At 41.3% G+C, this 229,463-nt stretch overlaps 15 protein-coding genes and 1 gene segment (V, D, J or C); 10 read left to right on the top strand and 6 right to left on the bottom strand.

Moving 5' to 3' along the window:
- Positions 1–663: 663 nt before the first annotated feature.
- On the bottom strand, positions 664–1,351 carry LOC101172666. The segment is given in 2 exon segments: positions 664–1,001; positions 1,109–1,351. Coding segments are annotated over 2 exon segments (375 nt in total).
- A 7,227-nt stretch (positions 1,352–8,578) lies between these two features.
- LOC101163589 (cellular retinoic acid-binding protein 2) lies at positions 8,579–13,314 on the bottom strand. Its single transcript, XM_004073795.4, has 4 exons — positions 13,108–13,314; positions 10,178–10,356; positions 9,760–9,876; positions 8,579–8,798 (listed from the first exon to the last, which is right to left on the bottom strand). The coding sequence occupies exons 1-4, from the start codon at positions 13,187–13,189 to the stop codon at positions 8,748–8,750; spliced, it is 429 nt and encodes a 142-aa protein (XP_004073843.1). The 5' UTR covers positions 13,190–13,314; the 3' UTR covers positions 8,579–8,747.
- Positions 13,315–17,356: 4,042 nt separating this feature from the next.
- mrps21 (mitochondrial ribosomal protein S21) lies at positions 17,357–20,235 on the top strand. Its single transcript, XM_004073794.3, has 2 exons — positions 17,357–17,488; positions 19,053–20,235. Exons 1-2 carry the CDS (start codon positions 17,406–17,408, stop codon positions 19,231–19,233), a joined length of 264 nt encoding a protein of 87 aa, XP_004073842.1. The 5' UTR covers positions 17,357–17,405; the 3' UTR covers positions 19,234–20,235.
- A 1,471-nt stretch (positions 20,236–21,706) lies between these two features.
- Positions 21,707–25,576, top strand: LOC101172421 (circadian-associated transcriptional repressor). Its single transcript, XM_004073957.4, has 6 exons — positions 21,707–21,849; positions 23,137–23,463; positions 23,550–23,625; positions 23,706–23,784; positions 23,869–24,016; positions 24,145–25,576. The coding sequence occupies exons 2-6, from the start codon at positions 23,137–23,139 to the stop codon at positions 24,505–24,507; spliced, it is 993 nt and encodes a 330-aa protein (XP_004074005.1). The 5' UTR covers positions 21,707–21,849; the 3' UTR covers positions 24,508–25,576.
- A 1,316-nt stretch (positions 25,577–26,892) lies between these two features.
- rprd2 (regulation of nuclear pre-mRNA domain containing 2) lies at positions 26,893–40,356 on the top strand. 2 transcript variants are annotated; one of them, XM_020706996.2, is made up of 10 exons: positions 26,893–27,394; positions 29,916–30,045; positions 30,174–30,316; positions 33,343–33,395; positions 33,493–33,619; positions 34,619–34,794; positions 36,609–36,951; positions 37,109–37,186; positions 37,794–37,940; positions 38,021–40,356. In XM_020706996.2, exons 1-10 carry the CDS (start codon positions 27,220–27,222, stop codon positions 39,586–39,588), a joined length of 2,940 nt encoding a protein of 979 aa, XP_020562655.1. In that variant the 5' UTR covers positions 26,893–27,219; the 3' UTR covers positions 39,589–40,356. The 2 variants fall into 2 exon arrangements, with proteins under 2 accessions (XP_020562655.1, XP_011479065.1); XM_011480763.3 differs by having other exon boundaries at positions 37,034–37,186.
- A 3,899-nt stretch (positions 40,357–44,255) lies between these two features.
- LOC101163095 (CUGBP Elav-like family member 3) lies at positions 44,256–79,026 on the top strand. Of its 6 annotated transcripts, none has more exons than XM_023959632.1 (15): positions 44,256–44,807; positions 45,904–46,041; positions 46,813–46,966; positions 48,122–48,204; positions 61,135–61,183; positions 63,799–63,927; positions 65,086–65,165; positions 65,915–66,058; positions 68,860–69,109; positions 70,222–70,371; positions 70,494–70,553; positions 71,398–71,493; positions 73,095–73,238; positions 73,326–73,464; positions 78,220–79,026. In XM_023959632.1, exons 3-14 carry the CDS (start codon positions 46,822–46,824, stop codon positions 73,451–73,453), a joined length of 1,458 nt encoding a protein of 485 aa, XP_023815400.1. In that variant the 5' UTR covers positions 44,256–44,807; positions 45,904–46,041; positions 46,813–46,821; the 3' UTR covers positions 73,454–73,464; positions 78,220–79,026. The 6 variants fall into 6 exon arrangements, with proteins under 6 accessions (XP_023815400.1, XP_023815402.1, XP_023815399.1 ...); XM_023959634.1 differs by lacking the exon at positions 44,256–44,807 and adding an exon at positions 45,400–45,685 and having other exon boundaries at positions 63,802–63,927; XM_023959631.1 differs by lacking the exon at positions 44,256–44,807 and adding an exon at positions 45,408–45,685.
- Positions 79,027–80,010: 984 nt separating this feature from the next.
- On the top strand, positions 80,011–99,840 carry LOC101162853 (ceramide synthase 2). Of its 2 annotated transcripts, none has more exons than XM_004073792.4 (12): positions 80,011–80,369; positions 83,105–83,157; positions 83,667–83,840; positions 84,705–84,822; positions 84,954–85,072; positions 85,524–85,581; positions 86,266–86,316; positions 86,407–86,499; positions 87,250–87,378; positions 87,495–87,601; positions 98,326–98,479; positions 98,546–99,840. In XM_004073792.4, exons 3-12 carry the CDS (start codon positions 83,668–83,670, stop codon positions 98,687–98,689), a joined length of 1,146 nt encoding a protein of 381 aa, XP_004073840.1. In that variant the 5' UTR covers positions 80,011–80,369; positions 83,105–83,157; position 83,667; the 3' UTR covers positions 98,690–99,840. The 2 variants fall into 2 exon arrangements, with proteins under 2 accessions (XP_004073840.1, XP_020562667.1); XM_020707008.2 differs by lacking the exon at positions 80,011–80,369 and adding an exon at positions 80,443–80,547.
- On the top strand, positions 91,298–95,270 carry LOC111948193 (zinc finger MYM-type protein 1-like). The gene is made up of 3 exons (XM_023959917.1): positions 91,298–91,959; positions 92,455–92,679; positions 92,846–95,270. Exons 1-3 carry the CDS (start codon positions 91,875–91,877, stop codon positions 95,089–95,091), a joined length of 2,556 nt encoding a protein of 851 aa, XP_023815685.1. The 5' UTR covers positions 91,298–91,874; the 3' UTR covers positions 95,092–95,270.
- A 4,082-nt stretch (positions 99,841–103,922) lies between the features above and the next one.
- LOC101162613 (histone-lysine N-methyltransferase SETDB1-B) lies at positions 103,923–111,659 on the top strand. The gene is made up of 8 exons (XM_004073791.3): positions 103,923–104,068; positions 106,491–106,589; positions 106,905–107,198; positions 107,290–107,430; positions 108,067–108,268; positions 108,347–108,420; positions 110,395–110,585; positions 111,001–111,659. The coding sequence occupies exons 2-8, from the start codon at positions 106,493–106,495 to the stop codon at positions 111,109–111,111; spliced, it is 1,110 nt and encodes a 369-aa protein (XP_004073839.1). The 5' UTR covers positions 103,923–104,068; positions 106,491–106,492; the 3' UTR covers positions 111,112–111,659.
- Positions 111,660–112,418: 759 nt separating this feature from the next.
- Positions 112,419–118,922, top strand: LOC101171925 (histone-lysine N-methyltransferase SETDB1-B). Of its 4 annotated transcripts, none has more exons than XM_023960142.1 (9): positions 112,419–112,888; positions 113,169–113,476; positions 113,552–113,655; positions 113,733–114,380; positions 114,801–114,938; positions 116,597–116,789; positions 116,876–116,949; positions 117,730–117,920; positions 118,443–118,922. In XM_023960142.1, exons 2-9 carry the CDS (start codon positions 113,307–113,309, stop codon positions 118,542–118,544), a joined length of 1,620 nt encoding a protein of 539 aa, XP_023815910.1. In that variant the 5' UTR covers positions 112,419–112,888; positions 113,169–113,306; the 3' UTR covers positions 118,545–118,922. The 4 variants fall into 4 exon arrangements, with proteins under 4 accessions (XP_023815910.1, XP_023815909.1, XP_023815907.1 ...); XM_023960141.1 differs by having other exon boundaries at positions 114,798–114,938; XM_023960139.1 differs by having other exon boundaries at positions 113,733–114,386; positions 114,798–114,938.
- Positions 118,923–119,661: 739 nt separating this feature from the next.
- LOC101162379 (dual specificity protein kinase CLK2) lies at positions 119,662–128,917 on the top strand. 4 transcript variants are annotated; one of them, XM_020707003.2, is made up of 14 exons: positions 119,689–119,844; positions 120,864–121,051; positions 121,155–121,428; positions 121,543–121,554; positions 122,331–122,421; positions 123,100–123,166; positions 124,999–125,115; positions 125,225–125,391; positions 125,532–125,626; positions 125,829–125,958; positions 126,280–126,362; positions 127,606–127,685; positions 127,773–127,872; positions 127,964–128,917. In XM_020707003.2, exons 2-14 carry the CDS (start codon positions 120,864–120,866, stop codon positions 128,150–128,152), a joined length of 1,593 nt encoding a protein of 530 aa, XP_020562662.1. In that variant the 5' UTR covers positions 119,689–119,844; the 3' UTR covers positions 128,153–128,917. The 4 variants fall into 4 exon arrangements, with proteins under 4 accessions (XP_011479054.1, XP_011479053.1, XP_020562662.1 ...); XM_023959625.1 differs by having other exon boundaries at positions 119,690–119,844; positions 127,773–127,863; XM_011480752.3 differs by lacking the exon at positions 121,543–121,554 and having other exon boundaries at positions 119,662–119,844; positions 127,773–127,863.
- A 1,116-nt stretch (positions 128,918–130,033) lies between these two features.
- On the top strand, positions 130,034–132,858 carry LOC101162140. Its single transcript, XM_004073789.4, has 4 exons — positions 130,034–130,760; positions 130,834–131,108; positions 132,324–132,411; positions 132,487–132,858. The coding sequence occupies exons 2-4, from the start codon at positions 130,885–130,887 to the stop codon at positions 132,634–132,636; spliced, it is 462 nt and encodes a 153-aa protein (XP_004073837.1). The 5' UTR covers positions 130,034–130,760; positions 130,834–130,884; the 3' UTR covers positions 132,637–132,858.
- Positions 132,810–136,521, bottom strand: dnajc8 (DnaJ heat shock protein family (Hsp40) member C8). The gene is made up of 9 exons (XM_004073788.3): positions 136,399–136,521; positions 135,901–136,002; positions 135,270–135,326; positions 135,122–135,188; positions 134,951–135,045; positions 134,809–134,880; positions 134,625–134,716; positions 134,468–134,543; positions 132,810–133,186 (listed from the first exon to the last, which is right to left on the bottom strand). Exons 1-9 carry the CDS (start codon positions 136,465–136,467, stop codon positions 133,064–133,066), a joined length of 753 nt encoding a protein of 250 aa, XP_004073836.1. The 5' UTR covers positions 136,468–136,521; the 3' UTR covers positions 132,810–133,063.
- A 396-nt stretch (positions 136,522–136,917) lies between these two features.
- hnrnpr (heterogeneous nuclear ribonucleoprotein R) lies at positions 136,918–144,167 on the bottom strand. Of its 4 annotated transcripts, none has more exons than XR_002874079.1 (14): positions 143,997–144,167; positions 143,311–143,477; positions 143,109–143,227; positions 142,923–143,030; positions 142,707–142,820; positions 141,895–142,071; positions 141,613–141,748; positions 141,321–141,526; positions 141,093–141,242; positions 140,898–141,019; positions 140,287–140,825; positions 138,585–138,645; positions 137,754–137,814; positions 136,918–137,530 (listed from the first exon to the last, which is right to left on the bottom strand). XR_002874079.1 is itself a non-coding variant. In XM_023959624.1 (12 exons), exons 2-12 carry the CDS (start codon positions 143,471–143,473, stop codon positions 138,611–138,613), a joined length of 1,869 nt encoding a protein of 622 aa, XP_023815392.1. In that variant the 5' UTR covers positions 143,474–143,477; positions 143,997–144,167; the 3' UTR covers positions 136,918–138,610. The 4 variants fall into 4 exon arrangements, 2 of the variants coding, with proteins under 2 accessions (XP_023815392.1, XP_004073835.1); XR_002874080.1 differs by having other exon boundaries at positions 136,918–137,501; XM_023959624.1 differs by having other exon boundaries at positions 136,918–138,645.
- Positions 144,168–144,962: 795 nt separating this feature from the next.
- Positions 144,963–147,446, bottom strand: LOC101161067 (ATPase inhibitor A, mitochondrial). Of its 2 annotated transcripts, XM_004073785.3 has the most exons (5): positions 147,300–147,446; positions 147,003–147,115; positions 146,230–146,399; positions 145,323–145,435; positions 144,963–145,244 (listed from the first exon to the last, which is right to left on the bottom strand). In XM_004073785.3, the coding sequence occupies exons 3-5, from the start codon at positions 146,308–146,310 to the stop codon at positions 145,103–145,105; spliced, it is 336 nt and encodes a 111-aa protein (XP_004073833.1). In that variant the 5' UTR covers positions 146,311–146,399; positions 147,003–147,115; positions 147,300–147,446; the 3' UTR covers positions 144,963–145,102. The 2 variants fall into 2 exon arrangements, with proteins under 2 accessions (XP_004073833.1, XP_020562674.1); XM_020707015.2 differs by lacking the exon at positions 147,003–147,115 and having other exon boundaries at positions 147,300–147,424.
- Positions 147,447–161,753: 14,307 nt separating this feature from the next.
- Positions 161,754–180,962, bottom strand: LOC101171679 (adhesion G protein-coupled receptor B1). 2 transcript variants are annotated; one of them, XM_011480750.2, is made up of 32 exons: positions 180,476–180,962; positions 177,207–178,083; positions 176,257–176,406; positions 176,056–176,154; positions 175,815–175,976; positions 175,300–175,464; positions 174,347–174,511; positions 174,068–174,232; positions 173,885–173,986; positions 173,678–173,784; positions 173,404–173,598; positions 173,219–173,287; positions 172,264–172,372; positions 171,744–171,887; positions 171,583–171,652; positions 171,330–171,432; positions 170,919–170,962; positions 169,468–169,594; positions 166,927–167,030; positions 166,722–166,824; positions 166,468–166,618; positions 166,299–166,368; positions 166,152–166,218; positions 165,985–166,070; positions 165,723–165,894; positions 165,510–165,605; positions 165,356–165,395; positions 164,576–165,186; positions 164,448–164,483; positions 164,234–164,338; positions 163,973–164,023; positions 161,754–163,732 (listed from the first exon to the last, which is right to left on the bottom strand). In XM_011480750.2, exons 2-32 carry the CDS (start codon positions 177,907–177,909, stop codon positions 163,535–163,537), a joined length of 4,569 nt encoding a protein of 1,522 aa, XP_011479052.1. In that variant the 5' UTR covers positions 177,910–178,083; positions 180,476–180,962; the 3' UTR covers positions 161,754–163,534. The 2 variants fall into 2 exon arrangements, with proteins under 2 accessions (XP_011479052.1, XP_020562641.1); XM_020706982.1 differs by lacking the exon at positions 163,973–164,023.
- Between the last annotated feature and the right edge of the window lie 48,501 nt (positions 180,963–229,463).

The following is a 229,463-nucleotide window of genomic DNA, read 5'->3' as shown; positions in this document are numbered from 1 at the left end:
CTGGGATTACTCAAGCTCTCAAACTTTTCCACCACGTTAAGGTGGGGGTGCACAGAGGAGGTCCCAATACTCACCTATGGTCGTTAGCTCTGGGTCATGACTGAAAGAACAGGGTCCAGAATAGAAGTGGCTGAAATGAGCTTCCTCTGTAGGGTGGCTGGACAGATGAGCTCACATTTGGCTAGGAACAACGAATTAAGCATTAATTATTTAAAAAAAAATTAAATGGCCTTTAAAGACCGTATCATGTGGGGAAGAATCAGGTCAGGTAATCGCCATGACAACCAGCATATCTACTATTGGTAGATGGAGCCCACATGAATGAACGTGAACCAAATCACAGGAACATTTTTCTGGGGATCAAATAGAAATATGTGAAGTATAAAAATAAAACATGTTTCATTTTCAACACTGAAGGCTTAGTTTTCATGAAAAGTGGTTTATAGATTGTAAGTTTTTAATATTTTAAGTGTTATGATTGTGTTATTTAAAAATTCTTACTAAGATTCTTTGTAACTTTGGGATCTGAAATTTTCTGACGGTGTAGAATTTAATGAAAGCGTGTATACTGTCACAATTGTCTTAAAAGTGTGTGTGTGCTTCTCTGTGTCTTCATTGAACTGTGTCAGTTCAGTTTCTGTTCTCTCTGACTGAAAGAGGTTTTTGTACGACTGTTTTTCACTGTGTGAAAGAGAATTTGCTGTTGATGTAGAATTCACCCAAACAGTAATAAACTGCTGCATCTTCAGCCTGAATTTCACTGATGGTCAGAGTGAAATCAGAGTTTGATCCACTGCCTGTAAAACGAGTTGGAGTTCCTGATGCTCGAGTGCTAGCATAGTAAATTAGTAGTTTAGGAGATTCTCCATCTTTCTGTTGGTACCAGGCTAAATAGTTGTTGCCATGAACATCCTGACTGGTTGTACATGAGATGGAGACAGATCCTTCCACAGCAGAGCTCACTGCTCCAGGCTGAGTCACTGTGACCTGTCCTCTGGACTCTGAGGATACAGAGACAGAAACAGAAAGCAGCTTCATGCTTTTGTGGCCTTCATTTCAGAGGGACGGATGTTCATAGAGGAGAGGAGTTGGATTCTCTGGGCTTTACCTGTGAAGCAGCAGCAGAGGAGAGTCCAGATGAGGATGCAGATCACAGTCATGTTTTGGATGATGATGATGATGAGGAGGAGGATTTGTGTGTCTTCTGCTGTGATGAAGGACAGCTGTCAGTCATCCAGTCTTCAACTCTCAGGACTATAAAGTCTCCCAGAGCACTGGAGCATGGAGCTGCTGATGCAAAGTGTCTCTATGGAAATGCTACCACTGACTCCAACAGGAACATGGATCATCTTCATCACACTATGGTAATTAATCAAATGCAGGATGTCTAAAATGACAGCTTTTTTCTCTTTTATTTCAATAAAGTATTTTAACATTTTCTATGTATTGTCCCTATTGAATTGATTGAATTTACTGTTTTTAACAGAAGAAGTGATTAAGGAGTGATTTCTGGGCTTAAAATAAAGTATTCAATATAAAAAGAAAAAGAGTTTTTCTTCCAGAAACAGACCCCAGTGTTCTAGACTTTGTTCAATATGTAAAGTAACATCCTGGTGTCATGGTTCATCAGTGAAGCTTGTCTCCTGTGCCAAAACAAGAAAGTCAGAGGTCTTTTTTACATGTTCAGCAAACTGAAACTGAGAAAAAAAACAGCATTTTTGCTTTTTATGTGACTCTGCTGCTCTCTCATGGAGCCACAGTGAAACATCCACATCCATGTCTCTGCATTTCTGTGGGTTTATCTAAATCAGAACAAATCCATAAAGACTATGAACAGATCCAGTGATCAAGGGCAAATCTTCCAGAGTCCAGTATGCACTGGTAACAGGTCCAACTTACTGCCGGTTATTTGAACCAAGCTCCTGCTCTGGTCATACAGAGCTGGACTGCCACCTCTCACCATGCACACCTCCAGAATGGTAAAGAGTCCAACCCCTCACAAGTAACTAAGTTTGGAAATTTGCATGGAGGTGACCCCAACTATATCTAGCACCTAGTGGTACCTCTACTACTGAGTCTAGTTCAGGGGTGTCAAACTTATTTTCAATGAGGGCCACATCAGCATAGCGGCTGTCCTCTAAGGGCCAGATATAACTTGTATATATAGCATGTAAATGTAATGAAAAATAAATCTAACTGCTCCTTAATGTTAAATAACTCATTATTTATTTACTATAACTTTTTAAAGTGACAATAACAGTTGCATAGAAAGCATATGTTTAAATTTGATTCTGAGGTTAGGTTATTTTGACAGTGTTTACGTTCTGATGTATAGTTGTCCAATCCGATATTTCAAGTCTGATTCCCCCTAAAATTAAAAAAATACACATCAATTTTTATTATATTATTATAAAAAATTTATTATAAAAAAATAAAAACTTTTATGCTCTTGCGGGCCACACAAAATGACATGGAGGGCCACATTTGGCCCCCGGGCCTTGAGTTTGACACATGTGGTCAAGTTGTGTTCAATTGTATCAAAGGCTTTGTAAAAGGTGAGAAAAAGGATTAAACATTTATCGGGGCAATAATCTGAATAATCAATTAAATCAAGTACTGATATGATATTATGTAAGATCATGAACTCATGAAGTCAGACTCATGAGTTTCATTAATTATATGATCCGAAACTTTTTTTATTCTTTCAGCAAAGATTAAGGCAAGTATTTTATAATCATTATTATACAGTCAGATTGGACACCAATTGTCTATGAGGAGTTAATCCTTTTTAGGTTTGGGTATTAATGTTATAAGGCCCTGGGTTTAAGTAGGAGGAAGGAAAGTGTTGTCTAAGTTTTCCAAAAAGAGATGGAGAAAGAAAGGAGCAAGTCTTTTAGAGAATGTTTTGTAAGTTTGTTCAGACGTTTGTACATGGAAATTTACACAATTTGAGGTTTTCAATAGCCTATTTTCACAGGATTCCTTCAAATCAGTATCAATGACCTAAGTTTCTGTGAGAGATTCTAAAAAGAGATTAGTAGTTTCTTCACAATACTTAGATTCATAAAGTTTTGTGTTGAAGTCGGAGCAACGGCTGGCTATTTTCTTAAGATTATCTGTAAAATTCCCATCAATATTTAATTTTTATATTGAATTATTCTTCGCATTTTAAACTGATCCTGATCTAACTCCAAACACCTTGAACCGCAACTAGAAGAAAAGTCCAAACTTCCACTGAATTGTCTTGATTGATTGATGGCACTCTCCTGTGGTAATAAATCCGTCCAACATATTCGTTTAGCGTCCGACCGGAAACACAGAAGCAGATTTGATTAAGTTTTTCTCTTCTTTCTGTCTCTGTCAGTTCAATTACCATGTTTATTGAAATATTTAAATATAAAAACAGAAAATCCACATCTTTTTTCAGTCGATTCTCAAATGTTTGCAATTTCAGCCTCCAAAAGAAGCTGCTAAAGAGGACGAAGATAAAATAAAAACACCAATTAGGTCATCCACACGTGACCATAACGGCTGACATCACCACAGCTGTTGCCGTCGATCACGTGACGTGGTGTCCCAGTGTAAATTTGTGGGGGTCCAACCAGGGCAGGTGAAAAACCTGTCAGTCTAGCCGCAAGAACCACACGAGATTTTAGTACGTTCTCAAAATTATATACTTCATTATTACAACAAAATATCCCAACTCAAAACCCCGTCAAAATATAATCTAAAATTTCTGAGATGTAGGTGAAACTTAGCTCGTGCAGCCGACGAGTAAGTAGCAGCTGTAGTAGTAAGTAGCCATCAGAAGATGGTACACTGTGGTCATAAAGGGATGGATGTGGTCAACAACAATACTCAGGTAGTCTGTAGTGTTGGATCCATGCTCAGTTGGTACTAAAGGTAGAAGTCTGCCAAGAAAATTGTCCCCACACCATGACACCACCACTACCAGCCTGAACCACTGATACAAGGCAGGATGGATCTATGCTTTCATGTTGTTGATTCCAAATTCTGACCCTACCATCCAAATGTGGCAGGAGAAATGGAGACTCATCAGACTAGATTTGTTTTGGTGAGTCTGTGTGAATTGTAGCCTCAGTCTCCTGTTCTTAGCTGACATTATTGACACCCGGTGTGGTTTTCTGCTGCTGTAGTCCATCTGCCTCCAGGTTGTACATGTTGTGCATTTAGAGATGCTCTTCTGCAGACCTCGGTTGGAACCAGTGGTTATTTGAGGTACTGTTGTCTATCAGCTAGAACCAGTCTGACCATTCTCCTCTGACCTCTGACATCAACGATGCATCTCCGTCCACTGAACTGCCGCTAACTGGATATTTTCTCTTTTTGGAAATTTCTCGGTAAATCCCAGAGATGGTTGTGGGTGAAAATCCCAGTTGATCAGCAGTTTCTGAAGTACTCAGACCAGCACGTCTGGTACCAACAACCATGCCACATTCAAAGTCACTTCAATCACCTTTATTTCTCATTCTGATCCTAAGTTTGAACTGCAGCATGTCGTCTGGACCATCTTTACATGTGTAAACGCATTGGGTTGCTGCCATGTGATTGGCTGATTAGAAATTTGCAATAATGAGCAGTTGTACCTCACAAAGTGACTTGTGAGTTTAGACATGAATACTCTTTCTTAGGGCTATTGTCTGCATAATTCTTTAGTTCATCTTTAACCCTGTAGTATTAAACAATGACGCATAATTTCTTTACTCATTAATATTATTAACTGAAATTTAACACCTGAAACGTATATTTATTGAGACGGTAAATTAAATTTACACAATTTTCTAAATATTCTGTGAGACAGACACAAATTTTTTGTTTTCATTTTCATTTCATTTTCATTTCAGCAAGTCCTGATCAAAAGTCAGCTAAGCTTGGAAAATCTGGCTGTTTTCTTTAGTAGAAGTCTTAAATAAATTCAGTTTAGATTTTTGCTTTTTTTTTCTAAAAATAAAAAGTTAGATGACAGACAAATGACAAATGCCAACAGCCATTGGTTTAATTTGAAAGTAAAAAAATAAAATGAATAATTAAAACATAGATTTTTGCAATATCTCTGAATTAGAGAGTAATTATAAACTTAGAGTCTCATCAATATAGACTTTATTTTTTTAGGAGAAAAATACAAGAAAACAAAAAAATCTTTTGTCCAGTCCAGAGAATTTTTAAAACAGCATTTTAAGCATTTGCTGAAATATCAAACAAAGGGGAAAAATTAAAGAAATTGTTATAAATGTTTCAGTCACCTTCTTCCAAGTTAATAAAGGACATTAATTTGGAAACCTTTTTGGTTTCTTATTGTTTAAAAAAAAAAAAATCTGGTTCCAGAATAGCATTTGCTGCAAAAAAACAGACTTCATGAAGACTCCCTCTAGACTTTATCCTTCTCTGCTGTCGCGCTGCGTTCAGGTGAAGCTGGTCTAATCCGGAGCTGAAGCAGCATTTTATAGAAACCAACAGGTTGTTACTTTCTTTTCCAGAAGGTGTCGCTCTTGTTCTGATATGACAGCAAATGAACATTCAAGAAGATTTTCAACCCAGATAATAAAAAACAGATGTTTTATTGTTAAATCACTGGATCAAACCATTTGCCAAACATGGTCAGATTCCATCTCAAAAATGTTTTTTTCTGTCACATTAACTTCATGGAATATGATTCTGGTCTGACCACAGCTTCAGGTTGAACTTCTTGCGTTTGACCCCGCTGTCACAGATTAAGCGGCAACAGATAGGATTACATCTTCAGCCCCAACACTTCCTACGCATTTCATGTTCTGCTGCCTTTTACCAAATCCAGTCTGGGCTCCATACATTCTTTTCCCCTTTAGGTCACATGGGGTCACACAGTAGACAGTCATAAGATATAAAGTAAATAGGTCAAGCTGACAGCATATCAATTGTTTGTGCGTAAAAAACATTATCTTCTGCAACTGGGACCCTGAAATTATGTCAGATACATCAAAGCAGATCATCAGGAGTTAAAAATATAACTAAAAGTATGAACTGGAACAAACTGTCAAACTTAAAGCTTTGATTATTTTAATCTTTGACAGGTCATAGGAAGCTGTTTTGTTAAAAACTGTGCAGTAATTATCTTTTATACTATAAATTATACCATAAGTAACAACAAATCCACGGTAACACCAGAAAACAGGATCATTTTATTTAATTGTCTAAGTGAATAAAATAAATGTGTCATAAATTCATCTTTGAAATGCTACAACGCTTCTTTCCATGGCATTATTGGTTTGTAATTCCATATTCCAGTGAACTGAAGCTTGAGATCTTTTTTTCTTTTTTTTTTGGGTGTTGGGTTTGGGTTCTCCAGAACTTTGCTTTTGTCGTCATCAAGGTTTTAATTTTCACTTTGTGTTTATCAGCTGACGCCTGTGAATGATCATCTCCTCTGCTGGACCCGTCACGGGACGTCCAGACAGACCTTCAACCAAACTCTGAACCTGGCAACTTAACGGCCCTAAAACCACAGCATTCCTCCTCAGCCAATCGGACGCTCCGACGCTCCATGACATCACTGTCTGAGGAATGAACTGGCATAACAGTTCTGTGTGGAAAGTGGCCCGTACGCCCAAGGAGGGACAGCTTCAGCAGAGGCTCTGGCAGTCAGTTCGTCCGAGTGGAGACAGGATCTGAAAGCGTCTCCGGGGATCGGGTCAGAGTTTGGGTTAAAGGTCATTTTTCTCATTTTTCCAAGAAATTTTCCAGCTTCCTCAGAGACCAGGTGAAGAGAGGTGGATGTGTTACACAATAAGATGGATTTCACTAAGTAAAAACATATTTTCTGGCTGTGAAACATGAACTCGGCGAGCAGGGTCAGCCACAAACTTTCTTCTGAGCACAAACTTCTTCATAAAACTAACCCACCAGGGTGAAAATAAGGTCTTCTCCTTCTTTGAACTCATCATGATCTCATTCGGAAGAAAGGCAAACAACTAGCAGCAATAACATCATTGGTGATCTCACCTGCCCAAACACTGGACCAGGAAAGACTTGGAAGACGTTACTTCCTGTGGGAGGAGCTTGTTCGTCTCTGCAAACACACACACACATTGGCTCAGGTTAAGAACATTCGTTCAGGTTCCCCGGCTGCTCGCTCAGCCTGTTCATGAACTGGGGGGAGATCTTCAGGGAGGAGCCATTGTGCAAACTGCAAAAAAAAAGAGGTGAAAAGCTGGAAAAACCATGAGAGCCTGTAAGTGGTGGAAAAGTTCCCCTCAGGAAGTGCTTTAGAAACCCCAAAGGTTCATTTTTCAGAGTCTGAATGTGAACGGCGGCTTTAAATTCAGTTCTGAAGTTTTTCTTGTTTGTTTTTAGTCAGCTCTGGTTCCAAAAGGAGCTCCTTTCAGGGGACCTTGAAGGAAACAGTACCTGTGAGCAGAATTCTTCTTGGTTCACAGAATCCCACTAGTCTTCCTCCTCAGTCCATGAAATTTTTTTATCATGGCCAAACTTTAGCCTTCTGCCTTCACTCCTTTTCCTTCCACATCCCGCTGCACCGTCGTTGCTGCCAAAACTTTCACGGAGCGGAATCTTGAACCGACTTTTAGGGAGTTTCTGAGCCATGATGATGGAATGATATGAGCAGAAGAAATGGAAAAAATCTAAGGGGGGAAAAGGGTGTGGAGGGATCAGGACGGTCCGAATGTAAAGCGATCTTCTAGAGCAGTGTTTTTCAACCTTTTCTGAGCCACGGCACACTTTAACCTTAAAAAAAATCCCGCGGCACACCAGCATCCAAAAATTAAAAAAAAAAGGAGAAACTCATAGTCTGTATTGATCTACAGCCCCTGCACAATCTCACGTGCATTTTTGAGATAATTGTTACAGAAAAAGCTGGAAACTGCAGCTGTTTTTTTCTAAAAGATGCAATAAAAGTTAAGTTAGAAGATTTAAAAACAGTTTGTGTGTTCGTTAGTTTCAAGACGTTTAACAACAGATCTCCTTTTGCGCTGTCACTCTCACAACCCAATGCATCATGGGAAATTTAGTGCATAAAACGGCCGAAGATCGGTTTTCGGAGCTTCACTGTTTTGTTAACTTGTTCCACGGTCTGATACCGGATTCTGTGGAAAGCTACACCGCTAAAGACGAGCTTTAGCTGGTATTTCTGTTAGAACTGAGCGACTTTACGAGCTAAATCGGGACAAGGAAGTGAAGACTTTAAGCACTTCTGATTGGTCAGACCGATGACATGTGATTAACCCCCCCAACACGGGACTTTTCCAAAATACAGCCGAAGGTGCAGCTGAATCGCGGTACGTCATTCTTATCAAAATGTCTTTAATAAAATAAAATAAACGCAAAGAAAGGTATTTTACGATCTTTTATATTCCTAACTCCTCAGTGTTTTATCAGGGCCTGTTTGGATGAACAGAGAGCTAAAATCCTGGAGATGGGAAATGTTTTTAGATTAGTTAATGAGGGCAATTTCCCACGGCACACTTGGCCATCTCCCACGGCACACTAGTGTGCCGCGGCACACTGGTTGAAAAACACTGTTCTAGAGAACAACGAGGGAGCGGAAGGCAAGCAAAGGCGGCGGTGACTCTTACGAAACTGTTTATTCACATCTTTAAAACCTGAACAGTGTAATTCTGCACTTTATACATTTGCAAAGAATGGAATTTATTGGAGGAGAAGAATTAAAATACAAGGCGATCAAATGGAAACGGGGCAAAAAGCTCAAAAGCAAAAACTAGATTTAGTTGATCTTATTCTCGTTCATAAACTCGGGTGCAGACGACCTCTCCAGCAGTCATAGTCTGAAAGAAAAAAAAGACGGATGAGATGTTTGGCATCGCTTTCTGCTGAGACATTCTTCACACAAAGAGTTGAGGCTCCAACAAATCATCTGAAAAACATCTGTCCTTAATAAATTCCCTAAGATATGACTTTGTTTGGATGATCACATTGTGGTTGAGTTTGGGTTTGAGAAGAAAAGAATCTTTTAACTCCACACGAGAATGACTCCAGAACCATCGACACACTTGAGCGTAATTGAAGGATTTATAGATTTCATTGAAAGGGCATTGACTCTTACAGGAAAACAGTTTGGCACAAATATTGTTTTCATTCATTGAACTCTTATTTTGAAATTTGCAGGACTCTGAGCGAACATTCAGGTTCATAAAAAGATTTTTTTACGCGATACACATTGCTTCTCGCTGTTTTCCTTACAGTCTTTATGTCATAAACTCTAATGAGTACCTTCTTAGCTGTCTTTTTGCCAGTTACCGTCCAGTAGCATGCCTCCACCGGACCAAAAAAGCAAATAATAAGTGTTGAGCCAGACGTTGATAAAGGTGTTTGAAATTAGTCAGCGAACTATAACGTTTGAATTATCCCAACAAGCACTTCCATAATCTCTATCTGTAGTTGCTTTGATCTGTTTGTTACTGTATAGTTTTTTTATGTTCACACCGTAAATGTAAAAGCCAGATTTAAAATTTTCAAGAGATTCACATTACAATATTCGCATATTTCAGAAAAATATCTGCAGGACAGCGAGAAGGCACCTGAGGTAGAAGGGAGAGATAAAACGTTCTCTCTAGGAAAATGAAATCCAAATACGTTTTAAAAAATCCTCCTATTACATCCTATTGTGTGTTTATGGGTGATAGGACTGCGACTTTGGGCCTTCTAAGAAGGTAATAAAGCACCATTTACCATTTTACACCCCAAAAATCTATTAAAAATAAAGGGTTTTCATTATTTTATAATCACCAGTATGAGTTCTCCATCGTTCGTCAGCTCTCTGGTCCATGATGTCTTCGGTCCGTCGCCTTTTAGTAGAGTCTGTTCACAGCTGATCTTTCGGTCTGTTTCCCATTTAGGAAAACTCTGCAGGAAAGGAAATAAAAAGAGGATTGTAGCTTGACATCAATGAAATTCTTCGCACATTGAACCTACAGCAAAACTTGGGTTTGGCTGTAATAACTGGCAGATCTCTGCGTGTCAGAACATTTTTACGACCTGCCAGGAACTACGTACATCACTCTTTCAACGTAAAGAAATTAAACACTCCCCAAAGACACTTTAGAGCTGCACTGAAATCATTTCCATGTGCTACTTTTGTGCTGAACTGGAGTTCTGCAGGCCGCAGCTGAATTCTGGTATGCAGGAATAGAAGGAGAATGCGCACCGTGCAGGGGCGTCCGTCCACCGTGGCCTCACTGAAGGACTGGCCCACAGTGAAGGAAACATGGGTGGTGCGGACGCTGGTGGACGTCTTGATGGACAGATTGTCTCCCTGCTGGGCGATTTCCACCGCTGGGCTGGAGGCTGCCGCCACAGCAATCTTCCTCAGGAACACGTTCACACCTGATCGAACAGATACGAGGGGCATCACTCTGGAGAAATGCACTTCAGTGGACAGTACAGTATGCAACGGCAGCTGCTCAAAGCCAGCTGGCCAAAATACATTACAAAAAAAAGACAAATTAAAGCCACAAGCGGCTTTGACATGCCTTCACTGGCTAAGCAGTTACTACACGCCCCTCACTCCCCTGTTCTCCCTCAAAATAATTAAAAAAAAAAACTTTTTTCAAAATGGCAGCTTTTTGTTGGGTTTATCTCCATAGCAACCATTGCAGTTTTTGGTCACCTGGGGGTGCCAAACAGGGTAATATCATTTTTAGAAGAATCTGCTAAAGTAAATTTTTGGATTTCCTAGGCAACTGAGGTTTTTTGTTAACCACGCTCATATTCCTAATATGTTATATCGTTTTGCTCAGCCTGAGCCAACAAGTCATATAATACATTTTCACAATGTACCGCTAAAATTATGCAAGCAAGCAGGAAATGCAACTTTTGTGGGCATTCGAAAACTACAAACTTTAAGACCCAGTATTTTTCCAAAGTAGCTTCTATGCATGAGGAGTTAGGAAATGATAGTTTCAAATCCGTAAAGTTGTAGTTTAAATTCATAGAATGTTTTTTTGATTAGTTTGGGAAGTTCAAGATCCATACAGTTTTCAGCTTAAGTATTTCAGAGTTCTTTTTTTTAATTTGGGGATTTTTCAAAAGCCTCCTACAGCTCTCTCTGCTGATCTTCATTTGCTGAAGTAGCTTTGCTAAATAAGTCAGTTAAGTATTCTGTTAGACGCATCCTAACTTATATAATTGTCATAAATGAAGCTGAAAAAGATGTGAAACTTTATTCTTGGAAAAACTGCTGCAGCCATTGGGATTCGCACCGTAATTGAGAGAACCCACACCCCCTCATGCTGAAGCTTGCTTCTTAATTCCAGTGTCTGAAGGTTTAATTCTTTCAGATAAACGCTGCATGAATTAATCAGTGATTGATGGTTTAAAAAAAAGGCAAGTGAAGACAAGAGTGCTGTTTGATGGAATTAAAAGTGCCACAACCATATGAGAAAAGAATTGCTATAGAATGTTTTCAGCTCCAGACACAAAATTTCTTGTTTCAAAGACTCAATCGCTGGTGTTTGAGGTTTTTACAGCATTTTCTTGCCTCTATTTGATCTTTTGTAGCTGTTGGGAAATGATGATGTGGATATGGGTTGACCAAAATAACAAACAAACTCTGATAACAGCAAGACACAGTGGAGGTCGTGTTATAATATGGGATTTATTTATTTATTTATTCATTGATTTTACATATAAAATTACATTATTTGACCTTCTAGGCTTTTTAGTGCATTGACAGTAAAGTATAGAGTTGAATCAGGAAAGAGGCTGCCTTAAAGCCGCACTTGGATGAAATTAGTTTTTTTAACTTGTTCCTGTAGCATTTTTCTGATGATGGAGGACAAATGTAAAGAAAATTAAGCTCAAAACTGCATTTCTAGGTATTTTTTTTAATTCAAATTGTTGTCAATCAGGAGCAGATGAAAAAAAGTCGTTAGAAAAAGATTGTATTTGTGACATAGAAAATCCCCTGGGCGGGGCCAAAACCTCCCTGCTCCACTCCATTCTGATGCATCCACCTGCAGACAAATAGATCCATGATAGTGTTTGTTTTTCTCGTCTGAACTGGAATCTGGATCTAAACTGTACGGCTGGATGGCTGTGATGTTGCTCGCCTTTTTCGATGGCAGGAGAGACAGATGGGTGACAGAAAGTGGGCTTGCTCTCCGCCAGCATTCCCGCCCACAACTCAGAGGAAAGTCTTCTAATGAATTCCTGCCGCTCTGCAGAAACTATGTCCTATGTCCTATGTCCTCAGACTTTTGAATTTTGCCCAAAACCAACATAATCATAATCAAAAGAAAACTGGGAACGCTTTGAAAACAGTTAAAAAGATGATCAGGGTGGGACTTTAATGACAAAAAGAACACATGAACTGAAAGACTTTAGATCTTTTGGAGAAACTTGGATGGTGGCTCTGCTTCTCCTCATCGTTTGCATGTGAGGTGGCCTCGCATCGAGCAGATGGCGGTATCTGATTCCCACCGCATGACCTCATGTTGAGGATCTAACAGGAACAGCGCAGACAGTTGTTGTATATTGGGTCAGGAAGGCCCCGGGCGGGAAAGGAAAGTCAATCCTGAGAGTTGGCAGGCTGCTGGGGCCCGCGTGAAGGTTTGGTTCCACTTATCCTCGCTGTAATTACAACCGCATGAGAAGGCCCCGGCTTCAAATGAGTCTGATCTGACATGACCACGGGCTGTTTGGCTCCACATTTTGAATCGATGCTTCTTGGCCCCTGCTGACCTCTCGCTGCTGCAATGATCCTCAGATACTAAAGTTTAACAGAAACAATCCTGCAAAAAGCCTTTACAGAACCTCTTTAGATGACTTCCAGCTGATAAAGCCTCAGAGAAAGTGACTTTTAAGTCTTTGTTATGGATATGACCTCCCTTTTGCTTCCTCCTGGTTACTTTGCATTTTTCCTACAAAGCTATGAATTAGAAAAAAAAAGAAAGAAAAAAAAGCAACAGTAGCATAAAGTTCCAAAAAAAACTTTCAGAATTTCTTTGAATTTATTATATTTGGGGGAAATGTTTGCAGGACACATGTGTGATGGTTGAAAAGTCCCTTTTTTTGATAAAGATGATCATGAGCCAAAAGAACGCATGCGTAATGCTGCAGACAATGCATGGAACTCACCGAGCGCTTTCAGAAGCTCCTCGAAGTTTTCTGAGGATTTCATTCTCCATTTCCCGGAGAAATCTGTCGCTTTATTTTCCATCTCGCTGTGGGCTGCAAGTGAGAAGCGATCCCGAACCTCCGGTGGGTGAAGGCGTCTGTCCTCCCGGTTCCCGGAGCCGACTCCTCCGCTGCATCTGCGCCGCCGCTCATTGGCTGCCGGCTGGTCCGAACCTGATGCTGATCCAGCCAGTAAGAGGGCCGCTGGCTGGGCGGGACCCGCAGGACCCCCCACCCAAACGCACACACACACACACACACACACCTCTGGCAGCGTGGTGAAAGATTTGGATATGACCTGGAAAATGCGCTTCTACTGAAGCGCTGATCATCACGAGAAGCTCCAGGAAGACAAACGGCACTTCTTCTGTCAGTCGGGGTTTATGTTAACAATAAAAATATGTTTTTCTGTTTGTGTCCCTGAACTGGAAGAGGTTTGAAATCCGGTTTATGGGTTCAGCTTTTCAGCACCAGAGTGAGGCTGCAGGAACTTAGAAGATGAGACTTCCACTTCCAGATGGACACCAACCCAAAACCTGAGCGCAAGGATGAGACATTATCTCAGCAATTAAACTTTATCAGGCATGAAAATCATTTGAAGTTTACAATCAGGATTTTACTTTGCCATCATTTTATTTGGATGTCATTTGGGTAAATGTACTACTACTAAATGTAGTCATTTTAATCAACTTTATTTGAAAATGTCTTTCTGAATATTGAAGGACATTGTACAATAAAATCACACAAGAAAAACATGCTGGTACCCATGTACAACATTCATTCGATTGACAGATTTCGTGTAGCCTGCTTTCCAGGATGTGGCCTTCCAAAAAAACTCACGCCTGACTGGTTGTCATAGAAACATTGACTCAGAACGACTCGGACCATCACTGCTACTGACAACCAATGAGTCATATCGCAACCTACATCACATGATTCCTTATGGGAGGAGAGCATCGCCATCTTGGTGAGGTCAAGTCACTGCTGCAGTGCATGCATGTGAACACATTTTTTGCAAAATGCCACTTCATTTTGCGGGTTTCAACTGCCAAAATCGAAGAAATTAGTCCACGAAAGAGGAAGGCATTACGTTTCACAGGTAAGTATTATAATGTTTTTCTATTAATGCTGCAGGGGCATCATTAATAGTACACATGTTGACATGCATGATGCTGCAGGGCTATTATCAACATGCTGCATGATGTACGTATAATTTGCTGTCGAAATAAATGTACATTTTATCTTGTTAAACCTATATACAGTATAATAGGGCTAGCCTGGTATAGTTATATAGATTTATGCATTTCTGACTCAGTGACCGAACTTTTCTTGCAGGTTTCCAATGGATTCAGACTTAAGGAAAAAGTGGGCCTTAACAATAAAAAGAGCTAACCCTGATGGATCACTGTGGTACCAACTAGTAATACAGTCTGGCTGTGTTCAAAACATTTTGTGGAAACACATTTTGATAAGACTGGCCAGACTGTTTCCTTGAAACCCGACACCATTAAACCATCTGTGTAAGACCAAACTGATCACTCACATCAATTAGATTAGTAGTTTTTTTGTTTGTTTTTTTAAGGGTAAATCTGTTATTGATTTTTGGACTTATTGTTGACTTATTATTGATTTATTCTTATCATTTATTATTATTATTGAATTACTATTGAATTATTATTTATTATTGTTTTTTATTATTATTATAATTATTGACTTATTACGTATATATTATTATTATTATTATTATTATTATTGACTTCCTATTGACTTATTGTTTGGCTTTTCTAAATAATTTAAATTACGTGTCAAAAGGGTCTAAAACTTCTACATATTTAAAAATTATTTTTAATAATTATTTTTAATAATTTTTTTTTGTAAGAAGTCCTGCAACTATGCATTTTTCATTAAAGTTTGAGCTTTTAAGGCTGCCTGTTTCTCTTATTTAACAACAACAAATGATGTATGTATGTATATATAAATTATATACATATATATTATATATTCATACATATGTATAAATATATATAAATATAAATAAATTAAATAAAAGCTACTTAGATGCCACCAAAGGCTATAGAAATCATTGTTGCGCCGTCGACCTCACCAAGATGGCGTCCTGCTCTGCCACCATCAGCCAGGCTTCCCAAGCGGGCGTGTCTCCTCTAGCAATATAACTCATTGCTGACAACATAGTTCCAACATGGCAGAGTCCATATTGCAGAAAAAATGACAACTGAATTGATGTAATTTGGTTGGAATTGGAAGTAAAACTATTTTTTATGCATGACATCACACTTACTCAGCCCAGTTCTCATGGAAATTCAATGGTCCAGTCATAGATAACAGGCTGAAGCAAAACCAATTAATTTCATTTGTGGTCATTTAAATGTAATGCCTTTAAACCTCAGTTTTGATTTTATAGTTTCATTTTTTTTTAGATATTTTTTTTCTGTTTAGTGACATCCTTTAAATAGAGTCATTGATGTCACGTTTTTTCCGGTTCCGGGTTACAGCAGGGACGCGTGAGGCTCACGGCGGCTACACAACTATCAATTCTGTCTGATAAAAGTAATGAACTGGATAATGATAAATCATGTAATAAAATGGTTATGGTAGAACAGGGGTGGGATTATATAACCTCGCTTCTTTCCACTCCCTTTCAAGCAATATTTATTAATGTCTAAATATCTTAAGTTTGATTCGTCATTGTATGAATGTATAACTGATGATTGTATTGTTGTTGTGTATTATTCTTATTTGATTGCTTGAAATAAACCATTTCAAATCGAAAATCAAATCAAATGTTTTAGATAAACCTCTTCTTCTTTCGCCTGTTGCCCCTGGATGGGACATAGAGACACACAGGCGTTCTCCAGGCAGACCAGCCTTGGGCGAGTTCTTCCAGTTGTCCCCATGTTTTCCTAATGTTATTGACCTCTGCTTCCAGATGTCGGCGCCACGTGTTCCTCGGTCTCCCTCTTTTTCTTTTCCTTGGTGATTCCATGTCAGTGCCTGCCATGTAGTGCTGGATGCAGGTTTTCTTAGGGTGTCGCCTATCCTTCGCCACCATCTTTTGGAGACTTCTACCTCTACTGGTTGGTGTTCCGTACTCTCCCATAAGCAACCTCTTGGTTGCTGATGATGTTGAGTAAGTTTAGAAAAACTTTTAATGATCCTGAAATAAACTGCATTTAAGTAACATGTTCAGTCTGTAGGACAGTGGTCTTTAAGGTCAGTCTTCCGAGGCTTCTGTCCTGTCAGCTGTTCCCATCACCTGAGTGCTGTTAAGTACTTGATCCACATAATAGGCAGGATGGGGGAAGGTCACACATGAGGATTGAAGGGCACGTTTGTAGGATCTTGCATTTTATGTTTGTGACAGATTTTGGTGCGGAAAGACTCCGTAATCCTTTCAGGGATATGAGCTCGATTCCAGACTACAAGTAGAAGAAAAACTTTTGGCCCATCCTCTGAGGGGATTTCTGCTCTCTGTGACTCATTGTCCTAATTTTTTCACTGTTTCACTTGTTCACAACCAAACATATTTCATCAGGTCTGGATTACATGGAATGCAACTGGAAACATGATGCAAAGCATTCTTCTAACAAAAGAGCCACAATGTTATCTCTAAATATTGTTCTGTGCAGAATCGCCGTCTCCATAGGGAGTTCCAGCGGTGCTGAAATTAACCACATCCACCCACTTTGGTGCAGAGAACACATTCTAGTCTTTCTACAGAACCATTCACCGCTGGCTGACCTCAGACATGCGGACGACAGCAGCAGCTTGGGGCTGAAAGGAAGAATGGCACTGATGATAGAATAACAGTGAACGCTGTGATCCCTGTTGCCATGGCTACAGATATCCTGATAAATCTGTGACCGGCCTGAAAGCTGTCATCTCCCTTTACAGAAACTTAATGACGGCTGTTTAGTTTCTGGGTCTGGAAAATTTTAGGTTTGTGCTGTCAGATTTTAACAAGATTGGTATTCTGGGGTTAAGTCTAAGTTAGTCGTTCTTGATTAGTTTTCTAGCAGTTGGTGTCGTGTAACATTAACATGTAACATTTAACAATGCTTTTGGATGTTTTGATGCTGACAAAACTCTACATACTGAAGATTTTTTATCACTGGTTTTATGAAGGGCTCGTCTAGCGCCATCTAGCGTTGGATGGTGGGAATTTTCTCCAAACCGGAACGCCTCTCAGTTGCTTGTGCTTCCCGACGGACCACAAAAGAGAACGCACAGGCTACACGATAATGTCGCGGCATCTTCGCTTCGTAGCTCGGACGGTGATGGTCCAAGACGGCAACATTGACGCGGCCTATAAGACGTTAAACAGGTTGAACACTTTTAAACTAAAACAATTGTTAATAAAGATAGTTTTTTTTTTTTTTATCTAAAATGAAAGTTTCGCGTGACCTTAAGAACTGTCTACGCTAGCTTCCGCTCGGTGTCACCTACTCGCAGCTGCGCAGTAGAGACGTTTTTTAAATTTATTTGTATGCCTTTTGACCGTTTTTATTTAACAATCATTTATTTGTTTGTTTGTTTTTTACATTACTGTAAGTGATTTAGCAGTACAATTAGAACATTTGCTGCCGCCAAAACAAAAGTCTTGTTGAAGGTTTTGACGTGGTAGCTTAAGCTAGCATTAACGAACAACTGAATATTATTAGACAAACAAGTACAAGAAAAAAAATGTTTTAGCTTTATCGGCATTTATGTCGGGTCTCCCGTTTATTTGTATTGTTCTAAAACTTGGGGTGAAGCGACACGGTGAAGCGGAAGCGGTACTATGAGAAGCCCTGCCGAGAGCGACTGCATTAAACAAAAAAAAAAACTTTTAAAGAAAATAAATGGCCAAACGGATGAACTAAGCAATAAAAATATCTAAAGTGCTAGAGATTTCTGGTACTATGACAAAAGAAATCAATTAAGTTTATGATTTTGCCATCTATGTCTCATTTCTTGAACTTATAAAACTGTTCTTATATAGAAGTTGTTGAGTTTTTTGAACATTTTTTAATAAAAATATCAGAAATTAAGTAAAACCTGTTTATCTCATACGTAGATAATGAATATAATAATCTCAAATAAATACAATTTAATAGTCCATAAATTAACAATTATTTTCAAAAAATTTAACATAATAAGGTCAGAAATGTACTAAGAATTCATTTTATCAAACTAATTTATTTTAATTCTAATCTAAAATCCCCCGATATGACTTTAAGAACCACTGAATTATCTTTTTTCGTCAAGATTTAATGCAGAAATGAGCAAAAGTGTCCTTAATATTAGTAAAATTTGTAAAAATCTATAAAATTCTTGCCAACTCTAATGGAGGCAATCTACTAAGACCTGTAGTTGTTTTTCATTGTTGCCATAGCGATGGTGGAATGAAGCTTCATGCAAGTGGCAAAGCTTACTAAGAGCTTTTGGTACACCACATCAGTTAGTCTTTTTTTAAAGCTAATTTCAACTTTTTTTCTGTCAAAATATGTAAAAGGTACAGCTTCTGCTGATGGCAGAAAAATAGTTTATTTATTTGAGTCATTTTTCGTTAAAAGATGTGAATGGGACATTTGACCCCCAGCACAGTGGCAAAAGACAAAGTGATGATTGATCAGGACCAATGAACAGAAAGAGAATCAGACTGCAGCTTCGTTTCAGTCTTGATGGAGTTTTGTCTATAAGAGGTTTTAGGGATTAAAAAAACTTAAAATGTTTTTTAAAAACAAAAAGAGTACTTTCTGTAGTAATTTTGATACTTTTGAGCTGTGAAATGATCAAATATTTCACAAATAAAATGTCCATTTCATTAGAATGTTATCAGTAACCTGGATTGACCTGCAGATGGCAGCATTTCCTAAGCATTTCCTGTTTTTCCTCTGCATTCATAGGCTTCTGACTCAGGATGGGATCATCGACACGGTGAAGCGGAAGCGGTACTACGAGAAGCCCTGCCGAGAGCGACAGAGGAAGAACTTTGAGAACTGCAAGCGCATATACAACACGGAAATGGCCCGGAAAATTGCCTTCATCTCCAGGACCAACAGAGACGATCCCTGGCTGGGCTGTTAGAGCCTTTCGATTGAGGAAAGAACATTGTTGATGAGATGAGCGAGCAAAGCAGAAGACAAAGAGATCGCTCTCTGAAAGGGTTTATGCCACAAAAAAGCTGTCAGAATATTATTGTTTTAAAAAAATAACTAAACATTGTGGATATTTTTCACCCATCTGTAAAAATGTGCAACATAAAAGCAAAAGCACACTTCTTTCTGATCACTTTAATTAATAAAATACACATTTCTGGGAGATACTTAAATTTAGACAACAGAAACGTGCAGAAGTTTCGCTGAATCTTTAGTGAAGCCTCATTTGCCGGGAAAAACATCTTTGAATGAGTTCTTTTTAGCTTAGCAGCAGCTTGCTTTACGTTTATTTTAAGGAAGGCATGTAGAGGAGGTCAATGTTTCCCACATAGCATGCACCTCTGTCAGCTCCTGATCTTTCTCCACAGTCATGTTGCAGCCACTTCTCTCCCCTCACTGTGAAACTTGACTTTCTCTTCTGTGTGGTCACTGGGTCATGTTGACATCCTGCAGCTTCAGACGATATATGCTAAATAAAAATGTTGCCTAATAGTTCACAAATACAGTACTGCGTTTTAAATATTCTTTAAAATCTTCCATGCTATTTTATTTTGTGGTCTCCCTATAGTTTGGATTTTCCCTGGTGAAATTGACAACGAAAAAAATGGTTTCGTCTGTAATTTTGAATCATTTTGAATGTTTTAATGATGCAACAAAGTTTTAATCTTTCACTGAGTTTTCTCCACACAATAATTGCCTCTAGCAGAAAGAGAGCAAATAAATTTCATGTTAAATCTGCTTCTCAAGTGATGGCAGATAGTTGGATTGTGCCACTTTGGATTCTTTAACATCAGTGTATTTTTTTTTGTTGCAGTTAAAGCAGGAAATAAATCAAACCATTCAAAGCAATGGTTGAATGCACATTTTTGGTGAAACTGTTTAAGTATAAAGTGAAGAAGTATTGTTAAATTAATTGCATAACTAAACTGAATAGTTTTCTTTTTCCTTGTTATTCATGGTTCCTCATAAACCTTTTCATTTTTTTGGTGGTAAATCGGCGACCAGTTCAGATTTTTGTGCGTTTTGGTTGTTGAAATTATATTAAAGGTTATTGTAGGAGAAACTGAAGTTAAATTGTGGATATTTAGTCGTTGCTCAAATGCCCGAAGAGTTCGAATGTCACTTTTAAAAGCAGAAGTTCTTCAGGATGTGGCGACGTTTCAGTTCCAGATCACCTGGACGGATGACGCGTTTTCTTTCACCTTCCTCTCTGAGGACACGTGGACGTTTGAGCAATCTTTACATGTTGTGAAATAAACAAATGTGTCTGTTGGCACACTTCCACTGATGGGTATCAGGCTCCATGCAGGGAGCACCTGAAAATGAAGGAAGCCTTTACGTTTGGACTGACAGGACGGGAGGAGGACTGCAACCAGATTCTGGTCATTACAACTCATAAAAGATTTATTCATAATCCCAGATTAGAGACGCAGAAGAACTGTTTAAAAAAAAAACATTTTTAATCACTCATTGTTCCATCTCACCTGTAATTTACATTCAATAAATACTGTTGGTCTTGTATCCATATAAGATGCCACAAATTCTGTACAGTTACTGTTTCCTATGGTTTGCAATCGTAAAAAAAAGAACTTGAACTAAATGTTCTGATGTTCTATCCTGCTAACGACACTGCAACAAAGAACCACATAAAGAACATTTCTAATCCACTGCTTTAGTGTACCAGGAAACCTAGTCCTGCTGTCAATCTGTTAACAAGTCCGACCCATGTGCATTGTTAGAACCTATTCTTTGAAAGACATTTGAACTTCAGACTTCCCCACCCAGAACCCCGGCGCTGTTCACTGACTGTCTAAATGAGGAGACCAGAAACAAAGCGGAGCAGCTATGTAATCCTGCTGGAGGCATCTTGCATGTGACCAAAGAAGTGATTCACTTCTCCAGCCTGAACTTACATAAGATTATTTTCTAAGCCTTCAAACAGAAGCTTCAGACTTCCTGCCTTCTCAGCAATAAAGGAAACTTGATGTAGGAGGTTGTAAATGAAACAAATCCCATCAGACAGTCAAACTATTCCAGGCAAATGGTGAAAATCTTATCAAGTGGAGGAAAAGGTCTTTCCAAAACATGTTTACCAAGACTGCTTTGTGTGTCATTTCTTTGACCACTTCTTACATATCTTGATGAGCACGAGTCAAACGTGACCCGTTATGAGCGACAATGTTTTTTTCAAACGACGGCTGCCTCGTGCTGCTCTTCCACCACACTATCAACACGTGCTGCTGATACAGGTGTGGCTCGAGCTGAACTAGTAACGGCCAATCAGCGTTGAGCTCTCCTCAGATTGGTTGAACGTCCGCCAATGAGGGAGCGGTACTTAGCCAACGTTCGGCGAGTGCTCTCGGGCACGTGCGGAGTCATCTGCCGTGAGCACTTGTTGTCCGGGGCGGAGCTTCAACCTCAATAACACGAGCGGCGTTTTCTAGAAAGGGAAAGGTGCCGCGCGCTCTCCGAACATTAGGAGGAACAACCGCGAGCGCATCAGCTCCTCACTTTAGCCTAGCTTACCCAGCAATCCTCAAAAAAGGTAAGATATACGCCCACTTTCTTTTGTTAACAAGATTTTTACGGCGACAAACGACTAAAAGCTTTTGATATATCTGTGTTACATTGTGTTCTTTTAATGAGTTACATAAAAAATAATATAACGGCTGCCTGAAACATTTTCATTCGAAAATGAAAATGGTTTCGTGGTGACTCGAAAAGCTCGTATGCAAATGTGGGGTTAAATTTAAAGCGAAGTGTTTACTTGTTAAAGTTTTAAATGTAGCGTAAGCGTTAAACTTGGATTATTACTGCTGTCCTTCGCGGACGTCAACAGCGGAGCCCGTGAAAAGCAACAAACGGCGAACAGGCTAACGGTCATTTCTAGCTCCTCGGTTTGACCTTTTCGATTAAACTACGAATTAAATAACATGTTTTGCTTCGTTGTTTCTCAGCCCTTGTGTGTATATATGTTTTTATAGTTAGTTTGAATTTTATTTTTTCTCTTTTCCCCACTTATATACCTAAAAAAAATCGCATACTTTCTTCTAGTCTGAGTTAAATTAAAAAAAAAATGGCAAAGTTTAATGGTGCTTAAATTTGTTTTGATGGTTTACACTGTATCATAGATGGAATGAAACTTTAAAAATACATTTTTTATTAAGTGAACATTTGTATGGGCGCCCAATGGAGGAACATTAAAGGTTAGCTCATGATTTTAACAATAAAACTAAACATTTATGTGATTGCAAAGATTTAAAAAAAATCAAGGTGGAGCTCTTTTCTTGGACTTTATTACATTGGAAATAACATGTTTCTTAGAATTTAGTAAAAGAATCAGAAGTTTTGGTGGAGATTCTTTTGAAATGGGGTTTGCTGATAGAGATCACATTTTTGGTTTTGGTTTTCTGGCACACTTTGAGTTATTTTATAATGAACATTTTTATGAAAAATGTGATGTAATGACGCGTTTCCTTCCCCGGTGCTTGGTCCTCGTGGTTATATAAACAACCGTTCTCATTTGATCTCCTAGCCTGAGTCATTCCTGGAATTGGAGGCTTGGCCCTTCATGATCACGTGACATTCACCTTAGTGATGGTCCCTTTAGAGTGTGCGTCCTGATCTGCTGGGTTTATGTTATTTACATTTGGTTATTGATATACAAATTTGTGGTTGGAGGTCTTGTGTTAAAAAAGTATTCATATTATTTATTGTAGATTGAAGTTAATTCTTGTGAAATTTGATTAAAAATGTGGGTTTTTTGGTCATTCAAAGCCTTTAATCCTTTTAAATATGTAATTGTTTTCTCTGGTTCTGCCTGTGTTTGCAGATGAATTCTCTGAGCGCGTCTTCTAAATGGCCGTCTTGCGACTCGCTGCGCTCCAACTCCAGCTTCCTCCCCAGTGAGGGCGAGCAGACCGAGGATGAGGCGGACGTCTTCTCCGAGGCAGAAGGGGACGGTGGGAAAAAAGGCTGCCTGTCATCAGATGAGGACGTTTCGGGACCGCCGTTTCCGCCTCGGTCAAATCAATTGTACACGCGGCCCGAGCACGACCAGCCTGGACTCTGCCCCAAGATGGTTCAATACCCAGACGCGTCGCCCTCTCGTGGAGCTGCTGAGCAGCAGACCACCGGGGACCTGGCTTTTGCTCGAAAAGTGAGTCCCACAGTGTAGCTTACTGCAGCCTTTTCCTCAGACGAGACGCAGATCCAGCATGTTAACGTTTGTCTCCTTTCTTTTAGTGCGCTGATTTGCACAGATTTATCCATCCTCTGCTAGAACTCCTTCAGGGACTGAAAACTGGGCGTTTTGACAAAGGTAAGGTACATTCTGACTTTATTTTTTAACGTTGTCATTGGTTTGTGTCTTTGACATCAGCATGTTCTGTCTTTTTAAAGGTTTGAACAGTTTCCAGCAAAGTGTTGCCATCGACAGACTCCAGAAGATTCTGGGAATATTGCAAAGACCTGCAATGGGGTGAGCTTCTAAAATCAGTTTCCTCTCATGATTCTGACTGACTTAAGAGCATTTTTTAACGTCGTTTTCCTCGTGTTTTTGCAGTGAGAGATACCTTCAAAACCTGCTGCAGATCGAGATGCTGTTGAAAGTGTGGTTCCCTAAGAGGGCCTTAAAGTCCACCGCGCTGCTAACAACTCCTTCAACTCTGACCCCACACTGGCACCAGAATCAGCTCCACATGCCGGTGAAGGTGAGCCTGTGGCCCCATTGGGAAATAAAAACAAAATGTGGTTAAAAAAAAACATGATAGGATTTTCTTCTTTAAAGAGCTCCAAAGCAGTATGTTCATATTTGACTTTGTCTGGTTTTCTGTTACAGAAACGAAAGCTGAGCTGGTCTGACCCGTGTGACGCTGGCAGAGCCCCAACCAAACCCAAACCCCACCAACAGGAACCCGGCCTCTGCCACGCCGGCGCTCCACTGGTCGCCACATGTCTTCCTCCGTCCCCCAAAAAACCAAGCACCCCAGAAGAGGAGCGCACCGACCCGACGGGGGGCCACTGTGCAGCTGGACACGCGTTCACAGACAGACGCGGCTTCGTAAGCAGACGCTCGTGGTCACACGGCAAGAGCCATGACGGCAGAAATACCGAGCTTCCTTCTTGCCAAAGTCCAGCCATGCAGGACTGTTCAGTGTCTTCTAGCAACAGCGTTGCTCCATCTCCCCTGAAGCAGCAGTGACGGACATCGCCATCACATGGAGATGCCTCAGAAGGCTTTCCCCAGCACAGAGGGGGCAGCTGGGATTACATAAGCAAGTCGGGACTGGAGAGAGAGTCAGTTTGAGCCAGAGAGGGAGGAGTAAGGCCTCCTTTAAGCCCATTTCTCCTGAGTATTACACTCAATTATTACCAGAAGCTTCTGTGTGAAGGGTTACTGTTGTAGCTCCAAGCTAAAGGAGAAACTCTACATTATTATTTAAGGGTTTTTCACGTCATAAAGGATAGACGGCATAAGTCACTGTTAGATTTTAGAGGGAAAGTGTTTGGGTAATCAAGGTTTCATCCAGCAGCATATAAGAAGTATTGCTTTTGTTTTTATTGACTATATTTCAGTCATTTTTGGAAGCACTCCTGGTCGATGAACCTTTTAGAGTAATGGGGGGGGGTGTCCTGCTCTGTCCATGGCGGGGAACCCCCCCCCCCGCCGATTGCAAAGGGCATTCATGTGAGTGAAGGGAAGCCGTGCCGCGGCGGCTGAAAGTGCCAAAGAAAAGCTTCCTTACGTCGTGTGCAGCTTCAGCGCTAACCACACATCTGTTAACGCCGACAGATGTGCACATCCAAGCCCCACAATATGCATCAGTTAGGTAAAAATATTAAAGTAGCAACAAACTGATGTTAATTTTGAGAGAAAAAGTTCCAAATGTCTCTTTCTTTGATCATTTCCATATGGATTGAAATGAATGCAACTGCACTGTGAGTGATGAGGAATTGCTGCACATCTGTGAACGTTTTGGAGTTATTTATGACATTGAAACTTGAGAGATTTTTATTTCCTGAAATGAATTTTATACCAAATGTTTGTGGTTCACAGCTAAGTTATCGACTTAAGAGTTTTGCTCTGACTGCAGTTTACACAAGAACAGGAGATTTGGTTTATTATTTATTAGAACAGTTCAGAACATTTGTGTGTCATAAGGAGGTGAACCTGTCCCATGAAAATGAATTTATTCCTCCGTGTTGCTGTTCCAGCATTTGGGACGTTAAGTGCTTTTATCATGAAGTATAAAATACTTGAAAAGACAAAATATTTCCATTCCTTAACAGATTCAGGTTTTTGTTTTTTTCATATTTAATGGGATTTTCTATCATAACGTTTTACATCGGGTATCATTCACGTTGAATGACATTTCGTCCTTGGTGTATCACCTGTGAGCCTTATTTCAAACAAATGATATATCATCTAAGCAAAAAACACTTAAAAAGGAAGATTTTTAATAGTCAACTAAAAAAAATCTGGGTTTGTGTCATAAGGTAATTTATTTTCTTCATAATTATTGATGCAAAATGATGTTTTTAAAATGTGAAATTGAAAAAGAACAAAAGTGTGTGGTTGTAATTTGGTTAATGTAACCATCTGAGTCGTCTCAGAGACTGATTTCTATGTTGACGGTTTTGTTTTTATTTATTTTTAACCAACTATTTTTAAATGAAATATACCTGTCTGTGAATAACAATGTTTTTATATGTTATTAAAATATTTGGTTTGTCAAAATGTGTTTTTGATTGAATTTTTGTGAAATAATAGACCACGTCTTGGATTTATTTTTCTGGGCAATCTGGTTTGGTAATCTGATGGGATTAAAAGCAGAGAATCGTGCTTAAACTCTGCTGCCATGGGTCCCTTTAACTCTTTTCCCTCATCATGTTAAAGTCCCAACACAATTTTAAAATAAATTCTTTTTCTGGAGTTTTCTATTTTTTTTAGCCCTACAATACAATATTATCAATGTATTTAGATGAGGTTAAAAATCTTGTAGGGCTGTTTTATCCCTTTCGGGGTCACTGGGCTGCCGGAACCTATCCTGGCCACTCGTGGGTTAACCCTGGACAGGTCGCCAGTCTGACACAGGGGCCACAATCACACACACGCATTCACAGCTATGGACAATTTAGAATAACCAGTTACACCATGAAGCATGTTTTTTTTTTTTTGGGAAGAAGCCGGAGTCCCGGGAGAAAATGTTTTTAAATAAAAATGTGGGAAAAGGTCAAATTTCAGTCAAATTAAATGAAAACTTTTGTTGAAATAGGCCAAATGAGAAAGGCAATTTTTATTTCCAAAAAATATATAACTGATTAATTCCATTTCTTAATAAATTAAATGTTCACTTAGCTTTCAAAAATTGCAAAAACAATATTTAGACACAAAAAAAAGTTATAAATTAAATGTACTTTTTTTCTGATGTGAACAAAATTGGGACGCCTGCTTTAAAAACATCTTTACTGTTTTCACTTTTGCATAAGACGGTTGAGAGGATTTTGAATTCCAAAAACAGGCAGCAGGTGGCGCTAACCAACTGTATTGGTTCCCAGCCCCTTAACATCCGCGACACTGGGTGGCGCTGCTGTCTTCTTTCGCCAGCGGAAGTGCTCATATCAACGACTAAACCGCTACAGGATGAAGCGCGGCGCTAACTTTTATCCGTAACCTGTTAATAACAAACATAGACCCGTGCTTGCTTTATAGACTCTAATTTTGCTTGTCTTTCCAAACGGGGAAAGAAGTTCAGAAAAACAAAAGGTAACGTTTATCTTATGCATCATCCGAGCGGAGCTGGTGCTGAATGTGCGGGAATCCGCTGTCTGTGAAGCTAGAACGCTAAGCTAAGCGCTAGTCCCATGCTAGTTGGGTTTGTAATGAGAGAGCGCAGCGCGAGCGCCTGTGGACATGGCAGCGGGCGCTAAAGCCGCTTCTGGCGGCTCTTTTGAGGCGACATTAGAGAGGAAGTTTCGAACCGTGAGCAACACGATGGACTCTATTCAAGGGCTGTCAACGTGGTGCATCGATAACAAGAAATACCATAGCCTCATTGTACGGCACTGGATGAAGTGTCTGAAGAAATGTAAGTACTGTTGAGCTCCACCAAAGTTTCTCCAGACTGCAGCTTCAGGAACAGCTTTTTTTGACAGTCAGTGTACAGTTTTAAATGTAAACATCCTTTCTCTCCTTTAAGTTTAGCCGCTGGATAATAAGTTTTAGTCTGGTAACACGACGGAAAATCAAATGTGACTTCACCAACTCGTGTAGTAAAACATTTATATCATCCGTACTTTTATTTGGAGAAAGAAGAGAAAAGTAAACGTTTTTGATTGTTTTTTTTAAATATTTTTTAACATATAATGTATTGTTTGAAAATTTAAAAACGCGAATAAATATGTACTTTTAGTCTGATAGGTTAATAAAGAAGTTGATCTGAAATGCAAAACATTTCCCCCCAAAAATGTATCCAATATTTGTATTTTTATTTATTTATGATATATTTTTGGAAATACATGTGTAATACATCATCGTGTAATACACAGGCTGTTATTTACTCAAATTACAGTTTATAAACAGTGGATTCTAAAATAGTCCATAATATTGAGTTATAATAAAAACTACTGTCATCAGAAATAACATTTTGATCCATTTACCATAAACTGTAAATATTATGTTTATGTTTTTTGTTTGAATTTGAAGCCAGACCCAGGAAGTTCCATAAATGACCACCGATTGAAGGCTGGTTTCAAAAGTAAATATCTCATTGAAGCCTATAAATAAACTTGTATGTATAGTTTTTGAAATGATCTAGAGGTTTATAGCTTTTAACATTTTTGTGCGTTACAACTCAAACGATGCGGGTGACATAGAGCTTCTTTTATTTGTCCCACCCACTCACCATTTTCAGAACCTTTTGAGTCAAATGCAGTTCAGAAAACCCGTTTCACTTTATTTTAGTCTAAGTTGCTTACAGTTGAAAGCGGGCTACACTAAAATCTGTCCCACGTTTTGCACATTGGACTTGGGGGTCCAGCACGCTCCACCTACTTTCATTGAGACATCTGATTGGTCAGTTTATAACTTGAGTAACAACAACAAAAGGTAAACAGAAAAAAAAACCATCATGAAATATAAGAGGATTATTAAAAAGGTATCAGATCAAGAATGGTTCTTCTGACCAATAGAATGACTGACAGCTGGTTATCTTGGTCAAACCTCTTAGAGCCTGCTGGTACTTCCTGTTTGCAGGGTGAAGGGGTCACTCACTTCAGTTTTCATGTACAGTCAATGGGCACACAGGGTTGTTGTAACATTAATGTCCTCACATGATGTTTGACAGTTTATTAGAACGTTTGGCAATACAATTCAAAAGGAATTTTTCAAATTTGGTCGTCACCGGCAGAGCCACGGGGCGTTGGTCCGTCTGGATCTGTTGTCTCCAGAGTCTGTCTGCTTCGACTTGAGGGCTTTTCTCAGTCAGCCTCCTCAACCAGAGATATTGCAGCACAAACCCACTCAGACTTATTCCCCGTCTTTCTTTGCCTCATGGTTGAAGCTTTTCCATCGCTTTTGCTCCACAACCTAACGTCCAGATTTGGTTCCTTGTGTTGTGGATCAACTGACTACAGAAGTAAAGTTTTTTTTTTTTTCTTAGAACCAGCAAATACAAGAGGAAGGCTTCTTCTCTGAGGTTATATGTACACTGAATCTCACATCATGATAGAAACATGTGCGATAAGAACACACAACCTTTCCTAAACCTGACTGAAATAATGTCACATGGATGATTTCCTCAGCAGTGTGGGTTTCTAAAAAGCCCGCTTACCGGGGAAACCTCAAAACTTAGGTTTGCTTGTCGCTGCTAAAATCTATACACATTTTTAATATTGTCATTGCTGTGATGTATCACTTTCACATGTAAAACTAGAGGCGTACTATTATATGTATTGCAATTTTTTGTATTCAATATATTTTGAAATATGTTTGGATTTTTCTTATGGGAAAGAGGGGATCCTAAGGTACATCCATGTCAAATTTGGTGCTTGTACTACAAAAATAGTTTTCAAAACCAGCTCTATGTAAAAGCCAAAAGCCAAATCATGTGATTCTCTGTAGTCCTGAGGGGGCGGGGCCAAAGGAAACCTTTTTTGATGCGGTCTATCTAGCTTTGATTGTCAACTCATACAGGCACTCTATTATATAATATATTAAGTTTGCTGTTTTTTAATTTAAAACACACATAATAAAAGTTTACCTTCGATTTGGCGTTAAGCTCAGTTTGTGATGAAGTTATTTCTTGATCTATTTTTATTTATTTGTTCTGCCTTTGAAAAATGGAAACGAGTTAACTATTTACAATTTACATTCACAAAATGATCACCTTTTCAATCTTTTAAACATGTTTTTCTTTCTCCAGTAATGATCCCAAACAAGCAGACTCAGTTTTGGTCTTTACCATCATGGATGTTATTTCCTGCTCTACCTATAAAAAACATTTCCATCTAATAAACATTGGCGACGCCAGCTGCCGACAGCCTTCTCCAGGTGTTGGATCTCCAGAGAACATCAGCCCTCCCTCACGGTGTTCCTCTTTCCCCAAACAGCTGACTCAGCTCACCGCCTCAACCTGCTGTATGTCGCCAACGATGTCATTCAGAACTGCAAAAGAAAGAACGCCATCGTTTACCGGACGGCGTTTGCAGAACTGCTTCCAGACGCCTTTCTGCTGGTCAGGTAAAAACTTTCACTATATGCAGTTTCCTATAGACTTTCCTTCTAGTTTGGATGTATTGCTGTGTAACCCAAAGAGTAAAAGGGGCATTTTACTGTTTTATTTTATGATCCTGTCTTCCTTTTTGCAGCCATGAGGGCGACTCCAAGGTTCATAAGTCCGTGGAGAGGATTCTGTCCATCTGGGAGGAGAGGGATGTGTATTCAGGAGCTCTAATTGCTGAGCTGAAGAACATCTTAACCAAAGAAGATTCTCCTCCTGCTGAACAACAAAGTGAGTTCAGTTACAGTCGATATTTTCCAGTAAAAGAGTTTTTTAATGTTTTTCGGAATGTTCAGTAGGAATATTATTTTAGTAGTTTCCCCTTTGTGGGATCAATAAAGTTTTATTCTACTCAATTCCATACAAGTCAGCACATGACGTGGAATGCTAGTGTACCGTATTTTTACGACCAAAGGGCGCACTGGGTTATAGGGCGCAGTTTCAGTTATGGGTTCTTTTTCTGTATTTAACACACACAAAAGGTGCATCGGGTTTTAAGGCGCGGGCTGAGTTGGTCATGATTTATTTTTCGTTTTTTCAGTCGTCAATCGCCATTCAAAAATCCATCAAAGTCCTCATCTCCTGTATCTGAAATGAACAGCTTGGCTACATTTCTAACAAACACGCCAACTTCCCTTTTGTCATCGTCGGAGTCCGTCTCGTTGCTGTGTTGCTCCTCATGAATGAAGAGCAGAGCAAGCAGACACGTTAGCCCAAGCAACTACAACTACTACAAATAACTACAGTTACTTCACAGATTGTGAAGTAACTCACCTGGAGCTGCCTCTCAGTCTTAGTAAAAGGAGTGTAAGATGGACAGCTTTTCATTGTAATCCGCTGGAAGTTGCTGGGCCACTGTAGTTCTTGCCCGGATGGAAAAATTGCACCGTTTCATTAAACAAAAGCACCAATACCAAAGGACCTCCTTGAAAATGTTCAATTTTCATTTCTTCTGCAAGCGTTACTGCCTTCAGTCGAATGGTGAGTGTAGAGACGCTTCTCCCAGCTTTTCTCTGATCGTTGATCCATCGCTCAAGTCAATCTTGTGTCAGCTGCGTCTTCTTGACTAGTCAGAATTCGTTTTCCAGCTCCCTCCACTCGCGAACCATGGATTCACGAATCTTGAATCCTCTCACAGCTTCTCGATTCCCATGTTCCTCCGCGTAGCTGACAGCTTGCAGTTTAAACTGTTCTTCACAGTTGAAATACGGTACTTATTTCTACATTAGTGATTGTGTGATAGAAACTAGCCATGTTAAAAAATACTCAAAAGCTTTCTAACCTACTTTTACCTGAAAATTTAGAAGCACTTGATATTAAAATTATTTTATGTGTTCATATTTTTTTACTGTGTTTTAGGATCATTTTTATCTTCTTTTAATCGTTGTTGTTTTTTTTTTTACTAAACTTTTACTGGGAACAGTTGCACAGGGGGTCTTCTTGGTTGGGATGGTTGCTTTGAACTGAGGGTGTTTTTTTATTTTTTATTATTATTTCCCCACATTAGCATTAAGCCAGATTTTTATATAAATTCTATACAGTAAAGACCAAAAGTTTGAACACATCTTCTCATTCAAAGAGTTTTCTTTATGTTCATGATTATGAAAATTGTAGATTCACACTGAAGGCATCAAAACTGTGAATTAACACATGTGGAATTATATACATGACAAAAAAGTGTGAAAAAACTGAAAATATGTCATATTGTAGGTTCTTCATAGTAGCCACCTTTTGCTTTGGTTACTGCTTTGCACACTCTTGGCATTCTCTTTATGAGCTTCAAGAGGTAGTCACCTGAAATGGTCTTCCAACAGTCTTAAAGGAGTTCCCAGAGATGTTTAGCTCTTGTTGGCTGTTTTGCCTTCACTCTGCGGTCCAGCTCACCCCAAACCATCTCCATTGGGTTCAGGTCCGGTGACTGTGGAGGCCAGGTCATCTGGCACAGCCCCCCCATCACTCTCCTTCTTGGTCAAATAGCCCTTCACACAGCCTGGAGGTGTGTTTAGGGTCATTGTCCTGTTGAAAAATAAATGATGGTCCAACTAAACGCAAACCAGATGGAATAGCATGATGCTGCAAGATGCTGTGGTAGCCATGCTGGTTCAGTATGCCTTCAATGTGGAATAAATCTCCAACAGTGTCACTAGTAAAGCACCCCCCCACCATCACATTTCCTCCTCCATGCTTCACGGTGAGAACCAGGCATGTAGAGTCCATCCGTTCACCTTTTCTGCGTCGCACAAAGACACGGTGGTTGGAACCAAAAATCTCAGATCTGGACTCATCAGACCAAAGTCCAGATTCCCACTGGTCTAATGTCCATTCCTTGTGTTCTTTAGCCCAAACAAGTCTCTTCTGCTTGTTGCCTTTCTTTAGCAGATATTCTACCATGAAGGCCTGATCCACACAGTCTCCTTTAAACAGTTGTTGTAGAGATGTGTCTGCTGCTGGAACTCTGTGTGCCATTGACCTGCTCTCTAATCTGAGCTGCTGTTAACCTGCCATTTCTGAGGCTGGTGACTCGGATGAACTTATCCTCCACAGCAGAGGTGACTCTTGGTCTTCCTTTCCTGGGCCGGTCCGCATGTGAGCCAGTTTCTTTAAGAGCTTGATGGTTTTTGTGACTGCACTTGGGGACACTTTCAAAGTTTTCAGACCGACTGACCTTCATTTCTTAAAGTAATGATGACCACTCGTTTTTCTGTACTTGGTTGCTTCCTTCTTGCCATAATACAAATTCTGACAGTCTATTCAGAGGGACTATCGGCTGTGTGTCCACCTGACTTCTGCACAACACAACTGATGGTCCCAAGCCCATTTATAAGGCAAGAAATCACACTTATTAATAAACCTGACAGGGCACACCTGTGACGTGAAAAACATTTCTTGAAGCTCATCAAAAGAATGCCAAGAGTGTGCAAAGCAGTAATCAAATTAAAAAGTGGCTACTATGAAGAACATATTTTCAGTTGTTTCACACTTTTTTGTTATGTATATAATTCCACATGTGTCAGTGTTACTCTACAATTGTAATAGTCATAAAAAGAAAGAAAAACTCTTTGAATGAGAAGGTGTGTCCAAACTTTTGGTCTGTACTGTATATTTTTTGTAATGTAATGGTTTACAATGCAGGGGTTGAGGGAAAAATGCCTGTTTTTTTTGTATGTTTTTTTTAAATATAAACACTTTGTTTTAGAAACGTCTAAAAAGTGTTTTATCTGATGGATTGAATTTTGTCGTTTTCGTTCGACCTGAAGCTCCAGTGGAGTCAAAGGCGGATCTACGCTCTAAAGTTCTGGCTGAGTTTGTGGTGAGTACAGCTCTAAATGTTTGTATTGTCATATTCTTTGTTTGGGATGCTGTGGAGGTTCTACTGATCTGACATTCCCGACTCCCTCTGTCCTCAGCCTCAGGCCCTGTTGGACCAGCTGTCCAAGTACAAAAGGTCCCTGGAGGAGGTTGACCTCCGGGAGAAACAGCTCGCTGCCATGAGGGTCGATATCTTCAGCACTGATGCTCTGAAGAAACTCAAAGGTGCCTGATGACGTCCACATTTTATACATGTTATGTCTTCTGACTCTAGCAGGGATTGGGATGGAGCTGAGGTGCAAAAACAGGAGGTTTATGCGTGTTTCAAGTCAGATGACATTTAATTCTTCTGGATTCAGCATATGTTAAAACAAATGAGGCGACCCGGTGAGCTGCCGCGGTTTGGGACCAACCCTGTCCGATCTCGTCATCTGTTGTCATCTTTATTTCACTTATCTTCATGCCGCACGTTCTGCTTCCTGTCTCAAAATGTTCTTCACAAATTCTGGTCACAAGTTCAACGTTCATCGGCTCTCAGTGTTTGGTGTTTGGGAAAACGTCACTTTTTCTTGTCTTTTGTTGTTGTTTGCCTCCCAAAGAACAGACAAATTTAGCCTCAGATGGAGTTTAAACCCCAATAACTGAATTCTATAAAACTTTAAGGTCAGCTACTGCACATTCATACATGGACACGACATGTTTTTATGCCTCTTTGTGGAATTTTTGAACAAGATTACCTTAAATTATTGCAAAAGCCCTGAACAGGAAGAGGTCATGATGTCGATGGCTCTTTGTCTGGTTAAATAGAAATACAATTAATAAAAACAAACCGAATTTAAATGAAGAAGTTTGAAATGAACTGTAAGAAGTTGCTCAGTTCATTTTACCCGGTTGAGAAAATTCTTTGCAGCTCAAAACATTCATGAAATCCTGAAGGCAGGAAATAGTTGGAAAGACAAAGCAGGAAACGGGGTCATTCATGATGAAAACAGAAAGTTTATTCTGTCTAAATGTGGTTGTTTTTTGTAAAGACTGACTAGATCTTGATGCTGGAGAACCCTCAGGGGTTCTGGAATATTCTTTCAGTGTGTGTTCTGGGTCTCAATGAGTTCAAACCTCAAAAAAAAACACTAAAGTAGAAAACATAAAGCTTCTGTTTCTGATTTTAAATACACTTTCTTTTAAATATCAGCAAACTAACTGTTCTCTCTTTGCATGTCGCAGACAAAACAGGAGGAAAGAAGTTCTCCAAGGACTTTGAGGAGGGAAGCGCACAGCTCCACGAGTTTGTGAAGTTCTTCGAGAAGCAAATGAAAACCGGCCCTCAGCTCCTGGAGGCCCTCACTAATGCAGACATCTTCTATGAGATGCAGTACAAGGAGGTCAAGATTGTTGCTAACGTAAGTCATTCACGGTTTAGATCAGAGTTTCTCAGGTGTTTGTTTTTTAGGAGAGCGATGTAAAAATATGTACCAACTTGATATCATGAGTTCGTGTCCGGTTTGTGTTGCTCTTCATCAAACTCCCGCTCATTTATGTCGCTCAGAATTCCCAGTGGAGCTTCACAAACAGCCTCTCCGTTTTCAGCAGATCTTCTCAAACCCTTAAAGTCTCACTCTGATCATCTTCTCACGTATTTTAAAATAATAAATAACTAGATATATATATCTTCTAATGCATTCAACTGTTTTGTTTTGGCATCATAACACATTCATGTAGATCTGGAAATCACAATTTCTATTATTATTATCTACATTTGAATTTTATTTTAAGGTTTCTCAGTGGTCTTTTAATTATGATTATGATGTTTTTAGCCAAGATCAAAAAAGGCATTCTTCTCTAGGACAGAGTTTCTGCAGAGCAGCAGGAGTTCATCAGAAATTCACCTCTAAGCTGTGGGGCAGAGTCCGCCTGTGTTCAATTCCCATCAGGCTTTTGTTTACACTCTCTCCCTGCTAGCTTACAGTCCACATTAGCGGTGCAGCCAAAATGGTGAGCAATATCTTGGCTATCCAGACGTACAGTCTGGATCCAGATTCCAGCTCAGACGAGGAAAACGTAGACGTTCATGGATCATCAGAAAGGGGCGGGAGCTTATGGCTCCGCCCAGCGTCTTTACTACATCACAAATACACTCTTACTTAAATAAAAACAACGTTTTTTTTCCTGATTTACAGCAGTTTGAACAAAGAAATACTCAGAAATCCATGTTAAGCCTAACTTTCTTCAGAGAATGCATCCATCCATCCATTCGTCATCAGAGAAATGCATCAAGAAGATGTTAACAGAATTTTCATTGGAGTGGATGTTAAAAGGTGATGCTGTGATGACTGTGGAGCATCACATTCGAGATGAAACAGAATTAAGAGAAAAACGCCAAAGTTATCAACGGATGATTAAATAATTATATATATTAATATATATTATTCTTCTGATGCATTTAACTGTTAGTTTTGGAAACAAATTCAGGAAGATCTGAAAATCACAACTTCTATTATTATTATTATATGCATTTGTTGTGTGCCCTAACTATTTCTGGACTGAAGTGTCTTTGATGCTGCTCTTGTGCACGCAGCGTGCACGGTGGAAACAGAAGATCTAGTTCTTCTCCTGGTGTCCTTATTTGTCATCCAAACAAACGTTTCAAGTCAGAAACATGACTCAGCGCTGCATGCACTCGTGTAACGGGTGCCATGGCAACGCCTTGACCCCCACACCAGGGCACGAGTCTGTGAACAAGGGCTGTGGTTTGGACCGGCACAATCAGACCCTAAAATAAAAAAAAGAGGTTTTTAAAACCTCACAGGTCTTTTTATGTTTCCTTTCACCTCAATTGTGAGACATTTTTTCTCCTTTTTCTTCTGAAATTTCATTAAACATCCCTCGTTTTCTTAAAGCGCCAAAGAGATTCACAAAGGTCGAAAACAAATTTCGGGGAGACGGTTAGGGGAATGTACAATTTTGGATTTTCTGATGCCAAAATAATATTTCTTCTCATGTTCACCTTCAACCTGGGAGAAAACCACTGCAATACTTATAATAAGATCAATCAAATGTCTTCCTTCATTCATAATCAGCTCTTTTATCTTTCAGGTAAACTGTAGAAGCTGGAGGCCTAAAATGTTGATAAAATAAAGTTTCTGTCCTTTTCCAGTTTGTGTTTTGGGAATTCGGGTGTTCTTCCTGCCCTAAACCGCTCACTGTTCCCCCGCAGGCCTACCAAACGTTCGCTAACCGGGTCTCCCACCTAAAGCGGAAGCTCGATGCCCTGAAAGCGAGTTTGCCAGACCTGGACGACTCCCCCATCCCCTCACCGTCTGCCGACGCGCCGTCCCCCACCGGCTCAGAGAGCCCCTTTCACGGCCTGGAGCTGGCCCGGCCCGACCCGGATCTCGATGGCTCCGCCATGGATGACGATGCGGAGCCTCCGGCGCCGAGTCCCCTGTCTTCGCCGGGAGCGTCCCCCAGAAACCCAGAGGTCCTCGGGGGGAACGACAATCGTGAAGTGGAGGACATGGATCTGTCGGACGAAGAGGCGGACGACGGGCGCATTATAGGTAAATGTGGGGAAGCTTCATACTTTCATGCTGACATCTATGGACTGCAGCTCTGACTTCAGTTCAATAAATCTCATTCTAGTTGAGGAGCAGATTAAATCTGCCCCCCTCCCTAAAGTGTCCACTCCAGTCACTGCAAAAATCTGCTCCTCTGCAGCCACAGATCCAACCGCGGGTCAGGTCCTGGCCCCTCCGGCACCTTTCAGAGCTGCAGTGGAAACCGCGACTTACACAGGTGAGTGCGTCCAGGTGTTCTGACAGCTCCACACTTTTTACCTAGAATCTTCTCGGTTTTTAGTTCCTGTTTTCAGACAAAAAAATTGCTCAATCAGAAATGAAAGTACCACTCTGATCATCTTTTGATCCATGTTCAAAGTGTTTGCTGTGGTCTTTTTATTTTATTTTATTGTGATGATGCCGTTTGTGGACAAAATCTATAAAAAACTTTGTTGTTTTCTAGGACATAGTTTCTGCAAAGCAGCAGGATTTCATTAGAAATTCACTGTTGGCTCAAAAAACCGCCCCTGCCTCTCTTCCTCCTCTCCTCTCCCCGTCTTAGGGAGCTTGTTGGCCGCCCAGCATTTCTTCTACGTCACAAATAGGCTGCAGAATTTGTTTTTTTTTCTTTTTTGCTGAGAAACGTTATTTTGAGCTTAATTTCTTTTATATAAGGCCTTTATCGTCAGGAAAATGCTACAAGAACATGTTGAAAACACCAAAACCAGAATTTTCATCAATATTTCCGTGACTGCTGCTGCTCTGCAGAAACTATGTCCTTGAAAACTACTTACTGGATTTGGTTTTTCCCAGTGCAAAAGTTTATGAGTCACTTTTTTTCACAGGACCAACCATAGAAAAACCTCCACCTGCTGCACCTGTGGTCCTAGGAAATGCCAGTTCGCTGGTCAGCCTTCTCTCCAAGGTGGATGTGAGTCCGGCGGATCTTCTCAGCGCTCTGTCTAAAGTCCAGAGCCAGACCAGCCTCCAGGGTGAGAAGAAACCCTGAACAACCTTTCACGTATGACGTCATAGAGCAAAGATTTCCCTCTAACTTGTTCTCCTCATTCAGGCATGACCACCATGTTGAACAGCCCTGCTGCCGACGTCCCAGAATGCAACAGTGCCGATAAGATAACCCCGTCTCCGTTATCCACGTCTCCGGCGGCCGCACCCCTCCAGAGTCCGTCACTCTCTTTTGAAGCATCCGTGCCTTCGTCCGTCTCCTCCACCCAGCCGAAGGCCTCAGCCCCCCACCAGACCTCCAACAAAGCCTCTGCCCTGGTCCAAGCGCTGCACAGGGACATGGATTTGACAGCAGAGCCAGAAACCCCCTCCTCCTCCTCCAGCTTAGATTCGAAAATCCACAGTTTCCTAAAAGGAAACCCGGCTTTCAGTGCTTTCGACTTGGGCTTCTCGTCCAACTCAGCTCAGGGGGGGAGCAGTCTCAGCACGGACACGCAGGGAGGGACCCCTGTGAGGGACGAAGGGGGAGGGACCCCGACTCAAGATGAGATCTTGGACAAACCGGCAGTGGCCCCGTTCGCTTCCAGCAGAAATGTGTTGTCTGTTGGCGAAGCTGCTGGGAAAGCGCCACTGGCCTTTGATAGCCTCCTTCCAGCCCCCGCCAAACCCCAGCAGCAGACACGCCCCCAGCCAGGTACGGCCCAGAACGGGCAGGTGTACCAGCCGTACCCCGGGGCCGCGCTTCCCGCTGCGCCCTACCAGCAGGTTTCTTCGCAGGCCGCTGCCCCAGGGTGTGTTGCTAACACGCAGAATGTGGGGGGGTTTCCGGGGGCAAATGACAGAAACTGGTACGGGAATAACTATAAAGAGGGGGGCTCCCAACAGCCTGGGGGTTACCATGGAGCAGTGACTGACCGTGTTGGAGAAAACAAGCCGTCTGGGGTTTTCCCATTCCAAACGGAGCCAACTCAGGACCTTCAAAGGTTTGCCCCCCAGCAGGTGCCCACAGCAGCCCCCAGCTTTTTTACCAGCACCCTCCCTCCTGTTCCAAAGCTCCCGCCTCCCCCACCCATTTTTGACAATATGCCTCCCCCAACCAGCAACACAGCCGTCCCTCCGGAGCAGCTTCACAGAGAGGAGCCGGGGCTGGGGAGGGACAGCGCCCTCGGTGGCATGGTGGTCATGGATCATCAGCACAAGTCTCTGCTGCACTCTGAAGATCCCATGTACGACGCCGACCCGTGGCAGCCCCACCCCCCCGAGGACCTGCATTACCAGGAGGGGCCGGAACAGTATCACAACAACGCCCGGCATGACTTTCCCCACGAGACCTTCTACCCCCACGAGGAGCCCTTTTTCCCACCGGGCAACCACCAGCCTTTCCCCAGAGGCCGGGGGCGGCCCGTCCCCCCCATAGGGGGAGATTCTTACTACGACTTCCAGCAGCGGCCCCCGCCACCACAGTTTATGCCACGGCGGCCTCCTCCACTTCACGAACACCGCCATCCCGGACCCCGACCTCTGCACCGCCCCCCTCACCCCAGGGGGCCGCCCCACTTACCGTTCCAGCGGTTCCACGGTCCCGAGCCAAGGTTAAGGGTCAAGCGGCCGGGCCCAAGAGGAGGGGGTCCGATGTTTGCCCCAAAGAGACCATTTCTGCCGCCGCGGTTCTGATGGGGCGTCGGCGGTGGACACTGAAGAAGCTCCTCGCTGGCTGTTGAAAAGTCCACGGAAAACATGGGGAGGGGCTTGGCAGCGACAACCCCCCCACCCCCACCCCACCCCCCAAGAAAAAATGGAGGAAACGTCAGACGAGCGCTGAAGACGAAGAACACAGAGACACGGAGGTTCTGAGGGCGGCTGAGCCGAGGAGCCGAGACAGAAGATGAAAGGAAACAGAGGTGGATGCATATACTTACATATAAATATACATATATGACTCACTTTGGTGTTTTCTGCTTCAACATGAAGATTCGTGGTAGCAGAGTGAGGCCTGCATGTCCTCCACTGTGAGTTCAAATCAAAAATTACTCATTTTTAGTTGAATTTGAAAATATTTTTGCTACAAAGGTTAAAAAAATAAAAAGGTTGTAAATATTTCATATTTTCAAGCCGAGCAGTTTTGACTGCTCCTCTTGCACTTCAGCCTTCAGTCGAGTCTAACGGTTATTTCCATCGATGTTGGGTTGTTTTGTGAGCAGATGATCTTTCCAGTAGTGCAGGAAAAACCTTCGGTGATAGATGTACGTCTCGAGTTTCCACCGAAAGAAAACGTTAAAAAGTTCTTGACGGAGCAAAAGGTGGAAGTTGTTCTTTTTTCATTTTTTTTCCCCGGGCCCTGACAGCGACGCAGAGGAAGCACACTTCTGGAGGAGATGAAGATGTTTGTCTTCAGTTTTATTTCCTTGTACTGAATAATAAAAATCTGAATTTGAAAAAAAATGTGTTGTTTGTTTCTGTCATATGTGGAGAGTTTGAACTTATTTTCAGGAAACCTAAGAGACCATTTTTACTGAATTAAAATCTTGAATTCTAGATATTAAATAAATGAGTTTTACTAATCTGTACTATATATATTTAAGTTAAAAAACATCAATGATTTTTATTTTTTTGATTGTAAACAGATGAACTGTATTGTTTTTGCAGAGATATTTACATGTTTTTTTCTGCAAACACAATCCAGATTTGTCTTTAAAAAAATCCATATACTGACCCTTTTTTTTACATGAATAATCTTTAACATTTTCTTACATATTTAAACATTAAAGCGGATCAGATCAATCATAGTATTCATTTTATAGATTAGCATTCTTCATAGCTTAATTTCTGTGTATTATTTTTCAAAATGATAAATTTGGGCTTCAAATAAAAACAGCAGTAAATCATCTTTATTCTGGTCACGTTTTCAGGGAAATATTCTGCTGAGAAGTTGTGATAAGTCGTTCGAAGTGGGTTGATTGACATGTTTCCATGGCAACCAGATCATCTAAAACTAGTTCAGTGATGGATGCATCTATTAAACTGAATAATTCCGTCATCATTTACACAGAAGAACCGGCGCTGTGATTCTGTCTGGACTGAAAAGAAAGACTACAATTTGTTTTGAAAACATATTTTTTTAAATAAAGTTCTAAAAAGGTGATTGGACACCTCGCGGGTTGAGTTAGTTGGGATCATTTCCGGCTTCAGCTTTGTGTTGTTGGACAGTCAGCTGGTTCTGGTGAAGGCTAACGCTCCTTCTCCTCCTCTTCATCCGTCTCCTCAGGGTGCCGCTTCCTCCCGCTAGGATTCACAGCTCTCCCAGAAGAGGAGGCGGGACTGATGCTCCGGGCGGAGGAGGGTCTCAGCGGAAGCCTCCCGTTACGTCATCAGAACCCTGTGAGTGTCACGTGGCTAAAATTCATGGCAGCCTGAATTTGACCGTTTAAAAAAAATCCGTTTTAAGCGGGAACGCAACAGAACAGAGATGTTGAAGAAAGTCAGTAAGTAAAGTTACTTGAGCTTTTTATTTTGTCCAACAAGTGACTTATTTAATTTAATAAAACAAAAATAAAACCTGTTGGGATTTTTTTTCTTTGCAATTGCGCATGCGCCTGACAAACTGTTTACAGCAGAGTTTGGAAAAAGTGGAATTATCTAAAAATCCTTTATTTCTGTCCTTAAATGCTGCGTTTTATGGCTTCATTCAAAGTTGTTTCACAAATGGACGGAAAAGCAGGAATTAAAATTTCAAAGCCATCTGTTTCAATAAGTAACTGGTTACATTTAGTTCTAGAATACGGATTTTTAATCTGGATTTAATTTATCTTTATCCTTACATCTTTAGGGGTCATTGGGACAAATATTCCTTGAATTTTTGCAGCACAAACTTGCATTTGATAATTTATAAATATTGTAAATTAAAACGGAAGCACAAAAGAAAAAATATCTGATTTAAAAATGTATTAATTACCAATTAAGTCACAATGATAAGTGATTAATTTACACCTGATAGCTCATCTAAAAACATTGCTAGTTATGCAATGTCTGTGGCTCCCTGGATCCTATTAAAATGCAAGCAAAAAAAATTTCTGCTTTCTAAAAAAATAATTTGAGGTACATATTTTCCATAATAATCTAATTTCCTAACATCTATATTAAATTTATTGGAGCCGTTAGCAAAAACTCCACAGGGACACAAGAGTTCCCTTTTTAATCAAGACTTCTTTCATCTCTTTAGAAACTTAGATAAGTTAAACAGCCTTTCAGGCTGGAAGTTTACAGGTTTCAGGGCTTTATTAAGGTTATATGTGTGTCATTTTTATTTCTTTAACGAATATTTATTGAGGTGTAAATCGCTAAGATTAGCTTTTTGTGAGGGAGCATCCAGAGACGAGCAACCCAAACACCAAACTGACAGTGAAGAATGCAGTTTCTTTTCTAATTTAGCATTTTTATTGGTCTAAACCAGTAAAAGTACAAATGAGACAGTGATAAATTTGAATTCAAGCCCTCTGCGAAGAGAAGAATCAAAGATTTTAGCATTGTGCTGATTTCAAAGGCTGCTGTTTATATTTTTTTCTCAAGTTTATCTTTATTCCTGCAATATTTACCACTGGGGGAAAAAATACAACCGCGGAGGAAAATAATTAGACTTTCTGTTTTTAGAATCCTCAGAGGAATTCAAAATTCTAGTGGAAACATACTGACTTCATAGGAGTTTTTTTTTTAAACCCACAAGCTTAAATAAACATGACTAATATAAAAAGTATAATTGGATTTTTGTTCCATAAATCTTTAAAGATTTAGCAGCTTTTGGTGTCATGTAAGAAAAATGATCAAAATTGAGTTTAAATGTAAAACAATTATTATAACTAAGTTTGTTAGTCAGTTCAAGTGTTTCATGTATTTATGTTTACGAGGCCCAGAGAAATATTTGGGAGCATTTTAAATACAAGTCCAGCGTCACCTATGAATGGATTTGGTACAAACAATGATAGAAACATAACTTTGATCAAAAATAATATTTGAAAAGTAAAAGTCAGAATAATAACATGCAGAATCACTTTGCAGCAATTAAAGTAAAAGAGCAAAATGGTAAATTGTTCTTGTCGTTAGGATTTTATTTATATTATTATTACTTTTTAAAGCATAACCTTAAGCGACCATATTTTTGATTGCTTTACTTTAAAATGCTTATTCCTTTACATTAGGTTCTTATTAGTTCACGTATTGATGTTTAGATGTGCTTTCATCATCAGGTGGTCGTTTTCCTTCCTGATTGTCACCAGAGAAAAGCTCAAAGAGAATTCTGTCTTCGTCGCGCGTGAGGGGCGGATGCAGACGGGATTCGGTGCCTGTCGGCAGATGGCGGCTTCAGCCTCCTACACTAACCGAAAATATTCGGTCACGGGCCTGTAACGGTGAGGTTAGGAGTAAGGCGGATGTCGGTGAGCCCGCCTGCCTCCAAAAGCACCACAGCGTTGCAGCCTCTGCTCCAGATCGTGACTCCTTTGAAGTTCCGCCGTGCGTGCGCATGTGGGGTGTGTGCAGCCTGCTGTCATGTGGGCTCATTGTTTACATGCTGCCGAAATATCAAAGAGGGCACGCGCGTGCTTCAACTGGGACATGCGTGTGCGAACACACTCAGAGATAATGCATTTCCCTCCGGTTGGACAGGCTCCGACATTTTTCCGTCGCACCGACAGGGAACTTGTGGACGGATTTCAGCACCGCGGACAGCTCCACGGCGAGAACAAAAGGCGGATTTAAAGCGCTTGATGTTAGGGACCGTCACCATTTTACTACTGTCACAAACACCAAACACTCCCAGCTCCACAGCTGAGCTTCTCCAAACATTTGGACACTCACGAACCAGTAAAAAATAAAATATTTGTCCAATGAAAAAATGTAATTAAGTAGACCCTGACAAGAAAGTATGCAATTGAAAAAATAATATGTAAGAAAAGATACGCCACAAAGAAGTAAAATAAAAATATAAAACATGCAGAAAATGTAGGGAAAAAAAGAATAAAAAAGGCTTAACAGAAACAGTAGATTTTACACGTGTATCTTTTTCTCTCTTGTCTTAAATTTATAAATAATTAAATATCAAAACAGTTCAAATTGGTTAAAAAAATCAAATTGGTTAAAAGAATATAGATAGATAGATAGATAGATAGATAGATAGATAGATAGATAGATAGATAGATAGATAGATAGATAGATAGATAGATAGATAGACAATCACACTTTAAACACATAGTCCCATGCAGTGTTAATTTATTTAATATACTATGTGTGAATATTTGGTCATTATATGTAAGTATTTGCATTATTTTATGCATCCAGTACTTAGTTTATTAACTGTAATAGGCGTACCTCTTAAAAGGTTTTTGAAGATGGCCTTCGCTCTATTTATATAATGTTGCATAACTTTTCTTCACATATAGAAACATGGGGTCTAGTTTTGTCTGTTATCTCACATAATCATATACCATTAAAGCACATTCTCTTTAGATTCTCTCTTTCATTGAATAAATCATTCATGTTTTTTGGTCGAGAGACATTTTTGTTTTATATGCTTGGACATAGAAAATGCCTTTTGAAGTTAAAGGGGCTCCTAAAGCTAAATGGAAATGATTAGGAATCCGTATTTTTACATTATTTCAAACAGGAAGATAGAAGTTTGATGAGATGTTGATCTTTAGATTCTCAAATTCTACTTCAAAACAAGTGCCATCACTTTGAAACGTTTTTACTGTTTGTTTGTTTGTTTCAGACTAAACATTCCAAATGCATTAAAATGTGTAACCCCGCTATGATGAGACAGCGATGATTTCAGAAGTTGTTCTCAAGCCACCCATGACCCGCAGAAGAGATCAAGCCCCAGCTTGTGACTGTAAAGCACGGCGGTAATGGCAAAATGATTTGGTGCTGTGTTGCAGTGACATTACGAGCATTACTCTGTCATTATTTCTTTACTGAGGCTGTCTGTGTTGCTAAAGTTTGTCTTAAACGGGGTAAAATCAGACCTCAAAATAATAATCAGGTTATCATTTCAGTTAAGGATTTGTTTAAAAGATTCATAGTTTGATGAATGTTTAGTCCCTATTAAGTATATTGTGTTCACAACGTCATCAGGTAATAAATGAAGAGAGGATGTAAAAAACGTGAATTTTGGGACAATTTTCCATCTGACCTGAGTATAAATAATTCATGAATGTGCATTAATAGCTGCTATACAGGCAGATGAGACAGTAATGATTTATTAATGTTTTATTTCTGTGATGTAATGTACTATAAATGGATAATTCACTCAGCTTTTAAGGAATAAATGATCCAACTAAATGTGTAGTAAACGCGAGGAAGTGACCCTTAACGTCCACTAGGGGGTGTTTGCCTGTGATATTTTGGGCTTCAATATAGTGAAAAAGGATCAAAAACATCAATTTGTTGCGTTTACATCTTTTGTGGAGAATTAGAGCCACAATCCTGCCCCCTCCCCTCCCCCCACCCCAACCCGTCTTTGTCTCCGGTTGTGACCGATGCGTTAGTTTAGCGACGGTCCCTGGCGCAGACATCACGGCTCCAGCAGCCCTGGGGAGGGAGGGATGGAGCTGATGGACAGGGAGGGAGACACCGGCTTACGACGTCAAAGCAGCCCAGACACGCACGCACACGCACGGCCAGCAGAGGGGAGGACAGCCGGCCAGACCGTCTATTCCCCCGCGGTCCTCTGAAGAAGGAAGGGAGTCTGAATTTTCCTCCGTCACGAGACGCGTTTTAGCCAGTAAGACGTTTGTTTGTGCTTTTTTCTTTATTTTTTTTTTATCTCTCCCCCCCCCCCCCCCCCCCCCCCCCCGCGCCTCTCAAATCCCAGATTTATATTTAGCCGCGGAACCGACGGAACCGACGCGCCTCACGCGGGAGAACGAGGCGGATGCCGAATAAAGGAGCGGGGCTGGATGTGACTTGTGTTGTTCAAGGGGCCTAACTTGTTTCCTCCAGAGGCGCTCCGGCGGGCAAATGAACTGAGAAACTGAGGAGGAAGAACTCAAGAGCCGCGGGAGAAGGAGAAGAAGGAGGAGACGCACACATCCACTGGTCGCGTCGAGTCTCATTGCCACGACACGAGCAGCACCACAGGTATTTGAGGAGAACTCTTTGTTTTGAGTGAGGAGGAGGTGTGAGGAGGAGCTGCAGGTCATTGTTGTTGACAAAGAGCTCCTGCTGAGCGGCTGACGCGCTGTCACGTCTCCGCTGGAGCTTCAGCATCCTCAGCCAGAAGCCCCCAAATGACGCGGAGGGGGGGGGGGGGTGGACTTGAGTCCTGATTTAACGCCTCTCATCCCGTAGACCCCGTCCCTGATCAATATAAAAATACAGAAACCCAAAGAAATAAGAACAAAATTGAAGTTCTATAGTCTGTAATACAGTCGTTCTCATCAAAGTGTCTTGAAAAAAGATCTAATAAACACAAAGAATAAACCCTTTTATGACATTTCTATATTTCTAGTGGGCCTGTGATCTGATTCAGACATTCTTAGGCCAAAAACGCAGCTTTAAACTTCACAGAAAAAACACAAATTATTTGGTTATAAATACGTTCAGTTTTTCTTTTGATAAATCAAAACAAAAACCATAAACTGTTCTGAAGACTGTATATTTAACTCTCACTTTTTGTTGCGCTTTACCTGATTAAATTGACAGTTTAAGCTCTAATCCCAGTAAAAAATCTGATTTCTAAACCGCTTTCTTGTGAGTATGTTCTCCAGGATGCACGCAGACACGGTTGGAGCCTTCCAACTCCACACTCCCTCTTGCACTTCCATCCCCAGCCTCCTGTTTGCACCTCCTGTGCAGTGTGAATCCGAAACGGCGTGCGTGCTCCTGCTGACTGCTCTCCCCGCTCCCCAGACTTCTCAAATGAAGGAGCCCGACGCCATCAAGCTCTTCATCGGGCAGATACCCCGAAACCTGGAGGAGAAGGACTTGAAGCCCATTTTTGAGCAGTTTGGGAAAATCTACGAGCTGACGGTGATCAAGGACAAATACACGGGGATGCACAAAGGTGAGGGAGCGGTGCTGGGAGGAGGAAGTGTTGGCTCCTTTCAGACGAGGAGTTCCTTTGTATTTTCTGGCTTTTATTGGATTTCCTGTAAATATGATTTAGGTTAAACGACTTCTTATTGAGCCGTTGTCCCTTCAGAGGCTTTTTCAAAGACGTGTGAGAGGCCAAACACCCAAAGGCATCATTGATCCACTGAGAAAAACTGATGCTCTTGGTTAAGGAGCTGCTCCTTAGAGTCAGTGGTTGATTATTTCTGAGATTGCAGCTGAGGATTGTGGATCAAAATGAGACGATCTCTGGCAATTTGTCTGAAAAATCATACTTTTCTTTCCTCCTTGTGAAAGGAAAAATTCTATTTGATTTTTTTTAATTAAAGGTAGCTCCACTTGAGCCCCCTTTCATCTGGTAATTAAAACTCTGTCTGTGTAAATCGACCTCCTGGAGGCGATGGATCACAAATCCCAACTGTACTTCAGTGGTTTACGTTTTTTAAAATTCACTCAAATAAAGAAAATCCAGAGGATTTGAACCCCCGTAGGGTTCACCGGGTGAACACAACAGGTGAGGTGAGGCCTGAAGGTCTGCCGTTGCATCTGCTGGTGAGGAGGCCTTTCCTCACCTGGAGGGAAACTCAACCATGGGTCGGACCTGTGGAGGTGATCACAACCGAGCCACGATCCTGGCCGTCATTTTTAATGCAGACGAGAAAACAAAAAGCCTTTTCTGAGAAACCCATCAGTCACAGGGGAGTCGAGGAGGCCAGGTGGTATCAGTCCTATAACACCTACAACACCTATTCTGCATACATCTCCATATTCATGACTGGAGAGGGCTTTAAAGGTTAATGAAGGCCTTTCTCTATTATGTGGAGCTGCATACATTTAACAGTGTTATTAAATACTCATTCTGACGGCGTGTGTCTCCAGATATTAGGATTTAATAATCCCGTAGATCTCAAGTGTTTCAGCTTGACAAGCTGGAGTTGTTGTTTTTTTGAGTTGGGGGGGGGGGGGGGGGGGCTTCTTAAGAAGTGGTGGAGGCTGATAAAGTCTCAGGTTTATATAAACGTTTGGTGCAAAGAATGTCTTTTATTTTGAAATTTTGAACACAAAGGAACCCACACACACCTGCGTTTGCTCTCGTGTGTTTGTCTAGGATGTGCCTTCCTCACATACTGCGCACGTGAGTCCGCCCTCAAGGCCCAGAATGCACTGCATGAGCAGAAGACCCTACCGGGGGTAAGTGTGTCACCGTCTTCATGCGGGGAGGGGAGGGGAGATGGCGGGAAGGCGTGGACATATGCCGGAGCATTAACAGAGTTTGACGTGTGGGGCTAAAGAGCCTCTGTGGCTGTGGTGCTCAAACAAAGGTCACTGAGAGCCCCGCCCCCTTTATGTTTCATATGTGATGCATCCACACACATCCATCCACACACAAACATCCATCCACACACACCCATCCACACATCCATCCACACACATCAATCCACCCACATCCATCCACACATCCATCCACACACATCAATCCACACACACACACATCAATCCACACACACACACATCCATCCACACACATCCATCCACACACATCAATCCACACACACACATCCATCCACACGCAAACATCCATCCACACACAAACATCCATCCACACAAACATCCATCCACACACATCCATCCACACAAACATCCATCCACACACATCCATCCAGATACATCCATCCACACACAAACATCCATTCACACTCATCCATCCACACAAACATCCATCCACACACATCCATCCACACAAACATCCATCCACACACATCCATCCAGATACATCCATCCACACACAAACATCCATTCACACACATCCATCCACACAAACATCCATTCACACTCATCCATCCACACAAACATCCATCCACACACATCCATCCACACACATCCATCCAGATACATCCATCCACACACAAACATCCATCCACACACAAACATCCATCCACACAAACATCCATCCACACACACACATCCATCCACACACAAACATCCATCCACACACACCCATCCATCCACATACATCCATCCACATCCATACATCCACACACATCAATCCACACACACACATCCATCCACACGCAAACATCCATCTAGATACATCCATCCACACAAACATCCATCCACACACATCCATCCACACAAACATCCATCCACACACATCCATCCACACAAACATCCATCCACACACATCCATCCAGATACATCCATCCACACACAAACATCCATCCACACAAACATCCATCCACACACAAACATCCATCCACACAAACATCCATCCACACACAAACATCCATCCACACACAAACATCCATCCACACAAACATCCATCCACACACAAACATCCATCCACACACAAACATCCATCCACACAAACATCCATCCACACACAAACATCCATCCACACAAACATCCATCCACACACAAACATCCATCCACACACAAACATCCATCCACACAAACATCCATCCACACACAAACATCCATCCACACACAAACATCCATCCACACAAACATCCATCCACACACATCCATCCACACAAACATCCATCCACACACATCCATCCACACAAACATCCCTCCACACACATTCATCCACACACATCCATCTACCGACATCCATCCAGACACATCCATCCAGATACATCCATCCACACACAAACATCCATCCACACAAAACACTTACATCCACACACAAACATCCATCCACACAAACATCCATCCACACACAAACATCCATCCACAAAAACATCCATCCACACACAAACATCCATCCAGATACATCCATCCACACACACATCCCTCCACACACATTCATCCACACACATCCATCTGGACACATCCATCCAGATACATCCATCCACACACAAACATCCATCCACACAAAACACTTACATCCACACACAAACATCCATCCACACAAACATCCATCCACACACAAACATCCATCCACACAAACATCCATCCACACACAAACATCCATCCAGATACATCCATCCACACACACATCCCTCCACACACATTCATCCACACACATCCATCTACCGACATCCATCTGGACACATCCATCCAGATACATCCATCCACACACATCCATCCACACACATCCATCCACACAAACATCCATCCACACACATCCATCCACACAAACATCCATCCACACACATCCATCCACACAAACATCCATCCACACACATCCATCCACACAAACATCCATCCACACAAACATCCATCCACACACATCCATCCACACAAACATCCATCCACACACATTCATCCACACACATCCATCCACACAAACATCCATCCACACACATTCATCCACACACATCCATCCACACAAACATCCATCCACACACATTCATCCACACACATCCATCTACCGACATCCATCCAGACACATCCATCCAGACACATCCATCCAGACACATCCATCCAGTAATGGCGTGAGTCATCTTGCCCACATGTCATTGATAGAGACAGACGACTATGAATCTCACTGCTGAAGTGACTTCATCTCCTCTTCTCCTCCACGCCCCCCCCCCCCCCCCCTCCCTCTGAATTCTAATCAAAGTTAAATCTAGCTTTATTAGCATAGCCAGGCAGCAGGTGTGCTGCCAAATGACATTTCCAGAGCTAAATATGACATGACAGCCGCGTCTCTATAATAACCGTCTATACGGGAGACAAGGCGACAAGGCAAGGAATTACTGAGACAGAGCGCGCTCCCAGAATCGCTGCTTCCTCTTTTACTAACAAGCCGTTACCCCTGTTTCCTTTTAGTTATTTTTGTTCAAATCTACAACATTGACTTCTAGTTCTTTCCCCTCCTGAAATGTTGGCTCATGACTGTGGATTTTAAAGGAAAAAGAAGCAAAAAAAATAAAAAAACCCAAAATAAATGGGGCTGATATTTTTAATTTCAGGTAATTTCTGAATATGGAAGAATCCGAAACTGCAGACATACAACATTTTAGGCTCAATTTCATTCAAAAATTAAAGTCAGATTCATCTTTTATTTATAATTAGGCAGTTTTTCGCCAACATCTAAAAACCTGTGTCGTTTTCTTGGACATAGTTTCTGCAGAGCGGCAGGAGTTCATTAGAAATTCACCTCTGAATTGTGGGCAGGACCACTGGTGCAGAGCAACCCCGCCCCCACTTTACATCACCCATCCGTTTACGTGCTCTCTCGCCAGCTTACAGCCCCTCACACCTTCGACCTAACATCACCAGACTAGCAAAGATGCTAGCTCAGACGAGGAGGCTAAGGCGTATGTGAATCTGGTCAGAGCAGGGAGCTTGAAGCCCCGCCCAGCATATTTTTACATCACAAATACGATCTTTTTCAAAAGGCATTTTTTTCGTCTGCTACTAAAATACACGGAAATATTCAGAAATGCAATTTTAAGTTTAATTTTCTTGTTCTTTCTTGTCCTTCGTTATCCAAAAAATTATTTTTTTTTCTATTTAGGAAAATAGATTTGATTTCTATATATAAGTGGATTTAGATTGAGAGATAACAACCTTTTTTATCGTTGGGAAGGAAATCCAGTGCTAATATTTTAGATTATTTTGCAAATTCAGTAACATTTTTCTCTGTTTTTGTACATTTCATAGTCAAAACAATCATTCTGAATAGAGTTTAACGCCTGCAGAGAAACTGCAGCTAGATAACTGAAGGGTTGGGATATTTTATAGTTATTTTTTTATCATTTTTTCACTCTCCTCTGAATCCTTTCACCACCACCCCCCCCCCACCCCCCCCTTTGAGTTGCTGGTCGTAGCTGCAGTCCGGAGGCTGCTGGGAATGGAAAGGCAGTTTTAAGGCGCACACCGTTATTATCGTGGCGACAAAAGCAATCCCATTGTTAGCGTGACAGTAGCGTAACCTTCCCGACCTCTCACAGGGGGATCAGCGGGGCCGGGGCCCGTGCTAAAGCCCCCTCTCCCCACCGCTCCCTTCCTCAGAAACTCCTACCTCTAAGCCATGTGGAACCCACTAAACCCGGCGGTTCTGCCACTCCCCTCACCCCTCACAGGAAAAAAAAGGGAGCGTGCACCATCTTATTAGCTTCGTGCACGCCCACACGGACAAGATCTGCTTCCCACCACTGTCACCAGCTGTGGTGTAATTGTCATGTAATTGCACCTGCGCTGCCAAAGAATAATTAACTTTGGCATCTCATGGCCAGGGCGATACAAAAGGAATGACATGATAGCAATTATGGGTCTGGGAGAAAAGGGCCTGAATGAAAGCACACCTGAATGTAAAGAAAGCTGCCATTAACAGTCAGCTCACTTGGCTTTGAAGCATTTCCTCCTCTCTGGGTGGAAAGAGCTGCTCTCACTGCTCTTTTGTCTCAGTTAACAATGGGAAAGGGAAAAAAAGGATAGAAAAAGAGAAAAAAGTCAGGCCGGGGCGAACAGATGGCGGTATCTCAGCGGCACCTGGTCCTGTGTTTAATTTCAGGTGAGGGATTTGGTCTGGAAGTGAGAGGAGGAAGGAGGAGGGTGTTAAAAAGTATGTTCCACTTAAAGCGAAGGAGGAAAGTGAGAGTTCTGGAGTTGGGAAGATGGAGAACGATGGGAATGGAGAAGAGTTGCTCTCATTCTGTCTCATTCGAGCTGTCAGACCACTCGTCTCACATTCATATCAGCAAATATTTTATAAACCATCTTCACCCGTAAAATACAAGCTAAGTTTTGCTCAAAACATCTGCAGGATCTTTTAATCCAGCAGTCAGTCCATACATTAGGATTGTTTCATTCCTTCCCAGGAGTCGGTCAAACAGATCAATACGGTTCTCACGTCTGTTGGCTGAATGGGAGCCATCTAGCTTAGCTTAGCTCAGTTTAGCATGGAACCTGTTGAGCTGATCCGTCAGGCCAGCGGCAGCTGTGAAACAAATCACTCCGCTGCTGCTTTTGATGGTTCAGGAGAAGAAACCTGATGCTGCAAAGCTTATTTCTAAATGGAGGGGGAGGCGGGTGCTTCATGCGTTTTCGTTCCTATATCTAGAGATACAGCTGGACGGATGATTGTCAGCGCTCTCTTCCCTCCAGGTTTCGTTGTTCCGTCGGAGCAGAATCTGATCTTCTGTGTTTCTGGCATGAGGTGGAAGGAGGACCGTCTGACTTATCCTGACATTAACTCAAGCAGGCTGGACGCAGGAGCTTGATCAATCGTCAGGGAAAACGGCCTAAACTAAATACAGCCCAGGCTTTTTCCAGAGAAGATATGATAGGAAGTTGTGATGCTGAAGCCTGCAAACTGTGCCCACAACGTCCAAGCAAACATTCGTCCTGAGATACACATCAGAAACCAGCAGCTGCAGGGGGATATTGCTCATTTTATGGTGTTGTGTTTGTATTTTAGCGTTCAGATAGAACTGTGTGGACTTACAGACAAGATGAGGTCATGACGGCGCAAACTCGTGACCTGCAACAAGTCATGGCATGAACGGCATCTGCCTTGATCTGTTACATACATCCCGACGTCGTTTTGATGCGGAAGAGGCGGTGGATGATGGCAGAGTGTGGAGTTAGGCGCGCACTCAGGCGTGGGTTCATTTACATACGCATGCAGTTCAATGCGCGAGCGAGCGGCGGTGGCGGCGGCGCAGGGAAGGAACAGCAAAAAAAGAGGGCTCGTCCTCTGAACGTCACTGTGGGGCGACGGCATGCAGAGATGTGGGTGGATGGTAGTGAGGGGGGGAGGGGGGTAAGAAATGACTGGGAATTTGACATGATGGGGGGGTGGGGGTGCACTGGAGCAGTGTTTTTATCAGCTTAAAGACAGACATCTGTTAATGAGGTATGGGGGGGGGGTGTCTGGCACACAAATCCATAGCTGCTGCAGGAACTCGGAGGCTCTTTGAACTTTGCAGATGAACGTGCACCACAAGAGCAGCGGGGGAAACGGGTTCGAATCTGACGTCTCACGTCCGACCACATTCAAATGTAGCCATGAGACGTGACCGAGCAGTTTTCTGAAACTCTTTGAGATTCAGTTTCTTCTCTTTTGGAGGGAGCGGAGGGGGTTGGGGGGGGGGGGGGGGGTAACCGACCTGTCAGCTTCCCGATTTTCCAGGGCGAACCAGTGAACCCTGCGAGGCCGGAAGCATCAGCGGGAAGCGGCTCTGGCGCCGCACAAGCTGACATTGATTAAATATTATTGAACTGTAGCCGTCTATCTCTTTGTGTTGGATTGATTCAGCAGCCAGCAGGAGAAGTCTGAGTTTCCCCAGGCTTTGTGTGCCCCCACCCCCCCCCCCCCCCTCCCCATGTGTGCACATCCACATGTGAAAATATTAACCGGGCATCTCTGCTTTGTTCAATCCTTTTGTGTGACATGGTTCTGTTCGTTTCCTGTGTTTGCTTTATCTTTTTCCTTTTTTTTGTTGTTTAAAAAAAACAAAAAACCAATTTTGAATACACCTGTGCCTCCCCCCACTAAGAAGTCCCCCTGGGGTGAATTCACAAGTGCATCTCAGCGTTAAGGCGCGTATCTGCGATGAGGAGGCGGGCGAAGGAGCAAGAGCGGCAGCATTAGAGACGGGAGAAGAACAGAGCGGGGAGGGGAGGGGAGGGTAGGGGAGGCGGGACGTGGCAGGTTGATTACGGTCGCAGGACTCGTTGCCTGGAGACGGCGGGGACAAGGGATGCCAGGTTGCTAGGCAACCGGTGCGATGCAATGGCCAGGGCTGTGTGATGGAGCGGAGTGGAAGACAGAAAATTGTCTTTTGTCCCCCACCCCCACCCCACCCCACACTGTCCACACACCCCAGTACCCCCACCCCCCCACCTCGCCCCCACATCCCTGCTGCTGTTCCTCCAAACGTTCCTTAAGGAAAAGGAGGGGGTGAAGGCGTCTGCAGCAGCTGTTAGGGAAAAATGGAGAGAAATCAGAAAAAATGTGTCACCCCCCATAAATCCCCCCCCCCCCACACATACACACACACCACCACTGGTGGAATTACCATCACGGGCTGTGGTAAAGGGGGAAACTTCATCAACAATCATCTGCTCAGAGGCGGCAAAATGTCATCATCAATACGGAGAAATGAGTGCGAGCGTAAACAGCCGGAGTCCGCTTTCCCGCCCCGAAATCCTTCCACAAAAACAGACAGGGCCACACCTCAGTGTGTGGGGACGGCGCCACCGACACAGAGTCGTAGCTGCATTTCTATTGGATAATCTATGGATTTAATTTCTCATAATCCCGGTCAAATCCCCGGCGGCACCACAGAGAGCAAATGTGTGGCTGTGATCTCAGGAGGAGACTTTCTGTGTTTAGTCGAGGAGGATTTTATGTAACTGTGTCTGTTTGCAGATGGAGCGCAGGGACTGTGTGTGTGTGTGTGTGTGTGGGGGGGGGGGGGGGGGGGGGGGGCAGGAGGAGGGAGAAAAAAATAAAACAGCAGAAGCACACCGGCGTAATGTGTTGTTGATCAGGCAGGTTCTGCTCTCGTATTGTCTCTGCTCCGGATAGGACTGTTTTTGTAAACAAGCCGAGGGGAGGGGCTGGAAGCAACAGGAGGCGGACGAGGAGGAGGAGGAGGTTGGGGGGAGCAAATTACAGTTAAAGTGTTAGTGGTTGAGGCTTAGAAGCAGATATTTTTTCCTCCTTACTTCTGCTCTCGAGGTACAGCGAGCATTCAACAGGCGTAAATCCGCCCCACACCATTTTTAATAATTCAGCGACTCTGATCTGTGTTTCGCCTCCATTTTTACTCCCCCAGACCTGTAATCCTTTCATCTCCTGACCCACAGGCTCCCTTTGTCCTCCTCATCCATGATTGTTATTTGTCATGCACCTCTTTCTCCGGTCGCTCAGTGTAACCTTGTTTACCTGATGCGAGGCTCTCATCGCCGGGGTTGTCATGACGATGGCCATGTGAGCGCCGGCCTCATCAGAGCAGCAGGACCGGTTGCCGTGCCGATCTGAAGTGGTGCAGCCCTTTATGGTCTCCACTTCTCACTGTTTTCCCTCTTGTATATTCTAATTCCAATCTCCTGAGCCATCTGCTGCGCCTCTCCTTATCACCGCCGCCGCCGTGGCCTTCACTGTTTGTTCTCCTGTAGCAAATATGGGAGTTTTAAAAAAAAAAAAAATCCAACCTCGGCTAAAAACATCACAAACAAATTCAGCATTTTTTATTATTACCAATGCCTAAATGTCTTTTAATATGCACTAAAGCTCTTCCATCTGTGTGACACTTGTTATTCAATGAAGTGTTTCTTTATCTCTGAAAGCTGCAGAAGCCAAAATTCAAAACAAAAGAATTAAGAAAAATCAGAGCTGCAAGCTGCTTTGTACGTTTTTTTTCTGACCCCACCCTGGTCAGTAAAAACCGTTTTTTTTTTCAAAATGGTGGCTTTTCTGTTGTTTTTTTTTGCCATAGCAACCGTTTTATTTTTTGGCCGTCTGGGGGTGACGAACAGGACAATGTCATTTTTCGTAGAATCGGCGAAAGGAAATTTTAGGATTTGCTTAGCAACCACCGCAACATTCCTGACATGTTTGTATCGTATGGTACATTGTTTCGCTTACCTTGAACCAACTATTCACGTCTTAAATATTTACAGTACTTTGATTAAAAAAATGTGCGAGCAACAGGGAAACACCACTTTGTTGAACTTGCCAGGCTAACGGCGTTCAAAATCCACGAACTGTACAACCAACACCCCCCCCCCCCCCCCCCCCTGATGCTCTAGGAGTTAGAAGGTGATAGATTGTTTTACTTTAAATTTCTAGCATTAAAGGTGTAATGTCGTCATTTTGTGTGTGTATGTGTGTGCTGCTGTAGCTGCTGCTGCTGCTGCTGCTGTTGTTGTAGCTGCTGCTGCTGTTGCTGCTTCTGCTGTAGCTGCTGCTGCTGTTGTAGCTGCTGCTGTTGTAGCTGAGGCTGTAGCTGCTGCTGCTGCTGCTGCTGCTGTAGCTGCTGCTGCTGTTGCTGCTGTAGCTGAGGCTGTAGCTGCTGCTGCTGTTGTAGCTGCTGCTGCTGTAGCTGAGGCTGTAGCTGCTGCTGCTGTTGTAGCTGCTGCTGCTGTAGCTGAGGCTGTAGCTGCTGCTGCTGTTGTAGCTGCTGCTGCTGTAGCTGAGGCTTTAGCTGCTGCTGCTGCTGCTGTTGTAGCTGCTGCTGTTGTAGCTGAGGCTGTAGCTGCTGCTGCTGTTGTAGCTGCTGCTGTTGTAGCTGAGGCTGTAGCTGCTGCTGCTGTTGTAGCTGCTGCTGCTGTAGCTGAGGCTTTAGCTGCTGCTGCTGCTGCTGTAGCTGCTGCTGCTGTAGCTGAGGCTTTAGCTGCTGCTGCTGCTGTAGCTGCTACTGTTGTAGCTGCTGCTGCTGTAGCTGAGGCTGTAGCTGCTGCTGCTGTTGTAGCTGCTGCTGTTGTAGCTGAGGCTGTAGCTGCTGCTGCTGTTGTAGCTGCTGCTGTTGTAGCTGAGGCTGTAGCTGCTGCTGCTGTTGTAGCTGCTGCTGCTGTAGCTGAGGCTTTAGCTGCTGCTGCTGTAGCTGCTGCTGCTGTAGCTGAGGCTTTAGCTGCTGCTGCTGCTGTAGCTGCTGCTGCTGTAGCTGAGGCTTTAGCTGCTGCTGCTGCTGTAGCTGCTACTGTTGTAGCTGCTGCTGCTGTAGCTGAGGCTGTAGCTGCTGCTGCTGTTGTAGCTGCTGCTGTTGTAGCTGAGGCTGTAGCTGCTGCTGCTGTTGTAGCTGCTGCTGCTGTAGCTGAGGCTTTAGCTGCTGCTGCTGCTGCTGTAGCTGCTGCTGTTGTAGCTGCTGCTGCTGTGGCTGAGGTTGTAGCTGCTGCACTGCTGCTGCTGCTGCTGTAGTAACTGCTTCTTTTTCTGCTGCTGCTGAACAGAATAACTGAATTTTTACCTGGAGGCAGGACCTCTTGGGGCTGCAAACTCTGTCTGGACGTTTGCGTCTCTGTTGCCTCAAATAGCAACTAACTGAGAGCAACTCAGATTAATATTCAGCAGCAGGAGCCAGACTCCCATCTGCTGACTGATTGGAAGATAGTTCTGACACATCGGCCCTCAATCATCCTCCTAATTGGTGCGATCAATTGGAGGCTCTTCACTAGGAGACGCAGGAGGCCTCTGCTGCAGGTTCCGGTGGTATTTCAGGTCCAGACGTTTGTTCATGCGGGTCCCGGCCCCGACGGATGCAGGACCGCTGCGCCGATCGATGGCGTCTCCCAATGACCGATCACGGCGGATCAATCAGTGTCACGGGATCGGTGACTGGCTGAAATGTCAGCGGCTCCATAATTAAGACCTTCATTAAGCTCCAGCTAACGGAGTGTCACTCTGATGCTCTCACCTCCTCTCCTCCTTTCACTCACCCCTCCCCCTCCCTCTCCTCCATATGCCCCCCAATCCCAGCCTTCTTGCCTCCCAATCTCTGCTTGTTCTTTGTCCACGCTGTGGCTCCTGGTGTGCTTTACTTACACCCGACATGATGGCGATGTTGGATCTAGATTATTTACGAAAAGGTTCATTCATCTTTTTTTTTTTTTTTTTTGGAGGGGGGGAGTCTCCGGGTTTCCTTTTCTCCTCCTTTGTTTCTCTAAACGTTTGAAACCCTGCTCACATTCATCTTAGCTTCTCTCCCCAGCACTGTTTTCTGATGCTGCGTGCTCCTTTAATCCAGATTAGCTGGCGAGTGTTCTTAATCCTATCATTTGCCCAATCCTGCGTGGGTGTGTGCTTTTCCTGGTTTTGTGTGATAGGGGGACAGGGAGCGGTGGACGGCAGGATTAGAGCAGATTCTGATGGATGGAACGAGGAGGTGGGGGGGGGGGGAGCTGCCGGATGACACTGCAGATATCTGTGTCAGCTGATGGCGGCCGGAGTTACAACAAAACCGGAAATCACAGAGGAGAAACGCACGTGCACGCCACTTTTGAATCAGAGAAATCAGATTCACAATCTCTGAGAAAACAGAACTGCAAAAACAGGCCCCTAAAAATTAATTCTGCCCCCATTTTCTGTAATACAAACAAAAACGTCAGTAAAATCGTCTGACCAAGACTTCTTCTGTAAGGGAAAAATTCTAGACATGTTCTTGTGGCTTTTTTCTGGACATAATTATAGAAAATTCAGTTTAAAATGTCAGTTTGGAGTATTTCTTTATTTAAATCGCAGACTCTGTATCAGAACTGTACGGATAGCTCTGATATTGCTGCCAGCGGTAGGGCGGTCGACCCATGATCGTAAGATCATGCCTATGAGTCAATGTGTCCTTGGGCAAGACACTGAACCCCACCTTGCCTCTGGTGGGAGGTAGGCGCCAGTGTTCGCCACCAGAGTGTGAATGTGTGTGTGACTGTAAAGCGCTCTACAAGTAAACGCCATTTACCATTTTTGTTGCACTGCCAATTTTAGGTTGGGAGATGGATAGTGGGAAGTGGGGCAAGGCTCACTCTGCGCCCACAACACAGGGGAGGGGAATTTCTAAACTCCTGCTGCTCTGCAGAAACTATGTCCTAGAAAACAACACAGATATTCTAATTTTGACTAAAAACGTAATAATCATAACAAAAAGAACTGAAAATACTTTAAATGTTGATCGAGTGACACTTAAGTTTCAGTTTTTGTAGTGCACGCGGAAAAAACTCAAACTCTCACAAAGGATTTGAAATATCCTGTTACACTCGATATGAGACAAACTAACTTACTGGTGACTTTTCAGTAAAATCTAATAATTTAAAAAAAATAAATCAATCCTGATTTAGTCAGAATGAGTCATTCCATCTTGAAAACATCTTATTTAAAGAAATATCTCTAATTAAAACAGTTTTCATATTTTACTTTACAGTAGATCATATGTTTAAAGGCCCTACATCACGCTTTTCTTAAGGATTTTTTAATAAAATAATGAATTATTTTTGTAGCTTATTTTCTTATTCTGAGTTAAGACGCCTCGCTCTCCCAGGCTCCGCCTTTCTCTCCTTGCGGGTGCCTCCCATTTCATGACGTCATCCTAGAGCCGGCCTCGAGCGTGAACGAAAGCAAACCACATCCGAACTTTTGCAAAGATGGATGTGCATATTGTGCATGGGGCGGCTGCGGTGCAGTGGGAAGGCGGTCGACCTCTGCTCGGATGAATGGAGGTTCGATTCCCGCCTTGCCCGCCCATGTGTCGAAGTGTCCTTTGGCAAGACGCCGAACCCCACCTTGGGACTGTAAAGCGCTTTGGGTTACACAAGTATCCGCCTTTTACCACAAAAAATGAAAGCGTTTAGCCGGTCACCTAAGCAGAGAAAGTGGTTGTGTCTTTTAGCCTGTTGGGGTCAGGGTGCAGACTGCTCTTGGAAGGGGCGGATCCCCACTTTGTGATGTCACAATGTGAGGACCCACTCATTTACATGGATTGGAAGGGGCTGGTGCTCGGAGAGCAACTTTTTAGAGAAAAATGTGCGAACAGATCAAAATACCGCTTTGGGTTGTTTTTAGTCAGAAATTAACATAATACACTAAAAACCTCAACAAGTGGATTTTTTTTAAATAGACCCTTTAATGCAGAATATTTATCTATTTGTGAATGGTGATCAATCTTATTTCAAGAACTTGAATTAAGGGAAACTTCAATGTTTATTGAACTTTTGTTTGACTGTTATGCGTAATTTACATGTAATTCTAATTTTTTTTAAATATTTTTCTCTTAAAATAAGGAAAGGTGGACTGTGGCACTCAATATAAATGTACTGAATTTATTTAAATTAGTGTTTCTAGCTAATTTCCTGATAGGATCATTTTTCTTGCAAGACAGAAGAAAAAGAGTCTTTATGTTCTTAGAATTGTGTTTTTGCAAGTTTTTATTGTTTTACAGGAAAACATTTGGCACAGATTTGTTATTCTACTACCTTTTGTGAATTTCAAGCTAAAATCATTTTCTCATTTTCCCGAAAGTTTCCTTTTTTTCAATCTTTTACATGAATTAGTTAATATGAAAATACATTGTAATTGCTGTCTCCTAAAAGAGGTTAAAATCCTTTAAAGTTGGATGAGAAATGCATAAATTCCAGATTTTACTGTTTTTCCTTTTCTTTTCATTTTTGCTGAATAAATCCTGTCGAGTCATCTTTACTGGGATTAACGTCTGAACCGTCGCCGTTTCTCCACAGATGAATCGACCAATCCAAGTGAAGCCTGCGGACAGCGAGAGCAGAGGAGGTAAGAGAGACCTGTCCGCCACACAAACACACAGCACCTGTCCAAACAGTGAGCCTGCGAACGGGCTAAAGTTAGCCGCTCACTCCGTCTTCAGCTGACATGCGGCCGAAGATCCACTTCAGCGCTTTGAAGCCTCCTTAGTCCCATTCGGTGTCAGAATGGGCTGAATATATTTGGATGGAGCTGCAGACAGATTACTTAGACTGTGGAGTTAAGCTGCAGCATGGAGTCTTTATGATGTAAGCCCTGGCAAACCTACATTTTTCTAATAATATATGGTTTTTGATCCGATAGAGCAGAGGTAGTGTAATGATTAGATCTTCATTTTCCTGGAAACTCCTGGTTTAAATGAAGTTGGCTTTTACAACGCAAAAGCAATGCATCAGCTTCCAATTTTTACCCATCATGCCTCTGTTAATGGCAGCTTAGAATTGCTTTGCCCCCCCATTGTTAATAACCCCCCCCCCCCCCCCCCCCCCCAGCTTTGTGCTTTCACAGAAATAAACTGAGTGACTGGTCCTCCAAGTCCAAAAAGGCGAACATTGTCTAGTCTGAGAGTAAACTGTGAACTCCACTCACACGTCCACCTACTGAAATGATGCTTCACTTTCAGTTTTTTCCTAATGAAACGTTGCAGCAGATCCTCCAGGAAATGGCGAGTCTCCTCCCGAACTGACAGGAGCTTCACCAGCGCCGAGCCGAGCCTTCTTCTCACCGAAAACGGTTTTAAACATGGCTGAAGGACGTCTTCGCTGCTTCCTACAAAGTTAAAATACAAATATTGATCATTTAGTCCACATTTAGGTAAAAACTTCTAAAGGGAAACTTTGAAAGATCAGAAGTAAGAACGTTTGTTGCTCAAACTTACTGCTAATGTACATATTACTTGCGGTATCTATTCGCCTCATTCAAATGATTCTAATTCTAATCTAATCAGGTTCAAGTCATGTGACTGGATTGTATTTATAGATCTATTTAGCCATAAACTGACACTGATTATGTTGTTTTTAAGTTAATATTCTGTCCTCTTCCCGACAAAATAATGTTCCCGTCTTTGCAAAATGCCGATCAGCCTGATTTGATGCTCAGGCCTGTAATGAAATTCCTGCTCAAGCGGCGTCTGATGTGAACGGGTTAATGGTGCCTTCAGAGACATCCAAGTTAAGCACGCCATGTGCACTAATGCCGCCCGTCCCATCGCAGACGATGGTTTTTGTTTACTAATTACAAGCTGGATTATCTGGAAGAATTTCTGAGCGGCTCGTCGAAGCAGAAGACACTTTTCCTCCTCGCTTCACTCCATCCTCTTAACGAGTTCAGGCCTGGAGATGGTGACGCTGCTTCTGAGCAGCTTGAAGTTACCTTTCAGTGCTGTGAACATCCTGTTGCGTGAATTCACCAGAATCACAGGAAGTGAGACCCACTCTGATAAAAAATTGTGTATTCTTGCAGCATTTTTCTGATGGTGGATGACATTTATAAAGAAAATTCAGGTTTAAATTATATTTCTGAGTCTTTCTATATTTAAATGAATCAAAAGCAGATTTAAAAAAAAGCCGTACTTGTGACGTGAAAAAAAAAAAGTTGGGCGGAGCCACAGCCTCCCTGATCCGAATAGATCCACGAACATCTATGTTTTCCTCGTCTGAGCTGGGATCCTGATCAGAACTGGACGGCTGGACGCTCTGATACTGCTCGCCATTTTTTGTTTCACCGCTAATGTTAGTTTGGGGGAGTGAGGCGGCGGGAGAGCGTGTAAACAGAGAGCTCTCAGCAACAGGGAAGGGAAAGGGGGCATTGGTAGGGGAATTTCTCATGAACTCCGGTCACTCTGCAGAAACTGTGTCCTAGAAAACTACACAGGTTTTTGGATTTTGGCAAAAGACAGCAGAATCATAATGAAAAGACGACCGGGAACACTTTAAAGATAGATCAAAAGATGATCGGAGTGGGACTTTTAAAATAAAAAAAGACATTTTAATGGCGGGGAAAAAGTTCATAATATATATGTTTTTATTCTCTTTTATTCTTTAACATTTAAGTGGATTAATGTTCATTTGGATATAAGCTGCAGGTCTCATTTTTTGCTTAAAAAAATAAAATATATTTTTCTTTACATGTAACTGAAATGTTAGCTGCTAAGTTTGGTGAGAAATGTATCCCTTGTGATCCAAACCAGCCTGATTTTTTGCCTTTTTCCTTTCCTCCTTCGTGTTGATTATTTGACATTTGTGTGATTTCCATCCAACCAAATCGTCCTCTTGGTGTAACCGGCTTGTGTCTGAACAGATTGCAGCAGGATCTGCCTCGTGCTCACCTCTGTTTTATTCTGGAGCTCAGAAATGTGTCGCGATGTGAAGTGAATGAGCTCCAGCACACTGGAAGGCTGGTTTGATCCTTGGGGGAGCAGCTTCACAAAGGAGACAAACATTTGAGTCACAGCCAGATGCTGTTTGCTGAGCTGCTCGTTTTACTGCCCTCTGCTGGGGGTTAGAAGTATAGCAAGCTTCTGTCTATGTCTGTACATCTTTTTTTCAAAAACCTCCTTTTGTCCCCCTCTCTTTCAATATCATGCCCCCCCTCCCCTCCCATCATGACGCCCTCCTTCCCCTTAGAAGACAGGAAGCTGTTTGTGGGCATGCTGGGAAAACAACAGACGGATGCAGATGTGAGGAAAATGTTTGAGCCGTTTGGCAGCATAGAGGAGTGCACGGTGCTGCGAGGGCCCGACGGGACCAGCAAAGGTAATGTCACATCCCTCCTGAGGAACCAGAGGAATAATAAAAGCGTGTTTCCTGAAAAGCCCGGAGCCATGGAGAAAATTGAAATCTTGTTTTCAAGTAGGGGGGGGGGGTCCTCACACTGTGTTGACGCTGTTCCTTATTGGAGAGGCTGGGTGCATTTACCTGACTATCTACGTTCAGATCTTCATCCACACTCAGAAGACTCAAATGGATCTGAGCTGCGATCGGTTTCTGCGCTCAGCTTTACAGAGGAGGAAATAGCTCACACCTTGGAGAGACTGGAAGCCGTTAGTTTTGGTGGGGAAGCATCTGATTTAGAAGCCTTCTGGAAGGGTTGGAGGCTTGCCAGCTATGCTGATTTGTGTCGAGGCCCCCCGAGGGGCACCCGGGATTCAGTGGAAGGGTTACACGTCCCATCTGGCCCGCAGGATTCTGAGAATCGAGCTGGAAAGCATCACTGAAGGAACTGCATGCCTGGAATAGAATTTTTTTTTTAAATGCGTGCTCCAAAACATCAACCAGTTTGACCTTTGACCCAAAGGTTCAAATTGGTCCCTCCCCCCCTGCAGGAAAACGTTTTATTGATAAGAAAGCAAAGTGGCTCGTTTAGCTTGTGGAATACAAGCATCAGATTTATGGGGCAAATCTGTGCTGATTGCTCTAAGATAAATAAATAAAAAGCTCCCTGTTTATCCCAAACCGATCAGGAGGTGGAGGGTTGAAGGTTCACCGCCGCCGCTTCCTAACAGCCTAAAGTCAAAGACCCTTCAAAGTGCTTCACAGGGAAATGATTTCGGCCGCGCTGCGAGTCATGAGCGTGAAAAGAGGAATTGACTGTTTGCTTGAAGCCTGCAGCAAAGGATATTAACGACTATTGTCAGTAACAACAATGCTAATGATCTTTTCTTTGTAAATCAAAATCCGGTGACAGCTCCAACACACACGCCGCATTTTTCTGCATTTGTTGCATGAGCCATGACTAATAATGCAATAGGTTTTATGGGTCACGGGTAATGATGCATGCGCTGGTTTACGGGCCGTGATGGATAGAGCAATGAATATTCTGCAGGCCGCGCTTTAATGACGCCGGAGTAAGTGATGGAGCGCGGCTTCTGATGCGAGTTTGTGTGGCGCCAACGGCGTGTCGTTTCCTTTCAGGTTGTGCGTTTGTGAAATTCCAGAGCAACGCGGAGGCCCAGGCCGCCATCAACGCTCTGCACGGGAGTCGCACCCTACCTGTGAGTCCCCGCCCACAAACACTGGCGCTCATGCTGATGCTTCGCATCTTTTGTAGACACTCAGTGCAGTGACTCAGCGAAGAGTCACCACTTCTCATTTTGTCCCCTCCTCCTCCTCACATGTGCACACACACAGCAGAGAGCAGTTTGGTTTGTCTCTGGAGTAAAATGCATCTTTTAAGGCGTAAAAAAACACATTTATTGGAGCTCCTCCCCAAATGTCACCTTCCTCTAACGGTCCTGCTGAACCCTCACAGCCCCAGCGGCTGAGTCATTCTGAACCCTGAGCGAGCTTTTGTTGGAGAAACTCTGACTCATTCGTCCTCTTTTAACCAGTTTAGCTCAAACATGAAGATTTGTGTCATTGCACAGCCTCTCTACTCCGACTCCTAAAGGAGGACGCTCTGTATCTGAAGACGACTGAAGACAACAAAAACGCAAACCAGTGAGCTCCTAATGTTTTTAGAGCAAAGAAAAATGAAAAAGCTCAGTGTAGCTTTGACTGTTCTACACCTCTGTCCTGTGCAGATTGCATTATAGGCAGAAGCAAAGGTCTAGAAGCCTCATTAGGTGTAAATGATCATTAGGTTTGTGTTTTCGCATCTATCACCCACATAAAGCTTGAATATTTTTTTTTTTCTGTGATTATAAGCACGGCGTTCTGCTCCTCTTTCCCACTCTGAAGATCCAGATGTTGTGAGGTCCACGGCGAAAAGCTGGCGTGGTTTTGATCGCTCTCTCCTCTGCAGGGCGCCTCCTCCAGCCTGGTGGTGAAGTTTGCAGATTCAGAGAAGGAGCGGGGGCTCAGGCGGATGCAGCAGGTGGCATCTCAGCTGGGAGTCATCAGTCCCATGACCCTCCACCTCGGGGCCTACAACGCCTACACACAGGCGGTGAGAAACGTGCCGCGGCAGACGGTTTGTTCACTAAAGCACGATGACTGTGATGAGATCCTGAAAGGTTAGTGCTGCTTCAGGAGGTTCATTTTCTCAACATCAACATTCCCGGACACTTGAAGTTTTATGAGAAGATGTCAATAAATGGACATCAACCCATGTTCAGTCGTCGTGGATCTCTAAAAGAAGATTTCTTGACTCGTTGTTTCAACAAAGACACAAAGAGAAGATGTCCCATGAAGCTTCAGCCCTCCGGTTCCTGATCTTTATCTGGAAAAATGTATCCACCCTTGACAGATAAAAACTGAACCTTAGCAAAAACATGTTTGTGCTAGCAGGGGAAAAAATAGATATTTTTGATAGAAAACTTGAAAGTTATAACTGATTTATAGCCACAGAGTATTAGAGCCACCGTAAAAGAAATATATGAGAATAAAGTCGTACAAAAATGAAATCAAAATGCAAATTTTACTAAAAATTGTGAAAAAATATTCAACAATTTACAAGACAAAAGTTGTAAAAACAAACTTCAAAAGGTTTTATGAGGAAAAAGCTAGATTTTTTACTAAAATAAAATGTTCACTTTTAAAATGTCGCAGAGAAACGGGATCTCGCTGAATCAGCGTAGCTTTTTTTTGTAAATGTACAACTTTATTTTCTTTAAAAAAATGACTCTTTCCCTGGTAAAATTACGCCTTTTACGGCCCATTTACGATTTTATTTTTGTAAAAGATTTTTTTTGTACGACTTTATTTAAGAAAAAGTTGATTTTATTTTCTCATAATGTTATGAATGTGTTCTTGAAATTCTTTACTTTTTATCATAATTTACGACTTATCGTAAAATTTTAACATTTTTTTCTCATATATTTTTATCCCCTTTTTCTTGTAAAACTTAGACTATTTTTCATAATTTCACAACTTCTTTTATGTAAAATATTTACTTTTTATCATAATTTTACGACTGATTTTTTGGAAAAATGTAACAATTTTTCTCACAATTTTAGAACTTCTTTTTTTTACATTTTTTGTAAACGTTTTTTTTATAATGCGACTTGTTTCTCGTAAAATTTTGTTTATTCCGGAATTTTCTCATTATTGGATAACTTTTTGTTAGAGTAATGTCAACATTTTTTTCTCACTATATTACAACTTTTTTTTGTAAAATATCTTTTGTTGAACATCTTGTTCTTATAATTTGACAACTTTATCTCATAAAATTTTGACTTTTTGTTATAATTGTAGAACTTTTTTCTTACATATTTCTTTCTTTCTAACATGGTAGTCATAATACTTCATCATAAATTAAATGTCCTGGTTTCCCTCTAAAATTGGCCAAACAATGAGCAACTGGAAGGCTGAGTTCTCCGCTGCTGGTTTCAGATTTGCTTCATTTCCATCTGCTCCATTTGTGGAGCCTGACTACGTTTCCAGTCAAGATGGACGTTTTCATTTGTGGGCATTTCAAACAGTTTTATTTAAAAACCTTCCATTAAAAACCAAACTCTGATTGAAAATTACAAAAAAGCCCCCGAAGCTTTTCAAATATTTCGTATCATCTATACGCTGATGACATTCAGCTTTATTGGTCCTTTGGAAAAAATAATTACACACATCTTTCGTATCTACTAGACTGCTTGGCCAACATTAGAGTTTGGTTAAATGACAACCATTTACTCCTGAACCTTAATAAGACAGAGACAATAATTTTTAATAAGACAGCTTGGTTCACTGAGCTCTTCTGTCCAGCCCAGTCTCAGGAATCTTGTTGTCTGGTTTGACAAAGCTATGTCTCTAGACTCTCACTCGAAGCTCTTGGTCAAAAACTGTTTTTACCACCTGAGGAACGTGGCTAAACTGAAGACAATGTTAACCAGATCTGACCTTGATTTGATCATCCATGCTTTTATCTCCTCTCGGTTAAACTACTGCATTTCTCTTTTTTACTTGTTTTAACAAAAAGTCTCTCCAATTGGTCCAGAACTCTGCTGAAGGCTTTTGACTGGAACCAATAAGCGCACTCATGCCACCCCTCTGCTTTTATCGTTACATTGGCTTCCTGTGAAATTTAGAATCGATTTTGATTTTAGTTTTTAGAGCCTTGCACGGACAAACCCAGAACTATATTTCTGACCTTTTAACTCCCTACACTCCTGCACGCTCCTTGAGGTCCACTGATAAAAATCTTTTATGTGTTCCAAAAACTTGTTTTATAAATAGGGGAGACCTCGGTGCCTTTCAGGCAGTCGCTCCCCGACTTTGAAATGACCTCCCCCTGTCTCTGCGCCAGATTGACTCAGTCGAGTGTTTTAAAGCTCAAGTTAAGACGTTTTTATTTAGGAAAGCTTTTAGCTGACTTTTACGTGTGTTCAGTTCTGCGTGTTTGTTTGTTTACTTATATGCCTGTGTGTTTATTTGGGTCTCACCACTGATTTTACATTGTTTTAACATTGTGAAGCACTTTGTGAGTCGCTCTCTGAGAAAAGCCCTATATAAATAAAGATTTATTTACTTACTTACTTACTTTTATAAGGCAGCAAGAAAATTAACTTCAAAGATTTGACCACAGCAAAGAAAAATGTCATGTCTTTTTAAACAAAACCTCCACGTAAACTTATATTTTTTAAATTATTTCACCGGATTTTATCACTGCATGCAGCTACCAGTGAGGGATTAAACGAATCCATATAGTTGTGGAAAAATCTGATTGTCAGAGATTCGGCTTTTCGTGTTTTTCATAAATCTGCTGAAATATCTGAAGACGTTTGATGAGCAGCCGCGTCTTTTTCTGCCCCGCAGCTGATGCAGCAGCAGGCCTTGGTCGCCCAGTCAGCTTACCTCTCTCCTGTTGCCACGGTGGCAGCGGTTCAGATGCAACAGCTCGCTGCGCTCAACCCCAACAGCATCATTGCCACGCCGATAGCATCCATCACCCCTTCCTCAGGTAACGGCGCCTGTGGATGTCTGGCTCCGGCACAGCTTCCATTCGATTTCTGCCTGAAATATGAGGACAGGTTGAGACGATTCCAAGAGGTCGACATTTCAAACGGTCAGTCATTTTTTTTATTTTATTTTAGGTTGAGCTCTAATTTGACTCTAAAGAAATGAGTCAAAGAATTCTTCTTGTTCTTCTGTTGAGCTTCATAGGGACAGAGTTAAAGAAGGAAGTCTATCACATGCGTGGGATACAAACTCCCACATCTTTCTTTAATGATGCTAGAGATGTCACCTGCAGGTCAGACCCTCGTCTCCTGTCTGGTTTTAGAACTCCTTGATGTTTGTGCGGAATAGCTGGAGGATGATGGGACACGGAGATTTGGAGGTTCTGCACTTGTGACCAGATTACAGAGAAAAACATCCAAAATCTTCTTTACTTTTTTTCTTATCTTAAAAGCTTTGTTGATCTAAAGAAGTGAAAGGAACAGAAGCAGAACTTTTTGGGGAAAACTGAGCAGAAGATGTTAGATTTGTCCAAAAAGAACTTTATCAGCAGTTTCTAATGAGCTTAAAGTCTGATAAACATCTATAGGTTATTGAGTAAACCACTGCACGCTGTCTATAGGAGATCATTTCTGTTTAATTATTGTCTAATGATGTTTATTTCCTTTGTTTCTGGATTTTTCTTTCATTTAAACATTTCTTGTTAACTTTCACTTGTTGATTGTACTAAAGGTTCGGAAAAGAGTATAACTCTGCAGTAAAGAACTGGAAGCTGTCAAACCCACAAGATGTGCGTCTTCTTAGTGTTTCATCAGAACTTCGGTTCCTTTAGTTCTTCATTCCTCACTGAAAGACACCTGCATCTGTTAACTTTAGCAGGAATATTCGTCAGACCGCTTTATTTCCTGGCTGCTGGTTCGAATCCCCGGCTGGGTCCTTTCTTATGTGGAGTTTCTCCTCCTTCATTCATGGGGTTTCAGTCCAAAAACAGGCTTCGTGGGTTCATTGGTGATTCTAAATTGCTGCTAATTGTGCATGTGAGCGTGTGACCCTGCAACAGGCCAGTGACTGTTCAGAGCGTACCACACCTTCACCTAATAGTAGCAGGGATAGGCTCCAGCAACCCCATGACCCAGAAGGGGATTCAGCAAATTTGATGGATGGATGGATGGTTCATCCCCTCTCTAGAGGCTTTAAAAGTCAAACTGAACTTGTCTGCAGGTACCAGCACTCCTCCCTCCATCGCAGCCACACCCGTTCCTGCTCTGCCCCCACCCATTGCAGTGAACAGCTACCCCTCCGTGCCAGCTCCACCCAGTGGCCAATCGGCTACAGAAGCCCTCTACACTAATGGAGTTCATGCCTATCAAGGTGCGAAACACAACTTTCTCCTTGTTGTAAAGTTGTTACAAAGCATGTTGGGTAAAATCAAAGCACTAATGACTCTCTGCAGTTTGTAATGCACAAAACTACATTTTGTTGTCGTCCCTCAGCCCAGAGTCCTGTCCTGGACCCCCTACAGCAGGCTTATACCGGCATGCAGCACTACACAGGTCAGTTCAGGACACAAACTGCTTACATTTCATATCTATAGACTGCTGAGGCTCCTTCTTTATCCCTCTGTTGTACATCTGTTTGGCTTTGAGGAGTAATGCTAACAGTTTAAAGTAACACTGGATTTGTAGTTCTGGTCTAATCTACTGTCCGAGTGGTTCATTATTAGAATAAGCGTAAAGCACTTATTCTGATCTTCTTCTGCACAACATTGTCTAGTTTGCAGGGTTCTAAAAGTAAACAATTGCGTTCATTTGTATAGATTTGTATTCAAAAATTGGATTCTACACCAGTGTTGTCAAATTTATCTCTAATAGTAAATGGAGAAAAAACAATAGAGGTGCATCACTGCATTTGATAGAAAAGTCAATAAGCTGCAGCAGGAGGATCTAATTTAATACAGGATGCATTTTATTTTGAAACTTTCTTTTGGACTTACATGTGTTGCTGTCAAAGAAGTTAAAGTTGCTAAACATACAAAAATATTCTAATAGTTATAATTCAGTTATCTTAAATATTTAGAAGCTACATTTAATAAACAAATGACTTAATGGCCTAAAGAAAGTATACTTTTATAAACAAAAAAGGGGGACTTTGCTGCTCTTACTGGGTTTTGCTCTGTAAGAAACTGGACCAAATGGATGTTGTAGTGTTAAAGGTAGCAGACCCCTGATGTATGAAAGGTTATTGTGCAGAAATGTGATATTCAAACATAAACAAGTCTGTGGTGAATCTGCACTTTCCTAACATAATCAAAAGCCTCTGCAGTAACTTCAGGTTTCTATATTTTGTTGATGTTTTCTTTTGTAATCAAGACAAAGCCTCTTCCCTCCTCTTCCTCAGCCACCTACCCAGCAGCCTACAGCCTGGTGGGACAGCCGTTCCCGCACCAGCCCACTCTGGTGGCGCAGCAGCCACAGCAGCTCCAGCAAAGGGAAGGTGAGCTCAGAAAGCCTCACACCTCAGCCGCCACGCCCACAGAGGATTAGACTTTACTGCTTTGATCATCTAAGGTTGAGTTTATTTCACCCCTCAATGGTCTCTCCACTCGCTGATGGGATTAAATAGGTTGTAAGAATGACCCCCCCCCCCCCCCCCATTTGTATAATTTTCTATTCACAATTTAACGTGAAAGCTACAAAAAGGTGTTAGCTTTGAAATTTTAGGTTAAAAACAAACAAGAGTTATGACACATGATTGTGACACCACCTGGAATAGATGTGTATCTCTTTTTTTGAACATTTGTTTTGTAATTGATACCTTTTTTTTCTTTAATCTTTACACTTTTGATCCTTGTTAAAAATCATTAAATTTTTGCTGTGAAAATGACATTTACATCTTGAATTGAGGTTTTTGTACAGTTTAGAGTAATTTATGTAACTATTGCGTAATATAATGAAGATCTGGGGTTATTAAAACATTTTAAAAACAGCTTTAAAAGTAAGTTATTAGAGCAAAAAGGCCCCACACCACTAAAATGTGGTACAGGGAAAGTTTTCTAGGAGAACTGATTCATCTTAAAGTGTGTCATCAGAGTGCGACTCTATGACCAGTGACAAACCCAGCAGGTCAGATAACTTTAGCTTCGATTAAAGCTCAACAAGATCCAAACACGTGGAACTAAACAGAAACAGGATCTCACATCTTATCTTGGAAATGTCATATTTTGGTTTTTTTTTTGCATCACGAAAACATTGTGTGTTTGTGAATGTTGTGGGTTTTATAACCTCACATTTAACAACCCTCTGGATTATATTAGTTTGCAATCCTAAATGTTTCCTGTTTACTTTATTTCTAATCAAATCTTTTGCCTTCAGTTGGAAAACATAGTGACTTAGTGTCAAGAAGAAGTCGTTCTTGTTCCATCTGGTGCGCCGTCCTACATGAGAACTTAGATTTAAAACCTTAGTTTGAAAAATTAATTTAAACTAAAATGAAATAGAATTTAACATAAACGTGTGTCTGAAGGGGAGCCGCAGGAGAAATATGCACATAGGGACAGATACATGAATTTTATAACTCTCAGCTCTGAATGAAGGACGTTGTAACACAAACACAGATTTAAATCTGCGGATCCACAGGATTTCTGGGAGTCCGTTGATCTGTCCCACCTCTCAGACGGCTCTCCCTCACTTCTTGAAGCATTCTCCACTATATAATGATCAAAACGATCCGTGACGTTCCTGTTTCTGTTAGAAAACAGCAGTTGGATCAAACCATGTTCATATGGGGAGGCTGTTGAAGGGAACAGTCAGCCACTTTTACCTTTAGTGTGAGCAGGTTGGAAAGGTGCAGCAGCACACATTTGTTCTGGATTTATTCCATCAATAATGATAATTTTTACTTAATGCTGGGAAAATATTTCAGCAGAAGTTTGTTTGGCGTCATTCTGCAGACCTAAATCTTCAGGACTGGCTGAGTTTGCAGAGTAAAGATGGAGCAAACATCCACGTTTCTTTGGTTCTTCCCTAATCAAAGTTTGCTGAGCTTTGGTCAGGATTTACTGAGTGATTCCATGCTTCTTGTTTTTTTGCGTGCAGGTCCTGAGGGCTGTAACATCTTCATCTATCACCTGCCGCAGGAGTTTACTGACTCAGAGATTCTGCAGATGTTCCTGCCTTTTGGAAACGTCATCTCTGCAAAAGTCTTCGTGGACCGGGCCACAAACCAAAGCAAGTGCTTCGGTGAGCCCCAAGAAATGTTGGTCTCACGAGGTGGACGAGGCCTCAAATGAGGAATGATGCAGCTTTTTCTGCTTGCTTTTGATTCAGGTTTTGTCAGCTTTGATAACCCATCCAGCGCCCAGACAGCCATCCAGGCCATGAATGGCTTCCAGATAGGCATGAAGAGGCTGAAGGTGCAGCTGAAAAGGCCCAAGGATGCTAACAGACCTTACTGAAACAGTGAAAGGTGAGCGCCTTTGTCTTTGAGCCATCACGAAGGGATCCGGCTTGTTGACAGCTGGTGTTTTAAAGCTTACAGTCCCACTTTTATCAGCTTTAGATCTCGTTTCAAAGTGGTCTTTTCATGATGATGTTGCTGCTTTTAGACAAAATACAAAAACCCGTGTAGTTTTCTTTGATATAGGAAATAAATTCTATTCTAAATTCACCGCTAGGAAATAACTTTACCTCTAAGTTGTGGGCGGGACCGTTGGCACAAAGCAAGCTCCGCCTCTATGGAAGGATTTTTGTGCCATTATTCCAAGTGCAACACTCACTGATTTGAGTGGAAAACTTTAATAATTTTGTGTGCTCCAAACATTATTTAATAATAATAATAATAAATTTTATTTAGAACGCGCTTTACATTTTAGATAAAATCTCAAAGCGCTACTTGAAACTCAAAAATACATCCAGACAAAACAATTTTCTCTCGATAAATTTTAATGTGCCACAAAAGCCGGCCAATCACAGACATGGACATTGATGCTGATTGGTCGGAAATTCTTCCAAACGTAGACAAACCAGATTCCGTCTACGAGCTAATTGGAAGACTTTCTGACCAATCAGCATCACCCTTCATGTCCGTGTCTGTGTTTGGCCGGCTTTTATGGCACATTAGTAACGCGGTGCCCTGCTCTGAATCGAGTGCATTAGAGAGAGAATTTATTTCGATAATCAGCGCGTAGTTTTGAGTTTCAAAACAGTGTTTTGAGCACAGAAAATTGTTAAAGTTTTACGCTCAAAACAGTGAGTGTTGCGCTTGGAATAATGGCACCAAAATCCCTCCATACACTTCCACTGCCCGTTTCGTTGTGGCGCTGAACAGGGAGCTGGTGGTCCGCCCAGCACCTTTTCTACGTCACAAATAGGATCATTTTTCAGCTGCCTTTTTTTTACCTACTCCTGATCAACGATTTGCATACAGAAATACTCAGAAATGCAATTTTAAGCTTAATTTTCTTTCTTTATATCCTCCACCATGGGAAAATTTTCCACAAGAACGTGTTTGAAACACCCTTTTCATCGGAGCGGGTCTTTAATATGCAAACTAAATTAAACCGATACCTCCTTTATAGCCGTTTTATAATGTGGAACGGAATTAGTCAACAGCTGGACAGTATATTTACTGTAAGATTCATTGTAAGGAGGTGGCAGCACCTAGAACCTGAAATTGAAAATGCCTCTCTGCTGTAAAGAAAGCGCCAGCTGCATAGAAGTGGTCCTGCTCTCCTTTGGTTGAGAATTAAATGTTCTGTCTAACCAGTGTTCTGTCGCAGGGTTTAACTGTCCCTCATTAATTTTGCTTTTCTTTTCATTTACTGTTTTTGTGCTGTTCCATTTTTCCTGAAAAAAAAACATCACACCACTCTCCAGACTGTCCCGCCCATACATAAATCGTGGAGACGTGCGGCGCTATGGCTACGGCTGCCTAGCAACCGCTAAAACCTCTCCCCCCCTTCCTTCTCACAGCGTTGTAAGTTGATTGGCCTGTGTTGGTTGCTGTGGCGATATTGCCTGTGGTGGTTGCCGTTAGCACTTTTTTTGGGGGGGGGGGGGGGGGCTTGTTGCGGCTCGGCTCACCATGCTCAGCTGCATGGCGGGTTACCGTGGTGACTGTGAACTGTGTTTGTTGCGTTGTGGCGTTCCTCTATTTTCTTTGTCCTGTTTCCTTTTTTTTAAATCCTTGCAAAAAAACAATCAATAATTGTCACATGACCTCAGCATTTGTAAGCAACTGATTATCATGACATTCTGTGGGTAAAAGTTGTGTAAAACAGAGAAGATGGTCTCCATCCAACATGGATCCAGTTTTCTCCTTGTTTTGGTTCTGATGGGTTTCTGTTGTGTGTCATGATTATCATTCTTACACCCCACCCAACCCCATTTAGTTTTAGTAGCTTCTGGTGAGTGCAGGGTTGTGGTTTGGTTCCGAGTGACTTTGTGACTGAACTTTGTTTGTTTTTTGTGGAACCAACAGTCGCCTGAATGTTCTCCTCTTCGTGGATGACTCATTGCTGTCTGAGTGTGAATGACGCCTCGTGTGTGAGTCTTCTCCAACACCACTGTGCTCATTTTTGTCTTATAGAAGTGAAAGAAAGTGTCCAGACTCCAACTTGATTCTTGGTTGGTTCTGAGTGGAACTGTTTGGTTCCTGTGACCCGTGATGCTGGTGGAGGATCTGCATTTCTCTGTAGGAATTCTGGGAACCCAAAAGCTTAAGAAGGGGCATTGTGGTGGAAAAACTGTCACAGTAAACGATTCCCATGCGAGGGTGGGACGTACCATTTGGGTTACTTTAAAATAAAACTAACAAGAGTTTCTGTCTGCCTTTATATCAGGCATGCGGGGGGGGGGGCTTCTTCCTATCAGAAGGAACAGAGCGTTCCATCACATCTCTTGTTTTCTCCATCCTTACGATTGATTGTGTAGTATCTAAGTCGCTGTCTCACTAATCATTGCTGTCTTGCCATACAAAGGTCACCGTCTGGAATAAAAATGTCACATATTCCAGAAACACGAAAATCAAAGCTTCAAATTTCTATCAGAGCATAAAAAATGATTAAAACCTGTAAAGAGAAAGATACTGTTCAAAATGAGAGAAAAAAGACAAGATCAGCTATAAAACCTGAAAAGTAAAGAAAATTAGTCAAAAAATGTTTGAAATCTCATTTCTCCATATTGCAACAACAACACTTATTTGTCTGAACATCCTGTAAGTTAAATCCTATTGTTCACCTTCAAAACCTGATTCCAAATAAACTTATTTGCGTTGGCATTTGCCTCCAAATGAAATCAGAACTGAAAAAGATGTCGATCAGACCTCCACATTTACATCCGCACAGCAATGAATCACTTTAATCCTATATAATCATTCATATATTTGGTACACACATTTCTGACATCCCAATCTCATTACCATGGTCCAAACTTTCCTTTAAAGCCCATTGGATACAACTTGGTCCATGTTTTCTGCCCTGTAGTTCATCATCATTCCACTGGGGTAGTAGAAAGGCTTTTATTGCTCTTTTCAAAATGGCTGCTTCCATGAAATATCAGACTCATCCATTGGTATTCTTTTTTTTTTAAATTATTATTTGTAGAATTTATAGTATGTAAAATGTATTGATTATTCTTTATAAAACAGTTACACCCCGTTTAAAAATGTGTGGATTAAATGTGGGACAGTGGCTAAATAAGGTGCTTTTTTGCCTGAACACTCGTGTTAATATTTTTGCATCTTAGACTAACATTTTTGTGAGTAAAAACGTCCTAAATACCCGACGTATCATAATTGATCCTATCCACACTATAGGGTGCACTTTTAAGTGCAATATTTTTTCATAAATTGGCAGTGTGCCTTATAATCCAGAGCGTGTTAAATATGGATTAATTCTGGTTGCGTTTACTGATAAAGAAGCGATTTTGAGACGCACATGGCTTTCTGTTAAAATGTCAGTCTGTTTTTTATTGTAAATACGCTAACGTGATTAATGTGTAGCGGATTGTTTTTTTTTACGTGTTACCAACAGGGGTTGGGAGGGAGCGTAGTCATGGTAATGTTTGTTTTAGCGGTATCTATCTTTTTTTCTAAGTGTTACAAACAAGGTTGAGTTACAGAAATTGTAAATGCGCTAACGCAGCTAATGCAGCTAACGCTTCTTTTTTCGGTGAACACTTCTAACGTGTCCAACACGGCTAACGTGTCTAGCACGGCTAACACTTCTAACGCGGCTAACGTATAGCGTGTCTGACTTTTTTTTATTTCATTTTTTTCAGTACAAACAAGGTTTCGTTACAGATATTGTAAGTACAGTAACGCGGCTAATGCTTCTAACGCTTCTAACGCTTTTTTTTCCCTGGCTAAAACTTCTTACGCGGCTAACACTTCTAAAGCGTCTAACATAGCTAACACTTCTAACGCGGCTAACGTGTAGCGTGTCAGGTTTTTTTTTTTGTGTGTGTTTTTTTTTTTTTTAGTGTTATAAAAAAGGTGTAGCTTCAGATATTGTAAGGATGCTAATCCGACTAATGTGTCTAACACAGATAACACGGCTAACCATTTTAACGCGGCTAACATGTAGATTGTTACAAACATGCTCTGGAGTTGCTGTGAAGGCACTTAATAGAGTCTGACTGACTTATCTCTGACTCATTTTTCTCGTTGACATATTTAGATTTAATTAAAGAGTTTAAAAAAAACATCTTAATTCCAAGAAGGTTTTTGACATTACTGTTAATTCTTGAATATAGTGGGGTTTTCAGGGTTAAAATATTTTTTGAGTTTTTCTTAAGGGAATCTTCCAATTACAAAAAAGTGTTAGATTTTGGCTATAGAGCCTTTAAAAACTCTTTGCAGCATCTTCCTGGGTAAATACCGTCAGGTTTATGAGTTTGGTGAATATTAGTAAAATATTTGCTCTGTCACTGCTTTTTTAAAGTTTGAATATCTGGTCCTCACCAGAATTCCTACTGTGCATGTTCTTGGCCTGCCAAGAACCGGGAACCTTTTGGGTCTTTTAGGAATACCCTTTCCAGTACTCATTGAGCCGTTGCATGGGCGGTAAATGGTGACTGAATAACCTCTGAGTGCAAATGCTGCAGACTCCCACTTTACCACTCCACCTCTGAAGCCTCCTTTGAATGTGTCGTCCAACTTCTGGGATGTGATTGCTTTAATCCTCTGGGTTTTTTTTCTTCTTCTCTTCTTCTGCACCTTCAGGAAAACCTAAGAGTTCAATCAAGGAAACCACTTGGGATGTCCCAGCCTTTGTTTTTGGTTGTGTGACCAACCGTATAGCACAGGAGCAACACTTCACCAAAAGCAGTATCCTATGTGCGAGCTTACAAAATCCGCAATGCCAGCAAAAAAATCCCGACCATCTCCAGAGTCAGCATCCGCAGTATCAGAAGTTCTCCAGAGTTTGTATCATTCCACAGCTGGATTCATTTCTACTATGTACATAATCTATTGTTGGCAACAAAATATACATGTTAAGGAAAAAGCACATCACTGATGTTATTCTGCTGAACAGGGTTCTACTGTATAGTGTGATTTGTGGTCTATGGCGTCAAGAGAAGGCCAGTCTACACAGTGGAAGGCAAAAGAAAATACTATTCTGTATGATTACCATGGGTAATATTGTTATGTAGAGTTAGTTTTATTATTTATACGTAAAATTAAAAACATGGAATGATTAAAATAGAAGTGAAATGGATTTGCTCTCACTGTATATACCTTGGTTGTCAAAATGGAGGACGTTAAAAAAAAACCTACATTCTTTGCTGCGACATTTAAAAATCAACAGGGTGGAAGGAAGGGCTGGGAATTTTTCTATCTTGATTTTTTACGTTTAATTTATTAGTAATTAATCTGGAGGCTGGGAAAGAGGACAATTTCTTTTTTAATTTTGAAAGAAAAAAAAACAGTCAGGAGGTCCTCATGACAATGAACACATATTATAAAGTTTTTAAGTGCATAAATGTACCTATGGAAGTTAAAAATTAAAACAAAAACAATGTTTCTTTATTTATTCTCTGCAATTGCTGTTTTAAAACATGTCTTTAAAAGAAAATAAAGTACAATTTAGAAAAAATGAACTGAAATATCTCAAGTGTTTTTGTACTTTTTGTGGGTTTGGATGATTGTGTTGATCTCTTTACAGCCACTTAGGTATTTAGCGAAATATTTGATCTTTAAATGATTTATTTTAATAATACGATCAATAAAAATATAGAGGCCGTGTCAAAAAGTCACTACGACCATTTTTCGCATATTGCAAGGATAAAAATTGGTCATACGTGAATCTACGTGGAAAAAATCAGAAAAATTCTGGTTTTTATGTAAATTTCACAGATGAACCATGTTAAAACCACAGAAAAAGTACGAATAAACCACGCAAAGAACACGTAAAACATGAACTGTGCGTGATTTTTGCACTGTTTATATGCCAGTTTATATGAGTTTATACGAGTTTAGTGATCCGTGCATCAATTACGGAATTCGAACGTCATTTGTGCGCCGTATAAGTCATATAAAAGTTGTACATCGGTGGTCGTGCGTAAAAAGTCCATTAGACATACGTGGAACGATCGTGGAAAGAGACACATTTGCGAATGCATCTCACAAAAATCACAATTTTGTAATATTTAGGTAAAAATTGCGTATAAATTGCATAAAATATGCAGCTATCACGCGTGCAGTTTTGATCCAGATTCCAGCTCAGACAAGAAAACGTTTTTCAAACTGCATTTTTTCGTCTACTCCCGATTCACAACAATTTGAATAAATAAATACTCAGAAATGTAAATTTGAGCTGAATGTTCTTTATAAATGTCCTCCATCATCAGAAAAATGCCACAAGAACATGTTAAAAACACAATTTTTATTGAAGCGGGTTGACTTTTATTTAAAATTATGAGACACATATGCCTCCATACATAAGTGGTAAGCAGCGGAAAGGTGTCACTATTGAGGCCCCATACAGAAAAGGAGCGCTGTCTCTTTAAGAAGGCCACCGCCCTCTCATCTAAACCACAGAACCATAAAATCCGGTTCCATCACTTTTGGGTTGGCATTAAATATAAGTTCATCCCTCAAAGATCAAACAAAATACAGGATTTTCTTCACATTTTAAAAACCGCGACCACAGAGGACAGTTTTCGGCAAAACTGCGACTTTAGGACTTTTCCTCTCAAAGCATGATGGGAAGTTGTTAAAAAAAAACAGGCAGATACCTATTTTGGGGGTAAATTAAAAAAATGAAGCTTTTTGAAGCTTCATGAACCGCTACCGAGCAGCTACAGGAACCAGGCACGCGGAACCGACCGGGCTCTGACGACCATCCTCACCTGAGAGGCTCCGTGAAGCAGGTGAGCGGGCGCGTGGGCTCCACCGTTATATGTGATGTTTCCGTGACAGCCGGGGACACCGACCGGTTTCACGCATCTCTGTGTAGCGGGCGCGCGGCGGTCCCTCCACCAGGGTTGTGGATGTTCCAGGTGTTGGCTGCAGTTTGCTGCCATGACGAGCCCGCGCTTGTTCGTTCAGGTGAACCGCTATGCCTGCGGACGAAGTGATTTCACAGAAAATAACTTGTTTTTAGTTCAGGTTAAAATGAACCGTGTCTGTTGTTTAAACCTCAGCTGGAAGAGGGTCAGTCTCCAGTAACTGACATATTAATTCACTTTTTATCTGTACTTTGGAAGAATTTAGCCATAACTGCATTCAGTAGGCAGCTGGGTCTGGGTGCGTAAACTTTTTTAAGAAAAGATGAAAAAACCTCAACATCAGCAGTCCAATATTTATTAATTTAAGGTGGATTTTATTTAGTTATTATCATTATTGCCGTACCAATTGAATTCAGAATTAAGGTCCTTTTGGTCATCTCACACCTGGATGTGAGAGATGTCACCAGAAACAAACAGAACGAAGCTGCTGCTGCTGAGCCATTTACTCAGTACATGAACAAAAGGAAAGTTGACAAAATAAGGTCAATTTTAGTACTATATATATATATATATATATATATATATATATATATATATATATATATATATATATATATATATATATATATATATATATATATATATATATATGTCATCGATGAAATTAAATCCAGATGTATTCAAAGCTGTTTCTGTAATAGGGGAAGCTGTTTTGTTATGGAGAACCTGTTCTTTCATTATTCATGCACAAAGTTCTTCCTAAAAAGCTTACAGCTTCCACAAACTACTTTTTTGCTCTGCACTTTTCAGGAAACCAGCCGTGCTTCACAGAGATACAGAAGCCTTTATAGCTGATATTTATGAATTAAAAATGACAAATTAGATATAAACATGAGTTCAGTTTTTTAGAGAACGGCATCAGAGAAAAGCAGATTTTTCAGTTTGGAAGAGACCAAACTCCCAAAATGAACGGATGTCTGATTTCATCATTGAAATGTTGTTCTGCATTCAGCATGCAACAATTATGCAATAAACTTCTGCAATTTTACACTTTAAAACCAACCACCCGGTGTAGGGTTGACAGATTAACACCTTTGTTCTTCATAATTAGGGGCGGGGCAGTTTGACGCTTGAACCAAGCTCCCACACACTGGATTGCATTGTTTTTGAAAAGTTGGGTCCAGTAAAGTCAGAACATCGGACCCGTTTTGTTCTCCTGTAAAGACGTGTTCCTGTGTTTCCTCTTTGGTTGAAGCTGAGAATCGGCCCTTATGAGGCAGAAATCCCTTGAAGCTGTTTCACTTTGAATTCAAAGAAACTCCATGAAGTTGCTTCATGCTTGAGTCTACACGCGAGGGAGTTTCTGGTCCTGATGATTCCTCATTGATGCTGGATGACAATTTAAATTAAAGACAAACTCGTTTGTCACCAGCAACCATTTTGCGCATATTGCACGGATGAAAATTGTGAATATACGTGGAAAAAGTGAGAAAAGCTGTGGTCTTTACGTAAAAGTTTCACAGATGTATCACAAATGAACCACGTTAAAACCACAGAATAAAGCTTGCATAGAACACGTAAACCACCGTAGAACATGAATCGTGGGTGATTATTGTGCTGTTTATATACAATTCATTAGTGATTCATGCATCAACTATGTAATTTTAGCGTCATCTGTGCGCCATATACGTGATATAAAAGTTATACATCGGTGGTACATTCGTAAAAAAAGTCACATAGACATACGTGAAACGGTCGTGGAAAGTCACAAATTTGTGTATGCATCTTGCACAAATCACGCACAATAAGATTTGTGTAATAATTGCGTATTACCTTCGTAAAATACGCATAAACTGTGTTATTCTTACCGGCCCAAAACTTTTTAACGGCTAAGAACCAAATTCACCTTAAGACCCGTCGGCCGAAACCCCCTACGGAAATCTGCGCACATCGACGAATGACGAACGCAAGAAATACTTATGAATTATGTATATCACGCGTGTCAATCATTCATTCATTGATCTTCTAAACGCTTTGTTCCCTTTCGGGGTCACAGGGCTGCCGGAGCCTATCCCGGCCACTTGCGGGCAAAGGCTGGGGACACCCTGGACTGGTCGCCAGTCTGTCGTAGGGCACATGTCAATCAATCAATCAATCGATAGATACTTTATTGTTCCGTGAGGGACATTTGTCTTGGGCTGAGGAGCCCACAGCTACAACATAAAGAAAACAACAGAATAAGCATACACAATAAGACAACACCCACATAAATAGCAACCAGAGAGATTTACCGTTTGCTCAACAGTGTTATTGCTGATGGAGCGAACAAGTTCTCATATCTGTTGGTTTTATATTTGGCCACTCTGAAGCCTCACTCAATTCAATTTAATTTAATTTATATCGCCCAATATTCACCACTTATCCGGATGGTAGTTCAAAGTCAGAAAACAGAATATGAGTTGGATCACTGATGATGTATCTCCATAGATTGAATTTTCAAACGGGGAGAATGTGGGTAGTGGCTGTGTGACATGGTGTTTACATCCCAGCCAGCTGAAACAGACACACAGAAAGGAGGAAGTTCTAGAAACGTCTCTGAGAGATTTTAGCGATTCATTCCTGCTTCATTTGCTTATCTTTTGTTTGTGTTTTTCCAGGACGGCGTTCACCAAACCGACGACTGAGGTTGGATTGCACCACGGCACAAAAGGCGAGATGAAAGCATGCGCCTGGCTTTTGTTGAGCCTGAGTGTACCCACAATCCTTTGGGTGTCTGCTAGATTCTCAGTTTGTGTGCAGCTTTAGATTCTGATCCTCCTCAGTGCTGCTTTTTTCCAACTCCAGGGGTTTTCCTAATGTTTCAGGGGTAACGATAGAAGTGTTTGAAGGAACGGCTATTGACGTGTCTTCAAGCAAAGACCATCTTTGAGGTTCTGATTGGCTGCTTTACAAAGCCTTTGATTTCTTTACTCCTTCCTCCAGAGGAGGGCGTGTTTGGAAAAGCTGCTGGGTTTAGTGGTTCAGTAATAACTGAACTTCAGTCAGACCCGGTTCCTCTCTGCTCCCTCTGCTTCCCGTCCTTCCTGAGAGGTTATTGTTCTTGCTGGATTAGAAGCTGTGAATTAATCTGATGGAAAGTGGAAATCTGCACCCAGTCTGATATCGCTCTTAATTTCCTCCGTGGTTAGTTCTGACCCGCTTTTCTCGGTTCTGCTGCAGGATGTTATCTCGCTTCAGAGAGCTGATATGGGCTGACTGGATTTGGTTCCCTGAAGGTCACAGCTGGGAGGAACTAAAGGACCATGATGGGAAAGTCTTTCCAAAAATTCAGGACCTCTGGGCCTCCATACCCGTGGCTTTTTTGTTCTTGGTCGGGAGACGGATATTTGATTGGTGAGTTGTTCCGGACTGACTCGATCCTTTACCTGTTCAGTTCTATTTTCTTTATTCTTTTCTTTTTTGTTCCTTGTACAGTTTGAAGGATTTTTTTTTGGGGGGGGGGGTGAAAAAATGAAAAATCCGTACGACATGCCTGCGTCTCACCTGCCTCCCCCTTACTTCCCCTCTAGGCAGTGTCACACAGCCACTGCATACGTTTTGAGCATTATCCACGTACGAAACTTCGGTCTTTCGGGACACATGCATGATATACGTGTTTCTTGCTGCCATCATTCGTCCGTTAATATTTTGTGCTGGTCACCTGCGTGTCCAGTACAGGTTGGACCATCTTTCTTCGTGTTCAAGGGATCACAAAACAGACAAAATGTTGAACATATGGTGTTCACACGTGACTGTTGCTACCCGATAACAGCGAATTGCCGCCACCTGCAGTTGGAAGAGTCTTGTGGGAAATATCAAAGTGGTGTAAATCTGGTGGATCTTGCTCTAGGCTTTTTTCATATCTTTATACTGATGTGTGTAAGACTTGGTGTCAGAAATGCAGCCGGACTTAAACCAAATGGATCCTTCGTGATCCATTTTGGAATGGTTGGTACTTCCCTGAATTAAAAACGTCACTAACGAATCCAAGTCTTTGATTGGTCAAAATTCAACTTCTTTAACGTTAAACACGCTTTCAATGGATGCACACTTTGTCCGTAGAGCCAAAAATCGGTCTTTAAAACTTGAGGAGCAATATGTGAACGTGAGAGTTTTGAACGTGGAAGCCCATTAGAAGTAGTTGCTTGACCGCACGTTGCCGTGCACATAGCTTAAGGCTTAAGCTGTTGGTTACCCGTGTGGTTCTTCAATGTCCAGGAAAGTCGCAAAACCTCTGGCTGCTCTGCTGGGCGTGGACCTCAAGCACCGCGTTTCAGCTTCGCAGAATCCCACCCTGGAGTCTCACTTCTGCCAGTACTCGAAGCATCCCACCCAGGTACCTGAACTTCGTTCTCCGGCCCTTCACAGGTGTTAAAAACATAAATGCTGGTCCGTGAAAGACCCGGTCCCGGTTGCTGCGCCTCATGGCTCTGCTGCTATGTCCCCCTGTTCTGCTTCTGTTGTTAGAGCGCCATAGAGAACTTAAGTAAACAGACGGGCTGTTCAGTACGACAGGTCCAGAGCTGGTTCAGGAGGAGGAGAAACCAGGAACGACCCAGCAAGCTCACCAAGTTCCAGGAGGCCAGGTGGGTTTACACACCTGAGCAGATTCCACTTTCACAAGGAAAACAATGTTCCCATCTCATTTTTATTAAAGTCCAGAGTTTTTGTGAAGTATTTATTTTATTAAATTGCAGATGTTTTTAATGAAATCTTTTAACCGCTTTGGTAAATTTTGAATTTGTAGAACCTGTAAACCTGAAATCAATAGTTAAAGAAATGTATTTTTGTCATTTATTACTGTTTTTGATCTTTTTTCTTAAGCTATATTTGATATATTAAATCTTTTTTATGTGATTCAAAGTGATTAAAGTAAGTTGGTGTCAGATTCATGTTCATTTGTTTTTAATTACTTTTAACAGATCTGCACTAACAGGACTTCCTGTCTTTGCATTCTTCTGCCGTTCATTGTTGACTTGTGTGAACGGTTGATTTACTGGAGTGTTGTTGTCCTGAGATGACTGCGTTGTGTTACAGCTGGAGGTTTACCTTTTACCTGTTTGCTTTCTATGCTGGCCTGGCAGTCCTCATTGATGTAAGTTGATCCGCTTTTGTTTTTCTGGATAAAATAGTTTTTAAACTATTGTTGGTCCTACAACGGAGTGTTAGGAACTCCACTAAAGACAAAAAAAAAGAAAAATATGAGAATGAAATCGTAATCGTATTACTTAAAAAGTTGTGGAGTCGACCTCAGCAGCGTGTCTTCATTTCGCCCACGAAAACAAACATCCAAACTTTTGCAAAGATTGGATGTGCATATTGTGCATATAAGCGGAAAACATTTAGCCAATCACCGCTAGCTCCACTGAAAAAGAGGGTGTGTCTGTTAGCCTGGGGGTGGAGCTGGCAGCGCAGACTCTTCCTGGAAGGGGCTGGTCCTCACTTTGTAACACCACAATGTGAGAACCCGCTAGTTTTCGTGGATTGCTCAAAAACCTTAGCCTGATATAGACCCTTTAATCCTCCACCGCCTGGCCCCTCCTCCTTTATAGGCATTTATCAACAGAAAGCCAAGTAGAGCGACCAGAGCAGTTTCCTGGGGTGATTGTTCCTCTCAGGAAGGGCGCCTTCAGTCATACCGTCTCACACCTATAACTCTATTCCATACAAAGTTTATTTATCACACATTTTAATGAAACCAAAGTCTACAGGAAAAATATAGAATGAGAGTTTTGTTCCACAACCTGAACTTCCTTCTCAATCTGCCCCCTCCTTTTAGAAACCATGGTTCCAAGACATAAGGAAGGTGTGGGAAGACTTCCCCAAAATGGTAAATATTCGTCCCGTCTTTGTACTGACGGCGTGCTCATGGAGGAGCGGCAGTGGAATGATGGCTAAAACGGCTACTGCTCTTTCCCAGCCTCTACTGGCCTCTCAGTACTGGTACTACATGATCGAACTGGGCTTCTACCTCTCGCTGCTGTTCAGCGTCGCCTCAGACGTCAAACGGAAGGTATGCGACAGCTGCTAACGTGAGTTGGTCTTTGGACTGCTCAGAAACGGTCGGTAACCTTACATCAAGAGGGAATGATCTGCGACAACCAGTTGGAGGTTTGATTTCTGCACCAAGCAGATCTATTGGGTTCAGTTGTTGGCATTTAAGATCACAGAAAATGCTGTGAAGCTCCGGTCTTTGTGAGAAAGACGTCAGAAAAGTGCCAGCAGAGAAAGTCCAGATTCGGTTCTGTGAATCCAGAAGGAGAAACTTACATTTTCAGGGTTTTGTTTTATTTGATCAGAATTATTTTTCCTTTTAATCTAAGTGAAAGAAAACTTTCTGGATTTTAGAGATGTTTTACTTTTTCTGTTGTGATTTTCTTTTTCTTTAAGCTTAAATCAGCTGTTCTTTATTTACAACAAACAGCCCATAGTGACAGGCTCCAGCAGCAGGGTTGGCTGTTCCAGCGTTCACTCTGGGGAAATTAGAAATGCGTCTGCTGTGGTGTTTCTGGAGTGAGCGTAAATGTCAAAAAGCCTCCAGTTCAGTTTTCTGTTTGGTATTTCTTTATCTCGAATCGTCTTTTAGACCTGAAACTCCCGAACAGGAAAGTTAAACACCCAAGGTTTGGGACCTCTGGGTTCTAGCTGGGGTCACTGTAACCCAGATCTGGTTGTTGATCAGACCTTCTCCAGACATTTATATTTTTAAAGTGACCAAGCTTTACAGTGTCATCTCTAAAAGATCTTTCACTTTCTTCTGCAGGACTTCTGGGAGCAGATTGTCCACCATGTGGTCACCATCGTCCTCATCAGTTTCTCCTGGCTGGTCAACTACGTCCGGGCTGGGTCTCTGATCATGCTGGTGCACGATGCCGCAGACTATCTAATGGAGGTACGAAAACACGGCAACATGTTCCAGAGGCAGCTGATGGAGTAGTTTTACTCATAAAAATAATTTTTTCTGAAATTACAACAATTTCTCTTTTATTTCCTGATTTTTATTTCTAGTTGGCCAAAATGTTCAACTACGCAGGATGGAAAAGAACCTGCAACTTCCTTTTTGTCGCGTTCGCAGCCGTTTTCGTCATCACTCGCCTCATGATCCTCCCTGTCTGGTAACATCAAGGAAAATCACACTGTCAGATTTCTTCTGTTTGAACTTGAATGGGCTGTAAACATGTTAGGAGTCAATTCAACAGGAAGGAATTTGGTCTGCAGGGCTTTGATTTGAACAGCTGATCTGATTAAATAGATTTTTTTTGCCCAATGTGGTTTTAAATTTTTTATCAGATATCATTAGTGTAACAATATTACTGTACTGAAAGCAACATCTGAGTGTTCTGATCACTAAACGAATTTCAGGTTCTATCTCTAAAATTTCCCCAATAAATCAAAATTTGCAGTTTTCATTTTTAGCAGTTTCATTAAGCCGTTAAACAATGATGAGTCACATGGTTGTATCCTGTCTGAAAGGTTTGCAGAGATTTTATCAACTAAAACAACATAAACCATAATGTTCTTCTCATAAACCCGTAACGTTCTCAACCTACACCCGTAAGGTTCTCAGCCTAAAGGCCCGTACACACCGGGACGAATATTCGCCAGGCATTATTCGCCAGCGTTTTTCGCCACGTCTTTTGTGTTCACACCCAGGCGATTTTCGCTGACGATGAGCCGAGCGAACATGCAATTTCATTCCCTGACATTAGATGGCGCTTAATGTAAACAGAAATACTCCTGTACACAAGGTGGCGCTGCGCAACTTTACGATTCTTAAAGTCGCTTTTCACTCAGAAGAAGAGAGCAAGTATTTACGCGCTTGTCAGAATCAAACAAAGAAAACATGAATATTTCAAGCATCAGTAGCTCCAACTGGTACTTGGTAAGGGGATATTTAAGAATGTCCGTCATTATTTCTTCGCGGCAGTGTAGACGCTACTTGGCGTCTAACTTCTTCGCTGGTATGTGTGCTCAGCAAGGCAGTTTTGTGTTTGAGCGCCCCCAAGTTGTGTTTTACTGTAACTTCAGAAGCTCCAGACACGTGTGCAAAAGCGCCATTCTCATTGGTCGAATAGATTTCGACGCGACGCGTCGAAAAAAAAAACGAACCCGAGGCGTTTTTTTTTTGACGCTTTGGCGCTTGCCGTTTTTTCGCCTCGGTGTGCACACTCACATTGGTGCCCTTTGTTTAGTCACGAGGCGTTAAACGTCGGCGAAAATCGCCGGCGAAATTCGTCCCGGTGTGAACAGGCCTTAAACCCGTAACGTTCTCTCTCCATATTCGTAACGTTCTCAGCCTAAACCCGTAACGTTCTCAGCCTAAACCTGTAACGTTCTCAGCCTAAACCCGTAACGTTCTCACCCTAAACCTGTAACGTTCTCAGCCTAAACCCGTAACGTTCTCACCCTAAACCCGTAACGTTCTCCTCATTAACCTGTAACATTCTCACCCTAAACCCGTAACATTCTCAGCCTAAACCCGTAACGTTCTCAGCCTAAACCCGTAACATTCTCAGCCTAAACCCGTAACGTAACGTTCTCACCCTAAACCCGTAACGTTCTCACCCTAAACCCGTAACGTTCTCCTCATAAACCTGTAACATTCTCACCCTAAACCCGTAACATTCTCAGCCTAAACCCGTAACGTTCTCAGCCCAAACCCGTAACGTTCTCAGCCTAAACCCGTAACGTTCTCAGCCTAAACCTGTAACGTTCTCAGCCCAAACCCGTAACGTTCTCACCCTAAACCTGTAACGTTCTCAGCCTAAACCCGTAACGTTCTCACCCTAAACCCGTAACGTTCTCACCCTAAACCCGTAACGTTCTCCTCATTAACCTGTAACATTCTCACCCTAAACCCATAACATTCTCAGCCTAAACCCGTAACGTTCTCAGCCTAAACCCGTAACATTCTCAGCCAGAACCCGTAACGTAACGTTCTCACCCTAAACCCGTAACGTTCTCACCTTAAACCCGTAACGTTCTCCTCATAAACCTGTAACATTCTCACCCTAAACCCGTAACATTCTCAGCCTAAACCCGTAACGTTCTCAGCCCAAACCCGTAACGTTCTCAGCCTAAACCCGTAACATTCTCAGCCTAAACCTGTAACATTCTCAGCCTAAACCCGTAACGTTCTCAGCCTAAACCCGTTACGTTCTCAGCCTAAACCCGTAACATTCTCACCCTAAACCCGTAACGTTTTCCTCATAAACCTGTAACGTTCTCACCCTAAACCCGTGACGTTCTCCTCATAAACCTGTAACATTCTCACCCTAAACCCGTAACGTTCTCAGCCTAAACCCGTAACGTTCTCAGCCTAAACCCGTAACGTTCTCAGCCTAAACCCGTAACGTTCTCACCCTAAACCCGTAAGGTTCTCCTCATAAACCTGTAACGTTCTCACCCTAAACCCGTAACATTCTCCTCATAAACCTGTAACATACTCACCCTAAACCCGTAACGTTCTCACCCTAAACCCGTAACGTTCTCAACCTAAACCGGTAACATTTTCTCACCCTAAACCCGTAACGTTCTCACCCTAAACCCGTAACGTTCTCACCCTAAACTCGTAACGTTCTCACCCTAAACCCGTAACGTTCTCCTCATAAACCTGTAACATTCTCACCCTAAACCCGTAACATTCTCAGCCTAAACCCGTAACGTTCTCAGCCCAAACCCGTAACGTTCTCAGCCTAAACCCGTAACGTTCTCACCCTAAACCCGTAACGTTCTCAGCCTAAACCTGTAACGTTCTCAGCCTAAACCCGTAACGTTCTCAGCCTAAACCCGTAACATTGTCACCCTAAACCTGTAACGTTCTCACCCTAAACCCATAACGTTCTCCTCATAAACCTGTAACGTTCTCACCCTAAACCCGTAACATTCTCCTCACAAACCTGTAACATTCTCACCCTAAACCCGTAACATTCTCAGCCTAAACCCGTAACAATCTCAGCCTAAACCCGTAACGTTCTCAGCCTAAACCCGTGACGTTCTCACCCTAAACCCGTAATGTTCTCACCCTAAGCCCGTAACGTTCTCACTCTAATCCCGTAACGTTCTCACCCTAAACCCGTAACGTTCTCTCCCTTAATCTGTTGCGTTCTCACTCCAAATTTGTAACATTTTTCTTCTTAATCCATAATGTTCTAATACTGAACTTGTAATATTGTCACCCTAAACCCGTAACATTCTCAGCCAAAACCCGTAACGTTCTCACCCTAAACCTGTAACGTTCTCAGCCTAAACCCGTAACGTTCTCACCCTAAACCCGTAACGTTCTCCTCATTAACCTGTAACATTCTCACCCTAAACCCGTAACATTCTCAGCCTAAACCCGTAACGTTCTCAGCCTAAACCCGTAACATTCTCAGCCTAAACCCGTAACGTAACGTTCTCACCCTAAACCCGTAACGTTCTCACCCTAAACCCGTAACGTTCTCCTCATAAACCTGTAACATTCTCACCCTAAACCCGTAACATTCTCAGCCTAAACCCGTAACGTTCTCAGCCCAAACCCGTAACGTTCTCAGCCTAAACCCGTAACGTTCTCAGCCTAAACCTGTAACGTTCTCAGCCCAAACCCGTAACGTTCTCACCCTAAACCTGTAACGTTCTCCAGTAGCGGTTCTAGGCACGGGCCGTCCGGGCGGTTGCCTGGGGCGGAAAACTGAAGGGGGGCGGCACCGGCGGCTCAGCCCTCGTAAAATATTATATGCACCACTATTGGTTTACTTATGTCACAGTTTGTGAGTTTGTAACAGCCTGAACCTGGCCGCGCCGCCGCCCTCGCCCCGCAGCTGCGCTCTCCTGTCTTTGAGAAGTAGACACAAATGTGTGTGAAGAAGGAGAAGGGAGGGGGCGCAGGGTGAGCACGGAGCGCCGCCGCGTTTGCGCATGCGCAAAAACTTGCTGGCTCATCTTTCAGGGGAGGCGACGGTCGCGGGCTTGATGAAAAAAATAAAAGTAAAAACTGCGACTGCGCCGTCATGTAGCGAATCAGCGCCCCTGGCTATAGCTGCACGCGCTCCTGCTGGAAATGTGTGAAGAAAGGGGGGGGGGGGGGGCTGCGGGGAATCAGTTCAATTGTGGGACGCTTCCAAATTAAGTGGCTAGGTGGGGACAAGGGCGAGGGTTTGAATCTACTTTATAAAACCTTTTTATAAGTCAGTCATAAGGTGACATTCTATAACCTACATTTTAATAAAGGTATAAAAAAATATATTCTGCTTTTGTGGGTTAATTTTGTGTGAAATGCCCAAATGAAAAAATGGCAACACAAAACAATGCTGTCACTAAGGTGACAGTTGGTTCAGTCGAAGGACTTGATGCCTTCTCGTGACGTGAGGACATTTATGCCAAACAAACGCCAAAAACATCTAAAATATGGAGAAAAAAAGGTCAAAGCCATCTGGTGCCCAATTTAGAAAGAAAAGAAAAGAAGAAGAGGAGAAAAGAGATAAAGAAAAGGGTAAGTCCTCACAGCTTGATGCATGTTTTTTCTAAATTCTAATGCTACCTGCCCTACAACAACGTTGCCGATGAAAACTTTATTTTGGTCGATGACCAACACTGAAGTAGGCCCAAATGTTGCAAATAGCATCATTTTTTTATTTTTAGATTTTATTCTTAAAAATTTGAGCCTGCATATGAAGTTTATTTTTTATTTGTTTTACAAATGTGTTATATTTTTAGCCAATAGAATTTCCATAAATCTGTGGGTAGTTTTAAAAAATAATATTTACCATTTACTGCAACTCTATGGGGACAAAACATAATGTAACAGGTCATAACTAAAAATGTGCCAATCAAAGGATTGAAGACGGAAAACATGAGCTAGTTTTTCTTCTCTGAAGTAGAGATCGATATAGAACATGACAATTTAAATTTCCAATTCATAAATGTTTTTATAAGGCCTATATTGTAGTCTATGGTCTTTTGAAGTCAGTATCAAATGCAATTTCAGGGGCACTTCTAAGATATTTTGGATCGTCTACCACTGCTCAAGATGAGACATCTACCTCCCTGCCAGCTATCTCATCAGCCACAGTCACAGTCTCACCCCCTCAGGATGAGCTACCATCTACATCCTCTGCTACTCATGTAGTTCCACAGTTGTTACCTGAGCAAAGTTTTGATAGTGAGGCTGAAGACGTTGTTCCATCTACGTCTACCCAGCTTGAGACTTCAGGTGGGTTTTTGTGTGTGTGAGTGTACATGTGTAGGTAAAAAGACAATTGTTCAACTACAATTGAATGTAATTTTTATAATTCCGACTTTTGATGAGTAGGCCTATTAGTGATGTTTGACACCAAAATGTGCTTTGAGTAATGTGCCAATGTGCCCTATGATGATAGAAATGCCTGGTGATGAAACCCCACTGACCCCGACTGCTGAGGACCAGCCTCTACCAACTGACCCTGCAAAGTGGCCCTCACCTCTGACTGACAGGATACGGATGGAGCTGGTTCGAAGAGGACCAAGTAGCATACCACCTGACTTTGTTTTCCCAAGAAATGACAGTGATGGGAGAAGTTGTCATCACCACTATTTCAGGAAGACACTAGTAAGTGGTGAAAAAATAGCAAGAACTTGGTTGATGTATTCAAAAGTGAAGAACAGCCTCTTTTGCTTTTGTTGCAAATTGTTTTCCAACAAAAACATTAATTTAACAACTTCTGGTACAGCAAACTGGAAACATGCAAGCACATACCTCACAGCACACGAAAAAAGCCCAGAACACCTCAATTGTATGAAAGCATGGAAGGAACTGTCAGGGAGGATCAGAAGTGGGAAAACAATTGATAAGCAGGAGATGGCACTTCTGGAAGAGGAGCGGGTGAGATGGAGAGCAGTGCTAACCCGTCTCATTGCTATTGTGCAGTCACTGGCAGTTCGGAATTTGGCTCTAAGGGGACACACAGAAACACTGTTCACATCATCAAATGGGAATTTTTTGAAAGAGGTTGAACTGATGGCCAGGTTTGATCCCATAATGAAAGATCATCTTAACCGTGTATTAAGAGGAACAGCAAGTCACAACAGCTACATAGGCCATCATGTGCAGAATGAACTTATTGATTTGTTGAGCAGCAAAATCCTATCCGCTATAGTGGATGACATCAAAAAGGCAAAATATTTTTCAATAATTCTGGACTGCACTCTGGATATAAGCCACACAGAACAGTTGTCAGTTATAATTAGAGTGGTGTCACTGATGGAGAAGCCTCAGATCAGGGAACATTTTATGGGGTTTTTGGAGGCAGAGGAGTCCACAGGCCAGCACTTGGCATCCATGATCTTAAACAGACTTGAGGAGTTAGGAATTTCTTTTGAAGACTGCAGAGGACAATCATATGATAATGGGGCAAATATGAAAGGCAAAAATAAGGGAGTACAAGCCAGGCTCTTAGAAAAGAATCCCCGTGCTCTGTTTTTGCCATGCGGTGCACACACATTGAATTTAGTTGTGTGTGATGCTGCTAAGAGATCTGTTGATGCTATGAGCTACTTTGGTGTCCTGCAAAAGCTTTACACTTTATTTTCAGCCTCTGCCCAACGATGGGCCATACTGAAGAGTCAGGTGAGCATCACTCTAAAGTCGTGGACAGAAACAAGGTGGGAGAGCAAAATCAAAAGCATCGAGCCCATGAGGTACCAGGGAGCTGCAGTGAGAGAGGCTTTAATAGAAGTGAGAGACAAGACCAAAGACCCAGTTATAAAGGCTGAGGCCCAGTCTTTGTCTGAAGAGGTAGGGTCGTACCGCTTCAACATCTGCACAGTCGTATGGCATGACATTCTATCTACAATAAAGCATGTCAGCAAACTCATGCAGTCTCCAAATATGCATGTGGACCTAGCTGTGAGTCTTTTGAAGAAGACTGAACAAAGTCTCCAGAGCTACAGGGCAAATGGCTTTGTGAATGCACAGATGGCAGCCAAAGAAATGTGCAAGGAAATGAATGTCGAGGCTATTTTGAAACAAAAAAGAATAAGATCCACAAAGTGCCAATTCTCGTATGAATCACACGATGAGCCTTTCAGTGACGCACTTAAAAAGTTGGAGGTTGAATTTTTCAATGTTGTTGTTGATGAAGCCTTGTCAGCCATCGCGGAGAGGTTTTCCACATTGGAAGTTGTACAAAACAGATTTGGGGTTTTGACCAATTTCCCAAGCCTTGGAGACGAGGAGCTGACGGAGCAATGCGAGGCACTAGGCAACATACTCCATTTTGAGAAGAACTGGGATTTGGACAGTAGAGAGCTTGTTCAGGAAATCAAGAACTTGCCTAACTTACCATCAACGACTCCAAGTCTCCTTGAGCTCATCTCTTTCATGTCTGATAAGGATCTATCAGAAATCTATCCGAACTTTTGGACTGCTCTCAGGATTGCACTCACCTTGCCAGTCACTGTGGCTCAAGCAGAGAGGAGCTTTTCAAAACTAAAATTGATCAAGTCGTACCTGAGGTCAACAATGTCACAGGAGCGACTCACTAACCTTGCCGTTGTTAGCATCAATCACTCAGTAGGGGAGCAGATATCATATGATGATGTTATTGACGAGTTTGCATCAAGAAAGGCTAGGAAGGTTAGGTTTTAGTTGGTGTTTTCTGTTATTGTATTGGTGCTGCAGTTATATTTATTTTAGCGTGTCATTTGTGTGATAAAAGGTTTGTGCTTTATAATATTTATTTTATATTATTTATTCAATATTGAGTTTGATTCAATATTTTCTTAGCTAACTGTATTTTTGCCATGCTTATGGTCTTTTATTTTTTGTGTTCTTATAACTATTATAATGCTGTTCAGAATTCTGACATCTTTTGTATCCACTTCTTAATTTCAATGACAATAAAACATGTCAGTTGACAAAGACAAACAAAGTTTTGTTGTGACTATGGGGGGGGGGGGGGGGGGGCGCCTGGGGAGGGTCTCGCCCGGGGAGTAATTCAGGGTAGAACCGCCACTGACGTTCTCAGCCTAAACCCGTAACGTTCTCACCCTAAACCCGTAACGTTCTCACCCTAAACCCGTAACGTTCTCCTCATTAACCTGTAACATTCTCACCCTAAACCCGTAACATTCTCAGCCTAAACCCGTAACGTTCTCAGCCTAAACCCGTAACATTCTCAGCCAGAACCCGTAACGTAACGTTCTCACCCTAAACCCGTAACGTTCTCACCTTAAACCCGTAACGTTCTCCTCATAAACCTGTAACATTCTCACCCTAAACCCGTAACATTCTCAGCCTAAACCCGTAACGTTCTCAGCCCAAACCCGTAACGTTCTCAGCCTAAACCCGTAACATTCTCAGCCTAAACCTGTAACATTCTCAGCCTAAACCCGTAACGTTCTCAGCCTAAACCCGTTACGTTCTCAGCCTAAACCCGTAACATTCTCACCCTAAACCCGTAACGTTTTCCTCATAAACCTGTAACGTTCTCACCCTAAACCCGTGACGTTCTCCTCATAAACCTGTAACATTCTCACCCTAAACCCGTAACGTTCTCAGCCTAAACCCGTAACGTTCTCAGCCTAAACCCGTAACGTTCTCAGCCTAAACCCGTAACGTTCTCACCCTAAACCCGTAAGGTTCTCCTCATAAACCTGTAACGTTCTCACCCTAAACCCGTAACATTCTCCTCATAAACCTGTAACATACTCACCCTAAACCCGTAACGTTCTCACCCTAAACCCGTAACGTTCTCAACCTAAACCGGTAACATTTTCTCACCCTAAACCCGTAACGTTCTCACCCTAAACCCGTAACGTTCTCACCCTAAACTCGTAACGTTCTCACCCTAAACCCGTAACGTTCTCCTCATAAACCTGTAACATTCTCACCCTAAACCCGTAACGTTCTCACCCTAAACCCGTAACGTTCTCAGCCTAAACCTGTAACGTTCTCAGCCTAAACCCGTAACGTTCTCAGCCTAAACCCGTAACATTGTCACCCTAAACCTGTAACGTTCTCACCCTAAACCCATAACGTTCTCTTCATAAACCTGTAACGTTCTCACCCTAAACCCGTAACATTCTCCTCACAAACCTGTAACATTCTCACCCTAAACCCGTAACATTCTCACCCTAAACCCGTAACAATCTCAGCCTAAACCCGTAACGTTCTCAGCCTAAACCCGTGACGTTCTCACCCTAAACCCGTAATGTTCTCACCCTAAGCCCGTAACGTTCTCACTCTAATCCCGTAACGTTCTCACCCTAAACCCGTAACGTTCTCTCCCTAAATCTGTTGCGTTCTCACTCCAAATTTGTAACATTTTTCTTCTTAATCCATAATGTTCTAATACTGAACTTGTAATATTGTCACCCTAAACCCGTAACATTCTCAGCCAAAACCCATAACGTTCTCAGCCTAAACCTGTAACGTTCTCAACCTAAACCCGTAACGTTCTCATCCTAAACCCGTAACGTTCTCACCCTAAACCTGTAACGTTCTCAGCCTAAACCCGTAACGTTCTCCTCATAAACCTGTAACGTTCTCACCCTAAACCCGTAACGTTCTCACCCTAAACCCGTAACGTTCTCACTCTAAACCCGTAACGTTCTCACCCTAAACCCGTAACGTTCTCACCCTAAATCTGTTGCGTTCTCACTCCAAATTCGGAACATTTTTCTTCTTAACCCGTAATGTTCTAATACTGAACTTGTAATATTGTCACCCTAAACCCATAACATTCTCAGCCAGAACCCGTAACGTTCTCAGCCTAAACCTGGAACGTTCTCATCCTAAACCCGTAACGTTCTCATCCTAAACCTCTAACGTTCTCAGCCTTAACCCGTCACGTTTATCAGCCTAAACCCGAAACGTTCTCATCCTAAACCCTTAACGTTCTCAGCCTAAACCTTTAACGTTCTCATCCTAAACCCGTAAGGTTCTCAGCCTAAACCTGTAACGCTTTCATCCTAAATCCGTAAGGTTCTCACCTTAAACCCATAACGTTCTCACCTTAAACCCATAACGTTCTCACACTAAACCCATAACGTTCTCACCCTAAACCCGTAACGTTCTCAGCCTGAACCCCAAATATTCTCACCTTAAGCCCCAAACATTCTCCACCTAAACATGAAGTGTTCCTACCCTGGACCTGTAATGTTCTCTATGCTTTTATCGGGCGGCCATGATGCAGCGGTAGGGCGATCGTAAGGTTGCAGGTTCGATTCCCGCCTTGCATGCCCATGAGTTGAAGTGTCCTTGGGCAAGACACAGAACCCCACCTTGCCTCTGGTGGTAGGCGGGCGCCTGTGTTTGGCACCGGAGCCGCCACCAGTGTGTGACTGGGTGGGTCAGTGACTGTAAAAGCGCTTTGTCCTTGTAGGTAGAAAAGCGCTATACAATATACGCAATTTACCATTTACCATGTGATCATATGAAAAAGCAACACCTTTCCAAAAGCACTGAGAGCGTTTCTGATCCTCTGTTTTTAAATCAAAAAATCTTTTCTTTGATCTTCAGATGATATATAGCTGTTTTTATGAAGTAAATTCTTGTTCTGATGAAAGGGTTAAAGAAGACAAACACAGAGGACCAGGGTTGTCTGCATCATCAGAGTTATTCTGTTTCTAACGCAGCAAATCTGTTTTCCTTCCCAACAACAAAAGTCAAAGGAAATCTTTGTTCTGCACCTCGGCTGACACAGGCATCTGTTCACCACAGAGACTAAACTCCTCCCACAAACATAGCTAGCAGTCTGTTTGTGGGAGCCAGGCCAAGCTTGTGTTTGCTTCTGCAGAGTGTAGTTTCTGTGTGGAAACGGGCCGGTGACTGGTTCTGGTTCTGACTAGAGTCTTTGTTCTGCTCCACCCTCTTGTCTAGGATTGTTTTTATGACGCTGACGTTCCCGGTGGCCAGACACACCCCTTTCTTTGGTGTCTTCTTCTTCGACGGGCTGCTGTTTGTGCTGCAGATTTTGCACTTCTTCTGGGCGGGGCTTATCCTGCGGATGGCCATCAAGTTTCTGCCGGGCAGCGTAAGAAACTAGCTTTTTTTTTTCTTTAACGTCAAAACACTTAGTGACCGCTCTTCTACCCGACAGGACATCGTGGAGGACGAGCGGAGCGATAAAGAGGAGACGGAGTCGGATGAAGACGAAGATCCCGAGCGCCACGAAAAGCAGAAGAATGGCCATGTGAAGAACGGCTACGTTCTGGCCATCAACCATCACTCCAAAACCGACTGATCGTTACGGCGGTGATTCCTGTTGTTGGGAGAAGCACTCACTCCCCCCCCACCTCCGTTTATACACCTCCTTCTGGTTACGTGCCTTCTATTCTTCACAGAAACACCCATCAGTGCCAGGCGCTACATCCAGAACCTTCCTGTTCCTGAACAGGAAGAGTTTTAAAGGAGGTTTGGGGATGGAGACGGATCCTGGAATCCCCTGAATACGTCATTCCACATACATGTGGATGTATGTGGTCCTGCTGTCAAAACATGCAGCTGCAGTGTCACATCTGCCATGTTTTGGCCTCTGTTTCTCATTGGCTGAGCGTCGGCTAAACGCCCCTCCCTCTCCCCCTCTGCTGCTGCCACCCTGATCTGCATTAGAAAAAGAATATTTAAGTGAAATTATCAGTGAATAAATAAAGTTTTTTAGCCCCCCCCCCCTTCTGAATCAAATTTCACAGAAATAATTTTAACTTATCTTCCATTGGATGCTTTAATTTTATTCGTTTTTGTCAGAATTTTTAAAATTTGGGAGTAAAAATTTTAAACTTCTGTGGAAGTGTCTGGACTTTTAGTCGCAGCGTTGGATCCCTCCTGTATTACTTTAAAGTTTCAAATCGCCTGGTCTTGGCTGATTTTTATTTTTTTTATGGTTTGGTTAATTTTGAAAAAAAATTCCTATGCTTAAAAGAATTGTGTTTAAAGAATTGTTTACATTTTTGTCACCATGTAAATAATAATAACTTTGTCCTGTCTGTTGTTTTTCTAAATTTTACCTTATTAACTAAATTTCATTGTAACATTATTTTATAAAAGATAAACTTTAATTTTTAATATGATTTAAAATGAGTCTGTAAATGATTTTAAAGGCTTTTTTACTATGTTTTGCTTCTTTGTTCAGAATATTGTTTTAAATAAATCAATTTATTGTCATATACTACCTTAGTCTCTATTGTATCCAGTACATCTAATTTGAATCTCATTTAGTTTTTAATGTGATTTTTTTATTTTGTAGTGTCCTGGAAAAGTGATTTTAAATGTATTATTGATTTGTTTATTTCTGTAAAAAGAAATTGACATTTAGATGTTTTTTTTCCTCCACAATTGCTTCTTGCTTTTAATGATTTTTTTCCAACACATACCACATAAAATATGTGATTATAATTGTTTTTGTATTTAATATATTGGAGATACTTGAACTACTTCCCTTGCAGGGAACAAAATATGACATGAACTTTGTGACAGCGGAACAGAGCTGGGCTGTAACTGCTACCGCTGGTTTAGAGTACGCATGAAAGCTGTACGGCGTTTGGAAAATATCACATGCCACAGTGATGACATGCTGGCAGGCATGTTTTCTGGTTTTTAATACAAAACTGCATCACAAGATGTTTGATTTTTTTTTTAAACTTTCAGGCTTTTTAGTCCAAACTTTTGAGTTTTTTTCCTTGGTAAAGCTGTTCAAAAGTCTTTAATAACGCCCCCCACCCCGCAGTTTTAAAGGCCTCCTTGCCTAATTGCATAGGAATCGGGATCACTTTACCCTCCTGTGCTGTGCCTCGGCGTGGGCAGAGTTCGTGTCACTGGAAGCCTGACTGTAACCATCTCCATTCTAAAGTAGTCGTTTCAGTTTCCAGCATCTGGCTCTGCTGATGAACTGTAATGCAGCTCGTGTTTCTCGGCCCTCGAAGCCTCCCTGATGGCCGCCTTGCTCCTCTGTGGAGCAGCTGAGGGTCTCTCCTGGGATCCTCCTTTCCTATGCTTCATCCTGCTGCATTTTGAGCCTTTTCAGCAAGTGTCACCAAAGGCGCCTGAGTTACCCGGTTGGGAAGTCTACAATAAGCGGTTACACAGACAGAGGTCTGTTTACAGCATAACAAAAGCAGAGGGGTGTTTGATTCACTTGTGAACCATGTCAGGTGTCATTCAATTCCTGTTTAAGTATTAATGGCGGATTTACATGGCAGGGGCAGGTCGGGAGGTGCAAGCGCATGCTTGAATGTGTTGCATGTTTTTTGAATGTGAGGGCTTCACGATGGGACCTGTGCTTCAGACTCATGGAGACCATGAAGACTGACTCAACTGATGCGTAGCAGGAAAAAAAAGACTTACTGGAAGAACTTTAGGCAGTGGCGGACAGAAACGGTCACAGACGACAACGCTGTAAATGGTGAGTTTGCTGAAAAGTCTTTGGGGTTCCTGCTAAGCGCAATTAAAACAAAAAAGATAGATTTTTCATGTGCTAATTGGCTGCAAGAGCTTTATATGGTAAAAGGCAGCTGATTTTTTAATTTTAATGAGTGTGACATAATGAAATATTGCAAACAAACTCAACAAAATCTGTTTAATATCCACTTTAATTTATAATTGTTTATCTTTATGCATTAATTTGAAAGAAAATCTCCATAAAAATAGGTATGCAGTTTATGAAAGTCTTATTTTCAATTACAAACTGGTATATTTTCAAAATTCTATTGAAAAAAGGAAGGAAACTCTATGTGACAGAAGCATCTTGACCACAGTGGTACATCTGCTTTCTGTAAGGAGTGCTGGCAATTTTCAAGCAAGGTCTGATTTTTTCTGAAGTAGGTGCTACCTTTCCTTGCCCCCCACTTCCCCCTTTGGACCCGCTCTCATTGGATGAGCGTCTGCTACACGGCCCTCACTCTCCCCCTCTGCTGCTGCCACCCTGATCTGCATTAGAAAAAGATTCTTTAAAAAAAAACTTTTTTTTAAAAATGGCGACTTTTCTGTTGGTTTTATCTCCGTAGCAACCATTTTATGTTTAGGTTGTCTGGGGGTGACGAACAGAAAAAAGTCACTCTTAGAAGAATCGAACATAGTACATTTTTGTGTTTCCGTGGCAACAGAAGTTTTTGGTTAACCACGCCCACATTTTTAATATGTTCCTATCGTACGTTCTATTGTTTCGTTCAGCTTCAGCCAAAGATTCATATATTAAATGTAAAAATAATACAGTAAATAATGTGCGAGCAACAGGGGAACGCCGCTTGTTAAAGCACGCCACTAAAAGGGCGTTAAAAATCTACAAACTTCTAAATCCAACATTTTTTCAGAAGTAGCTTCCCAATGATGCTCGAGGAGTTAGGAGGTGATAGATCGAAATCTCTACTAGTTTAAATCTGTAGAAGATAATAAAGGGGATATTTTTAAAGGAAATTTCGAGATGGTGGCATCTTCCCAAGGTCAAAGGTCAATGAACCTTCATTGTTGTTGTAGACTTCCCCTGGAGGCATGTGTGTAAAATTCTGTGTGGTGCACAGAGGTGCTGCCGCTGCTGCGACCGCTGCTGCTGCAACCACTGCAGCCGATGCTGCTGCTGCTACTACTGTCACTGCTGCAACTGCTGCTGCTGCCACTGAAATACTACTGTCACTGCTGCTACAACCACTACTGCTGTGACCGCTGCTGCTGCAACCACTGTGCCTGATACTGCTGCTGCTACTACTGCTGCTGCCACTGAAATACCACTGTCACTGCTGCTGCAACCACTACTGCTGCAGCCGCTGCCACTGCTGCTGCCACTGCTGCGGCCACTGCTGCTGCCACTGAAATACTACTGTCACTACTGCTGCAGCCGCTGACGCTGCCATTGCTGCTGCTACTGCTGTCACAGGTTTCGCTGCCGCTGCAACCCCTGCAGCAGCAGTGGCAGCAGCAATGGCAGCAGCAGCACCGACAGCAACAGCAGCTGTTGCTACTGCTGCAGGACAGAATAATTTGTGAAAATGAATGTAATTCTAATTTCTCTTTTATGTTCCTTTCATCAAGTTCTCTCTCTGCATCTTTTCAGGTGGACATGCGCTCGCTGCTGAAGTAACTGTTGGGAACCAACCAGGAACATATGAAAAGTGTCCGTCACCCTCATGGACCGCGTTCCTGACCCAGCACCGCAGTTCGAGGTGGACGTGGACCTCGGCTTTGCTCTCTTCTTCTTAGGTCTCCTGTGTTTATTCCTCCTGGCTACGGTGGTGCGCTGCGCCCAAACTGTGGTGGATCCCTATGGTTCCATTTCCATCTCCACCTACGAGGAGGAGCAGATCACTTGAGTCAGGGAACGTTACAGACGTCTCTGGAAAAACATGAAGACGTTTGCAGACCACTCATTTGAAGAGTGCGCAGTCTCTAAAGACAAACGAATCGCAGTTATGTGACCATCCCAGCTTTGGGACACCAAAGCTGAAACATCATTCAGGGGCCTGTCCTGAAGGAGGAACCTAAACTAAAGAACATTTTGGACAATAGATTTCCACCCGTTTGTACATTTGGATAATTAAGTTGAATTTTCTCTTCCAAGTGGAAAAACTCAGTTGTATTTTAGGCGTTTTATGACTGTAGATCCAATTCAGTGTATTTATAACATATCAACTCACAAGCAGAATTGTGTTCAAACACAAAGAACATCAAGCAGATCTTTAGTCCAGATGATTCCAGTAAGGTATTATTTTAATGTTGTGCTAATAGCCCGCTTTAACCACCAGCAGATTACACTGGAGGGTTTTAAGTGAAATTCCTGCACTGAAAAATTAAATTTAAAAAAACCCTGTAGGTAGATTTTTCAATAGAAGTTTATTAAATGTATACTGTATATGCATCTATTTTAAAATCACTGAATCTACCACGTCAAATTTTTTCTAAAAATGTTTTACAGCCATCTTTGCAGATGAAAAAAAGGCTAATATGCAAAGTCTATGATTGTTTAAAGGATGTTGAGCATTGAGCAACTTGCTTTGATCTGCCTTCAGCAGACAGTACTCCATTTAAGGGTACTACAAGTATATTTCATTAAGGCACTGAAAATTTACTTTTGTGTAATGTAAGCTTAAAATGTTCCAATTTTGTCTGAAAGAATATTTAATTAGTATACTTTCTACACCTTACATGGTCTATGGTATTCCTTCTATACAAAAAAAACTTTTTGTAAGCTTTATTCATGATTTAAATGGCTTTGTTGTCATTTTAAATATGTTATTTTTAAATGTAACAATTTTCTGAGCTCATAATGTTATGTTGGGAAACTATATTTTAAAATTAGGCACTTTTCATTAACAAGACGCAAAGTACACACCTTTCTTGTCTTGATTAATAAAATATTATATGCATTGTTTTTAAGCCTTTTTCGTTTTACTTTTTGGAGTGCATTCGATTTCTTTCAGTGCAATACTCCAAGCGGCCACGTGGGGGTAGAATAGCGCTATTTTTTTTGCTGATCATTGAAAAGCACAAAAGAAGGAGAAGAAAAGAAGCCGTGGCTTTAACGACGACAAACGGACATTAAAGTGTCGGATTCGCTCATTAGCTAACATTTACCGCTAGTTTATCTGTTTGTTCCGTTTCCTCCGTTTGGATGAGAATTGGAGTACAGCAGCAGGTAAGCTGCGGGTTCCGGTGACATGTTTATGTTTTTGTTTACTAAATCTATCAACAGCAGCAGTTTTCATCGCTGGATCGTAATAATGTTTCCCTTTCTTTTTTTTTTTTTTTAGAATTTTTAGGAAATTATTCTGTTAGCATTTTCCCGTCAAATCCACTTCTACACTTTCTGCTTGGAGAAAAATAACGGACAGAGTAAACTCACAAGTTTCTGATCTTATTTCCAATTACATTGTTATATAATCAACTTATAAAACTTAAATGAATTGATTCAATTGGGAACAAGTAATTGAGTTAAATGTATTCAATCTAATTTCTTACGTCTATCGAACTCAATAGTTGTTAAACAACTCAAATTTACATATTTATCTAACTAAATGTCATATTACTTCAATGCAATTAAACGTTTTTCCATATTAATTATTGTACTTCTTGAACTTTCATGTGTCTAAGTTAGAGGCTGCAGATTTTTGTATTTTTATAAAATTAAAATAAATGATACAGTTTGGATTTTCAATATATAAAATATATTTAATTAACATGGCTTTGACAATAACTTGATTTCTTATACTGCGCTGTCACACTAGTGGTGCTAAATAAACTCATCATCCTCTCACTCATGGTACAGAAAGAATCAAACATATCAGGGTAAAATAACTCGGCAAAACACAGTATAACAACTAAACATATCATATTTAGACAAAAACCTACACTTAAACTCAAATCCGTCCAGACAGGCAAAGGTAATAGTATCCCACAATTACTTGCGGTGCCGATCTAACAGCAGCACCGCAGTTACACCTACTTAACTGGATTAATTTGAATGAAAGTAAAATAAATGTCTGATAACTATGTGTTATTTCTAAGTTGAATGAAAATGATTTATCTTAACTAAAGCAAATAATTAAGTTAGATCAATGTAAAAAAGTTTATCTTTCCAACATCCATACCTGGTCTTATCACCCTCTCATGGTGGAAAAAGTATTATCTGAGCTTCTTCATCCACTAAATCATCTTCAAATGGACACGCCATGCTGTTTCACCTCTCTGAAAACAAACTAACCTTCAACTAAACCTGCTCCAGACCAGGTTATGTCCAGAGCATGAGTTGCTATGGCAATGTAACATACCCTGAAACATACCTCTGTTTTTGGAACTAAAAGCTGAGGTTATCCGCTTCCTTAGCCTCAAACGTACCGTGGTAACTCACATAACCTGCTTTCTGGAATACCCCCCTGGTTTGTGCGGAAATCCCACCTTTAGCACCAGAATTTGCGCCTAAAAATGAAAAATAAGTCAGGGAAAAGTTAGAAAATTCACCCTCTGATTATGCTTCTGAGGTTAAAATTTACCTTTAATAAAAGAGATTCCTGTAAAGAACTCAGAAATGTGACTAAATGTGTTAGAAATGAAACCACAAAAAGTAATTTAAAAAATGCAAATGAAAAGTTAAAGAACTTCAAACACAGTTATTTATATATTTGTTTTAAAAAAAGAGGAAAGCTTGATAACCAGGTAAATGGAAAATAAATATTTAAACACATACAGAGGCTGGAAGAAGTTCCAAAAATTACCCTTAACTTTTATTGTCTTCATTTCAACCAGAACATTGTAAGAAAAAGTCGTTCCCCCCCAAAACGTACTAATAAGAATCTGGAAAAAAAGTCAAGCTGTTGGTTTAAGATCTGCCATTTCTGAATGAACTGACTAAAGGAATCCCTCAGGGAAAAAGTGGTCTATTTTAGTGAGCGCACTAAAATTATGTTTAGTCTACTCTAAAAGGGAGTGTACTTCAAGTTTACTTTGTATGTATGCATATATGCTTATATATAATTGTTCCAATTCAATAACTTTGTTGTCATTTTACATTATTCAATGAAAAGTGTAACTTTTAACTTTTTTGGCACATTAAAGCTTTCACAGATGCTCAGAATGAATCAGAAATGCAAAATATTGACATTTTATCTGACATGTTAAAATATATTTTGAGTTTTTTATATTTAATCAAGTTTAAATCTGAACATATATCATTTAGTCTCTGCAATTGTTTATCTTTTTTAAATAAATGATTAGTTAATATTCATATTACTGCTGTTCTATATGTTATTGCTGTCAAGTCACTTATTTCTGTGGTTTTATACTTTTGTAATATAATGATTAATACTTTTGGTGAGAGAAGTTCCTTTTTTCCCCCAACACATGCAGTCAAACGGGGTTACAGAGTAGAAAAAACAGGCATCTGACCTTGGATGTTTATCTCTCTCTTTGGCTTGTGGCAAACAAAGGATACTGAGTTTTTCTGTGAGAAACGTGGGATCCTCTCAGCAGACTGTGTATCTGAAGCATTGGAATTTCAGTCGTTCAAACTACTTAAATTCACTTCTCTTGTGATATTTATGCTTCTAAATGTGTTCCTGCAGATATGGAGGTGGAGGAGTTGGAGGCCAAAGCTGCAGAGAAGTCCAGGAGGCCCGTAGAAAACAAAAGAAAGACACAGTCTGTCAAAAAAGGAGATGATGGTAATAGTATTGAACTGAGATGATTTGCTTCTACTAGATCAAAATGAACCAATTTTTGTAATGCTCTGCAAATGAAGCTCCTTCAGTTTGGTCTTTAAAACTGGAAAAATTAGGTTTTCAAAAATCGAAACTGCTCTTTTTTTTTTTTTTTTTTTTTCATTTTTTATGAACTTTTCAGGGAAAAATATCAGTATTGTGGTCTGGCATTGAGCTCAGCAGCACCATTCTGCCCGAACACGTCATAGATGTCAGAGTTTAATGTCTCAGTGATGTCGGCTGGTTGCTGGAAGTGAAATACAAATTATTTTCTTTCAGAAAACTCCTCCGATTCTCTTAAGCAAGAAACTCCCAGCAAGGCTTCAAGGTGGGAGAACGACTGCAACGCTGTCAACTCCATCAAAGAGGCGGTGGTGGTTCTGACCAGGCTTCCTGACTATAAGATCAGCGCTCTGCGTCCGCCAACACCTCCGCAGTTCTACAGCGAAGACGAGTCCCTCAGCAGCTCGGGTTCAGATATGGGGTGGGAGTCGGAGGAAGACTCCAGCGACTCAGACGTACCCGCTTTAAACCACAAACAGAATCCTTCTGCGTCTGCATCCAGCAGCAGCGGTAAGGCCGGCGTCGAATCCCAACACTTCACTCTTTAAGGATGTTTTTTTTGTTGTCACGGCAGCAGAAATAGTCTCCCGTTTACCTTCAGCTTTTGGCCATTGTTCTCGAGAAACTTCAAAGATTCCCTCCGCACTGGCAAAAGAGGAAGTCAGGGTAGACATGATGGTCCTGGCCAGGAGGAGACCTTTAAAATGGAAACGAGGGAAGATGGTGGAGATAATTACAAAAGGTAAAACAATCGACGCTTCGGGGGTGTTTTCCAATAAAATATCTAACATGAATGTCAGGATTTAAGCTTTTAAACTGCTGCTTTTGTCTTTTTGTTAAAGAAAATGATTTTGAGATACTTAAAGACCCACTCCGATCATCTTCTGTTCCCAGTGGCCTTTTAATTATTATTATTTTGCCAGTTTTAGGCAAAAGTCTTTTTTAAAAATTGGCGTTTTCTAGAACGTAGTTTCTGCAGAGGGGCTCTGAGTTCTGGGGGGGAGGGGGGGGGGGTGATGCAACCCCACCCCCCTTCCCGTTCCCCATAACTGAGATCTATAGTTTACACGCTCTCCTGCTAGGTTACAGCCCCTCACAACCCATACCTGACATTTGCGGTGCAACAAAAATGGTGAGTAATATTGGAGGCATCCAGTTCTGATCTGATTCAGAGTCAGAAATGCAAAATTGAGGCTAATTTTCATTATGAATGTCCTCCATCATCAGAAAAAAGTGTTAAAAACAAGTTTTCGTCTGGGTTGGTCTTTAAAATGTTTGTTACTCTTGAAAGCATTTCTAAAGCACAGTCCCAACAGTTTGAATGAAAGAACGGTGATGCATTGAGACCACCTGCTGGGTTATTTTTTTGTCGTTGCAGCGGACGGACGGGTGAAATACAGAGTGAGCTTTGAAGAAAAGGGGAAGTGTGTGGTTTCCGGACACCATATTGCCTTTGATTCCAGGCCGAAGGTGGAGCAGCTGTGCGTGGGCGCCCGAGTGGTGGTGCGCTGTCAAAACAACAAGTTCCGCTTCCGGCCGGGAATCCTGGCTGAGCTCCCCAGCAGAAAGAACCAGTTCAGGTTCCGGTTGAAAGAGAAAACCCTAAAGGCGTCCCAGCAGGCTTCATCTGACTCTGACCCTTTTTCTGTGTTTGGCAGGTTTTTGGTCTTCGTAGACGATCACACACCCGTGTATGTGGGGCTACCTCTGTTTCATTTGGTGTGCAGGCCATGTGAGTTCAAACTTTTCAGTGTTCTGTCCCGCAGCAGCCGTCTGGGACTGAAGGACCAGATTGTTTTCTCAATTCTTCTGTCTTCCTGCGCCTTTGAGACCAAACTTCCACACAAACTGAGAAACTCACCAAAATTGTACACCTGCCAGCGGAAATACATTTTGTACAGTAAATGACATCACACTGGGAGAAACCATTAAAAAAAATCCCTTCATGAAACCAAAACACTCGTCTCGGATATATCCAAAACAAAGTTAAAAAAAAACCTTTTGTTGAGGCAATCTTCAGGAAGTTTCACATTTGCCACCGGGTTAAGTCTACAACCACAACCAAAGTTTTGTTAACCTTTGACCTGAGGAAGAGGCTGCCAATTTGACTTTTCCAGAAAAAAAAAAAAGATTTATTTGATATCTTCCAACTACGTCAGAGTTTTAGGGCCAGTTTACAAACAAAAAAATGTGGGTTTTTTTTGTTACAACTTTAAATCTCTTAAATTTACGACTTTATTCTCGTCAAAATTGTTTGTTTATCTGAGCCTTGCTTGAAGGGGTTCTGTGTCGGCAAAGAGGAGTTTCATATGTTAAAAAAAAACAACGGAGCTCAGAGACACTTTATTCTGCCTTGTTCATTCACATACCCAGAAGTCCATTTGTCTCATTACGCCATGAACCTGTCATGCGCAGAAGAAGCACCGCAGCGGAAGTAAACAGTGTTCCATACGCCCCCTCCTCCAGATAAAACGTTTCAACATAAAACAACAAAGAGGAATGAAAATAGTCTGTTATATTAGCCTCAGAATGTTGAAAATGCCATAAAATGCTCCTCCTCAGACGGAAGCGTCATACAGACTTAGAGATATCTTGGTTTAAAGTGCTGCAGGGACACCGATGTCTTCATCAACGGGCTGCAGAGATCCTACAAGCCGCCAATCAATAAATAAAACATTAAAAAATAGTAAATCAAACAAATGAGCTTCTAAACATTTGGAACGTTATCAATAAACATTCAGCTCACCTGTTAGTTTAAGTTTAGTCGGTCTGCTCTTCTGCTGCGTGGCCTTCACTTCCTGCTCTGTATGCTCACCTCTAATCTTGCAATGTAGATTTACGACTTTAAATCTCATAATATGACTTTTTTTTTTCAACCCTAAAACTCCGTCATATCCGACAAATTGAAACCCCTCCAGGAGATTTTGATCTATCACCTCCTAACTTGTCAACCTTTGTGGAAAACCTTTGTGAAATAAACATTCTTTGAACAGCAATCGCAAGGTGAGCTCGTAAAAGTGGCGTTCCCCTGTTGCTCGCACATTTATTCCTAGAATATTGAGAACATTCAGCACATGAATCCTTGGCTCAAGCTGAACGAAAAGATATGATGTACAATATAAACTTAGTAGGATTGTGGGCGTGGTTTAAAATAAACTCCAATTGCCAAGGAAATCCAAACATTTTCTTTTGCAGAATCTTTTAAAAGTTATGTAAACAAGTTGGCCCCCCCCAGGCGACCAAAAGATGAAACGGTTGCTATGGAGATAAAACTAACAAAAAAGTGTTGTTGTTTTTTTTTATTGAATTGGTGCGATTGGCATTTAGCAGTCGGTCAGCTAGTGAGGTTCCAAAAAGGGCAGCGGGGGTGGGAGCGGGTTATGGCTTTAATTTAGTTTTGTTATTGAAAACCATGTTTCTTTTTCATATATTTTCTGTATTTCCATACTGTAGCTGAGAAATTGTTGGGGTTTTATTTTTGTGACATTCTGTGTTTTTTATTCTCATTTGTGGATTTTTTGATTTGCCTCTTCTCTTTCTTATAATACGGTTGTTTACTTAAATTTATACAACAACAAAAAAAAATCAAGCATTTTTGTACAAACCTCCCAGACTGCTGTTTGTTCATCCGGATGCTATAGATGTAGATGAGAGGAAAGGATGAGGACCGTCCTCTCTGACGTGTCCCCTCTGTTTTCGGTGACAGTGGAGGACGTTTTGGCGGATGTTCCTGACGGGCATCACAAATGCTTCATGAAGCAGTACCTGAGGGACTGGCCGTACCCGCGTACCTTCAAGTACGGGCCGGGACAGCACTTCACGGTGGAGCTGAACGGCGAGATGCAGCGCTGCCAGGTGGCGGCTGTGGACTGCAGCTTGATTCAGGTCGTTTTTGAGGTTGGTATCAGTCATCTTTGTTTTGGTTTGTTCCGTTTAGCAGAAGTTTTGTGTCATTAGGATCACATAAAAAAGCTGGGCTCATGAATAACCTACATGTCTAGGAATGATTCACACTGTGAGTCTCGCTGCAAATTCATGGTTTTATAAGGGCATCAAATTGAAATAGGAAATATTTTAAACCAGCAACCTCTTTGGATTATTAATAAATGGAGAAAAACATAAATTAATTTGTATTTTGTTAACTAGTGTTGGTTTTATTATTAAAACGTGAAACTATAATAGAGTTCTAACATTTCTAGTTGATGAAATGAGACAAAAGTTTGTTTTTATACACTTTAAGAAAACTTTCTGAGTTTAGTTTAGGTCAGGAATAGTTGATTGTTTCTCTTTTTGAACGTTTTCTTTGTTCCAGGAGAGCCAGCGCAGAGAGTGGATCTACAGAGGCTCCATGCGTCTCCAACACTTTGCACTGTTGGAACCACGATGGAAGGAAGAGGCAAATAATTCCTCTGACTCTGATTGAAAAAAGAAAAAAATATGCAGAAAATGTTAAATAGGAAATATTATTTGTAATATTTAGTTTCATCTGTTATCTCAGAGATTTAAGCAAATAGTTCAGCTCCCCAAAACAGTGGTTGTATTAATTTATTGTTTTTTCACAGCTGGGAGGGGAATGTTTTTTATTGCTTTAGCTCAAACTTATGTTTTGTTTGAATTGAACTGGCTTCCAGGGTGAACCACGCCTTTGCATGCCAGTGGCTGGGATAGGCTCCAGCATCTTAATGACCCCGAAAGAGTTTAAGCAAGTTTGAAAACTGGATTTCTTTCTGTTTAAATGGAAATCCCTCACGTTTGTGTGATCAAATCACATTGTAATTATATAGCACTTTTCATACAAAGTTTTCTGTTTTAGGCTTTTATTTTTTTTTTTGGTCTGTTTCTTTTGCAGGGAAAAGCTTGTGAAAAACAAATAAAAGGTGGGACAACTCATCTGATCAGTGATGTTTCTAAGTTTATGGAAAAGTGTGAAGTCGGGAACTGAAATGTGTGAATAAATGTGATGGAAAGGTGCATTTGGGTTTAATTTACCTACAGGCTGGCAGTGAAGAATGTATCATTTGCTAAACGAGCTGTGGTCTAAATATGACAAATGTTTTTTATTACATAAATTTTAGAAGAAGAACAGGTAGCTATAGATTAATGACAGACAGCAATGTTCTTTTTTGTTGTGTTTTTTTTTTTTGACAGAAAAAAGCTACTCTTTAGTGAAGTCAGAAAGTAAAAGTAATAGTTTTATGTCATTTATCATTGTTAAGGTTTTTAAGGAGCCTTTAGAAAAAGATCAAATGGTATATCATTATCTCTACTAAATAAATTCAGTAACAAAATTGTTTTTGAACATATCTTGCTTTTATTGCAACTAAGAAAACCAAATTTCATTTAAAATACCTTAAGAAACACCTAAAACTGTATATAATAGTAAAAAAAACTCACTCCTATGATTGTATTTAGGTTTCCTGTTGATGGGAAATTTAATGCATATATTTTAGTAGGAAATACTTGCAAAGTAAAGACAACGAAATTACTTTACAAACCTTAGAATAAGCCATACTAAATACATTAACCTGTGAAAAAATACAAGGCCTAAGACAAAAACCATCAATTGGCGCTAATGTAATAATTTATGTTTCAAGTATTTCTTTTTATTTGTTTATAAAATGAAAAAATATCGGGATCAGAAAAAATGCTTGTGTTTACACCCCAGTCCAGAAGGTGGCGATGTTGTACCAACTAGTCGGTTTTCCCACATTCAATAATTATAAATGCAGACCATGCTTATGAACAATATGTGGCTCCTTATGCTGCAGACTGTAACCCACTGTTTTTCTGTAAAACTTATCATTCTATTTTTAAGCAATGTGTTAAATATAATCTATCGATATAAACAAAAGCCCTTGACCCACACTCCAGACCAAGTGGTGGCAGTAATGTTATTTACTATTTAAACACCCGAAGACGAAGAAAGCGCACTGACTGTTGTGTGGGTTTTCTGTTTTCTGAACAGAAGCAGAAATTACTTTTTAAATCACGATTTTCACTTTTGGAAGTGAGTGATTGGTTTTTTTTTTTTTGGCTGGTTTTCTGTTCCTACGGGTGTGAAGGAAACTACACCGCTTGAATCAGTTACTGATACAATTGGAATTTAATAGCCCCCCCCGCGAAAAAAAGATACCCAACCCACCACCCTGAGAAGAAAACTAAAAATGCACGCAAAGCATCACGCGCGGATCACCAACAAGGTAAGAAGCTACTTTGGATCATGTGAGAATGTAAATTTAACGTGGCGTGGATGGAGAAAGAAATATATAAATTTATATACACATACATGTGTGGGTGCGCGCGCGCGTGTGTGTGCATCTTGAAAGAGACATTGAAAATAAAAACAAGTGAAATTTGTTTAAAAATAAATTAAAACTAACATTGTTGCCACTTGAAAAATGGTGTTTATTCGTATAACAGCTGCTATTTATACATTTCCAGATTTTTCTTTTTCCTTGTTTCTGTCCCCTTTGCATTCAGCTTCTAACTATCTCCCCCAAATGAAGTCCAACTCTTAAGGCGCACAATCAAGACTCCCCCGCATCCACACCCCCACACCCCCCCCCACACACACACACACACAGCGTATGTGTTGTTGGACACATCCTGTGTTCAGTCATGGAGGAAGATGAGATGGAAATGGATGCAGAAGAGCTCCAGATGTGGGTCAGAGATCAGGTAGAGAAGGCCGAGCTGATCTCTCCAGCTCTCCTGCAGAAGTACGATGAACTTCACCGTCTCCTGGAAGGCAGACAGAATCAGACCAAACGGATGCTGCAACTCTGCCAGTGAGTCTGTCTTCTCTACTATTTCACTTCACCATCCTGGTGGTTTCTCCCGCACTGACTCCTGCTGCCCTGCAGGTCTTTAACAGCCTGTGAAAACCTTGCCAAGGAGCTGTATAGTGGACTTGGATGGGAGTATGAGGTCTTGGACTCCGATGAAGGGAACAAACCTCCAAGTAATGGTAAGAAACCATTATCAACGCGTCATAGGTGTGTACTGTTTTGAATTGTAAGTCTTTTTTCCTCATTTCTTTCTCAGGACACACTCTGCCGTCGTCCGCTAGCTCTGAGAATCTTTCATCTCCTTCTCCTGGAGGTCAAACCACTCAGTTACCAAAAACTCAAAAGACATTTGAGGATCAAAAAGTTCCCTTAGGTCTGAAAGAAAAAGCTGTTGTTGTTTTAAGAAGACTCAGTAGATCGCAGCTCGCCAAATTCATCAAAGTTCAGAATCCACCGGTGCTTCAGAATGGGAAAGGTGACGGGGACGATCTGAGGGAACCAGAGGTAGACTCCAACGATGAAGAGTTTCAGATCCCTGATAACATGACTCAAAAGAAGAGAAAAATCCATCACAAGAACCAAAACCTGGAGCAAAGACCCGTAAAAAGAATCAGAACTGATGTGGTGGATAAAACTGGCAGGGAAGCTCAGAAGATCCCGTCTCCCCGAGTCAGCCTCAGGATTGCTGCTTCAAGCCACGCCACAAAAGATCGGGAACGACAGTCGGAGACCGCAAAAACAGCAGCAGCAGCAGCAGCACGCCGGTCAGAACCAGCAAGACCGCGGTCCAAACCGGAAAAAACAAGAACGCCGCCTGCAACTGTAGAGAAGACACTGAAAGGTGGAGAGGACAACAAGGGGAGGCAGGCAGCAAGCGCTTCCTCTCCAGCAGGAAACCAGACCGGTAATGGTTGGTTTACAGTCTTATGTCACTTTTCTTAAGTTTTACATTTGCTTTTAAAGAGACCAAATATACCAAAACCTGTTTTATGAACAACAAAAGGTGGTATAAAATATGCAGTCCACTTAAGATGGGGAGGCTGTTTTTTTCACTTTAGAAATGTTTTTGTGACATTTTTCCCCGAGTTTGTTTCATAAGAAATAAATGTTTGAAGTTACATATCTGCAGCATTTTTTATTTTCCTGCAGCCTTTCCTGACTTCACTGGACCTTCTACCTGTTCCTGCTGGCCTTTCTCTGGCCTCCCTCAGAATTGTATCTGCATGAATTTGTCTGTTAGAAAAAGCAAACCCTTAAATGTGACGTTGGGTCCAGCCTGAAAGAGACCGGAACTCCACTGAATTGTGTCTTTCTGGAACAGCAGGAGTGGCCTCCGCAAAGAGCCAGACGAAGGTTCTGGCGAAGACGCCGCCAGAGGAGCTGACGCCAAACACGAGCGTCCTGGCAAGGAAAACGGGGCTGCACTGGGAGCTGGGGAAAATTACAAAAATAGTAAGCAAGGGTAAGAACTGAAACTTCACTTAAATGTTGGGCAGTCAGAGAAGATCCTGCTGTCCATTTTCCATCAACTATTCAAAAACGAGAATTCAATTGAGGCCTGAAATGAACCAACACAACTCAATGACGTTCCATAGTAAAGGGCAAAGGAAAGTGAGTCTGTTTGAGTTGTTGATTACAAATGTTTGAAATGGATACTGAAATCAGGCTTTGAGCTCAGTTTGGTGCACTTTCTAACATGGTTGGAACTGCAAAACTTCTTATTTCCAGGGTTTTGCTTCAGGCCAAACATGATCTGCAGCTTATCACAGATTTTAAACCATTTCAAAGACTTTAAAAGCATGATTACTTTTCTACTTACATGTGCTTTCACAATAGACCAGTGCTTCTCAATTATTTTTTGCAACCCCCCCCCCCCCCACACACACACACACACACACTCTCGCTGGGGTGACAATATATTAGATTAGTATCTATAGAAATTGTTTAAGTATAGCTAAAATTGTATTTTTTAACATTAACAAAAGAAAAAAAGCAATATAAATCCACTTTCAACACATATTAATTTTATTTAGCCACACAGAAACCCTGTTATAGTCTAAAACAGAAAAGAAGCTTAAAGTGCCTGAAATAAAAAAAATCTGTCATTCCTTATTGAAACTAGAAACAACAGAATGACATTATTATGAGGTGAGTCATCTAAAGGCACGTGATGATTCTGGTGTTGCGCAACAGAGGGAGCGCTCTGGGTCTGCGTTCCTGAGCCCACTACCCCTCCCCTCTCTTTCTCACACACGCGTGTGCGAGGAGACGGGAACACGCAGCTGCAGGGACGGCACTTCAGTTTCAGGCTGTTACAAACTCTGTGATAGAACAGATCATAGGGAACCAATAGAGGCGCAGATTTTTTTCCAAGCACTGAGCCGCTGTCACCGCCCCCCTTTTGCGTCCCGAGCAAGTGTCCATATTATCTGTACCTAAAACTGCTACTACTGGGCGAGGGGGGGCGCGCCCCACTATTTGAGAAACACTGCAATGGACTAACATAAATCCCCATTTTTCTTTTGCTTTGTGCTAAAGTTGTCGGTTTGTCCTAGCTTTTCATCCAGTTGCTTAACCTACCAGACAGACATTTAAAGCCCCACTCCGATCATCTTTCCATCGATTTTCAAAGTGGTCTTTTCATGATCATGACGCCGTTTTTAAGAAAAATCCAAAACCCTGTGTAGTTTTTTAGGACGTAGTTTCTGCAGAGCGGCAGGAGTTCATTAGCAATTCACCTCTGAGTTGTGGACTGTGGAACTATTGGTGCAGAGCAACCCCGCGCCCCCCTTCCCCTCTGGACCTAGTAGTCCTTCTACTAGGACCTTCTACGTCACAAATACGGTCTTTTTCAAACATTATTTTACATTACTTTACTCTTGCCTCCCAACGGTTTGAATAAAGAACTAAGTCGCAGCTTCTCCTCTGACACAGAAGTTCCTCTGGGTAGTCTCCTGGGCCCACCGACGTTTGTACTCACAAGTTACATGCCTGGTTTCTAACAAATACCTGTGTGGCGTTCAGGGTTGAGCATAAAGTTCATTATAATTATCAGTATAGGGTAGAATTATGATTGAGCATCAAAAAAAGAAATGCGTTTTTTTTTTGTTTGTTGGTCAGGTGATGGCGGGGTGAAATACAAGATCAATTTTGACCAGAAAGGAAAGCGCTTGGTGTCTGGTCACCATATGGCCTTTAAATCCGTGGCAAAGGTAGATCAGCTGGATATCGGCTCCCGTGTGGTGGTCCAACGAGGTGAGAAGTACCTTCCAGGTATCCTGGGAGAGGTCCCTTCCAGAAAGAACCGCATGAGGTGTGCATTTTTTGATAAATCTACGTTTACATGGTCCATATCACATCAATCATAATTTATTTGATTAATAAATTTCCACCTTTTAGATTCCTGGTTTTCACCGATGACGGCGCAGCAGTTTATGTTGGATTACCTTTACTGCACGTGGTGTGCAGACCGTGTACGTTTGAAATGCTTTCAGCTTTTACTAATTAAGATGTTGATCTGGATGTTTGAAATGTTGTATACAAAATGGAAAAAAAAAACCTTTATTGATCCCACAAAGGAGAAGTTACTACCATAAATTAGGTAGTTTCCCCTTTGTGGGATCAATAAAGTTTTATTCTATTCTATACCAAAAATATTTTTACTAAGGCTGTCATTAGCTGCGGTTACATGTGCAAAATGTCTTTGATCGGATTAGAATTGAACTGTGTACCCAGAAAAACTTTATCCGATAATAACAAACGTTGACATACGCCACACTTTCGGTCGGAACAAATCATTTGAACATGCGCAGGACAGTCGTAAACAAATTTTGATCCGAACGAGTCTGACAGGCGCCGAGTATTCTGAACGGTGTGGTCACATGACGCATTTTGGTTCTGATCAGGCGTTCATTCCGATTACTTTTGTCCATGTAACCACGGCTACTGACTGGATGTAAAATCCAATCAGGTCCTCCACATCTGATAAAAATCGTCCTGAAAACATCCTAAAAATAGGCTAACATGGTCTTAAACTGTTTCCATTCTTAAGCTAACTAAAATATGTAGCATAGAATAAAAATAAAATCAACACTATCTGACATGTTTGAAAAGCGGAGAGGTAAAAAAGCAGATTTGGAGCCAAGCTGAATTTAGCGATAACATGTCTCTTTTTTTTTTTTTTCCCCTGGAATTCACATCTCTGTTTCTGTTGTGATCCCAATAAAAACTTTATTATCCCATTCCTGTGACAGTGGAAGACCCGTTGGATGACATTCAGGACAAGGATCACTGGACTTTCATGAAGCAGTACTTGCAGGATTGGCCTTTCCCCCCCCAGAGCCAGTACAAGGTTGGGGAGGTCATGAAGGCAGAACATCGGGGAACCCAGCAGGACTGCAAGGTTCTGCTCATCGACAGTAGCTTGTTGAAAGTCGTTTTCCAGGTTTGCACCCCCTCATTGTTTTCCTGTTTCTCTTTCTGTATTATAGTATCTTCCGCCTTTTTTTTGCTGCTTAACTCCTTCCATTTTTCAGCTATTTTAACCATTCAACTATTAAAATGTTCGGCTCTTTCAGCTTTTTCCAGCTATGACTTTTGGTCCTTCAAATCCTTGAACTTTTCAAGATATTCCAGTATTTCCAGGATTTTTGCCTCCATTGAAATACATGGAGAATCCTTGGTGCAGAAGCTCGCTGGTTCGAGACCCGGCTCTGGCATTTTTCACAAAAATATCTTTTATGATTATTGTGCTGTTTTCACTTTATTTATGGTCAACTTTGATGATTTCCTTCTTTTTTATGAATTATTTTTCCAATTATTAGCCTTTAAATTTTATTTTCATTCAGCAATATAGCATTCAAACCTGCATTTTCTTCTGGAAATGCAGATCTTTCTAGTTTCTAGTGTTATCTTTGTGTGGTTCCTTTTTTTTGTGAGCTTTTGTGGTTTGTGTGGTCTTTCCCAGAGTGACGGGCACACAGAGTGGATCTACAGAGGCTCCTTACGGCTGGAGCACATGCTGAAACTGAGGCGCTGGATGATGTCCAAAAATAAGAAGAAAACCTGATCGTGTTTATCAACATGTGTCTGAAGTTATTTCAGAAAAGAAGTTGCAGAAGGAGGACATTAATTGTCGAGGTGCGCTGTTATCGAGGAACTTCCTTGTGAACAGTTGAATGGATTTTATTTAGTGTCTCTAAAAGTAAAATCTACATCTGAAGCATCTGTGGACATTACGCTGCTTTACTTCACTTTTTGTTCACTTTGTATTACATTAATTATGGATTCATGCTTACTTTAATGTAGTTTTTAGTCTTAATAAAATGTCTATTTTTCTGCTTGTTCTTCTTTTAGCCTGAAATGTGATTATAAGCAAAACATCTGCTGTTTATGACTGAAAAAATAAATGAAAAAAATCAAAATAAATTCAAATAATCTGCAATTATTAATCTTATTCCAATTTATTGTTATAGTTTTGAAAATGTTAATGTACTGGTTAGCCTCTCATTAGTAAACCGTCCGTTCTTGTTACAATTATTTATAAAAATCCCTTTGATTCTGGTCTGTATTTGTGTTAAAGACGCAAAAGATGGTTTTCATTATTTTTAAACATTAAAAAATGTGAAGGTCTCAAACTTTTTAAATCCATTTTTGATTTCATTCAAACTAAATGTTTTTATTTATTTAAAACCACGTTTGTTTGGAAAACAGTTTACTTACAGATAAAACAAGAGCAAATGTGGAACTTTCATTAATTAAAATGAATTATTCTTACTTTAGATCTAAATAATTGCTGTGTTTTGGATGGAAATAACGATTTTCATTACATTTTAAACCTGGAAAACATGAGGACAAATTTATTTTGGGATTTTTAAATTACGTTAAATTTACTTTTATATTGATTGTTCATTTTGGGGAAGCAACAAGGAACAGCAGCCACAAATAAATACATTTTTTAAAATGTGGCCAGATGTGAAAGTTTAAACTACCTCAAAATCAAATGTATTTATGTAATGACCAGATTTAGATAATTTGTTGCCCAATCTTTTTCTTTAAGTTTCATTCTATTGCAAACTCGCTTCCATGGAAATAAAACAATATTAATCTCGATAAGTATGATTTAATCCCAGATTAGAAAGGACTACGGTTTCCTAAAATGTCATGGAAGTATTTTGGAAAGAGGAGACGTCCTCGCGCGCGGAGGCGGGGCCAGCGGCAGCAATTTGAAGCAGAAGCTGCGCTGCCTGCCGCGGGCCTCAGGCGGACGACACCAACCGAGCACCAGGCTAGCAAGAATTTTGCCGAGAAATATTATCGCCACCACGGATTTCTTATGGGATAAACGCACAGGCCTCGCTGCTAAAACGGTAAATAGTTTCTAGCTTTCTTTCGTGTCATTTATTTCCAAGTTTGACGGCAGTTTGTACATTAGCTTGCTGTTACGGAGCTGATAAATCCAGCTAAGCTAAGATGGCGGTCTAGTTATTTACATTAGCAAGATGCTAGCATGGAGTAGCTACCAACTAAACACCGATATCTTGAATTTATATAGAACGCGTTTTTTCTGGTGTCATTTATCACCAGGTTTGGGTGCGGTGGTTATTTTTTTGTCGATCTTAACGTTTTTAAGAGTAAACAAATCAAATCATGTTTCAGACGTTACTTGGAGGACTCGGATTTTTTCCCCCGTCAATTAAACGATCTGGTTTAGCAAAGGTTCAAACAAACTTGATAGAAATGCTGTTAAATATACGGGAACTCAGAGCGTCCTGCTCTTCATTATCACTGTATTATGATTTTTAGTGTTGATAGTTTTTAAATGAACTGTCTGTTATTAACGGAGGCGGTTCTGCTGCTCGGAGTTAGTGCAGATGGTTTAGTCTGGCTCCTCTGATGTTGCAGTGTTGCTCCTGTGGGATTGTAGTTCTGGCTCCTGCAATCCCGCAGGAGCTGGGGTTGCAGTCTGGATCTTCTGGGGTTGTTGCAGTGTTGCTCCTGCAATCCCCAGGATTGGCTCCTGGGGATTTCGGTCTTGCTCCTGAAGAAATGCAGTCTGGCTCCTGCGGGGTTAGTGTCTTGCTCCTGAAGAAATGCAGTCTGGCTCCTGCTTGGATTGCAGTCTTGCTCCTGCAGGTTTGCCGTGTGGCTCCTGCGGGGTCTCGTGACACATTTTTATGTTCTCAATCAATGCAGCTATCTCTGAGGAAGCCGTCCCAACCCAGTTACACTTGGATTAAAATATATGTTTGGGATTCCTCATAAATCTGATACCAAGATTATTCATCTTTTCATATAATTCAACATGTAAAATATAAGTCTTTGTCCAGTTTTGACTGATGATGGTTTTTCTGTGGATTTATCGGTTTTCTTTCTCTCACTCCTGCAGATGCCTTACACAAGACGGTATTCGTCTTCTGACAGAGACAGTCGGACCAGCTACCCGGACCGCTACCGAGACAGAGGAAGGAGACAAAGGTACAGAAGATCACCCACCTACTCATCCAGCAGTGACCGAGAGCGTGACCGAAGAGGGCGGGGACACAGACCCAACGGAAGCTATGGAAGAACCAGGAGGTTTGTCTCCAAGAGCTGCAGTTTTTGTTGGTTTTCCTCTCCAAATTTCAAAAGAATCTCCTTTTTTGATGCAAATCTTTGTGTTTTTACTTGTCTTGTACAGTCGCAGCTATGACAATCGCTCAATGGAGCATCGACCGTACGACCGAAGATACTGTGAAGGATACCGACGACTCGATCCCAGCCGAGATCAAGACCGGGACCGGGAGCCCCACGGCACAGCTGAGAGCTTTTATCCACGAGAATTCTCCCCCAACTTGTACGACTACCGACGCGGCCGTGAGAAAGAGCGGGAAAGGTCCTACCAGAGGAAAGGCAGCAGGCGTAAGCACAAACGAAGGCGGCGTAAAACCAGGTCCTATAGCCAATCCTCCTCGGTGAGTACGACCATGTCTGAGACGGTGCTTTAGCGCTTTCTTCATCTTCTCCTCTTCAACCTTTCTTCTCTTCCTTTAGTCTATCTCTTTCTCTAACCGTTCCTTTTTTTACAGCTTGTGGAATTGGTAAGTAGTATATTTTATGATTTGATTTTGTTCTGTTTTTTTTTTATTACACTTTTGCAGAAATTGGCATTCCGTTTTCAGGGCATTTTCATTTTTTGGCAATAACATCTTAGTCATTCCTTAGACCAAATTTTGGAGGTTTCTTATTCCTAAACATCTAATCAACTTTTATTTTGTAGTGGTAGTTGATTTCTAAGATTGCATAGAAAAGTGAAAATGTTCTTTCAAAAATCATAAGTAGCCTTTAACAAATTTGCCCTTTTAGTTGTTTTTTCTCTTTATTCTGTTAATTAAACCACACCTTTAAGGTAGTTTAACTTGAGGAACTCCTAGGTAAAAAAAAATGGATGTGGTTCATTTTTGGAAGTATTTCTGCTTGAGCTGGTCTCCTTCAGTAACTTTTTTCTTCCATCGTTCTTCCAGAATGTCAGTCTGAAAAGTTTTTTTTTTTGATAAATGCCTGTTTTTATTGGTTTGAGATGATGAATGGAAATGCCAGATGCTTCTTTGTTTGTGAGCAGTCATGGTTTGGAAGGTAGAGGGGGGAGAGGAGCAGAGGACGACAAATGATGTTTTACTTTCCTTGCACTATATCGTTATCTATTTCCTTCACGTGCTGTCATGCGTGAATCGCCCCATGACCACGAAATCCACCTACTACTACTACCACCACCCTCCTCCTCCCTCCTCATCCACCTGTGCCAACACTGAAACCCCCGCGTCCCCCCCCCCGGTCGTGTTGTGACCTGCTGATGGCGGTCTGGGTGAAAAAACAGAGGAGCAACAGCCGGACGCGGGCACTGAGTGTGAGGGACGACGAGGAAGGGCACCTGATCTGTCGGAGTGGGGACGTCCTGCAAGAGAGATGTACTCACTGCCACTACTCTATCGTAACCCTTCTCCATATGAGTATTACAGCATAGAGCATTTACATGACACAAGGAGTGCCTGATGACGATGATGATGATGATGATGATGCCTTGCTAGAATGCTCTTCGCTCTTGCTGAATTAGCAGGGTGGACTGCAGAAATGTTGAACAATTTAAGATGGACTATAGCTTTATTTTCTTCTCCCACCCCCCCTACTTTAGCCGCTTAGGCTGTGGAGCATTTTTCCGTTTCACAGGTTACTCGACTTCGCTAGAGTTCACCTTGTAGTTGTGAAGCTCAGAGCTTCATCTTATCAACCCCAGCTTGTCTGTTGTTTACAGGGAATCCACACAGTTTAGCAGCTCGCATTCAACACTTACTGTCACTTTAGCAACACTTTAGCCTTTACCACATTGACATCACACTTTTAAATTCATTTAGAACATCACGACGATTCAAATTTAGTCATTTAAAGAGTGGAGTGCCTTACGGCTGCCTCCTCTGTTAATTACGGATCAGAACGTTAGACCGGGTAGGCGGCTGTCTTCAGACTGGGATGGGCGATCAGTGACATGCCTGTCTGTCTATACGTTGTCGTTTGCGGTCGTCTAACACCTTTCTTCTTCTTTTGCCCCACTTTCCCCTCCTTTCCCCTCCTCTCATGTGGTGTTGCAGATGAGATCGTCGGCACTTTGGGGGAGGGCACCTTTGGGAGGGTGATGAAATGCATCGACCATCGAAGGTGAGGGTCCGCTCAGCCTGGACCGTCTTTTCTTCTCTGTCATAAAAAAAAACTAAAAAAACATTTGCCCATGGAGGCAGTCGTGGATTTTAGAGCTATTGTTGTTACAAAATTCTGAAGTAAATCTGGTTTTCTGTTGACAAAACTACAAGACTTTAGATGAAAAGTGGAAACATTCACCAAACATTCCCCAAAACTTTAGATTTATCTCAGGAAGGATACATTTAACTGAATCTAAGTGTGTTAAACCTATTGATTAGAGCTGGACTGAGTGAGTATGCACCCATAGAAAATGATGTAGTATTTCCTGATTTATCCCTGGAGACGCGTTCCCTAAATCAGTGTTTTTCAACCAGTGTGCCGCACACACTAGTGTGCCGTGGGAGATGGTCAAGTGTGGGGTGGGAACTTGCCCTCATTAACTGATCTAAAAACATTTCCCATCTCCAGGAAATCAGCTCTTTGTTCATCCAAACAGGTCCTGATAAAACACTGAGTAGTTAGGAATATAAAAGATCTTAAAATTACTTTTTCTTTGTGTTTATTTAATTCTATTAAAGACATTTTGATAAGAATGACTGTACCGCGATTTACCTGCAGCTATGACAGTTTGCCAAAAGGTCCCGCACCTTTGCCTGTCTCCGCCAATCATTCTTGAAGGCTTAATCACATGTCATCAGTCTGACCAATCAGAAGTGCTTAAAGTCTTCACTTCCTTGTTCTTAATTCTGCTGATAAAGTCGCTCAGTTCTAACAAAAATACCAGCTAAAGTTCGTCTTTAGCGGTGTAACTTTCCACAGAGTCTGGTGTCAGACCGTGGAACAAGTGAACAAAACAATGAAGCTCCGAGACGCGAGTCTTTCTGCAAGTTTTTGGCAGTTTCACACTACATCTCCCATGATGCATTGGCTTAAAAGGACAGCGCACAATGAGTTGTCCTTGTGAAACGTCTTGAAACCACAACAAACAAACAGTTTCTAAATTTTCTAATTTAACTTTCACTTCATCTGTTAGAAAGAACAACCGCAACTTCCTGCTTTTTCTGCCACAATTATCACAAAAATGCACGTGAGATTGCAGGGGGGGTGGCTGTCGATCAATACAGACCATGAATTTCTGTTTTTTTTGGGGGTTTTTTTGGGATGCTGGTGTGCCGCGGGATTTTTGTCAAGGTTAAAGTGTGCCGTGGCTCAAAAAAGGTTGAAAAACACTGCCCTAAATAATTCCCTATAGATCAAATCTGGTGGGAATACAGAAGTTTAAGGCATTGAAACTCTTCACTAAAATAAGTCGGCATGCTAAGGTAACCCAGGATGTCGCAAAGTACCACTGTCATTCAGTCGCCATTTTTCTGTGATACGGACGTCACCACGTTGTAGGCAGAGCTCATTAGTAAGCAGTGATTGGTCTGAGTCAATATTTCTACGGCAACCACTCTGGCCAATCGGAGTGAGCTTTGGAAGTCCCCGCCCCTACACCAAATCTGTCAAACTTTATGTTGGACGTATTGAGGCATTTGATTGGAAACGTGAATATCTTGAACTACAGGAAAATATAATGAAAAAAGGGATTATCAAGAAAATGTAAATAAAAATGTTTTCAAAGCAATAATGGTTCTTCTGACCAATAGAATGACAGCTGTTTGTTTCTCTATAACAGTAAATGGGATTTTGGCCTGCGGTCACTTCCTGTTTGGAACGCCAGGGGGGAGGGGTCACTCAGTCCAGTTCTCCTAAACAGTCAATGTTTATACTGTCGATTTTTTTATTTTATTTTATTTATTTATTTTTCCCCCCTCAAAAAGCTTTATTTAAGTTGTCTTGTGTCACAGGGGAGGAGTCAGCGTCGCTCTGAAAATCATCAAGAATGTGGAGAAATACAAGGAAGCTGCTCGTCTGGAGATCAACGTGTTGGAGAAGATCAACGAGAAAGATCCTGATAACAAATTGTTAGTTCTGACCGTCGTGGATCTGCATTTAGATGGATTTGAAATTGATTGCACAAACGTCCCCATCAGCCGATCTCTGCTCACAGGACTGTCGTTGCTTATTCCACAGCTTATGTGTACAGATGTATGACTGGTTCGACTATCACGGTCACATGTGTCTGTCCTTCGAGCTGCTGGCTCTCAGCACATTTGACTTTCTGAAGGAGAACAACTACCTGCCCTATTCCATCGGTCAGGTCAGACACATGGCCTACCAGATCTGCCTCGCTGTGAAGTGTAAGAATTTTTATGTTTTTTGTTGTTGGTTTTTTAAAGGCATTTGTGTTTCCAGAGTTCAAAGGTGTTCCTGTTAGACGTCATTTAACCACAAGGGGGCGCCATGGGCTCTAAAGTGAGCAGTTTTGTTCTCTTTACAGTTCTGCATGACAGTAAGCTGACGCACACAGACCTGAAGCCTGAGAACATCCTGTTTGTGAATTCTGACTTCACCATGTCTTACAATGTGGAGAAGGTGAGGTTTCTCTACATTAAACCTTCCTTTTTAGCATTTTAATTGATATTGCTTTTATTTGTGTGTTTTAGCGGGTTAAATAAAAAGTTTGTTTATTTAGATTTATAGAATTTTTGATTGAAACCTTTTATCAAAGTTTTTCCAACACATGAACTGTCCATCATTTAAGACAGTTCTATATGACAAACCTTTGGTTCTGCAGAAACGGGAAGAGCGCACCGTGAAAAATACCTCGGTACGAGTGGTGGACTTTGGGAGCGCCACATTTGACCACGAGCACCACAGCACCATCGTGTCGACGCGGCATTACCGAGCTCCTGAAGTCATTCTAGGTGAGCGCTTCTCTTATCAAGCTGACGATCTGAGGGCCGTGAAGAAGAAACGGATGAAAGTCGGTCAGTTTATCCAGCTTAAGAAAGTTAATTCTCTATCTGCTGGAAAAAGTTGAGCATTTTCTGTTGTAAAGAACAGAAATGTCAGACTTCCAGGTCTGACGTTTTCCAGCTGACCTCATAAATGCAGCGCGGTCACGCGGCTCTTCATTATTCCTCATACATGGGAATGTCACGAGAGGAGCTTTTTTGTTGTTGTTTTTTTTAAGTTTGTCTCATGAATTCACCTTTTCACGAGTCCTGACTTGTTTTGCCGTGCAGAGCTGGGTTGGAGTCACCCCTGTGACGTGTGGAGCATCGGCTGCATCCTCTTCGAGTACTACTTAGGCTTCACTCTGTTTCAGGTACGTAACCTGTAGGTCATTGCTCGTGCCGCCGAGGACGTAACTGTGATTATCCTAAACAGAAATATGGAGAAAGTGTGTATTCTGTCACATTAAAACTTCTCATGTTTGAATCCCTTTAATCTGGGATGTCCTGATCCAGTTAGTGATCAGAAAGCGGGTCTGATTGGGTAGTTTGAGACTTAGGATCAAAAAGTCATGAACTGATCCGTGTTTTAAAACATTTCCGTTTTACTGCAAGTTTAATGTAAATAAGAGTTAACGTAACTTCAATTACACTCCAAATGACCCTCGTCTACATAGGAGGCGAACATCTAACATAAAAGAGCTTCATCTGATTGGTCAATGATGTAAAGGAGTCCATCTGATTGGTCAATGCATAAAGGGATTTACTTCAGACTTCCATAGATTGTTTTAGCACATTTAAGGTTACTAGTTATAGAAATTTTCGGCATCTTTTGCGATATACGTATTGCACAGCTCGATATCGCCATAACGATAAATTTGCGATTAATTGTGCGGGCCTACTGCTGTGTATTTGTAAAATACTAGAGGTCTGGAATTATTTGAATTCCTGGATTTCTGTCCTATTTACAAGTTCAACAAACAAGGACTGCTTGGAAAAATGAAATACACATTTTCAGACATTTAACTTGATGGACCTTGTCAGTTATTTTATTAAATTAGATAACGTTCTTTATCCCACGATGGGGAAATTCTAATTCCAAATGGGGAAATTTGCCGTTCCACATTACTCAAACTGTCAATGCTGATGACCTTTTTGGGGTCACGGCATTGCTATGTGGCTGTGGTTGGCAAACACACCGGTGCATTCAGACACTGCTGAATATTAAAATGAAGAGAAAACCCGAATCTGTGTATTCAATGTATTCATTTTTTTTTTACATGTTACAAAAGTATCGGATCTGGACTCGGTACCGGCACATACCAAAAATCAGATGACTGAAATCCTAAAAATCTGATGGGGAGATCACTAGTTTTTATGACAGACTGTTAGGCTTACTTAACCTTAACCAGGGACCAAATCCAAGTCCCCGATCGGTCCAAGTTCAACTGATTTAACTTTGAATGCGCGTTCAATGGCCGCACGTGTTTACGCAGATATAAAAACTCCCCAACAGACGCCTGACGTGCGCTTTTACGCATCGCAGGACAGGAAGCAGAATGTTTGTTGTTTTCGAGACTTCTCTTTAAGTCCCGACCTGTCGTCTTTATGTTTCAGACTCACGATAACCGCGAGCATTTGGCCATGATGGAAAGAATTCTGGGCCCGGTTCCCTCCAGGATGATCCGCAAGACTCGGTAGGAGAACCAAAGAAGACGTGGCGGCCACAAACGAAGCAAATCCACTCAGATGACGATTTCCATTTTCTGACCTGTGCTGTTTAGGAAGCAGAAGTATTTCTACCGCGGTCGCCTGGATTGGGATGAGAGCTCCTCTGCAGGAAAATATGTCCGAGAAAACTGCAAACCCTTACGGGTGAGTGAAGTAAGAACAGTTCACTATGAAGACTAAGCGTTTTATTCTGATCCCGGTTGAATTCCAAGCGGCCGTGCTGATCTGTGGGGTTTTTCCATAGCGTTATCTGCTGTCGGAGGCGGAGGAGCACCACCAGCTGTTCGACCTGATAGAAAGCATGTTGGAGTACGAGCCGGCCAGGAGGCTGACGCTGGCCGACTCCCTCAAACACCCCTTCTTCGAGAACGGGGGCGCCAGCGATGCTGCCGGCAGCAAGAACTGGGATAGCAACCGGGACATCAGCCGGTGACCCTCCGGCCTGCAGAGACTCGACCGAGGAGATGGAGTCCTTCCCACGTAAAAGCGGAGCCTCAAAAGAAGTCGGTGTTGGCGGCGTGGACGTTCTCCATCTGCTCCCTTTGCTTCTGCGGCCAAACTCTGCCCCCAAACTCTGAAATCAACACCGGTAATATCCGACTCGTTGGCTGAAGCCGGCCTCCGTGCAGCTCCCGTCTTCCTTTGGACCTTCCAGAACCTTCGTCCTCGCCGCGTGAGAGCTCCCATCAGCGCGAAGAAGAAACGTCTTCCATTTCTGACGTCTGAGGAAGATCCATCGTTCACAAAACATGAACGTTTTTAAAAGGACGACACCCCCCCCACCTTGCTCACTTGGTCCCGTGTGCCGGTGAGCTGATTGGCTCTCTGCCCGCAGGAGCCCGCCGTGCTGATGGATATTTGTTAAACTGTTTTTTTTGTTTTGTTTCCTAAATGTGTGTATCTGCGCATGGAGAGGTGAGGGGCTGCGTTCTGGTGGTCTGTTCTTCTTCTCACATCATTTAACCTCTTCCTCGTTTCGGTGACCCCACAGCTCCCCCTGCTGGTATTTATTATTATTTTTCCTTCTCGTTTAGGTCACGGTGCCCTGTTCTCATTCTGTACATTATTTTTGTTGGGTTTTTTTTGTATGAGATTCTGAGCGTATAGAATTGTATATATGTACCATTGTGTAGAATTAAAGTCTTGCCTAAAGGCCGCCGGAGCTGCTGGTGGCGCTTTGGGTCTTTGCTCCTGAAAACGCAGAATTCTCTATCCGTTTTCCAGACAACTGAAGAAAACATTTCAGTAAATTCACCGGAATCATACATCACTAAAGATACATTTGACATTTATGTCCAGCAGCCGTCCTCAACAGAGGGACCAGATTTTTTTTCCCCCCACAATTTTTCTTTCTTTCTGCGCCTTTTAGCTGAAATTTCCACGTTTTTTACATTTTCTTGAAATTTCCACCTGGAAACACTAGTACCCAGTTAAAAATTAATTTTGGACCATCTGGATCCAAAAAAAAAAACGAAGAAAAAATATGACATCATAGCGGGAGAAACCATTAATGAGTGGGACCCAAATCACTTATGGGGTTAAAAAACATTTCAAAGTTTACTAAAGCAACAAAAGCGTGGGATATTCAAAAAAAAGTGTTGAAATTATTATGGGATGGTCGCAGGACATATGGCTTGGTGGCCATATTGTGTTTTTTTTTTGTTTTTTTTTATACATTTTTGCACAATATGGGAAAAGGGAACTTGTTCAAGCGGTCTGCATTAAATTTCTTACAACGCCACAGGGATAAGTCTAGAAACGAGGTATGGTGACCTCTGACCTCTGGAAGAGGCCAGCCTTCAGTCACTTCTACAAATTGAAACTCCTCTCAGGGATTTTGACCTATCACCTCCTAACTCCTAAATCCTACTTCGTTGGGAGTTTTTAAATTTTTTTTACTGAACGGCGTTCAAAAATAGCATTCCGGTGTTGCTCACACATTTATTTACCGGGATATTGAGAATTTTTTTGTAGCTGAAGGAAACGATAAACACATCTGTTGCCAAGGAAATCCCAAATTTTCTCTTCTAAAAATGGCATTGATCTGTTCGTCACCTCCTGGCGTGCAAAACATAAACTGGTTGCTATGGAGGTAAACCAATCAGAAAGCTGCCATTTTGAAAGCGGTTTTTGGTCACATGCCGCTCTGACCAGGGTGGGGCTGGGTTAGGGTGTAGTGGCTCAGCCAGTCTGGTGCGGGTCAAATGGGGTTACCGGGGCGGGTAAGCTTTTCAGGTTCCGGAGACGAATGATCTGCAGCAGCAGCTGTGCGTTTTGCACAGTCATGCATCCCGCCCCACCTGCTGCTGCTGCTGGGGCTGCTCAGGCTGACGCTGACGTCCGTCGTTCCAAACGCGGCGTTTCTTCTTCAACTCAAAGACCTCCCTGGACGCTCGATTGTGAAACATTCAGGACAGAAAAGTTGCCTCAGATTTTGTATTTTAATCTTAGCTTCATAACATTTCAAAATGAGAAATCGGATTCTTCTTATAACATCTGAGAATAGCAGCAACCAATCATACTGCAGCATTTTACTCTACTATATCAGTAAATCTTGACATTGCTATTTTTGGAAACTGTTCCTAAATTGACCTGATTTCAAATAAGCTGAGATTTTCTTGAATGAAGCTTTTCAACGCCAGATCTTCTCCAGTCAGTGAGTGCCAAAAAAACAAATCCGGTGCGTCATCCGAGCCGTTCCAGGCTTCTCCTGCTGTCCAGATTCAGACCAAAACCTGGTCTGGTTCCACCTCAGTCACTGAAACATGAACAAAAAGGGAAACCTTCCAGCGCCGAACATTTTCTTCTTCTGAAATTCATCTTTGAACCCTAAAAGCTGTTTTCTAAATCAGCTGTTTTCCTGCAACAGTTTACAGGTGCAGATTAGTTTGGACCTTAATGGGCTAAACTTGGAATAATCCCACTTTAAGACCAGCAGGGTCATCATTTAATCCCTATAGGAGCAGACGGTGACGCCTGGCGCAGGTGTTTGCAGGTCCAGAGGGACTAAACGCGTCTCAGGAGGAGAAACGGCCTCACAGGTCGGTCCTGCTGCATTTCTGGCCTCACTTAGGTTCTGGTTCTGTCATAACTGCTGATTTTTTTTCCTCACAGATCAAAGACCGAGTCCAGAACCGACGTGCGACTCCGGAGATCTTCTGAAGAATGGATTCCTTCATGTCGCTGGGATCCCCCCTGAAGCAGTTCACCAGCTGCATGTCGGGGAAGAGCGCCTCCGCCAAGAGAGGAGCCGGTCGGAGCCAGTCGGTGCGCCGAAGCAGCTTCAGCCGCAGGAAGAGCGTCGGCAGGAGGAGGAGCCTCCCCAGCAGCAGCCAGAAAGTCCCGGACTCCTGGCTGCGCGTTTACCAGGAAGACCTGAAGAAAGAACGGTGAGGAGCGGATGATGTCATCGGGCGACCCGCGGCCGTCCGCAGACCACAAGGACCTTCTCTCTTACTGCGCCTTTGAGCCGCAACTTTTGCCCCCGTCACAAACTCCCCAGCATTTGCATGCGTGTAGTACCCGGTAAAAATGAGTTTTGAGCACAAAACCCCCCAGGAAAAAAAGTCCCAGAGGGAGAAACCTTCCAAAAAAAATGCTGAATGAGCCAAAAAAATCTCTTAAACAAAAAGGTCCGAATCTACTAATGAAACCAAAAAACACCAGATATCCATAAGAAAATCTGGGGGTCATTATGGGATGGCCACACGGCCATTTTTTGTCAAAGTGTGAAACTTGGCGATTCTCCCCACATTATGGGGAGAAAGATTTCTTTACAAAGAAATCGCACACACCACCAGCTTAACCTTTGTGCTATCCTAGGCACTTTAACATTGGGAGTTGGGTCATCTAGACCCACTAGACAGTGCCTGAACCTTTTTTCTTCAATGATTTGTGATCTTCACTGGTGTCCATGGATTACATGAAATCTTTCCACCTTTATCCATCTTTGTCATGGTAGGGAGAACACGTCAATGTAAGGGTGGGGTCATCTAAGATAGCACAAGGGTTAAGTTTACAACCGCCACTGCATTTCTGTTAACCTTTTATAGTGGCGATCTCACAAAAGTGGCATTTCCCACGTTACTCTCATTTTTTTCCCCTGAAAATTTGTGAAAAATGTAACGCATGAATCGTCCAGCAAAATGATATGACCATATTAGGAATGGTTAAAAAAAAAAAAAATCCCAGCTGCCAAGGAAATCTTGAACATTCTTCTAGAAATGACACCGACCTGTTTGTCACCCAGAAAAGGAAGTGGTTGCTATGGAGATAAAACCAACAGAAAAGCTGCCATTTTGAAAAATGGATTTCCCCCCCCCCCCCATGAATTCGTCAGGTGAAGCTCTGATCAGGGTGGATGGGGCAGAAGGGGGTAAGGGGTGGGGTGAGGGGGGTTGAAAAGCGCCTGCGGGCCAAACAGGCGCTTCTTAAAATAGAATTGTCTGATGTTCAACGGTAAAAATGCAACCGTAAGAGATTTTTCCTGCTTGTGACGCCGTCTTGAGCTTCACACGAGTCTTCTTCAGGCAGACTTAGTGAGGATCAGAGGAATAAGCTCCTCGCCAACGTGCCGCCGTTCCTGACCGCCTCTCTGCTCGCAGGAAACGTCAGCAGGCCGATCTGGCCAAGAGGAACGCCGAGAGGAGCGTGAGGAAGACTCACTTCAGAAGCCACCACTGCCTCCCCAAGGTGAGTGAACTTTCCAAGCGGAGCTCTTGTAGCCGCCGCAGTCCACCGGTTTACCAGTTGTCCCTGCGCCTCCAGCACACGCCGTCTGCCAGGAAGCCGGCGGCCGCGAAGGACAAGTCCTTCTTCGGAGCCTTTCAGGGCCTCAGTCTGGACGGGCTGACAGGGGGAACCGGAGGTCCCGGCGCCAGTGGCTCTGCTGCAGGAGATCCGTGCAAAGTCATGTGACCTGGGGGTCGTCTGAGGACAAGAACTCCTGCTGCTGACGTTTCACATCCAGTTTGAGTTGCCAAACCGTCCTGTTTCAGGGATTTAGACGCTGCAGATATGTTTGTCTGACAGTCATTGTAAACATTCAAGCTTCACTTTGTTACGTTTGCTGAACTCTCGAGGACATAAAGAAACTTTAAGATGACGTTTTATTCAAATAAAAAAAAACATTTTTCTTCAGCAGAAGATGCTTCTGTTTCTTCCAGGAGGCGGGGATGATCTCTGCTTCACAGGTTTATATATATATACAAGATCAAGTACAAAACTACTTTAGTGATGAGGAGGACGCCGACGTTTGGCGAACATGCGGACGGCCAACGACACCAGAACACAGAACGGAGGGGTGGAGGGGGCGGGGTTAGAGTCAAGTCCCGTTTTCCCAGCATCATTCCCGCTGCTCCATCTTGACTTTGGGCGGCTTCAGGAAAGATCGGTTCTTTTTCTCTTTGCTCTTCTTTCCTTTCGCCTGGAAGGTCCTCCAACTGTCCACTCGTCCGTCCCGGGATTCCTGAGCGAGGACACGGAAGAATTATTTCACAGAAATCAGATCATTCTGACGCATTAAATCACAGAAAGAAAAAAAAGAAAACAAATCTTAAATCTCAGGTTTTCAATTCAACAGTAAATATAATAAAAAAAATATCCACTAAATGAGGTGGAACTTGATAAAAAGAAATATATACAGCATCTTTATTATTTAGTTTATCATCAGATTCTGAAGGAAGTTTTATTTTGGAAAACTACTGGATTCTGTCTTCCTCTTGACGCGAGTCAAGTCACGCGTCTAAAATTCATCTGCTGCCTTCTTAAAGCCCCGAGCTAACAAAGCTAATAAAAATTTTTTTTTTAAACTTTGGAAAGTTTCTTTGGGGATAAAAAGAGCCAGAGAGGAAACCGAGGACGACGGCTCCACTTCAAAATAAAAGAAATCTGAACATTTCTGGCAGAATTTGTTTCCGCTCTGCATAATAAGCAGCAACTGAGTGTCTACAAGGAAACTGCTAATAAAGTTGCATTTATGTGTATTATTATCATATGTGGAAAAAAAGCTACTTTTTTGACTATGTAACTTTATTTTGTAGTATTTATCCGTTGCACGAGGCTGAAGTTGGCGTCTGATTGTTAGCTTTCACTTGGAGGAAAATCAACATGATTTTAACGGATCCCATAGAAAATCCAAAGAAAACAGAGGCAAATACTTGACAAAGAATGACGAAAAGTTTCTGATTAAAAAAAAGAATGTTAAAGATTTTCCCTACAGCAAAGCTAAACTAGGCCGCACTTTAAAGTACAGAACAGTACAGAAAATACGAGGAATCAGGATTTAATAATCAAAAAGATTCATCTTTCCCCCTGAAAGTATCTGAGCCTGAATAGAGTTTCCATTGTTAAAACAAAAAAAAAACATTTATATCGCCTTTATTAGATTTTTTATTTTTTTACTAATTAAAAAAACCAAACATCTACAAATCAACAACTTTAGAATTAAACACCAACTAAGGCCAAATATATTGTCTGACATTAAACCTGAAGGTTGGGAAAACACTGATGAGGAGGATTTTAGACTGTGACTGCAGGGGGCGCCGATGAGCCGTGCTATCCTACAAGTCAAAGCTTTGTTCAACACTTCAGAATTAAAAAACTTCCTCATAAAAATGCTTCTCTCTTGCTTTTTCTAGCGTCTCGTGACATTTTTCCTCTCGGTTGATCCTCTGGAGTCATTTTCAGTTCACAGGATTGTTTTTGACGTTAGAAATGACATGTTCCAGATGCAGGGAAGCACACAAACCTCAAAGTTTTTCTGCCATTCTCTGTCCCGCTTCGCCTTCTCCGCCGCCTCGATCTCTTCCTCTCGAGCTCGTTTCCTGGTGAGGAGAGTCCGCCGCGTTACAGACGAGACGCCAAACGGACACAAAGGTCTGCTCTGAGAGCCGTGATGCGTTTACCGCTCATGCATGTCCTTCGCTTCCCTCTCCTTCCTCTTGATCTCCAGCTCTGCAAACAACTTCATTGTCTGTTTGTACACTGCCTGTTTAAACTGGTGAGAGGGAAAAAAAATACCCATCACTCAGTGCAACGTGTGTGATTCCAACAAACCTTTTTCCCAACATTTAAAGGAATTGTCGTTACCATTTCCGGGTCGTCCTCCTCCACATCTTGACATTTCCCGTCTTTCTTCAGCTGCTTCTTCTTCTCCTTTACCTGTTTGAGGACAGAAACGGTCACGAACCGGGATTTTTCAGTTGAATTCCTCACAAACAGAAGAACTCACATTATGTTCCACATATTCTTTTCCGGCCTCGATCACATCTAAAGCTCTTTTCTTCTGTTCTGGATCGAGTAGGAGCTTGTAAGCTTTGTCCACAGCTGGAAAACAACCTCAGGTTAAATATTTTGCTGCTTTTTAGGCACAAAAAAAAAAGTTAAATGATAAGAGTTTTACCTTCAAAAGCTTTCTGCGATCTGTCAGGATCATCCTGATTTTTGTCAGGATGGACTAATATGGACAACTGCAGAATTGAACAGACAAAGATTTAAAATAAGAAATAAATGTTTTAAGGGAAATTCAAACATAGGAATCGTTTCCTTACTGCTCTGAATCTCTTCTTTAGTTCATCGTCTGTTGCCTCTGGATCAATCTGTAAAACCTGAAAGCAAAACAAACCTTTAACACAAGGATCCAAACGCATAAAAACACTTAATGGCATTGACTTGAAAAAACTATTAACATTTCTTAAAAAACAAAAACATCTGTAGATCTTTTTATTTAAAAACACACTTGGGACAAGATGAATCCACATTATTAGACTTTTGTGGTTTCAAAATGAATCCAACTGTGTTTATTTACTGAACTCCTGTATATCTTATCTTAGTAATTCTATTAAGAGTCAGAAATCTTACTGGACTGAATCTGTAACTTTATTTATTATATATTATATATAAATGAAATATCAAAGCTCTAACTGCGCAAAAAAAAAAAAGTCAAATCCCATAATTATTTTACACAATAAAAGCTTTGCTATTGATGCAAACATAAACAAGATCATGTTCATACTTATTTTTCCATTTCAAATGTTAATTTAATTTTAAAACAAACATTATTTGTTTTTTTCTTGCTTCTAATGAAAGCTATTTCACTGTTTAGGTCCCCCATCCGCCTTTGACCGGAGTGGATGCTTATTTGGATATAAATAAAACAACAAAAGCGCGCGCGCTGTTTACCTCAAAGGGGTTGAGGTTGAAGTAGGAGGATCCGGGTCTGAGGAGTCTGTCAATCTGCTGCTTTGAGGTCAACACAGAGTCTCTCTTCTCTATCTGTTTCACCTGTTAAGATACACAACTCCACTGAGCCACAGACAAAGATCACCGCGTTGTTTACTACCCACAACACGCCGCTTTTTAATGAATGAATCTCTGGATTTCTGATCTGCGCGGGAACTAAAGGCAGAGCCGCGAAAGAGGCGTGTTTGAAAAACTGCAGCACAAAAAAATAAATCCTGTGGAAATACATTTGTGAACAGAAAAAGTCTGGATAATCTGCAGAAGTTTCCAGAAAATGAGAGTAAACGGTTAGCTTCCTGCAGCTAGCTGCTGCCTGCTGCAGCCCGCGAGGCCTCGTTTGTGGCGCTGGAGAAACCCGCGGACTAGCAAACGACAGCGGGCTGTTCCGGTCCACCCGGAGGGCTCGGAAAACACGCGTGAACCAGGATTCCGTCATACCTCCGTGTAAAAGTTCTGAAATAATTCATCTGACACACTGTGAGAGGACTCTCCTTCGGCCGCCGCCATTTTAAGCCCGGCTACTGTGACGTACTGTCACGTGACCGCCACACAGCCTCGCTTTCTTTAAATGGGACTTTGCGCAGAAAAATACCAAACAAACTATTTACACACATTGACAATGTAAGGAGACGGATCGATGGACCTATAACGGAGTATTTATGATAATCCAAAAACCTTCAGTTTGCTTGAGTTCTTATTTGATACAGTTCTCAACGATAAATCCCGTTTTAATACTACAAATTAAAGCAGGAAATTTCAAAATAAATGACTCAACTGAAATCAATTTTAAACCAATTATAATCAAGTCGAACGCTCCTAACTGCGCTTTACAGACCATAGTTGAAGGATTTAAAAAACGTGAACCTAATTTACCTTTAAAATTAATGTATTGTTATACCTCCTGTAAAGATGTATTCTTTAGGTCAGTTTTAATAACATAAAACACACAAACGCCAGTTTTTTGTTTGCACTTATTTATTCTGATGACAATGTAAAAAAAAAAAAAACATGTTTTAAATTACACATTTGTTATAGTAATCACATGAGAACAATTAGTCCACAGATCACCCGTTTACAGGTGACAGACGGGCAGAAAAACCCAAATGTATAGTGATAATAACCAGCTAGTAAAAAGTGTTTTCTTTTTTCCGGCTGGGGGGTCTGAACCAGAACACCAATGGGGGACCTTTCTGTGTGGAGTTTTCATGTTCTCCCTGTGCATGCGTGCGTTCTCTCCAGCGTCCTCCCACTGTCCGAAAACATGCTTCATATGTCAATTGGCAACTCTAAATCGTCCCTGGGTGTGAGTGTGAGAGTGAATGGGTGTGTGGTTTGTGGCCCTGCGACAGACTGGCGAACTGTCCAGGGTGTCCCCCGCCTTCGCCCACAAGTGGCCGGGATAGGCTCCGGCAGCCCCGTGACCCCGAAAGGGATTAAAGGGTAGGAAAAAAAAATGAATGAGTAAAACACTGTTTTTCTCACCTGTGATCTGGACAGGAGGCCGCCGAGCTCAGGTGAGGTGTGAAATCCTACAAGGGTACCTGGTGGAGATCCATTTTAAGACCCTGAACTACAGAAGAGCCAAACAAGACAGAAACAACCCAACACTTTGTTCAAAATGCATCCAGGCATCATCAGCAGGATTTTCAAACTAAAAGCATGACCACTACGGTTTGCTGTACTGCTTTCAGGTTAGGCCCCCTTTTGACTCAACTACTTATAGATTATAAGAGAGGACTTTGTTAACAAACATGCTCATATTTCCTAAATCATGTGATAATGAACAGTCTTACCAAAAAGTCTCTTCCGAATCTGTAAACTCATTCACATGGATGCGGGCAGCTCCTTTACTGCCTGGTGACGAGAGGCAACATATGAAGACAGTTCTGGTGTGAGAAGCTGGTTAAGTACAATGACTGACTGTAGTTCACAACTAAATCACACAGCTAGACTGATTCTATGTTGCGTCTTCCATGCCCCGCTTCCCTCTGTGAAATATGAATGACCTGTGCTGCCATCTAGTGGCCTTAAAAGGAAAAGCAACCAATTATGAGAAGCAGCCTTTGTTCCAAAAATCAGTCAATTTCTAAAAAATGACTTTAGTATTCCTGCTTTTGTGTTCTCAGTTTAAAAAAATTGATATTTTTAATAGTGTTGCAATTTTTAAATACCCTTTTATGTCTTAATAGGAATAGAAAAAAGCAGCAACAAACACAGGAAATATGCAGCTGCTTCTAGTGGCAGAGAAAGGGAAAACATCCACCTCTCACGTGTGGCAAGCATGTGCGCAGGCAGGTGGATGCCCTCGCTTTATATTTAAAAACATATTTGGGTTTGCTTTCTTGTCATTTATGGAAACCTTCTACCAAATGAAAATTTAGAACCACTTCATTAAACCAAAACAAGTGTGCGTTTCTCAACATTTTCTGAAAAATCTCCAGTCAATTTCGGGGACTTTTCTCGTTTGAGGCATAAAGAAAAGGAAAAATATCAACAGATTAAAAGAAGGAACACAAGCCTGATTTAAGGATAGTAACTGAAGCAAAAAAAAAAAGATTTCTAAGAGGTTCTCCAGTGATTAGATGACAGGAGAGGAGACAGTACTCTGTGCAAGTCTAGCTCACCCTTGAGTACCGTTCAGGTGAGTTCCTCATGCTAGTGGTGCCGCTCTCAATGCTTCTCCACCTAGGTAGGTTGGAATAAGAGGACAGACACATGAAACAAAAGACAGAACCATGGCACCAACAGGTACACACTAAAACCATGTTTGCTCCAGTAAACACTGATGTCAGCTACGGTCAAACGTCTACAGAATTTGGATCCTTTGGGCGACCAGAGCCTTGGCTGTCTTCAAAGGGAGAGAAGTGATGGCCAACTTGATTAGGTGGGAAAAAAATAATAAAAATAAGGGTAAAACAAGTTTTTTTTTATTTAAAAACAGATCCGTTCCAGGTTAAATGTGCTGCTTTGACTCTTGTGGTTAGCAGAGCGACGCTGCTTTTGGAATTTGGTTTTAGCCGTTAGAAATTGGGTGTGAAGTAACGATCGTTTGGGAGGAAACATCGTTCTCAACATCTCTGTGGGAAGAAAAGGCTGCAACAGTGGGGAAAAAATAGATTTAAATGTAAAAACATCAGGTCTTTCCTTCTCGTTCTTAAATTCTTGAGAACATTTTTTTCAAAGGTGATGAGAAACACTGTAGATCTGCAGGCAGACTGAGCAGTTAGTAATCAGTAATTGACAGGATTGATCATTCTATTAGCTGCTTTTTTGTCTCTAAATAAAGGTGAGGGGAATAACACACTGTGCTTGGCCATCTGCATAATCCATACATCTTCTCTTGTCCAGTTGTTTAGCAGCACAATGTCAAATTAGTTGCAGTCTTGAGAAAGCAGATTTTTTTTTTTCCCAAATCAAGTCAAATGTGGAAAAACAACATTGAATTTGAGTGTTTGACAATCGACTGATGCTCAGCGGAGTTTTATTGAAACAAAACAAACGCAAAAGTTATAAATACAAAGAACATCAGGGACCAAACTCCTATGGCTCTTAAGGTAAGCCAAACCAAACTCTACGAAGCAAATTTAAAGGAAAAACAAGAAAGTTATGGTATCACTTTAAAATAAAAAAACAACACAATTTATCTAGTTCTAGAAATGCTAGGCATACACTTTGAACAATACAAAACTTTGATTTCGTTCCTTCTTGTGGATTCTTTTCTCCACCATTGCAAAAAAAGAACAACAAAAGAATTAAGTGAGAAGCTCTAACAATATGCGATTATTTACAAGCAAGTCCCTAAGCAGCTAAGAGAAACCACAAATAAAGGGAGTACAAGCGGAAGGGAGCATGGACAAAAACTTCCTGCAAGGCAATAAGCATTATTAATGTCCTCTTTACGATTTTTGAGAATGAATGTCCGCTTTTCTGTAAATGTTCATTGTTGGTTTTTTAAAGAACCGGGAACAAAAAGTAACAAAAGTGTTTAGTTGGGTCTTTTTTTTAATTGATTTTTTGAAGACGTGTCCCAATGTAACCGCATTGGTTACATGAATTTCCTCAGCCAAAAGGACTCCAGCCAATCATCTTGAGCCAATTCTGCAGTCTGTCCATGTTATTCTATGATAAATATGTACAGTTTTTTTTTTCTCAGGATGGATGAAGAGTAAAAAGTCAATCAAAAAACAAAAATGAGGCCAATCTCCTGGGTTTTTTTGTCGTTTCTCTTTTTTTTGTTGCCAACTGCCTTTTGGTGCATCTATTTCCACTGCTGCCCATAAGAATCCTGTGAAAACTCCATGGTGTCATTACTGTAACCATAGTTACCGGAATAGTCGGCCCCTTGCTGCAGGGGCTGCTGGGCGATGGGCTGGGACCCCCAGTTCTGCTGGTTGTTGGTCTGGCGGCGCTTGGAGTCAGGCTGGTTAAACACATCTGCCTTCCTCTTCCCGCCCACGTTTCCGCCGCGGTTGCCCCTAGCACCGCGAAGACCACGCCCCCTTTGGGGTTGGAAAGGGGCACCCCGCCCGCCACGGCCACCCCGTGGCCCGCCGAGGGGCGGTCCTCGTTGAGGGTAGCCACCTCGACCTCGTGCCGGCGGAGCTCCTCGCGCCCTAGGTGGAGGAGGCCCCCCCCTGCTGGGACGAGTGCCGCGGCCCCTCATGCTATAGACGTCTTCGTAGCCATAGTAAGGGTCCTCGTAGCCCCCGCGGTAGTCATGATAGTCGTAGCCATAGTAATCATCATAGTAGTCTTCATAACCGTAATAATCAGGCGGATAGGCATAGCCCCCTCTGCCACCGCGGCCCCTGCCCCGACCTGGAGGCGGCATACGAGGGGGGGTATAGTAGTAGTAGTCGTCATATCTACAGACAAGAGCACAGTCTCAGTGAACTGAATCGTGCCGTGAGAGGCCGTCAAACGGTCACAAGTCTCACCCCGCATTCCTGGTGGTCTGCCGGGCCGCCTGGCGCTCTTTCCTCTTCTTGTCGGGGGGCTTTGCCAAAACTATTTCAATTTCCTCTCCTCCGAGTTCTTTCCCGTTCATTCCTTCCATCGCCTGAGCAAAAACAAACGACCCGTTGATTAAAAAACAGAAAAAGACACGGATGTTTTGACGGAGCAGAGCTCACCTGTACAGCAGCGTCCCTTTCTTCAAAGTGGACAAAGGCGTAGTCTTTGAGTTTTTTCACTCGTTCCAGCTTTCCAAACTGTGAGAAGGTCTTCTCCAGCAGCTCCTCAGTCACTGCTGTTGCCAGCTTCCTTACAAAAAGCACCTTCACCTATGACAGAGGAGAGTATGTCTTAGAATCATTTTACAGGTACAGGTACTTCCATTTCTGAACAGGAAAATAGCTCACCTTTGCCATGACCTCTGGGTCGGGTTCAGCTACAGGGTCAGCCCACTCAACGGTGACGGGGTTGCCCCAAACCTTCACCTTCCCACTCATTAGACGCCGCCGAGCTTGTGCTGCAGACTTGTGGTCCTCGTACTCCAGAAAGCAGAAGCCACGGTTCTTCTTCTTATCGTCTGGCTGGTGGTACAAAATCACATCCTGAAGACCCTCTGCAAAGAAAAACCGCATCACTCGTCAGCGACAGACAACCGACTGAAAGGGTTTCTCCAAATACAATCATTGACTTGAAACAGACCTGTAACCTTGCCGAAGTCTTCCAGTATACTTTCCCTCGTCTTGTTTTTGGGAATTGATCCAACAAACAGCCGGTTGTTTGCAACAGATATACAAACTCCCAAATACTTGCCAGGGCGGATTTCGTGGTTATCACACTAAAAACAAAAAAACAAAAAACAGCAAATACTTGAAAAGTAATGAAACACAGTAGAAGAAAACACACATTTGCTCAAACTATTCTTCCACAAAATCACTTTCTTTTATATCCAACGGGATCCATGAGATTTTAAAATGGACTTACAAGCTTGACGGCCTTTTGGGCATCGTCCTTGTTGCAGTATGTGATGAAAGCGTATCCTCTGTTTTGACCAGAAAGGGGGTCCATCATTAACCTCAGGTCCCAGATGGGACCTGCAGACTCAAACAGGGGCACAAGCTCGTCTTCATACAAATCTCTGGGGATTTTTCCTACAAACACCTGAAAGAAAGACAAAACACAAAAACTAAATCAATCATGAAAAAAATGACAATTCTATATAAAATTAAAACAATTTCCCTTCTAATTCAACTATCCATATTTATTTTCAACTTTCTTATTTACCTGCTTTATATATATATATATATATATATATATATATATATATATATATATATATATATATATATATATATATATATATATATATATGTGTGTGTATATATATTTCGTTTTAGCATGCGTATGTGAACGATTTTAAACTGATCTTGTGGCGTTTTCCTGTTGAAATAGAGGAAGAAAATTTAGCTCAAATTTGTATTTTTTGGGTATTTCTTTATTCAAATCTATGTAAATCAGGAGCAGACAAATTTAAAAAGATTGTATTTGTCATCTCTGCTCTGCAAAGGGAAAAGGGGGGCGGGGGCGCTTCACGGCAACGGTCCACTCAGGTGAATTTCTACTGAACTCCTGTCGCTCTGCGGAAACTATAATCTAGAAAACTGCACAGGTTTTTGATTGTTTTTCAAATGATATGAAAAGACCAGTGAGAACACTTTGAAAATAGATCAAAAGATGGTCGGAGTGGATCTTTAACGAACAGGATGTGTAATCATGCTTCTTTAAATAATCCCCACCTCTGTTCCAATCCCTGGATGTGTGCCTTTGAACATCTCCTCAGGTGGGGGGCCTCCATACTTTCTTTGTCCCGTGGTGACATCTAGGGTGTATCCTGTTCGCTCCAAGAGAGCCTTGGAAAGTAAACAATCAAAAAATGGGAAAAGCTTTGTAACTGAGAGAACATTTTGGCATTTCAACTTAGCCCAAAAAAACTGCAAATCAAGAGCGTTTACCTTTATTTTTGCCTCATCTGGGCCTTTAGTGGACTCTTGTACCTTACTGCCTTGTTTTTCTCTCTGCCTATACGTCTTCATAACTCCACAAAGAAACGCACTTTTATTCTGCAATTAAACAGACCAAATGATACTTTAGAAAACTGTTTAAAAAAGTACTGATGAGCACATAATTGAGTGTAATACCTGCACATGGGACAGATCGCTCTCCTTAAACTGCTGCAGGACTGTTAGAGCTCCCTCCTCATTGAACTCCCGTAGAGCATCAATGGCCCTTTCATCCAGATCTGCATACGCTACCAGGCCTAAACATCATGACAAAGTGAGCTAAACTGAACACATCAACAACAAACACATTGGAGCTTTGAAGGTAACAACAACCAGCCACCTGTTTGGAAAATGTTGTCTAGATTTTCAGCCACTTTCTGGGGAAGCCCTGCATCAATGAGGGTCTGGTAGTTTTCAGTGTGAGTTGTAGTTGTAGTCACATCCATAGGCTCCTCTTCTTCCTTTACTGGGGCCGAACTACCATTCACCTCAGCGGAAGCCATTCTCCTGTTAGATAGACATGAATAAAAACAGTTTTAGTTTATTACTTCATTTACTGTCAACTTGACATACCAGAAACAAGCTATCAAATTACGGAATATCTGGCTTTTAACTCAAAGATTTTTTAAACGAAAACGTTACGTTAAATGTCAGTATTATTATAAAAAACAATGTTATTTATTACTGATTTTCAAAATAAAACGACCCGCTCATACATTTTAAAAGGCTTATTCCACAGTACCGCCCCCTTCACATGGCGCCTGATCGATAGCTAACATCTTTCATTTATAATACTACGTGGCCCAAAATGTTCTAAAAGCTTAAGAAAAAAACAGTCATCAATGAGATCCAAAAAGTTCCACTCGTTTAAATGAAGTATTAAAGTCCATGTGTGTTGATTTTAGCAGTACACAAGAATACGTCCTAGCTAGCTAACGGGCTAACACGAAGGCCTCGCCGTGCAGCCCAGACACCTTTACACGCGCGCGCCGTAAAAGGCACAAACGGGTAGTTAGCAAGACTTACCAGGATGATTTAGAAAACTAGCTGGAAAATGTTTGAAAAAATATGAAACACTTGTTTTTTCGGGCGTTGGGAAAATGCTAAATGCCAAGAATGTTCAGGTCTACCACACGACAAATTTTTTCCAGACGGCAGCGGTCTCGTCTCGGCTCGCCCGAACAACGCCACTGAGGGAAACATCGCGAGATGTGAGAGTCTGCGGTACAACGTTGGTTTGCAAATCTAGCTCGTGTCATTGGGTCTTCAAAATGGAAACATGACTTTCTGTAATATTTTTTATTTTTCTCAATTTTATGTTTTGTAATATCCGCTTTAAAATTGTGTAAATTTCCAGAGGCTACAAGGAAATCAAACTGTTTTTACAAGTGTAATCAATCTCCTCACCATAACTTAGAAACCAACATATTTACATTTTTTCCAGTACTAGTAATTTATTTTATGATTAAATGATGGGGTGTTTGATTGTAAATTTCGATTAAAGTTGAAATATTGCCCTTTTAAAAATGTGATTTAATCCATGTAATAATTATTCCTCGTTTCATTTGGTTTATTCATTTGTCCTGTTTGGTTTAGTGAGGTAGGAAAGTATTTACAAGGTCTGAGTGAATTTCTTAAATGGGTAAATCCCTCAGACAGAGCTAAGGCCTGAAATGACAGACCTTTGTGAAAGTTTTGGCTTCAGTTTTGCAGCAAATGCCCTTCTTGGTCTGATGGAGCGTATCCATCCCCATAAGCTTGTGGTACCTTTACAGAACAATCCAAAGACTATCCAGATCTGACTTTGCTTAGCAGCTGAGATCACATAAGACCAGGTATCTCCAGCTGTGCCATCAGAAGTGTTCACAACCTCTCCATATCATCACCATAACAGGCTTAAAATAAAAACAAAAAATGAGTCCAGGTGTAACCGGGAACCCTAAATTTTGAGATGGCATAAACAGGGGAAATGAAAATCAACATAAACCAACAGAAAATCAATCATTTTATTTTGGAACGTATATAAAAGATAATCGTTTGCTTCATTAACTGCCAAAATGAGCAGATAGTCAATTATCTTTACATTGTTTTCAACGTTGCCACCCTTTCTATCAGAGTTGTGAGCGCAAACTTCAATCGTCATGTTTCAGTTTTCTAATCTTGCCAACGTGGCGGTCGATCTCCTTTTGCAGACGCTCTATTTCCTTCTTATGGTGCTCAATCTCTTCCGAATGATGCCTCCTCAGCACCTCCAGCAGCTCCATCTCCTTCTTTCTGCAGACAAAAACCATACTTGTCAAAAAGGGAAACGCTGGCATGAAGTTTTCCTCGAAAACCTGTTTCATTTCTTACCTGAAGTACCGCTCCTCCTCCACCACCGCTCGCTTTCCAAAAGCACCTCCTGCCTGCCTCACAGAGCCTCCTCCACCTCCACCTTTCCCTGCTCCTCCGCCCAACTCACCAAGCTGGAACAAAGGGCACATCATAGGATCCCAGCATGCAGTGGCTTTTCCATAAAAACGAGCAAACTTGACTTTTTTTGGTTTCAATTAGGCAACTGTTGCATAACAAAAAAAATTCTGTTTCTTTATTTACATTCCCCAAACATGACAATTCTTCATGCAAATAAAACAGCAGGTGTTTTTGGTGATTGTTGATTCCAAGAAGCTGCATTAAAAATCAACAGATCCAGATTTATTTCCAATCAAAATTATTATACATTGAGTTGAGTATATAAAACAAGAATTGGAAATACGTTTGGAAAATCTTCCAAGAAAATTCCAAAAAGTCTTAAAGGTAACCAATGGACGATGAGAAGGTTATGATGATTGCAGATCCTAAAACCATAGAAAAGTAGTGATCATGTCGTAGATCCAGCTCATCTAGATTCGTACATAAATCGTAGTTTTATACTAATATCTCCTATTTTTTGCTCAGTTCATTCCACATTATGACTTTTTTTGGCCTAAACTTTGACAATACATTTATTTTGATTAGAATAATATTAAAATATGAATGCAAACTGGCCATTTTTAAAAAAACTTTTTAATCAAACTGAATTTGCTTTTCAAAGTAAAGTCACGTCTTTCAAAAAGTAATGCAGCTCTTTCTTATAGAAGCTTTTTTGCAGCTTTAGCTTTGAGCAGACATGTCCTCTGACATGTGACCTCTGACAGCTGCAGGGAAAAAACCTGCAGGCTTTGTCCGGCCACACTCAGTGGACATTAGCCGGCTAATGCTAACCTGAGGACCTCTTTACCTGGTCGGATGCCATCCTGGTCTGACTCTGACAGATCATCAGGCATCTTCTGAAGTTTGCCCTCAGAAGAAGTCTCGCCATTGCTGCTCTGGACCTCCAACGCTACTGAAACCACGAGTGAAGACGCGCCACACCTCCTGCTGCAGCCGAGCGAATGTGGGTCAAACAATCTGCGGGAATTTGTAGTAGAAAGTGGGGGTTGGTGGCTTGTACGTGCAGCACATGCAAAGGCTCACTGCTGCCCCCACCCGGCGAAGAAGCGGTACTATGCTGCTTTGTTTTTCTCTCATCCCACTTCAGTGGATAAACCACTTTAGAGTGAAAAATAATCTGCCAACAAAATGTTTGTTGACCACTGAAGTGAAAGAAATCCAATTTAAATGAATCCATAAATTCTACCCGTCCAGACTATACCTGTAACGATTCAAAAAATATGTCCCTTTTCCTCTGAACTCATGTCTAAAGTTTGTAATTTCATTTCAGCCCACATAGACTCAGATTTCTGCCTGTGCTTAGAACATGGCGTGGCATCACTCATTGTCCATCTCATAAAAAAGACAATTATATCTAATTAATCTCATTTTATTTTTCTGCAAAAAGCACATTCATGATAAATCCAAATTTTCAAATCATACACCTCATTTCTCTGTCTTTGTTAATACATAAAAACAATAAAACATTATGATAATAAGAAAGCAAAAACAAGAAACAAAAAAAAAAACACTTAATCTGTGCGTCAGTTTCAATGTCTTTGAATAAAATGTAATAATAACCCCCCACTGTAGCATCCAGCCGGACTTGATTCAGACGATGGACTCAATGATAGTAACTGATGTGGTGTTCCAACACATTTATTTACTCCACAGTCATAGTCACACCGTAAGAGCTGAAGAAAAGCAAAACAACAAACTTACAATTATTCCTTTTTGATAAACAACCATTCTTTACCTCAGCTAGTAGCGTTAGATTGTTGGATAACTTCAAACAGAAACTTTTCTTTTGTTATTTTACACAGAACAAATTGAAAATAATCACAAAATGTATACAATAAACATAACCAAAAATCATACCTGTTCGCCTTCCAGCTAGATGCCAAAAACAAATTACAGCGCTACACAGTTGTCCGTCTTTTTTGTCTGTTTCCTTTGTTGCCGTAGCATCAGCTGTTAACCGTTTTTTTTGTTTCTGTTGAACTGACACACTTCACAGAAAAAGCGGAAGTAAGTGGAACCTTCACAATAAAAGTCTTCAAACCAAAATAAAATTTAAAAACATCTACACTGTTTTTTTTATCATTTTCTTTTACATCTTCAACATACTTCTTCTGAAATTAAAGGCATCTTCAGTCAAAGGAAATGTTAAACAATAATAAGAAAACAATTAAAATGGGTCATTTACACCCACAACTCACCCCCAGCACTTCCCGCCCCCACAGCCCGGGTCCAATGCGCCCAACGTGGGCACCACCAAGAACTCCAGTTTCTTCCCACAGCCCAAAAACATGCTTCATAGGGTAATTGGTGATTCTAAATTGCCCCTTATGTGTGTTTATAAGTGTGTGACCCTGTAACAGACAGGTGACCTGTCCAGGATGGCCCCTGCCTTCGCCCCAACAGTAGCTGGGATAGGCTCTGGCAACCCTGCGACCCCAAAAGGGATTCAGCAAGGTTCTGAAAGTGGATGGATGATTGATTTTTTAGGATGACTCATTTCTTGAAGTGGTTCCTGATGTGATGTCATCCATCATGCAATCACACCGTCACACTCCACACTACCTGTGAGGCAAGGCAGGTTTATTTGCATGGCATAATTTGTAAACAGAGTAATTCAAAGTGCTTCAAAATGCATAAAAATCCCAATAAATAACAGTTAAAAGATTAAAAACAGTGTGTTTTTGCACATTTGTGTTTCTTATTGCACATCATGCGCTTTACAACACCAGATTACTGCTTACTTATTGCATTTCTGCTTTGAACTTCTCTGTTTTTTTATTCTCTGTTTTGTGTTTTTTTCTTTCTGCATTTCTGAATTCTATGTTTCTATATTTATTTATATCTGTGTGATGTAAAATACTTAACTGTAGTTAAATTCATTCAGATCCTTAATATTGTGAGAATTTGTTTTTATGGATATCTGTGCATTATTGTAACAAATCTCCAGTACTTAGTGTCTCACTCTGAAATATGCAAACTTTTTTTTGTGGGTTCTCACCATTTTTTATTTTAATGTTCATTCCAGATGATTTGATGAAGAGAAAACAAATTTGTTGCAGCAGCTTCAGTCATTCATGTCAGATGGCAGATCTTTAGGAAACTATAGCACGCAGAATATGAAATGAGAAAAAAAAAAAAGCAAAAACAAACTCAGCTAGGTGCACAGCATGGCTGAAACGCTGTTAACTACTGTCCCACTGTGACCCCTATGGCCCTTTGCTGGCCCACAAGCCTTGAAAGGAGGTGAGAGGTATTATCCAAAGCGCCTGCTTTTGACCGTCTCATCCAAGGTGAAAGTCTCAAGGCCAACTTCAGACGGAGCCTTTTTAACGAGTCGATTCATCATCTCGACGTTCCCAGCTTTGATGTGTTTCCCTGCAGTCCACAGCCAATATAGCTTTTGCAGCAGCACACATCTGCAGGCTGCTGAGCAAACTTCTCTCTGACCAAAACTGGCCCCTCCTTTCTGGAGGCACCTCTGTGATGTCTCTAGTTTTTGATCATCCGAACGCCCAATTAGGTTGCAGAATTTCATCAAATGCTCCAGTTAAAGATGAAAAATTAAACCTAAATATATATTGCTGATGCTCTACAGCTATTTTTGTGACTTTTATTCATCACATGGGTGGAAGCAGCTGTTGGGGTTGTAATGAAAGTACTCTGAGCAGGAAAATGATCAACCTTAATGCAATAATCCATCAGAGAAACCATTCATGGTGTTGGTGGAGATCAATGTGAGAAGCAGATGGAGACGGTTAACCCTTGTGCTATCTCAGATGACCCCACCCTTACAGTGTTCTTCCTACCATGACAAAGGTGGATAAAGGTGGAAAGATTTCTTGTAATCCATGGAAACCAGTGAAGATCACAATTGAAGAAAAAAGGTTCAGTGCACTGTCTAGTGGGTCTAGATGACCCAACTCCCAATGTTAAAGTTCCTAGGATAGCACAAGGGTTCAAGAGGAGGAACAGGGATGATACGAGGGTCCTGAGGTTGAAGATGCATCGAAAGAGGCCTGGAGGAGGACCAAAGAGGAGGTGAGCGAGGAGATGCAGAGGAGGAGATTAGATGGAGGCAGATTATTTGCTGTGGTGCCCCCTAAAGGAAGCATCCGAAAGACTAAGAAGAAGAATCGTGGAAACATACGGTCATCCAATTTCCTGCTTACTTATCTGAAGTGGAATGAGATGATGCATTCATTGTCAAAAATTTAAATCATTTGGAGACTTAAATCTAAATTAATTTGCACAGTTACAGTTATTTCTGAGAAACATGTTTTTTCCCCCCTTTAGATAGATTTACGTTTGAAGGAGATTTGCTCAAGTTTTCAGATAAAACAAACAAGAGACAAAAAGGATGCTCGTCCCTCAAGTTCAGGATGAGACACTCAGCAGCACAAAGGAAGGCTTTCCACAGCAAGGAGAGAAGGTGGGTGTTCAGTACAGATGAGTCATATTGATGACCCATTGAGAAAGAGCCCCACCTCCATAGCCCACTGTCTGACAAAGCTCACATTGGTTCAAAGTGAGCTCACAATCGCTCTTCATCACCTAAATCCAGCAGAGGTGAGGGTCAATGGGACCGTGTTGGTGTGGGGTTACTGTGATGACGTGCAGAGCCCTGTCAAGCCGTTCAACCAGCCAATGACTGCTGTGCTGTGGAAGTGCTCGCATGCTCCTTGTATTGTGCAGCATCCTTGGTTTGCAAACACTGAGGGAAGAAAATGATTGAAAACATTTAGTTATCATTCAGAAAGCTCTTAATTTACAAATGCGACTGATTTTAAGTTAGATTATTAAAGTTCACAATTTGCTACTTCAAAGGAAAGGATGCAATCGGTGGAAGGAGAGTCATTGAAAGAAAAACTTCAGCTCATGACAACTTGAAAATAAATAGTGGGAAAAAAAGGATAAGATGAGATAAGATAAGTTAAGATAAACTTTATAGATCCCGGTGTGGAGAAATTCAATCATTAATAGATGTTAAAATGTGGAAAAGAAGAAGAAGAAAATCTTTAAAAATGTCTAAATATTTTGACAAAAACCTACACCATAAATGGCAACAATACAAATTTATTGACATTTATGTTCTTCTTTTTAATCTCCCTCTTTACATAATGTGTTTCTCATACAACAGATTCAATTTCTAATCTGTCCATGTGCAGGTATTACACTACCGATGTGAAACAGCAGGTGGCAGTATGACCCCACCACGAAGTCATCCATTTAACATTGGGAGTTGGGTCATCTAGACCCACTAGGCAGTGCTCTGAACCTTTTTTCTTCAATGATTTGTGATCTTCACTGGTGTCCATGGATTACATGAAATCTTTCCACCTTTATCCACCTTTGTCGTGGTAGGAATAACACGTCAATGTAAGGGTGGGGTCAGCTAAGATAGCACAAGGGTTATGAGTATTTATGAATAAAATCCTGCTTTTATTTTTTGCAGTTATCCTTTTTTCAGAAAAACATGCAAACAAAATCTAACAGCTTACGCAAGAGTGATATTGCTTAAGTCAAGATGCATCTTTTTCAGACGCACAGATTATTTTATGCACACTTTTACATTTTCTGCAAAAAAAGATCGGCTTCTGTGAATTATCTAAAAGATGAATGCTTCTCAGTCGTTTGGCTGATTTTGAATTTGCTGCAACATCAACATTTCTAAGCTAACTCTTTTAATAATCAACCTTATGGGCTTTTTGTACAAAATAAAATAATAAAAAATAAACTAAAAATGACAAAACAGTCTAAAGAGCTTTATATTTCACAATAATTGCATACAAATCAGAATTATTTCCTTTTCATTACACAGTCCATTCATGCTTGCATGTTAATGAAAATTTCTGTCTTGCTCTTTTATCCGACGGAGATAACTTTAATGAAATGGACTGTGATTGAAGCCAAAATCAAAAATCCTGAGTCATTTTCCAGGACATAGTCTTTCCAGAGCGGCAGGAGCTCATCAGAAATTCATCTCTGAGCAAACATTAGTGGTACAAGAGAAATGGCAAGCAATAGCAGAGCTATCCAGCCGTACAGCTTGGATCCAGATTCCAAGATGTGTCTGTAAGTGGATGCATCAGAATGGGGCAGAGCAGGAAACACAATCTTTTTCTATAAAATAATTTCTTGCTCTGCTCCTGATTTCTCAACGACTTAAAATACTCAGAAATGCAAATTTGGTCTTAAGTTTCAGATAAACGCCACAAGAACACGTCGAAAACACCAAACACACAATTTTCCACGGACTGGATCGCTAAGATGCTAAAGTGCTGAACAGCAAAAATATGTAGAAATAAAGTAAAAACAAAAAAGAAGTAAAAGTTTGAGGAATTGATTCATTTGGGTAAATATTTTTGTTTCCCATTTCTTTCACAATGAGAAAGAAACATATCTGAATAATGACATTTTCCAAAAATATGCATTTTCTGTGTACGATTACTCTCCTGCAGTCTTGAAATTATTAGATTAGATTCCATCATTTTCAATTCCTAATTTCCCTTTTCTTTAAATGTATTCATATTTGTTAATGTAACATAAACTTTCACAAATTGTGCATCAACTGTCTTTCAGAACAAACTCCTTGCATCTCAAAATTCTGTTTTTCTTCATGTGCATTCGGCTCTGACTCTGCTGAAACACGCTGGAGTTAATGGCCTCCATGAGCTGCCAGGATGTTGGCACAGTTGCCATGGTGACCATCAGGGTTGATAAAGGGGATTCTTTGTACTCTGCACATACAGGTTCTTTCAGAAAACTGTCAAACATTACCTACCGGACTCACAAGAGCTTTGGCGGCGAGCAAACACGGAGCTGACCCATTTAGCGAACCGGCCGGCGTCTGACAGATCCACTAAAAATTTTAGTTTTTAAAAAAAAGAGATCTCGTACATTTTTAGTTTACACTGATACACCTATATCGCCGATGACCCTTCCTTGCTCTCACACAGCCGACATCATCGGCAAAACATCAAGTTCAGCTTCCTTTGCGTCCCATGTTGGTCTCCACATCCACACCCCTCAGATGACCAAGATCCTGAAGACCAGCTCTACCAGAACACGGAAGAAGAGGAGACCTTCACATATCCATGCAGGAAGGAACGGAAACGAACATTATAACCCACACTGGAAAGGTGAGGGGACCCTTCATCACCCTCAAGAACTTCTGGAAATCCCACCCCATCACAACACCCACCAAGATTCACCTGTTCCACTCAAACATCAAGTCTGTCCATGGAGAACAAAAAAAACCACCATCAGGAGATGACAGACCTTCATCTCTTCATGTCTGCGAAGATTTTTCATCGGCTGGAAACCATCAAGCCTGAAATCCCCAGAAGAAGAGGAAATCAGGAAAAGCAAGAACCACGTGAAGCTCAAACAATGTTCAAATATCCAAATAGTCAAGAAAATGTATAAAGAAACTCTGATTTCATGATATGAAGATAAGAGGAGTTAAGTTTTTGAATAATTCCAAATACATGTGTGAACCTGATTGTGGGGATATCATCAAAGCTCTTTAAACTAGATGGAGCTGCATTTGCAGAAGAAAATGCAGGGTTGAATGATATATTGCTGAATGAAAATGCAACTTAAAGGGTAATAATTGGCTAAAAAAGAAAAAAAAGACAGAAATTAATGATCAAAGTGGAGCATACCAACCATGTACAGTAGATCATTTTGTGTTGCAGCGACGCTGCGGCTCTCTGGCATCTGATGACTCAAAAGACATGTAAAACTAACATCTTGACAAAAATACCTTTTTGAAAGGCCAACAAAGAGGCCTATGTTTTTATATATACACACACATCTATATATATATACACACATATATATATATATATATATAAATATTCTGATTGATTAGACATTCTACACATGAGGGAGCTTTGTTTGTAAAAGTTGAAGGCTTTTTTTCCTCCGTCGAACAGCACAGCGTATGACGTCACGCCAGAGCGGGGGAGATTGTTGAAAAGTAATCAAAGTTTGAAGTCAATTTGTGAAAAAAACTGTTAATTGCAATGTTTAATGGTGTCTCTAGATGAAAGAATGCCAAAAAAGAAGCTCCGAAACAGGGTGAACTTTGGCGAAAATGTCGGAAGCTTCTCCCATTGATTGACTACAAAGTTTAAAGGTTTGTATTTCAAAAACTGAAACATATTTTTCAAAGAATTGGAAACAGTTTAAACTTTAAAGTCTTGTGAATAATCTTTAGTTTGAATGGTGTCTCTACTTAAAAGTATGTTGAAGTTATGACAGTTGAAAGTAGCAAAGGTTTTCAAGGACTCTCCATGTATTTTAATGAAAGTCCAAAATCCCGGAATATCTTTAAAAGTTTAAGGATTTGAATGACCAAAAGTCATAGCTGGAATAAACTAAAAGAGCTGAACATTTTACTAGTTTAATGGTTAAAATAGGTGAGAATTTGAAGAAGGAGTTAAGCGCCAAGAAAATGGTGGAAGATACTATAACTAGAAGGAGCTGCATTTCCAGAAGAAAATGCAGGGCTGGATGCTGTATTGCTGAATGAAAGCGGAATTTTCTGAAAAAATGACCTTTTTCCTGGATTCCTGCTAATAGCAATAATAAATCATGAAATGGATTTGTGGCAGGTTTCTCAGAATGTTCTTAGTCATGTCTCACATGCAGATAACTCTGCAGCTCCTTCCACGGATCATTGTGTGATTTCCATAAATTTAGCTCCAAAAATGGAAAGTTCAGAAAGAAAAAGTTATTGGAAATTTAATGCAAACTTCCTAAAAGATGATCACTACTGTAATATGGTAAACTTTCATTGTTGATCAAAGTAAACATCTCTATTGACCCATTAAGAAATTAGAATTTTTAAATATGAAGTTAGAAAATATTCTATCAATTATGGCAAAGAAAAAGTTTTCTATATGTAAAATGTTATACTGCCTCATGTTTTTGGATTTGAATGTTCTAAATGCAAAAAAAAAGTGTAATTTTGAATTTTGTCAATAAAAAATAAGGAACTGGCGGCCTTTGTTGCTGCACAGCGGGCGCCACAGAGGTCCCACAGCGTCACACAGCTCATCAGAAGTTGAGTGTTTCATGTGGAATTGTTGGATCCACAGCTCCTCTGTAAAATCACCAACCACCATTTACCCAAAATGGCTTCATGCGTAGCCTCTCCCATGTGTAAGAAGCTCGCCGCTCCACGGCCTGAAGAAGACGCAGGCGTCTCCTTTGATGGATGATGATGAGCGCTAGTGCCGTGGCAGAAATTTGAACATGTCTGCTGTAAATCAAGGTATTGTTCACATCCGTCGCCATGTTTCTGAATGACTTATCACATCAGTTGGTTTGTGTTTATTTACATAATTAGAATTTGATGGAAACAGTGTCATTGTGAAATTGTGTTTTTTTGACATTTCTAGATTTTCCATAAAGTTTTGCTCATAAGTATGATGGAAACGCAGCTTCTCCTGCCTTTCTGAGAGGTTCAGAAGGAATTGAGATGATAATAAAATATAACAACATTTTTTCTTTAGGGTATTTTTAGGTCTGTTTTTTCCCCCTTGAATCCTCAAATGTTTGAGTTTGGAAACATATAATTTGTTCAATAGTAAGGACTCAGATACCAGAGCAGAAATGCAGAAGAAAACATTTAGTTATCATTCAGAAAGCTCTTAATTTACAAATGCGACTGATTTTAAGTTAGATTATTAAAGTTCACAATTTGCTACTTAAAACATGATAAATACAAGCTGTTTGGGAGCTATTTTTATTCTTTAATTGTTTCAAACTCCTTCTGCAAAACTTTCTCCATGTGTGTTTGAGGAACACAACGTCTTTTCCACTTCCATGACTTATAGAGATATATTCATATAACCTCCAGCAGACCAGTCCGCCCCTGGGGTTAGCATTACATGAAAGAAGTACCAGACCCCAGGAAACCGCTCTCATGAGAGTGTCGGCATTTCATTATGACGCAGACGCACAGCTGTAATCCACCTCACCTGCTACTGCTGCCTTTCACAGGCAAAAGCGCCACATTACAGGGAGATCCATTTGCTGCCTTATTATCCATGTTCACAGGGGAAAGAGCCAGGCCGCGAGGCGTTTTTGTGTTGCAGAAAAGGCTTATACAACCTCTTTGTGTTATATGAATGTTTATTTTAAACCATTCCTCAGCCTTTCAATCTCCAGTTGACACGTTCGCTCGTTTTTCTGATCCCTTCACCATAAATTTCAAATCAACCTTTGGATAAATGAAAACTTAAAGCACAATAATGCATTTTTAGTCCACACATTCTTAGACTTTATAGCCTCTGAGTCTGTGTCTGAAAACTTGCTAGTTTTTTTCTTGTTTACATCTGATTATTAATTGCCAGAAAATGAATTTTGTGAATAAGTGCAACCCAATATGAGCAAAAGATGTAATGTTAAATACAATGGACTTAACCATGACCTCAGATAAAAGTCTATAATATCCGGCCAACCCGAGGATGGTCTTTTGCTCTTTTAACGTTCGTGGAATCAGCCAGGATTTCACAGCATGGATCTTTTCAGGATTGGTCTCCATGCCTCTTTCCGATTCCACATGACCTAGGTTTCGCACAGAGGATTGAAAAAATATCCATTTTTCTAGCGACAACTTGAGAACATAGTCCTTCAATCTGTGGAGATCACGCATCAGACGCTCTTCGTGTTCTTCTAGTGTGCTTGAGAAAACAATGAGATCGTCCTGAAAAACCAGAACTTGTTTCAGATTTAAGTCTGCCCTGCATTTTTCCATTAACCGCTGAAATGTACTCAAAGGAATGAAAAAGAGCTGTAGTATTTTTTATGTTAAGTATTAATGTTGAAATTAATTCACTTTCAATCAAAAAAAAAAACTAGAGGGTTAGATTAGATTTAAATAACAATAACAATTTGGGAAATATTTAAAAACGTTTAATAAAATTTAGTTAACACAATCTATTTAAAAAAAAAGACATTTGTGCCAAAAAGCTGTCCGTTCATCTGACGCATGCGCACTACGCAATAAAATTCGGCAAGAATTTTACAATTACATTGTTTAGTATTGTTAACTTTAGGGGATTTTAGTAAAAGGAAGAAAAAGGTCCCCAGTTCAAGTTGGGGGACATGAACCGTGTGGAGTTTGCATGTCATCTGTTACATGTGCATGTGTGGGTTTTCTCCGTGGTCTCCGGCTTCCTGCCACTGTTCAAAAACATGCTTCATAGGTTAATTGGTTAATTGTCCATAGGTGTGAATGTGAGAGTGCATGTGTGATTGTGGCCCTGTGACCTGTCCAGGATGTCCCCTGCCAATTCGCCCACAAGTGCTGGGATAGACTCCGGCCACTCCGTGACCCCGAAAGGGATAAATGGGAAGAAGATGAATGAATAAAAAAATCATCACAATATTGTTTTTTAAATTTAACGCAATAATGAGTAAATTCGATCTAATGATTAATAAATTCAACGCAATAATGTTTTAAGCAAATCAATATATATATAAAGATTTATAAAGTTTACCTAATAATGTTAAGTAAATTCAACATAATGATTAATAAGTTCAACGGAAGAATGTTGAGTACATTTTACATAATAGCACTATGTAAACTTACTATAATTGTGTACTGTAGTACTTATTCAGGATAGTTTGCTAAATTCTAGTCATCTGCTCTTTCTCAAATTAAACAAAATAGTTTTGTGGGACCGGTTAACGATACTTTTTTATTTAAATCTAATGTTTCATTTCTTATAGCGGATGCATTGGTAAACAGCCTGCAGCATGTAAACTCCCAAAACCCTAGTGGAGTTACAAATGTTGTTTTTTCTTGTCAGCTTCTGTCATCTTAATCTGATGGTAATCAGACTTGAGGTCCAAGATGCTGAACCACTTTGAGCCTGTTAACCCCGAAAAAGATTCTTCCAGTTTAGGAAGGCCAGGCATCCTTGATAGTCTGCAGGTTCAACTTCCTGTAATCGATGCAAAGGAGGAGATCACCATTTTTCTTTTGCACAACAATTAGGCATGAGAACGGAGACTCTGACTCTCTAATTACACCGGTCTGTAGAAGGTCTTGCTGGTGTTTCCGTACAGCTTTGATGTCTTGTGGGTGGGTAGTTCTTGGTCAATGCTTGACTGGAGTTGGGGTTGGAGTAGGAGTTGGGTCGTGCAACTTGATGCTATGTATGTCTTACTTTATCAGTTTTTCCAAAATTAAGATTATGATGAGAGTAAACTTCTGGTATTTCATTGAACTTGTTTGTAATCCTTTCTTCCCATTCAGCAGAGTTCGGAGAAACCCCCAATTCTGGTTGAAGGCTTCGGGTAGTTACAACCGATGTAAAAAAAAGGAGCGTTACAGAATCTGAGGAACTAACACAAAATGGTGCTCAGAGATGGATTGCACGCCTCCTGCTCTGACTCGTTTTTGAGGGTGACTGGAATCTTGTGCGGTGTGTGGCGTGAGATGAGAATGACACAGCTTGTGACACAAAGTGTCCCAGCAAGTGGAGTAGCTGGATGTTCCATTAGAGCACAGCAGCCTGCAGCAGGTGCATTGGTGTGAACGGCTCCCTCGATGACGACAGTGTGCCCTTCAGGGATGACAACGGGCACTTTGCTGTAGTCTCACAACTCCTTCACTACCCAACTGCGTTTGCTGGTGTCTTAGCTGGAGTAAGTCCAGGACAACTTGGTAACCATACGTTGCTGGAAGTTGGCGTGTTGGTGGTGCTGGTCGTAGAGTAGTTCCATAGTGAACTGAGTCTCATACTGGCAATCAGGAACAACAAGTGCAAGCATTGATGATTCTGTCTCAGCACCAACAAAGTCTCTGGGAAACTATACTGTGAGTACAATATAACCCTGGTAGGGAACGGCTCACCCTCCGGCACCCTCGGCATTTAGGAGCCCACAGAGAGGTTTCAATGGCTGGCGGAACAGATGCTTGTTGTAAAACGACCCAGGAACAGCAGTAACTTGTGAGCCAGTGTCGCGTAAACATCGACATATTTGACCAGCGATGTCAACTTTGCTTGCACATGGGGATCCAATGAGACCCTTTTATAGGGGCATTTGGAGCTGTATTGGTTCCTTTTTTTTAGGGAGTAGCCGTAGCGACTTAGGGCTGGGTATCTCTCTGATGGTAGGGGGATCAACTTGTGACATGGAGGAGAAAAACATTCCTTCCCGTGGGTCTGCTCTGAAGCACAGAAGTTTTCATTTAGATGTAAGTAATGACTTTTGTTTTTGGATGTCTTTTAAATTTTGTTGGGTATTTTCTGAGTGCTGGCAGCAATGTTACAACGAAGCTGACTGGCGACTATTGATGACGTCATCGAGCGGTAGTAAGACACTATTTTTCCCATAATTCTCCGCTGGGATTCATTGCAGATTCTAGCATTTTAGTACTCGAGAAAACACAAATTTTCTGGAAGTTTCAATGTCTAATCTTCTCCTATCTATTTGGTTTCTATGGCAACAGCCCTCAATTAAACCTGGTGGTGGGTAGCAAAGTGAAATTAGTCTTAGATTTTATGTTGAGTGAAGGTTAAAAAAAAACTTCTCTTTGGGGATGGAATGAAAAAAGCTGTATACTCTTGAGACCTGGCGTCCACTTACGATGACATCACATTGTGGGTTTTATTTTCACCGTAGATAGTTCTGATTACCTGGGGTCTTGTGCCTTTGAAATAAGAAAAAAGCAAATCAAGCAAGAGCTGGGGCCTTTATGATGTTAGTGACTTGGTTTTTGAGGCAAACAGACATGACCTGCATTGAACAATTGCAGCCATACTGGTTTTCATGGATCAACTAAGAGAGAAATGAGGGGGAAAAAACCGCAATCACCAGCTGTTGGTCTTTTCTCCTTAAGCTGTTTAGTGAGTGTTTCACTGGCAGTCCCTTCACTTTACGCCTACACGGTAATGCAGAGGTGCAAACATCCAATCTGTCAAGGTTGTTGTCAGTCAGAAGGCAGGGTATACCCGCATATTACGCTCCTCCATATGATTTTGTACCATTTTTATTCCTTCCTGCTCATTTATTGGCCAATCTTCTTCACTGATTGCGACAATCTGTGTCACAAACAGCGAAAGAAATAGAAACCCTGAGCCACATTACTGAGAAACTGTAAATTTTCCCTAACATTAGCTCCACCAGTCATCGTCGTTAGCGGGCTGCACAGATTTTCACACTGATGACTTGCAGTGGGAAAATAAATTAGCACAAAATGTTCTGGGAAGCAAGAAAAAAAGTGGGGCTGTGAGAAAATGGCCTACATGATGTGAGGCGTTGGCGAACATTGAAATGCAGTGAAAGTGACACCTATGGTAAATCAGCGTTTGCTCAGAGGCCTCTCTGCTCTCCAGGTGACCTTAGAAAAGAAGCAAAAATGATGTGTTTGTCATTTTGCTTTACAGAGTTAAATTATGGGGAAAAAAACGACAAATTATAAAGAAGACGGGAAGGAAAAAAGGCTAAAAGCAAAGCTAAATTTATGCTCTTCCTTTAGTTTCTATGTCACTACGCCTGTCAAATTTGTTTTCTCATTTTTGCACTTCAAATATGTTTTAGCTTTTGTGATTTTCCTCCCTAAAAAAAGCAGGATAAAATTAGATTACAGGAAAATTTGACTTTTATTATCTTCAAAGATGTACGTTCAGCTCACTTCTATATTTAGAGGGAAGAGGGCTTTCATGTGGCAGGACTCACACATCTCGCCCATTTTCAAATCCTTTATTATTTATCATATGTATTTATATGGACTTAAAAAGATTATTTAGCCCAATAAATCCCACTACATCAAGGAATTCATGAAAAAAATAATTATTTGAACATTTTCAATCCCTATGATAAAATCCCAAAATATTATTTTCCCTAAAATAATATATAGATAGTGTCAGTGATTATATGTTGGGTGATTTTGTAAGTTTTAGGGTCAGAGTTTGGGTTAGGGTTAAGGTTAAGGTTAAGGTTAAACGTTAGGGTTAAGGGTTAGGTTAAAGGGTTCTGACCCCTCTTCCAGGGAAGTTGGGCGATGCCCTAAGTGGGCATCATTACCTTGTCCCTGTTGGAATGTCTGTTTCCTTCCCCTCTGTGGACGGACAAGTGTCCGCTCACCCTCCATATTACTTATTTTTTGTTTTCGCCTTTGTTATTCTAATTAAATAGATGAAAATGAAAACTATGTTTGTGTGTTTTTATAGTTTGTGTGTTTTTCCTTTTGTAAAAGAAAAGAACGTAAGAGAATGTGTAAAAAAAACAACCTAAAAAAATAAAAAAGGAGAAAGAAAGAAAGAAAGATATTCAAAAAAATAAAATTAGCGTGCTCCAGCGGCAACATTTCAACTTGTATTCAGGTCTTCCTCGGGCCTATACAGCATGCTGTTCAGTCTGGCTGGCTTTGCTGGCACTTGGAGAGATGTTGTCCCTTCAAAGAGCAGGGACCCCATTTTAATTGGACCCAATTAAAACCTCCAAATTGTTCTGTTTTAAAATATATACAAAAATGTAAGCATGTTTTTATCCAAATTTCATGTTAAGAGTTGGGTTGGGCTACCAAAACACTCCTGCTCCAGCCCTTCTGTCAAATTTTAGAACCCTTTTTAGCCCACAAGTCAAAACGTTGGCCCACCGGTGGCCTAGCTCACTCAGCCTCATTTAACGCCGTTATACTTCTATTTAGACTAAGACAAATGTTTTTCTTTACTTATTTACATTACTGTAATAAATTGTTCCTCTTCGTCACCAGTAACAGCTAAATAACTAGCTTCTACTCTTGAGAGAAAGTTGGTATTAACCCTTGTTCTATCTTAGATGACCCCACCCTTGCATTGACGTGTTCTCCCTACCATGACAAAGGTGGATAAAGGTGGAAAGATTTCATGTAATCCATGGACACCAGTGAAGATCACAAATCATTGAAGAAAAAAGGTTCAGCGCACTGTCTAGTGGGTCTAGATGACCCAACTCCCACCGTTAAAGTTCCTAGGATAGCACAAGGGTTACACAGAGTTGTGTCCCTGTTACCTGCAAAAAGTGGTCACAGGGTTGCACCACTGTATTGTAATAAAAATTGTACCACCGATCTGTAAGCTGAGCTAAACAAGCCTTTGACAGTTTACTTCCTATTATTGATGAATATGTAGCAGTAAATCAGAAAGGGGAGGTTTATTTGTCACAAGTTTGTAATCCTAGACATCCACCAGTTCTGGAATGACCCTGTTGTCAAAACCGTTCCATAGACTCTGAAGGAGCTCCAGCTCTGGTTATGGCAAATTTTGTTGAGCATCTTGATGAAAAACAGTCCCACACTTTCAGTTCATAGTATACTGTTTTGTTTTTATTAAAAATAAGTCACATTCATTTTGTGCTGTGAAAACTGTACATGTACAGGAGGTAAACACAACATAAAAAAACAATGTTGTGACAAGAAATCACAAATGTGTGTTTCATACGAGTAACTCGCACTATGAGAAGACCTGTGGGGGGATTTGAGAGGGGCGGGGGGACTGGCTGGTTGTACATACTGCTGAGTCACAGTAACACACCATTACAGAACACAAGAGGTTCTATTACCTGTTGCTGTAGAGCTCAGAGTAATAACAAGTATCCTGAAGAACAATTAAGAGATAATTGTACGTTATTATTAATTCTATAAAATCTTTATTGAAATACAATTATCTACCTGTCATAGAATGCTCCAAATATGGAGACTTGTGCGAACAATGTATCTAGTGAATGAATTCCTTGAATTACTAGTACAGATTTGTAATACAATATTATCATAAAGCATCTATATTCTCTTTAAATATGAGGAAGATGGTATAAAAGTGTTTTTTTACTAAGAAAAACTCTGCCGAAAACATAATATCCGTCTTGCTTGAGCATCAAGCACCCATCAATATTGCACTATTTCACACTGATGGCTGAAAACACAAACGTGTTGAAGTCTTAAGGCCCTGATGGGACCCTCTGTTCCGTCCAAGAGTCCTGCAAGGCTGAGAAACAATTGGGCGATGACGAACGGCCTCTTTGACCCTTTGAAAGTGCAGCACGGAAGAGCCTGCATCTTGTTGCAGCTGGGGGGTAGGGGTGGGGGGGGATTCTGTAGCTTTTAATCCAGCTTTTCCCACAGTGCACTGCTTTTCCTGTGTAAGAGTCTGTGTTCCTCGTGGTGCTGGTGTTTGGCGGAGAAGCTCGAAGAAAGCACCACCATCAACTCCATCAGCACGCCGTCTGTTTTTCCCGATGCAGTCTACATGGGCTCACAACGCATTAGAGATGCACGTTTTTGAAAAGTTCTTTTGCAGGTTACAGTCCAAAAGAAATTATGAGGGGAAAAATAAAAACACCTAAAAAGGAGCGTTGGATACTGGTAAGGATAATCTTTGTGATAACAACAGAGATGTATCATCAGCCCGACCTCCAGACAAGTTCTTGTCACTGGAGCGGCTCATGCTGGTGTAAAGCAGAACTAACGAACACAAACCGCCAAAATAGAGCCAGAGAAATTAAAGTTTCACTGCACAAAAACCAAATGAGTGTGCTCAGCCCAGAGAAAATGCACAGCATTGAAACACGTCACTGGTCCTTTCATGATTTCTAGCCTTGACTTGTTTTCGGAAGGTAACGTCGCTGCCGGAAGAGCAGCTGGGAGTCCTGGCTGAGCCCCCCCCACAACAAGCAGGGAGGACGCGCCATTTTCAAAGTTTTAATTTTCTCCACATTTCAGTTGAAGGAAAATAGAAGCACTAACATGCCGACCATGTCTTCTGAAGCCCAGGATGCAGGGCTCAGGATACTCCCAGTGAAGCGGTTGTGGTTCCACAGACGGTCCTGGTCTGTGGACACCACCAACCCTTTAGACCTTAAGAGCACTATGAGAAGTGTCCACACAGAGAAGCTACATTTAACATCCCCTCGCTAACATCTCCTCTCCGTCATTCCTTCTTGCTTTGAAGACATGGATTCTGGGACCTACTTTTTTATCTTCCCTCTTTGTGGCTCTCTTTACTTAATCCATTCAGGATCCCATTCTGAAACCAAAGAGGTGACTGAGGTGAAACCAGGTCACTGCGCTTGACCCCTTCTCGTTTTCCTCAGACCTCTGTTTGGAGGTCGATAATGTCCTGTCCCACCAGGGGGATGGAGGTGCTGGTCTTCTCCCACTCCACTGAGTGCAGCTCCAAAGGCGAGGCGGCTAGGGGCTCCAGGTCTTTGCGCACCCATGCAGGGGGTGACTGCGGTATCCCCCGGACTCCCTCCCAGGGCCTCTCCAGTGGAGCCTGCTGTTTGTCCTGTTGGGGCAGAAGGAGAAGGCGGTTTAGCTCAGATGCCACGCTCTGCCCCGAGCAATTCTTGATTTAATCAAAATGAAATGAGATTCATCTGAGGTGATTTTCTGGTAATGAGACTCATTTCTGCCATTTGGGCAAATGACTTCCTTGAGGCGTGTTCCCTGATGATCTGACTTGACAGTGTGTCTCGTCTACTGAGAAATACATTCTGAGATTGTGAGTTTGTATATAAACACTCACGCTGTGGTTCGTTTTGTCACTTCCTCCTGAAGACACACTCCATCTCACAGACTGTAAGAAGGAAGGAAGAAAATACATCCTTATTCAAAGTGACCTATAGGTACAGATGCACTGTTTACCTTTTTAAGGTCATTTTTTTGTTTAGTTTTTTTTTTTTTTTGCTTTATAGGTTTGTTTTTATTACTCTTCATCCCCCCCTCCCCATCTCAAATAATGAATGTGAATGGAAATGGGTGGTGAGTGGAATATTCCAATGATTACCTTGCTGTCAGAGGCAGGAGATTCTCTGTCTTTCTCAGCGTGATGTAGCTTCCTGTTCAGGTCCTGGAACATGTTCTGGTGGCGTTTCTTTGTGTGCATTATTTTCTAAATTAGACAAAAACAATTTTTACATTAGGGTTTGCTCTGAATTACATGAGATAAGATCCATTTAACTTAATTTAAAGAAAGGAAGTGCTAAATGAACGGTCGTTACCTCGAAGTCCAGCTCTGCATAACGAGATTTCTGTCTCTGTGAAGCGAAAGATCAAAGGAAGCAGGTTGAGTTTGAGGAATAAAACCAAGACGGACATTAAACAAATCAGACAATCCATCTTTTTGTACCTCCAAGGAGCTCATGGACAACGTGGAGATGGTCTCGCTCTTGGACATCATGGAGTTCATAGACTCAAAGGTGTTCTCCAGGCTGCTGTGGGTGATGTGAGACTCGCTGGACATGTTGTGGATGTTCTGGATGGGCGAGTCCCTCTCTGAAAAGGACACGCTGACCTGGTCGGGGGGGACCGACGCCATCCCGAAGGCGGCTTGTGGCTCAGCGAAGGGGCCGCCCAGGTGCATGAGTCTAGCCTGGGGCAGCTGCTCCATGTTGTACTTTGTGGGGTCATCTTTGGGCTTGGATCTCAAGGTGGAGGTGGTGTTGGGCATGAGGATGTAACCGCTGCCGTCTGAGAGACTGCCCTCGCCCTGCACCCGAGCCAGGTCTGCGTCCAGCTGCTGGAAGAGCTCCCCTTCACAGACGTAGACGGGCTTCCCGGAGGAAGGGTCGATTCCTCCCGGCAGGTGGCTCTTCTCTCTCTTCAGGGTGAGGGTGTGGCTGGAGTACTCAGGAACTGCCTGCATGTGGCTGCCCTTCAACGGCAGAGTGTGGAAGTTGGGGCCCATGGGGAGTGGCAGCTGAGGGTGAGACATCTTCTCTTCAGAGGAACTCTTCATTCCTTTAAGAAGAAAAAAAATCAAGAAAAGGAGTTAAAACCAAAGTACAGCGCTTCTTAAAAGCTCAATAAATTGAATGCCTTTTCTAAGTGCCTGGCCTCCCAGAAATTGAAATGCAAATGGCAAACATTTAAGTATAGGATCGAGAAGCTTGCTGGAGTAAAAGCTTACCTTGTCTGCTTGAATCTCCATCCTTTTCATTATCAGACGGCTGGTGAAGGAACAAAAACATTCCATCAGTGCTTTAATGCATGAATATATTAATTTAGGGATCTATTAAGAAGCACTCAAAACATTAAAAAAGGCAAAAAGCCAAGAAATGTACCATATGCTGGGATTGGCCGTTGTGAAGGGAACTACCAGAGTCTCCATTTCCATCATCCTTGCGGTCAACTACTCTGCACTTCACAGCATCCTGAACCTAAAAGGCAGACAGAGAATTTGTGGTTTTGTGAATGTTGTTTGCCTAATTGGATGCAAACTAACCAAGTTTGATCCTAATACTTGTTTTTTTTAGCAGGTCCATTTGGAATTTTACCTCTCTGCGCAGGATGCAGTGCACCATGACGATGATGAAACCTTCAAGGGAGTCAAAGACGGCAAAAAGAATCTGAAAGAGGGCGGAGCGACGGTCAGTTAAGGCCAGGACAGCAGACATCCAGGTGAGTGCCAGGAGGGGCAGAACCACGCAAGAGCTCCACAGCGACGCCCTGCAGGAGGAGGAGAGAACAGCAGGTTGATGAAAACGTCTGTTTAAAGCTCAGAAACAAAACGTTTTCCTGAAGATCAATCGTTCTTACCCAGCTCTCTCTTTGAGTTTCACATCGGTGATGCCGTCCTTGGACACAAGCTTGTTGAAGACCAGAATACCAATGACCATGTTCACCTGTTTGGAGTCAAACATATTGATCAGACAATGCTATGATGGAAAATACATCGATTAGGGGCCACAAATTAAAATACGAACCAAAACTACGGCTGCAGCGGGGCCGACGAAGGAGTAAAGGAGCCCCCCCTCAAGAGACAACCAGCAGCTGAGAGAGGACAAGCATGATGTTAGTGCTTACATTCATAACTGTTAATAAAGGAAAGCCTCAGTCTTCTCTGGACTTACTAGTTGACGGTTCCATATCCCTTCGCTTTAGTGAAACCAACGGAAACGGCAACAACCAGGGCGGGAAGTCCTGCAAGGCAGAAAACATTGGATGCAGTTAGAGCCTGCAGAATTAAAACACATGAGAAATTCATCCGTGCAAAAGAAAGATAAAGATGAGCCCTCTTACCCCAACCCAAGCACAAGAAGCGCTTGCGGATGATGCGGTTGCGAAGACGACCAGTGACAGCCATGTAGGACTGCCAAGCTTCTGTCAGCACCCAGCAGAAAGACGAGAGGAAGAAGAAGTGCAGAAGGGCAGCTACCAGAGTGCACACCACCTGCAAGATCCAAGAAGAAGATGAAGATGAGGAATATGATTCAGCATTGGAGATTAGGCCCTACGAGTTTGTAGGTAGAGGCTGAGCAGAAGGGCCGTCTTACCTTGTTGCGAGCCTGAGTTTGACCGACAAGAATGAGGGCATTGGAGCAAATAATGGAGAGGCAAAAGTTGATGAGGATGACTGAGCGCTCGGAGCGAATGTACCTGAAAAATAAAGGTAGAAAGTTTTAGGAAAGAGTATAAAGAAGTGGCATCCTCGGTTATTTGAAGACAGTGTTGTTAGACTGTGCTGGTAGGGTTACTTACTTCCACACTGAGACGTAGATGATGATGAGGAGCAGCAGGGTGAGAGAGGAGACCCCACAGCCAACGATGAGAGTCACGGACGGGAGCAGAGCCTTGTCCATGATCTGCAAAGAGGGAGACAAAACGAGACGTTGCCCCTTAGAAATGGTTCCACAGACAATCGCACCCAGCACAAACAAAACACCGAGAGGCGCACAAAGAACAGGAAGCCTCTGGATGTGCGCTATCAGGAGCTGCAGACAGCTCCCTGTGGGCAAACCACTGAATGGCACAATCAGGCCAGCGCTCAGGCAAGGTGACCCCAAGGTGAACATGTCAAACAGATGGAACGGAGAACCAACAAACGGCCATTGAGCTTTTTGAGTCAGCGAACGTGGGGAGAAGGATACGCTGATGTGTTCTGTCATTTGTCTGAGCAGCTTCTAGACATGTAGCTCACCACTTTGGCCTTTTTATTTATTATTTTTTGCATTTGTGCTAACCAGTGCATCTTTGTCAGTTGCTGAAAGAGAAACAGGTGGACCATTATCACCTATCTGCCACCACCTGACCTCCTAATCCCTGAAAACACCTTAGCGCCTGTCGCTGCCAGCGATTCTCGCCATTCTATGTTTGAAACAGATGCCGCGCCGAGTTTTCTGCTGGATTCAACAGTCGAGCTGTTTCATTGTCTTCCATGTGACCCAGAGGCTCGGTGGACCGCTGTTGTGCTTTAAAATACACCAGATTCTTCTAATTTTAGGACTTCGCACTACTCTCAAGGCTTTAATGAGTCTTAAAAGCAAACTAACGCCTCCGATCACGTTGTCACCACCTCCTTTGCTGATGAGATGGAACATTTTTGGAAAGATCTTTGGAAAAAATGTCTTGAAAAGGGACTGAAATCTTTTCCAACACAAACAGATGACTTTCATCCTGTCTTTATTTTTTAGAGAAACCTTTAGTCTTAGAGGATTGTTCTTCTCAATCTCAGTTCGTGCTCCACGTAGGCTTTTCTCATATCAAAAGGCAGATTGTGAAGCCTGTGGCAGCCAAAGTCTAATTAAGTGTGGCAAATTAGTTTCAAATTCTGCACCAGAAGAGCCCCCAAACAGATGGCAGATAGCAGGGCAGTGCGTCGCCTTTTTGCATTTAGAAACTCTGGGGTGTCACTTGGTGGAAATACATCCCAATCCCGCCGTTCTTAGTGTTTGTATCTGGGTCGGATCTTGTTCCGCGGGGGCTGCTTAGTGACACTCCGACAGCCAGTTTGACCTAAATGTGAAGCGCACCTTCTCTTTGTCCTTGGCTAAATCATTCTAAACTAATAAAATGATGGAAAACGAATAACTTATTGGAAGCAAGAGACAACATTTAAAAATTGCTGCCAAGTCAGGGGCATCTACTGCTTCCACTGCAGCATCTGCCTCACTACTTTCCAGCTTTGCCTCTAGACTCTCACTGGAGTTTGGTTCTGGAAGATGTTATTGAAAAGCGTCCACATCAAAGGATGGACGTGGGGGTGGGGGGTGGGGATGGTAATAACCAGATGTCAGTCTCTTATTGGTCTTCCCGCACTGGCATTTTCAGTTTAGCGCCATAGCTGAGAGGGAGGCGGTTGTGTGTGTGTAATCGAGAATTCAGCGATATTGGCACACCAGATGATTGGCTCGACGACCCCTTTACTGTCTGGGGAAACAGGGAATATGAGCAGCCTATACAAATATGGGAGCTGCTATAAGGATTGGCAACCACAAGGCCGATCAACTCCTGAACATAGACAGCTCATGAGGGGGGGGGGGGGGGGTGCTGGGATCTGTCTGAACACTGATGGAAAAAGATGCAAAAGGTGCCAGGGTCAGACTAACTATTTTCTTTGTTCGGCAAGACGGCAAGACACCGTCTTGCCCCCCCCCCCCCCCCCAACCCAACCCAGCATCTCGACTATCAAAATTCACCCAGGCCAAATCTGAGCTGCAGAAGCCGTTACCAGGCAACTGGACAGCGGGCTGCACAGTCTATAGGGGAAAATTACACATTGTTTTTGCGCATGAAGTAAAGGGATGCGTGATGACAGGTGTCGGTAATCGGGGAATGCAATCAAGACCGCATCCAAACTGCACGAGGCAAAAAAAGACAACAAAAAAAGACGCGCGATTGGATCATGAAACGCAAATGAAAAAAACAAATAAATCTATAATATTATCTTCTAATTTCGTTTTCTTGCAAATATTTTTTAGGCATCGACCCAAATAAAGCCAACAATGTGTCTGATTGTGCGCAAATCTCTATGGAAAAACGCAAACGAACAGCATCGACGTGCGTAAAAACGCATGATTTTTCATGCTCATCACGATTCCTTCTTTTCTGTAAATGCAGTTTTTCCGATCGCGTGGACAAAGACGCGCAGAGGGGCAGCGCTCCCGCAAAACAACAAGTCCCATTGATTCCCGCACCCCACATCCACTTGCAAACTGAGCGCGGGGGATGAGGGGAGGGGGGCATTTAGCAGAACAGTTAAGGGACATTTCTGCCCCTTTAGAGGTAAAAAACATGACTTACCGAGTCCAGGTTGACGCGCGCTAAGATGGCGAAGGTGGAGATGCTGTCACAGACGCATTTGGTCCTGAATGAATCAATGGGCACCGCTCTGCAGCTCCGCGCAGACCAAGACCCGAGCAGAGAGGAGCTGCGCAGGGAAGGAGAGTTAGGAGAGGAGAGATCAGACCAACCTGTCAATTCACATTCCTTCATGTAAACCAACATCAATGGAAAAAAGATAACAGGATCTTTCAATTACGCAGTTTCTAATAAAAAACATTTTTTTTTACATTCTCTATTGAACTTAAAAAATATGTTGTTAGAAAAAAACACGTTCCTTTAAATGTGAACAATTAATAACCATCTACACCGTTTTTACTAGAAACGTTCCTCAGCAGAAGTGATGGTTGGACTGATGTGCATCACTTCTTTCTGGGGCTTTTGGGGTTTTTTTGGAGGACATTTTGTTCCTTCATAGTGATCCTTTTATTAAAAAAAAAGGCTTCACTGCAACACCACCCGCATGTGCTTGCTGTTGCAGCAGGAGCTGCACCCTCAGGCTTAGGCTGACTTATGAACACGAGCAGACATCACAGCCAGTGAAGTCCAGCCAGGTTCTGAGTGTCATGAGAGGCCAGCCGCAGGCCCAAACCGTCACCGCGGTTTATTGGACTGACATCAAACCAAGCCTGACTGTGTTGCACGAGGAAAATAAACCCTTCATGCAAACATAAAAATCTGTATATCTTTTATTTCCTGCTGCCACCTGTCTCATGCTGGTTAATGGGCAACTTCCTGTGACCAGAGTGCTCTCAAAACATTTGCATTTCAGCAAAAAAAAAAAACACTGACCTCAAAGTCTAACGTCAGCCAGAGCCTTTTCCTTTGCCATTTCCACAGTCCCTATCGTGCCATTAATCACATCCGCTGTCACAAATGAATCTAATTTGACCAGAGGCACATCGGCCTCCCTCTGAAAGTCTATGAGTTAATTAGATTTTTGTCTCTGGATTCATTTTTGCTCCTGTGGTTGTTTGAGATGTGCGCAGGTGATTTTTCATGTCTGACTTATCCTGTTTTCTGAATATAAATGATTATTTTGTGGCTTTGCTTAGAGATCATATAGACTTCAGACTAAAAGGTCCAAGTCATTTAGGTGGTGTGCATCAGACCATCAGGATCAAATCGAAGGGACGTGTCTGCCGACCCAAGTCATGGTGGATCATCATCAGTGTCATTTCTTAAATCTTTAAGCCAGACAGTTCATGCAAGGTGTGAACATCATCATGCTTGTGGCTTTTCTCTGCCCCTCTTGTCATTGATGACTGACATGGAGACAAGGATCTCTGCTTTGAGTGGAGTCGTCATTAACTGTGACATAAAAGGAGCTTAAAGCTCCATCACATGAGGACATAAGTCAGCGCTGGATCAGCTGATAGGGGGCATAAATGAAAACAAAGAAGAAGACTTACGATTCGCTCTCGTCCCAGGAGAGGCACGTCTCATTGACTGTGTCCTGCAAAGAGAGGTAGATGGAAATGTCAGTGTGAGGGATCTCTGGGCTGCAGAAGCATGAGATACAACAGCTTTTTCCTCTGCCTCCTCTCCAGCCGTCTCTGTAATGCATAAACTAAAAACAGCTTCTGTGGAAGATACTAATCCTGCATGATGTGTGATTGTCGTCATCATCAAGTGACCATTTGGTGGGAGTGGGAGTTTTGCTGGGTTTAAACTGTCACAAGTGTATGGAAAAAAGTCAAAGTGTCGCCGCAAATGTCAGCAAAATGTCAGGATCCGTGCACTGCAGACACCCAACATGAAAGGGTGTTGGCGGTGGTGGTGGTGGTGGGGGGTGTTAGTTAGTGCAATCATTAGAGACTCACATTGTGGAGGTGGGGGAACTCAATCTCCACGGGGGTGGACATCAGGGTCGGGGTGGGCTTGACGATCACTGTCACCACCTTGGAGTTGAGCAGTGTTGTGTTGCTGTGGAAGGAGGACATTTCACCGTCAGTGTGCAGCCTCATAAATGTGTAAAAACCACAAATACAACAACACAGAGGCCCTTCTGCAGGAAAGGGCGCCATCTTGTGTCTACAAAGAGTATTTGCTGGAAGGTGAATCTCACTGCCGTACCTTTGGGAGGGCATGATAGAGGCGAGGTTTCTGTAGAGGACGATTCCGGTCACAAAGGCGTCATTTCCATCTGTAAGCAGAATATTTGCTTAGATCCAGCTGCGTGAGAGCGCACATTTGTCCATCTTTTTTAGAAAAATCTCACGGCTGAATGTTCTTACCGGACTGTTTCAGAGAAAGAGCTTCACGGGACACAGAGATCTTCTCCTCAGATGTTCTGACCCAGTCCAGCATGCCTCTCCAGCCTTTCACGGGGAAGGTGAAGTTGGAGCTTGTGGACGTGGGGCGCTTGTGGATACTCAGCACTGGGAGGCACAAACAATTAGAGATATGAGTTTTTGTTAAACCTCTAACAAGGCCAATAGGATATTTTATGATTTTATTTAAAAAAAAAAAAAGAGAGGCAGAAATCAGTCTGAGAACATGCGGGTTTCATGCATCTAAACAGTTGTTTTTCAGAAATGTAACCCAAAATGTAACACAAAACGTTTGGGCTTTTTTTTTGGTATTTTGCATTATCATTTTGAAGTTTGTGGACAAACTGCTTTATAATAGCAAAAGGGTGCGTTGCACTTGACCGCCTGTCAGAATGATAAGTGATGCATTTGCTGCTCATGCATGAAGATGGATGACAAAGTCCCTCTGAACAGACATGCAGAGAAAGTGACCGGCAGAGCTCACCTAAGTTCTCTGTGACTTCATAAATGTCCTGAAAGCCGCTCATTTGCATACCGATCATGTTCACAAACTCCTCCACCAGGCGGAGGAACTCCTTCATATTGGCGCCACTCTGGATTCGATGAAACAGAAATAGAGGGGGGAAAAAAAGGTCACTTCAAGAGTCACTTTAGTGTGATTAACACGTCTGAGTCAATGCAGGAGGTTACATTCAAGGTTTTTCTTCAAACAGAAACATGTTATTTCAGAGAATTCAGCGGAGGACTTCCTGATGACCAAACATGGGCATGCAGTTGATTCATTCTCCTTTTCCCTGTCCTCCCGCCTCTTTGCTGAAAGGGAGGGCTGCCTGACTTGCGTTTCTCTGACGCAGAACTGCTGTGATGTGGGCGCAAGGTGTGCGCTTGCATGCGATGTACTGACAGTGTCTCCTCACAACGGCCATCAGTATGTGGGAAGGCACGGAGATTCACAGACTGTCAAGTGGGAGTATCGATTTTTCCCTGATTCAGAGTTGCAGTTGCCGTGGTAACTCACACTCCTGGTTCCAGCCTGTACATGCCTGTATGCATGCGATGGGAGGATTAGAGGCTTCTCAAACTTTTCTTCACTCGTTGAGAAACTCTTTTTTTTAACAAGGACATTGGAAGAACGTGACAAGAGTGTTAGCGAACAGATGCCCAGAAATGATCAAGTTCTGTGTGCTGCAGTGAAACTCACACGTCTCCTCCACTGGTTTTGTCTAATTATATTCCGTTTTTATGCAACAAATGGCCGGCCCAATCTTATTTTGGAGCGATGAACAATGCCTAGTCTTTTTTTTCACCCCATCTTCAAACTTCACACACTCCCTGACAATGTCCTTCTCGCTTGCTCTCAACCCATGTTGAAATGTTCCCACAAAAGACTCATTTTTCTCTCTTTTCTTCCATGCACCCCACACCCTCTTATCACTTACCAGCTGTGCCTCTTCCCATTTGTCACGGTACTCCTCCTTCAGCAGGTTGCTGATGGTCTGGACATAGTTCTGTAGATCATTAAATGAAAAAAAAAGAGGTGAGAAAAAAAACGCCTGCAGCCTAACACAGCATGCTATTTTTGATTAAAATGACAAGAAAACATGGAATCGGATCCTGAGCTCACCTCCACATCAGCGTTGCTCAGTCTAAGCCTGGTTCCCTTGTATATTTCAGTCGTGTTCCTCAAGATCTCCATAACAGCCAGGAGGTCACCGCTGTACTTTGCTCCTTCATCAGAGGAGAACCTCAGGCGAGAAATCACCTCAGCAATACCGTCAACACTTTGTCTAGTCTGGGCTTTGGAGTTGTAGACCCTTGACTGTAATACAGTCAAAAGATTAGTTTAAAGTCTTGACATGAAAATTTGTTATGGCTTTTATGACTTTGTCTGGACTTACCAGTGCCTGGATGTTCTCGTATTTGCTGGAGACACACTTGGTGTGAGTTGGGTTCTCCCAGGATGCAAGTCCTACAGCGTCCAGGGTGCAGCGACGCAGAATCAAGCCTGATAACGGGAAAAGGGGGGTTTCATTATCATCCAAACGAGGTTTAAAAATGTTTTTATAAAATAATCAAACACTCAATCACTGCTTTTCCGGCTGTACCTTTAGCATCTCCAGGGCAGACGACAGCAGCCACGTCTCCAGCAGGGGTCTTCTTCCACACCACATCGCCAGTGTTTTGCTCAGGGCAGATTTCATGGGGTTCTGTCAGGGTAAAGACACATGCGTTAGATAAACGTTTGTGCTTTTTAAAGCTGTTTTTTTTCTGAATGTCGAGCCACTGACCGGGGCATCTCTTGTCATTGCAGCGCCTCTGCTCTCCACCTTCACCAGGGCAGGGTTCCCCTCCAAAGAAAGGGCCCTCACAGACTCTCTGCCTCTGCTGGATGCCTCCACCACAAGTCTTACTGCAGCTGCCCCAGGAGCTCCATGAATGCCATCGCCCGTCGACTACCGAGAGAACATTTTACACCATTAATCCTGCACTGCGATTGGTATGATTGAACCAGTTCTTTTTGCGCGAATCTGTGATTCAAAAATAAAAAAGAATTGGCCTTTAATCACCTGGACACTCCTTGAGAAAGCAGTTGGCGGACTCTTTCCAGCTGCCATGGCACTCTGAGCCCCCATAAGATGGACCGTTGCACTCTCTGGTTCTCTGCATGGTGCCGTTGGAGCAGGTGGAGGAGCAAGCGGTCCAAGCTGACCACTCATTCCAGGATCCGTCCACTAGAGGGAAGCAGAGGAGCACTTAAAACCACATCGACATGGAAAACTCAGCAAAAGTTGGCTGAGTTGAGCTGATGACAAGAGTGAGTGGCTTTTATCAGTGACAGTTTCTGAATGGTAATTTGTTAGTAATTTACTCATTTGGATAAACAGTAATTAAAGATCAGTGTTGTTGCAGCTGAAAGCAAATCTTATTTTGTTTGAAAGTTAAAAAAAGATAACACACTTTTTTCCCCCTGTAAACCCAAATTGGCCTCATTAGGACAATTATTCTTTTCAACCTTTTTCTTAAAAACACTTTCTCTTAGTAATTACTTTATTTTTTTCTCGTTAAGACCTGTAATTTTCCTGCGGTGCAAAGGCACATCTGCTGATGGAAAAGGGAGCAGAAACTGAACCATTGTCTGAGGAAGAGCTCAGTTCAGGCAGAAGAACGGTGGGTAATTGATGACCAGTAAACTTAGGGAGAACAATGCGGGTAGGCGGCAGGACGAGAAAAAACTCAAGTTCTAATGTACTGACTGGCCATGAGTACCTCATGAGTCACTGCAGATGATGGGGATATAAAACTTCTGACTAATACCAGCAAAAGTTTTTTTATGTGGATGAATCAGACATGCTTTCCACCTGTCACTGAAATTTCACGTGGTTCATTATTTCCTGCATATGAATCAGTTTGATGAAGTATCACAGACAGGAGGTTTTTAATAGATTTTTTTTTTAGTTTTAGATTTTAATTAAATTCCGTTTTGTTGAGTAAAACCATAAAAAAACCCTAGAGGCCTCACCTGGGCATACAGCGATGTTGCAGAACTTGGTTTGTTTCTCTGGGCCGTTGCAGGGCTGTCCTCCATTCTGGGGCTGCTTGCATGTGCGGGTGCGTGCACGGTAACCACGGCCACACGTGGATGAGCACAAGCTCCAGGGGGTCCACTCATCCCAAGCACCATCAACTGCAGAGAGAAACACAAAAGGCCCATTGTGAGGGAGCGTTCAGCAGTGTTCTGAATTCCCTGCAGGGGTCATTTGTAAACTCTCCACTAGGGGGAGCAATCACCTGCAAACTGTCAATAGATGGGGGGCTGAAATTGAGTCTGCTCCACAGTTAACAGCAGGTTCAATTTGCAGAAGCTCTGAAATGCTTTACAAACTTGTTGATTTCTGTCATCAGTTATTTCTTCTTCTTTAAAGCTGGTTTTGTATCATCATCATTAGGAAATAATAGTTTTTTTCCTCCATTGTATGTTTCAGTTTTTTTTCCATTTTCTGTCAAAGCCTCAGCAGAGAGGAGTCAGGGACTCACCAGGGCAGACAACGGTGTTGTTGCATTCTCGGTTCTCCCGCAGGGGTCCGGTACACTCGGAGGTGAAGGAGGAGGTGGCACAGAGGCGGGTCCGGCTCTGCCAGCCCTCCCCGCAGGAAACTGAGCATGTACTCCAGGAGGACCACTCATCCGTCTTAGCATCTGTTGTACATGAGAAGATTGTTAGACCTTTCACTATTTCACATACCTGCCTTTAGCAAAAAATGATCAATAATCTCACCTGCTGGGGTGTCCACAGCTGCGGTGCTGATTCCGTTAGTGCTGTCTCTCTTGAGACCAACGATGGCCCGCAGACCCTGGCTCCTGCTGCGCTCTTTGCCTGCAACAATCAGAAAAAATTCCTTAATCTACTGCTACTAGCTGCACATTTGGTTTTAGGAAGACTGCATGTCGGGGTGGGGGTGGGGGTGGGGGGGCTTACCGATGCAGGCCTGAGGGTTGCAGGCGCGACCTTCCTCAACCGTTCCCTCACACACAGCGTTTTCAGGCTGGCAGCTTCGACTGCGCACCTGCACTCCTCCGCCGCACTCCTGGCTGCAGACGGACCAGCGGCCCCAGACACCCCAGTCCTCTGCAGGAAACAGACAGCAAGGCATGAGGTTACAGCTGTGCCCTCCAATGATGCAACTTTAGTGCACAAAAATGTGTACAAAAGAAGAACTCAAGCGTTTAGGAAGTGAGTAGCTCTTCTATTTATGCGCAGATAATAAAGAAGGACGTGTTTCTTTGAGAGAAAAAAGTCAATAGATCTTTCATCTGAAATTGGAATTGTTTGCTTTTAAACACTTGAATGAACTCAAGGTAGAAAAGAATGTTAGGCTGACGGGTGGGTTGCTATGGCAACAAAAAATGCAGCTCTTCATTTTCTGCCTGTTGGCTGGCTATCAGGTCTTTGTATTCTGTGTTCTCAATCTGACTTGCAAACACCTTCTCCCTCCCTGACTCCTCAGAGGGCACCAAAGCCGATAAGCCTGCGTTCAGAGTGTGAGGTCCAGAAGGTGTGGACACTTAGGCGGAAAAGAGCTCTGGCCTCCGTAATAACTTTGATTTGCTTGTCATTACTTGGTGGTCGAACCCTGCACAGCCGCTGCCTGGGCTGCAGCTGTGCAGACGCAGCTCATTACCTCCAGCGGCTCCTCAGACACATTTGGTAAATGCGAGGCAATGTCCAGGCTGGAGGCAGCCTGCACAGCTGTGGGGTTTTGAACTACAAGATCCCTCTACTAATCAATAAATGCTTAACAGAACCCAGTAAACACAACAGAACATGCAGTTTTTGTTTGTCCCTGTGATGAAACCTGTCTGGGTTTGTTGTTTTCTACTCCGCCCCCCACATTTTCTAGACACAAATCTGGTGTGTGAAGAACTTACTGATAATCTCAGCATCACGGTCGTTGTCTTTGGAAGTGGCGGAGCATTTCTCCACGTAGACACCACCCCTGTAGCAGCTTCCTGGCTTCCTCTTTGGGGCTTCCCAGCACTGGCAGGGGGTGTTCATGATGCCACAGGGGTAATCGTGAGTGCTACTTGACAGGCACTTCTCCAGCCACTGGCACAGCATCTGGCAAGCAGGCATGCTTGGGTTCCTCTTCCCCACCACCAGAAACTCAGCCTTGAACTCACTGACATCGCTCTGTCCCAGTGGAATCTCTAGGGCGTTTCTTGGGGCCACCTTGCGGATCTGAAGAAACTGCTTGCTGGACTCCAAGTAGGTGACGGTGGTGGAAGCATCGCACAGCCTGACGACCTCGTCGAAGCTCTCCATGCCCAAGTAGGTGCGGGAGGTCTCAATGAAGGAGTCAAACTGGAAGGTTCTGATCTGGCGGGGTGCGCAGGCGTCGGTGGGCTTGGTGATCTTCATGTAGACGGTGTACCGGCGGGGATCTGGGTTCTGCAGGGTCCAGGAGCATGGCGCTGAGGGCAGGGTGGTGGTTGAAGTAAACACACCGAAGAAGCGGCTCTGCTCCAGGGTGGCGCAGGTGGCAGAGGCTGGGCCTGAGGGGGTGCAGGAGGTCAAACCGAAGAAGAGCAGGGCAAGGGCCACAGAGGGGCCGGTGAGGAGTGACCGCGCCATCGGGTCAACGTTGACGAGGAATCTGGTATTGTAACTTTTTTTTCTTTGTCTTCTTTGTTGCAAGCTACTGCACTTCTTTTCAGATCTTTTTTTTCTTCGCAACCCCTCCAAGGAACTGATGGACTCGTAGTTTTTAGAACAACAGACAATCTGTCATTTCTGAATCAGAGGGATCTGCAGAAGAGCAAAAGAAATAAATAAAATAAGAATCTGTCAGAAAAAAAACACATATGTCTGCAGGAAAGGATATCTTTCAAATGCAAGTTCCTCACAGTATTCATGAGATGTCACTTAGTTGGATTTATGGTTGAGCTAATATTTATGCAAAATGGATCTGCCTCTGATCTGCATCACAGTGCTTCAGGGTACGTTTGGTGATCTAAATGCTCTGTTCTCTGGAACATAATTGCTGCGGCAGTACAATTACAGTCCTTCACAGCAAGCTGGTATCTCCAAGCTTCTGCTCTTTCCTCCCCCACACTGAACTGTGTGCGTCAGTCTGACGTCCATGCAAGCTTCGCCACTGGCAACACTAATGTTTGGCACTTTATTATTTGTGCAATGCATTCCTCCTGTTATTCAGCAGTAAACAACAGCAGGGGTTAGACCGTGTCCTCGCACAATTATGTACTTTGCACAAACATGTTAGTGGCTTTTTTATGTTTCTGCCTTACATAAAGGGGCACAAAGTTGCAATAACTGTTTGCATGTTAAGATAAATTTGTGCATGTTCATGCAAAAACAGTTTTTATGCTTTTTTTTCCCCCTTGCAGCGTCTTGTCTGGATGTTTTTTTTTTTTTTTTACGTCAGTCTCTTTGCATTTTTGCATCGGCAAATCTTTGGGTAACTGTTGCTCTGAAGCACCTTCACCTGCCGAGCTGAAGAGCGGTGCTCACGCGCTTTAGCAGATCCTCTTCAGAGCCTGGACTGAGGAGTCAATGCTGTTGCTCAGCAACAATTTTCACATGCAGCCAGGACAAGTTTCTAGCTTCGTCATGTCTCTATGCTTTCTCCGTTTTTACCCGTCACCCCCTTTGCTATAATTTGTCAAGATAATCTGAGAAACATCATTTATAGGAATTAAATAATAATTATGCATAGGTAAAGCTCGCATTTCATTGTAAAGTGACAGTCACCGGGAGAAGCACCTGCACTTTTCATGCAGGCAGACTCATAATTATGTGTCTCACATCCCTCCTTCCCTCTCAGTATCCCTCTCCTCTCTGTGAGCAAGGCAGCAAAGACCTCTCTTATGTGTGGGCCCCCCCTCCCGCCCACTAACAACCGGAAGCTCCATGAATGGGCATTGATGAGCAACAGGGTGGAAAGAACTGTCCAGCTTTGGCGGCAGAACTCTTTCTCCTCACACTGTCCCACCCCGCCCTCCCCAACTTGTGAATGCCCTCCTACTGCTTGTCCGCTTGCTGTCGTCAACATTTTTTTCCTTCTTTTTTTTTTTTTTTGCAAAAGCTGCACAGTAAAGAGCAGGATGTGTGTTGTTATGGAGACGGGGCTTATTTTCTGCAGAACACAGCGTGTGTGGTGTATTTGCCAGAAGCCTGTGTCATCACCAATATGGTGAGCTTTCAAAATGTAGGTTTGAGAAATATAAACGTTGATGATATATGAATCAGATGTTTCTGGAGGGATGATAGGATGATGCAGGTGGTTGAGGAACTTCAGCATTTTGGCAACCAAAAGGATTTAAAACATTTTTCCCCCTGAAAATCCTCAAGCAATAATGAATTTTTGAGTAAATACAGATAACAATCAATCAGAAGCTGAAAATTGTGAAAATTATGATTTCTGCCAAACTTTTCTAAACTCAATCATTCGTGGAACAATCACTAATCTTCAGATCTGCATGTGCACAAAGAAGTCTTCTCCTTCTTGCATCTGATTGAGCAAAGGTCCTTGAAGAAAACTAAGGTTTACTCCTATTTGGCTCATGTTTTGTTGCCCAATCCGCTGCAAAAACTGGCACACGTGAAGGAAACTTCTCCACTCGATGCTTTGGTGCCCATCAGTGACGCATAAAAAATGATTAAAGGAAAATTTGAAAATCAAAACTACTTATTTGCTGCCCTTTAATGCTCTGCAGTACAAACCAAAGAGTTTCTGAAAATGACTTGTAGCTTTTTTCATTAACCTGCTTCACATGTCAGAATTTTAAAACCCAACCAAAATATAAATGAATTTATATCACAAAGTTTTGCAGAAATGGGAGTTGGGTGTCAGTGAGCTGCAGGAAAAAGCACCTCACCTTTCCTGCTGCTCACTGACATCCAAGTCCAATTTAAATCAGATCCACTGTGCATGAAAAGGATGTACATGTATGCATCAGCACGTTAGAGCAGATATATTAGTGCGCACGTGGTCAGAAATGTGCTAAAAACCAGTGCAAGTAAGTTAAAAAATCGCTGCTGAAGCTGCTTTGGAGTTTCAGCACCACGGACAGCGACTCAAAACATTCAAGTTTGCTTGAGCCCAGAGCCTCCTCCTGACGGCAGGGTTGCAAACCCCGTTCGTTTCAGCAGATATAAAAGAATGAAAACTTTTCTTTACCTTGAAAGAAGCGTCTTTGAAGTCTCGTCAGTGGCTCTCTGACCGGTTGTCCCGGTTCCGGACGCGGGTAGCAGCTACTGAAAAGTCTGACTCGACTCAAAGTCTTCAGATCTGTTGACTGGCCAAAACTTTCGCAGAGTTGCCGAAAGGATGCGCCAGGTTCCAACCGCGACCCAAGAGGGTCGGTCCCAAGTTTCAGTGCAGTCCACTCTCACAAGCAAAGAAAAAATGTGGCGACTCTTACCAAACTCCAAAGAGTTTACTACCAACTTAGTTTAGTTGCTATGTCCAGAAGAACTGGCGGATAGCGGAGGTTCAAATCGGCAGCGTTGGAGCTCCAGCACAGTCCATAGAACCAAACGTTCTTCTCTCCAAGCTCCAAGAAAAAAAAATGTTGGTACTTCTACTCCCGGCTTCGGAGTCTTCTTGCTTGTGGTCTTTGCACTGCAAGTGGGTCCAGTCTGAGTGAAGCTCATGGCCTCCACGCGGTGGTATATATGCAACCCCGCCCCCCCAGCTCCAAGCTGGAGTGCGTGGACGGAGTACCGAAATGAATGAGACAGCACCGAGACGGAGAGGGAGGGGGGAGAGGAGTGTGCGGAGGAGACGCGCTTGTGTTTGGGTGCGCGCGCGCGCACGACTGTGTCAGAGCATGGAGGAGGGAGGGAGCGGGAGTCCGAAGGGAGGGGCGGGATCTGTGCAGAGACACGGAGACCAACGATTATGAACACCAACTACGCACATATCAACGCACAGCCAAAGGTAACCGGAAAGACGATCTGCGGAATAGGTGTGCCAGCACGCGGACGCAGCAAGCAATCACACACGCACACACACACACACACACACACATAGGTTCTTTAGATAAGAATGAGACGCCTCAGCATCACTACAAACACGGGAAGATGTGCGTTTGGCAAAAATGATTGTTCCAACTTTACGCATCGATCCATCTTTGATTTGACACGTGCAACGATTGTTCAAGGGTGATCGTAAACGTTTATTTTATTTGAAAGGACATTAAACATGTTATTGAAGTGGTGCATAAAACATGAGGCAAACTGGATGCGGTCATTCCGACACTCAAAATCGCCCAATAGAAAGTGAGGTGAGCTGCAGACATGTGCGGCACTGCAAGAGGGGCGCACTTCCTCTTTCTGCCTGCTCTTGAGGAAACACACACTCATAAACACATGCAGATTGTGCACACAGGAACAGACAGCCCTCCCTCTCCGCATTCATCCATCCATCCATCCATCCATCCATCCAGCCCTCCCTCCACGCTCCTGGTTGTCTCTCTCTGGGTGCTGTGGGCGGATCTGGGTAGTTCTCGAAGTGTGATAGGGATAACCTAACGTGGGTGTCCGACTGTTGCTGTAATGCTATTCCATGAAGCTCCACGTGTGAAAAGACATACATGGGAAGAAATGAATGACTGTCCTAACAGCATGAGTCAGGACGCGTAAAACAGAGGAGATGATCACTTTCGTGGCATTTTTAACTATTCCTCCCCAGTTTACACACAATACTGTGGGAGTTAGGAGTCACAGCAGTGTTGTGATGACATAAACCTCTTCATTTTCCTACTCTCAAAACGTTTATTTCAAAGATAATACACTAAGAAGTTTGTCCAAAAAAATACATGTGGGCTTGTTTACTATGTAAAAGTATCAGAAATGCTGAATTTTATTAACAGCCTGCAGAAAAAAGGAGATTAAAAATCGGATTAAATGTTAAATTTGACATCCTAATTTTAAAAGAAAAATTTGTTTTGAATTTTTTTTAAACAAAAGCCCTCTTCAGAGCTCTATTTTACTCTCATTTCTATTGAAAAAAAAACAACTAAAAGGAATCCTATTGTATTGTTTTTAAATATTTTCCTTAATTTCTGAACCCTTTTTGTCCTTCAGTTGTATAAAAAAAACAAAAACAAAATCTCAGCTACAGATGAAATACATCAGGGACAGTATTGACAATACAAAAAAATCTGCATGACGGTTTGTGCTGCTTGGACGGAAGTCATCGGGCGGGCTTTTGACGTCGACACCATGAGTAACAACAACAGCATTTGTATTTTTCACACATGCGCATGGATGAAATGTGTCACCGTGGGACAATGTGGTGAAGAAACTAACACAATAGTTTGTTATGCGCTGTACAACAACCGCCAAGCAGCGTAACTTCCATTCCAGTCAGCTTCTGTGGTTTGAAGCAATTACACTCAATCACTTCCATTTCTTCTTTATGACATCAATTTAAAGGAAATTTGTCAGAAATGTGGATTATTTTCTTACGAAGGCATTGTTTCCTAAACTGTTTACCTTTCTGTAATAGATTTGTGTTTGTAGGTGTGGGTTTTTGACCCATTCAAGTATAAATTGAGGATGGATTTTAGTTTTATTCATCCACTGTTGGAGCAGAAATTGGTCTTGTGTTTTCTTATGAACTACAGGAAGCTGCATAGAGTTTGACCCCTTGTTTATCAGCCTGTCTTCCTCCTAATGCATAATCACAGCAAGAGGCATACAGGAAGCCGGAGAAATAATGAGTTGTTGGTCTGGAAACCCGGATAAACGGAAGACGGAGAAAAAAAACAGCAGAAAAACACCAGACTGCTCCAGAACATAAGAAAACAAGGTGTTTGTTTTTTCTTTAACCAGGCCTTACATGAGACCGTTCTCATCATGCAGAACCATTTGAACCTATTGGGAGAGTAATTAACGCACTTTTCATGCGGGGCAAATAAACAACACGTTTCTCTTAAAAGCCTCAAAAGTGAATGCTTTTCCAGGGCACATTTGCAAAGGTGGCGTGGGCTGCTGCAGGCGCACTTACATAAAACAAATGTCCATATAAGTCGGCGTGGGAATAAAGTGTGTTAAGGAATCACCACGGCGCCTTTTCACCTATTGCCTCCGCGCTCCTTTGTAGGACATCCCTCTCCTAAAGCTGGTATTCTGAAAGCAGCATGAAACTCTCACGGGACCCAGAACAAACCAAAAGTCCAAACAGAGGACTGCCCCCACATTCAACTGACTCACAACATGATATTTTTCCCAGTAAAGTGGGAGAAAGTATGCTGAATTGTTTTTTTGTTTTTTGTTTTTCACAAAGAAATAGTGGATTAATGAGGAGATTTTAAGATCTTTTCCATCTTTCATTACATATTGCTTGAGCTGCACAAAGTACAGCTTGTTTGTCTTCTTCCCTCTGTGCTTTCCTGGATATTCCTGTTTGAAGCCATGACTGCATCTGAACCCTAGATGGGGCTGTTTTTGATGTAGCTGCTGCAGGCTGTGGCAGAGCAGACCATCAGCAGAGAAAAATAAGGTTTGTGCAAAGCAAAAGAGCCTTTTTCTAATAGAACAACACTATAAACTCATGGATGTAATGATCTTGTTTCTATAAACTGGAACTAATGCATCCTCTGGCTTAAATCCACACATGACGTAAATATTATTGTTGCAGGATAAACCTGCTGTTGCACATTAAGGCTTTTTTCTGCAAGTGTCAAAGTATTTAAATATTTTTTAACACCTGCAGGTAAAATTCTTCATCATTTTCTTTTTCACATCTGCTAGAGGTGGACAGGCCAGCCAAGGAGGAGAACAATAATTGATCCAAGGCCGAACACAGCAGTGTCCCGTGCTTCCAAAATGCTGCTCATCAGCCTGGTAGCACAGCAGATATAAATGTTCCCCTATTAGCTGGCGAAGACTGGGACAACAGGGACAAAAGAAAATGAAGAAATTGTGTTTTTTACTGATAAGACACAAACACATAAGTGCTGAATGATAATAAGGCAATAAATGTTGCCAGAAGTCCACAATTATAGTAATAAACAACAAGAACTTGATGTTTTCATGGAAAAAGGACAGTTTCCACTCACATCTGACTTCTACAGTGGAAGGTTTTAAAGACTTAAAAAATTTTGTATGCAGATTGACGGCCTAGATTTTCTTGTTTTGTGTTGATTTGCGTTAACTTAGAGATTCAAGAAGCAAACAGGAAAATTTTTCGATGTTTACAGGCACACGTGAAGCTCTAAAACATTTGAAATAATACAAGAAAAACTTTAGTAATTTGATTAGAGCTCTCATCCACGTGTAACATTACATACTATTACAATTGCTTGTAATTGTTCTTTTTATAACGAGAAAAGATGACAAAACAGAAGTTTAATGTGAAAACCATGCAAAAAATACAAGAGTAATGTTCCTTCTTTCTTTATCTGTCTGTGTTGATTCACAGCCTACATGAAGTACAGCAAATGGGGCTGAAGTCACCATTAATAAGCTCGGCATTACGGTGAGAACAAGGTGCCCTGTCTCTTCACTCCTCCTCCAGAGGAAAGCACAGATGAAGGAAAAGTCCTTCCACCATCAGTAAAGTTCATGCACTAAGATATATATTAAGATCTGTACACCATGAGTGGACACTTTATTTGTACAGAAAAAAACACTACGATTGTGATGAAAATACCGTCAAATAAATATTAATTTATAAATAAAGTAAAATTTTATGTATAAACCCCTTTTGGATCACAATTATTTTTTAAAGCCATCAATAAAAATCTATGGGCATAAATCTCTTATTGGGGTCAAAAAGTAAAAGAAGTTCAAAAAAATCCTGGAACAACACCAAAAAACAAGTGTTGGGATAATCCAAAGGAAGCTTTGAAATTATTATGGGATGGCCACAGGACCTACGGATTGGCGGCCAATTTGTTGCGAATTGTGAACTTGAACAATTTTACGTTTTGACACACAATGGGGGGAAAAAACAACACTTTAGTTTTAAATATCACACACATGCCACCAGCTTAACCAAAACTGAAGTTTCATTGACCTTTGACCTCGGGAACAGGCCACCATCTTGAATTTTCCAAGAAAAATCAACTTTAGCACCTTCTAGAAATTGAAACTCCTGGTGAGTGCAATCGATCGCCTTCTAACTCCTTGAGCTTCGTCTGGAAGCTACTTTGGACAAATGTTGGTTTTAAGATGTTTAGATTTTGAATGGGGTTAGCGTGGTCAGCTCGCAAAAACGCGCTTTCCCTGTTGCTCGCACATTTGTTACTGGAATATTGTGAACATTTAATGCATGAATCGTTGGCTCATACTGAATGAAATGATATGGCATACGACATGGACATATTAAGAATGGGGGCGTGGTTGACAAAAAACCTTCGTTGCCAAGGAAGTCCAAACATGTACTTTTGCTGTTTCTCTTAAAAATGACACAGACCTGTTCGTCACCCCAGAGCGACCAAAGAATAAAATTGTTGCTATGGAAATAAAACCAACATAAAAGATGCCATTTTGGACAAAAAAACGTTTTTTAATGAATTTGTCACATGCAGCTCCGACCAGGGTGGCATGGGCAAAGGGGGAGAGTTGGGGGGCTTTTAGAAGTCACGTAGCCAGTGAGGGTGGGTCAAAAGAAGGGGGCCAGGGCAAAAAATACAGTGCAGCTCGCAGCTTTAGTTTTTCGTGTTTTTTTTGTTTTTGTAAAACCTGTTTTGAGTTGAAAAAGTCTTGGACAATGATTGGCGACTGAAAACTGCATTGTATTAGCATCGATAAAGAACTAGATAGATTCTTCCTGCGTGATTGTACTCTTGCCTGTGTTGCTGTGTTGAAAATATTGACAGAAGTGATGAAAAGAATTAAAGTACAGAAAGATCTGTGAAGCATCTCCATTATGAAAACCCTTTTCTGTTAGCAATCATGCTTCAAGTTTCTCTCTAAGTTCTCCTGTTTGACTGAAGTAAAGCCTTTAGGAGAGGGTATATTTTCGTTTATTGAATTGTTTCTCTCCTTAACAAACAATTCTCTTAAGGGAGCCTTGTTGTAAAGTAAGATTGTTCCATGTATGCTTTTACAGCTCCACCTTCGTGTGGTTAGTGACATATATTCTGTAAGTGTGCAGATGATACGGAGCGGCTCAGAAGAACAAAGCCTTCAGCTCTTTTTTTTTCTGCTGCACGGCTCAGTTGCATAATGTTGTGTAAAGCATTGTAGTGATCTGGTTCTCTCCGCTGCTCGCCTCGTTACAGAGAAACAAGTTAGACAGGTTAAGGCCATGGACATGCAGGTTACAGACAGGTTTGAGATTAGCAGAAAGTATCAGTTTTGAGCAAAAAAATGACAACATATACAGACTTTTTGGGAGACATTGTCAAATTAAATTGGGTCTTTTATGAAAGCTGAAGATTAAATTATTGTTTCCAAAAGAAAGAGAGCAGAATTGAAGTTTTCTGTGTGTAATCAATATCCCGCTGGGTCATCAGTAAACTCCATTTTTTATGGCGGGAAAACATCCCGAAGACAATGCAGTTTGCTTCTTTGTTGAGTCGGAAAAAGGAAAATGTGTTTTTTCCTTTGAAGACAGGAAATAGATTTTGTCCAACTTTTTTTCTTCTTCCCTGAATTGAATTTGCTCCCATTCTAACAGCTGGACTTAAATCGCACATGTGGGTTTTGTCATAACATGTTTACATGCTTGTTTGTGTTGCTGTACCTCACAGAGGTGATTGAATCATTAAGAACATTTTGTCTCATCAAATCTGTCGAAGGCTTCCCTGCAGCTCATCGCTGTCAGTGACAACAGCAAGCACACAGACCCCGAATGCCTCTTAGTCACCGTGTCCATGAAAGGGCCCCGATTCATTAGGTGCTGACGGGACAGGTGGTGTGAATTTAATAAACACAGAGGAGAGAAATCTGCAGGCGAACACAGCAATGTGAGTCATGGGAGTTTCGCCGCGCTGAGAGCTGGAGGGAAGCTTCATCTGAGCAGACTCTCGCTTGGGAAGCTGATACCACTGCAGGAAAGACATACATGGTATTACCTGTTGAAGGGGAGTGCGGCAAATCCCAGCCGGCTGAAGAGGGCTAGAAAGAACAAAAAGCAGAGCCACGCTGACCTGAAAGCTGCGACCAAAGCTGGTGTGAACAGAAAAGCACATGTACACTCATAGTTTAAAGATTAGGTCACTGAAAACTGTCGATTTTTGGCTTCTGATCTTTAACTCTCAATATTTTTCCATCAAGGAAGATTATTTTACTATCCATTAAATGATTCACTGGGAAATGATAATATTTTATTTTAACAATTTACATTAAAATAAAAAATGTATGAAAAATACAGAACTCTCATCATCCCAACAGAAAACTTTGCACACAATTTGTCAAAAAAGCCACAAAAATGGAGCCGTTCCACATCGAAAACTTAAAAAAACAAAACGGATGCTACCTTGGACTAATGTGTGAACATCTATATAAAACAAGGTTTAAATGGGGAAAATGTGCGTTATTAGCAAGTTTCATTCACAACAACACATGCTAAATGTGGCGCCATGTCCCCCGCTGCGTCCCCCACATCCCCAAAGAGACTAAAAACAGAACAGATTTCACAGCTTGGAGTCATTTATTTCCACATTTATGTACTGTTTACTAAAGTTAGCATCCGTTTGACTAAATGAGTATTATGTGACATCAGACTTCATTGGTTTTTTTCTTCACCTATTTAAAGGACAAATGTATTTATTTTCTAACAGAGCAACATTTTGGCTCTTTGTCCTCAAAGTGTAATGAGAAAAGCTGTTCAGGTTTGAAGGGAATTATGTTCATTTTCTCTAAATTGAGACGTACCTAACATAAAATGATGAAGCCACAGGCTGTCTTGAAAGATTTAAGGCAATTTGGGAGAATTAAATTGGTTTACCATTGTCATTTTGTCAGGTACTTTCACACCGGTTGTGGTTTCGTAAAAGTGATTAACTTTTTGAGCTGGATTGTAAAAAGAAGGGATTAACTAAATAGGCTCCAGGCATCCAACATTTTGAAAATCATCTCCATTCCATCCATTTCCTGAACCTGCTGAATCCCTTTTCGGGATCCTGGGGTTGCTGGAGCCTATCCTCTCTACTGTTGGGCCAAGGCAGGGATGGAAAAGCCACACATGCATGAGGAGAAACTCACAGAAAGTACCCAGCTGGGATTCAAACTAAGACTTTCTTCCTGTGAGGCTCTAAATGCTGCACCACCGTGCAGCCCATTGAAAATCAATTGGAAAGAAACATTTGTAATCATTTTTGAGTGAAATAAAGGTTAGAGAAGTTGCTCATTCAAATGCATTTATACAAGTGAAAATTCATTCTTAAAAGAACAGAAATTTAGATTTTCAGAAGCTCAAAAGCTGGATTGTTTGTTTTGTTTTTAACGAAATTTTCTTTTGCAGAGCAGAAACGCTCAGCTGATGTTCCAGCTTCTTTGATCTAAACAAGCAAGGACTGATGTGGTGAAACTGCAAAACAAGAACCCAGAAAAGAGGATTTTCTTGGGTGCAAAGGACTTAAGCTTAACTCTGCATTTTAATGCATGCTCACTGCAATGCACATGCATGAGCAAGCTGCAGAGCTTCTGGGAAAGCTGGAGCTTGCAGGGTGTTGCACGGTGCAAAAAAAAAAGGCTTCAATCCCCGAGTTCAGAGACAAATGTACTGCAGAGTCATTGCTGCTGTTCTCATTACTGCCTCTGCAGATGTCACAACGTGAAGATCCTCACTTGGCTTTAAGCTTTGCTCTCACAGACTCTGCAGTACTTTGATTTCTTTAGTCTGCGGCTTGCACACATGTAAGGAAGGGGAGTGTGGGAGTCAGGAGGATGACTCATCTGTTGTACACCTCATCTTTGCCTGACCATATTTGGGCTTCCCGGATTTTTTTTTTTTTCAAAGTATATTTCTTTTTTTTTTCTCCCGCTCATGTCTGGTGGAGGGGAGCAGGCGACGTGGAGACAACATGATGAGCTCCTTTCTGCTTTCTCTTTTCTTCACTATTATTCTCAGTGCAAGGTCTCTAATTCAAGCGGAGAGCCTCCTTCATCATCAGTACTGATACCGCGCCTCTCTCAAGGCTTTGTGAAGTCAAAGAGCGTTGTCACATTGTGTGAACAAGTAAAGCATGGCAGGGTGCTGAGGTAGAATGTTGTTTTATGCAAAATCCCAAGGAAAGGCTCAGTTTCTATTCCAAACACTTTAAAAATCTCCACTTTTTCTATAATATTTCTCCATTTCAATAAAAAAAACACACTTAAACTCAATTATTCCATCGTCTTGCATCTTTTTGGGCTTTATTGTGGGTTTTTGTTTCTTTATGGGTGGACATCCTGAAATAAATAACCCAGAAGAAGACAGCAAACCACACAAGTTTGTAAGTTTCCATTATTTAAACCTCAATTAGGCTAAAGTCTTGCACAAACACAAGGTATTTTTGTGCCTTGACTCACAGCACAGAAAATATTATAGCCAAGAAGGTCATGCTGCTCTGTGTGCTTCATTTAATCTATTTTCCTGTAGATACAAATGGATAGGTGCACTCATGCACTCCACCGAGGAGCAACTCAGACGACATCATGGAGACGACATCACAATAACTCCCTCCGAGCGCTGCAGTCTGGAGATTTTCCAGGAGTTACTGTGAGATATCAGAACAAACTGTCCAAGTTGGACACCTGGACAGGAACCTGCATGTCAATTTGAACTTTAAGCAGGTAATTCCTGTCAACATCAAGGTAAATCAATTGTAAAGTTTCTAGCTTTTTTCATTTATCTCCAGTCTAATCTGACCAGGTGTTTTATGGGGATGCCACAATTCTCAGTTTAAAACAGAAATGCATGCTTCACTGGAAGGCCACGGACCCACTCTGATGCAAATGGTGTTCCTGGACATATAAAACAATAAAGATTAAAATGGCATTTCTGAGTATTACTTGATTTAAATTGTTGTGAATCAGGAGCAGATGCAAAAATGCAGTTTGAAAAAGATCGTATTTGTTATGTGGGAAAAAGGATGGGTGGGGCCACAAGCTCCCTGCTCCAAGCTCTGCCGAAACTATGTTTTAGAAAAATTATACTTTTTTTTTTGCTAAAAACTGCATCATCATAATTAAAAGACCACTGGGAACACTTTGAAAAAAGATCAGTAGATGATCAGAAGGGACTTTACATTTAATTAAACTAAAGTAAGGTCTTAAAAAGCATTAAATTATCTTCCTGTTAACTAGAAGAAAAAAAAATTTCAGGATACGCTGTCATAAGGTCGTGTACTACAGTACAGACCAAAGTTTTTGACACACCTTCCCATTCATTTGAATAGGAAGGTGTGTCAAAAACTTTGGTCTGTGCTGTATATCATTTAACCTCAGCTAGCTAATAAGCTCTAGTTGGAGGTGTGGGAAAATAGAAAAGTGCCAAAAATGACTCGCTGAAAAACAATGAAACCTGGCACAAAATGAGGATGGGGCATGGGGATCATGGTGATTGAATTGCATGTGTAGAGCAAGAAACAGGCGACTCCAGCAGTTTGTTTCATTCTGTTTGTACAAACGGTCTTGAATTACATTTGAAGTCTTCTTAAAGTAGTTAAATTGAACTTCCCTGCACGCCATTAAACTGAATCTCAGGGAAACAGAATGGTTGTATCTCGACTGTTTACACTGTTGTAAAGAAGGATTTACTGGTATTGTTTCAGACCCAACTGGAAAGTTTTTCTTTGTTTTTAGTTGATTATTACCAAATTCAAAATAGTCCATCCATCCATCCATCCATCCACCCATCCATCCACCCATCCATCCATCCATCCATCCGCTTATCCGGGACCGGGTCACGGGGGCAGCAGTCTAAGCAAAGATACCCAGACTTCCCTCACCCCAGCCACTTCCTCCAGCTCCTCTGGGGAGACCCCGAGGCGTTCCCAGGACAGCCGACAGACATGGTCTTTCTAACGTGTCCTGGGTCTTCCCCAGGGCCTCCGTCCAGTGGGACATGTCCGGAGGAAGCTCATTTCAGCCGCTTGTATTTGGGATCTCGTTCTTTTGGTCATGACCCATGGCTCATGACCATAGGTGAGTATTGGAACGAAGATCGACCAGTAAATTGAGAGCTTTGCTTTTTGGCTCAGCTCTCTCTTCACCACAACGGACCAATACAGCAACAGCATAATTGCGGACGCTGCTCTGATCCGCCTGTCAATCTCACGCTCTGGTCTTTCCTCACTCGTGAACAAGACCCCAAGATATTTAAACTCCTCCACCTGGGGTGGGGACACTCCACCCACTGAGAGATGGCAAACTACCTTTCCCCAGTCCAGAACCATGGGCTCAGATTTAGCGGTTCAAATTCAAATTAGTATTTTACTGAACATTTAGTTTGTTTTGTAAAACACAGACTGACACAAAACCGTGACCCAAAAATTGATGCATTAACCGAATCCTGCTGAAAGTGAATGGTTGCATCCCTGGTGTTTAATGCATATATATATAGCAATGTTATGAGTTCATCCAACAAGGGTATTTCTGTGTGAATTTGTGTTTCTAAATGCAGAAAATGCAGTGTTACCTGACCATCAAGGCTTCATGTTTCCAAGAAAGATTTTAAGATTATTTAGTCTCTAAAAGGGTAAAATATCCTTCCCTGAAAACGATAACCTATACATGTCTGACTAAAAAAGTCTGAACAAATCCACCCATGTCAGACTTATGAAACTGGTTTTGTGTCCACTCTGCGGTGGGTCATATTGACGTTTCACCTTCAGTCTGGAGGGTCTCTGCAGGTCTGTCCCAGTTTCTGCAGGTCATCACTTCCCCGTCCTTTGAATTACTCACAACACGGCTGAGAAGAGGAGAGCTGCTGCCTTGGTAACCTGCAGCAGAGGGGACAACAGCAGCTCTTTACCTGCTGTACAGACACTTTTACAAATTAAGCCAAATTTGGGCTAATTGACAGCAGATCCAATTACACAACTGTAGAGAGCACTATCATTAATGTGTTGTTGGTTATTGATGAGGGTTTGTGCTCAACAAAAACCTTCAGAAAACAATGTCAGATAAACCTCCTGCTGTCATCATTAATTTATACGAAAATTGCTTTTTTTCCCCCCATCAAACACAAATGCTCTTTTAATAATCGTGGGAATATTTTTTTTTGGCAGGTGCATTTTTTGACAAGTTTTCAAGTGCATCACTTCCTCCAGCAGCATAACCCCAACTTCCCTAACATTCTCCCAGTCTCTGTGTTAGATGAGGTGCTTGAGTTGCCATTTAATCGAAACAGATTAATTTCCAAAATCAAAAGCTGTACATCACTTCATGATGGTGCATCTCTTCTGAAAATAGAGTGTTGAGAGGAAAAGCTCGGGTGCAGTTTGGATGACAATGTTTGGAACAGGGCCTTACAGAGAGTTAACTACAGTACCTCTTGTCAAAATAGCCCAGCCAACCAAACCCACATGTTCTGGTCATGCTCTGCTTTGGTGAATTATTGGTCTACAAATTTTGAAACCTTATCAAATGCACCTCGTCACATGCAACTTTCCAGCCTAGTGCAGAAGCACCCATAGTCTTATATACCGGTAAACATTCTTGCTTTTGCTACTCTAATAGCAAGACCCTGAGTATTACTGCACTGAAACTTTAAAGACCTACCCAGGTTGTCCCTGTGGCTGACTGATCTTATGCAACTATTACAAATAGACAAAATAAAATATTCAGCTAGCGGATCGAGGGACACATTTTTCTCTGTCTGGGGACTGGTTTTAAATCACTCTGTCATTAATCCACTTTTACTCACATCAGCTATGTATATACCTGTATTTTCTTATTTTATGTTGTCATTTGGTTGTCTGATTCGCCCATTGAGTTGGTCAGAGGTATGCTGTTGTTACATTGGACATTATTTATCATAGCCTTGTTTTGTAAATTATGGAGAGGGGGGTTTGAGGGTTGTTTTTTTGGGGGGTGGGTGTGGGAGAGTAACACTGACCCAGTTTTATTACAAATATGTATCCATTTTTTGTATCTCATCCATGCAACAATTCTGTTTTCAAAATAAATAAAAAATAAAATTAATTGTGGCAATATCCAGTCCAATACGTCAAGAAAGGTTCTCAGGTGTTTGTAAAAACATCCTCTTTGTGGTGCAGTCGATACATTAGATAGTTCAACACGACTTTCTGCCATTGTGATTTGGATGCAATGTCCTCAGAGATGCAGATCAGAAGAAGACACTTTCCAGCACAGAAAGTCAGCTTTCTATAAAGTTCTATTGTGTTTACCACAAATTACAGGATCAACCAAACCCAAAAATAAATACAGAGGATTACAGTAAAGACAACAGACAAGATTATTTTCATTTCCTGACCAATGGTGTTCCAAAAGTGCTTTACTTTTGAACGGAAACAGTGTGTAAGAGTACAAATCTCAGTCTTGCATTGAGGTTTTTGCATTATGTCCTTCAAAGATATTGTAGAATTTGCTAAGACAGTGACAAGTTATTTATTTTTCTTTGCAGTTTCTTCACTTGAAAGGGATAACAGGCACATACAGCCTGCATTTGAATGGAATAAAAAAGCTTCCTGTTAAAATAACAAGCTGCATTTTCTTTTAGGGCCTTTATTCTTTTGTGGCAGCCATCGATGCTCCCCACGACCCTTTGGAAGGTGGAAGACCAAGCAAGCTGCTCAAAACCAGAGGCGACTTATGGTAGTTCATTCCCATCAGCTCATCAGCTGGAGGATGCGGTCTGCCGTCCTGTGGACAACGTCACTCACAGTGGACCGCGGCATGTCAAAGGCCCTGGCTACCACACCGTAAGATGTGCCACACGCCAGCCAGAAAAGAAATACCAAGACCTCGGTCTCCTGTGCCCCCCCAGAGTGTGAGGAACCCGAAGTTGCTCCACCAGATGCTTGATGGTCTTGCCGAAAATCCGGTCTGGTGTCGGGCTGACTGTCAGCGTGAAGGACCAGGACAGAAACCTTTATGTTTGCAAAGCAGTAGAGACGTGGAAGACCCTGTAAAATGGAACATTAATGTATTTCATTGAGGAAATTAAATCTTTTTTGAATGTTTCTATTCATTTTTGAGGTCTTACATTTTAGTTTATGAAGCATTTATGAACACTGGAAAATCTTGTGTTTTTTTTTTACTGGGTGAAAAATGAAGGCATTTAAAAAATGAAAGTATTTTTGTTTTAAACAAGTGATATGGTTTGACTTTGAATAAAAACAATAACAAACTTTGAATTCACAAGTGTTTCATGTAGTTAGACTGTACAACTCATAATCCAATGTTGAAAAAGAATGTTAAACTCTTACCCAGCAGATTGTGTAACCTTGATCACAATTAGTGACAAATGCTTAAGTTTAACTAAAAAAAAAAACTTTAAGTTTGACTCACAGGTTGTTCATGTCTGGTCAGGGGCATCCAGAGGAAATCTTCTGAGACGTCTGCTTCTCCTCCTTGCTGTCCTGTGATGCTGCATATCTGACACAGGGCTTGTCCTCACCAGGAGGCTGTGCTTCCCATTTATCTGCCCTACCAGCACACAGGTTGTTGCTCGTTGGTGTCTCACAGGCAGCAGCTGGTAACGTCTAATCAAACCCAGCTTTGCTCCATCCAGCAGCTCTGACGTTGGAGCCCATGTTTGTAAGCACAAAGAGTATGATGATTTAGTCAGAAAAAGCTGTCTCTCAATGTCTGATACAACCTTGAGATGGTAGGTGTGAAATATTTTGGTTAACAAAATCTCTCATCTGTAAATATTGATAAAAGTCCATTTTGGAAATACTGTGTTTTTCAATCAACTGACCAAATCATCATGGCAAATCTTGCAATTTGGACAATGCCTTACATGCCCCCATTTAAAATCCATCATCCCCGGCAAAAAATCTGAATTATTTCATGAGGGAGTGAGTGCCGAAGTTATTTGAGACTGCCTTCCAGTTTCCTTATTGCTCACCATGCTATAACAGTTGCAAATGTGAAAGGATTGATGCAGGGAGATTTTTAGGGATTTAAGTAAAAAAAAAGAAAGTAAAGCTGTTAAAGGTCATTTAGACATCGACCTTTCTATGTCAGTTTAAAGTGATGATGGACTATTGGACACCTATTCAGCTATTACTCATGGGTGAGCACTAAGTTGGTAATATCTAATATTTGGGAGGTCAAACCTTCCCTCTAATGATGAGCAGAATAGTGTGGACAGTTTCAAGTGCAGTTCTTTTGGACCATAAAAAGGAGCTGAACCAACTATTTAGTTGATTGATGGTTTTGTGAGGTGAAATAACAGATACCATTCCTAAAGGATAGAGCCACCTTTTAATAAAGGCAGCTCGGCTCATGCGTGAAGTAAAATGCATTTAATTAAAGCTGAGAAGTTTGCTTCATCTGAGCAAATGTAGGTGTTGATAGGTGTTGTAGGTGTGATATTAATTCCTAAATAAACTAATCTTTCTGGTGCCCGTTTAAAAGAAAAAGGCTGTAACGGTTCTTGCTTCATAGTGAAATGTATTTTATTGCCAGAAAATTTACTAAAGGCATCAAAACAGGGAATGCCCTGATAGCTTCAGAAAAGGGTTCCATCAAAAAAAAGGGGGAGACAAAATCCTTGTCTAGTTCGTTTAAAAATAGCAAAATATGGAGATCGTAAACCATTTGTAAGCACTGCTGAGAGAATGTCCCTAAATGTAGTGGTTAATGGCCAACAAAGTGTGCATTATCAGAAATTAACGCACGACGGGGAAGCTTAGAATCGGTTCAGACAGAAAGTTCACATCTTACTGATTGTTTTACCAGCGCAGTGATACTGAACATTTGTGTTATGTGACCGGAACTTCTTTTTTAGGCGAATTGAAGCAATTTTAGATCTATCCAGCCATACAGTTTAGATCCAGATTCCAGCTCAGACGAGGAAAACAAAGACCATAATAGATCGATTTGTCTGCAGGTGGATGCATCAGAATGGAGCGGAGCAGGGAGCTAATGATGGGCTGACGATTGTACAGCTTTTTTTATCCCTTTCTTACGCACCAGGTTCTGAATAAAGAAATACTCAGAAGTGTAGTTTTTATCTCAATATATGTTCATCATCAGAAAAATGCAACAAGAACATGCATACCATAAAACAAACAAACACAATTTTCATTGGAGTGGGTCTTTAAGCTTTGATATAGGGGTAGAAATAAAAAGAAAAAGCAGTTTGTCTCACTGCTCCTTTCCAATCTTGAAGATATGGACTTATATCGAAAGGTGTTGGCAGGAACTTGAACATCTAATAAATAGACCAAAACTTGACAAAAATCCATGAAGAACCAATCAAGGAGACAAAGCAGACAACCTCACTAGGAGAAACTGCAAAAGCAGAAAACCGATAAAGGCTGAAGTAAGTTAACAGAAATGAGAACAGCTGTGGATGATCATCAACCATAAGGTGGACGGAACCAAGACACTTCAATGACAAAACCAAAACCAGGGGGTATTCCAGAAGGCACATTTAAGCTATCCTGACTTTAACCCTGAACTCTGGCTGAAATCCGCCTGAACTTGCTTACTCTGGGTATGTTGGTTCCAAAAGACCGGATATGAGTTAGCGTATTTACGCTCCACTTGGTAACCCTGGGTTAATGCGTGTGCACGGCAAATACATAAAGACATTCTCAATGGATCAGCGATTTCCGGAGTCACCATGGAAACGCGTGGAGAAAAAAAGAGAGCGCTATACTTTAGTGAGACAGAGTCTTAGATTTTGATGACGGCGTATGAAGATTATACGCCCATCAAAAAAGTAATACGGCTGCATAAGCAAAAGAAAGAGTTTCTGCTTGGAGAAAAAGAACGTACAAATTAAATGCATATTTTTCCATCTTAATTTATTGTACTTCTTAACGTCTCAAATTTTTAAATTTGAGGCCCCAGATATTCTCATTTTTATATCGCTAAACTTAATGACACAGTGTGGATTTGCAACATATAGCATTCAGTCTGTTAATATGACTCTGAATCTAACTTCAGCTCTAGCAGTTCAAATTGGCACTGTGGTTTTGAAGAAACTCATCGCCCTCTCCTTCCCTCTCACTCATGGTGCAGAAAGAATTAAACAAATCCGCCCAGACAGGATAAGGGAACGGTATCCCACAATTCCTTGCGCTGCCAGTCTAACATCAGCACCAAAGTTACACCTACTTAATTGAATTAATTTGAATGAAAGTAAAATAACACGACAGTTTTCGGGCCACCCAAAAAAAAGTAAAATTACGAGGTTTTACATTATAGATTTACGAGAACAAACTCGTAATTTTACGAGATTAAAGTCGAAGTGAGCAACATATACAGCAAGTGAACGCCGCGTAGCAGACCGACTAAGCTCAATTACTCATTTGAACAGGTGAACTGAATGTTTATTGATAACGTTCCAAATGTTTGGAAACGCATTTGTTTGATTTACAATTTATCAATGTTTTATTTATTGATGGGTGGTTTGCAGGACCTCTGCAGCCGTTGATGAAACCATCGGTATCCCTGCAGCGGTCCACTTCAATCCTTTCTTCCTCCACCAAAGACAAGATCTCTAAGTTTGTGTGATGCTTCCAACTTAAGGGGAGGAGCACTTTTTGGCATTTTCAACGTTCTAATGCTAAGATGACAGACTATTTTCATTCTTCTTTATTGTTTTATGTTGAAACGGGAAGTTTCATCTGGAGGAGTGGGCGTATGTAACACTGTTTACTTCCGCATTGGTGTTGGGATGACAGGTTCATGATGTAAGGTGACAAATATACTTCAGGGTTTGTGAATGCAAAGGAAAATAAAGGTTGCAGTGGTCCTCTACACACAAACGTGTCTATGAGCTGCTTATTTTACATATGAAACTCTGCTTTACCGACACCAAAACCCGGAAAGTCGACTCCAATGAAAATAATCAGATTTTGAGTCACCAAAAGGTTCAGAATCTCTTATCTGAGCTTCTTCATCTCCTAAATCATCTTCAAATGGACACGGCATGCTCATTCACATCTCTGAAACCAACTAACCTTCAACCAAACCTCCTCCAGACCAGGTTATGTTCAGAGCATGAGTTGCTATGGCAGCTTGACATACCCTGAAACATACCTCCATTTTTGGAACTGAAAACTGAGGTTATCCGCTTCTTTAGCCTCAAACTTACCGTGGGAGCTAGCATAACCTGCTCTCTGGAATACCCCCCAGGACCACCGTCCTCACAAACAAGAACAGATAAACACAACAAAGAAAAAACTGATATTGTCAAGTAACAAGGTCCACTTTACTTGTCTGTTTGTCCTATTTTAAGTCAGATTGTTCAAAAAATGAGTGCAAAAATAAAGTAAAACCTGAGTTCTCTTGTTTACCACAGATGTATGTTTTCTCTAATAACCTGGTGTTTGAGTCGTGATGTTCTGTCTTCACTCGTAACTTTGCAAAGGAAAAAAAAACGATCATTATTACTCATGTCACTGATAAAAGGAGATCATTCTTTATCACTTTGTTTCTCAGAGCTGGGATTTTTCCTTGAAAGTGGCTGTTAAGATAATGATAATGTTAAGATAAAAACAGCACATCAACAGAAGTGTCCAAACACTGTATGTAATGCAGAAAAACATGACGGACATCAAAAAAACAAAAAACAACAAAAAAGAGAAAGGTCCTGACGGAAGGTTTCATGTGTGTCTTTCTGTTCATTTGACATTTCCCTTTTCAGCATTTAGTCTGTAACAAAAGTATTGTGATAAACTGGCTAAAATAATGTTCGAATAAATTCATCAAATGAATGAAGGATTTGGTGTATTTTCCAAACACAGCGAGTGATGCTGTGGAGTTGGGCAGTTCCTCTCAGAGTCAGGATGTTAAAGAAGAAGCTGAGCGCTGCAGGGTGGGCAGATGCTGCAGAGACATCTGTAATGACGTTAAAGGGGGAGGAGTCAGAGCAGCAGAGATTCAGCATGGCATTGTTTGGGAAAGGTGACAGTGAAGCGATCAGAAAAGGCAACAAGTGCTTCCTGTTACTGCAGCTGGGGGGTAAAAATGGGATCTGGGTGGTTTTCAGCTCAGATGTCGGAGCACCATGAGGGTTCAGCGCAGTGACTCTGATGGCATTTATTCAAAGATTCAAAGGTTTCTAGAGTTGAAAGATGCAAAACGTCCAGACCTGCCATTCATGTGAAGAAAAATAAAAACACAACATTAGAGCAGGAATAGAGGTGTTTCCCACTGTAATCCCTCCCAGAAGCTGGAATACTGCCAGGCACTGGCACGAAGCAAACTTTATTGACAGTTACACAAACCAAAAGAAAAATGAAAATATGCTCAAAAAATTCAACTGAAAGCGTCACATTTTTCAACCCATTAACGACTGTAAAGTAGATGATGAATCGAATCCCACCCCTCATTCAGGCCACACCCGGGATAAGCCCTGTGACCCTGAAAAGGACAAAACGGGTTTAGGAGATGAATGAATCAGGTTTTCCAGACTAAAGTCAAACCTGCTATTCCTGGAGGAGGTGAGAAAATTCTGTCGTGTGATCTAATAAATGCTCTGTTCAAGTAGTGTTCAGACCGACTAATGACACCCTTGACGGCATCGAGCCAATGAGCTAACCAACAGAGAAAAACATCCCTCACATGGACTAATGACGAACAGTGAGCTTTTTTGCTCTATTTAATCAATTGGAGTGCTATTGTAAGAAAATTTCAAAGAAAAAAAATTATGTTTGCTCTTAAGCATCTATGCCTCAATGTGCACATCTTAAAAAATCCACTAAAGCTCTGACAAGGACAGGCTTGACTCAAAAAGGTGAAAAAGAAAAACGTCTTTGTGCAGGAACAGGAAGTAGTGCTGACGACAGGACGCCACAACAAATGACTGCAGATGTTGTTGGTTCAAGCACCAAACATGAAGGCGTGGTGGAATTTTACTCCACCTGCATAAAAGATGCAACAGCAGGTAGATGTGATGTCACTTCAGGTAAACTACAGTCGTACTAAAACACATAAATAGGAGTTTACAAAAGTACAAAAGTGTACTCATGGAGAAATAAATTAAAATAGATTCCTGGACAATAGGAATTGCAAAAAATTGTGTAAAAAAATCTTGAATGAAAGAAAGAAGAAAATTCAAGGTTAGCTCAGTTCTACTGTTTATGACTTTACAAAAAACAATTACAATCTTTATCCATCCATCCAACCCGCTAACAACCCTTTTGGAATTCCCTGCTAGAGCTGCTGGTGTTGGGTCACAAAACCAAACGCTCACATGCATATTTAGGGTGTTTTAGAGTCACTAATTAACCTGTGAAGCGTCTTTTTGGACTGTAGGGGCAACCAGAGTGACCAGAAAAAAACCCCAAATGTACTATGAGAATGTGCAAAGAACCCAGTTGGGATTTGAACCGGGGCCTTCTCACTGCAAGGCAAGAGAGCTGACCACTAGAACACTGAGCAGCCGCCATATTTATCCTTACAGCAATAATCTGCCCGCATTTGATTGTATTATTTTTCTTAGATGTAGTATCGGAGATTTAGTTCTATGTCGGACGCTTTTCCTGACACAACCCTGTGCGCATTGGTCCGGACTTGGGACTGGCACACCGAAGTGGTAAATTAAAATTAAAATTGTAAATGTAAATTTAAATTCTGAATAGGATGATTTAAATTCAAAATTTTCAGATTCAAATTCTTTTTTTTTTTTTGTTTTTCTCCATTTCTTCAAACTCAAATTCAACAACTTTATCTATACCCATGGGACTATCCTTTTACGGTGCAGAGAGAGCTTGAAAAAGTTCATATCACTCAGATGCATTAAAAAAAACACAATACTTTACAGCAGGGGTCGGGAACCCATGGCTCGCGAGCCAGATCTGGGCACATCTGGCTGGCAGACAAATCTTTAATAAAAAAAAAAAAAGTAAAAAAGTTTCATCAGACCAGTCCTCGGGTGTGATGCAATGCCAGTTTGTAACGGCCTGAAACTTGTGAATTTCCGTCCCGACAGATTCGCTCTACCATCTTTGAGAAGGAAATGGGGAGGGGTAGTGGGCACAGGCAGCAAGGTGAAGCGGCGCACTGATTAGAACACGCTGCCACACATACCACACACTGCAGCGTGTAAGTATTGCTGTACTGACAATATTTGGCTCCACATCTGCATGAGCAGGCTTTCTCACATCTAAAGAACATTCAGACCAAACTACGATCACGTTTTATGGATGAAAGTCCCAACGGCCGCATGAAGCTTAAACTCACCACGTTTCAACCAAACAAGACCACCATGCAGCACTAGAAGTCGCATTGATGGTAAGGAATACTCATCATTTATTATATGCAACAGCATATTGTAGCGTCCCTTTCCCACACTGAGGCACAGAGACTTAACCTCTTTTAGGGTTCTTTATTCTGGTTACTGTAGACCGTAACCAACGTCTCACAACTTATCCAGCAACCCCTAAGTCTCTCCCACCGAGAGCGCTCCCCCCAACTTTTTATTCCCTTTGCTCACGCACCAGCCCTCCTATTTCCCTTATTCGGCCCATAGCTGAGCCCCATTGGTCCAAACTACCCAACAGCAGGCAGAGCGACAGAACTGAGGGCCAACCAGTGTCTCTGCTTCATGCGTTCAATGAACTCCGGAACTTGGAACGTGACCCAACAGCCACCCAGTCAAACCCAGTCTGCTACAATAACAATGTTATTAAAAAGAATCCACAGACTTATTGTACTTTAAAAATGTTGAAATTACATAAAATGCACACATTCACTTGTATTTTTAGTTTTAAAGATATTGTATGGCTCTCTCGAAATTACATTTATAAATATGTGGTGTTCAAGGCTCTCTCTGCCAAAAAGGATCCCGACCCCTGGAATAATATATAAAAATTACATTAATTAGTCAGATTAGTGGACACATTTATTTTAAAATAAGTATATATCTCATTGTGGCAGGTGAGGAGGATGACTGATGAGCTGACCGGGCGTCTGCAGTTAAAACATCTTTCAAAAAGGAACCAAAAACCAACAAATCTGCCCAAATTACGACCACTTGCATACAGCCAATTTTACTCGCAAAATCAAAATCAAAACCACCCAATTAGGTGGGAAACTACCCAATCTGGCAACACTGGCTCTCAGAAATTTGCTGTGATGTTGTATTGATTTTACTTCCCAGCTTTCCTGCCTGGATGTGTATAAAGTTGCATTGATGCAAAACTGGATTCTTGATTGCAACAGCAGAAGAAGCCAACAAGTGGAAGGCTGTTTTAAAAAAACAAAAAACAAATACATTATCTTTTGATATAATGTCATATAAGGCCCATCTCTATTAAACTTGCTCACTTCCTGAGTGATTCACTCAGTGGCCTCTTACTCACACTTTCAGAGCGCAGAAGCCACTTGGACCATTAGACTCTGTGGAGACGGAAGCTGTAATCAGCACAGCAGCATCTTCTGGAGCCGAGGGGGGAATTGAAATCAGTGGTCTTCTGTGGCTCACTGTAACATCTGTTCAAAGGTAAATGTGTGAGACGTGACTCACAGACTCCGTCATCCAGGCAAGAATTCCTCACCTGCAAATGAGACGAGTCCAAACCACCTGGATTAATCATAAAGAACGTCTCTGATGTATAGCAAGTTTGAAATTTGTGAATGACGTCCACCAATCATTTACCCTAATGAAAGGATCAAAAACATTAAAAGTTGGTATTATAGATATTTATGAAACTAATAGAAAAAACTTCCAAAATAAGATTAAGTGGTTAAAAAGACTCAATTGTTTATTTACACATCATCACATAACAAAGTCATTAAAAAAAGCAAGAGAAACTTGGAGCTAATTAAACCCGCCTGCCGTTACCACTTTTTCTCCCTTTTTTAATTGAGCTACTTATAATTCAGTTTCATTTAATTTCTGATGGATGTGTGAGCAGAGCTGTCCTAAAAAACAAATACTCTAATCCCTTGTCCTTTTTATCCTTTTTTTTTAGCATTCAAAGGCTCATTTTCCTGTCAAATTTCTTGAATATTTAACCAAAAATGGATGAAAACCGTAAAGACATTCTGTTGACTCCTATTTCTAGTCATCTTTTAAAATGGGCTTTCATATTAAGATCCGCACACTTCTGCTCTTATTGTTATTTTGTTCCTGCTGCAGATCTGGGCTGGAGGACCAGATTGTTTTGACAATTTTTCTTCTTTACAAAAGAAGAATGTCAAAATGTCAACAACTCTAAAACTCACCAAGACCTGCACACATCAAGTACCTGGTGGAACCACAATGCTGCTTGTGGCTTTAATTTATTGTTAATTTGTAATTGTTTTATATGCCATACTGACTGTGCAAGATAAATACAGGGATGTTAACTGAACTACAATCCCATTTAGCCACATGTGGGCCAGAGGAGCATGCAATTTTCAAATTTATTTTCTTTTATAACTAGGTTAAGGGTGGTTGGCAAAAAGAAAATTAGATTGTTGTGTGAAAGTTAAACTGATCAACTAAAAAGCAAAAAACAGAACAAAACAACCAAACAAAAAAAAATCAAATTCTCTGTAAATACAAATGCAAAGAGTTTATTTTCCTATTTTTTCTGCCTGAGTTTGTAGAAATTTGTCAGGCAGAACCGGTATGGGCATCTTTGTAAACATGGTGCCAGCCCATGTGCAAACAGAGGATCCAAAGCAGTTTGCTTTACTGGAAGTCCTTTATTCTATTATTTTTTTGTTTTCTTTTTTTACAACTTAAGAAAACTTTCCCTGCTTTTACTTTGTAATAGTTTTTCCATCCCATTTTTCTTCTCACTCTGTCCTCTGTTCCAAAAGCTGAGAGCTGCTGCCTGACAGAACAAAGGGTAAAACCTAACAGAGCTTTGGCTGTTGGAGGATTTGTAGACTGGCTCTGTGCTTTCTGAACTCTCTGCACAGACGCGGCTCTCAGCATGTCTGCACATTGTGATAATATGTTTTGTATGTCACAAGTACAAGGAAGACAGACAAATCAGACAGGAAATGAAGATGAGCACTCAAACCTGCTGTAATATGAACAAGCAGCAGGAGTTACCTAAACACAAGATCCTCAGATCAGTTTTATCTGTCTGGGCAGAATTAGGATGTCTTGAAGAAAAGAAAAAAGAGAGTCAGAATATTACTAATTTCCTGCAGGCTCTTCTTCTTGCATTTATATTTTAAAACTGTTTGAGTTTTAAAGACCTGAGTGTGAGATTGACAGGTGGATCGGAGCAGTCGCTGTATCGGTCCGTTCTGGTGAAAAGAGAGCTGAGCCAAAAAGCAAAGCTCTCAATTTACCGGTGGATCTTCGTTCCAACAGTCACCTATGGTCATGAGCTCTGGGTCATGTCCGAAAGAACGAGGTCCAGAATACAAGCGGCTGAAATGAGCTTCCTCTGTAGGGTGGCTGGGCGCTCCCTTAGAGATTGGGTGAGAAGCTCAGTCACCCGCGGAGAGCTTGAAGTAGAACCGCTTCTCTTCCACATTGAGAGGAGCCAGATGAGGTGGCTCACGCATCTAGTCTGGGGAGGTGTTCCGGGCATGTCCCACTTGACGGAGTCCCCGGGGAAGACCCAGGACACGTTGGAGAGACTATGTCTGTCGGCTGTCCTGGGAATGCCTCGGGGTCTCCCCAGAGGAGCTGGAGGAAGTGGCTGGGGCGAAAGAAGTCTGGGTATCTTTGCTTAGACTGCTGCCCCCGCGAGCCTGTCCCGGATAAGCGGAGGAAGATGGATGGATGGATGGAACTGTTTGAGTGATTTTGTCGTTTTGGCATGACTAAAAATTGGTCATCAAAGGCAAACATTTTCGATAAAAAAGGCTTTGAGGTTGATGGAATTTTCTAATTAGCCAACTGAATCAAAAGAATGAATTTAAACAGTGCATACATACAGACCATTTTATACCCCTGATGTACATTTTAACTTTGGATGTGCAGTTGTCGCGGTTTGTGTGAAAGGCTTGACATTAAATATGAAATACAGGTTTTTCTAATCAACTCAAATTTCACTCTGACAAAGAAACAGCTCTGATAGCAAATCGCATTTAGCATGAGCTGTCAGGAACTAGTAGTTCAGGACTCGGCAGACCAGAAATGTAAACATTTCACTGCAAAATGTTTCTTAAAATGTGAAAAATTGTTATTAAATAAGCAAAGAAATCTGCCAATGGGATGAGAAAGTGATCTCATCAAGAACATTTTAAGAAAAAAATGGATGTGATATATGATAAAAGCTTATTAGGAATGTGCTGGTATTTAATAAAAAACTTCAGTTGCCAAGGAAATCAAAAATGTGGCATGATGCGGCATGGCATGAACCAATGGAGAACCAAAAAGAGTGACCAACAGATGACCTGATAAAGAAGAACTGAAAACCAGACTCTGAAGGCCGTGTCACACAGCCGCTAGGTACATTTTATGCATTTTCCACGTATGAAATGTCGGTTTTACATAATTTATGAATGTGAATTCCGTAAATCACATGCGTGATGTACGTCATTCATGAGTGTTTCTTACCTTTGTCGAATTGCGCAGATGTCTGTCGAGGGTTTCTACGTCGTTACGTGAATTTGGTTTTGAGCTGGTCAGAATTTTTAGTCTGTTGAAAATAACGGAGTTAACGTGTATTTTACATAGTTTATTGTTAGTGATTTTTGCAAGATGCATATGCAAATTTGTGGCTTTTACGACCGTTCGACGTATGTCTAATGTACTTTTCCCGCATGTACCACCGATGTATAACTTTTATATTGGGTATACGGTGTACATATCGTGCTAAAATGACTGACACACTAATCACTAATGAATTGCATATGAACACCACAATAATCAGTCACGTTTCATGTTCTACATTGATTTATGTGTTCTTTATATGGTTCGTAATACATCTGTTAAAATTTCACGTTAAGACCACAACATTTTTTTAACTTTTCTACATAGATTCACATATGAACAATTTTCATCTGTGCAAAGTGTTTAAATACATTAACTGAAATGAGGATGTGGATGATCAACCTGAACCTGAACATGACAAAAACCAAAGAAAACCAAACATTCAGAAAATGAGGAAATTCAAAGTTTGTTTCAGTATAATCCCTTTTGCACGGTCAGATTTTCTGATATTTCTTTATGTTTTTGTTTGTGCCGTATGTAAATGGAATATCCTTCTGCCACAGCCTAAAAAAAACCACATGCCCATGCTGGGATATGTTTTTCAGAGGCGCCATGACGAAAGCGACTGCCCCGAGAGGCTGTGTTGTGATGAAACACCACAGCGGGGAGTTAATGACGCTTTGGTTTACACCTCTTCCCACATGGCCTGAGGCTCAGGCCGAACCATTGCTGTCCGTCGCAGCTACAACATCACTGGGATGACACATTGCATGGCCCCCTCCTGCCCATACACATTCTACTTGACAGATAGCTCGGCTGGCTGCCCAGAACAGGCTCCTGATGGCTGGCAGGTCTCCTGTGCGAGGGACATCTCTTAACTTAGTCTTCTTGCTCAGAAGGATTGAATCACCCATGAGATTGGCACACAGTGGAAGGGCTTGCCACCCACTCAGCCACTGTGAGTGGATCCAATATGGAGCTATTCAAGTAGGAATGATGTCAGCGGGCGCTTCCAACTGTAGTTTCAATGGTACACCATGCTGTTGTTGGTATTCGTCACGCTTTAAGACAGGAGACGAGGAAACACACAGATGGGACGTGATTTCCTCTGAAAGTCTCAGAGATCCACGTAGCTCACACTGATCTGCACTCTGGGTAAACATGCTTTATAACAATGTATAGACGTGTTTTATGATCAATCACAGTCGGATTAGGTGAAGTGATGGACGGAACACCTTCACTGTTTGAGATGATTCCAATCTGCCCTTTAGCACTGATAGTACAGAAAGCCGAGGCTGAAGCACTGAAGTATATTTTAAACTTTACTCAGCCACTGAGTTGGGGGACCCCTAAACGTCAGGGCTTCCTCAAAACTTCAAAAGACATAAATTAAAGCAACTGATCTGTGAGAACATTTGGAGTGTGACTTTACTTGATGGAAACTTGTTATTGTCAGACTTTACACTTTCCTCAAGTCACAGACTTTTCATTCGTCTTCTGAACCTGCTGAATCGCTTTTGGAGTCACTGGGTTGCTGGAGCCTATCCTAGTTACCGTCGTGCAAAGGTGGGGTTCACCCTGAACAGGCCAACAGTCTGTTTCAGTCTCACATGCACACTTACAGGTAAAAATTTGAACCCACCAACTAACCCATTAAGCAGGCCTGCACAATATACCGCAAATTTATCGTCATCGCAATATCCAGCTCTGCAATATGCATATCGCAAAAGACGTAGAGAATCGCAATAAATCGTAAAACTTAAATGTGTTAAAACAATCTTAGGGCAGCTTGAAGTATTTAATGAATCAAATAAATCCTTTTATGCATTTGACCAATCGGATGGGCGGCTTCACGTTGTTGACCAATCGGATGGAGCCCTTTAATGTTTGATGTTCGTCACCTATGTCGACGAGGGGCATTTGGAGTATAACTTTTAAACTGTTGCATTGAAATTGAAATGGTAATTTTGGTTATTTTACAATTTGTTTATATACAGTAATTTATATCGTTATCGCAATATTAATTTGTAATATTGCATATTGCGAGTTTTCCTCATATCGTGCAGCCCTACCAGGAAGTATGTTTTTGGACTGTTGGACAGGAAGCGGAGAAAACCCATACATGGAAGAGGAGAGCATGCAAACTCCACACAGCACGGTCCTAGCCGGAATTTGAACCAGGACCAGTTCTACACTAACTTAAAGGGGCCCATGGGGGTAGAAAGGGGTAGCACCTAGGAGCCGTACAATGGGTTTATTTTATTTCTTTCTGTTTTAGTTTAAAATTTTGACAGATTTTACAGATGAGGAGCATTTTTGGCAGATGAATGTTTTTTGAACGAATCTCATCTGCACACAACTCACCTGTCCTTGTACTTGTACCTGATCCTGTACGCTTGGCTCTATGCAGGATTCATCAGGATACGTCCTTCAGTTCAAAAAAATTCAAATCAACAAAGTGAGTGAAGAGAAAGAGATTCTGTGACAGAAATCTGAAAGGTGTCCCAAAAGCAGCTTATCTTCCTGTTGTTGTTTTCACTGTGCGAGGAAGCAGTTGGACTCATCTTAACAGCGTAATCTGTTTAATCCAGGGGGGCTTCTCCTGCATCTTGCAACTCTTATTTGTTTTGTCTGCTTTCTGTTCTTCAGTCTGTTATGCTTTCGTTCTCAGCACTCAGAAGTGGATTTTGCTGACTGTTGTTTGAACATCAGGTCAGGCAACATTTGCTGGAATGATGGATGCAGATAAATGTAAATGTTGCTGGGTAAAAAAGGGCTTCGTCAAATGTGTTACAGCTTTAAACTTCTTCACTTCATTTTTTTATAGGTAGACTCCAAATGATGCACAAATTATCCCCAACAAACATCCTTTCAATAATAACTCTTATTAGACATAGAATTTGGATCAAAAGATGTATGGTTTGGTGGATTTGCGACTACCTGGGCTTTGGGGTTTGATTGCCTGTAATGATCACGCCTTTGTGTGTTCGAATTACAGGTGATATTAGAACCCTTCCTATTATGAGTCCCATGTTCCTTCTTTCAGGGACTCGTGACTTCTGCCTTATTGTGATGCCCACACTCCTTTTGTAATGGTTTTGTTTAGTTCCGAGCAGGAATCACGATTCTCTCTCCAACAGTAAACTGATGTCCGAAAACAGCCAGATGGGTCACCAAAGCGTTTGCAAACAGGACTTGAACTGAGACAAGAGCGCCACCATGCAGACCCAATTACATCCAAAATTTAAGTGGATGAGCGCTAGGGGCGGAGCTAGAACATTTTACATGGACTTTAGAAGGGTGGCAGAAAAATGAGAATGGAAGATCATTACAAATGAAAAGATCAAAAATATGTGTTTCAAACTGTTTTATTATTTGTTGTTGCTTTTGTTTCATTTAAAAGTGTTACTTTGGTGTTTTTACAATGCTTACAAAGCTTGTATTGCTGATTTCTTAATATTTGTCAATGGTGACTCAAAAATTGGCAAGGCCTCTTGCCATCCTTGCCCCCCTTTAGCTCCGACCCTGAAGAGCAGAGCTACAGTTTCAAGCAAAACTCAATGCTCAGAAAAAATGTCATTTAACACAATGTCATAACATGGTTAGCCCCTGAAAGAACAGGCATAAAAAGCTGTCAGACACGTCATCTCGGAACTGCATGCACGTTATGGCGCAGTCTGGGTACGGGTTGTGCACAGGGGTTTTGGGCTGATTTTGTTGCACTAAGATGAGTTTCGGCGGTACCTCGAGATGTGGCACAATCTTTTTCCCAGCCACATCATTTCCCAGCAAAATTGTACATTTGGTAACTTCTGCTCTCACATACAAAGACAACACGAAGCCTATAAAGATGTAAATAAAGGAAAAGAAAGAGACAACATTTAAACAGATATTTGCAGTGGGAAGTTTTGATTTTCATGTGAGTGATAGTTGCTAAAGTACAGGTGTGCTGCACAGGTGCAGAGTTTGGACAGTAGTGGTAGAAAATCCCAGGGGAGTTTTCCGTCCATCCTGGTTTTTTTCACTTCCCGGTGCCCCACAAAACCGACCATCCAATCCTGAAACGTGACGTACGGTTCAGTCTCTGTGCCGTGACGTCTTCTTCTTCCTTTAACAAGTCCTAACAGCAAATAATGAAAAAGCCAAATGCAGTGTCAGATATTCTGATAAGGTGACTAAGTCATTCTCTACTGCTGTCACTTTGACTCCATTTTCAATGACCAGATGATAATAAAGCTGTTCAGTCCTCTCACTCAAAATAAAGTTTCAGTGTGATCAGAGTTTAAAATAGACAATTGAACTTAACTTTCTTTTGCGGAAAAATGTTATGTTACTTTTTTTCCCTTTAAAAAAAAAAGCCAGACGTTGGATGACACAGTCTGCAGGACGCCATCTGCCTCCAACCTCACAGCTATGAAATGCAGGCAGAGGGGTTCTCGGTTTGTTTGTTGAGGCTGAGTCGAGGGTTGCATGAGGGGGTGATGAGGTGTTACATTGACTCCGTCCCCCTAGGTGTGTCTGGTCATGTCCTCCAGAGCCCTGTGAAAAGAAATGCATGAACATTTTCTCTTTATGGGTTCACCAAGCGACCTACGACCTTTCCTGCGGCTCACCTGTGTCCCCCACAGACAGCCCGTATCCACCCGTAAGGACTGTTTGGACTACGCTCTATAACCAGAGGTCATGCAGCACTCGACTTGAAGAACTACACCACAGTGCAGATGATAAATCTGTTTTCCGTACAGGTGTTGCCAAACACGTCACCCTAAGTCGCACTGATGCAATAATCTATAATGGAGCTCACTTTCCCTTTCTGTCATTTCATTTCCATGGTGTTTTCATCTCAGAAAGGAGGATTAACAGTTGGTGTGTGGGCAGAAGAAAACAGTTCAGACTATTGTTTTATTTTCAAAGTCAAAGTGAGCTGAACAGCTGCATGCATCTCTGACATTTACATGGTTTTAATTCACACTGCTTGAGGAGTTCAAGTTGTTGTAAAAAAGCGAGAAGCGTGGCTGAAATCTGCACAGATTGCCAAGCGTTGGGGTGTTGTACACAGCCTGGCAAAACTGAGGCTAATTGCGTCACACACAACGTCAGCAAATTCTGATGGAGAGATAAAAATATATAGAAAAAACAACTCTCTGTGGAAACCAGGGGTAGATAATAAGTCATAAATAATACCTCGATGTCCCGAGCACCGTTCCACTGCTTTCACATTTGCAAACAGGCGCAGAAATCCTTTCCTGCTAATGCTGCTCTCTCTGAAATATCTGTTCGGAATAAGTAAGATGACCCTGTGGCTCTGAAGGTTGCAAAATGCACACGTCACATTTCTGTTGATGAAAAGGTGCAAATTCTGTCCATAATTCCTCTGCCTTACAAATGCTCCTGCCCAAAAAGTGCAGGCTCCTCTTGAAGAGCCATTTGGCATTGCACTCCAGTAGTTAAGGTTTGAAAAGTTGGTCAGCTGGTTCTGTGGGAATTGGAGGGAAGGTGCACTGTGCACCTGAAGGCCCATTAAAGTTCTCGCCAGTCGGGCTTTTCAACAGGAAGGCATGAACATCAAAACACTTTGCATCGAATTATTATGAATGCAAAAAATTGGATCTATATTAAATCTATATTTATGCATTTCACATATGATCTTGGTGGCGTTTGAATCTTCTAGTTTGGTCCTGTATAAACTCCTTTTATCATCATCTGATCGCCTGCCGAAGTTCTTCTACGTTTTCTGCAACTCTTGAGCAGTTTTGCTGCATGGGAACGTGGCAAGCGCATCTTCACAACAAGGCCGACGGGCGTTCAAAAGCATAACCCCCACAGTTTGAGAACTACTTTCTCCATCTGCTCCAACCAACCGTAAGCCACAGACTGCAGCATAATGAGGCCGGGATGTGTCACTCCTCTCATGAATGCGGGCCGCTCAGATAATTTGTGACGGTCAAATAGACATCTGATGCTTCTGTGACTGACTAATCCCTCCATTGTGTCCATCTATACGTGACACGGAACAAATGACTGATCAGGTCTGTGCTCAATCGGTTTAGGGAGAAGTATTCTGGCAAGAATTTTATCTTTTGAAAGAAAAGGTCATAGCTTTTTGTTTATTTATACATTTTCCTCATCAGGCTGAAGCCCATTGATAGGAAATCACAAATGTCAAGGTTTCCCAAACCTTTGATAGGTCTAAACCAGGGGTGTCAGAATCCAGGCCTCGAGGGCTGGTGTACATCATGTTTTTCAACCAACCTGATCCAGGTAATCAGAAGCAATTCTGGAAAACCATCAGGAGGCCGGCCCTCCAGGCCTGGAGTTTGAGGTTCCCTGGTCTTAATATGACAAGAAAAGATTAAAAAGTGCAGTCAGCAGTGAAAAAGACAAGGCGATGACAGGAAAAGATTAAAGCATTTACCAAAATAAAATATGACAAAATGTGCCAAATTTACCAGTAAAATAGAATCAAATGGAACATGGAATGAAACAGCTGGTCGAGTCCAAAGCAGCTTAACAGAAGTGAAGAGTTAATTTTGTTGATCAAAACACTGATATCAATTTGAAAGTGGTGTGATTCAATTGCTGGGATGTTGAATAATAATCGTTCGTCTTGTTCAACCAGCAAGTTTTAAATGTGAGCAGGAAACCCCAGACCACATGCCGCTGCTGTATACCAAAGGAGCAAATGGTGGCGTAGAATTTGGAGATAGAGCGTTTTAGTCAAATAATTTGAGACTCCTCTAACATTATCCTGTTTAAAACCGTTTTTTTCTAGAAATAAGTTGCTCCTGTTCTCCCATAGAGTTGCTGTATTAGTTTCTTGACACCTGCAGGTCAATTTTCTGGATTATAAGTTGCAGGAGTCATAACAGAAGACGCATAATAAAGAAGAAAAACCACCTGGACAAGCTATGCACAAAATACGGGACTTATAGTCCCAAAAAAAGAAATTTTGTGTGTGTGTGTGTGATTTATCTGATACCTAAAATATTCAGTTAGGATTCCCTCCCCACACACAGACATGAGAGTCATTCTGTTTTCAGAAGCAGAATGTGTGTAGGAGACACAGAAAAACTCATTCAAAGAGATTTCCGGCTCATAAAAATTCTCCTCTCAGCCGAAGTGATCCATTCTTTTCTTTGGAGTTCTCACTCCTCCGTACGAATGTTTCAGAGAATTATGTGTCTTTAGGTATGTTGTGTGATTCATCAGAATCTAAATCTGGGCAAAGTGTGGGCCTCCATCATGCCATTCCAGTCCGCAGCGAGGGCAGGCTGAAGCGTGCCGCGTTCGAGTGAGGGGTAGGTGTGGGAGAGGACGGCGTCGGAGGCAGCGTTAGGTCTGTTTCCCACGAACAAAAGACAGGGAAAGAATTTTTAAAAATTGATAAAAAATATTATTTTAGCTCATTTGTTTCTCCATTCAAACTGCCCCATATTTTGTGCAGCATCTTTTGGGACAATCAGAGAGACATTTATCTTGGTTATGTTAAACATATGTTAAACATTGACACTAAACAATGTCAACATAACAAAATTAACCGAAAAAGGTGTCGGGTGAAGCCACGGCTTATTTACCCGACCCTGATTTACAAACATCACATCTACCAACAAATTGATCAAACCTTTAAAAAAAAAAACCAAATAAAGTAGAGGAAAAACAAAACAACAAAAACACCTCTTAAAATGACCTCACAGCCACAAGAGTCTGTGGCTCCATGAATTAGGCTCCATACAGGCAGGAATGGTGGCGGGGGAGTAAAAAGACCCTGTCATGGATTCTCTTAGCAACGCCAATGACATCACCATGCCCCACCACCACCACCACATACTGGAACAGAACAGAACAGGGGCCTCCTCATGATTCATTCATTCTTAATAACCTCTTTAAGCGTGCTCCGTTTATTTTAAGCACATTTGTCAGTGATCATAATGTCGTTGGGTTTTTTTTCTCGACTGTCGGCTCTTCTGCCCAACATCCCCGTACGCCATGTCTTTTGGGGGCTGACAGGTTCAAATTCTGAAAAAGTGACGCCTGCTTTCTTCTGACAGCTTGTGGTGAGAAAATGCCAGGATACAGAATAAATTGCTTTATTTATGGGAGGTAGAGCGCATGTGAATCATGGCTTTGCTGTTAATGCTCACAGCAGTGGTGTCCTGTCTGCCATTTGTTCCTTAAGTGAGGATGTATGTCTCATCATAGCAACTGTCACTTTTTTTTTTAACCATTAAAGGTATTATTTCACACCTGTCAGGTAATACCTGGTTTTAAAAATCCAATTACCCCTAAATAACTACATATTCAGTGGGGAACTCCAAAAGTTGTGAATCGTTTCATTCATTTTAACCTTTTCTGTCAATCATAATAAAGCACAAATGAAGTTAACGTCACGCTTACGAAGGGTTTTCCATACATAGATGTTACACACTTCCTCAAACATATAAAAAGATTCATCAATTGGGAGCATCAGACTCTTGAAAGATCTCATTTTGTGAGTAAAAATGATTTGCAGGTCCCTTTATAAAACCTCGCCAAGCAACACGATAATACCATTGGGGTAAGTCCATTAAAAATTTCCGCCAGGATCTTATTCATAATCCAGTTGCCAAGCCAACTAGTACAAAAATAATGCAAAAATAAAACTCCATGACGAAGTGGATCAGCAGGAGAGCTTCCTGGAATAGCAAAGTTCACCGGAACAAATAGAAATGGTGTACGAGGTCATAATTGAGGATCCTGCATGAAGAATAAACAAACACAAGAGATGAAAAGATTAAAAAGCACAAACTGCAAAAAAAAAAAAAAATATATATATATATATATATATATATATATATATATATATATATATATATATATATATATATATATACAGTTGCATCAAAACATTAAATTATAATATGTATGAAAACTTAGTTTATTGAGGTACAAAAAGGAGGGAAATGACATTTCATTGTTTTTCAACACATGCAACCAGTGTAAACTGACATAAGGTTAACAGCACAGGTGTTAGATCAGGTGTTGTTGGAAAAACCCACCTGATCCAGGTAACTGAGGCAAGGAGTCTGAAAAACCAGCTGCACTCGACTTTTCTTTACATGTTACATAAAAACTGCTACTTTAGTTTACCAACAATAAATGCGCAATTTAAAAAAGTTATCAAGTCAAATGAGAAAAATCTCATTTCAAAATAAAAGCTGTCTAATTAAACAAATGAGCTTTTGTTGGTGCCATGCTCATGAGCTCTGCGAACAGCTCAGGTTTTGGCAATTTTAACATTCTCTGATTTTATGTCAGACTTGTTTACTCTCCTTCTATTTTTTTTTAAAAGTTTTGGTTTGGTTTTCGTTATGGAGCAATTCATAAATAAAATGCAGTTTCTAAACTATAACTGAACAATAATAGTGTTGTATTTCTCTAAATAAACAAATTTTGACTTTACTTTTGACAGTACTACACGACAAGTTCCTTTCAAAATAAAATACACCCGGTGTCAATAAAGTTCCTCAAACATGGAATTTTTGGTTTTGGTGCTCATTCATCCCTTTTCTTCTTTAACTTTTGAATATAAACCACACTGGTGTAAATATATTTTTAATTAAAAATCAGTACCTCCAAAAGCAACTTTAAGTATAATTTAAGTAAACAACTACACGCTGCTGTGCAGCAGAAGATCAGAATCTGTCCTTTGAGCTTATTCTAATAATAAACCTCTGACAGTGGATTAAACCTTCTAGCATAATCTTACTCAGTTTTCTGACATAATAAAAATCTAAGCATAAATAACTTAACTACAAACCCATTGTTTATGTAAATTGTTAACATTTTTTAAAGCTAAAAAGCCACAATGGATGGATAAAAGAGCCACAGGTTGCAGATCTCTCATATCCATTGTGATGACAAATGCTGTCATACATGAGGCCAACCTGTCACCACCAGGAGGAATGTGGGGCTCAGTGTTTTATCCTACAGTCACAGGTTGACCGCTCCACACTCTGGACCACAGCCGTCCGCATCAATATTATGGTAATATATTACCTGGTTTAGACAACAACAACTAGGTTTAAACACCAGATCCGTATAAACCATTATTTAAAAACTGGATTGAGTTACCCCGCTCTCATTGGCGTTCCAAACAGGAAGTACCAGGAAGACAAAACCCCATAGAGTTCTATTGAGAAATAAACAGCTGTTACTCAGTCCTTCTATTGGTCAGAATAACCATTCTGGCTCTAAAATTGTTTTCATTATTTGTTACTCAAGTTATAAACTGGCCAATCAAATGCCTCTATAAAAGTAGGTGGAGCCTGCTGGCCTTCTCGTCCGATTTCGTGTGGACTGCTTTCAAGCGGGAGGGGTGTGGCCTTCCAACAAGCTCACTCCTGATGCGTGAGAGTGGTTACCATAGAAACCCCGACTTAGACTGACCAGGACCAATCACTGCTTGATGACCGCATCTGCATCTGTATCATAAAAAATGGCGGCCAAATTATTTTCGTTAGGTAGGAGCAGGAAGTTAACGTAACACTCACTTACTCCAGTTCTCAAATACGGTCAATGGTAGAACAGGTCATGTGACCAGGTCGGAGCCGCATGTTTATCCCTGTTAGCGGTTCACTTTTTTCAGTAGTCCAGGTTTCAACAGAACAAATGGTCAAACTGATGTTTTTGTGCCCCTTGTTGAGAGCGTTTGTTTAGAAGTGAAGCTGCTGATGATGGACTTGTCTGCGTGTTTGCAGCTGCTCCTCCTGCCAGATGCTCTAACTATTACTGAAATAAAAGGGTTTTCTTGTCATTAAGCAGTTTTAACGACTACGTCTGCAGTGATTGACTTTATAACAGAACATTTTCTTTCTGTACATACGTGTGTTTGTTCAGTTCTGCACTGGTGTCATGGTGCACACAATCTGATCTACTGCAATTAATGTTGATTCAAGGTAATTCATTATGGCATTCAGTGGTTTTGTAAGGTTGCACAACTGCACGGTTGTGTAACACGGTTTCAAAAGGAAAAAAATAAAGTGAGGATCAGAAAAGCGGAGGTAATGGGACAAAGCTTTTAATGAGAAAACCAGCAGACAGATCCAGCCTCGGCCGACTCATTAGCCGCTTGTGTCTTTGTTGTGTTTCATAAAATGGTGTGTTTCTGTGCGAAAGGTTGCAAGAAAATGCTTATTTAACTTTTATCATTTCTGATTTTCTGGCAGCCACCCACTCCCTGCCAGGCGTCCTCCTGACCTTCTTCCACATACTTCTGCAGAATGGGAGCGGACCTTTTTCTCATCTGAGTTACATGTTTTTGAATAATACAAAGAACAGGAGGAAGTCAGGGAACACATGGGGTCGGTGCAGCTTCGGTGCCATATGTGACATGTCCCAACAGATGGATTTGAATACTCAATACTGCATGCCCAATATGGGAACTCACAATGACTGCATGAATTTGCAAGTGCAATGAAAATTTGGGACTGATAGACAGGGCATGCCGAGACTGTCATCGTGCTGCATTGCATGGTAACTGCACTCCCGAAACGTTTTATAGTCATCGTCCCTGAAATAAGAAGCGTATAAAACATCTTTCGCTGGAAAGATGAAGCTCTCATAAAAACACACAGTCCTCACTTTATTAGTTTGATGAACTATTCATAGTCTGGAATTGATTCAGCTGATGAAGGGTTCCGCTTTACTTAAGGTCAAAAACGGTGATGTTGGAGACTGTAAACCAAAAATGACATCCATTACTAGATAAAATATGTTTTTTTAATGAGAATGATGAAAACTCAAATGCTGAAGCTCCTTCTGCAAAATAAGGTCAGTCAGGTCCTCACATCAGCTTCCCAATATTTAAAAAAACTGACTAATAAAACACTCCGGCCTTGCGTAGAAGCGCATAATTAAGCATTCTTATCTTAATGTAAACGATCTCTGTTCCCGGAGTTCCAACAATAAAAAGCAGCATTTACATTTCATCCTTATTATGGAAGAGCAAAGGGGATACATTGAAATGTATTAATGCATCCATCCATCTTCTTCCACTTATCTGTTACCGGGTCGCTGGGGCAGCAGTCTAAGCAAAGATGCCCAGAGGGGGGGGGGGGGGGGGGGGGGGACCCCGAGGGGTTCGCAGGCCAGCCGAAAGACATAGTCTCTCCAGCGTGTCCTGGGTCTTCCCTGGTGCCTCCGCCCAGTGGGACATGCCCGGAACACCTCCCCAGAGAGCGCCCAGCCACCCTACAGAGGACGCTCATTTCAGCCACATAAATTGAAAAAAATAATATAACATTAATTAATTAAGTGAATTAATTGATTAATTTCCTTTTATTTTTAAACTCAAACTAAAATAGCTAAGAAAAAATATAAAAATAATGTAATGAAGTGGTCAAAAAAGGGGTGGGTAGAAGAAAATTCTTATTAATTCCCACTCCTAATCTTACTGTATTTCATGCATACATTTTCACATAAAGTATAATAATTATGAAACTGACTATTTCCATGGAATAAGGGCGAGGTTAAGGTTCAAAGATTTAAAAAATTCGAATAATTTTAGAACTTTCTTACATAATTATGAACCTAACAGTGATGGCAAACTTAGAAGAAATGCTTCACCGTTTCTCCGGCTTCTGGATGCAGAGGCAGAGGACACACTGAGATCAGAGCCTTCCTTTGATGGACAGGGTAACCAATCAGGTGCCAGGTCCCACCCATCTGACTTTGACAGGTGAGTTTGACAGATACAATTAATTAATTAATGAAACATGGCAATCAAATAACGTGAAATTAGTTGGTATTTTATTTAATTTATGAAACCTTTTGATTCCAGTTTTAACACCATTTGTCACTAATTAACAACACACCAATAATCGCAGGACTCCATTGAATCTAGCATCTATGCAGTTGGGACTAAAGGCAGGCATGAATGGGTTAATGGTTTCATGACCAACTTTGTTTAAAGTCCAGCAATAAAGTTAAGCAAAACCTGCTGCTAAAACAAATTTAATAATTTTTGCTTTTAAAAGTCTGCTCCCCTGAGCAGAAATAAAAAGGTGAGAACCTGGACTCACCGGTAAAACACAAATATGGATGGTGATTGTTCACATGAAGACATTAATCTGTAATCACAGCGCTGCGTTTCTGGCTGAGGAAAAGACCTCTCCATTTGCTTTTCTAATGACTGCAATCATGACTGGATTTCTTCTAAATGAAAGTGCAGGTCCAGGTTTCCTAAAATAGAGAGAAAGCATTAAAAGTGCTACAGGATAAGCTTTAAAAAAAACAAAAACAAAAATTAGATTTTCTCAATTTTTCATTTTCTCAACATGCTTGCGAGTTGAACTAAGACTTTAACTAATATATATATATATATATATATATATATATATATTTTTTTTTTTTTCTAAACACTTTTTGTGGTACATTTGTTGAACCACAGTAAATACATGTTTGCTGAAAGTTGCTTGTTAATATGATTTAAAGCCTGCATGTTGGAATGACCAAAGAACCGAGATTCCATCTTCAGTTTTCACAGATTTTATGTTTTACTCTGACTTTTTTAACCCTTGTGTGACCCCACCCTTACGTTGATGTGCCCTCCCTGCCATGACAAAGGTGGAAAGATTTCATGTAATCCATGGACACTCGTGAAGATCACAAATCATTGAAGAAAAAAAACGGTTCAGCGCACTGTCTAGTGGGTCCAGATGACCCCACTCCCAATGTTAAAGTGCCTAGGATAGCACAAGGGTTACCACATGACCTAACGTGGAGACTTGAGATGAAGGTTTGATGTCGATCACATTTTAAGTTTAAAAAGAACAAATGAAAATAATTTTCATGCAGAATGGCAAAAATGTGTGTCAGATTCACATTGTGAAAAAACATTTTATTATGAAAGGAACTTGCAAAACACCAATTAAAAAACAAAAAAACAAAAACCACAACATTTTTTTCTTTACCTCAGAAAATATCAAGTGATTGTTAATATACAAAAAAGAAAGAAAGTTTAGTTTACTTACTCGGAAAACCATTTTTTACAAGATGTTTTCAAATAATAGTTAAGAATTTCTTTTTTCTTCCAATAAATGCTTAGAGAGCATCTGTTTTTCCATATCATCCAGATGTCAGGTGCAAAAAGAACACTTGCTTCAACAGGTGCACATTTTCATGCAACATGACAAAACCGTGAGAAAGATGTACGGTAAAAGTTTACCTTTTATTTTGAAGGATCTTGCAAAACGAATGAAAACTGAGGAGAGGTAAAATCAACAATAGTAAAAATGTGTGATTTTTTTTAACTACAGAAAATATCAAACTAATTGTTGGTATACAGTAAAAGAAAGATTTACAAATGCAGACAATTTTATTAAAAAAAGCTTTTTAAGGATTTTATGTCATTGATGAAAGAAACACTTTGAGAGCATCTGTTTTTGAATTTTGTGTAAAAACAATATTTGCTCGAGATTTGTATTCAACATTGCAAAAATGTGAGGAAGATGCATAAAGTGAGACAAAAAATATTCAATACATTTTCTTTTGAAAGGGCCTTTCAACACACCCATAAAAACTGTGCAGAAAGATAAAAAGGATTAAAAAATCTCCAACACTAATCAGAAAATTTGTTTTTTTTTTCTTTACCACAGAGAATTTCGAACTGATTGTTAACATACAAAGAAAAAGAGTTGTGATTTTGTTATTAAGACATCAAAATTATATATAAAAGCAGCTTTTTGAATGATATTTAGGCTTTGAAATCGTTTATTAAATAAACGCAGAGGTCTATTAAAGAAGTAAAGTTGTGACGTTGTGTGTATTTCCGTGTAGTTGTGTGTTACTTCATTGCACACACACATCAGTTTGTTTTCACCACCAAAGATTATATCTTAACAGAACTAGCAGCAGAACTGAGAATGGAACGATATGTTTTTTCTTTTCTTTTTTTTATTAATTTAGTGAAGCAAAGCTGTCTTTTACATTAGTGCTGCCAAGCAAGCTGCAGTGGGCGGCTGCAAAACAAATGCGCTCTAAAAGCTCGGCATTCTGGGATTGTCCCCACGTTCAGGGGCTCTTTGGCGCAGCAGCAGAGTGCAGCCGAAGACGTTTTAGGGATCACCTGTGGAGTTGCAGTCATCAGTTGGTAAAGCCATGCTCTTAGTGGCAAACAGGAAAGCCCTTTGTCGCCATGACAACGCCATGTACCTGCGTCGGAATGGCGTCAGCCAAGTCCCTGAGCCTCACAACAATACTTTCCTGCAGCAACTCAAAGAAAATCTTGCCTTGAGCTTGAGTCATGTTATGATTCTGCTGTCAGGAACAGGAAGTGACACGGCACAGTCCTTTTGGGCCTCGATTGAACCACTTATGGACACACGGAAACGAGCGGTTCACAACTATCAGGCGAATGTGAATGCAAAGAAGATTTTCGTGCAGAAACCTCGACAGAGAGAGTAGAAACATGACTATGCATCCTTGAAAACCAAAAATGACTCTGCAGTTTTTGCTCTGCTTGTCAGTATTATTTTAATGAGACACTCAGCAGTGTGTGGTGTTAACATAAGAAGCTCCAAGTGGCTGTAAGTTAAAAATTACAATAAAATGCATGTATGTATGTATGTATGTATGTATGTATGTATGTATGTATGTATGTATGTATGTATGTATGTATGTATGTATGTATGTATGTATGTATGTATGTATGTATGTATGTATGTATGTAATGGAATTGGTTCATTTTTAACTTCAGTTCCAAATTTCACATCAAAACATTTTAAAATGAACATACACTACTAATTACTTCATAATTGATTTCATTATTAATAACACCTTTTAACATACATTATTCGTATTTCCGTGAGGTTTCAAAATGACGAAGACAAATACATTTCTTACTTTTTTTATAATTGTCTTTTAATTGTGAATGATTGTTTTTATTTCAGTTATAGTTGGATTTTTAAGGTGCAGACTTTTTTCCAAACAGACTTTTAGCCTCAGATATTGTTTTTTTTAAAGTAAAGTTTCCCTTTACATTCATTTATCAACCAATTTCCATTATTTACAATCCAAATAAAGCTTTTATTGCCATTTCGGAGACACTTTTCTCAAAGAAAGACTGTTTTTCTGATATTTTTGTTTGTTTGTTTACATTTATTTGAATGTTTCTTTATATTTTATTATTTTAACGTTTTGATCTGTTTTGTGTAATTTGGTAGAACTTCTGTTATTGTTCTGGTTCCAGTTTAATATCTTATCTTCACCTCTTAATGCTGTTCAGCAATTTACTTATCTGGAATTTGTCCGACACCCGTCTTCTGTCTTTCTGTTTTTTTTCTTCCTTTTTGATATATTTCCTAAGTCCTTTTTTTGTGTTTTTTCTGTCTAATTTACTTAATAAGCGAGATCATTTTCTATCCGTTTGCCTCTGGGCCCCTAAATTTAGATTTCCTAGATTCACTGCAGGGCTTTCTCTCTCCCGCAGAAGCCAATTTGCAATTCCTAATAACTGAATCTGCAGAAAACCATGCAGGCTTTTCTTGATTCCAGAAATCCGTTCAGGGTTTCTGTTCCCGTTACAAGTGCTTATTGGACCTTGATGAGTCACAGAGACTCATTTTTTAACAGTGCTATTGCAACGAGGAGGTGACATGTGTCTGTCACAGGAACATCTGGAAACTCCCACAAGACCTTCACAGGCTCCCCGCTGACGGCTGTGCTCCATATTCATCCAACTCACCCTCCTTGACACTGACTTGCGGATCCGACACCTTTCCACCCTCATGTTTACACTTCAGGTCCCCGTCCTTTTGAACCACAGATGACTGAAAATGCCATCAGTCTCTCTGAAAAACTCATCATGTTTGCACCTCACATGTGATTCGCCTGACCTGGCGTGGGACTGTTTGTGTTTGACACAACTGCACGGACTCGCAGTGATTCTGTTGCATGCACAACAACTTGTTTACTTTTAAGTCCGTGTCAATCAGACAGTCTCATCCCAAAAAACCCTCTCAGACTGTCGGGATTTGGTGGAGGAGAACACGGAGCAGATGGCTGGAGTTGAGGAGCTTTCAGTGTTCATGCAGGCAAAATAAACAAGCAGAAGAACAACTTCTGTACAGCACGTTCCAATCCACCGCAGTTTTTTCAAAGTCTGAACAGCCATTCTTTTTGTCACAATAAACCCAAACATTTTGCATTTTGCCTTTTATTTGCAGTGATTGTTCATGCAAACACACACAAGCCCTGAAGTCCAAATCACATCAACATATCGCTCAACACAAAAGCGTATCAAAGATCACATCAATAAAAACATTAAAAAGAATAATAGCAAAAAAACATTACATTTTAGAAATTAAAGAAGAGCCAAAACACAATTCCAAAAAAAAACCCAACACAATTAATAAAAAGGGAATAATAAAAAGAATCACAGCTTATTAAGATTGTTTCGAAAAACAAAAGTAATTTCCAGATATCAAACTGAGATGTTTAAAAACGAAACAAACTTTGGGGCATCAGTGATTAGATGATAAAGAAAGATGTTGTTAACCCTTGTCCTATCTTGGATGACCCCACCCTTACATTGACGTGTTCTCCCCACCATGACAAAGGTGGATAAAGGTGGAAAGATTTCATGTAATCCATGGACACCAGTGAAGATCACAAATCATTGAAGAAAAATGGTTCAGAGCACTGTCTAATGGGTCTAGATGACCCAACTCCCAATGGTGAAGTGCCTAGGATAGCACAAGGGTTAAAGAGTTGATTGGTCAGTCCCTGCAGTGGGCGTGGCCAGAAATCTAAAAACAAACGTTCTGTCCAAAGACAATACCTACCTTCTAACATTTCTCATTTCCTTTTTTCTAACACTTAGATTTCCAAAAATTAATTTTGTATTACCAAAGGTTTATTTTTTATTTAATTTAATATTTGTCTTAATATTTATTCTTTTTTTATTTTATTTTATTTTTAATTTCTGGAATTTTGTACAGCTACTGAAGATTTGAAACGTTTTTGCAATATTTTGAAAACAAATAAAAGCATTTAGACTGATGAAGTATAAAAAAAATGTAATTTATGTAAAATGTCAGTAAACAATGGGGATGGGATTCTATAAGTTTGCTTCCTTTATTTCCCTTTAAAGCAACTAATCAAACTCTATTTAACAATCATTATATTTAATAGATGAATGTGTCACACAATAAATGCATAAATGCAAATATATCCATTTATGATAATGAGTCATTTAAATGGCACATGGATGTATACATATATGTGCATTTTTTAATCTTTTATTTTCTTTATTTTTCAATATATGACTAAATAATTAAATTAGGTTTGATAAATCTAAATAAATTCTGTCTTTTTGTTTTTGGATTGCTTGAAATAAACTATTTTAAAAAGATTGTGTTGAGATTTGTGGTCTTTCAGGTTGAATCCGTGTCAACGATGACGTCATCCATTACACAAATTCTGCTTTGGTTCTCTTTTTTTTTTACGACACGTGCTCTGGAGAACATACTTCTTTTTATTGAACAAGGATGTTCTCTGAAGCACACTCGGATGATGGATGTCAGCATACAACCGTGGCCTCGCTAAAATCAAGGCCAGGCGGCGTCACGCCTGCTGGGAGGATATAAAACAGCCTTCTGGACTGAATGAGCTGTTCCGAGGCGAGCAAAGACACTCCGTGTTAAATCTGGGACTGAGAGTAAAGCGATCACAAAGCTTTTTGATGCATCACAGGTGATTGCTGAAAATACTTGAGATGCAGGTTTCCTTTTTTATGATCTACTGGGGCTAAACACACCATTCACCCTGTAGTCCATTTGTTTTTTGCTGTTATTTCGATTTACTTTAGACATTTTATGTATACAAAGGGTAAACTGTATGCTTGTTTTTCCCGCATTTGAGTATGCAGAGCAGAGCTTCATAAGATCTCCGCTCTCCTGCTCCTCCATTTGTTTAATTTGATGATACATCTAAATGTCTTTTTCTACCAAACATCGTATTAGTGGGCATAACAATGAGCACGCAAACGAAAAGCCAGGCCACCGCCGAACATCTCCAAAGGAGATCAGAGGTCAAGGAAACAGTCGTAATCTTGTCCTGCCAGCAGGGAAACATTCGGCTCAGAAAACAACCGTTGGGCCAGAAGGTCAGGGAGAGCTCAGGATCTGCAGACAAAAAAACTGGTGTGGAGCTTTTTCCTTCAGTTTCTCTCCTTCCTCCTTTATTTCTACCATTTCAAAAAAGAGGGGAAGAGAAGCAGCTACGGTAATTAAATTACTTCCGGTTCCGAGTTATTATTCTTAATTCTGTCGGACAAAAGCTGCAAAAGAAGAAGGCTAATATTGGACCTTTTTTGCTGTTGCATAACCCCAAATCTAAATATCAATCTTGAAGAAAGATTAAAGCATTTCCAGAATAATTTTGTTTGTTGATCAGTCACTGGTGTCTCTGCTGTCCAGTACTCTCAGGAGTACATTTCAGACGCTGTGTTCAGGTGATGCACTGATCTTCAGTCCTGAACCAAATTACAGACACAATCTTTTTGTTTGTGGTGTCAAATGAAGGTGTCGCATAAATGCGGGCGCTCAGATGGATGTTAATGAGGCTACAATTGATTTATAGCAGCTTTTATTTGCCACTCAATGAACATTGAGAGGTGGTGCAGAGGTGGCTAAATTAGGCTGAAATGAAATGAAGATTATTTATGAATCAAAAGGGCCGGGCTTTTTGAAAGTCCAACTCCCACATCTTCTTACCCATACTGCTCTGCTTCACCAAACAAAGCAATCGAGCGCCACCGCAGTCTTCTGTCATTGTCCGCTCCACATTTAATGCAATGCATTTCCATTCTTCTATTTCAATGTTTAATCAGGACTTTTTTTTTGGAGGGGGGTGGGGGGGTGGATAACACTTCAACCCTTTCTGTTCTACTTTCTTCCATGGTTTAAACTCTGAAAAAGTCGAACGCTCCGTCTGCTCAAGCGTTCTTGTGAATTTGCTGCCCTTGGGTCCAGAAGACATCGAATCGTCTGAGAGTGGGCAACCATGTGGACATTGTTTATTTCCCTCTTTACAGACTCTTCATATGAATATACTCTCATCTTCTCGGACACCCGAGTGTGTGATGAGTCAGAGGCGGGGGTAACACAATGTGAGTGATGTGAACAGAGAGTGGGCTGCATGATCAACCACAAGCAGAAAGAAAGGAGATCAAAACAGGAGCGTATGAACTGCTGACACACGTGTTTCCTCATTAGCACTAGAAAATAGACTAAGGAAGTGTGACAGGTCAGAGGCAAGGCATCCTGGGAGGTTTCTGTAAAAGCTGCAGTTCTTTAAGTTTCCACAAAATTGTTTCGCCCACACATAAAATAACATTAATTCCCTCTACAGCTCTTTTCTCCCCAAAAATAAAATAAAATAATAAAAAATGTGTTTAGTTTTTAGCGGTTTTGTTTCATTTTAGCCAAAACAAAAATCTCATCTTTTCATTTTTCTACTACATTTGTTTTGAAATTATTAATCAATCAACAACAAAATCCTTACAAATGTTTAAATTTTTTATTTTCCTAAATCTTTTATAAGTGGAGCTAAATTATAACCTAATCTGAACTCCTTAAATGTTCTTTATTTTAGCCAAGTGAAACTCTTCGAGAAACTTAAAAACATTTTAATTTTAATGTTTTAGTGTTGCACACATCTTTCATCTTTGTGTACACTTCCTACTGTAAAACATAGTATTTTATTCATTTATTTATTTATTCCTGAAAATAGGAAAAAAGTTGACATATTTTGGCATTTTGGTCTAATGACTCAACAGAATGTTCTGCTGTTAAAGCCTGGAACAGGTCACGGTAAAGCGCACAGGAAAAAAGAAAATTGGTAAATTAGCTTGGAACACATATTTACACTTTCATACATACACAGTATGTTGAAGGAAAAAGGTCAAATGCAATAAAGTATAAAAAAATTTTAGCATTTTTTAAAATAAACATTTTTACAACCTGGTCACCCTTTTTGGAAAAAACAACATTTGTAGCTCCTTTGAAATCAGAAATGTGGTTTTACAGTACCGGTAAGTCAAGTCGAAGCTTTGCCCTTAATTCAACTGCATCACAGACAAATTGATATTAATAAAAAATGTTTTATTAATACAAAGTAAATAATATTAAAATAAAATACTGTTAATGCTAAGGAATAAGAAAACAATTATAATAAATAAAGTAAACAAACCCCCTCTGCCCTCCTGACTGCTCATCAGCCCCCCTACTCTCCTTACCCCTTACCTTAACCCCACCCAATCCTATATTCATTTTAATACAATCTAAACTGTCCTTGGGGGAAATCCCTGTGGTTGATTTAGATTTAGTTGTTGGAGGTGAGACGCCGCTGATGATTCTGGAGTCCTTCACTAAATGTCTTAAATCAGATACAGACACTACTATAAAGGCTACAGGTTATCAAAAAGTCTAAATAAGCTTCAAAACTGCTTCCTGTCTGAGTAAACGGAGCAGCCAAACTGATTTTCAGTGACGCCTTTGTGCATCCTCCTCAGACTAACCCCTCTGTTTACTATTCAGGGTCTTTTTTTAAATCACCAGCCAAAAGTGTCTTGGCTTTCATTGAGAATATTGAAGCCCACATTTCTGAATCATTTCTCTTAAAAAATGAACATGTTGATGGGTTTGATGACGGTGAATTGTGTTTAAATTTAACCACTTACAGGCTGGCAGCCACCATGACACCCCCAGCAAGCTTCTGTGCGTCACAAAAGGCGCTGGCGTTTAACAAGCAAAGTCCGACTCAGGATTTAACTCAAACAAGTTAAAGCAAAGATTTGTGGTTTTTGTTCCATGAAAAGTATACTAACTAAATACTTCTTCAGACAAAATTGGAACATTTTAGGTTCACGATAGTATATAAAAAGTAAACTCCAAGTACACTATCTCACCTTTTGTATAGACTAAGTATAGTAGACTTAAAAAGACTATACCTTTTTATTAAAGTAACTGAGTTTTTATCTTATGAGTTTACAAGTTGAAATTTTGTCTTCAGGTTTCACTAAACAAAACTTTGTAGTGGAACTAGTGATTAAAATAATCGTACATTTTGTGGTACCAACTTGTGTCCCCCCTTCCCCTCCCTTCCTCCTGCTGAGACTTCTTTGTTTACACTTTCTCCTGCTAGCATACAGCCCCTCACACCCCAAATCTAAAATTAGCGGTGCAGCAATATATGAGCTATCCAGCCGTACAGTTTTAGATGCAGATTCCAGCTCAGACGAGGAAAACAAAGACGTTCATGGATCTATTTGTCTGACAGTGGATGATTCAAAATGATTTTAATAAGGAAATACTTAGATTTGTAATTTTAAGCTTAATTGTCTTCATACATGTCCTTCATCATCAGAAAAATGCCACAAGAACATGTTAAAAACAATTTTTATTGGAGTGGGTCTTTAAAGCAAGAACTTCTGAAAAAAACTTTTATCAAGCTCCTGAACCTTAAACTTTCTCCATCGTCACTCTGAAACCTTCACATTTGCACATCAGCTCATTAAACTTTTTCGCACCCGTACATCGTTTCTGTACACTTACCTGTCTGTCATTTAAGCTTTTTTGCCTTTTTTTTCTGTATCCTTCTTTTTCCAGTTAGCTTTGGAAACTCACAAGTCAGAATTTCACCGCTCAGTGTTGCTCATAAACGTCTTGGATCCTAAACTGAAGTTTTCTCTGCCGACTGTGCGACTTCAGCCGGGATTCTCCTGAAAATCTGAAACACAGTTGAACTCTTAATCCTCCGTGCGTCTGTTAACACTGATTGTATTTATCTTTCCCGTTAGCATAATGCATGTTGCGTCTGCCAACTGTCATTTTCCTGCTGGATTTGTGTCTGTGTTCTGTACCATCAGAAATGAAGGTTACATTCAAAACAGTCATCAGATGAGCAACTCTGCTGTGTTTAATGGGATTTCTTTCTCATGCATATGCATGAAAATGCAGGAAACCGCAATTGACTTGTCTGTGGCCACGTTTTCCAGAGTGTACAAAGCAGCAGACTTTACAATGCTGGTACCTGAGCTGGTGAAATGTCCCCTTCACAGTTATCATTCACCCAATAAATGAATTTGTGGTTTATTTGTGCATGTTCCAAGGGAACAAAACTTGCAACATAAACAAAGAGTGTTGTTTACATTGTCTCACACTGGAGCTTTTGGACGACTGTGTGGGATTGACTGTTCTAGTAAGCTTGAGGCCACTTGTGTCAACAGAGATTTGGTTGTGTATCCATACGGTACTTTGTTGCACACTGGAGGAGTTGGCAAGGAGATTATGTCTGCAAAAGCCATCTGGGTCTATTAGAGCAGAATACTTTCTAAAGGTGCATCACACTCCTGTCTGCAAACCTCTTCATGAATGACTAAGATGCCAGCATGAAGAGATTTGAAGAGTTTTTCTTATTTTCTCCCAACCACAAATGCCAGTTGTAGACGGTAATCACTGAATATCTCAGGATATGATACTGGAGA

Source organism: Oryzias latipes, chromosome 11 (genome assembly GCF_002234675.1).
Source record: "Oryzias latipes chromosome 11, ASM223467v1".
Taxonomy (NCBI): Eukaryota; Metazoa; Chordata; class Actinopteri; order Beloniformes; family Adrianichthyidae; genus Oryzias; species Oryzias latipes.
Note: the sequence above shows the minus strand (reverse complement) of the source record. Positions and strands in the feature narration are given on the sequence as shown.

Bases quoted from the DNA above. Each gene is read 5' to 3' on its own strand.
- LOC101172421 (XM_004073957.4), top strand. From the start codon at position 23,137: ATGAATTCTCTGAGCGCGTCTTCTAAATGGCCGTCTTGCGACTCGCTG. The intron at 23,464-23,549 runs GTGAGTCCCACA...CCTTTCTTTTAG, and splicing joins ACCTGGCTTTTGCTCGAAAA to TGCGCTGATTTGCACAGATT. The intron at 23,626-23,705 runs GTAAGGTACATT...GTCTTTTTAAAG, and splicing joins AACTGGGCGTTTTGACAAAG to GTTTGAACAGTTTCCAGCAA.
- LOC101162613 (XM_004073791.3), top strand. From the start codon at position 106,493: ATGGAGGTGGAGGAGTTGGAGGCCAAAGCTGCAGAGAAGTCCAGGAGG. The intron at 107,431-108,066 runs GTAAAACAATCG...TTGTCGTTGCAG, and splicing joins GGTGGAGATAATTACAAAAG to CGGACGGACGGGTGAAATAC. The intron at 110,586-111,000 runs GTTGGTATCAGT...TCTTTGTTCCAG, and splicing joins TGATTCAGGTCGTTTTTGAG to GAGAGCCAGCGCAGAGAGTG.
- mrps21 (XM_004073794.3), top strand. From the start codon at position 17,406: ATGTCGCGGCATCTTCGCTTCGTAGCTCGGACGGTGATGGTCCAAGAC. The intron at 17,489-19,052 runs GTTGAACACTTT...CTGCATTCATAG, and splicing joins GCCTATAAGACGTTAAACAG to GCTTCTGACTCAGGATGGGA.
- LOC101162140 (XM_004073789.4), top strand. From the start codon at position 130,885: ATGGATTCCTTCATGTCGCTGGGATCCCCCCTGAAGCAGTTCACCAGC. The intron at 131,109-132,323 runs GTGAGGAGCGGA...CTCTGCTCGCAG, and splicing joins GAAGACCTGAAGAAAGAACG to GAAACGTCAGCAGGCCGATC. The intron at 132,412-132,486 runs GTGAGTGAACTT...CTGCGCCTCCAG, and splicing joins GCCACCACTGCCTCCCCAAG to CACACGCCGTCTGCCAGGAA.
- LOC101161067 (XM_004073785.3), bottom strand. From the start codon at position 146,310: ATGGCGAGACTTCTTCTGAGGGCAAACTTCAGAAGATGCCTGATGATC. The intron at 145,436-146,229 runs GTAAAGAGGTCC...CCTTTGTTCCAG, and splicing joins CCAGGATGGCATCCGACCAG to CTTGGTGAGTTGGGCGGAGG. The intron at 145,245-145,322 runs GTAAGAAATGAA...TTTTGTCTGCAG, and splicing joins GAGGAGGAGCGGTACTTCAG to AAAGAAGGAGATGGAGCTGC.
- LOC101163589 (XM_004073795.4), bottom strand. From the start codon at position 13,189: ATGGAAAATAAAGCGACAGATTTCTCCGGGAAATGGAGAATGAAATCC. The intron at 10,357-13,107 runs GTGAGTTCCATG...CTGTTCGATCAG, and splicing joins GGAGCTTCTGAAAGCGCTCG to GTGTGAACGTGTTCCTGAGG. The intron at 9,877-10,177 runs GTGCGCATTCTC...CCTTTCCTGCAG, and splicing joins TGGACGGACGCCCCTGCACG to AGTTTTCCTAAATGGGAAAC.
- dnajc8 (XM_004073788.3), bottom strand. From the start codon at position 136,467: ATGGCGGCGGCCGAAGGAGAGTCCTCTCACAGTGTGTCAGATGAATTA. The intron at 134,881-134,950 runs GTGAGTTCTTCT...GTCCTCAAACAG, and splicing joins AAGAATATGTGGAACATAAT to GTAAAGGAGAAGAAGAAGCA. The intron at 134,544-134,624 runs GTAAACGCATCA...TCTCCTCACCAG, and splicing joins GCGAAGGACATGCATGAGCG to GAAACGAGCTCGAGAGGAAG.
- LOC101171679 (XM_011480750.2), bottom strand. From the start codon at position 177,909: ATGGCGCGGTCACTCCTCACCGGCCCCTCTGTGGCCCTTGCCCTGCTC. The intron at 167,031-169,467 runs GTAAGTCATGTT...CCCTCTTTGCAG, and splicing joins CGCGCGTCAACCTGGACTCG to ATCATGGACAAGGCTCTGCT. The intron at 164,339-164,447 runs GTAACGACCGTT...TGTCTAATTTAG, and splicing joins ATGCAGAGCTGGACTTCGAG to AAAATAATGCACACAAAGAA.
- LOC101162379 (XM_020707003.2), top strand. From the start codon at position 120,864: ATGCCTTACACAAGACGGTATTCGTCTTCTGACAGAGACAGTCGGACC. The intron at 121,052-121,154 runs GTTTGTCTCCAA...TGTCTTGTACAG, and splicing joins AGCTATGGAAGAACCAGGAG to TCGCAGCTATGACAATCGCT. The intron at 127,686-127,772 runs GTAGGAGAACCA...TGTGCTGTTTAG, and splicing joins AGGATGATCCGCAAGACTCG to GAAGCAGAAGTATTTCTACC.
- LOC101163095 (XM_023959632.1), top strand. From the start codon at position 46,822: ATGAAGGAGCCCGACGCCATCAAGCTCTTCATCGGGCAGATACCCCGA. The intron at 61,184-63,798 runs GTAAGAGAGACC...CCTTCCCCTTAG, and splicing joins GGACAGCGAGAGCAGAGGAG to AAGACAGGAAGCTGTTTGTG. The intron at 69,110-70,221 runs GTCAGTCATTTT...ACTTGTCTGCAG, and splicing joins AGAGGTCGACATTTCAAACG to GTACCAGCACTCCTCCCTCC.
- LOC101162853 (XM_004073792.4), top strand. From the start codon at position 83,668: ATGTTATCTCGCTTCAGAGAGCTGATATGGGCTGACTGGATTTGGTTC. The intron at 85,073-85,523 runs GTGGGTTTACAC...GTTGTGTTACAG, and splicing joins ACCAAGTTCCAGGAGGCCAG to CTGGAGGTTTACCTTTTACC. The intron at 86,500-87,249 runs GTATGCGACAGC...TTTCTTCTGCAG, and splicing joins CCTCAGACGTCAAACGGAAG to GACTTCTGGGAGCAGATTGT.
- LOC111948193 (XM_023959917.1), top strand. From the start codon at position 91,875: ATGGAGAAAAAAAGGTCAAAGCCATCTGGTGCCCAATTTAGAAAGAAA. The intron at 91,960-92,454 runs GTAAGTCCTCAC...ATGCAATTTCAG, and splicing joins GAAAAGAGATAAAGAAAAGG to GGGCACTTCTAAGATATTTT. The intron at 92,680-92,845 runs GTGGGTTTTTGT...CTATGATGATAG, and splicing joins TACCCAGCTTGAGACTTCAG to AAATGCCTGGTGATGAAACC.
- LOC101171925 (XM_023960139.1), top strand. From the start codon at position 113,307: ATGGAGGAAGATGAGATGGAAATGGATGCAGAAGAGCTCCAGATGTGG. The intron at 113,477-113,551 runs GTGAGTCTGTCT...GCTGCCCTGCAG, and splicing joins CGGATGCTGCAACTCTGCCA to GTCTTTAACAGCCTGTGAAA. The intron at 117,921-118,442 runs GTTTGCACCCCC...GGTCTTTCCCAG, and splicing joins TGTTGAAAGTCGTTTTCCAG to AGTGACGGGCACACAGAGTG.
- hnrnpr (XM_004073787.4), bottom strand. From the start codon at position 143,473: ATGGCTTCCGCTGAGGTGAATGGTAGTTCGGCCCCAGTAAAGGAAGAA. The intron at 141,527-141,612 runs GTCTGTTTCAAG...TTTTCTTTGCAG, and splicing joins AGACTTCGGCAAGGTTACAG to AGGGTCTTCAGGATGTGATT. The intron at 140,826-140,897 runs GTGAGACTTGTG...TCTTGTCTGTAG, and splicing joins CAGACCACCAGGAATGCGGG to ATATGACGACTACTACTACT.
- rprd2 (XM_011480763.3), top strand. From the start codon at position 27,220: ATGGCAGCGGGCGCTAAAGCCGCTTCTGGCGGCTCTTTTGAGGCGACA. The intron at 34,795-36,608 runs GTAAGTCATTCA...GTTCCCCCGCAG, and splicing joins AGGTCAAGATTGTTGCTAAC to GCCTACCAAACGTTCGCTAA. The intron at 36,952-37,033 runs GTAAATGTGGGG...ATCTCATTCTAG, and splicing joins GGACGACGGGCGCATTATAG to TTGAGGAGCAGATTAAATCT.